The sequence below is a fragment of the Aptenodytes patagonicus genome, chromosome 1 (assembly GCF_965638725.1).
Source record: "Aptenodytes patagonicus chromosome 1, bAptPat1.pri.cur, whole genome shotgun sequence".
Classification (NCBI taxonomy): domain Eukaryota; kingdom Metazoa; phylum Chordata; class Aves; order Sphenisciformes; family Spheniscidae; genus Aptenodytes; species Aptenodytes patagonicus.
Genome location: NC_134949.1, coordinates 83,308,918 through 83,532,187, shown reverse-complemented (window position 1 = coordinate 83,532,187; position 223,270 = coordinate 83,308,918). Strand labels below are relative to the sequence as shown.

At 41.8% G+C, this 223,270-nt stretch overlaps 2 protein-coding genes across 2 annotated transcripts; one reads left to right on the top strand and one right to left on the bottom strand.

Annotated features, from left to right (window-relative positions):
* Nucleotides 1-5,062: 5,062 nt before the first annotated feature.
* VWF (von Willebrand factor) lies at nucleotides 5,063-153,027 on the bottom strand. The gene is made up of 52 exons (XM_076345119.1): nucleotides 152,924-153,027; nucleotides 151,333-151,387; nucleotides 150,597-150,755; nucleotides 148,833-148,935; nucleotides 148,535-148,743; nucleotides 138,866-138,990; nucleotides 130,962-131,178; nucleotides 128,969-129,091; nucleotides 126,305-126,416; nucleotides 124,095-124,141; nucleotides 119,618-119,754; nucleotides 118,066-118,204; nucleotides 117,358-117,458; nucleotides 110,189-110,384; nucleotides 108,973-109,188; nucleotides 102,543-102,783; nucleotides 101,613-101,707; nucleotides 100,189-100,349; nucleotides 93,166-93,269; nucleotides 88,997-89,135; nucleotides 87,174-87,308; nucleotides 83,911-84,057; nucleotides 83,098-83,238; nucleotides 81,364-81,483; nucleotides 80,595-80,751; nucleotides 79,876-80,034; nucleotides 78,546-78,681; nucleotides 74,553-75,892; nucleotides 73,715-73,834; nucleotides 71,319-71,462; nucleotides 62,110-62,253; nucleotides 60,998-61,162; nucleotides 58,611-58,654; nucleotides 53,975-54,152; nucleotides 50,025-50,245; nucleotides 48,857-49,049; nucleotides 47,835-48,176; nucleotides 40,992-41,197; nucleotides 37,006-37,108; nucleotides 36,822-36,896; nucleotides 36,189-36,293; nucleotides 35,500-35,705; nucleotides 34,007-34,156; nucleotides 26,088-26,198; nucleotides 24,547-24,730; nucleotides 23,605-23,645; nucleotides 18,554-18,670; nucleotides 15,078-15,176; nucleotides 13,578-13,706; nucleotides 11,819-11,858; nucleotides 7,253-7,350; nucleotides 5,063-5,408 (listed from the first exon to the last, which is right to left on the bottom strand). Exons 1-52 carry the CDS (start codon nucleotides 152,951-152,953, stop codon nucleotides 5,220-5,222), a joined length of 8,448 nt encoding a protein of 2,815 aa, XP_076201234.1. The 5' UTR covers nucleotides 152,954-153,027; the 3' UTR covers nucleotides 5,063-5,219.
* A 30,140-nt stretch (nucleotides 153,028-183,167) lies between these two features.
* Nucleotides 183,168-203,801, top strand: CD9 (CD9 molecule). The gene is made up of 8 exons (XM_076345106.1): nucleotides 183,168-183,336; nucleotides 194,599-194,701; nucleotides 197,718-197,815; nucleotides 199,013-199,087; nucleotides 200,048-200,140; nucleotides 200,724-200,813; nucleotides 202,679-202,762; nucleotides 203,461-203,801. The coding sequence occupies exons 1-8, from the start codon at nucleotides 183,271-183,273 to the stop codon at nucleotides 203,524-203,526; spliced, it is 675 nt and encodes a 224-aa protein (XP_076201221.1). The 5' UTR covers nucleotides 183,168-183,270; the 3' UTR covers nucleotides 203,527-203,801.
* Nucleotides 203,802-223,270: the final 19,469 nt, after the last annotated feature.

Here is a 223,270-nt window from a genome sequence, read left to right as displayed (position 1 = left end):
TCTTCTTAGTCCCTCCTTTGGAATGGCATTTCCTAATTTCTAAGTAATGTATCAATAGGTATCAAATACTTGTCCCTCTTACCCTGCTAGTATCTTATATTAATCTCAGAACTTCATTTAGAAACTGCCTTCAGTTACAAAACAGGGAACAACCTGCATGCCACAGCTTCTGGACTGACTAATCTAAAAACTATTAGATTGCAGAAACTAAAAAAAAAGAGAGTGTTGTTCTCAGTTGCTGTGTGTAAGCTCTCTAGCAGAGGGGATGCTACTTCTTACAGGCTTTTGTTTGCACGCTAGCCCATGCATACAAGTTTTGAGGTGGTGTGCCTGTAGTTTTTTTTGATTGCATAACCACCCCGTTCATTTGAACAAACGAATTGCTCTTTGCTTGATCACTTTGCTCCAGTGTCCACAGCTGCAGAGATCTCAATGTAGTTCATGCTCACTTGGCACAGGACAATGGTGCAATCACATAGAGCTCCTGATAACTTTTTGGTAATAAAGTGGGATAAAAGAATACACCAAGCGAAGCAACTGTTGAACTGCTTTTTGACTTGATGTTTTATAACCAATTAATCTGCTCCCTGGATAGATAGCAAACCTACTGCTTTGTATACACTTATCTCTGGGAGAGGGGAACGAAAACTTGCTGAAAATTATGCTATTTTATATTCACATTATATGCTGCACCAATTAAATGCTAAAACAGAAAGGCATACCCTCTAATTTTGGAATAGTACAGGAAGATAGAGCCAGGTCCTCCCGGGGATCCCTGTGGACACAAAGCTCTGCCTGCACAGGTTCAAATTACTGGCTCCTATAAGCCATAAGGATGGGCCCATTACAGGTAATACAGTTAGCTCAGGTAATAAATAATATACACAGGAGGGAATATGAGGAGGAAGCAATATCCAGCCAGTTAAAATGGAGCTGGGTCTGTAGGCTATTTTTAAGGACACTTTCCAATAGAGAAAATCATATCTGGGCATCACTGTGTTTCCTGAGGTACCTGGGTATGGTGTTAGTTGATAATGCAGAGCTGCAACAAATAACGCCAATATACCAGATTGTGTTTCACCTGCTGTAGAGGAGTAATGCTTGGAAGTCTGTAAAAGTTAGCAGAGAGATTAGATGCTTTTAATAATTAAGAAGTTATATAAGACTCCTCCCCAAATCCATTTAACGTTCCTGTAAATATATCCTGTAGCATGCTCAACGATCCAGCCGGTCTCCTGAAGTGGTGGGACAAGTTCTGAATCATTGGCAGAAAGGCAAAGACTAAGCTCAAAACCATCAAGACTCACAAGCAGCATGTACAAGTTGAAAAATGTTCCTCAAAGCCTGGATACTGCTGGTGAATGTTTATGGAGCAGTCTGATGTACGGCACTGTCTGATGTGCTGGCATACTACTACCGTTTGTGTGCACAGCTCTCTACTAAGCAGGTACTTGATTATGGGCCTGATTTTGTTCTTCACTTCTGCCAGGAAAGAATGCTTCTGAAAATAGCAGAGGTGCACTAAGTGAAACTGGGCTGTGTGAAAGGCCATAGAAACCTGCATGGAGGAATTCCGAGCCCACTGCCTTACTGGCACCACCAGAGCTTTAGACAAAAGACAGCTCTTTTGGGGCAGGCTGCCTGAAAAACCTTGATTGTCATGTCAGCAGGTCAAGGCCAAAAATTTATGTACCTTCTCAGTCTGTTAAGGGAGACGTTATAATATTCCCTTCCTCTTGCTCTTTCCCGCTTGTCTGTTTCTGTGACAGGATTTTCAAGGAAGAAGCTCCTTCTGCCCTTGAGCACAACGGGGCCTTGTCTTTGCTTGGAATATATAGGTACTAGCTAGGCCTGAATAACAACATACAGACAATATACAGAAGTCCACAGAACTCTGTTCTGTAAGAAAACCCAATAAGTTTTCATGCGATGTATTGTGCACCCACTTTAGTCCATATACTGGCATAGATGCCTGAAAGCAAAATTGCAGCCAAGGAAGATGAAGAAAAGCCACGTGGTATGAGACATATTCCTGAGCTGGTATAAAGTCTTGTCCTGGTTTCGGCGGGGATAGAGTTAATTTCCTTCCTAGTAGCTGGTACAGTGCTGTGTTTTGGATTTAGGGTGAGAACAATGTTGATAACACGCCGATGTTTTAGTTGTTGCTAGGTAGTGTTTACACTAGTCAAGGACTTGTCAGCTTCCCATGTTCTACCGACAGAGAAGGCTGGAGGTGTACAAGAAGCTGGGAGGGGGCACAGCCAGGACAGCTGACCCAAACTGGCCAAAGGGATATTCCATACCATATGACGTCATGCTTAGCATATAAAGCTGGGGGAAGAAGAAGGAAGGGGGGGACATTCGGAGTGATGGCGTTTGTCTTCCCAAGTAACCGTTAGGCGTGATGGAGCCCTGCTGTCCTGGAGATGGCTGAACACCTGCCTGCCGATGGGAAGCAGTGAATGAATTCCTTGTTTTGCTTTGCTTGCGTGCGCGGCTTTTGCTTTCCCTATTAAACTGTCTTTATCTCAACCCACGAGTTTTCTCACTTTTACCCTTCCGATTCTCTCCCCCATCCCACTGTGGGGGGGGAGTGAGCGAGCAGCTGTATGGTGCTTAGTTGCCAGCTGATGTTAAACCACAAGAAGTTTTAATACAGTTCTGCTTATCCAATTCAACTGAGCTACGTCTGCTATGAGTTTGATCCTATAACCAAGCAGTTTTCCAATAAATAATCTGGAGTTCCTTAGGAAAAATACTAATTGCTCTAGTCTGAAAGCCAGTATCTTTATTTTAGTCTGTTTCTCTCTTGAGACACTTAGATCCACAAGATTATTCTTGTTAATTGAGGTAGAAGTGATGAAAGCAGGAATGTTTGCCCCTCTGTTGGCCAGATCTGTCCATCTACTTTGTTGCTGGTGGAAAATACTAGCTGTGCATGTCTGCTTTTCAGAAGTTCAGAAAACTGTGACTCCATCTGTGCCCTATGGATGCTCCTGTGTGTCCTCCCCATGCCAATAAGCTGGTGCCTGACTCATACAATTATCTGATTAGAAGACCTGTCCGCAGCCATGAAGCCTTAGGCTGCAATCCTGTCAGCTTTCGTGAGCTAAGAAAGGTCAGTCTAGGTGAGGGCAGCAATGGAAACAAAGGAGCAGTCCAGCAATGATAAGGGGAAGAGGAAGACATTGCCTTTTACCACCTGTTCACTCCTTTTCTCTGGTCCTGTCTGATGTTGCAGGCTGCTGTTCAGGAGGTACGTATCTGCAGCTTCAGATGAGCTGCTGTGCAGCTGATTACCTGGGTGATCCAAATCCATCTGTCAGAAAGCTTAATATCCGGAGGCAGCTACAACAAGGAGCTAGTGCCAGCATGAAGGAAAACTGGTGACAGAGATCTACTGCAGTAAGCGGGGCTGGTGCCAATTAAAATTTGGTTTCTCTCCCTGAGGTTATTGTGGTCCCATAGCAGAAGAAACAGAGATGCATAGAAGGCCTGTGCTTCTCCTAGCACTGTTCAGCAGTAGGGGATGTCTTGAATGACATCCTTGAATGTCCCCTTATTAGGGGAAAAAAAGGCCTACAATTCAATATGTGTTGAATCCACAGCTGAATGGCAAAAGAGAAGAAGCAGGGATCTGCCTGGTTCCTCTCAAAAAGGAATACAACTTGCCTTTTTAGTTGAAAGCACAGAGAGAGTTTTTGTTTGCTCCCAAAAGGAGCCATTCATGCAGAGGGGGAGGTGTTTTGACCCATTTAATCATGTGACATTGGCATACATATGAGGAGCATTAGCTCTTCATCTCAAAACTTTCCTCCCCGTGACACAGGGGCACTGGTGACAATGTCCTCCGAAATGCCTTCCATTTCTACAGATGCCAACCTAAAACCAGCACAGGAATAACCTGATTTCCTGACTCTTTCTGCTAGGCTTCTCAGGAACACTTTTACCCTTCAGGACTTCTATACATGTTTTTCACCAGTTTGAGAACACTTCTGCTAGAGCTGGAGAAACTATGATTTTTTTTTTTTTTTTTTTTTTTTTTTCCCCTCACCCTTAACCTATTCCTGAGACTTACTGATGTCATCACAAACATATGAAAAGTTTAGGGTTGCTTTTTTTTAATTTGTTTTTAATACACCTCTTATATCTGAATTATAAATATTATTATTTTAAAAAAGTTAACTCAAGAAATATTTAAACTTCTTGTTGAATTGTCTTTGTTCATTCCATTTGAATTTTTGAATTTTCCCTCTCTCATATTTTTTGAGAAATTAGTACTTCCCAGTGAAACTGCTTGACTGGCACTAGATTCCACCACGACCAACAACTCTCTGGAAAATCTTTTGTCTTCCATGGCCTGACCAGACCATGTGGAATTTAAATCATGCTAAATTTATCGCTGGCAGCAGTAACTAAATTAAACCTGCCACTGATAATTCTGCACTTGAAAGAACTCTAACTTTTGTAGCTAATGCAATAGGTGAAGTTCTGGTACCTGGAAATAAGGGAGATTACTGATGAGCTTTCTCTTCAAGTTGATCTGTGGAAGTGCTGAGGTAAATAGGTAAGAGCTGTCCCCCAGCCTATTCACAAGTACTGAGGAGTTACAGAAGTTACACAACCTGTCCTCAGCACACAGTTTCTTTGCATTCAGCTTCAGGAGGAACATGTATATGCATTGCAGAAGATGTTTGGTTGCCTGAGCCATAACCAGTACTGTTTGTGTACCAAGAACATCACTCTCTTATTATGAAGTCTTACTCCATAATTACTGTACTCCCTGACTGGAGGAGAAAAAAAGATCAAAAACCTAAAAGCCCACAGTGTGTCACTAAGGTCTGAAGTGGGGAATGCCAGTGTAATGTCTCTGAAGACAATGCTAAATGCTTTGGGATATGTTCTTTAAGTAGAAGCAACTGTTTCTGTTACTGTGTTGTGGTTTTGCATTTTCGGGGTTTCTTTTTAACCATGTGGATTACTTTCCGTGGTGAAGATGGAGAACAATACAGTCTGCAATATCTTATCGATAAACAACCCCAAGAATAATCAGAAAATGCTCCATTGTGCTAATAAGTTTTATTGTTTGCTATGTTGATACAATTAGTTAGTCAGGATTCTACTGGATAAAATGGTCTACAGAGAGAAAGTGAGGCTTGCACTGTAAAGTTCCTTCTTCATAAAACTTAAGATTACACAACTGGGCTTCTTGGAAATATTCAGTCTGTACACGTCCGGGAATAGCATTCACACTGAGAGGCAGAAGGGATGTAATGCTGCACCACCGTCCCATTGGCACACCGGAGAGGGATTGTGACTATGGTTGTTTGAGTGGCTGTACAGCAGCTGCACAGGTCTTCCCATTTCCCTGTCTGAACAGAGTATCTGGTAGTGCTTCTGCACTTGCCCTAAATGGAAAAAAGAGATACCAAGTTTGAACAGTGCCAGACCTCAGTGCAATCGGAATCCGGATTCTTCCCTTCAAAACATCCATGGACGACTTCACCTGGAGTTCAGTGCTTTGCTGTAAAACACAAACTCAGAAACAGGTATCTGATTCCAGAGTGTGGGGTGCTGGTCAAAAAGTAATGTCTTATGAGCATGAGCATAGCGAAGGAGAGGTGGAGAAACTGCTCACACAAAAAAAGCCTATAATTTAAAATATCATAAGTGATGTCCAGGGCTATTGTGTTGGCTTCTAAGCACATATGGTTATCGTCTCAGCTGTATGAGATAATGCATTCAGAAAGTGCTTTAGCCCAAATGTTGCAAGTCACACATCCATTGTTGTCCTGCTGGTTGCTATTTTTCCATTCTACTTGTCTGGCCACTTTACTAATTTAGACTGAGCTGTCAATGCCTGTAGCTATAAGCTTTCATGATGTGAAAACAAATGGCCCCACATCAAACTCTGTCAGAGTCCATTTATTTTTGTGGCTCTGCACTCTTATTTCTGAGATTAATACAAAAAAGTTGCATAGCATTATCAGGGATGACTTTAGAAAAACTGTACTCAATACCAGCTATAGCAGGAATATTTTGTTTACTCAATATATGGCCAGATTCACAATATAAAATCTGTACTTTTGCAGGGGAAACTTCAATACATAATGACTTTATGGCTAAGGACCTGATTATCATTGACTTTGTGGACAGGACAAGAGGCCAAGATATTTTTTTTTTTTTTTTAATGAAAGGTAAGTGTTTTTGTTGTTGTTCTTAAAGCTTCCACTCTTATTAAGACTTGTGTAGCAAATGAAGGCCCTTCACCAGGTAGCTATCTGAAAAGCCTGGGCATGTATGCTCTTAATACTTCTCCTCTCTGTTCCCATTCTTTTCCCAGTAGTCATGGGAGAGAGACTCATTTTGCCTACTGCCTTAACTAAAGAGAATTCTCAAGGGGCTGGGTGCAAGCCATCTTCTTGACTGCCACCCTTGTATACCATAGTTTGGATTGTATACAACAGTTGTGTACAATCCTTGTATGAAGCTTGGTTATCTCAGATTGAGCAGCTGTCCTGCTACAACCCAGTCTGGGAAGAGGATGTCATCTTTGGTTCCCAGTCTCAGAGAGATGGGAACATCCAGAAGGGAGGCCATGCTCCTGTTTCAAATAGAAGTTGCCCTATAAGGTGTAAGCAGTGATGGGCAGGAAATTAAACTTTTAATCTGATTATGGAAGAAATGCACAAGACATGCAGAATGCAACAGCTTAGTGCTCAGGCTAATAGAGGAGTCATAGAGCTTATAGAGCAGAGAAGTCAAATCATAGCGCTCAAGTTTAAATGTCTTTTACAGTATCATGCATCTAAATACCTATTTACACTCTCATAAATCAACTTCAGAGCCTGAAGAGGGATATGTGTGCTTAACTGTAGACTCAGATCTGAAAATCAGCTTCACAAATACTAAGATGAAAATCCTTTTTTTTATGTAGAAAGTCCTAACAAAGCCACTTCAGAGTCATTAATTTCTGATGGAAGCAAAGAAGAGTGGTACAACAAAGCCTTTGTGTCTAACATATGCGCCTTTTTTTCGTGCTGCTTGAATAGGGAAAATTCAGCATCACCAAATTACTTTAGGAAATAAGCGCCAATGAGGTTTACACTGTTGGAGTGAATCAATGAGAAGGACAGAAACTGATGCTCCGCTTACTGAAGTGAAGCTGTAATGGAGGCAAAGGTTTCCCTTGTGGAAGAGAGAAAGGGGGCAAAGGCAGGTCTTGAGTCAGGGGGTTGCTTTTTCTATTTACCTCACAATGAGAAATAGGCACTTCCTTTTCAGCCACACATCCGTTGACATTCCTATACTGCAGTCTGGTACTTACTGGTCGACACTCCACTTCCACACCTACCAAGTAAAAAAAAAAAAGAAAAAAAAAGTGTTTGACAGTGCTGACAATTGCTTTTTTTTAACTCCCTTCCCCTTATTACTGAAATTGCTCTTAGTGAGATGTCATTACTAGTAAGATCCCTAGCAAGAGAATTAGGTGTGTCTCCTTAGAGTAATTAATGTAGAGCTGTATGACTATCACACTACAGCCCTAAAATTCCACTGGAGAGCAGGGTTTCCCGTATGTTTCTTTTCAAGCAACTGCTTTGTTTTAAAGTCACCTTGCCACCTAATGTCTGCCTTTTACCTGTTGGCTTCTGTGTTAGATAACTCTCCTTTTAAAGATAGTTCAATGGTACATTGGGCAAGCAGGTGCACAGGAAAAAGATGACACACGTGGGAACCCCAATAACCTAATCAGAGAAACAGAGCACCCTGACCTGGCTATTCCTGGGGCTGTCACAGGAGAGAGAGATCCCGTTGTCTTGGGATGATGCCCTTCAAGATGAGTCAGTAGGAGCACCTCTCCAGATCACCTTACAGACAGTGTATCACTGCCTCCAGGACTGTGTGGGACTCCTTATGCAATGCTAGCCAAGAACATTTTGGGATTCTACAAGACTTATTATCATGGGATTTTTAGGGGAGGAACCAAAGGTGGGGGAAAGAGAGGGATTAAGGTGGTTTGGTGAGGAACAAGCAGGGGAAAATGGATGGATAAAGGCAAAAAGAGGGCTGGTTGCATGTTAAACAGCTGCTGGTCCATACTTTCATCTGACCTTGCCCTACGTTTGATCACTGCAGTCTGTCCTGTCTTCTTATTAAACTCCATTTCCAACTACTTGTCCTGGGTGATGGACTCTGTTCTGTGTGGATGCATGTGTATGGAGGTGTAAGTGCCAGCAACTGGAATTGGACCACAGGTCATAGGGCCCATGAGTCTAGGTTAGCAGAGATGCAGGACCAGTTACCAGACAGAATGAGTGCCAGAGGGCAGATCAGGATGAGAATGTGGGTGGTGTTTGTGTTTGCCAGAGTACTGAGTGTTTCTGTGTGTGTACATAAAGAATGCGTGTGCATGTTGTATACATGAGTTTGCATGTGTGCCTATTAGGATACATGCTCAGCCTCACTGTTGCGTGGACCTGGGGACAGGGAGCTGTGGCAGCCTCGCCTCTATCAGGCTCCTAGATTTGACAACTCTTAACAGTCCTTGCGCATGTGGTGGATTTTGCAGAAAACTAACATGGCAAAAAGAAGAACTAGGAAAAAAAAATAAAATTAGAAAACTAATTCTGTGAAAATCTAACTTTGGGTCAATGGGAACTTTTCCACTGTCTTCAGTAAGTCATGAAATACCTCAATACTTGTTTTCCAATACTTTTTGCTCTTAGTGTTAGGTAAATTCTCCCTGTTTTTTTCCGTCTAACCAGAAATCCACACAAGAGGCGGTAGGTCTGGATTTGTCATGTGTGGAGGATGCAAGCTCAGGGAATCTGATGATCCCTCTTTGTGAAGTGAGGTTGGTTTGCTATGACCTGTTAACTGCAGTAGTCGACGGTGACTCTGCTCTTCCACTTTCAAAGGGAACCTCGTCATACACATGCTCAAATACAGGCTAATCCAGAATATTTTGTTCTGAACGCTGTTTTGGTCCACATCTAAAGAGTTGTGAAGGAGCTAATGCTTTTTTAAGTGGATATTTTATGCACTGCAAACAGCAGTTCTTTGTAGTGTTAACGTGGTGCTATGCCCATGTGTAATGGCAGGCTCCTACGTTTACTCATTTCTAGCTAACCAATGGAATTTCTGTATTTACCAGAATACTGGACTATTTTTTACATACTACACAACAGCATTTCAGAGAGCTGAAGGAATGCAGCTGGCCAACTGCACAACTAAGTAGATACATAAATTGAAGAGAAATGTATCCATCTTCCTAGCAGCAAGCGTAGCTTTCCCTACCTTTTCCATGGGAATGTTAGTACCAAATTGGCTCTGTGCCTTGCTAAGGCTTTATATTTCATTAAAAAAAAAAGGAAAAAGCTTGAAAAGTGTTTCTGGCTCCAGTGCTGGAACTGCCAGTTCTCTTTTAATGATTTCATCACTTCATTTGATAAAACTTGTCCACCTGGAAGGAATGCACAATTGTATCCACACAACTGAAAAGCCCAAACAAATTAATTGTCATCAGACTCAATACAGCTTCATCACCTTTTTGATCCTGACTTACCGACTTGTTCTCGAGTTACGTTACTACTCTCATTTATTTTTTTGTAGACTGTGCCTCCTTTGGAAAAGCAAGTGCTTGTAACTTAACAAGACATATGCAATTGAAAACAAGAGGGAAAAGAGTTAAGAAGCAGAGATACAACTTCTTTGTTAAGTGGGAAAATAAAGAATATCTTTTGCAAATAATCAAGTCCTTTGTTAGTACCACACAAATCTAATGAGAAAATAAGCCTGTTCACTTACATGCTCCTACATACTTAAAACATGGAACAATATCCTCAGACACACTAATGAATTCCAGTTGCCAAGGCATAACATAGAAAGGGAAACTGGCTTCTTAAACAACCTTTGCTCAAAGCCATGTAGGACTACTGAACCAAAGGCATCACCCTGAACTGTACTTTGAGCTTGAGAGAACAAGTTCTTTGCCCAATTCTTTATGGTACTGAGGTGTTTGAAAAGACAAACTCTCTCAAGACCTGGGAAGGCAATGTAACCTATATCTAAGTCTCTGTGTCCATGAGAAACTGATTATTCTCTTATCTGACTTTTAAGAATAATTAAATTACTCTGGTTTTACAGTAGCTTTGCCAAGCCTTGGTGTTCCCTGTAGAGTATGCAACAGACTGCATGTTGCTACTGAGTGCCCTGGTGGAAAGATATAAATACAGAGGAGAGAGAAAGAGAGAGTTTGGTATCTGGAAGTATCTGTTTGATTCAAAGCTATGTGTTAATCACCGTCCTTCAATCAATAACCCATAGTTAGTTGGCTGGATGCAATATGTTGGCTTTTTCCTTATGAAGGGCCCTGCATAGAGAAGCGACCAGGAATAGGACTGCGCTGTAATACAGGACTTTTCAGTTTTGAGCTATATCCAAGCAAACATCAATGGGAATAAGGATTTGAAGGTCCATGCAATATGGGCGGTTTTAGGCATGCGATATTTCACTTAGATCAGTTTGCTTTTGCTGCTGCAAGGAGGTATCACTTTTGAATCACTGTAACTGTTAAATAAGTATACATATTGAGCTGTGCTCATTTGGAACGGGGTTTCCCCTCTCCTCAGTTGCAGTGATGATAGGCATTCTCAATTAGTAGAGCCTGCCCACCACCCTGTCTTTTAAATCTTAAAATCTGTTTTTGTTAATAAATAATTTTCAGTATTCCTTACTTGAAGCCTGGTAGATTAACGCTCTCTTAACTAAATTACTTGTTTGAGCCATTTGATGACAGTCTATCTCAATAGCTTTCTGACTTCTATTTCTCAAGCTAGAACTCAGTGATTATACAGACAGGCAATGGCTGCAAACTCTCTAGGCGTTAACATCCTTCATCAGGGGTATTATTACAGCAGTTACTGTGCCAGTGTGGTGATGGGCTGCTGTGCAGATCTTCTTTTATTTATTAGCACATGCGGGGGGGGGGGGGGGGGGGGGAAGAGATAATTGAACACAGGCAAGATGTTGATATTCTGACCTTAAAAGAGAATATCAATCTTTTGTTACTTTTTTTAATTTTAAATAAGCTACAGTATTATTAATTTTTTACTTACAAAGGAGAAAACTGAGAAGTTGTCTGTTCACAAAAGCATCAGAGATTCATTTTAGAAATGAGAACCCAACCCTGCAATCCTTCCTCATGTAAGCAAACCCTTCCTACGCTCACAGCCTGACTGACATTTGGATTATCTACACAATCATGCATGAAACTAAGAGCTGCAGGACTGACTCCTAAACTGCCGAATTTAAGATGCAGTCAGGCTGTTCAATAGGAATGCACCTTTGACAAGCATTTCCCCTCCCATTTTTTGGTTATTACATTATCGAAAACCAATCAAAATTACATTACTGCCACCAGGGTTTTTTTTCTAAATTCATTTTAAGTTGATTGATTATTCATGAAGTTGTTGCCTTACATATTCGGTATCAGGTTATGTGACTTGTCAACCTGTGTGTGCAATACTGTTCCTGTTATCTTTAGATGAACAATAAAATAAAACATTCATAATTAACATCTGCATAAAATGTGAAGAGTATCTATTTCTTTCTAAGCACTTGTGAATGCTGTCAAAACGCATGTTCTAGTGGACATGACAGCAGTATCCCAATCAGAGGGCGGACTTGTTTGATGGTTTATTTTAACAACATTGCTTAGCTCTGTTTCATTAAACTGCATCTTATGCAAAACATAGCTCCTTACCCAGTAGCTTACACTCTCTGCAATTTCCATACAAGACTTGGCGTATTTACTTACATGTGTCACAGCAGGTATTGCCAATCTTTGCAATTCTGCCCTAAAACAATAAAAAAAGAAAACTTCTATTTTGGCACAAGTAATACACGTTTGTTCTGCTGGAAGAATACAAAGGGATGTTTAAAACAGTATATTAGGCAAGAAAACTGTATTTCTATATTGTACAAAAAATATAAATCTACATTAGTAATCATCTCTTTATCCATTTTAAGGTTTTGAATTTGTGATTATATTTGTTGACAGCCGGTTGGAAATAATTGACTACATTAGCAAGTTCAACACCTGAAAATATTGCTTTCACCTTATATTAGGAGCTTTCTAAAGTAAAGACATTGAATACAAATAAATTTCTAGGAACCAGAGTGATAAAACCAATAGCATTCAAGTCTTATGTCTGTTTAAGAAAGGAAGTTAAACAGTCCTTCTTGATTTTTTTAGCAATATAGATGAAAGCATGCCTACTCCACAACAGCTGAAAATGTACAGGCAAATCATCATAAAATATCACACCTGTCAAGTAAGTTTTAACAGCCAAAAATTTTATTTTTCTTTTTTCATTACTACCATGTAGAAAATAATTCTCAGAAATATATGTATGGTGGAAAATTACTGAAAACCCATAGTGAAAGGAAAAATGGAGAAATATTTATACTGCAGGGTGATGCCATTGTTGCACTAAACACCTGAACTTACATGCAAAAGTTTGGAGGCTTTTTTAATTAAGAAAACTAAACTTTTCATCTGTAACTAGATGAAAACCACTAATTCTGTAGCTGATATAGTTCATTTTTTTTGGATGCGAGGAGAATAAATGCGGTTTGGGAAGTTCTGGTTAAAAAGTAAACTATTCTTCATTGATTTTTCAATGAAGACCTTTAGAATATGATAGTAAACTCAAGCCTGTAACATAATCCAGCATTTTTCTAAATCTTTCTTTGTATAACAAAACCGTGTGTGCTATAGTAATTTCACAAAGTGAGAAATGCACTGTAGAAGCTTTATTCTTCCCATATTATACATATCAAATCCTCCATTTGCTTGATGTGTTTGTAGAGAGAGGTTTGGGCACAAGCTTTGTTAAAGGTTTCCTGCTTCCTGTGGTGCCTGAGAAAATGGGGACAGGTGGATATAAACACCTGTGTGATGCTAGATGAGCAAAAGCAGGACCCCATGTGCTACACTCCAGCCTGCACTCTGTTTCTCAGTGTATGGCTAACCTCAAATCACAGGAAAGATGGGTGGACTTGAGCGGGGTTTTTATACCATTATACCAAACAATCGCAAATGTGGAAGGTTGAGCTTTTCCTACAGTATGGTGAAAATTCCTTTCCCTAACCTCACACAAGGGTAGAGAAAAAATGTCTTAGCATTTCATATGTATATTCATAGAAAAAAAGGGGGTGATCTGACTGTTTTCTCAGTTTGCGTAATTATCCACACAGTTTTGCTCTGGATACCGAACTGAAAACATTGTTAGAACAACCATTTTCTTATGTTTGCTGCTTCATATGGAACAGAATTGCTGCAAGCTCAGCACCTCCCCTGCAGTGGAGTCCCACATAAAACCAACTTATATTTTAAAATAAAGAAAACTTACATTTTTCTGAATTTCAAAGAAAGTTCAAATTCAGTTTAGCCAAGGTGCTGGGAGAGGGTTGGGGTTTCCCACCCTACTACACATAAGGTACCTATATACAGAACCATAAACATGACAGAGTCTATTAGGAAACCTGGAAACAGGACCTATTTCACTACTTACTCCTTCAGCCAAACATCTTCTGGAATCAAATGGAGGACAGCCAGTGATTCTCCTTTCCCAGATAAATTCCCCTTTCTCATTTACTTTACAGGAGTGACTATCACAGCCATCCTGAAGTGATTCATTTGGCTGTAAAGATTTAAGGGCTGTTAGCTTTACACAGAAACAACATGGGACAGCAAGTTTTCAGGATACTATACAACTTGACTATTCCTTTAGTGATATTTCAATTACTGTACCAAGGTGGTCAAATTTATAAAACATGGAAATCTTTAGTAAACAGAATTGTTTATCAACAAAGTCATCATCTTCTATTTACTTCCATAGCCATATTGATTACAGCTCAGTCAACACTGCCAAAACCTGACCTTTTTCAGGTCTTAACAGGGAAGAAATTTCCATTAACTTAAAGGAGAAACTTGTCTAAGTGAGAAACTTGGGAGTTTGGCCTATGAATTGTCTTTTAAAGAGACATATATATGAATATTTAACTTCTGGCTGAGTTGGGATCTTCTTTAAAAAAAATACATAAAACCACACCCACACCCCCCACATAGAATCATAGAATCATTTGGGTTGGAAAAGACCCTTAAGATCATCAAGTCCAACTGTTAACCTAACACTGCCAAGTCCACCACTAAACCATGTCCCTAAGTGCCATGTCTACACATCTTTTAAATACCTCCAGGGACGGTGACTCAACCACTTCCCTGGGCAGCCTGTTCCAGGGCTTGACAACCCTTTCAGTGAAGAATTTTTTCCTCACATCCAATCTAAACCTCCCCTGGCGCAACTTGAGGCCGTTTCCTCTTGTCCTATCGCTAGTTACTTAGGAGAAGAGACCGACATCCACCTCGCTACAACCTCCTTTCAGGCAGTTGTAGAGAGCGATGAGGTCTCCCCTCAGCCTCCTTTTCTCCAGGCTAAACAACCCCAGTTCCCTCAGCTGCTCCTCACAGGACTTGTGCTCTAGACCCTTCACCAGCTTTGTTGCTCTTCCCATACTCTCCCCATCTAAAAGTTAGCTCAGGAATGGAATAAAAGAAAATGTTATATGCTGTTTCTTGTGACAAGCTGATGGGTTTTAACCAGAAAAATATCCACTCCTGTTTAAGAACCTATCATGCTGGAGAAATTTTTCAAAATTCACATTTTCAACTTAAATTATCCATTTCTCATTTAAAATGAGGTTTTTAATTTCCCCTAAGTAGTTGTTTGAGCTCATATTCCAGTTAAAGTCCCTTCATGCTTACAGATGCATCTAGAATGTCTCTCTAGAATTTTGCACTATGGTATGAAGTCTCCTTTTTTTTCATTTACAAACAACAAAAAAATGAACTTTCTTGAGAAACCATTCTGAGATATAAAAGAAAAGGCACTAGTAATACCATGCTGCCTAACCAAAAATGAGGAAAAAAATGCACTTTCCTTGGGTTTGCCAGAAGTCTGTGCTACATTTACATTTACTCATAAATAAAAGAAAGAGTGCTTAAAACTTACCTGAAGGTATTTAAGCCTTCCATCTCTCAGCCTGACACCACATGAAGTTGGCACACATTTTCCACAGCAAGAGCCGGGGATTTCCTGCCTTCTGTAATTCTAGAAGGTAAAGGACGTTTTTCTCGGTTTACTTTGTTTTAAGCATGCTTCATACACTTACTTGTAGAGGGTTTTTAAAAAACAAAATTCAGTGGACAAAGTGATAGCCAGAAAAATGCTTTTTTAAACAGTAGGACTAGACTAGCTTAATCTAATTAGTTGCATACTTTTGTTTTTTGTTTTATAAAGGCTCGCATTAATCCTTGTACTGATTTATTATACAATAGGGAAAGATGTATATTTTCAAGTACAAAGCCTCCTGTGTCCACTGAATTCAACATTCTTTGACTGCAACAGTTGCGAGGTCAGGTCCACTAAACAACACATGACAGTAGGAGAGGTTAAGAAACTTACTAAAATGTTTTGAGTGACATACAGTTCGTATTTATGGTGTGCAGGAACTTCTCTGTAAAGCTAATGAATACTACACAGTGCAACTTGGAAAAGTAGTTTGAAGTGCTTAAACTAGGAGAAAAGGGCAAGATAACCAGTAAGCAGTGGGCAGGGAAAGGGGAGAATAAGACTAAGGTAGAAAATTTAAACTATGGAAAGAAAAAGAAAATGGCCTGATAAAACAAGAAAGTAAAAAGAGCATCAGAGAGGGTATGATATAATAAAATGAAAAAGGAGAGGAAGGAGAGGAAGGAGAGGAAGGAGAGGAAGGAGAGGAAGGAGAGGAAGGAGAGGAAGGAGAGGAAGGAGAGGAAGGAGAGGAAGGAGAGGAAGGAGAGGAAGGAGAGGAAGGAGAGGAAGGAGAGGAAGGAGAGGAAGGAGAGGAAGGAGAGGAAGGAGAGGAAGGAGAGGAAGGAGAGGAAGGAGAGGAAGGAATAATGGAGCCCCACAAAAGGCACAGGAAGGGAAAAACAGTGGCAGGGAAAGGAGCATGGGAGAATGAGCAGCGCTAGATGGAGAGGAAGAAAGGTACAGAGTGGGTAATGAAAAGAAAAAGAACAAAAAAAACCAGAAAGGAACTGAGTTAACACATGAAGTGTCCCACAGTAATGTCTCCAGCTGCTACACATAACCAACAGCTGCTTATGATGAGCTGAACATTTTTAAGACAACAAACACTTTCTGGTTCAGTGAAGGCATGCATGTTATCCATATGTTTTTTATAGAAAAAGAATTTGGGGAGGGTGGGGGGTTACTATTAAATCATTGGAAGAAAACATAGTTCATTGTTATAGGTGAACTTGCTCTACTAGCAAATATTTAAGCACCTAAAATAGGTCATAAAATGACCAAAAAAAATGACCCTGATGAGCAGAATATGCTGCAGTTGGCTGCGCTTCAATTACCATTGCATTTACTTTCACAGCTTCAGCATCCAGTAGAAAGCAGGTGCTCCTGAGAGAGTATATACTCTTAACTCATTATTTTATCCATTATGAAGGAATTGCTTTTAATCTGGGTATACCATGAAATCAATGACTCTGAGGCAGGAAAGATCCCAAGTATGTGTGTGAATCCCACTGGGCTTAGGGGGATGAAGACATTCTGATATTTTTTCCCCCTCAAGCTCCACAGATTCATTACATTGGCTACAAAGGGATGCATACACCTAGACCTGCAACCTCCCTTTGGTAGCTGCACATCTCCTAAACACAAGTTCATAGTGCTTAATAAGTGCAACTGGAAATTGCCCTTTCTTCAGGGTTTTTTGTTTAGTCTGTACTTTTGGGTCAGGTGGGGGAAAGGAGCTGTTTGGGAATTGTGTGGGTGGTGACAGAAGCAGGAGTGGAATGTTTCCCCATTTTTTTTAGCATGTATTTTATTGATTCCTCTACCTTTAATTTCTACAGCTGGCTTCCTGCATTGAAAAGCAAGAATTGATGTTTGTGTATTTTTGTGTGGGAACATATATATGCACACATGTTTCTGGCCACAGATTCATTCTAGTGTATCTGGGTTTTTTTCATTGATCTGCCAGGTTATATTTTGTGGAAGTGAGGAAGATACTCAGTACTGAGCTTGGCCATTTATTTTCCTTTCAGAAGCCTGTGTCTATAATCATACCTTACAGGAGGGGTGATATTAGCGTCCAGAACCACACGAAGTATTCCAGATTCTCCCTTTTGTCACAGGCTACATCCATACCAGCAAATAAAGGGTGTCAAGGCCAGTTTTCTGGCCCTGCAGACAAGTGGAACACGTATGTGTGTCTAAACTGCATTCTCCCCACGAAACAGGCTGACTTTGGGTTGTCCTAACCACTGACCTGTGCCCAGGCATTATTTGGAAGTTTGCTAGTTAGAACAGGCCAGCTGGGACACTGCTGACAATTTGTCAAAAGTGGTTGCAGGACATAATTTGAGCCTGCAGTCTTGCTCTGTTTAGTTCATTAGTACAGATGAAGCCACAGAAACTTGACTTTGTCCTTTCCAGTTCTACTTAGGGATTGAAAACTGGACTCTTCCCTTCTCTTTTGCAGGGACCCTATCAATCTATGCCTCTTCTGGATATCAGCCGGGAATCCCATATGATCATGTTAGAAATGTGACTTTTTGGTGCAATGGCCACTGCTTGCACAGGCCCTGGGTTTGGTTAGGCCCATCGGGCTCCATCCACTATCCAGGGAAAGGCAGAAAAGGAGGGGGCATTTAAGCCTTTTTCTGTGAACCTGAGCGGCTGGTCTGTACTCTTCAGACAGGGGGGAGATTAAGCCAGCCTCTGCAACTTGCTTAGGTCTCCTTCTACTTGAGGTATTGGTGCTAAGAGAGAAAATTACATGATTGAGCAGAACTAGTCAGGCACTCCGGTCACACTGTTGGTCAGTGGAGTAAAAATGGGAGCTATTTGCCTCTGGCTTTCCCAGCCAAGCTCATTCCTTGCAGATGGTGGCAACAAAGCAGCAGCAAAAACTTCAAAAAGGCCAGTGGAACTGGTGGGGGCGATCACCTCAAATCACTTAAGGCATGGCTGGGAACCAGAAAGAAATATTATTGAACTCAGCTATTAGACAATCTGAAATACTCATAGGAAAGCCCTGAAGAATGGAGATCTGGCTGAGCTGCTAGTCCCTGGAGGGACAAATAATACAGGTAAGGAGATACAGCAGTTCCTATTGCAAATGATATGCCAAACCTTATTTTGCTCTGAAGGTAAGCAGTCTGAAATACACACAAAAAAATGCACCTGTGGACCCGAGTACTATGAAAAGTTACCTCTTCCTACACTGTGGATTTAGAACACATTTGGTATATTTGATCTAATTCAGGGAAAGAAGAACACAGGGCCATGACTTCTCAGAAAAACTTGGAGAAAGGCAACAGGTCCCAGAGTTGTACAGAACATAAACTGGTGTGAACAATGATGAAGAACACGACCTTCTCATCAGACACATTCTTAACAAGAACATCCAGACCACTCGCACTTACTATTGGGCATGGTTCACAGCTTAATTTTGTACATGTCAGAGTATATCTCCGAGAAGATGTTGGCTGGAGGGAGCAGAGACATGTTGTGCATTGATCCAGCATCAGGCGTCTCCATGGCTGAAAGATTAGAACCAGTTTGTAAGTCAGTGACAGTCTCTTCAGCAAAACTCAAATAAATGAGCAATTGTATCTAAGTTAAATCTCTTTGATTAAATCTTGCATTGCAACTGTTTGCAAGAGAAAACAGAAAACCGATGCCCCCACTTTTCGGAGACCCAAATTTTTGCATCTGTAATTCCACAACCAGCAGCATAACATGAGGCTATTTTTCAAGTAGGCCCTTTAGAATTCCTTAATCTGTGAAATGGCATTGGCATTTCTTACCTCATTGCTTACAAAGCTAGCAAGCAAGAAAGGAATCTTTGAAAGTGATGAGGAAGATTTTGTCATGAGCTATCCTGACTATGTGTTAGGTGGTTGCCACCAGTTCATTTTTCCCGAGTGTAGTGAATTGCTTTGCCAACAAGTTTTTATTCTCGAGCCATCACAACCCGCAGATCACAAGCAGAAATTACTTGTTACTGTTCTTGTAATAACACTGCTTAGAATCTGTAGAGGCCTAAAAGCTTAAAATTGAGAAAGGAGAAAGAAAAAAAACCAACCAGAAGCAGAATTACTGAGTGAAGAACTGGATTTGTCCATAGTTACAAGCAAATCAGTGGCTGAGCTGGCACACAATTCAAACTCCCTGAGCTCTTCCCCAGCACCTTGTTTGCTGGATGCCATCACCTTTTCAAAGCAAGCAAAACTGGCATTTAAAACATACAGAGGAAATTGCCAAACTATTAAATGGGAAACAAAAGGATATGGAGTTAGTACTTGGATTCCTAGCACTGAAAGGAATTCTAAATACAAAGTCTTCCTGCTTTCCGAGTGCACAGCCTTTCATTTCAACCTCAAAATATTAAACCACTATGGCTGAATGAACAAAATGGGAGGAACCTATTAAAGATTTTCACAAAGAACTTCTAAAACCTAATAAATAAAAGTAAACAGACACTGAATATCGCTAGATTATAAAAGCTTTGAGTAGTGCTTCAAACGTCAATGGAATTTCACTGTTGACTTCTTTTGGAACAGGAATTTCCCATGCTACATACTATGCATATCTTCAAATTCCTTTTTTCTTGTTCCATACTAGTAAACACTCATGAAACAAATGGAGCAAAACTAAGAAGCTGGCCAGAGTAACAGTGTAAAGGTAATAGGTTTTTGGGTAGCTCAGAGCCAATACTCTGACATATACACTGAAGGACAAATGTTCTGATTAAAGAATTTTAATTACATTCTTACTCTGCACCCCAGCACAACAGAGGTCCTCAGGGCTCGTTGGTTTTTTATAAAGCACCAGCAATAGCAATGACTTTTTTCTTGTTTTGTGGAGGTCTAAAAAAAGATTCTCCACAAACAACATGATGGGGTGGTAATACCAATGGGGAGACCCCTGTCTTTTAACAACCCAGCTTGAGACCTCAACGCAGACCCCTTCAGCTTTCTTGGTTTAACCTTTTATAATGAATATCAGGTTATTAATCTGGAGGGTTTAAAGACTGCAATGGATGCAGACATGAGGACACACTCATAACATTTTCCTATGGGAGAGGGATGGATAGCAAATATCATATGAAACACTAGACTTCTTGTTTACTCTCAACATTGGAAAGCATTTGGCCACCAGAGTGATAGTTCTAGTACAGACTACATGGCCTCACAAGGGCATTCAATCCACTGACACTAGTCTTGCTCTACTGGTGAGTAGAGCATGTGCATGTACATACAAAAGCCTTGCAAATCTGGGAGATGTCCTCATCATGGTGACTTGTTTCAAAATTTCTTTGGTTTTGTTTTGTTTGCTATCATAATCGTACTTAATTCAGGCCTTCTAAAAGTAAATGCTTATCACAGAATGCCTCAGTAGCTCCAGGCTTTCACATCAGGAAGAAAGCATCTATAAAGCCACAAATGATATTACAATTGATATCCTCATGGGATCTTCTAATAGTGCTAACTTTCCAATTAAATACAAAAAAGATAGATAAAGCTGAGTTTATACTAAAATTGCTGTTATGGGCGGGAACGTAGGGCTTACTGGAGACATGTTGAAATGAAATTGTCACACACAAGTGCCTTGAACTTTTGGGGGAAGGTCTTACCTTGATCCAAAGTTTGCATCACAGCTTAGTTCTATGATATTTATTTAATATATTTAGAGATCAGCATGCAAATGGCTTTAACAATGGCTTTCTGTGAACAAACATAGCCTAGCATGACAGAAATGAGTGAAATAATGGATCGATACATCTTTTTCCCTTTATATAATACATCTATCGTGTGTTTTCTTGGCTAACTTAGAATGAAATGTCAACATCTGCTAACCCAGTGTTAGTCAGCGCAACCAAAATAACCTGCATGAAGCCCAAATCTACTCAGATCTCCTTCAAAAATGCCACTCAATAAAAGCCTGGGAAAACAGATGAGTGATACAGATAATCCTTTTGGTAAATACAGCCACCTGCTTGGAAGTCTGCAGTTAAAGCCAACAGCATTGTTAAGAACAGCAGAGTGAATGCAATACACCAAATTACTGGAATATAATATTGGTAACCAGATACAAGACAAAAATGTAAAGGGATTAAGGACACAGTCAGTTAACAGAACTGCAGTAAAAGACTCAAAACTTGGAACTGTTCAGTCAATGAGTTAATGGAGCAACATTTCCCTTGATATGAAATGAAATTTGAAACCTATTCTTAAAGGACCCAGAATAAAGGTTTTGAAATCCAGGAAGTATAAACTTCTGTGGACACCACATCTTCCTTCCTGACCAGAACTCTGGAACAGTCATTGAAGTAGAGAATAGTGTAAGACAAAGCTGTAGTAACGCCAGCTGCTCAAAAGCTTTCAGACATATAGCTAATTAGCTCACAATAAGTCATTCAATGAAGCTAGTTTAATTGAAAAGTTCATTAAGACAAGTTCTAATATAAGCTCTAATTCTTTTTTTTTTTTTTTAATCAAAATGGCCACTTTGTTTAGAAATCTTCCAAGATTATATCTCAACTTGAATTTCACGCTCTCCACCCTGAGAAAACATTGTGGTAACTGCATTGTTGAATACTAACTTCAGTAATGCTTGACACTTGTGACAGCAAGAGCACAGAACGTAACAGCTGGGGCCTACCTACACCCCCAAAATCTTGTACAGGCAGTGTTTGATAAAATGACCAATTGTCAGGAAGAACAATAACACATTTTAAAAGCTGTATTAAAAAAAAGGGGGGGGGGGAATTTAAAGACAGCTTTTATATATAGTCAGATAGCAAATAAGAATGAGTCAAAATGTAGTTTTGTGTCAGCTGAAACACTTTATGAATTCATTCCAAACTGGGAAAAATTTATTAAGATAGATAGGAATTTTTTTCAATATTGTAGAAGTTGAAATATTTTAAGTCTTCAAAGTACAGACACTTCTCATTTTATCTTCAACATGCCATTTTGTTTCAAAATTTGCTTATGGTTCATTTTAAAGTATTTTAAAATATTTTAAAACACTTGAAAATAGAACAAAGACTTTACTTGACAGATCAGGTAAACATTTTGTTGGAAGAGAAAAAAAATCAGTTGTTCACATAGTTGTTCATGGAAGAACAGCATGTAACTGGAAAGACAACTTCTTTTTGCAACACAGAATATATATATATATATGCATATCCTATATAACAGAAGGTGGCAGGAGCTAGCAGTTACTATACTGCATGACATTCTCTACAAGTATGGTCTTTATAACATGCCACAACTAGTTTTGACAACATACTATGGAGGAGACAAAGAGAGGAATCAAAGAGAAAGCAGATTATTTCAGATTTTACCACTTTAAAACCCTTCTCCCAGTGTTCTGACAAGAAAGGCAGAGTTACTCCTTGGATTTAATTCTACAGGGAAGTAATCCCCACACAGAATGATGGATGCTTGATGACAGGGCTTTACCTCTAACAAACTGATAAACTTATGCCCATCACCTATGAAAAAGATCAAAACCAGAAGAAATAGATGGAGAAGGTTTCTCTCCACCATATTTCAAAAGTCCAAAGAGATTTGGGTAAACTTACCTTTTAAATAAATGAAAAAAGAAAGACATACATTGACAATGCAGGAATACATAGGTTAAAAGTTAGGTTAAATGACTAAAGAGGACCTGTTTCCCCAGGGAATGATGAGAATATTTAGAGCTCTTTGACACCAGAGGTGCTGCCAGAATGTGGATTTAGGGAAACAATGGACAATTGACAGAGCTCTCCAAAGATAAATTCGGCATAAATGAGATCAGATGCTTAACTCCCATCATTCCCACCGTCATGGGCTGGGTTAAACATGTCTTAATCTATCCATTAAATATGCAGTTGAGAAAAAATTTCCTCTGAGGGCATATCAGCAGGGATCTTGAAAGGGGACAGAGGTCAAACAGTGAGAAAGCTCAGTTTTCCTGTTCCTGCTAATAGCCAAGGAGAGATACCCCTCCTTCCACACAGGTGGAGTAAGAGTCTCCATCCTTTTTTAATCTGCCTTATCCTCTAGGTAGAATACGGGAAGTTTTTGCTTCCCCAAGGTGGGCAAGGATCATTTTTGAGATTATCCCTTGCAGATAGTTTCCTGTGTGTTTGGTAGTCTGCAAGTCATGACACAATGCAGATTACCACAGTTTCTAAGCATTTTCCTCAACCATCCTTTCAAGATAAGGAAACGTTACTGCCCCCATTTTGCAGAGATACTCATTGTCACATAGGAAGACTGTGGCAGGGTCATGAACTGGACATACACATGCTGACCCCCTTGCCACTGCTTTTACCCCAAGGTCCCACTTGCAGAGATTCTCTCTGAACAAAGCTGCCCTGTACGCTTATCTGTATTCCGGCAAGTTCATGTTCTTCAAAAGCTCATTCATGTATCTAAATGTCTTACCATTACAGCAAATAAAGGGAATCGTGTCTTACCCCAATAACAGTGCCATTCAAAGGACAACCATTCAGAGGTACTGAAAAAGAAGATAATATTCCGTTTAGCATTACTATTATCATGACATTACCGAGATTAAATAAAGCACAGGTATGTTTTTTTTGACTTACGAGAGTTCCAACTGAGACCATTTAGATCCAGTTTCACTGTAAAGAGGCATAATTGAACCCTCTTACATTATACCTTGAAAGGCAACAATTTGTTAGAGCTATGCTGAATTCCACCTCCAAATATCCCTTGCTGAGCTGTTTTTTAACAAGTACAAGGCACAATGTAGATTTTCCCCTCCAGTTCAAGCCTTGCACTCACAGCAGATGCACTCACAGGTTTTCTGCAAGTTACAGTGTTTATTTCTCCTCCTCCTGCCACTGCTAGCTCCTCACCCTGTGGCTGCCTATGTACTTGTCAATTAAACATGACTGGGAGTCTTCCCAGATTGAGGCCAATTAGTCAAATCATCTGATTTGGAATTTTGACCCAAGTCTGTGCTAGGAAATGGCCACAGCCACAATGCTCAGAGACACGGAGGAGACAGCATGGCTGCGTGCAAACTCGCTGTTCATAGCAGGAACTGGGGAGAGCATCGAACCTTCCTAGGCCAAAAACATCTCAAGACCTCTTTTAAATACTTAACAATGCAGGCTAGAGCTGTAGAGACATAGCCTGGTATGTCTCTCTGAAGCAATGCAAAATAGCTTCAATGGTAAGCAGTTTAAAAAGTGGCAGTGAACATCAGTTGTAAAGAGAAAGCAATAGCAGCAGGTGCTATCATACTTGGTGTCTAAATTATACAGGAGAGTTTCAAAGTAGTACTATACTTGCATAACACACACTTTTGAAATTGCTGTTGAGAAACAGAAGATCAACACATGAGATGACTCATTCTCCAGTGATTCCATTTGTCATACACAAAACCTTACCACATCTGCAAGAAGGACAGCAGTCTATTATTTGGTCACAGCGTAGTTCAGTTCCCTCCGGACAGTCAGGCACATCCATTTGAGAGCAAGAAAGATTCTTTTGCTGCACAAAAACCTCATTGTTCACCCGGATGCACTCATTGATAATGCAATGGTTGAAGGGGGATCGCCACTCTGTGCCAACCTGATGGGAAATTGTAAAAGGATTAAATATAGGCAGCAGTATTTGTACCACTGGATAGCAGGAAGACCACCATAGCCAACATTCTGGTTTGCAAAAAGCACGTTTACTGCGTCAGGAACAGTCTGTCACTCAACAGTTCTCCACAGATCCTTACCACGACAATCAGTTTAAAGAACAGTCTGACAGAAGAGTTGAAAGAGGACACAGCAAGAAAGGGACAGCAGAGTATAAGGATCTATTACTCCATTAGGACAATCGAAATCAGTAAGACATGGTGGGACATTAAAATAGGCCTTCTGAAGGCTTGTTTTATGAAGCAGAGCAGAATATTGATCCACATTAAGAAACGCCCTTGGTAAAATCAGGGAAGAGGCAGGCTGCAAAATGTTACATTAACTTTTAAAGAGACAGCAGTAGACTGCCTTTGTAAAAGAAACGATTTAAAAGTTAATATCAAACATGTGAAAGTGAGGTGTAGATGAAAATGCAGACACACTATAATAAACAACACTTAGAGAAGAAAAGATTAGAAGAAGGTCTATTATTTTAAACATAACTAACTTACTGTTCCTGCCTTTGTTGAATCCAAAGCTCTGCATAGGATTAAGCAATTTAATGCTACTGGGGCAGGCAAAGGCTTGCCAAGGGCGGTTGGGTTAGGGACAGAACAAACTGAATAGCCTGAAGGAATGAAAAATGTGGGCAAGAAAAGAAACAAATATCCACCTAGCTTTCCAGAGTGGTATGGTATCTGCAGCACATTTTAAATGGCTGCATGTACTCACTTCCCGTTGGGCTCTTTGAATCCTAAGGGAAGAGGCACACTGCTGGAAATAAACTGTTATTCTGAGCAGAGAACAAGCATGGAGTGGACCACTGTGATCGGACCTGACATGCAGCAACCATCTTTAGCAACCAGAGAATAATTCATGTTTCTATCCTCATTTACTTCCTGATATTTCAGTGTGTACCAAATAGGATATTCTTTCTGAATTCAAGCAATCCACTACCCCACCTGCCTGTTGTCCATAGAGTAATACAAATTAATTGGGAATAATTTAAACAAATAGCTTATAGCCAGAGAAGTATGTCCCGTTAATATTCTTTTGAGCTAGCATTTGCGAAATTGCTTTTTTTACATAAAAAGATTGCTTCCTTAGAGCCTGAAAATGGAAGAGAGGGTTTGCTTGTTCGAACCAAGTGGGTAAGTCACATGCTCCCAAAAAAATTGTTTTTCAGTGATGCTTTCCGTATAGGAGAAATAACACATAACTTCTTCATCTCCTTCCGTGGAACACAAAACAATTCCAGGGCACTTCTGCTAGAAGAGGAAGTGTCCACGCCACCTCCACCTCACCTCGTGCAAACGAGGATCTGCATCGCCCCGAGACCAGAATAGCTGCTCCTCACAGGCAGTCTTCTGGCATCTCCCACAACACTCCCCTTCTTGGACGATATACTTGTATCCCTGTGGGAGAAAAGAAAAGGACTGACTGATGTAGGAATAGAAGACAAATGAGAAGACTAATCCTAAAAGAAAACACTGGGATAAATGCTTAACGTTAGCAACTTTTTATGGAGAGGGGAGTTTGAAAACAGAACTGTAAGGTCACACACTGCTATTACGAACAAACAAGTGGTCCACCCAGCTCAGCATCCTGTTAAATGGTTAACATCATCTGTCAAAAAAAAAAAAAAAATGCACACAACATCAGAAGTAGAAATTCTTATCTCATTAGTTCCCGCTTAATATATATTTTGAAGACATTCACTTCAGCTACATCAACTAACTCTAGGTACTACCCTTCTTCAAGTCATGCAAATCAACTAATGGGCCAGTCTTCTGAGGATATCAGCTTCTTTAATCTGGTATGGAGCACCCCTTCTTGGAGTACAGAAAATGTTGATCGTGCCTAACATTTAAAAAACAAAAGAAAAAAGAAAGAAGAAATCTGAAATCACCCAAACCCCTCTTCCTTTTGCTAGGATCTGCTCAAATATGTAACAGCACAAAGATTTGCCACAAGACAGAAAAGAACAATGGTATAAACAGGCAGAAATGGAAAGGGAAGAGGTAAAGGAAAAATGCTTTCAGAGGACCCTGAGCTACTTCAACAGCATTAAGCGGCAGTCATTTCCAAATGTTGGTTTATTGTATGTGAGCAGTTTCTTTTATGCATTAGCAAATTGTAAAGAGCAAGTCTTTCCACTAATATGGCCCTACAGAGGAATACAAAAGTATTTCAAAAATCCTTTTTTTTAATATATAATACTATTATGCAAAACAAAATGAAAGGTAAAAATTGTTCTAGTGGCATCTTGGATGTTAATCAGCACTCATAACTCCCTTTCCTATTCCTCGGACTTCAAGGTTAGGATTCAGTCTGAGCACATTCAAGCATTCTGACTGCCCTGCGCTGAAGCAGAGGGAAAGGGTTGGTCAGAAATGTAATCAAAGGACCAATTTTGACTGATAATTTCATCTTTTCATCTCCTGAAGCAACTAGTCAAGTATTCAAACACTGGAATATCTAAGTGAAAGAAAGCAAGGAGCTTTATTTTAATTAGAAATAATATTTTCTATATTTAATAGCTAGGCAGTCTCCAAAGGTCAAAGCATAATTCTGATTTCAATACAGAGTTGAAGGAAAGATGTTCTGTCAAAGAAAATATTGTTTGTGTGGAAAATGCCAATGAAAATAAGAATCATTTTATTTTGTACAACCCCTTCGAACTGAAATTGCTGAAGTATTCCCAACTGCTCCCTCCCTTCATGAGCTGTCCTTGATTTGCAATATGAAGCACATTAGCAAACCTCAATAATCAGGAGACTTTCATATGGAAGTGCATTTTGTATAATGTCATACAACGTAACACCAGACCTAGCTTTGTGGGGAAAGATGTGCTGTTGAACATTTTGTTGTATATGACTTTTATCTGCTAAATACGTCTGAAGCATCTGAAGTATGGGATGCAATTTTTTATTTTAGTGGTGAACTCAGAGAAATAAAAATCCATGAGCTGTTTGTGCCCAGAATAAACTCAGCATCCTGACTAAGCAAAATCCAGCTGCAGGACCCAAATTTCACTAAGTCGGTTTGAACAGAGCCCTCAAGTGCAAACGAAAAGGTGCTACACAGCAGACTCCAGGTGTGATTTGCACCCCTAAGGCACTGACAAATATGTTGGTTTTGGACAGTTCAACCTGCCTGAGAGGCCTTTTGGGTGCTCGGTGTGTTCAAAATCTGGGGGCTCTCACTCCTAAGGGGAAGAAATACAGGAGACCACAGCTCCTGACCTCAGCGCCTGCTGAGCTCCGCCTAAGGCAGCCCCTGAACCACCGCAGCCTACAAACCTGTCTCAGAAGACAAACCTGCAAACTGCAGCAGTTCATGAGCTCTTCAAAAAGCAGAGCAGCCATCTGTACTTGAGGAGAAGGTGGACAGCAATTCCTCGCGGTCACAGAACCTCCACAGCATGAGAAATATTTCACCGTCAGAAAAACCCACCTTTTGTACACACACCATGGAAATTTGGGCCCACAGAAATAAAGAAAGCTTTATTTTACGTTTAATTCTAAAGGTGATAATGTTTAAGGTTACATTTAAGAAAAGGAAAACGTATTGTGCATTTTGAGGTGTTTTTTGTTGTTGGTTTGGGGAGTTGTTTTTTTTCCAGTTAGATGACTCATGTACAAAGAATATATGCTACCAGGATTATTCCTGAGCTGCACAGTCTATGAACATGAACATCTGACAAGTCTCAGATACTGTGCTGTTGAAGGTTAATGTTAGATAGAACTAGGCAGAGTAAGTAGTATGTGTCTTCCTTCATTGTTTTTCATTTTCTAGCATATAGGCACTAGCGTATAGAGATGCCAGTGTTTGCCATGGTTTGTTCAAGGATCCACTTATAGTCAATATTCTGCTTGTACCCTGCTTTTTCTGGACTGGATCTGCTGCTTTATTCCTCCTCTGCATCTTGCCTTTTTTTTTTTTTTTAACACAGAGTTTAAACTTCAAACAGGGAATTAAAACTCAGAAGCAGCCCTTGGTAAGTGTCTGACTGTCTGACACACTGAGAAGCAGATCACAGTCTACAGGACTAAAACAATCCCCATGCCCCGGGAGGTAAGGGATAAGGCAACACAAGGCACCCCTCGCATTTGAACAGGTGCACGTGGCTGACTGGGGAGTGATAATCAGCAGCTGTGACGGAGAACCTGACAAGAGCTCAGTTATACCGCCAGATCAGGCTGTTTGATAAAACACAAATCCTGAGATAAAGCTGATCTCCTGTATGAAGGGTGAAAGCATATGGATTAAGACATTCAGCATGGGGGGGAAATTTTGCCCACTTTTGAACTGGGTCTTGGCTTGCGACAAAGAAAAGAAGAACGCGGATTAATTCTGTAGCATTCAGAGAACGCACATTTTGGTTTCATCACCTACTCAAGGCTACCAGAGGGATCCCCACAGGCTATGGCTTGGCATATTTCTGCACTCCCTCTTTCATTCTAGGGTTGTTCAGTATACATAGTTCATCTTTTCACGGGCACGAAGGTTTTGGCCAGAAAAATCTGTCAGCTGCCTTTTGGCCAACAAAGCAGGAAAGAAAGAACAAAGATTATTCCTCAACGTAGTATTTTTAAGAAGGGTCCGGTATTTTCCTTTTACATATTGAGATGATAGTAACTAGAGAGGGTTGGAGGAACCAAAGAGAATGAAAATGGCAATGGTAGACTGAGAAAAACCCAGTAGGATGGATATCAACCAACTTGAAATGCTGAAAGCAAAATCTTCAGTGGTGATGAATCAGCACAATTCTAGAGATTTCCCTGGAGCTGCACTCATTTACCCCAGGTAAGAACTTAATTCTCCATTTGCAAGTCTCTAGAACATTAAGGTATTATTTTCTAATTTCCATAATAAATTATGCTTTAAAATGCAAGCAGGATGTTTGAAATTACCTCCCACCAAGACTTTCATAGTTTTTAAATGGGATCCTGCACATCTAATATTCAAACAGTCTTCCTTTTACATTAATTTCTTTGACCTCCTTAATACACACTATTAAGCCATTTACTACTTTACATGCTGCTTCAAAGGAAAATATCCATTTGAAATATTGGAGATTAAAGCCACAGATTCAGTAGTCAGCATCTCTTGCAACCATCATTCACTATGCCTTTGCACGTATGGTGCAAATGTTCTTTATTTTAATTTAACACAGTCATCAAGAGGCTTGAAAATCTAACCTAATTAATTTACACACACTTAGCCAAATGGCTTTGTCTTAAACATTTATCTGAGAAAATCATGCTTCATTCTTCTCAATCATCTAATACTTTAAATTATCCAATACTTTAAACCACACTCTTTTATATCACTTACAAAGTACCTAACTCCAAGAACATTGACAGAAATTAAGCAAAACAAGTGCTCCCTTCACATTAGTATACTCATGATTTTAAGGTGTTTGGAAAGCTGTTATCCATTTTATCACCATGATTCTCTGAAGGGATATTATCTGATGTACTCTTGAAAAAATAATTTCTGAAGAAGCTCCAGGAAGGGGACACCACTCCTCCTTGTGGCACATGCAATAATTACAGCAATTATCTGCTTGCTTTCTCAAAACTTTGGTAAGAGAAAGATAGAAGAGGACAGAAAAAGTGAGGGGACTATGACATATAATGAAGCAAACCCACATCTGGTTTGCAAATGAGAAGTCTGTATTTGCTGTTAACATCCTCAGAGAACTGTGGGATTGGTTCATTTTACTGAAACATCTACTCTTTTTCCATAGCATTTCTTCACATTCTAAAACAACAGATAGGATTTAAGTCTGATTTTGTCATGCTTGGGAGAACAGTAGCACCGTTCATTCATCAGGGTGAAGGAGCATGCATTACATTTTTACTTTTTTTTTTCTCTTTTTGTGTAGCTAGATAAAAAGCTGTAAGCTGTTTTCGCAGAAGTCAGATGACACAGTCAACAATGATACTCCACAACTTTAAGACCTGGCAATGGAATTAATAGCCATGAGCAGCAGAGAATTTGAACATCATCTTAGTAATGATCCATGATGCCTTTAATGTCAATACAACTTTCAATGTCATCTAATCTGAACTGAAAAATAAGCTTTAAGGCCAATTCAAACTGGATTACAGAACTTCTGCGGTCCTTGATATGTATGTATATCCACTGAATCAGGAATAAGCAAAAGAAAAAAGAAAATCTGAGCTATCCAGGTTCTCCAACAGCTACGGTTTTGCTTGTACAACTTTGATAACCATTAAAGCAGCAGAAGAAATGGCAGATTCCCAAAAAGAACTGGCATGGTTTCTACCAAGGCTTTTTGTTTGTTTTAAAAAAGCTTTTGACACTGCAATGCTTAAGGCTGATTTGTCAAGAAACTGTAGCTCTGCATTAATGATATTTTATTAGAATAATAGATTATTGATGAAGTTATGGCTATCAGCCAAAACACAGCCAGATAATTTAGATTTAATATTCCATAATAATTGCCATACTAGAAACAAGCCTCTCCTTGCAACAGCTGAAAGCTCTCACATCTATCCTCATGGTTTTCACTGCACTGGGCACCCTCAAGCTTTCTCACCTAACTCTACACTCTCAGAAAGAGCACTAGTTTGGTTTGTTGTTGTTTTTTTTTTTTTTTTTTAATGGATTGGTTTTTTGCTCTGGAATTATGCAGTGTTCAAGACAGCAGAGGAAAATATTATTCAAAAAAAGGTTGGGTTTTTTTCACACCTTCTCAAGTCCACATACCTTGTGGACAGCCTTGTTCTGATACGGATGCTGTAAGTTAAATGATATTGAAATACAGTGGTATTAAGGCGTCTGAAATTCTTTAAAAATCACAACACAATTAGCTTAGAGTTCAGAACAGAGAATTGCTTTTCAGATATTAGTTTGCTTAACTGAAATGTTCATAGTCAAATTTCAATGCATGATTAACTGTTTTAAAATACATATTAGTGTAAATTCAAATGAGAATTTAAAACAAGTCAGACAATGCAGGGTTTCTACAACACCATTAACTCAGCTGTGAGGTGCTGCACATATATGCTCTATGCCCAAGGTCAGTCTGTCTCCCAGACACATTATCAACGATGTCCTTCTGAAAGCAAAAAGAACACCACCTCTAACTTCTCATAGCTGTATATACAAGGTTGCTAACGAAGAGCTTGCTTCCAAATGTAACTGACCAAAAGCAAGGAGGAAGAAGAGAGATCATGTGTTGATTTTTCTTAGCCTCTGTTCTGAACGCAACTGCATAAATAAATGGGACCTATTCCAAAAAAGAAGGCAGACTTTTTAAAATCTGTTAAAAGGTTTAGGAAAAACAGTAGGAAATAGGCTGCAAATATTTGGAGACTTGGAAGAGGAGGGAAATGTGCGTGCCATATTTGTTTGGAGATTCACTGTATTTCCAGCCAGAAGAAAAAAACCTACTCCTGGAGCAGAAAAAAGCAAGTTAAGTTTGTCTCACATGCAGCACTAGAAAACCCAGAACATCACAGTCGCATCCCAGTCAGCACAGTGAATCAAACACAGAAGCAGCACCTGTCCCTCTTAGTTAAAGGGGTTTGCAGTTATTGCTGTAGTATGCCCTCCTTTGCATTTCCCACTGACAAATTCCAGCTGGTCACCTGTAATGACACCAGGGCAGTCTGCTGAGTCACAAGGCCAACATGCAGACTTTTATCAGCTACCGGACCACTGAAAGCACTGGTGTTACAATACACATTTGGAAACGCTTGCTGCTTGGTCAACCGTTTAAATTTTGTGTGGGTTAATGCAATATGTAGCCTAATATTATAGTCAAAAGCAACTTGGAGATTTGCATAGCATTAACTAGCTCATCTTTGCTTCTGCACTGACGAAAAAAACAAATTAGCTCCTTCTGGGCTTCATTTCACGGTTCAGGCAAGAACAAACCTATGGGAAAAGCCCTGGGTCAGCAAAAGACCTGCAGAGAATATTCTGAATCCCATACAGCCACATCTAGTTGCTCCACATGGACCTCACACAGCCCACTGAACTGGCAGATTGTGAACACACCAGACCATGGACTAGGGAGGAACTGCTTCGAGCCAGGTGTGCCTTTTCCTGAATGGAATTGGCTAATACCATCAAAAACAACTTCAATTAATCCATGTATATCCTGAAAGCTTTACAAAGAGGCAAAATGTATTTATGTTAGCCTCTGATGTTTGCAGCACAACTTCTCTGGCCACATGGCAGTTGGTAAGGGGCGTGGGCTGTCAGCACTTGGCTGGGCTGTGCAACCTCTTCTGCCATCTGCTTTTTCTGCAGACCCAAGCGGTGTATTTCCACTGTCCTCCCTGACTGACCCATCCATGCTAACCTCATGAAGCAAGGACATGGGGATGCTCAGGGGTTATGGGTACAAGGTGCTAGATACCAGAGCAAAATGCAACTCTAGGGCATCACATTTAACTTTACAGTGATTTTTTTACTTCCTTATTCTCCACATTATATTAAGGTGAGGAATGTTAGGGATGTAAACTGTGTAGTTTAAGGGAAGTATAAAAAACATTTTTAATTTTTGTTTGCACAAATCATGTTATGGTCAAAGTCTTCTAATCTATGACACTGGCAAGTGCTGCTGACTTTTAACCAATTCCTTTGACCCTTCTAGAATTCTTCCGCCAAATTTTTGTACCAAGTATCTGTCTCCTCCTGCTTGACCGGCTATGTCAATATAACAAAGCAGCTCATAATTCCTTTGCGGGCTTCCAAAAGTAGACCACACAATTTTATAGCACGTAGCAGATGTCTGAGCATAATAAAGGCCACAGCATATGGTGTTATTATCGCTATAATGGGCAGAGCTGAGCAATAGACAGATCTGAAATGTTCTCTTCACAAAGTGAACTTCAGCTAGAACAAAGTCATTTGAAACTGAACTTCAAACATCACAAGTACGTATTGTGCAAGTGGTGTAAATGATAGACACTTCAGGATGCAGTTCTGCTTTTACTGAAATATAAAATAAACTTGTTACTGATTTCCTAGGCGGCAGGATACGATCCTAAAACAATAACCCTAAAGTAAAGTCAGTAATGCTCAGGCCTTCTTAGACTCTGTTCCCAAGATAATTCGTTGCTACAACACTTATTTTCTATTTTTCTGTGGTTTCTCTAAACACACAGGTTTAAAAGTAATCATTTCAGATCCCCATCAGGGCTCTGCTGGCTAATGCACTGGTTTAAATGTTACTCACCCGAGAGCAGAATGTGTTACACGCCTTGTCATGACACTCCATCATCTGAAGTCCTGTAACATCATCTCTCATACTAGTGCAAGAGCATTCTCTGCAACCATCTTCCCAGGTTGTCCCAACAGGGTAGACTATGTCGTTGTGCACACACACCTGTTGAATGCAACAATTAACATATGAAAGAGCACACTGCTGCTGTAAGGGCACACTGCTGGCTCCAAAAGGCTGCTTTTTAAGATGTGAAACCTATCATAAATTTTATGGAATATTTTGAACCCAGTAGAAATGGTACAGTTCTTAAAATTGTGGCCACTCTGTTGAGGAAAGGAAAATAAGTGCAACCAAAGCTGCTGTTTTTATAAAGAATAAATTGGAGATTTTTATCTGTAGTCGGTGGAATTGCCCAGGGCCTGACTCAGTTTCACTGGAAGTATAATGTGACACAATATTTAGAGATAATAAACAGTGAGTCTTGTAGAAGGAGCTGTGCACACAAAACAACTTCTAGCTAAATCAGCTGATCTGAAAAGATCCTACTTTGAGCTACAAGCATTCATCCTCTTGTATCCTTAGGCCATCACAGCTACCACAAAAGTAGTGCTATCTCTTATATTGCACTTTCTATTAGTAAATTTTACAGCATGTTATTAAAGAGATGAACATAATTTATTTTTATAGATATAGCAAGTAAGTCACAAAGACATAAAATTACTTATGCAAGGTCATGAACTACTTAGGAACAGAAAATAAAGGCTAGATCTCCTGAGATGCAAGACAGTGTAACCCTATGTTAAGCTGTTAGGTAAGGTTGCTTCAATGAAAAGGTTACATTGCCCTGCAACCTCTCCTCTCAGCAACCTTATCTTAAAGGTTAACATAATATAACAACTTAATACAAGGTTGGCAAAATAAGGAAAAAATTTATGGTGAAACTTTAAGAGAATCAGGTATTAATTTGGCAAAAATTTAAAAGTGGCAATATAGTTCATATAAGATACAATGCCGCCTCAGGCAGAGGCAAAGGTAATCAATGCGCACAAGGAGTTTAGGTCTAAGGTGTCCCAAATATTTCCATAAAGTTAGTATAGGATTGAAAGAATATATAGTAACTGTACTGATCCAAAAGCATGTACCTCTGTTACCCAGAAAGAAATTAAAAATTTCAAAATTACCTCTGAAATTCCTTACATATATATATATATATATATGAAACTTCAAGGCCATTCAAGCATTAGGAATATATCAAATCATCTGATTATCCCAAAGTCACAAAAAACAGGTTGGTTATGTTAGAGTAAATGACTGTAATAAAACAAGCAACAGTGTGATGCAAGTGTATTTCTCTCGGACGCATGTAAATGTAAAATGCCCTGGCATCATTATCCAGTAGTCTCTTTGGGGGCTTGTTAATATCTAGCTACGCACTGACTTTGGTGCTGTCACTCCAAGTACAAAAGATACTCTCATCTGTGGAAATCACACTTCGTTCTCCTTACCGTGCCTGGAACACAGGTGGTAGATACACAGCCGCAGTCATTGGTGAGAGATCTGGATAGATATCCCAGAGGGCAGCTCACTGTGGAGTTACTGCAGCTGCAGGTACACTCATACTTATCACAGCACTCGGTCTTCTCAACGGTCAGCTCTCGATGCGGTGGGCAGGAAGGTCTTTGAACTAAGCTGCATGCTTCTCTGTTACATGCTAGCAGAAGAAGGTAGGTACCATGTCAAGCACACAGCATTTCAGAGTGTCGCAAGTGAACAAGACAGTTCTCTGGCAGCAAGGCACTAATTTGCTACTGCGAGCTGTTACAAACGTACTTAAAGACTAAGAAGTAATGCAGATATAAAAGGCCTAGGTCAAAAATTGTGCTGCAGGTTCAGGAAAAGTCGAAAAGTTCCTACCCTGCCAAAATATTCTTGTCTCATATACAATCAAAACGATTTATAAAATAAGCATAAGGGCCAGAGCACACACGTCCAAGAGTAAAGTGTTTCTCTCTTCCTTAATTTAAAAGCGTATTCAGAAAGTGCCAATAACCCTTCTTCCAAGTCTGTGAAATCATTACATTTCCATTGGCTCCAAAATTAAACCTTTCAGAGGGAAAAAATGTCCAAAGGAAGTTGTCAGTGTTGCTCAAATGCAATGCGCCAGTGTCACTCCCTGCTAAAAAAGCTATCTTACCACATGTGTAATTTGGTCTGCATTCTCCAGGGTTGGTCAGAGCAAGCTGCAGGCCAAACTCACAGGCAGGGGCAGGAGGCAAATCACAGGAAACCAGATCACAGACTAAGAAGAGAAATTGAGAGAGTGTTTAAGACCACGCCTGACTAGTTAGCCCTCAAGAAAAGACACACACATGCATGCACGTCCCCATTAACCTTTTTTTCCCCTACACTCAATTGCTATCCTAAAATATGAAGTAAGTTAGAGTTCAGCAGGTCAGAGTTTGTTTTTAAAATAGCTTAGGGAACAGTTCAAGTTTGGGTTATGAGGATTAAGGTTCTAATGTTATATTTAATGTGCAAATATAGACCATGCAAAAATAGATACTTAAAAAAAGACCATTCTAATATCATTTAGATGAAAACAAATTGCTCTGTTCCCTTCTTCATCTCTTACAGAAAGTCAAGTTTGAAGTGAATTGAGACTCACATCCTCAGGAGTTGTTTATTTTTCCACATAGATGATTGTACAGTCATTCAGTGGTTTAAAAAAATGGGAGTATTGCATTAAATAAAAACACAGATTGTGTCCCTTTGAAGCATTTCATAAAAATATGTACCAAGAAGACTCCAACAGTTTATGAGAACCTACCGCACTTGTACTCGGGGCAACACTGGCTGGGGTCCCTGCGCAGACGAGGGACTTCACAGGGACCACACTGAACAGCTGGAGTAAGAAGAAAACATCCATAAAACAAGTTTCGATAAGAACTAGAAAACTAGGCAACAAAAACATCAATTCAAGTCCAATCATACTTAGAACTAAACAAATTTACGTTTGGCAGTAGGGCAAGGTCGGATGGTGCAGTTTACTTTCTTGTTATCAAGACACGTGCAGATCTTGCAAGGCTCATTAGCGGGAATCCATGTTTCCATGTGCTGCATGAAACAAAACCCAGATTGTTAGAAAGAAATCAAATATTCTGGCCACTGGCATGTTGGCGATGGGAGTGGGTGAGGTTGAGCAACATTAATTTAGAAAACCAGAAGGCTATATGCAGGATTGGTTGGTTGCTCTGTTAACAGTAAGAACCTAAGGAGACACATAATTCTGAAATGACTGTAGTGTACCAACTTAGCAAAAGATGTAAAGAATGCACGAATGGGATGAGGAATTACTATTGTTTTAAGCACGAAAAATGCTCAGATGTTATAAATGCAATTGCAGGCTATTGTCAGTAACAGTGGACTCATGCAACTACATACCATGATTGGATGTTCAGCGGTAATAAGGGAAACAACGGTATTTTGGGAAATACATAGAAGTGGCTGCTTTCCAAAATTAGTAGTACTTAAACACAGAGAAATAAACAGTGCATATTTTTTGTTAAGAATATGTGGGGTGTCATCACTTGATTTCCCAGTGGACTGCAGACTGGAAAAGCACTACAGCAAGTCCAGATCTGAAACTATCACTGTGGTGATTACCTGAAGGTAATAAGCACGTTCAGAAATTGCCAGTAAAGTATATCATTATTCAACCACTGCTCTCTCTCTCTTAAGAGAGATGAAAATTACTGCTTTTAAAGATGTAGTTACCTATAAAGAACTATCTACATTTAAAACCCATGTGAATAAGTAGGTAAGAGTGAAAAGATGCACTATGGGACAATAACATTAATTTGCACAATCAATCCAGGTTCTGAGTGAGAACATGTAGAGTAGGTTAGGATGCCACAAAGGGAAAAGGCGTCATCCAGAAAACTCTGGAGTGCAGTTTAAAAATAACAGTCTGCTGAGATCTTTAGTAATAAGAAGAAAGGAAGGAAATATCTGAGCATGCTGCCACCTGTACCCAGAGATATCTATATATTTTAAGCCATCACAGGAGTCTGAAAAGACAGTTTACTTTCAAAGGTTAACAGCATGGCAAGGATAAGACAGCAGGCATGCTAGAACAAGCCAACCAGAGGTTTAACAAAGCTTAGGATCCAAATCGCATAGGGTCGGTTAATCTATAGGAAATCTATTTTAGTCAAAAAAAGCTTGCATCGCTGTATTGCTAGTAAAGAACATTATCTCAGGGCTTGGGAAGACAACTCAGAGCCCTCTGCCAGAGCATTCAGTGGCCTCAGGGTTAAAAAGTCCTGAGAGGGCAGCTGATAGAGAATGCCTACATTGGCAGGTGGTGATGTGAAAAGCACATGGACGTTTCAAGACACAGAGAAAAAGAATCACAATAATTGCCCTAACATTTTCAGCAGCCTCAATTTTCGGATTGCTTTTCTGCAGCATAAGTAGAGTCTCTTTCTAATACCAAAAGAAATGACAAGAGATAACACGATGTTCGTAGAGCTCTATATAGGTGTTGATACTGAGAATCCCATAAGCCCAAGCACGATCTAGGGTAGAAAGGAACAGAGGAAAGAACGCCAGAGGGAAAGAATGGAGCTAAGGAAATCACAACCCACCACCAGTTGCACTGCCTGTTGTATTGCTCACACAGCTACAGTGGAGACGCAAAACGGCTGTGTGAGCTGATCCTCCCCTGCCCTCCACCTCCCCATCCACACAGCAGCTGCAGCTAAGCCTTGCCATTGGGGTACAGACAAGAGGTTTACAGAGTTAAAACCCCATTAAGGGGCATGTGACAACTCACGAATTTCAGAAGTTCTGCAGAAACAAGTAGATATCATGCAGACGTTATTCCCAAGATGTGTGCTTAACTTTTCTCCATGAGGGCTTGAAACAATTATTTAAATGGAAAATGCACTGCATTGCCTCAGGATTCAGGGATTTAAGGCACACGGAACCTAGGCTGTAATCTGCATTCGCAATAACCATTTCATATAGAATCATAATAACTAGAGTTCTCAGGCTCACCAAGAGTTGTGCACAATTGATCTGTGGTTAGGGCAGTGATTATATACATTGCAAGCTATTTTTTCCTTCAAGAGAAATAAGAAGAATTTTTTCTATTCCTTTTATTACAAAAATTACTGGGGGTTTTTTTCCTTCCATTTTACCAACTCTATAAGCAGTACACAAATCCAATGATACTGTATTTAAAACAAAGATCCAAAACAGAACACAAATAAAAAATCGTAGCCATAGGTATAGAGATATTGTAACCTTAAAATAAAGGCTAGTACAAGGTCCACATGCTCAATCCTTCAGAAAACTCTAACATTTATTTTGAAAAATGTAATTTGGATAATGCACTTGTGGAATGAAAGAACCCACTTTCCCTATGTCTTCCCCCCCGCTGCCAAAATCCATAGGGTATGTATACCTGAGGAGGGGGCTTAATGCTGTTAGGCTCCTGTACCAGCCCCTTGCCCAGCAGTAGGAAACCCTCAAAATCATATTTAGTGAATACTTTTTCAGCACGCTGTGCTTTGACAGTACCAGCAGGCAGCACTCAGGCAGAAGCCATGGCAAGGTGAGATGCCGGGGCCGGCATCCTCAGACCTGCGTGGACCTGTCCTGTATGAGGGCAAGCTGCACCGGCACACGCGGGGCTCCTGGTGCAGACCTGCAGTCGGTACGACTCTTGCATTGGCAAAGCAGTGCCTGGAACACTTGCTTCACTAAGTCAAGTGCATTGCTCGCTGGTACCCTATCACCTAAGGAAAGGTGTTTGCTCTGTTAAGTTTGATGCTTTTGTCATTATGTCAATCAACGCAAACAATATTTAAAACAGATGTTTTAGCCACAAATAGTCTTTTCTTCCTTTCAGTTTAACTGTAAATGTTTATAACACATTTCTTGATGAACTAAATGTGAGTCTAAATTTGCGTGTGTAAAATGAAGTCATTCAGAGTACATACGGTCATTTACTTTTTAAAATCTATCATCTTTTTACTTAAAGAATAGACTATCCACACACACACACACAGAATTCTCTTATTTACAGAAGATCTATGTTACAAAAACAATTGTCTTTGACAGCAGGTTTGGTGAGTATGATAAGACCATCCAAAAATCCCATAAGAACCTAAAGCCCATAAAATACTGAAATTAAAGCCGCTTCTTCTTAAAGTCTCATAACAAAACTGCAGATTTAAGAGGACTGTCTGACTTAGGTGAAAACTCCCAGAGTTGAGTAGCTGGGGGTGAAGATGAACAACCCCTGCTACTTGGAACAGGGGACATAGGGAGGAGCTTGTGCACCCACTGTGTGATGCTGAACGGGAAATCAACAGTCTCTTTCACTGCAGTCTGGCACCCAGCACCCATAGCTCTTCCCAATGCCATTCTGCCACAGAGAGGTCTGACTTAGCTGAGGAAAGTGGATTTCCAGTACAACTAAAATGATGAATTTCATCAAAGGAATGATTCTCATCAAAAAAAAAAGGAGGTAGGCTAATATAACTTGACATAAAGTTGTCTTGGTCACTGCTCCACACCAACCACTGAAAATATTTCAGTAAGCTTTGCAAAGACAATATGATACATTTTAAGCAAGGGTTCCAGATTTCTGATTAAATTGTCATTTCTGGTAAAAGCCTGCTGAATGGAGGTGTTTATCTTGGTAAATGTTGACTTATGCCATCCCTCCTCTCTTTCCTCTAGACCTCCCTCCACACAAATTGGTCATGCATTTCCGGGTCTGTACAGTCCCAGCTGTGAATTTTATATCCATCCCAGCCAATTTCACACTAGGGGAGCTACACAGGGCTGACAGCCGGCCAGTTATGAGGAACTGAGCTAGAAAATAAAGCACCCAAAGCGGAAAATAGTTAGACTTATAAGACAGATTTACTTGCAAAAGTACGAACCCCAAGCACTTACAAAGGTAAGCTGCTAACTATATCGCTACCTGATGAAGCGTGCCATCTTCACTGACACATTGTGTGCAGACTTCTTCATCAACACAGCTGTCATTAAAAATCACCTGTCCATCTGGACAGAAGCAGCCTTCTGTGGGATAATCCTTGCAGACACTGAGTTTGGTACTATTCTCACAGTGCTTTATGCAGGCTTTGTGGCAGTGATCATATGTCAAATATGTGGGACATTTCATTGCTGAGGAAGACAGAAAAAAAACTCTTTAGATAAAGAGATCTGAAATGCAGAGAAATGTTTCCACTCACACTTTCTTTAGAATTCTGTTCAGGTTTTTGAAAGCCATCATCTGATGAACATATTTTGTCCTCTGCAGCCACTAGCATCTTTGAAAATACATTTTTAAAACTAACAAAATCCACAGTGGAAAGTGATTGAAGGCATTTTCTTAAGTTACAGTCCATGCAGAAATCATCAAGCCACATTTTCAGGTCACATGAATCAGCAAAGTATGACTTACCTTAATAATTATACAATGGCTTACATGAGCTGAACATCTTGCCTAACTTTGTTTTCAACACTGGGCAAAAGACATAAGAATTTGGAACCACCTTTACATGTATTAGAGAAGCACTGGTAACAGTGCATGGTTAGGAGATATCCAGGACAGACTAAAGCATTGAACAAAGATTTTTTTTTTTTTGACAACTTGATAGGCAGCAGTGTTCCCAAGCAACTAAAGAAAGCTAACAAACAGAACATTTTGGTACTTCAAAACTGAACCTGCTGGATTTCTGCACCTTATTAACAGAATTACCTTATTAATGGAATTAACTGAATCAAGGGAAGTTACATTGCCCCCTAAGCCAACACATAAAATTTTTACTGATGAGTTCACAACACTGAGGGTATTGTCTCTAAAAGCCAACATAAAACTAAGGCTATAGCTAATCAAGTATGGACACAGCTTCCATACTGTGTACTCCCTTAAGTCTACTTTATTTTTCTCTACAGCTTCAATTACGAAAAGCGTTTTCCATTTCCCAGTTCATGACTGCTGTGAGGTTTATAAAACTTTTTCTCAGTCCCCTGACAAAAAACACTGAAATAAAATTACTGAATGAAGACCTGAGCTCCCAACCAAGCAAGCATTCATCAGCTGAACTGTCTACACACACCCCTCATAGCCAAAGGAAACAGAAAAAAATGCCTTTAATGTTAACCCTTTCCTGTTTCAAGCCATGCTAAAACCAATTATTTCTGGTGTGTTGGAGTCTATGATTATACGTGTGGATAACCATCATAGTTCAGCAGATGCAGAGGACTTGAAAAGCCACAAGAACTTGATGGAGAGTCAAATCCTGTTATGAAATGCTTTGGCTGGATTCTGAAAACACAAAAAGGTCTATCCAAGTAAAACAGAAGTTGCCTGCTTATAAACCTAGCTACCTAGACTATACTGTGTTTTCCAGGAAAACTCATTCCCAGAAGCAGTTCTGTAAACAAGGTGACTACAGTAAGCACCAGTGCTTATTGCCTGTGATGGTCTCACATCAGCTGTAATGAATGTGTGAAAATACATCCACAGCAACTGTTAAGGTAGCGTGTCATTTGCTTTTTTATTCCGGTGTCAGTAAATATACTCAGCACACTGGCTTTCATCTTGCTTACCTAGCACTAGCCCTAAAGCAAATCTAGTAAACCTTCTCTGCACAAGATTAGATTAATTTATTTTAGAGTTTAATGCTGATGCCCATCAGTGTAGAACCTGGACAGCTCCCAAGCAGAATCAGTACCAATGCTAAAGCCTCTAATATACTTCATGTAATATAGCCCCTTCTCCTTCCTCCTCTTTGGATGGCATTAAGGAGCCAGGTGTGTGAAAAATGCAATGAACTGTGCCCCGGACCCCAGATATGCTATCAAAAAGCCTGTGTGCCTGTGTAAAATGGCAATGTTTTTTCAAGGAAGGAAGAAACGAGGTGGTTGTTTTGCAAAAGAAATATAAATGAGCTCACGTGAATGCCCTTGTTTTGAAGTCACCTCTGTCCTTGGGGGCATGGGAATGAGAAGTGCATAAGCAGTGTCAAGAGATGGGATAAACTCCATCAATGTCCGGAAAATCATCCTAACCATCCTTTCATCCTACTGGCACAATGACAACCAGGCGATCATAGAAAGCCACCTCAGACACATTACTGCCCTTGTGCTCCAGAGATCTGGCCAGGTCCTACATGACCTACAGGTAAGTTTGCTTTTTGTATGGAAACTTCTGCCAGAGTTATGGAATGTGAGGAGGCATGAAGGACTCCCAACAGCCAGCCTTAGAAACAAGTATTTCAACAAGCCACCCTCCTGGCTGGCTATTTCAGTGCTTACCTCAAATGCCTATAATTTCTGAATGAAAAGGAAAAGACTGTGGGTATTAGCAGAAGGGGAAAATAAGGCTGAAAATCAAGTAACAGAAGAGTAATTCTTCCAAATACTAGCCTGTATGATGCTACTATGATCATGTATTGATACTGTATTCTCAGTTTATTTGCTCCATTAAAAATGACCTTTTCTTTCAAACAGGGAAGAGAACAGTAAAAGAAAAGCTGGGAAAAAAAACCCAAGTTTCCCATAAATCTGTGATGGCACATTTAAGTATTGACATTTCTTCAGCTGCCTATTTTTCCTCTAAATTACAGTAGCTATTCCTAGTAGATACTGGTTGGGAGAAAATAACCTCTGTGAGGATCTACAGGAGGTGCAAGTCCATCAAAATAAAATAAAACAAACCACTTGAGTTCAGAGTGAAAGATCTAGCGTGATAGTTTGCACTGGGATTCACTTTGAATTTGTGGCTCAAACAGATCAGACACAACAGAGCATCCTTGGTTAAAGTACTAAATGGATATTTAGAGGAGGGGTGTTTTTCAAGCCTGTGATATATGGAGAAAGGCACACCTCTTTCAGGCGACAATGCCACTCCTTTCTTATCAGTAGTATAATTCAGCAGCTAGCTAGCTCCTGAGGTCACATACTGCTGTCTTGCCTTTTGCCTCACTGTACTGTCATGTGCAGCCAAAAGGACAGCTAAAACCCCAGTGCCGATGAAGCTGGAGTGAATAACACACCAGGGCCAATAGTGCATCAGCTGCCAGTCAACCTCCTCGCACTGCTCAGGCAGAGTTTTCTTAAACCTCCCTTAACAGTCTTCTTTACCCAAAGCAGTATGTTTAGGAGGGTTTTTCCAATGTTCTTGGGAGTGGTTTCAAGGCCACATTAAACCAACTTAGATCAGTGCTGCCATCAAAAGGGGCAGTCCCCTCTCTTCCTTAATCTCCTCACCTCAGCTGCTCTTTCCTGCTGGCACTATTTTTCCCTTTACAGCTAGTTTTCAGAGCTCACCAAGCAGCATGTGAGGACTACTGCCAGAACAGCAAAAGGAGTGGGAATGCATGTCTGGAGATGGAAGAGGAAGAGAAAAAACTGTCCCAGATCAGCTGAAGGCAGTTGTAAAGCCACGCCCACACTGTTGATTTCCAAGTCATGGTTTAAATCCTTCAGCTGTTATGGTCCTCACCAGCACGCCTTGCTTACACAGTGAACAAACAGCAGCAGATAATCTCAGTGTAGCTCCACTACACAAATCCTTCATTAGCAGAGGTGGTTTAAAGGTTTCTTGTATCCCATTGCTTTTCTCTCCTCCTCCTGACCCTCGTTCTTGCTTCTCTGCCAAATGTCACTGCCCCTCAGTTGAGCAGGCACAGCCTGTTATGCATTTGCTTTCTAATCTGAGCCTGCAAAACAACCCAATGAAAGACAAAACACAAAACCCTCCAACAACCAGAATGGCTCATGAAAAATGTGGTTTCCAAGCAAATATTTTTCCAGGAATCCCTGCAGCTGTGGAGTACCACCAGCATCCTCCTCAAAGAACCACAGCTTTCCTGAGCAGTACCAACTAGCTGTTTGTTTCATACACCATGCAGGCATCAACTACCTATCTAAATTTAATTCATCTGCAAGCTAGTATTGGCAAGTACCTAGAGGGCATGTCCACATTGCACATAAATGAGCTTAAAGAGCTGCTGAGAAGCACTCATGGAAACATCAGCATATGAAGATTAACAACTGCTACTGCTGCTGCTGTCATTTATCTTCTGAGTATTTCTGCTTTCTGAGCAAAATTTGCTAATTACGACTCTTAATTGAGCTACACAGTTCAAAGCTGACTTGATCACCTCCACATGAGCTGCCATTTCTTTTGTAACTGCAGAATGAATATATCGCAGTCCATTCATTAATTACTATATCAACAATCCTATTTCCAGGTGAATAAAGCTTCCTCTCCACACAAAGCTGAATCCCAACATATGTCGATATTAGCAATGCAGTGATTTGTTAGAAATCCCTATGATCTTCACATTAAGATAAAGCCCATACTGTCATTGAAGTGGAAACCCTATTCAGCACGCATTCACTGTGAGGGTGAGCTGGCTCAAGGGGCACATATTCTATGCCTCAGGGTTACCTGGCTATCAGTGGAAGCTACAGGCTGCTGCAGCACAAGTCTACTAAGAGTAGGGTCTAGAAAAAAAATAAAATTTAAAAAAAAAAAAAAAAAGTATCTTCCTCACTATGCATTCCCGCCTTGGAGTAAAGTTTCCTTCCATCCATTGACACAAAGCTGGAAGTCTACAAGATAGCACTCAACACACCCACCCTCCCAAAAAGGAGCAAGGAAAGCTCAGGCAGTGGCGCTGAATGAGCACAGGATGGAGAACAGGCTCTGTGTTTATTGAGTATTCCAGCGAGTATATTTACCCATCCAGGCAGAGCAGTCAATAAGGACTTGTATTGCTTGAAATGTCCTAATATGGCATGACAAAAACCTGAATCAAAGCCTAAAAAGATGATAGAGATTCACTGGCGTGGGGGGAGGGAAGCAAGGTACTCCAGAACCATGTCATTGTTATTAAACATGTAGTGGTAGAGTGATTAAGCTGCACTGTCTATTTAGTCATTAATGTAACCTGTATAATGTCCCTGTAATTGGCAATTTTCTTTTTGGCAGTTGCACACATGCACCTGCTTGAAGGAAGAAGATGCTGCTGCTGTTAGGACACTAACGACTGTTTTATGCAACTAGTGTTAAAATAGGCAACTCTTTGGCTATCCTTGTACATGCTGTGTAACAAGATGGGAATTTGAAAACTGCAGAGAGTTATTAAGGTTCTCTACTGACATTCAGCCCTGGACATTACAATTTGCAAAGTCTGACTGAAGCACTAAATTTGGAAAATGGCTGGCAGTATTCTCCCTCTGTTTTCTAGGACTATATTCCATACAGACTGTGTTGTTTCTTAAAAGATTCAGTCTGCAACAGCAACATGTTCTTCAATAACCTACCCTGGAAAGATATTTAAGACACTAACTGGAGGCTCAGGCCAAATTCAAATTCACATTCTTGACTTCCTATCCCATCATTCCCTCAGTCTGAGTTTAAAACATGAACAAAACCAAAACATGTACTGAGTTCTTGCGGTATCATGCCTTTAGGATGCTCGTTCTCCAATTCTGAAATGAAAAGTATCTGGACAGCAAGAGGGAAAAGAAAGCAAGGCAACAAGAACTGACTAAACTGGAGAGGCAGGAGATGAGGAAAACATCTGGGATATCAAGACACTACATGAGGGGCTAGCTGGGAAAGAAAATGCCTACGTATATACGCACACATCTCAGATACCTGACTAAACCATAGAAACACTGTGAGTGAATATTTGGAAGTCTGTAACCATCACTGCAGACAGACTAACAGCAGAAGGTGTAGAATAAGCCACCTCAAGAGTTACTTATTTGTACTTAACTATATGTTGCATTTTTGGCAGATATTTAGGTATGCCTCGTAATAGGGCTGTTGGAAGAAAAAAGAAAAAAAAAAATAGGAAGATAGGGCAGAACTACTTATGTCTTTAAGAATTTAGGGGAGTAGGTATACAAAGCGACAACTGTGAATTTAGCACTAGCCTGCCTGTCTTGCTTCTTTTGGGCTCTGGGCAATTTCCAAGACTCACGTCCTGCTATACTGCTTTCTCACAGCACAAACTCTTCATCTCCAAAACACAAGCAAAACACAGCCAGAAGGAGAACTGGATTTGCAAAGCAAATTGCAGCTGGTTTGATCAGCGTAGCTGGCACGTGCTGGCAAGAAAAGATACCACAGAGAGTGGCCATTTCCCCATTTTTCACTGCAGTAGAAACTTAAAATCACATTGGCTTTTCCATCATGGTCTGAAAGGTTTAGGCTTTGGTTGGAACATGAGGAATCTGCAAAACTATTACAGAGAAAAGTCTTATTTTGTGCCATTATGTGCAGCTACGACAGTGACAGGCTGGGGAGCAGTTCCACTAGTCAAAATTATGAGTTTGCCTGTCTGCCTTGTACAGATCCTCCAATGTCTGTACCAAAGCAATGATATCTGGAGCTAAAACTGCCTGGCAGAACCAGAGCAGCCTCTCAGTCCAAACCTGGCCCCACAATGGTTCGGTGGCTGCAGAGTCAGGTACTGTCACATAGCTGTGTTTGCCTGTGCACAGCTTTCACAGTGTTTTTATTTCATAGGTTATGCCTCCAGCCTTGCATAACTACCTTGCATTTTACTAGTTAGCAGTTTACTAAGAAATACTTTTTCCATAATATGCAACTTAGTGGATGACAAACCAGTTATCAGATCTTCAATACCACTTATATGGGAAACTTGATTTGGAACTTCTGCCCCATTACATGGTATTCAAAAACTATTATTACACTGACAAGATGGTCATTGTCACCACCATCACCAAGTCAGATAGTTTCTATATCAGTTTTAATGTATCATAAACCCCTTACGACAAAACTCGGGTGTTCTCCAGTCTACGCAGACCCCGTTTTCCTTGCAGATGTGAGCGTAGGAAGTTATCATCTCGCAGGCTTCGTCCTCATAGCAGCTGCTTTCTGCGCAGGCCTCATAGAACATGTTGGGGGAGATTATCCTGTGGCACTCTGCAAACTGATCAGAGAGCAGAAGGCGGCAGTGGCTTGTTGCATGCTCAGAGCATCTGTCTTCTCTCCGGATTTCACAGATCTTCCCCGGCCCTTCCACTGTCCAGTCTTGGATAAATACGCTGCTGTCAGGAGTGACAGAGCCATCGTGTAACGTGAAGTCATTGATGTGGTTCTGATCACACACCCCTAGGAGGGTGAGTAGAAGGAAAAGAAAGAGTCTGAATACAGTCAGCAATAAAACAAACATAGAGAAAACAGGCACAGGACAGATGGAGCCAACCAGCCAACCAGGGCCGCTCAGTGAATGCCAAGGGGAAGAAGAATGAACGATATTCCTTATAGCTATTATCTATGGAGGCATAAAACCCCTGGGTCTTGTTTCCCATTTCCTTATTACAGGAGGTATAGGTTATGCCACAGAGGTATAATCTATACAATAGATTATACCATAGAGGATATCATAGAATTAATTCTCCCAGGTAGTAGTACCCCTCACAAACCTTTCACCTTCACTGCAAGCACAGGACATGTCTCTCACATAAATGTATATGTGAGAACCTAAAGTTAAAGCCTCATCCAAAAAAAAAAACCAAAACAAACCACCTCCTTGAAAACATAACAATATAACATGAAGTAAAACATGAGAGATGTCTAGCCTTGCTCTTTCTAAGGTATTACTGGGAGTCAATGAGCTGTTACATTGATGGCCATAGTAGAAAAACCTACATAGATTAGCCATGTGCCAACAACAGGGAATCAGTTCAGCCAGAGAGTTTACAGGTTCAGGACCACACAAATTCCAATAATATAAATAGCAATTCAAGCCCAAGTAGGAAGCTATTAAAATTACTAGCTTTCAAACTTACCACAAAGCCCTTGTGTTCCTGAAGAAAAGCTCTTTGAATTAAGTTTAAGAATAAATTCATTGTTTCTTGGAGTAAATGTGAGATTATGTCCAAGATGGGAGAACTTGATTTCATGCATTATTGCTCCATAGACAGTGATTTCAAACAAACTGCTAGAATAGGGAATATGAACCCTTTCACCGTTCACAGCCACCTGTTTTCAAAAAGGCAAGATCATCACATCAGTTCTAGCAAGCAGTTAGAATCAACCCAATTTGAGTTTACGGTTGAAACATATTTTGACTTCAGAGGTACTTGAACATCCAACTGAATCTGGACATGACCATCAATTTTGCAAGCTGAAACTTTCTATTGAGTCTAAAAATGCACAGAACTAATTGACCTTCATTCTATAAACTTTTTCAACATTTTCCCATATGAGTGCATTCCTTCAGCATCACGTATATACAGACTAGCAATCTAATGCCGTGAAGTAAAAATGCCACCTACAGACCCTGATTATCAATAAACCTCAGTGAAAGTCAAGGCTGTCCATCACCATGCAGAACTGGGTGCAGGTGTTTTGGTCCATCCTATATTGCTACACACAAGTCAGAAGAGATCACCTTTGCAGGCTAGCCGACTCCTGTATGTCTGAGGAACCCAGAGACTGAAAATGTGTCATAATGAATTTGAATACTTCTCTGCCTGTAAAACAGATGTAATACATACTAAGCTGGCCTTTCTTCTAATGCTGAGGTCCATCTGCACACAAGGTAAGAACAAACTCACTGGCTCTTCAGCTTGCCAGCCATGCATAGGTTTGTGAGGAATAGACTGCTCTCCCATGCACCAAATGATAACATTGTGTAAAGGACCTCTGCCAACAGAGGAGAATCAGAGTGCAGTATGTCCTTTCTGGCACAAGCGTCAGGGAGACACTGCCAAATCCCATGTTCTTGACATTGTCACACCCACACAATGGAGAGAACAAGAAGAGAAATGTGTCTGGCTTGTTTTGTGAACATAGACTGCATCATGACATTGAAATGACGCATTTGCTCAGAAGCCTAACAATAGGCTGCAAGAGGAACAGAAACTGGATAAAGGGAACAAATTTGTCCCCATAACCTGAAATTCTATAGCATAAGCAGACAATGCACAGATCACTTCATTGTGTTTAGCTTACTCCCATGTCACTGAAGAGCTGAACAGATACACCACGATGTTTCACTTCAATGGAGTCCATACAGTTCATCTTTGGTGTTGCTCTGCATGGTCCTTCGTGGAGGAGAACTTCAACATTATGTTGCATGTCTCGAAACAAGGTGTAGGAGCAATTGCCGGTCAGCTTAAAATTTAGCCCATCAAAAGTGACAATATGCCGAGATGAACTTCCTATACAGACACCTGCAAATCAATGAAGAAAGAAAAAAAAAAAAGGCATGTAGGCATTCACTTTTGTTCAAATTAGACTATTTCTTCACAACTGTTATGGGCATGTGGAATCAATTAATTGAGAAAGCTAGGAAGGTAATGAATTGCAAATGCTTGCAGCAAATCATTGACAAGAAACTTTGGTAAATACTTTAACACGTGTTTTTTTTGAAGTATCTTTGTATTAGTAATTAGTAATTAATACTAATTAGCAATTAGTATTACAAAAGATTTGGATAAACTCATAGAAAATCCCTTAGCATGAAGTTTACTCATATTGAATGTGATTTATGAATAAATTTTATATGAAAAATAAAAGCAGGGAAAACGTATCCCTTCTCTATTTGTAGAAAGACTGTAACATACTTACTTTTTATTTTTTGCATTGCATTTTTATTATGGTATTGCATTTTATTCTGTACAGTATTACATTTGAAACAAAACAACACTATTTCATTCTTATCAAACACATGTCACAAGTCAATATCAGGGGACTTTTTTTTTTTGTCTTTTCAGACGGGAAACAGGGAAAGGGCAGAGAAATAATGTGCACAGGATAAACCAATGGTCAACTGACAGCTCAGTGCCCTGGTCATTAGGTTATAAACACTTCCTTGTATTCACAAACTGGAAAGCAAGGAGGATTATAATCTCACAAGTACCAAAACAAAACCTGAGCAAAAGGATGCTTTGGACCCATGCATTTTCAAATCTTTTGCTTAAAGATAATAAGGACAATACAATCAATGTCAGCTGAACATGTAGGAAGAAAATTCTCATTGTTAATAATTCAGCTACTTGGCTTCTAATTGAGATTTGAGAATAATCTGTTTCCCATTCATTGACCTTCAAACTTAATTTCCCAGGAAAAACAGCAAACAGCAACTTTTGCTTGGGGAAAAAAAAAAGAAAGAAAGCCTATCTTGTGTACTGTTAGGCACTGAATTGTCAAGAGGTACATCCCTCTGGAGCAGTGGGGCATCTTCAGATATTCTACTGTACCTTCTTATAAAGTTCATGTATAAACAACAATGGAACAAGTTAGCAATAAAACAATGTTTCTCAACCTTTTTTTATTCATGGACATCTAAAAAAATTTCTAACGATAATGGGAATCCTTTTAAATTTCTCATAGGTATTCTGTAGCACAAAATGTGTTCATGCAATTCATTTAAATCCATTTAACAATCCACAAACACCCAAGAGCCATGAATCACATGTTGCAAATCATATTGCTATAAAATTTATAACTAGTTCAGCAAGCAAACACCTTCATGGTGTAACTCCTGATCTATTCTATGAACTCAGTCATATGACACAAGAAGAACACTTTTTCAAGTACTTCCTCTTTGCAAAAGCATTTGTCATATCATCCACACTGTCAAGCAATCATTTGAAAGGGCTCTAGTTCTCTAAATGACTGAACACTACTTTGCCGAATCATGAGTAAATTAAGCGTGCACTGCCATGCTCCTGCAGCACAGATTGCCTCCATTCATAACAACAAAGAGATGCTGAAGCACACTGACCTCCTACTAAGCACCTACTTTGCTATGCCCATCTCTAAAGTTTACTGATTGCTGTGAGTTTCGGCTCTGACTTCAGCACGTACAGCATCAGAATCAGCCTTCCCGCCCGCTACAGATGTTGCTTTCATAGACACAGCATTATGCGGGTTTCGCTAAGTAGTCATTGAAACAAGGGTACTTTACCCATGGGGTTTTGATCAACTGAGTGGGGCTGGTTGTTTTTTTTTTTCCTCCTCTTATAACATATGAAAACTTACCAATTTTCATCACGAGCTGTATCACCTTGGGAAAAAAAAGTTAAATTTTGCATATCATGGCTCACTAAATTCATAAAGAGCTAAACAAATGTTATCTCATGTTAAACAGCAGCAATCTCAAGTCAACTATAGGTCTTTTCATAATAATCAACTAATGGTATGAATGGTAATTTTCATTTCATCCTTTCAGAAAATCTTTATGAAGACATGTTTTGCCAAAAGTATGCCAAAATGTATGCCAAAAGCAATGCCTTCATGTTGCTATCAATGTATTTAGGATCGAGAAAATTATTACAGATGCACTTTTTATGGGTAGATATCACTAACAGTATCTTTTAAACTTTATAAAATATTTACAATGATTCAACTAAAATCTTTCTACCTTTTTGAAATGTTTATATCAAAACAGTAATGTTAGCTTTAAAGTGTTTGGATAATCAAATGTGCTTTTAGAAAATGCTAAAAGTTGGGACATTAAAATTTTGGATGTCTAACAATACAGGGATCAAAATCTAGCTACCCAGCTTAGATATTTCAAGCAGTGCCTTGAAGAAATTGTTCTTAAAACAGCCAGTTCTGCAGAGGACATTTTAAACTGAGATTATACATTATACAGAGAAAGCTTATATAGGGTTCTGATTTACTTTGAAAAATAATCATATGACTTTAGATGTAAGCCCAATTTTCAGAATTATGTTGTGAAGTACAGCCCTCTAAGCTTCATCAAAGCCAAAGAGATTCATCAAGCCAGAGATTTTCAAGCTCTGAACAGGATCTAAACACTGTTGAAAACAACACCTACAGGTCCCTGGTTTTGAGATTTCTGCAAATTTTAGCTGCAATAGCATGCATGATTGGGATCTAGAAATGCATTCTTTTGTACAGGTACAGCCTTTAAGAGTTACTGGAGCTGATCTTCTGAAAATGTAATTTAAAACAAACATCTTGACTAATTTTTGTGGAAATCAAGCATGTGACTACAGTGCGTTTGGCGCAGAGAGGAGGTGAAGCTGAGTCCCCAAATCCAGGCTGAGGTATACCAAAAGACCCAGTGGCTGAGCCTACCCCTCCATGAAGTGCTCTTCCCTGTAGTGGCTGTGGAGCAATGCTCCGTACCACGCTGCATGCAGCCAGGCATCCCTGCCTCCTTTATCCTGGACTGCCACCGTTTCACTGTTGTCAGAGCATCTGTCCAAGCACTGAGGCAATCTGGAGGCTCCAGTTCATTTTTTCACTTGAAATCATCATTCCCTTCTTATCTTCCTCCCTCAGGTCTTCGCTTCACATATGTGGGATTTTCCTAAAGAACCTCTCTTTTTAATAAATGGATCACCTGCCTCAAGGCTGAATCCCTCCACTCTGTAAATGCGAGTGGGTGCACTTAATTTCTGTTCCTGTCATCTCAGCCAAGGCATTAATCACACAGTGTTCACTGTTTCTGCTCAAATACTCAGTGTGAGGTTTTATGGAGGCAGGGAGCATTTTTTGTTGTTGTTTCTTTAATACATGTGCTTGATTGAGGTCAGGTCAAACTGTCAAGCCTAGAGGTGGACCAAGAATACATCACTTGCTTACAGCTTGCCGAGATAAATTTCTATTTTCTTCCATATATCCTCTTTCCCAGTTCACACAGCTTTGGAAATCAAGTGTGAAATTCTCTGATAAAACACTGTAGCTATGCTAATGTAAAAAATAAGCTCGCAGTGGCCCTGAACTTGCAAATAGCATCACACGTTCCAGGCATCAGTGAGACTCTCACGCTCCTGTTTGTTTAACCAGTGTACAGCATTAATTCCTCCCACCTCAGTCATCTTTGATGTGTACAACAACTGAGTAGCTCCATTCAGCATCACATTTCTGATTAACGTTTCAAGTGATGGGGAGGGAGAGGCATACATGCAAAGATAGATACTCACACGGACACATCCATCGGCAGCCACAAGTTTCTTCAATCTTAACAGCAGGAAGATTGCTGTGACATACCGGTTTTGGCATCCTCTCACAGTTAATTTGGTGACTCTCCAGAACCGTGTAATCTCCTGGAAAGCATGTCACAGTGTGGCACTGGTCCGGTAATGTCCATTTGTCACCAGGCTAGATAGGGAGACATGGACATTTAACAATTGAAAAGAACATGGGCAAAGGGGAGGAAAATGCAAAACTTGGCTGCTGCCACGCTCCTAGAGCTAGCAAGTAAAGTGACACTGACAGCAGTGCTACTCAAATTAGCTTTGGATAATTAAATAATAGAATGCAGTGTATTAAGGACTTCACGAGGATGAGAAAGTTTAAATTAGCAACACTGTAAGAAATAGACTCTGAAATTCCAAGCAAAAGATAATAGCCTAGAATAGGAGATGTTTTGTTAGAGCAGAATGAAGTATTTGGTACTCCATCTATTGTTAGCTTAGCCATCCTACAGCACGCATGGATAGCACGGTCAATAAAGAATTCCCCTTAGCTTTTCTTTAAGTGTCAAAGCCTTTAGTTTTCATAAGACATAAAATTATTTTAGAAAGAGCTCTGAGCACAGATGGTCATGGCACAGCAGGAATTAACAATATTTGTTCCAAGCTGGATAGGCGTGGAATACTCTAGTTATTTTATCCACAACTCCAAAACTTTAAAACAGTTCCTCCCTTCCCAAAGGGAAATTGTTACTTTACCAGTCTAATGTTATTAGATATACATAGTGGTTTTGTAAAATTAAAAATAAAATGTAAAATATATTCTCATCTTCTAAAGGACAGTCTAAATTTTAAGGCATTACATACTACTAAATGACAGAGAAATAGATGTGGTCACAATCTGGAATATCTCAAGATTCATATCTGCAAAAAGCTGAGCTCTGTGGCCCAAATCCTGCAGAGCTCTAAAGTCCATAAATAGGCTCAACGAATTTCAAAACAGAGTGTTCATCCCCGAGGCCGGCATTCCCAAGAATATCCCCAAATATGGGAAACAGCCCTTTCCAGACCTATCTCTACAGAGGCGAGTCCAGAAGCAATAGTAACAAGTGAGATAGTGGTTCTATGAACATTTCTTGATATTCACAAACAGAAACATGGGGAAGAAAAGATGATTGCTATCAGGCAAGGTTATCTCCCATCCTGTCATTTTCAGCTTACCCATCATTCCCATGAAAAACAAGAGCAAAGTGGCAAAATATCTAGGTAACCACAGCATAATTCACAGACCGTTCTTGGCACTAGTGTGCTAACCAAGAATAGTGACGTGAAAGTATTGCTCTGTATCTCTGAGCTACGTGATACCGTCAAGTCTAAAAGAGAACTGCCAGATTTGCAGCCATAAAAATTTACATATTAAACACAAGTTAATTTACTGGACCTGCTTTGTATGTTTCAGGACTGTGAGAAGGGAACTTGTCCTGAAAGCAGCTTAATACTTTTCAGACTTGCAAGCCTAGAGGAAGCTGTGGAAAAGTAACGTGAGGAGCTTTAAGTATGGAAAAAATATTTAGATAGGAAGAAATGGAATGGTTTTTAATTATAGTTGTCTTGCCTACAACTCACTGAAAGTGGAGCACCTGGAAGGTGCACAGCTGTGCAAGTCTGGCAAAGGACCCTCTGGCTTCCATACATATTTAATTGTTTTTATTTCACTCCTTAACAGAACATCTATTGGAAAACATCTAAGAGCTGGACAAGAAAAGCAAAGCACAGCACATTAAAACAAAAATATCAGTTGAAGGATCCAAACAAAGCCAAGAATCCTGGTGCAGAGGAAAACACAGGGACTCTGAAGACAAAGAAAGCCTAAATCCCAATTGATATGAAATCGTAGGAGTAAGAATAGGACAGAAAGGAAAGCAAAAGCAGAGGTTTCTAAATTGTGAAGGATAAGTCTGCTGAAACCGATGAGCCTGCCAGCACACCAGAGGAAGCCTCAGACTTCCTCTCTGAGGGAGCTCTGAACCTACAGACCTGGACTTGCACACTCTTTCTCTTACTGTGCATCTGCAGGAGAGCGAGCCACGTACCTTGATCGGGTTCATCAGCTGGCACCTTTTAATTTAGTCAGGGTTTTGTTTGTTTGTTTGTTCTTCTCTGAACCAAGTGCTGAACAATACTAGAAAAGTCATGTTACGGAAACTGCTAGTTTAGGAGTGTGATTTTTACTGCCATACATAGACCAGAAGTGCAGAAGATCACTATACAGATCACTTCATCATGAAGTGCTACCATTATAAGACAAGTACCGACACTTCTATTGTCACCTTTATGCCTGTTTAAAAGCATCAAAACAAGACTACTGATGAGAATTAACTACATTAAAAAAACCTTAATCTATCATAATCATTCACATATTCTGTCAGCGGGCAAATTCAAATATTAAAACAGTGGTTCTTTACACAGTCTGTATTTAGCGCTATTTGAATTCCTTGCCACTGGATATGATGAGTACTAAAAACTTACATGAATTCATGGAATGACTGAACAAATGCATGGAGGAGAAAACTATTGAGCACTATCAAACACAAAAAGGTACCACTTGCAGCTCAGTGTGTCTCTAAGTCACAAATTGTTCAAGGCTAGGACAGTTCAGGGAAATTTCATCTATACTTACTTACATTCTTCCCTGATTTCTATTTTTGGCCACATAATACAGGGGGTTGGATGGATTTTTGGCCTGACCTAGCACATTTGATCTTCTGTCCTTCTGCTACTAACAGTGACCTTAGCCATGAATCTTCCTTCAGCAGTCATTTCCAGGGTAGAGGTAATAACAAAAAAAATGTAATAAATCATATCACTCACGATAATGATAGGATTTAGGCTGAGATTTTTGATCCTGAGAACTCTGATTTCCTTGCAAACTGCAAGAGGTCAGTTCCCACAATCTCCAGGTGCATGAGAGACATCCCACTTGGGGAACTGAGCCTCCTGCAGTAATTCTCTGAGTAACACCTGAAATATTATGGATCCAATGTAGGAGCCTGTGTTTTCCGAATTAGGAAGGAGCTTTGATTCTTCATCCCTGTGGATTTGTGGACTATGCTGGAAGAGGGTAAGAGGCCAGTGATGGCACATTACTGCCCGTGAGGCAGAAGAGGAGTTCAGAGTGCGGGTGCTGAACACCAGAGGCAGAACACTTCCACGGTGCCTTGTAGGCACCAGGGGATGCTCAACAGCCTGCTCCAAAAGGGAATGGCTACCATGTTGGCAGTGTCTTCTAAAACCCATTTTTTCTGGCTGACAGAAGAGATAACACAAAATTCCCCTAAAGGCTACCATTTGAAAGCATGGTTCATTTTTATATGGACTGGAGCCTGGCCTCTTTTCTTCCAAAAGCATTCTAGCCAGAACGGAAATTGTGCTTTAAGTGCTTTTTTTTTCACCAAAAAAATGAAACCTGACATGTCTGAAATTCAAGTTTAGGCTTCCCAGCACTTATCTACATGTACCTGTGTCTGCTTCTAGGAGCCCAGAGGCCTGTACACATGCAATTCAAATTAATAAACAACAAGAATGTGATTATTTTTTGGTTTTAATTAAGAAAGTTTTTCAAGTTTAGTTTTTGTTTGTTGTTTTTTTCTTAATTAGGTTGTCAACCTCAAAGCCACCAGGTTATACTTAGTGTCTGATCTAGCTAAAGCCTTTCTGTGTTCTGACCAGCTGACCGAGGCCAACTGTGTAAGGCAGCTTTGATATAAGTATATTTCCTGTGTCTAGACAATTCATAAGCATTTCTTTATTAGCCACATCCTTCCTTACAGTCATGTCTTCACAAGGGAAAAATCAAAGGAATATTTTTAATGTACTGGAAATTCAAGATAAATCCTAGGGTAGAACTCATAACTGACCCCTACAAGAAAACGTATAACAAGTTTATGCTAATATTTTTAAATCATGAAGTATCGTATACACTCAAAAACCTTGGCACTTCACCTGAGATGAAGGAACTGAACCATTTATAACATCTACATCATTCCTTTCTTAGAGCGGATCACTTTTGAGAGATCAGACAGGTTTACTAAAATTTCTGAGCATTTTCTCAGGATTAATAAAAGCTTTTCTGCAAATGAACACTAAAAACTTTGATTTCATTACTTAAGAGATGGTTTTCCCTGGAGAGATGACTATCACACAATAATTATCTTCCTATACAATTTTCAATGGGACAAGGCGCTTCTATTTTTATGAGAAGGAGAGGGTCTGGATAATGACATTGCGTCCCCCGTACATGCAGCTTTATTTTGGCCATGTCTAGCTTTCCCAGAAGTTCTTTCACCAGGAGATGGAAATACTTTTTTCTTTGTCAGGGAAGACACACACTGCCATAAGTTTGGGCTCTGCACTGCCTTCAATAGCATTCAACACACTGCAAGATCAGGTGTCATTAGAGGAAGTCACCTTTGCGTGCAAAGTTATCCCATCAGTTCAAAAGCCAGCATTTTCCTCCTCTGAAATAATTCTTAATACTTAATATTGTCCAACACTTTTTGTTTCAGATTATCTATGAAGTTATTCATGGTCCTGCATGAACTTTGTAACTTGAAAGCCAGATGGATGACCCAGGCAATACACTCACTTTCATTTTGTTTCCATCCTCATCTAGACATTCTCTGACAGGGTCTGAAAGAGAAACAGACATCTTTTAGTCATCTCACTCCCTTATCTAGTCTTTCAAGCTGTGGTCACCAAAATACAGATTGCTTACTTAAAAGTGTGACTTAGGCTGTAAGAAGGGTTTTTTTGTGTTAGAATGTGAGAATCCCTAACTGAAGACTGCAGGCATTTGTCCAAAGTGTACAAGAGTACAAGAGTACAAGAGTCAAGTGTACAAGAGTCAAAGAATGCATAAACTTTGTTACTGCTAGCATTACCTGACTTCTGCAATAACATTGGTCCCAAAATACCGTGTGAGCAATAGGTAGGCTGTAATTCTACAGCACGCCTTGTACTGACATACAGCTCCGCCCAGATGGTATTTAAAAGAAGATCGTGGCTTTAGCTCTGAGGCAGGGTCCAGCCTTACTTCTGAAACTTGCGATGAATTGAGCATATTTCTGGTAATTAGCAGGTAATGAGAATTTACAGACACATTTATTACATGCAGAAAGATAAATACAGTGAGTAACCCCAAGATAAGATTTGTGAGCAACTAGCATAAGCATGAAAATAGCTGCAATAAGAACACTCAAATTCAGTTTCATTACATTCAGGCATCACTGTGATGGGCAGGTTTTTATATAATCAGTTAGATGGTCACACGGCACCCATTGAATTGCAGTTTCTATGTTTATGTGCTCTCATAACATACCTAAAGATATATGGAAAGTAATTTCATATAAGTATTATGGTATGACAAAGTGATAAGCACGTGTCTAGGAAATTAAAACACTGACTAACAAACTCTATATAATACTATACTGTGCTAGCACACATACGCTATATGCTCTGTCTTTTCCAGGACAAGTAATGTATTTTGAAAGCATTTAGGACATCTTTTAAACTTTTTTAATAGTATTATTTTTGGTACACTTCCATATATAAAGTAAGACTCCCTCCGTACAAGAAATCCAACTGTATGAGTCTGGAGGGGAAAATTATACTTTACAGATTGTAAGAAACTGAAATAAAACAAAACAAAACAAAAAAGAAGATAGTTTCCCATCCCATAGCAAAGGCTTTACCATCAGCAAAAGGAAGAGCTAAATTTTTCAGATTTAGGTGTCTACTATAAGATATCTATCATTCAAGTTTTTGAGCATACACTTTGTGCTGTTGGAAAAGCTGGATGTACGTTTCATAAAAATATAAAGCTTTCACCTCTAGTACAGATAGGTTATAGCACAGATTGCAATAAGAAAATAGTTACTGGTTTCAAATTCCTGCTCCCCATCCTATATCTTGGATCAATGTAATTTAGGGCAAGAAAATCACATATTTTACAGTGTGAGGAGAGGAAATGCATCTTTAAAAGCTTATTTTAAAAGAAAAGAAAGAAAATGGCAGCTGTTTAAATCTAGAAAATGGCAGCTGTTTGATGCTCTGGAGAGATTTTAAAATGCCAGAAGTGATCCCAGTGGAGACTGATCGGATATCTCTAAGCTGGACTGTGCACACTCTGCAACTTCCTCATTCTTAGCGGTACTTGGCTCTGCAAAAAAGTCCACTTATTTTAATGGAGACCTAACTAAGCCCTAGTAAAGCTGGTAAAAACCTGTGCAACGACTAATACGATGAGACAGTGGTTTGTGGAAAGGACACGTAGATGCTATTGTAATAGAAATAACAACAACAATATGAGTAATAAATATCTATATACACACAGACCAAGGAGGCAAAAGAAATAAAATACTGGCCAGAGTTAAAGCAAGTTTCCTTACATGGGGGGCATTGCTATCTACAAATAAATGAATGTTTGTTTAAAATATTTTACACTTTTTTTTTCCCAGTATTTGTTTTCCTGGAAAAGTTAATTCTTTCTTACTCTTTTTTTTTTCTTACACTTTGGCTGAATTCTTTGTAGACATACACATAACAATGCTTAGGTCTGTGCAGAAAAATATGTAATTTGAAATCTTTACTCACAACTAACTTGTAACATTTCTGAGTCATGCCCCCATTCATTCATGACAGCTTGAGCTTTCCTGGTGTCCTTCAGTTAATGACCAGCCCTGATTATTAATAAGATGATAGCTTGAAACGTCAGGCCTAAGCAGTTTTAAAAATCTTGCTGAAAGTTGGTTGATTAGAATAGCAGTTGGCTACACGCTGAAAGGGCTCAGATTTTGTTTTACACCTAAGTGATGGTGGTGGTCTAGGTTAGCATTTGTGATGATTGTCAGTCAGTGAAACACTAACAAAGGAACATTGGGCTGATTTCTGAAGTCAAGAAAAATCATTCTGGTTTTGGCATTTCAATTTTTGGGTTTTGCTTCAGTTATGAGGCTACAACTATATTGGACTTACCCATGCACACTTTTTTGATAAATTCACTATTCAATGTGATCATAGTGGATAAGTCTTCAAAATTCTGAAGCTTCATGATTCTGTTAGCAGCTGATGGCCCAGTCAAAGTCCTTAGTTGCTCTTCATCATATCTGTTCCCAACTCCAATTGGAAACAGGGATACCCCTAGGAAAAGAGAAGAAAAGGTTTTTAATGGGCAATGCACAGGAGAAGGACATCTTTGCTGTTGTATTTTTTCATTTGCTTCTTAAAAAAAAAAACCTGGGAAAAGTAAATTTTCATGTATTACTTGCATCACTCCTTCCACATAGGCTAAAGGCAATTAAGGGCAGAAGTGGTGATGCGCTAATTACAGTGTTAGCCAAGATGAGCTCTATTAGTCCCAAGCATAATAAGATCATGCATGGTCAACAACATGCAGGTGCAGACTTAATGACATCTTCACTTTTTTTCAAATGTAAAAAAATCTCAGTATGTTGTTTTCTTTCCTCAGTTACATGGCTATTGGATTATTTTCAAGCCATTTAATTAAAAAATAATAGTTGTTATTTAGCCCACACCTTATTCAATAGCTCCCAAAGCAATCTACAAAGCAAGTCACTGTTCCTTGGTTGAACACCTGAGGAAGCTGAGGTACAGAGACTACAACCAGAAAACTTGAAAAAACATCGTGCAGCACACATTGATACCAAAAGCATATTCCTGTATAGGTCAGTGCAAAATCTGATCAAATCCTCTCTCTATTTATTATTATTACAGTGAACCTTTCAAGATTCACTGTACTGCAACAGTATTGAATTTATAGTATTAGATCATATTTCTGTCATCCTTGTCTATCCATAGGACCTTGGAAAATCAAATGCCACTAATTTGTGAAGCCTATGGAAGCTGTTCAGCTTAAATTGCAGATTGGTCCTGAATTTACCAGTAATTCAAAGGCATCTTCGTCAGGCATGTTTTGTTCAGGCCTGTTTCTTACCAGAACATTACACACAGTAAGTCCTGAACTTATATGAACATGCCAGTGCCTTAATTTTTCATCCTTTGTTCTAGTGCATTACTTAAAAAGCAACAACTCTGCCTAAAAATAGTGACAGTGAAATGAGATTTACTGTTCATTCTTGCAGAAAGTGCAGCAGCCTCCACAGTGTCTTCTGATCTCCCCGACACGATGACTATCGCGACCTTTGATGCGCTGGGCCTCCCTCCGTGGGATTCCGACATTGCATTCTGAACTACAAAATCAATGGCTTTTCCTAAGAAGAAATTAAGAGATAAATGAGAGATATGATAGAAAACTCATATGAGGCTATAAACTAAATCTTACTTTGTATTAGTAGGTTATGCAGTACAGGAAAATACTTATTCTTAAAGGACTTTTGATGTCTGCTTTATTTTTGCTACATGAAAGATCTCAGCTATTAAGAACCTACCAGTACTATTAATACGTCCCAACACAGGAGAACCATCCTTAGCTCCCCAATCTCTGAAGTAATGTGAATTTTACTACCTTTCCTTAGCCACAAGGATAAACTTTCGTCCTCACTTTAGTAGTTACCTTTTCCAGAAGTATTACCATTGCGTTACACAAAAGGAAAGAAGATATTGTAGAACAGGTACCTATTTCCCAATTGCAGAACAACAGTGACATCCAGTGGCTATCTGATCTACAACTTCACACCATCCTGAACTGTACACACAAGTTGCTCAGCTCCCAGAAAAGATCTAGTCCTTCCCTAATTTGGTCAACTTTTTCTACAGGTGTGAAAAGCATATCTTGCCTCCCTACCACCAGCAAACTCTCTGAAATCTAGACTCAGACTAACCCATAATATAACTGGGCGATCCATATAAAAAAAAAACCAAAACAAAACAACAAACAAAACCCACCAAACCCCACAAAATACAGAAAGAAATTCTACCTTAGCTACCAAATCACAGAACTGGCTTAAATGGGTAGCTGCTGCCTTTTCATTTAACATCTGTGAACATTCAGGCAAATTTTTGTTCAAAATCATGACCTCAGCAAGAGAGTACTTTGCTACCACTTGTATTTAGATATGTATTTGCACAAATATTTATACGGGGAATGATGACATGCAGCTTTCTTAAAAGCTCCTTTGGGATTGGAAGTTATCAGGTCAGGAAGTAGAAATGATACCGTGTGACTGATGTGACATTCAGGGCAAGCAGCAACGGTGAATAATAAATACCTGAAAGACTAGTTCCTCTGAGTAATCTGCAAGAACTGTGGAGCAGAAATATGTTTGCCTGAGGAATTCACTGAACAATTTTAAATAACAAACACATTTGTAAAATACTGGAAGTCAGATCATAAATAATTCACCAGCACACCGCCAGAATACCTTAGCACACCTGAACACTTTGCACTTCATGTCTTCTTTCATCATGTCACCCACCCCTTTTCATTGGCAGAAGCAAAGATCCTTTTCCCAAGCTGCTGCAAGGATGGACAACCTCTAGGAAGCTCATGCAGCACATTGACTATTGATAACGTGTCAACAGCAACTGGATATTCTACAAGGCTTTAATTAGGCCTTCAGGAAGAATTTATCCTCTGGAGGAATCTATCCTAGAATAGATATTTGGAAAAAGCCCAAATATCTCCTTTTCCACAGTACTGCTTTGGAGGTGATGTTCCCTTCTCAAATACCATTGCTTTCCCCATCCTTTCCTGTTTTCTCAAACACCTTATAGTCCCTGACGGGCAGCCTCGCATCCCTTTCCCACCTTATCCAGCCACCTCTTCTTCCCCCTTAGCCCATCATCACTATTTCCTCCCCAGAGCCTTAGCCTCATCTTCACGTGTCATCTCTCCACACAGATGCCCACAACTAAAGAGAAGAGCTGGGACCCACCAGGAACCGTTGCCAGGCCCTGTCAGACCTACCGCAGGAATAGGATCCACATCAGCTTCTCCTCCTATAAGCTTCCATCTATCATGTGCCGTTACCTCCACTAACAGTCTCCCTTCTATAGAGGGTCACATATTTTTCCAAGCAATAATTTTCAAATAGAAAGATGCATGTTTGTTTAAAACAAAATGCTTTTTGGAAACATCAGTTAGGATCAGAAGGGAAAAAAAAGAGAAAAATCAACAGAAAGCTTTCAACAGTATTTAAGAACAAGATGGGATGTTTGTCATTTGTTTCTTGCTATGTAATGATTATCTTTTATTTAGTTCTTCCAACTGTGTAGATTCATTCTGTTCTCATCATTTGATTTTCATTTCCACTTTAATTCTGAATTATATTTTATATACAAAATGAAAATACTTTAGAGTTTCTGTTCAATGAAAACCTCAAAAATTTGAACATTTTTCTACTTGCAACAAAATATATTTTAAACCATCATTATTAGTTGGATGATGGCAATTCTGTTTCACGAGCTACTATTCCTGACCAGAAAAATTAACTAACCTCAGGTATTAACTCATGTCCTATAGAGCTGTCTCACAATCGTTGCGACAAATGGTTTTGTTTTCCAGTAGTTACTCTATCTGTACATCCATCTGTAGAGGTAGATGTTAGATGCAGAATGGCATGTTAGCTATAAATAACTAAGGGATAAAACAAAATACAGAAAATTAATATGACTATATTGCAGTCCCTGAGATTGCTCCAGGATGGTCACTGTGCCAGAAAATTAACTCATTTCCCTTTTGTCCTATAAATAATTATTAAAAAAGTATTTCAGGTTTTAACTTTCAAATATGTTAGGTTAAACTTTTGCACAGTAAGAATCACAAACGATTTTTCATTCATTTGTGAAAAGTACTTGGAATTTCTGTGTTTGTCTTTCTTTAATGACCCTTTGACTTTTGTGTGGTTGGTGTGGTCACCAGCTGCTCCAGCTCCATTTTTCTTTCTCCCATTAATTCTGAAAATTTTCAGAAACTTCCATACGTATATGTAAACTTGAAAATCCATTATTTTTATAATTTCTAATAAAGAAATCAAGTTCCATTGTAATAGAACCAGGGACTATTTCAAAGTCCGCAAAAAACAATTACTCAATTTAATGCATGGAAAATTTGTTTTAGTGTACTAAAAACTCTTTGGATTTCTCCCCTTGTTTTGAAGCCAGCTCTAGAGAAAAGAGCCAGGTGTCTGAAGACATGATCAAATGAACACTTTCATCCTGCTAGAGGGATTCAGAAAGTCACCATCCCAAGCTGGAAGCTGTCACTTCTCAGCTGTTTGTCTCTACATCTCGCCAGGGAGGGTAATAACAAACTCTTCAGAGGCCATAATAAAAAATATTGACTGCTAATAAACCAACCAAGTGAACATTTTCTTACTACTACACTGCAACATAACAGTAATCTGCCATTTTCATACTAATAAAGGAAATTTAAAATGTTTACACTGAAATAAATATCACCAAGCACAAGGCTACATTAAGACCAAAAGAAGAGTGCGCAGCGTCGTGGACGTAATGAAACCAGCTTTAAAATGGCCAGGTCTGAGCCACACCGGCTTCAGCCGTTATGAGACCACCTTGGGTCTTGTACACCCCTTCAGTGGCTGACATCTGGGCCACTGCTGCTGCTGGCACCACTACAGCTTGCTCTGACATATCTACATACATTGCAAATGCATCTCTGGCTGCGCTAGTGCCGTAGCGAGCTGCTGGCAGAAGGAAAGGTCCGCTCCTCCAGGTGCACCAGCTGGGCATGCCCTCCCAGTCCCCTGCCAGTCAGCACTGCTGTCCACCTGGCCACACAGCTAGCTGCCTCGGGAAACTCACCATGTCTGAAAAATAACCGTTCTAAAAAAAAAAAAAAAAAAAAAAAAAAAAGGCATCATTTTCAGCCATTCTGGCCCTTCCCTCAGCTCGCTGAAGGCCCAAGGCACATCCCTTCCTGCAGAAGGAAGGCGGTGCAAGTGTGCAGCAGTGAGCTGTCAGGGGGCCGGGGACAGGCCCTTCCGCAGCAGCTAGCTCTTTAATCTGTTTTGCTGTATGGAACCACACCATCAGCTATTCATTTCAGTGATGGACCCTAGAGAAAATCCAAATGTTAATAGAAAATACCCTAAATCCTGCTCCATAAAACAACAAAACAATTTTTTTTCTTTAAAGAAAATCTGACAGTGGCCAAAACGTCATTTGCTAGCATTGACAAGGGGTCTCATATAAGCCCCAGTGAAGTGAATGGGAGGTTTGCTATGGGCTTTAAGGGTTACACGTTTTGAAGCATTTTCTCTGTGCGTGCATGTGACCCTAAGTCTGGACTAGCAGCCAAGATGTTCCCACATACTGAACACAGGAGTAAATTATGTTAGTCTCATGTATTATTGTTACAAATGTTTTCTGTTTCTCACATATACAATGTGCTATCGAAAAAAAAAGGCAACAAATGGGCTTTGGAAGCAGAATAACTTCTATACTCACATATCTTTTAGGCATTAGACATACAACCCGTAAGAAATCAAGATGGAAGTCTCAAAACCAAAAGCCTTCATCGCATACAGGAGAATAACAGAGCTGAGAGCAGCATGACACACAATAAAGCTGTTCCCAAACGCAGTGGACGTGATGGGGAATGCATGTCTGGTCATCTGTCCCTGACCTCCTGCCCCCTCTTCTGCTATGGGCTCCTAACACATCACACTTATGCTGGTCCTGACAGGCATAATGGCCACAATTAATTTCACACGTGCGCACACACACACCCTTCCCAAATTTGACCATCTAAACATTTATCTGGTTAACGGAACAAAAAGACCTAGCTTGCAGGAGCACTGAGCCCCCAGCAGCCTTTCAGCTCCGTCAGTAGGATGTGATTGTTAGTCATTGGGCATGTCCATGGAAAAAATATAAATAAATAAAAAGAAAAAACAAAAAAACATTGATCTATATGGGCCACTTTAGAAAGGGCAAGTTGGTCATTCCAAAGGCTGCCACCACAGCACAGCACCTTCTCCCCATCTTTCAGTGCTGATACACTCCTGACTACACTGTGGAATATAAAACAGAAGTCATGTATGGAATAGTTATTAAAGCAAAAGGAACAGAAGAGATCCTACAAAGATGAGGAAAAAAATTGAGAAGGGATGGCATCACTGCGCAGTCTTCTCCTCTCAGCTAAGACTATGAACATTTGATGCTGAACTTGTGACAGTCAGAAAAGGCTTTATAAGAACTTTTTTCTGGTTGCCTTTAACATGACTATCCAATAAAGGCTAATTATCTGGATTTTTTTTTTTTTTTTAATATTATCTGATGCACATTCAAGCCAGACTGATATTCTGAAGTAGTAATTCAGAATGGTTCACATAGAGGTTCCTGTGAGGACTGAAAGCTGATTAAATGGACATAAACAAGCTTTAAGGACTAAAGACAATCTGTTGAGTAGGGTTGGAGGTGTTTACTGGGAATCTACAGGGTATTACACTAGATTCTGCCTTATTAATAATTTCATTAATGATTTGGATAAACGAGGAAAAATGTGTAAAAAGGCATGTTAATCTGAATCACAGATAGTAGATTGGGAGCAATTATGAACATCATGGAATGAACTGAAAGAGTATAAGGTGCCCTAGAAATGTTTGAAATACATCCAGAAAATAAAAAACAAGATTCATCCCAGAATAAGCCAATCTGGAGGAAAATAAACCAACACACAGACATTTAATGGCTTAATGGGTGCCTCAAGGAAAGCAGAAACTGCTTAAAAGCAACCTTTGCAATTATTTTCTTTAATTTTGTCTGAAAAGAGGAATAAAATGTAAACCCCCCGTGGGGGTCTGTGGAGTTGTGACAGATGGGGGATTCCAGCTAGGCGGAGGTTCCTGCCGGGAACTTGTGAATCTGTGCCTTAAGCGGCCTCAGTGGTTTCACTAACACTTCTGCAACACCTCGACAAAAAAAGAAAAACTAGTACAAAAGGTCTTAATCACTCACAAGTACAGAAAGCTTCCTGGGAAAGAAGCAAAAAAGAAATGGTTCCTCAGCACTTGAAGAGGTAGAGAAGAAGCCACGGGCTAGAAAGCCTGTGGATGGTCCAGACTGCATCTATTTAACCAAGGACTTGTGTAATCGGGAACAACCCTGCATGACGATAATCGTGAAGCTGGTATTTATATCTTAATTTAGGATCTTGACTAGACATTGAATTGCGCTTCTTTTTAACTGAAACTAGCAGATTAGTTTAATTTTGAAACAAAATAGCTATGGCAAACTAATCCCACAGATCGATGCTTTAAATAGTCAATTCTTAGGACATTGATACTCTGGCATTAAGCGTGCCAATTAACAGAATGTCTGGACTCTTCATGAACAGCACAGATTCATTAGTCCAACAGCCCACCAGCACTGAAGGGAGGAGGCTACAAAGCCCCAAAACCTCTCCTCTGCTTTCCTGGCTCTGCAGGTCAGAAATCCTGCATTTCTCTTACCACCAAGGGGTTTTGATGACCCCGGGGCTCCACCAGGACCACATTCAACTCACAAACCTTGTAAGAAATGAACTAAAAAAACAAGCAAGCAAACAGAAAAACCTACCAGGACAGTGAATTAAAACAGCTCAGGGAAGAGACTAGCAGGCACCCAAAGCTGCCTTAAGAAAGGAGCCGACACCACCAATTCAGAAACGCTAGTGGGGGAGCAAGCGAGGAAGACCTTTGTCTTTCAGTGGATGGGAACCCTTAGATCAGGGCAGCTGCTGGAAAAACCACAGCCTTGGATGGGTGATGGGGGGCCAGATTTTGAAAATTCTGCATAGACCGCATCACTCAGGGCAGAGATCTGAATAAAGAAAAGTGCTATAGTGGGTCTTTGCTTCCTAAACCACAGGGGGGGTAGAAAGGAAACATTTATACCTTCTTAATCATGATAGGCAAAGCTGAATGCTGCTATTTAAATATGTTAATAACTACAGAAAGTGTCAGTAAAAATATTTAAGATTTTTTCCCTAAAGGGGGGAGGGGGGAAGGGACACACATTTCTTTCCCTAACAATGCTTTTAATACAGTTGAGCCATATAGATCATACTTCCTCCAGATTTTGAGTCTGAGGCAGGCAGTAGGCATGGAAAACATCAGCTTAAATGAGCTACTTTTAGGAAAGGTATAAGCAAGCAAAATCATGGTTTTATAAAGTGTTAAGCAGTATTTACTGTAGGAACTGATCACTCTGCTCCCTACGACAGTCCTAAATACTCATGAATGCTGAACAGAGGCATGTTTATGTGACTCTCAGTTCTCTTGCATAGATGACTTTTATAGCTGAATGAAGGCTTATACAGTTAGCTCTTGCTTAGTTAGTTTTCTTTTTTCAGTTATTTCTTAGGTGAGGTTACACAATTTCATTATGTCTGAATATCCCCAGAGCTTCTTCTCAGTAGGTTACTTGAGCCAAAATTTGCATGATGTTATCTTATTGTATAAGCATGGGAAAGCTTTGTGGTATAGGCTGCTCTTTTTTGTCCTGCCTATGCCCTGAAATTTTCTATAGTTTTTCATTATTTCTTACTAATAAAATGTATCTCTCTCCTGGAGTTTCTTTATCATTAAATGAAACAGAAAAAGGAAAGCTTTACGCAGTAAGACTTTTGCAGTGATGGCAACAGAGCCTACGGTTGCTCTCTGCATGTATAGCTTTTTTGATGGAAATAGGATGATTTGGATCAGCAAAGATTGAATGAGGATTATACAGGATCATGTTTCTACCACAGGGAAGCCAGCACAAATGAAGAGAAAAAGTGCTGGTCTGACGGTAATGATATTTTTGATAGGTAAATCCTGATCAAGCCCTCCATAGGCTAGAAAGGATTTCCAAAGCTACCTAGGGAACTGCAACATCCAGACTGAGCCATCTACACTTTTTAAGCAGCCTCTGCATTTCCAGAGGCCCAAGCACAGACAGAATGACATGAATGACCATGCATTTCCCATGGATGCTGAGTCTCCTACACAGTCAGACGAATTCACACACATTACAAGGTGCAGGACAGGACCACAGTGACTTATTTTCATTACTTCATTTGGGAGGAACTACTTCTACTCTATTCCATTTTGGTTCATTATACCACATCCCTCATCGTGGTCTCTGAGCATTTTCCAATGAGACATAAACAAATCACTAACGAGTATGTCATGTGGCTGCCTCTCCCCTTTCATTTCCCAAAGGCCATGTTTTCTCTGTTTATCCTGCAGTTCAGTGTGGCTTACTACACACATTACATGGAAGGCTTCATGAAACTTATCTATTTGTATGTAACAATTTATCCCACAACGAGCCTATAGAAGTCTCATCAGCCATCTGGTATTTTTATTTCTCCAGGCTGAGAAAGCAATCATGGCTAATCCTCCTGCGAACTATGGAAGTCAAGTTTTATTTCTCACTTTTCTGTACCAATAATTCTTTACAGTCTGAAGTAGGCCAAAGACCCTAAAAATCTGTGTACTCCTCAACTCTTATAGGACCGTAATGCTAGGCGGCTGCCAGAGCAAATGTGGTTCCAGTCCAGAAGAACAAAATTCTCAGGGTATCTGGTGAAAGATCAGATATGCTGTAGGAGAATCATTTTTTGCTGAACCCTACAACTGATACATGTGTGTGTACTGAATTTCCACAGATGTAGTGGGAAATCTGTGTTATGTTTTAGCACATGAAAACTGAAGTGGACATGTTTTTCAGGAAGCAGTTGTCTGGAGCAGAAGATGATGTTTCACAAGTAACTCTTCAGCTAAGGTGTCGCCTTAGGCGATCATTGCTCCCTGGCACCATCCACAGCCTTGTGCCAGCCCAGGTCCTTGTAGGACCAGCATGGCAACTTGGATGAGGGAACTGAACCACCCAGAATATAACTACTGTTTTTTTCCAACCAGATCGGTTACACTGGCTCAGCACAGAGTAACAAACATCCAGCAAGGGCAGCTATTGAAGTCAGCATAAGCAGTTCTGCTGCTAAATGTCTAATCAACTAATTGGTGCTGAAAGGTTAATGATCGAAGTCTTCACTTCTTAATTAGGTTTTGCTTGCTTGAAAGATCATGAACGCAAATTCTGAGAATTACTTCAAGGCTAAAAAGAAACTGGTCATCTTCTTTCCAAAATACATTAAGACAAACCCTAATTCGAGTAACCTATGGATACATTTTAATAGAGAAAATTGAACCTTTACCAGGGAATGTACATATAGTAAAGACATGAGTGAATTAAAAAACCTGACAGTCCTACTGCAGAACACTACCACAATAGCACTGACATGAATTGGTGATTGGGGCCAGGCTATATTTAGAATTTCTGGGTTTTTTCCTCTTGTTTAAACATCAACATCCACATAATCACTCACCTAGTCTGGTAGGACCTTGCTCCCTTTGTTGAATTGAGTGCACCATCTCTACAAGCTTTTCAGTCTCTTGAGGCATGTTCCATGAAATTTCTAGATTATTTTCCCTGGCATACTGGAGAACTGATACATGAATTGAAGTATTGCCTGAAGCAGAAAGCAGAAAATAAATATTTTAAGCAGTGCATATGAATGTCTTAAAATAAATCTAAAGGATACATTATGGTTGTGTTTTACATTAAGCACAACTAGACAGCAATTTTCCATCAGAGTGTGAAAGCTGCATTTTCAATCAGAAGATCAAAACCGAACTATTACCAGGGGAAAAAATATTCAAGTATTGCTGGAAACAGTTGCTTTTCTGTCAGAAATCAGCAAGCAGTATTTTACCTCAGATCAGTTTGACCACGATTGGAGAATTTCAGTTTACTGATCTCCAAATGTTATCGCTTTTCCATTTTAAAATTGTTTAAACATCACTTTTTTTTATGTGCACATAGTTTTGCAAAGGCAGTAGTTTGCTGCCCCATTTGCCTGATCGGCCAGGCTCTCCCAGATGACTACATTTCATGCAAATTTCCCTCTGTCGTGCAATACTTGAGCGGCATGCATCAGGCTGCAGCATGGGACATAGCACACATGGGGAGCATGGCCTGCAAAGGGGAATGAAGAGAAATTCCAAGTTTTGCTATTCTCTGATATCCTAGTTCTCTAATATATTATGTAAGAAGTATGAGTAAAACTATTAACAGAGGGTTGATATAAAAAGTTAATAAATATCAGACTTGCAGAATTGAACTGGGCAATACATTGTTTATAATGATTGGCTGTACCTCTCTTCATGGTTTCAGAAAGACTTCTACTGTATACTGAAGATACTTACGTATATAGCATACTATTCTTTACCAATGCTTTGTAAAACATTTATGAATTAAGTTAATAATAATTGTAATTTCATGTACCCAAATGTTGCAGCCCTATATTGATCTGAATATTGTCTACTCACTACGCTTTACAATTTGTCCACAGTCTACTTAAGGATTTTAAAATCAAGGCCGTAGTGAGGAATCATTTCATAGCTACGTTATTATTGTCCTGTTGTTAATGATGTAACATTTGCTATTACAGGCTTCAAAGATAAGGAAAACGGCTAGGCTAAAAGAAATCCTCTGTTGTTTTATTTAGTTTGTGTTTATTTCACTTGGCTCACTTCTCTATAACTTGCATGTACACAGTTTTCAGAAACAGAGTGTCTTCCATGTACAATCTCTAAAAAAAAATCTAAGTTATTCTAGACATACAGAAATGCTATACTTTTCCTCTATGAGTTCTCTAATTAGCGCAAGTGCTGGTAATCACCTCTTTTGGAAGCACAGGTATAATACAAACATGACAATGCCCAGTGGCAAAACACCAGCAGCAACAGCAGTTGCTCTGTGGAAATGGTTGAATGCTGAATTGAAAAGTACAATTCTGATCAAAAATCCAGGCTTGTTAAAACAAGTGCTACTGGGAAAATGCAGGATCCTGTGCAGCCCCTGCCACGTGGATGGACTTGGTGCAAGGGCAGACAATGTCCTGATTTACTACATGTGTCACATGGTCCCTCCATGTATGTGCAGGGTATATGGCATTCCACCAGGGCAGCTGCACTGATATCAGCTGTGCTGCATGACCTCACTAGAGGTGTACGTCCCATCAGTACATACTCTGCAAGCTCAGTGAGTCTAGCACTCCCAAAAAGTGTCTATCATCCAACATGGGTCAGGAAATAAATCTTAAAAAGTCAGTTCTAGCACCCTAAGTTAGCCAAAAAAACTGGTCAGAGCCAGAAATGCCTATTCCAAAGACCAAAACCTTGCAGTCATACCAAACCTGAACCAAAAATCCTCTGAATTATCCATTCTTACTTGAACCAGAACTGAACTTGAACTATTATTTTCACGTCTGTTGAACCTAACCCAGAACTGAACCAAAACCAAACACGTATTTTTGCTTTTCTGCCACAGAATAACAGTTCAGCTAAATCTCCATCCTGTGACAGGGACCGCTTTGCCTGTTTGGCACACACACTTATGCCCAGTACAGTATAAAGGGAAGTGCTCATCAGAGCTGCTGTCCTGGGTATTCCTCATCACACGGTTCCCTGAATTGGATGTCACACCTTTATTCACCTGAACCAGAACAGCTTGTTTTGGGAGGAAACTGAACCACACCTGAACCAAAAGCTTTACTAGCTTGATTTCCCCAATATAAACTTAAAAATTTTTTGAGGGATTGGAATGGGTCATTTAAAAAAATAAAAATTAAAAAACCCTATACTGAGAAGTTGTTTTGTCCTGTATAGCAAAAAAATACAAAGAGTCTTTATGTGTTTGAATTCAAAGACAGATACATACTGATCTCAACATTTTCAATAAATGCCCGTACAAAGTTTTTCATTTCCTCAAACTCTGATGCTCCAATATTGGAACTTCCATCCAGAAGAAACATGACATCCATTGGTTTGTTGCACAACTCTGAGGGGGAAGGGGAAGAAAAAAATAAAGAAAAAAAAAAAAGGTTATTTATACATAATACCCAGAAGTAGCATCTGCTAACCATTGGTAGGAGCAGAAAGGGCAGATACACCTGCATTTGGGGAAAACAAAGCAGGATAATGACCAGTTGAAACAGTAAGTGATGACCCTTTAATGAAAGCCTTGAGATTTATATTCAGTGGGGTAACAAGGGTATTTCAATTCCTGCTTTTCTGCTAATGCTATTTTACTCTTAGGGGACTAAAACAACACCAAACAAAAAACCAAACCAAAACCAAAACAAAGCAACAGCAGCAACAAAACCCCAACAACAAACAAACAAAACAAAAAAAATACTCCCCCAAAAAACCAAACAAAAAAACCCAACACAAAACCAATGAAGCTTCTTCAGGAAAGAGGAAGTATAATTTAAACTTGCTTGAGGCAGGCAGATGAGAATAACTTTTTGCTTCTGTCACACTCCATCCTATCTGAGAGCTACTGTACTTTACTGACAAATGGAGCCAAGGACTTCTGAGCCTACTGAAGGTTGGCTGCAGGGCTGTGCTTGGTACTGCTGAACTGGGGCAGCATCCTCAGATGCCAGATACCAAATGAGATACGGGAACCCTCTTCAAATTTCAGTGATGTGAGGGTGAAATGGATGACACAGGAGAGAGGAAAGAGGAAATTACACAGAAAATACGTCCAACTTTACCTGGAATTTCTGTCCAAAGTTTACGAGAACAGCATGACTGCAGCACTAATTCAGGTGCTTCTTCAATAAGTGTGCTATAACTATGCAAGATTATTGGGTTATAAGGCTGACTGATCTTTCTGAGCTCTTGGATATTTGCATTGGGGGTTATGCCTATGGGAATAACATTTATGCTCCTGGGAGGTCGTGTGATAACGTCAGTGGAAGGGCTAGATGACACCATATATACCAAGTGAGGAACATCTTGCCTGCCCCCATTCACTGGTGTAAATGTGTGTTTGGAAATATAATCGAGGGCATTCCCAGTGTTGGTAGCCTTCCCTCCTTGGTAGGGTATGCTCCTCACCTTCTCAATAATACTTTCCTTTGACTGTATTTCCCTAAAGGAATACTCCAGAGTGACAGTCTCTGAATACTGCATGACTGTAACATGAATATCTTCCTGTCCTACATTCATTTCTGTGATCACCCTCTCAAGGAACTTCTTGACGATATTGAAATTTTCCTCCCCAACATTGTCAGATCCTTCCACAATAAAAGCAATGTCTAGCCTTTTGCGTGTGGGTTTTTCTGAAAAGGGCGGTGGTGCTGTGAGACCCCAAGACGGAAATAAGACACTGGATATTGTTGGAGTGGACGTAGCTTGTATCAGAGAAGTTTCTTCAGGTCCAAGATCACATAGATGGTCAATGAGGAGATCCCTATTATCCATTAGCTCTAACACATTGTTCATTAGGAAGGCTCTATTATCTGGTGACTGCTTTTCAATGAACCTTATTTGCTCCACATTAACATACGGTCCAATCCCCACAGGTATTACTGTGATTTTTTTATTCTTCAAAGCTGTGAGGATGCTGCGGAGTTTTCCTGGAGACTTGCTTGCTATAAATAGCACTGCAATTCTGGCAGCATTGGTCCTTTCTGCTTTTCCAAAGACGTGAAACACACTGTATTTAAGGACTTCAGTGGCAGACGCTACTTCATCACCTGTGTATTTTATGCTTTGGACAATTTTTCTCATCTGGGACTGTGTTTTGATATCTTTAAGGCCAAGATAGATTGTGGGGCCAGCCCTATACACCAGAATTGACACTCGGATTTTCTTTTGGGAGATGTGGAGTTTCTTCATCATGCCAGTTATGAAAGTCTTCAGCTGTTCGAAGTCCTCCTCTGACAGTTTATTGGAGCCATCCATTAGGAAGGCCAAGTCCATCATCTTGCTGCATGAGTATTCACTAGGTGGTAGTTCAATGTCCTCCTCTGGAGCAGGTGTTGTCAGCGTTAGGGTGTCCTCCACTGGTTCACAGGCTACACAGGTTAAGTTCTTCCCTTCACACAGACTACAAAAATCACCAAATTTAACTGTAAAATATCAACGCTTATAACAACACATCACCTGCATCCAATAAAAGAATGTCCATACAGAAATAGTTAAATATCTCAAAAACACAACACAAACAAAACATGATGTGGGTGATTTTTTTCACCACCCCATTTCCCCACAACTCCCCACAAGGTATTGTACAGCTAAATCCCATATGTTCATGCACGTTTGTTTAGATCCAGGAAACGTATGACAAACTACAATGTATTTGTGAGGGGAAACTCTCCTTATAACAGCCTTTGGCAGAATGTGTAAAATCTGTGCCTGGAAACTGTCTAGAAACCCACTGCACTTGAGCAATACAGGTACCTACAAGCCACTGATGGACTGAACTGGCAGATCTGGTTTGCTTCACAAGGAAGAAAAACATGAGGCAAACTGGAGGCAGCTAACACAAAGTAGAGTAGGAAAGATGCTTTTAGCTCTGATATGACCTAGCAGACTCTGCAAGGAGGCTAGGTTTACCTCGGTTTTAACCTTAGTGAAAATAACAAACAGCCTTTTTTCTACCTCTGAAGTGCATTACTTTCCTTTTCTTTTTCCTGACTTCATTTTGTTTAGAATACAGCTTTGGCACATGTTCGTCCTCCATTTTTTTTTTTATGTCTCCTTTGTTATCTTCCCCTTATTTACCGTGTTCTCTGTTTCAGTCCCTTTTCTCATATCAAATGATGTATTTCATCTATAGCTGTTATCTCCTTTTAGCCCTATTTGTCTTCCCCCAACATTTCCACTCACCTCCATCAGTACATTTTTCTCTTCCCCTTTCCATCTCAGCTCCCATTTTTCTTTTTCCCCCATCTCTGCCTTTTCCGCTATTCATCCTTCTGTACCGCCATGAGATTTTTCACCTCTGTCACCCTCCACCTTTTACGAACTTGTTTATAATTCATCTCCTTCTATCTTTAGCAAGGCTTTAACACTTCTGCCCTTTCAATTCCTGGTTGCATGATTCTCCTTCACTTATCAGAGCAGAGAACATGACTGTACTCACGCACAGGGTGGTACAGACTCAGCCAATATGTTTTCCTTGTCTTACTGGACAGTCCAAGAAACAGAATAGAAAAAGTTTATGAAAGAGCAAGGACCAAAAAAATGCTTGTTTTCACTGCCAGAGAAAACCCAGAATGTACAAGCTAAACAAGTTAATACTGGAAGAAGGTGCCATTTTCTGGTAAAAGACTTCACTTTACACGTAGCACCTTTGTTTAAGTTCTCTTAGTTTAAGCGCTGTGTTCTTTTCAAGCTGCTTTTAGTGTCTTCCTAATTGAAGGATGCACAGCTACTTTTGGCATTAATGTATAGCAACACAGGATTTATTATTTTAATCCTAATATGAGCAAGCCTCTTCTAGTTTCCAATTTCCTTTGGATACTTGCTATAAAATTCATTTTTGTGCAATATTTTCTATTGTTTGTACAGATGGTGTAGGCATCTAAATTAGGTGACAGCTATGCAAAAGGATGTTTCCCTAGTGAGGTAAGTTTTCCTAATGTTCTGAAATCTTTTGTGAGCAGCGGCCAGTGTATCAACATTTAAGATAAATTATTATTAGGGATTATAAAAATTAGGGAATAGAGACTCATTTATGAAGACTCTTTTTTGACCTTTTGATGGAATTCAAGGCTCTTTGTGTATACTGTTAAAAAAAAATAATTTAATTGATTAGCCTAACAGTCTCATGCCCTGGGTTTATAGCACAGACTTACGCTAGCCCTGGCAAGAGGCCAGGAATTCAAAGTTCTTACCCATTCAGAGCTTCTGTGAGGTTCAGAGCATTTAGAGCTAAGGTGTTAGTCTGGGCTAATAGCTGCTGCAGTTTTACAACTCAGTTTCTATTAAATCTGGTCAAATTACAAGATGGAAAATTCTCTTGTGTTCACAGCGTTATAAGTGACTAGTGAAAGTATCCATCAAGGGTCTAGACATCCGGAGAATGCCAAACTCCCAGATACTACAGGCCATGACGTAATATGCCACTGGCATATACAGAATGAAAAATCAGTCTCTGCCACGTTGCAGCTGAATGCCCTGACCCTGCATGGTGCACAGCATTGTGCACCCTGCCATTAATTTTATTGTATTTGGAAATGCATGCATGCAGGATCAGGCCATGGGATATCATCTTAAAATCTTGGGGAAATTGGTTTTCCAATAATAGTACACAGTTCCAACTGCTAATAATCTCAGCGAGTTCTAGACTCAGTGCACATTCAGATCTTGCACTACACATAGGATTTTTTTTTAGTACGGGCAGAAGGAAAGACTCTGATGGCTTTATTGATGTTGAATCACACCTTACACAAAAAGAAGTGGAACATCTGAAGCCAGTGGGGCCACCTACACATGGGAAAAGGCCTTTTTTGAAAGGAATTTATGAATTTCACTTGCTTAAATTGAGCTGACATCCTGTAATCCTTACTGTGACTGAAAAACTTCAGCTTCAGATTGTATAAGAAGGGCTACTGACATAAAAGATGGTTTCCAAGCTTCATCTTCAGTGGTATATTTAAAGTTATGTCCAAAAACTCATTCATGCGAATGTGCTTCATCTCTCTAATTCATCCCACTTAAGAAGCATGCGATTTCACTGCACAAACCCATCATACCAAGATTGACAGCGCTGTGGGTCATCTCTGTTCAAAACTATTCTCCTTCCATGCAGGATGTTGACATCTCCAGCTGCACACACAGGACAGTCTTCTGGATTGATGCAATCCAGGGACAATTCATCAAGTATTTTCCCTGTTTCAAAATAGCACAGTAGTATAAAGATGCCAATTTTCATGAATTGCAAAACTAATCATTGCATTTACCCTGCCACTAAAAACATGACAAGGCTTCTGAGTTGGGCTCAAAAGTTCTGAATACTCTGCCTGTGTTATGGTCACTGCCAGTTTGACACAGAGAAGTATTTCCTTCCTTCATAACCACTTTTATTTAGATACTGGAAGTACTTAACCCAGTGTATAACCTGCAATAGCCAGTACCATACAGAAGGTGAACATATCTTTAGAACAAAGCATTGAAGATGACCGGAGAAAATGGCATTTTCCTTTTTACATATATATATTATTGATTTCTCCCAGTATCCCCTACCTCACTCTGATCAGAGATACCAGAGCCCAGAATAGCTATTTTTGGTCTTAAAATACCTATTCACTTTGCCTTCATGTCTTCTTGCTCTGTCCTTAGGAGCTATTTATTCATCTGAGTTTTCACTCTCCTTTTGGATCTTGCTCATCTTTCACTCTTTCCCTTTCTGTCTGTCTTTTCTCTCCCCACCCCGTATTTCCCATATTTTTTGCTTTCCCCTAAGAGATAGCTGATGGGACCAGTTAAGCTGAAAGCTCAGGCTCACAGGAGGATGCCTGCTGGACACTCTCAGGAGCACCAGAGCCTTGCAGGTAGTAAGCAGGTCAAGGCAACAGGTTTCCCCCACTGCGGTAGTTGCTCTGAAGGAGAGCATTTTATGAGTGTCCAGCACCGATTCATACCCTCCTTTAACCACATAACCAACATCCTCTGTTGCTACACAACCCCTAATCCTCCTATCTTCCTTTCTTATCACCCCATTCTCATCCTCTCTTGTTCGTGCTGGCACTATTTCATTCTCCTCTTCTAGGCACCACTTCATGCCCTTCACACACTATGCTCATTTCATGAACTCAAACCAGGATGCCTAATGACCTTCCTCCTCATGCAGTAAGAAATTGTGGTGAAAACACATCAGTAAGCCTGTTAAGGAATTAACTGCTACATCTGCCTTTTGCAATATCCAGCCTTACCAATCTGTGAATATTTCTGGACTATAAGACCTCTTTTCATGCAATAGAAACACTTGGGGGGAAAAAAATAAGACTCTACAGCAATACGTACAAGTACCAGCAGCAGAGCAGAAAAAGGTAAGTAACTGCTTAAAGCAGAAGATGGCCTTACCTGCAGGACAGTGTACATGGCATCCTTCCACACACCGCAGAGGGCACTCCAAAGGCTGTGGGTGCTGGCACGTTATAGGACAAGCAGGTCCACAGCTATTATATCGCCATTCACATTGATAATCTAATCCTTTTTTATTCAGGTCCTCACAGCTTTGTGCTACAGAGTGAAAGAATCAGAGGCAAAAAAATCAAACCAGAGTGTATTCACCTTGCCTCTCAGAACTATGACACCAAACTTGGTACAAAGTGGACCACATACATATAGAAAAAGAAAGATTTCCATTTTTAAATGTATTTATTTTAATACATTCAGGGCAGGCCACTTCTTCACACTTAAAGTTTTTTCCACATAATTAAGTACTTGCTCTAGATCAGAGATATTTGTTTTTGATAAAAATAATTGAAAAAAATGATCTTTAAATTTTAATTAAAAAAAAGAAAATGTACAGAAACCATTTCTTTCTCTATGTTTGTTTGTACCATGGACTATTATATCCCCTTATTGAGGGAATGTTTTTTCCAGATATGGCTCTGAACATAAATAGAAAAGGGAGAGGAAATGTCACCGTGAGCTGCTAGCCCAGTCCCATTAAAGTGAACTTCTCCTGACATCAGTGGGAGCAGAGCTGGATAAGAACAGTCTATCTGAGCCAACAGCTTACTGAGTAAACACTTGAAGCTTTTCACCCAATTCTTCCTCATCTGCCCTCTACTTACGGCACAGAGCTGGTGATCTCCAGTGAACAGCAACACCTTTTTGTGCACAGACATGTGCATAGGCTGCTATAGCATCACAGAAACAAGCACAGTCCCCAATAGATTCGCAAGCACAAGTGTCATACATGCAAATATCTATGTAGGGCTCAGGATTCACCTACAAAAGAGAAATACAGGGTACAGTACACTCACTGATTCCCCTCATCTCCTCCTTCTAGACAGATTTAACCTTCAGATGGTTTGCCTGCTCCATTTGCCAAGAGTTGAGGTACCACATAAATCAGTGCAGGTCGTCTTGCTGATGTCAGCAAGGACCCAAATCAGTCCATGTTCTCAAAGCTGTTATAGACACTACAGTTTATTGTTCCTTAATATTCCCCATATGGAGTAACTTTATATGTTTTGTGCCCTGTTTCCATACCCTCCTGTGCAGCAGCTTGGGTAGAATGCAGTCTGAATGGCATTATATTAGCTCAGCTCCCTCTCCCCTCAAATCTCAACCCTTGTGTTTGACTTCATGTGCCAGTCTCTGGGCTTTAGAGTAAAATTTCCCTCAAGTAGAAGTTATTCTATAGCTTTCTACTAGGTGGTATTCCAAATTTTCCCATCAAGCATCAGCTACAGGACAGGGTCAGAGATGAGAACACCAATTAGTCAGTCTCCTCCAAGTCCTGTGTGCTGTCAGCACAACCATACTTTTCCCCTCAGCTGTAATCAGTGTCAGCACAGATCATGCAGAATTGAATGTGAAACACATGACAATACTCACAAGTTTTTTGCATTCTTCAAAGAGATCCCCAGACAAAATGCTGCATGATGTTTCTACCATCACCTGCTTCACTATGTTTCCATTACACAGTGGAGACATCAAGGTCTGTTCCCGGTTGGGCTTAATATTGTAAGAGACAAGCACACATTGCATTAGCTTTGCTTCAGGACCTCAGGACTCTTCAAATTGAAGTAAGAGACTCACTAGCACTAGACATTTTTCATGAGAAAGGAAATCGTCAGGACAAATCCTGCCATGGCAGAACACAGAGTAGAGCAGGTCACCTCCCACATTTTCTCCAGCTCTTACTTGTATGCTGCAGTTTTAACATAGATATTTCGATGACAGAGAGTCTCACTGTACCAAACATCCACCCGAAAAATGATCATTCACAGCTCTACAGAAGGCCCACAAGACTCAAAATACGATCAGTCTTCAGCAGACAATACCCATGGCCACTGCTCAGTAGTCTCCCCCTCTCCCATTTAATTTATTTAAGAACAAGGAGCACTAGTATTGACACGGCATTTATCACGGAGACAGTCTGCAGGTTCTGTCCTGTGCCTATTACACTGAAACAAGGAGCTGCTCCTTCTCAGTCATACCCTGCGGTCTCACTCCTCCCCTGCGGTCTCACTCCTCATTATTGCAACTTCTTCTGTGCTCCAATCAAGTCATATCTAAAAAGTGACATTCAGCAAGGTAATACTTTGGCTTTGTCACGCTTGCAGATAATTTATCCAACTAACCCAAAAGATTTCATGTGATCAAAAATAAATGCTTCATTTTATTTTCTGATAATTTAAATCTTCTAAGGAAAGACCTAAAAAAGGCCTTTTTTTCCCCCTCTTTCTCTGAAAATTTAGACGAATTTTCAAGAGAAAGTTTTCAGCCTCAAAAGCATCATCTGAATGAAATGCTTCATTTTACAAATGACAAAATAAGTTGTCTTCAAGTTGTTTCCTCTCACTTTTTGATTTGGAAATACTTTTAGCTATAATTATTTGTCAGATCAAGACAATCTTATTATTCAATTTCATTCTTTCAAAACTCTGTATTTGAAAAAGAGGAAGTATACTCTCATGTGTAGCATAACTAGTACCCCATGAAATCACCTAATCTCTGGCACCAGGACATAGATAACACTTTCAGATAGCAGGTAACCTCCTCAAAATTCAGAAGCAGTGATAGCATGGCAATAAGTTCTTACATCCCCTCCTGTATCTTGCTTTTTCTGTTCAAGCCTCTCCAATCTGAAAATAATAACTAAATGCTCTTTAAAAAAGATTGAGCAGCATATAGAAAGAAACTAATCTCTGCATTCAGTTGTTCATAAATGGACAGACTAAGATTTGGGATATAAAAGTTTGGATAGGGAAATACAAATTTTTTATCTGAACTCCTCCGTCTGAAAATTACAGCTGGTTTTTTTTAGATTAAGCTCTAAAATGAGATTTCCAGTTATACCTGGATTTCAAGCATCTGGGCTGGCAAACTCTATGAACAGCCTCTACCGTACAGATTGGCTATTTTAACATTCATCTGAAGCCAGGCAGCGCAGAGGCCTTAAATAAGCTAATTGATCTTTTATCGGATTTCAAGAAATATTATTTGGCAAAAATATGGGGGAAGGAGTTCATTTCTATTTATTTTTATCCTTTCAAACCTCTTTGCCCACTCTTGAGTGATACTGTAACCTGTATTAATTAGTTTTCACAGTTCATTCATAGTCACCTTTTCAACATCAGCACAGTATGGATTAACTTTCCAAGAATTCCCAAAGTCAACTGGATCTACTTCAAGTTGTTCATTGCTGCTAGTCAAATCATTGTTTTGGATTCCATCAAAATTTCCACACAGACCACACACTTGATCCTTGCAGGGAAAGAAACACAAAATACGTAAATCTTACATCTATAGACTGGCTTAGGGTTTTGTTAAGAAGTCTTTTTAGACTCGTGCTTTAATGGCACGAGGCTTAAAAACTGAGTTATCCCTGGCCTTGCCAAGTTCACTAAAATAGACATAGTCTCTCACAGAGAACGTTTAGCTCCTATTCCCATTCTGCTTAGCTGAAAGTAGGACCATACTGTCTCCAAGGACCCCAGGAAGCAAGATGACAACTCCAATCAGTGGTGACTGTTGGCTTTATTTGAGTATGTCCCTGGCTCTGTTTGGAGTATGTCCTACAATCCCATTTTATTTCTGGAGATGACTGTCCTATCACCATCACTAGTAAATCTGGCTCCTTATACTGCTCTTCTTGAATACAGAAGAAATCACTCAAGGCATGGTTACTCTGAGGCACCACAGCATTCATCCTTTCTGTCATAGCTTATCTCCAATGACCCAGAATTTAGCCTTTATAGTTGAACTACCAGGAAAGTAAGCAACCCTTACGGTATTACAAAAAAATCCCTTCATTTTCAAGCAAGTGCCTAATACTCCATGGAAATCTATCAGCATGCCTGTATAAAACAATGCTATTCCCCAGAGACAGGGTAAGTGCATTCTTTAGTGAGAAGAAGTAAAGCAAAAAACACTTACTTCGAAATTGCCTTTTAAGATAACTGAGACTCCCATGGCCAGATCCCAGGTCACACTGATGCTTTTGCCCAGTAAAATGATGTAATAACGGCCAGACCTCATGACTTCTAAATCATTGTCATCTTTAGGAGGTACCTTGATGTTTACCTGAACAAGAAAAGCACATTGCACTATCGACCATGTCTCTAATTACTATTTCATGTAGGTCACTTTCCCAGTGGGACACGTGCTCATAAGTTAACAGCTATTTTCAAACATGCTGTTCTCCAGAGAACAGATAATTCCCATACACTATACAGGTGCCCCGGAGCACTTGCAAAACTGTAAGCAAGGTATGGGTAAGGGACTGATTACAAGCTTGTCTCTACACTGAAAAGTTGCTGTGGATAAATTATTGCCTTAGAAACAACACTTCTGAACAGCAAATTGGAACACAAGTAGGGTATTTCAATCTCATCACATTTCTATAATTTTGAATGAGGCAATGTCCCTTGTGCTCCCGGGGTATAACAAACACTCACCACAAATGGTGACACACAAAGCAATGACTGCTGAACAGAAGGAGGGCTTATGAAGAGGACAGGGTATACCCAATTAATGATCAGTTTAGTATTTGGTCAATGGTTCATTGAATAATTACGTTTTATTTTTATTTCATCTTTTTAGGAAACTAACAATTCTGTGCTCCTGAGGCAGGTAGCGACATAAGGGCTGGCTAGGTTTAAGTGTAATGTGAACTGGGAGAATCACATGCATCGGTGGCCTCTGAAGGACCAGAGCCTGATTCTGAAGTCAAGAAGGACTTTCTTCTCAACCAGCTACACCAACAGGAAAAATCCTGAGCGATTCCTTTCGGTGTCTCTTCATTTCTCCTTCACTTTCAATTCCCCTGTGTGCCTCTTTCTCTTTCCATCTGGCTGCAAATTCACCACCTCCAGCTACCAAGAACTTAAGAGATTAATTTAAAATGCTTTCTTTCACACTGTAATCCCCTTTCAATGGGAACGCCAATAGGATTATTAACCACATTTGGAGAGAAAGTTCTGGCATGGCTGTTACTTTAAGCACCACTAATGCATTAACTAAAATCTGCTTAATTGTGGAAGAGGCAGATGAAAACTTTCAATCAGTACAAATAGTGATTAAAGCAAGGGAGAAAGAGGAGCCCACAAACCATTCATCCACTCCCTAGTTTGAGGGCAAAATACTTCCTTATCCCACTATTCCTTCTTGCTCAATTCAGTAAAAACTCAGTACTGTAACTCAATTCTCTTCACCTCTGGGGTATTACCAGAAACTATCCCCAGAGAAGACATCCTCCAAGGATCTCCTAAAGAGGGCCTTCAATATCTTTAGGGGAAGAATATGTTAAAAGAGACTATTTTAGGAACTGGAAGCTTTTTCATCTTCTTCCACGCCCAATGTATTACTATACAGTCTAGTCACACTTCATCACTTATCTTCTAAATATCTACAGTAGTCTCTGTCTTTCCAAACTAAGGCAAAAACCAGAGGAGGACAAAATTGAGCTGGGAGGTTGACCTAAATTACAGAATTTCTATGTTTATGGAGGCTTTTTGCCCAAGCATGAAGTCATAAATTTTTGACCTTGCAAACTGGCATATTTATTTGTTTCAGAAGAGCAAAAATGATTTCACAATTTTATTTTTTTTTTAATGTGAGCCAGAACTGTAGCATGCAGATACTTCAGTTAAGCCCCTCTTTACTTATAAACTAGAAGCTGCTTTCAAAACAGTATCATCTCAAAACAACGCTGCTTGGAAACATTTTAATGGTAAAAAAAGAGTTGATTCTGCTGCTTGCTTCTAAGGATTCTTGTGGAAAAAGAGTGTAGGAAGTCATCACTGGGTGAGAATTTGCCTGAGTCTTCATATCAGTTGTTTTTCCTTAATCTCTCCTTTGGTTGCTGTTATTTCTAAGAAAACCTGCTCTAGATATTACACTGAGCCTTAAACTCTCTAGAAAGACAGCTAAAAATTCAGTCAAGGTCATGTGGACAGACTTGTGATACAGACCTAGCTTTTGCAAGGACATACTCTCTCGGGAACCAAACATTCTCTATTGCTGGAGTTGCTGGATGACTAATCACCTCTTGTCTTTTCTGGCCCTCCTTTAGGTGTCCAAACGGAATCACAGCTCTTCTGAAAATCTGTCACCTAAATAAGCTTTCGGACAAAGCCTGGCTCTATAGACTGATCCCTGCACTACTATTCACCCTCACCCAAGTAGGGGATTCTTTAGCAGTGTAAATAAAGAATTGGTTGGGCAACCAATATGTCTTATGTTTATTCCTCCAACAACCAAAAGCCTACATGGATCTATGCTGTCAAGATGCACTGCACAGACACTATTAATAATGGTATGTTTTACGTGTTCCCGTCATGCTTCAGTGGCATGCAGCAATTTGCAGGCAATTTGCAGGCTATGCAAAACCTGGTACAGCTTTGTCTGTTAACCCAAAACAAGGCAAATGTAGAGTGGTTTCACGTTTCACTGGGAACATTTTTGCAAAGCTCTGGTCCAGATGCCAGTTCAGAGCACAGTACTTCTGAGAACTGAGCAACTGAAACACTATAATCCACTGTAGCTCTGTAATGTTTGCATACAGACGGTCTTAATTATTACAGTGCCCAAGGCAAGGAGCTGACCTCTGCCCTTTGGAAAGCTTGTTTTCCTGCCGTGAAGGGACATGGGAGATGGAAGTGATTCTTGGTCAATTCTTCGGTGTTCATTGGTAGGAAAGGGGAAAAAAAGAAGAATCCAGTCATCTGGATTTTCCATCTGACAATTTAACAAGGGGAAGGATAGTTGATATTTGCCTCTGCAGTATCAACTTGTTTCACCCATGAATTCTTTTTTTTCTGTGCGCTCAGTTCTTCAGAAGGCTAAATTGGGTCTGAAGCTTTACTAGTCATGGGACAGTCACTTCTTTTTGCTCTTCCTTGCACTTAACCTTGCTTGAAATAGACTTTAGACCTCCCATGTTTAGAAAGGGCATTCCTCATATGAGCTTGCATTGAACAGCATTCTTACCTGAGATAAATTTATTGGCATCAAGCAGAAATACCAAAATGGCATTATACCTCTGGGAGCAAAATGGATAATTATAATCCTCCTGATCCGTTCATTTTATGATCTAATTTTCAAGAACCACTGAGCATGAGATCATTCATGCCTCATCTTACTAAACAACCTGGAATTCTTTTCCCCCCAAAATGGAAAAAGAACAGAAGCGTACGTACATTTCCATTAAACAACTCTATTTCCCCACTTTCATACAGAATGATAATCCTTTTGGTGCACTTTTCTCCAGTGAAGCCACAGCCTTCATTTGAAATTAGTATCCGGAATGTCCCAGAGTCATCCTTGCAGAAATCCTATCAGATGAAAATAAATGAATGAGTCTCATTAATGTGGAACTTCAAAAAACACATATAGATCTACGGAGAAAAAGGAAGCCTCAAATAATACCCTGTGTACTCTGTGGCCAGTAAGATATATGTTGGCATGCCAACTGTTCCTATATTAATTTATTTTGTGCTTAGCATTGATATTCATGTGGTCCACCCCTTCAAGAATGAGGCCCACTCTGCTAGTGACACACACGCGTGCATATTTTGCAGGGAGTATCCATGCTATTACAGTATCTGTGATATTTTAAACATGTACAATGGTCACAGTATACATCTTAATACACGTATATTAATTGATTTAACAGTGAAAACAAGACTCTGCAGCTTTAATGATAAAATTAAAATATAAACCTAGAAGGTTAGGTTAGAAAGAAGGGTTAGAAAGAAACTTGCTGCACAGTTTGGAGCAAAATGTTTGATGCCCATGTTTTCCCACCTGTACATGAATAATAATTACAATAATGTCAACCTATTTCTTGGGGAGCAATTAGGTCATTTAATGTAATTTTAAATCAAATATCTCTGAGATGCATGAAGAGTCAGTACTACGTTTATATGATGACTCATGACTATCAGACCTTTTAGTTTTTTGGGTTTATTTCAGTATACACCTTTTAAGAAAAAGACCCTGTCTATAGTTCTGTGCCTGTCGTCTGAGGAAAACAGATCTCATTTTCATTTTAAGTAGTTTTGTAGTACTGTATGCTATTACTGCCCATAAGACCTTTACACAGAGCTCTCACTAGTGTCAGAGCAATCATTCCTCTAAGGTAATCGAGCTGGCATCAAGGTGGGAGCACATTTCAAAGACCTAGCCAGAGACAGGTTGATCACGCTTTCCTGCCCAAGGAGAACTGCAAGGAGGAATGGGCCTCATTAAAAGGGTCTGGGTGGAAAAAAGTAGCCCACGCAAGAAACATGACACTTTCTAACTGCAGAAGACTGATGTTATCTATTAGCAGTGGATCTGTCTAGTGTTAGACCAAATTTTCAGAGAAACTCTTTTTCTTTTGCACACGCACTTTTAAATGCACAATGATTTGCATCTGTAGATGAGCTTTAATCTTCTTTAGCACTCTAAATTTCAAGCTGCTCCCACAAATCACAGGGTGACATTAGTGTGCTCTATCTTTATCCGTATTGGATATTGTCAATGTACCCAAACAGGTTGGTGCATGGAACAGGACAGTGACTTTGCCAAAGTGAACAAGCAGAGTCTGTGCTCTGGACACATTGGAGAAGGTTCACCAAGCACTTCTCATCTCACTGAGTCAGACAGTAAGCCATCACTACAGGATAAAGCGGCTAGTGGGGAATGAGGAAGGATTGACTTATGGGTATCTACAGTTCTTTGTTAGAGATGAGATTCAGACAGCTCCTTTCCGTACCATGCTGCTATCATATCATTTATGACTGCCAGCTAGACGCATGACAACCTAACTCACTTCTATAGAGCACAATGCAATCTTCATATTTCTCAAGGCATCTTTGAAGTCATCAATAAGCTCTTCTCTCCTCTACCATACACCTGGCTTAGTAACTACAAATACTTTACTGTGATTTATCCAAATGTTGGACTTCTCTCCTGGTATAAAACATCTTATATTATCAGACATATTATCAGACAGCTTCAGCGTTTGACATATTCTTACCTGAACTAATACATATTGACAATTTCCTGGAAACTTGTATTTCAATCCATCAAATGTCAAATAATGAGCTGTACCAATAACAGTGCAGGTGCCATCACACGTATTTTTGGTGCATTCCCACTTTCGACCACGGCACACACTGTAACAGAGAAAACAAGTCAGTGACAGTTATAATTATTTCCAATGTATATAATAAGCAAGAGAATGCAAGGTGCTTTAGGCAAAGCGAAAGAGCAAAAGTTTCTGCCTCCAGGAGCTCATGATCTGAAGACTGTCCAAAAGACATACAAGTGGTGATAAGCTACTATCTTGCCTTGTTCTGCTCTTTTTCCTGGGCCTGGGTCAGGGAGTAACCTAGTACAGACCAAACAGGAGCATTGTTCCCCTGTGTTTTAACCCGGACATCAGCTGCAGCTCTGTGAGGAACCTCTGCAGTTGTCTGAGCTGCTGTCCGTCCTCAGGTATGTTCCCAGCAGATCCTCTCTGTGTTTGGCCTTGAGAAGGTACTCTTAGAGGGCTCCATGCCCGGGCTGCTGGAATTCTTCTCTAGACAGACTTCCATAGCTATGTTACGCTACTATGCACCAGATGACAATCTCTCTCATTAACATAAATTAGCATATGTTAACATTGGGTGCATAAACCCAAATAGTGCATTAACAGGTTAAGTGAATAAGGGATATGTTTCTCTTTTTCTTACAAGCTGCATGAAGGAGTATGTGCTTTTTGAACCTCCCTGTTACAAAAAGAGGACTGGACAGAGCCTGTTGGAATATTTCATAATACTATTAGTATTTTATTTTGGATATGCTGCTCTGCTCAGAGTATCCTTTTAGAAAAACAGTTTGATTACCCTGTAAGGACCATTACAGGTTAAATACAAAGTATAATATCAGCAACCCCATTTTTATTTGCAGTACTGTCCGTTTTTCCTCATTGAAAGCCAAAATAGTAGTAAATTTAATATCCAACTGATGGCAAAAGGACATGCGTTTACTCTAGTGACCAACTTTTGGGACCAAGTAACCAGAACTGTAATTCAGTCTGCCCAGTGGCTTTTGTTCAGATTATATACTTAAGTATAATACCACCCTTCTCCAAAGAGGTGTGTCTGTTCTCAAATTAAATTCATTCTTCATGATAGTTTATCTGACCTAGCATTTGGAGACATTACCTCGAAGTCTGACAAAGAATACACATATGGATAGAAATTTTTCTTTTGCTGTACACAGGTACACATATACATACACCATCTAAGGAATGTCCTATGGTGTGATACTGTCCCCTGAGGTCTCCTGTGGTGACCGAACCAGAACGTCTGCCCTACCAGAGGATTCAAGTTTGGCGCCATACAAATCGGACTCCAATTCTTTTATCTTTTATCTTGGTGTAACTCAATTGGTTTCAGTGTAATTATACCAGTGTAACAGACAGAAGAAAATATAGTAGGGCTCCTAGTCTTCATGATGGCACCAAGCCAGCCATATTCAACACCAATCATTATTAAGTTTCTAAGAGTTTCCAAGAACATTTGTATCCTTTCATTGCTGTGATACATAATAGTGTAAATCTTACATGGTACCCTGATAAATAAGGCTCAAGGAGGTAAATACCATTATCCTCATGTTACAATGAGGGAAAGAGGGAAATTGAGAAATAAAGAAGAGACTTTATAGCATCCACCCAGTCCTCTTGCCCTTTTCCAGAGCTATCCTGGAGAACGACAAGCCTTGCTACAAAAGTTGCAGGTATGAAAGGGGATCTTTTCCTTGTCATCCACGGGCTTTTGATCAGTGAAATAAATTGATTTGCAAGAGACTGAGCAAACAAAATAAAAAACAAGGTCAACGAAGCATAAAATCTGCTCTTTTGTTTGTTATTAATTTTGGGGAGTTAGAATGGCATCTGACACCATATCTAATAATCTAATCTAATAATAATAATTTAATAATCTAATAAGCAATAGCTTGCTTGAGGTTGGAGAAACAGTCATCTACTAAATGCTATATGAATGCAGATGGACATCATCACTGCCCCAGGGATTTTCTCATCAAGCTCTATACGGGCAGGGAAAGGGGAATTCTATCCCTGCTTTACAGATGTAAAAACTCAGGGATAAAAAAACCTGAAGTACTTTCCCAAGATCAAATTGCTAACCAAAGAAAAAATGGGTACTGAAGCGAGTTCTCTAGTAATGCCTTAACCCAAGCATAAGCATTGTTTAATCTTGATAACACTTCACAGTATAATAAATATTGCGCAATACATTTTCTTCAAAGAATGAAATTTCAGTAACATGAAACCTATTGCACCCTCTGCTATTAAATCTCTGCTAACAGGTAGAGCAAGACCAAGATTTTGTATATACATGCACAGACAGATTATAAAGTATGTGGTGTAATAAAATTCAGATTAGCAAATTTCTGCTCTGTACTGCTTCATAAATGTTATTCCAAAATTTTGAGCTCTACAATGAATTCCCAATACATAGCATAACAAAAGTTTTGCCACTAGCGTAGACTTGGAGACATTCTGTTGTTCATGAATCAGGGTCTCCCATATGTCAACTCGAATGTAAACGCCAAATCTGACACCTCTGGCTCATATATTGCGTTTGCAGGTGTTCACATCTGGCTAAGAAGAAGTGAGAATGAGAACTCCTGCAACAGCAGTACAAAAAGCAAAAGCAAAAGAAAAGGAAGATCTGACCTCCAAAATACAGACTCTCAATTCTTATTAATTCTCAAAGCAATAGTAATTTCCTATATCACTTTCTAAATGACATTTGACTTGATATTTGCTGAGAACTATCATGAAACTTTTCAAAGTCACATAGTTCAAAAAAGCTCTAGTGATATTTTTGAAGGGACCTTATTTCCAATTTTACTTTCACATTCAAGAAAAATACCTAAAATGAGAGGAAGAACTTTTTATCAATGAGAAAAAACATGATTTCTAACATTTTCTGGACCCTGATATTGAAGAAAATTCTATGTTAGAGGAAATGTCACTTACAATGGCATTGCTAGAAACAAAAGGGCAGTTACAAGAATGAAGCAACATGGTTATGACTATTTTAAGATTGAAGATTATAAGAATGACTGAAAATAAAAAGACTGCGCATGGTTATTGTGAAGAATCTTGTAAATTTCACAATGACACCTAGAAGTTTTACACCTTACTGTTCTTGTTTCAATAAAATTTCCATTGTGTCTGTTTTTCAGCTGAGACACTTTTACCTAGATGCAATGTAAGCAGGTTATACTATATGTATCTATACAAAAATATCAACTTCTCTTCCATCTTCCTCCCTTCAAACCTACTTTTCCCCAAGTCTAATCGTAGTACATGATTCACAATGTAATATGTAGCCGCAAAGGAAAAAAAAATGAAACAAAACACTGGAAGGTCAATATTTCCATATAAAACCATAAAACCTTATATCCAAGTCCAACTTACACTAGTTAGGAGCAGTCCCACTAGTTTAAAAATACAACACCTGATATCACGGTTGCTCAAAGATCAATGTACAAAACAAAAAACAAACCAAATGACTCTTTAATGGTGCTAATTCTCTGATCCAACTCCACCCAGTCATACAGAGGATAACAGAAACGCTGCTCCTGGGGGTGCCACAGAGCGGGGCAGGGACAGTTCAGGTAAAATGTACAAGAGATCCTGAAGTCTAAATTCAAAGAGAACACAGTTTCCACACTGCTGGTGGCTGCACGTCCCACTCCTTGGACTCTTGGAGCTCTGCAGGAAAGGGCTACCATTCCCTCCACCAGCACACATAGAGAACAAAGCACCTCTCCAATGCAGCAAGCGTGCTGTGCAGGCAGAAGCCAAGAATTGTCCAGCAGGCAAATACCCTATACCTTACCCAAGGCTGTTCCGAGGGCTTCCCTCCATGCAAATCTCACAGCCCAGAACTTTCTTTTGAACCTACAAATTCTTTTTCAAGAACCAAGCAGGATAGATAGGGATGTGGGGGAAAGACACAGAGCACTTACTCTTTTCTTCTAAGAAGGTATCACCAACTCCCCCCACTCCTTTCTTTCTTTCTCCTTCTGAACATATCAATGGACTGAGTGCTCATATATTTTTCTTTTTACAACCATGTTAGGTGCTCTAGAGAAAAATGGAAAAATGCAGTTCCAGTGGCTCACCAGGTGTTGCAGTCATTAGTCACTGTCTCTCCCTTGGCATATTCTCTTCCGTTGTGAAAACATGGGCATCTCTCAGGAGCAACACACTTGTTTTCATGTCGCACCTAAGCAAAACACACAGTTTGTCAGCATGCGGGTCTGTTGGTATGTGCCAGTATGCAGAGGAGTAAGCACAAGAACACGTGGATAAAGAATAAAGGGAAGGATAGAGGAAATGGTTCAAGACTATCTGAGGTAAGAAGGGTTCAGCACTGCTAATATTTTTTTCCCATTAACATAAATAGAACTACAGGTATATAAATCACAGTCTTGTGTCGGGGGCTGAACACCAGCTTAAGCTGCTGGGAGAATAAATTAGATTATAGAAGAACTTCATAATGAGAAATCTCAATTTGACGAAAACCAGTATAGCTAACCTGAATATGGAGAGCAGGTGAACAGCACATGCTTCTCACATGCAGCAAACTGGAGGATGGCCTACTAGAAAAGCAGCCAGCTGCAGGGCTCAGCTGGGCTAACAACTGAAGGAGGAGACAAGGATCCACAGTGCCAGAAAAACTCAAGTGCAAATGAAGATTCGGTTGTCACAGACAACACCCCCCCCCAAAAAAGCCCACTCCCCTATCTACTCACCTTTGAAAATTCTAGTAGTCACTCATTTTCTTTCAAATGCCTACTTATTCCCGAAAAGGCAGGATAAATATCAGTCCATTTAAGGCGTTATTCCACTCTCACAGTCACTGTGGCTGGGAAATAGGTCATTATGTCCTGTCTACAATTTTTTCTATTTCAGTTTTACCCTACTGATCTTAGTTTCTCTCTGTATAACAACAAACCATTTGTCCCACTTAAAACAAACAACAAAAAAAACCCAAACAAGTAAAGCCATTAGACTACTCAGTTTTTTCCATTCCTTTTCTCTATTTTTTCTGTGATTACTCCCTTTGCATTTTGAAGACAGCCAGTTTTAGAGTATCAAACAAAACCAAGGCTGGCTACACTGTTTTTCACTTGGACATGGTTCTGCAAAGCCCGGGGTAGGTTTGGCTGATGTTTCATGGAATACCGCAATGGGGAGCACTTCCCCTCCCTCTCATTCAAAAGTCACAAAATATCACCTTCCCACTTTAAACTCTTTCTGTAAAATCATTAAAATAGTTTCTTTTTTTACCATTAAATACAGGCCAATAAGATCAATGTAGTCTGAACGCCAGGTTAATAAAGTAGAATTGCTCTGCCTTTTCCTAAGGGGACCTAGAACTGCCACAGGGAACTACTAATAAAAAGGATTTCACAGCCCAGAGACCCTTCATTCATATTCAGCTCCACATGCTCCATGGCTTATGGGGAGCTATATTATGCCAAATAAACTCACGCCGATAGAAGCAAGATGGAAACAAAGAAATGCTTTTCTAGATGATAGAGCTGGGGCTCTGCCTCGGACTTAATCTCCACAAAGGACAGGGAAGCAAACAGGCCAGAAAGGACCATATGTTTCCAAGGCTGTTTAATTCCTTCCTGCCTTCCTTCCTGGTGGCATTCAGGAAAAAAGCAATATATATGACACCACACTTATGGCTACATTTCTGATTTTTTCCAGTGTTGGGCAACACAGGTCACTATAGACTTGAGGGCTAGCCTCTGGATACAAAACTTGGGATTAGATTTGTGGTTAGTAAAAGGAGGATTAGGACCTCTTCTACTTGCTCCCTCACACATTGACACAAAGCTAGTCACAGCCTATCCCCAACTCTAAAAACTTAATTGACTGGTATTAGTATTTCCATCACAAGCGTATGGCCACCATGAAACTACAGTGCAGCAACTGTTAATCCACTGACAAAGAGGGAAGACTACCTTGTCTGAACACTGCAGAGCGGGTGGGTGGGATTTAGAAAGCTGGACATAAATACCCAAAGTGGGCTTTGACCAGAAGACTAATTATTTTTGCTGCAAAACCCAATGGATGATGATTTTAATAGTAACACACAATCTATTGATCATATTGACACCACATCCAAAAGCTGGTATATCTGGCAGCCCGATGCCATGCCGTGTTACAAGTCTGTTGAGCACAGTACCATGTGGTACTACCAGGCCAGTGGCATTACTCACAAACAGCTGGACTTCCTGTGTAAGTCTCTCAATCTATCAATAGATAGCATTTAATACAGGAGATCTAAGTCCTGAGTGCCTGAGGTGGTGGGAGGTAACCACAAGAAAAGACACAGGTTTGTAATGAGAACAGCTGCTGTTCACACCATCTCACACCCGTACGAGGATGCTCCTGAGAGCGTGTCCATGGGATTATAAGTGGTTGACTAGCTGGTGAAGCCACCCTCTACTTGGGGATCTGACAGAAATGTCCATTGTTTCCTTGCTCTGTCTTATTAATTGTTAAGCCTTGACAAATCTTGCAAAAGGAAGGACAGTATTACAGGTTTCAGAACCTTTAAGATACTTCTCCCCTAAACTCTGCCTCGATGAGGCTGAATTTTAATCTCTCTTGGTCAACACAATTTTGATGAGTATCTCACTGTCAAGGGAAGCTCAGATTTTCACTCTGTTCCTCCTGATACACCTGAGGGCTCCAGCACAAAGTCAGCCAAAGGTAGAAAGGAGTAAGGGATTAAGTAAAGGAAGTGGGTCAGATTAGAACCCAATAGCTGACACGTTTTAACTAAAACAGCCTGGCACCATTTCTGTGCAAAGACAGGTCAAAAACATGTTAGGACAGACCACTCAACATGTGCTTGTTTACACTTGACCTTTCTTATGTTAGTTGTATGCTTCATATGTTTGTTTTATGAAGCATTATCCTTGGGCAGATGCACATACCAGAAAGCTGGTACGCACCTCCTCGTAAAGACTCTGTCATGTTGTTACATAGGTTAAGCCTACACTGAAGAATACACAACAGAGCTAGCAGGAAAATCAAAATAGCACTCTAAGTTTCTGTTGAAAACAGTTTGCAGGAAAAAAAAACCCTTTCAAACTTTCCTGGTTAAAATGTTTAGGGTTTTTTTTTCCTTTTTCTACTAACATATCATATTTTTAGAAATAGTACTGTTTCAGCAGCCAGAATACAATAAAATGTTTCATTTCAATTTTAAACCTTAATTTTGCTTCAGTTGTTGGAAATTGAAAGAAATTAATTTTCTAGTTTTGAAGTGTCTGGATTTTTTGCTTTCTGATTGTTCTGCTCCTCTTTTTCCCCAGAAAGGTGGTTAACACTCCATTTGTATATTTATTAATATTTTTCCAATGGGAAAAGCCTGGAGTGCAGTAAACTAATCTGAGAAAGCATATTTTTCCCCACACTTCTGCACATATGTTATGATTTATCTTTTCTGCTCTGCAAAAGGGTGACAAGTATGGAGAATTTCCCACCCACCAGATGATCAAAGACAGAAAAAAGAATTACTTTTCATGACATGTTGAACATTTTTATTTTCAAAAAAATCAAAACAATGTAAAATATTAAGCCAAGATGAACTGGAAAACTTATTTTTCAGTTGAAAGAAATTAGTTTTCATCTGCATTTTCTGCCTGGGGAAATAATCAATTGATTGATTGGCAATTTCTCATCAAAAATTCAGCAAATTTTCCAATTCAAATCTAGGCAACTGCAGCATCATGTTCGTGAACAATCCTTGATTATTGTTTTTTATTATTTTTCAGATATGTAATTCAAAATTGGCAGGCAATTTGTGCATACAGATTTTAGACTATGGATTCCTCCATTTAAGACTGATAACTCAGCTAACTGATCTATAAACATCTCTTTATATACATAGGGATAACGTTGCACTTAATTACATATTAACTGCTACATATACTTGCAAATTGTACTAGAGAGTTGTTTACGTAAACTACATATCTTTGACTGTGTTTCCTGATGGTATGAACCATTTTAGAGAAGAAGATGAATTTTTTTTGCTAATAAGTTATCCATGACCATTCATAATTTTTATATACTACTGTACCACAAGAGAAAAAAAAAATCTTCAGTAAAATGGCACAATTTCTTCCAGAGTGATGATATCTGCAAATATTTATTCCCATATATGTTCAGTAATCTGTTACTTCCCACAGACATTACTACAAACAGTAGCTCACCTCCGTGAGTGCTTGTAAATTAGGCAGGATTACAGAACACCAACAAGGGAGACTGACTGGTAAAAGAAATAGTAATACCTTTTTCCGGTCCCTTTATTGCTCAGCTCTGTTGGTACAAGTCTGGAAAACACAGACTTCATGACTTTACAGTGCTTTCCTTCAATGTGCCCAAAGTCTCTAAGGTAGAGAAAGGCAGGATGGAAAGGAGAGCCCGGTCACCACCCCAAATCCTTCCGTCTTCAGCAACTGATACTGGGAGCAGATTGCAGAATGCAGAAATAAGGAAAAAGCCTCCCCCAAACCATACTGGTTAGGTACCTATTGGTGACGAGGAGGAAACTGCTCTTTGATAACAAGCTGGCAGGTCCCGTGAAGCCACACACCAGGAGTCTAATGCATGGCAAAGGGCACCCACATAATGAAAGCACCAAGCTTGATCTTGCCTTTGCACAGCCATGCTTACAGCAAAATCGTCTATATACTGGCTTCTCCCATCGTGGCTTTGAGAAACGCAAATCTCGCAATTTTTATTCCCTGCCAGACAGGAAGCCAACGAGAATGAGCAATTAGAGACTGAGTTTACTGGAAGATTGAACCATACTGTCATCTAGCGGACAAAGAACTTATTTTATTAGTTTTTTAAAAAAATACTGGGCCCGATTCTTCTATCCAAAACCTGACAAACCATCTTGTTGAATTCAGGGGCAGGTTTCACATCACTGCAGAGTCAACTGGAGTTTCCAATTCCAAAATGCCAAAGACTGTTTCTCCCAAGAATTTTATGAAACAATTGTTTGAATGATAGTTCCAACCTACTGAAAAGGAATACGAAAGTCTATACTAAACGTGAAGGTTAATTACTAGGAAGTTGATTTTTGGGAGTTTTGGGGGGGATCCTCCCCTTCCCCCCCCTTCGCCCCCCCCGTTGAGCAATTATCATAATTTGTTTACCATTATTATCTCTGAAGTGTACTATTACCACATCCTGGAACTGAAACCAAATCTCAAACCCCTTCACCAAATCAGAGAGATCTGATTGTTAAGTACAGAGGAAGACCTATTCACAATGGTGCTCTTGGAACTTTACAAGTACACAAACTTTTTTAAGTTTACTTATCACACTACTATTCAGGAATGCTCTTCTCTAAAAGGAAAGACATTTAAAAACTGAAATGTGAAAGGAAGCAACACTTGTTTTAAAACTGTGGTGAAAATTTGTTCAATGTTGATATGAATGCCTTCAAGTTACGTTCTGTATTTTTCACTTTGGACCTACAACATACTTCACAAGCCTGAGATTTTGTTTACAGCTGACATTTTATTCTGCAGTAGCATCTATTTACATAAATGTGTGTTTATCAGCAAAATATGGTAGAAAAGTTCAAAAAAATACATTAATATTAATGCTAGAAATGACTGTGTTATGAGAATTCTATTTTTTTGTTGTTGTTTCTAGTAAGAAAACGGAAGGAATTTTGAGGGACAAAACACCTGTATTCATATAGATGCGGAAAAAACAACACACCTTTATAAAAATACATGGTTCCAGGGAAAGTTAATTGCTTTTTTAAGTGAAATTTAAACTAGTGGATGAAGCCAATTCACTAGAGCTGAAGCCTAAACACAAATATGCATCTCAACCCTAGAAGTACCAACCCACACCTTCATTTGCTAACAGTCAGTGTCCAGTGCATATTAATCTGAGTCTGCACCTTGAGCAGGTATAAAAGAGTGGGGGAAAAAAAAAAGTAATCATCTTTTGCATTTCTAGACTTCCTGGGTTGCAGCATTTGAAAACATCTTGCTTTACCATATGTCCCTCTGAGTCAGAAAACTGCACCAGCACGTCTCTAAGTACCACAGGTATCAAATAAAGTCTCACAGTTGTAGAGTATTTTATCCCTCAAACAAAATAAAGACACAACTTCTGCTCTTTTTTTCCAGCATCTACCAGGTATTTTCATCTGCATTTCACGCATTGAACATCACAAACTTCTTAATCCCAGCAGTTTTCCTGAACAGAGAACTCAAAAGTGCCATTTACTTAACTTCATAAAGAGTGTACCATGTGCTCCACCTCTATCCTATTCACATGATGCCTGGGACTATACCCCTACCCCTAGTGAGATCCTGTGCACAACTCTTCGCCTGCCCAGAGAGTGTTGTACAGCACTGAACTGATGCTTTTTTCTATTCCTCAGAGAATAACAGCAGCAATCTGCTGTCTATTCTATTCCATCTGCTTTTTATCATGGCTCCAAATTGACATTGAGTTCAGTCACTGGCTTGGCAAATAACCATTTGCTATTTGTTCTATTTAAAAATGACTGAACTAATAATTAAATTTGAGGGTTGCAGGGGAACATAACCCTGGACTGCAGAAAGCATCTTACCAGTGAAAAAAGCATGCTCAGCACACCATCTGCAACTCCAGGACACCCTCTGGCATCATCTTAGCAAGTTTCGTGTCCCACATTCCTTCTCATGGGGAACTCTTGGTTTGGTACCACACATGGGAAGGCAGCAGCAGAGATGGAGACTTGACGAGGAGGCAACTAGTATCAGCAGGAGGATTTGGCTGGATGTGGGGTGGGCATTTGAGGTATAGGTGCCTATATACTTCTGTCTCTCTGACTATGGAAGTTCAGCAAGACTGGGGAGGAGTTTGGGAGGAGAGTTGAAGGAAGACATAAATTGGTCTTAAAAAAAGGGGGGTTTGGCTGTTTGATTATCAATTATTATTACAAGCTAAACTTCATCTTCTATGCAGACATACTAATATACATATTTTAAACCAGCCACAATTTGGCAGATCCAAAACTTCACAACCATATATTTTGAAGCCACAAGAAGACTGCTGGTAGGAAAAAATGAAGGCAAGAAAACAAAGAGGAGCTTGTTTACCATCCCTTTTGGACAGAGGCATCCAGATATGCAGCCATGGCTGATGCACTCCAAGTCGTAATTCTGGCAAGTCTTGGCACACTCCAACCCTTCAGCTCTTGGGTTGTTTGCAGGACAGACAAATCTTTCCATGGAGGATCTGCATGTCAAGCTCCTTTTCACTTTAAAAAACAAATTTACAAAAATTGCAATTAGAACTCAAGTATTGTTACCACAGTATTTTTCTAACATTTTTATTAGAAAACTAATTTAGGATATAGAATGGAGCAATGCCATTATACCGCTATGCATGACATCATAAAGGTAACAGTCCCTACTTCCCATGAAGTGACCTCAGGCAGGCTGTCATGAAAGCATGTATTCTAATAGGGAAGCAAAAGAAGCTGCACAAGGATTCAATTCCAGATTGCACTAGGGCTACGAGCACACCTTAGTGTGAAACATATTTCAACCCGTAGGCAGTGTACACTAGCAATGTCAGCACAAAATCAATGTTCTGAGAGGCAACAGCACCGTATATTATTGTGTTTAGACTCACTTCCAAAGCGGAGTATAACTACACGGGTGACTGTTAATAACAATGCCCTTAGCTTAAACACAACATTTTCAAACTCTTTGAGAACTGAGGTTCTGATAGAAGATCTAGGTCATTATTTCAAGCGATGCTAGAAGTATGCCTCTCTGAGGTTTTGTAAGTCTTAACACACTAGTATCAGGAAAATTATGTCTTAATAACATTACAGCAAGAGTTTGGTGAGATATACACCTAGAAGGCTTCACCTGTAGGACAGTGGGGGCCAACTAGTGACACCATTACTGGTGGCCTACCAAGACCCCCTCTCCCATCACAATCCCGTAAGCGCCATCCATACATCAGTGGGGAACCTCAAAAAATCCCAGACCACTGATGTCCTATTTTCCAATGCAGTGCCTAGCTCTGCAAGGCAGTTGTCAGTCTCCAGGCGGTTTTACGGCGAGACGCCTGGTGGCTGGAGGGCACCCTCAGTGCCTGGCAGCACTCTAACCTTCAAGCCACAGAAAGCTTCACCTGCACCAGAAAGATCTTGCAACCTGCTAGTCAGAAGCAGGAGGTATAAAGCTGGCTAGTTACTGATGTCATGGAGCCTCAAAGAGCAACTGGGGGCCTCAGATCACTGTGAAGGGACCCCTTAACCTGCTCAACTAAAGAGAGACTGCAGTGGCTAACTATAATTTTGAGAGGTGGGACACAATGAGCCCTGCACCCTCCCACGCAAACATTTTGTTCCTATCCTGTAACAAAAAGAAGGTTAGAAAAAGACTCACAACATCACCAGCCACTGCAACCTCTGGTACTTCTTCCCTATTCTAGATTACTAAGAGACTGAAGAGGAAAAAAAGAAAAAAAAATCAGAAAAAAAATAATTTTTTTAAGGCATACTAACTTCTGGCAGATGGCCTCTCATCAGTGAAAACATCTGGCAGGAAGGCACCAGGAGCTCTGTTTGTACTGCAGTGCATCAAACCATTTTCACAATAGCTAAGAAAAACAAATAGAGCTTATATTTAACAAAGTGACATTTCGCTTTCACTCACACTGTTGTTTTGAGACAGGCCCGCAAGGAATTTCTCAGAGTACCAAAATTACACCTCTCATTGGGGCTGATCTGTTGCTCTCCATCCACTGTGCTTATCAACCTTAAAGGCAAACCTTCCTTAAGACAGTTGCAGTGATATACTAGCATGGTAACCCAGCTGTATGCTGGCCCTGTCCCACTGAATCCAATCCATCTGCACAGGCATAAAACTGGGCAAGATAATAGTCAGGTCTACTGTGGAGAGAAGTAAGGAACCACGTAGTGCCTGCAACTTATGACTTCTGTGGTAGAGGAGAAAGGAGAAGACACTGCTCCCAAAACTGGGCTTGCCAGGAGCCACCCAGCAATTACATTCCTACTCTCAGGGTACCACTACTCAATTTAACAATTAGAAATTTCTATACAAATAGAAATATTTGTATCTTTGATAGAGGTAATTAGGTTTTAATGTTTAAGAAATGTATCTCAGTACATTAAAGTGACATTTTAAAAGCCTACAAAGTACCTATTATCAGTAATTAAACTCCATTTCAAACTGGCAGGAACTGTTCATGGAACAGGGCTTAGTACTGTCTTCTAAGGTGGCATTTGAAATTATATGGATAGAGATGCAACAGCAAAACTCACCATTTGGTTTCTTGGAGGCAAAAGCTTGCCCTCTTTTAAACTAGTTTCAGTGGAGGTAAAGGAACTGAGGAACTGAACCAGTTAACCACTCGGGCTATCCAAAAATTTGAGTCACAGCGTGTGGGGATGAGTTATGAACATTGCACTTACCACATGGTGTAATGATCCGAAAAGACATCCTCTGGCTGGAAGATCTCACCGTCGTAGTAACAAGAGCAGTGGGACTTTGGCACGCACTGCTCATGCTCGTCCAGGTAGTGCCCAGGGGGACAGTAGCATCCTTCCACGCAGAGTTCATCACAGTCCTCATCTGGGTAGGATAGAGATCTGCAGGTCTGGTTGCATGGTGTCCCACACTGTTGGTACACTTGGCCTTCAGGACAGGTCATTGCTGTTGAATGATGTGCATATCAGATAGACTGGCATTTGGTCCAAAGCCAACTGAAGGAAAAGCTGCCTAAACCAGACTGGGAAGCTGGGGATTAAAATGTATTTACTCAATTTACTCATCGATGGAGGCCTGTATTACACTGTCTCTCCTTAACTCTGCAGCACCAGTGAAGCCTAGAGCACTGCTTATATATACACAAGCAAAACTTTACTATGTGCAGTTCCCAATAAATGTCGGGATTGGATTGCAATCCCTGTGGTGGAAATCCATCCACAAAATTTCATCCAGAAAAACACGGGCTCTGTCCAACCTCTGTTGTTACTTGGATCTACAAGTTAGGAGCATTACAAGTGTCATGTACACATTCACGCTTCTCTTCCTTTGCAACATGGTTAGGGACAATTTGGTCAAAATAAGTAGAAATGTAGGTTTCTGCCTTAATAAGCAGGTGCTGCAACAGTTTAAAGCCTCACATCCCAGAAGCTCTCAGTGATTTCTGTGGAAACAGGTGCAAATAATGAAGTCATTTAGTGATCGTGGAGCCAAACTTTGGGTACTAACGATTTATGATGATGAATTTATTTTTATGGAGACCTAATTACGGCCTTTGGAGCCATTTTGGCTTCTTTGTTTATAAAACTTCCACTTAGTTCTACAGCGCTGATTTTGAGGCAACCTCCTCTGCATACATCAGCATCAGCACTAGGTGGCAGCTATGACAACACATTTCAGAAGACAAGAAAAGTTAGTACTATCAAGGGCTTTTAACAGGCTTCCTGATAACCAGGATTTACGAAACCTGTCCTTTGTAGCAACCTTCCAAAGCAAATGGCCAGAGTTGTAAGGTAATGAGGTAGGATGTTCAGCTGAGTGAGGGAAGCAGCTGCAAATAAAAGTTGGCACATTTGTACTGTGCTAAAACGAAGATCAAGGGGTTACAGAGAAAGCTCTTCCTCTTGTCATCCCTACAGAATGATCCGATAATCCCTACCCTCTCTTCTGTGAGCACACACCCCTGGGAACTGTAGCAGCAATGGCAGTAAAAGAAAAACTATAGCAAGGCTACAGCCCTGCAGCCTCACCCAGCTGCTAGCAGGGCTGAACTAACACTGAGGCTAACAAAGCAAGACCTACATGCTAACCTTCACAAAATTCTTCTGAAATGAAGAATTACTTCTACTTACTAAAGAGAGGCATGGTTGCACCAACAGCTCCCCAACTTCTGTTGAGGCACCTGAAGTCCCATACGCGGGAGCGTAAGCCCCTAACTTGAGGATCCAGCTCAGAGGCATCTGAGGTGACTTGAAGCCTTCTTCAGAGCAAAGATCTCCCAAGTCTGTGAATTGTGCCCAAACTATTTAACGTACCTTTCACAACACAGCCCAAGAAATTTGTGTGTGCTCATCAACACAGTAGGCAGAGTAAATATGTCCCAACTCAGAAATAAATAGAAGATAGATTCACTCACAGTTACAGGAGTTTTTGGCAGCTATTCACAGAACACTGCTTCTAATTTACATAAACACGATCTCTGCAGTAAATCAAATACTGAACAGGCACAGCCCAGGGCTGAAGACCATTTTAAAAGTAACTTTATCACTAAAGGCATGTGCAAGCAGGACAACCGTGAAGCCTCAGCCAAAACTATGATTTGCTACACAGGAACCTCTGGAAACAAGGAACTGGTTTGGCAGATTTCAGGCGGGTACACCAGTTTACTAGAGTTTCAAGATTCAGAAAGGATAGGATAATTGAGCCCAACATCCTGCCCTACTTTCTAGTCAGTGGTAACACTCCCTGCCCACAGGGACAACTTTGCAGTGAATCCCTTTCTTAGCTAAAACTTTGCAACTCATTTTACCTGCCCATGCACTTCCCAAGATTTTAGAAACATCCCCCATTTTCCCAGTTATGCTACCCAATGCCATTTAACACTCAAAGTCCCAATACATTGCTCCATCACCTCCCAGCAACATCTGTTTTTAACAGCAAAAAGGCAAGACAACTGACCTGGGAGGGGACTGTTGTCTGTACACTTTGTAATACACAGTCACTAAAAAAAACCCAAAACATCCCGTTATTGCCAGGAAAATGAGAGGAAAAGGCGAGGTGCATCTAGTCTCTACGGATGACTGTTATAAAACCAAAACAGGTCAATGCTGTGCTCTGAAGCTCAGCCTGTCCCAGGGATAAGATGGGAAATAGTGAGAAAGCATTGGAAAAATGTGTATCCATCAGATAGTTCACCCAGCTTCTTGTGAGTGGGTTTTCAACCCAGAGTGAGAGAGGCATAAATCCTGACCAGTTTCTCGGGTAGTACAAGGTGAAAACGCAATCACACCTAGGTCAGAGGCTCTGGGTGAAGACGCACCCTGTCAGAACTAGATTTCACACAGCTGCTCCACCAGCACCGGCCGACATGCTGAGCCCCACCATGCGATATAGCCATCCTCAAGTGCTGCTCAGAGCCTGCGCTTCATTCCCTACTCCCCACTCCAGCATTCTTGGACTTATCCCATACAAATCCTCTCACAGAAGCCATGCAAAGACAATAAACTACCCTAGCACCACGACATCAAGGAAAATAGTGGGCTTATCAACAAGTCCTAAAAGCTGAAGAAAGATCTGGGGACCTATTGACTGATTCCCCTTTGCCACAAAACAATACATACATACACGAGACACAGAATCACAGAATCGTTTAGGTTGGAAAAGACCCTTAAGATCATCAAGTCCAACAGTTAACCTAATACTACCAAGTCCACCGCTAAACCATGTCCCTAAGCGCCATGTCTACACTGATACCTCCAGGGATGCTGACTCAACCACTTCCCTGGGCAGCCTGTTCCAGGGCTTGACAACCCTTTCGGTGAAGAAATTTTTCCTCACATCCAATCTAAACCTCCCCTGGCACAACTTGAGGCCATTTCCTCTCATCCTATCACTTGTTACTTGGGAGAAGAGACCGACACCCACCTTGCTACAACCTCCTTTCAGGTAGTTGTAGAGAGCAATAAGGTCTCCCCTCAGCCTCCTTTTCTCCAGGCTAAACAACCCCAGTTCCCTCAGCCACTCCTCAAAGGACTTGCCCTCTAGACCCTTCACCAGCTTCGTTGCCCTTCTCTGGACATGCTCCAGCACTTTGATGTCTTTCTTGTAGTGAGGGGCCCAAAAGTGAACACAGTATTCAAGGTGCGGCCTCACCAGTGCCGAGTACAGGGGGACCATCACTTCCCTACTCCTGCTGGCCACACTAGTTCTGATACAAGCCAGGATGCCATTGGCCTTCTTGGCCGCCTGGGCACACTGCCGGCTCATATTCAGCCAGCTGTCGACCAACACCTCCAGGTCCTTTTCTGCCAGGCAGCTTTCCAGCCACTCTTCCCCAAGCCTGTAGCGCTGCATGGGATTGTTGTGGCTGAAGTGCAGGACCCAGCACTTGGCCTTGTTGAATCTCATACAATTGGCCTCAGCCCATCGATCCAGCCTGTCCAGGTCCCTCTGTGGAGCCCTCCTACCCTCGAGCAGATCAACACTCCCACCCAACTTGGTGTCGTCTGCAAACTTAGTGAGGGTGCACTCGATCCCCTTGTCCAGATCATTGATAAAGATATTAAACAGAACTGGCCCCAATACTGAGCCCTGGGGAACACCACTTGTGACTGGCTGCCAACTGGATTTAACTCCATTCACCACAACTCTTTGGGCCTGGCTACCCAGCCAGTTTTTCACCCAGTTTTTTACATGCATGTGCATGAGAGAGACAGCCCTTCACAGTATGGCCTATCTGCTCCTTCCATGCAGCATGGATAGATTGGCTCTGTTGCTTATTCATGGTGGGCTGCAAGGGTATGAGTCAGCTCTTAAACAATCAAACTGCAACTAAAATAATTTCAAAGATGTGAGAGATGAATGCGCTTGTTAGCTTGACACGCAGCAGAAATGCTGTGCTACACTAATGACTTACCTCCCTGCCACTTATCCACTTCAAATCAAGCAAACCGGTTCTGTCAAGTCATTTCCCAAGAAACTGAATCTCTGTTGACCAAGGCAGGAGCAGAGCATATGTTCAGTGCACTGGGCCATCAGCACAAATTACACAACCTGCACATTCACGTCTCAAGCCCATTAGAAGAGGAATTGTTCTCCTTCATGTGACAGGAGATGTCTGGGGCATCAGGATTATTTAATGGGGGCTGATGGATCTGCAATCAGGGAAATCGTCACTTTATGAGAGCATAAAGTGCTCTGTAATGCACAGAGAGGAGGAAGCAGCTCTGCACTATTAAAGATTAATTGTGAAAATTGCTTGTTCAATTACAGAAAGAACGATGGTGCATTATCGCTGTTCTTTCTTTCAGCCTCCAGACCTGCACATTTTTAAAAGGATTTTTATTACATTACTGTTCCACTATCTGAACATTTACATAAATTAGGTAAAATATTATGAAACCATGCAGCAGTTTAACATAAACTGGTTTTGTTCTCATTTGCAGTAAATACTCTCCAGCCTGCAGAAGCTGTAGTCACTGACCTTACAGGTACAGACCCTACCAGGTGGAAGGCCAGTGACCTCTCTTTCTCTCTCTCCTCCCGTTTCTACGCACTCAGTTTATAAAAGTTTTTCACACTCTCTATTTGGGAAGAAGCAGCAGAAGAGATGTGGAAGGCTGCCATCCACCACCTCTCTGGGCAACCTCTTCCAGTGTTTCACCACCCTCAGCGTAAAAAATTTCTTCCTTCTATCTAGTCGAAATCTACCCCCCTTTAGTTTAAAGCCATTCCTCCTTGTCCTGTTGCAACAGGCCCTGCTAAAAAGTTTGCCGCCATCTTTTTAATAAGCCCCCTTTTAAGTACTGATAGGCTACAATAAGGTCTCCCCGAAGCCTTCTCTTCTCTAGGCTGAACAACCCCAACTCTCTCAGCCTCTCTTCACAGGAGAGGTGTTCCATCCCCCTGATCATTTTCATGGCCCTCCTCTGGACCCGCTCCAACAGGTCCGTGTCTTTCTTATGCTGAGGGCTCCAGAGCTGGACGCAGTACTCCAGGTGGGGTCTTACCAGAGCAGAGGAGAGGGGCAGAATCACCTCCCTTGACCAGCTGGCCACGCTTCTTTTGATGCAGCCCAGGATACGATTGGCCTTCTGGGCTGCGAGTGCACATTGCTGGCTCATGTCCAGCTTTTCATCCACCAGTACCCCCAAGTCCTTCTCAGCAGGGCTGCTCTCAGTCCCTTCATCCCCCAGCCTGTACTGATACTGGGGGTTGCCCTGACCCAGGTGTAGGACCCTGCGCTTGGCCTTGTTAAACCTCATGAGGTTCACACAGGCCCACTTCTCCAGCTTGTCCAGGTCCCTCTGGATGGCATCCCATCCCTCTGGCATGTCGACCGCACCACTCAGCTTGGTGTCACCTGCAAACTTGCTGAGGGTGCACTCAATCCCACTATGTCATTGATTAAGATATTAAACAGTACCGGTCCCAGTATCTAACATCGATCTCAGACATCTGCACTGACAGGGTGATAGTCAAACTACTAAGAGAGATGCCAGAGAGGTTGTAGGATCTCCATCCTTGGAGATATTCAAAACTTGTCCAGACAAGACCCCAGGCAATCTGCTGTAAGTTAGCCCTGCTGTGAGCAGGGGTTGTACCAGAAGACTGCCAGAGGTCCCTTTTGATATAAGTTTGTCTATACTTGTATGATTCTGTTCTATGATACCACTTGACCGAGTACCTGCCTTTGTGCTTCCTCCATACCCTCAACTTCAGCTAAAGTCAGGAGTCACTGATGAGGTTAGGAGCTGGAAAGTGTGGGCCTCGAAAGAAGGAGGTACCAAAAAAGCAATTCATACATTACTACAAATCACTTGGAGATTCCTACCCTGGGATATTCAGGAAGTTTCCAGGTGAGTAGCTGAAACAAATACACCTGCAAATGGAAAGCCAGTCAAAAGCTCTGCTGAGGTATGTCAGATGACTGCTTCTCTCCCCCAGTGCTGAGCAGTCTCTGTGAACAGTTTTTGCATCCTTGTTAGAGTGGAGGAAAGATACACTCTCTCATCATTTGCCGTAAGAAATATTTGGCACCTTGCAGAAATCATCTCATTCTAGATTTCTCATCTGACATTGCCAAGAAATTCCTTTGAGATGAGGAAAACAAGCGGGTTTTAGGAGCATTTCACTTACGGCAGAAGTCAGGTTCTCTCCACTGGACCAGGATGCTCTTCCTAGCACAGGCTGCTGCATAATTAGCAATAGCAGAGCACAGACAATCCTTGCCATTGGAGCAGGAGCAAACATCAAAGCGGCAGTTCTTCACATAGGGAGTGGGACTGACTTCATGGTGACAGGGTTCAAATGCAGAAGACATCAGAATTGAGCAGGAGTCCTCAGCGTATTTAGCTAAAAAGAGAAAAATTACATGCTTACACTGAATCAATCAGTGGCTTTCAAGAAAAGCTAGAAGAGCCACAGTAAGCATTTTCTTTTTCTGTTGTAAAAAAAAAAAAAAAAAAAAAAAAGAAATGCACAGAAGAATAAAATAGGATCAAGTAAGCATAGATAGCATCATAGTTCATAGGTCATGAGCTCCACTAAAAGAATAATGTTTCACTAGTAAAAGAAATCAAGGAAAAGCAATGCTTTTATATCCTGTTACCACTATTTCTGGTGCTGTACTTCCTTTTACAGGGCCTCTGCTTTCTGCTGCTTTTTATATTTGCAAAATTAAACCTTCTAGGCTGCACTACACTCACAAATCTACAATGCCTGCTCTGACCTACGGCCATAAAATTTTCTGTGTGCTTGCTCCCCCCAGAAATCAGAGCTTGCTGTAACACCTGGGACAAGAAAATTGCTCTGATAATATCTCCCCGTGTCCAACCAGGACAGCCAAGAAGTATGGAGGGAAAGAGGAAGGCTGCCTGTTGAGATGCAGTAAAAGAAGGGAGACAAGGGATCAGGAAAAGTGTATAAGGCGTAAGGACAGAGGGGTGAAGAAGACGGGTGTTTTGTCCACCCAGAGGATAAACATAGTATTGCTATCACTTGTAAGAGTAGTTTCAGCGGCACAAGTTTGTGCTGTGGCTGTGATGGTCTAACTCTGACTGTGGTCCAAACTGAACAGCAGCATGATCCCACATTACTGATTTTTGTTTTCAATTTTCATAAAACATTACCTTTTCCTTAGGAAGCCTGCATCAATCAGAGTGCCTCTGTTTGTTTGGGGTTTTGTTGTTTTCTTTTTTTAAACAGAGATTACAGCCACCCCGCTGGTAATGTAAGCAACACTAGCTTCTTCTCTTTGTCTTATTTTTATTGTATTTATCTTTAATTTTTGTTGTTATGTAAAATGGAAGATCACAGTTTGCTGCACACGTTAATTTTGGATGGAGTTCAGTACCTAAGCGAGGATTGAGATTGCAGGGGTCACTGTCTTGTTTTGACAAGTCTTGGCAATCTGCGTTGAGCTTCCAGGAGTTTCCAAAATCTTCCAGAAGAGCTTCCACCATGCCAGAAGGTGTAAGAAAATCATCCCCTTGGTTACCATTGTAATTCCCACATAGCCCACACATCCTTTCGGAATACACTGGAGACAGCTAAGGAACACAACAGTAGCCTGGTCATCCTTCAGAATAGGTCACTACTGTATAGCAAGATTTTCTAAAGAATGAACCATGCACAATTTAACAATCAAGGAAATTCTCAAATACACATTAAAATACTATAGACACAATTTCATTGTACTACATTTTCAAACTTCTAACAAAAATGCTATTATTAGTAGCAGCAGGACAATTTTTGCACGGTGCAGTGATCATTTCAGATGGTAACTGAAGGTGACTAGAAGAAAAATGGCTTACTTTTGTGCTTTGATCAGCACTCCAGTTTAGTCTTCCCCTATTTTGCCCCTTCATTCATATAAATGAACAGGGCAACAGTGGGAGTTGCATTTTTTAATACAGTGAGATGATTATATTTTGAATGGTAATTTGGGAGAAGATACAGCACCTGAACCATTTCACATTTTAAAAGAAAATTTGAAGACAAAGAAATTTAAACAGATTGTTTTGTCACAAAACAGAGACAATGTTGGACGAGTTGATTCCCACAACATTAAGGAACATTAATAAAATAAGGAAGAGACTACTACCCCTAAAGGTACATTACCTCACATTAAAGCTTCCTCCTGCCTAGAGAAACTTATGATGCACTAAAAGCAGCATTGCAAACAACCCACATAGCAGATGTACTTTTCACCCTGCCTTATTCTTACTGCAAATCAAGGGACATCTGAAACAGGACGCTAAACTTAGAGGTAACCAGGGAAAATCTAAGCAACATCTGCAACACAAAGGTGCCAATATCTTTTATTCTAGTAGGAACTGTCAGTTTCTATTACAAGTAAAGATCTGGTACATCATAATTACTACCAACTGTCCTCAAGAGCTGACTCAGTGCTTTAATGCTACAGCTGCTCTCTGTATGCGTTTAATAGAGTGCTACTTTAGTCAGGTTGGCAAGAGTAACCAGTGAAACAGAACCAAAAAAGCTAGAAAAACACATTTTTGAAGAAAATTGGTTATCTGTATAATTAAAAACAAAAACATTCTCTAAAATATAATCTAATACTACCCTCCCTTTGAACACAGTGGTCAGAGAGAAAATATGGAGCATCAAAAGGAACAACCATGAATTATTAGAGGATACCTATCCTTATTACTCTGATGGCCAAGGAAGCTACTTTTTAACATACTCTGCAGATGGACAACGACTAATAAAAATCCAAATTCTGACGTATTTTTGAGTGGAAGCTCGAATCACAAATATCAAGTGGTCACAGAAAGCGGAGCCTTCTTCAGGAACACAGAAAGAATTTTTACCAGAAGTCTGGCCAAGGTAATCATAGAATGATAGAATCGTTTAGGTTGGAAAAGACCCTTAAGATCATCAAGTCCAACAGTTAACCTAATACTACCAAGTCCACCGCTAAACCATGTCCCTAAGCGCCATGTCTACACTGATACCTCCAGGGATGCTGACTCAACCACTTCCCTGGGCAGCCTGTTCCAATGTTTCACCACTCTTTCAGTAAAGAAATTTTTCCTCACATCCAATCTAAACCTCCCCTGGCGCAACTTGAGGCCATTTCCTCTCGTCCTATCACTTGTTACTTGGGAGAAGAGACCGACACCCACCTCGCTACAACCTCCTTTCAGGTAGTTGTAGAGAGCGATGAGGTCTCCCCTCAGCCTCCTTTTCTCCAGGCTAAACAAACCCAGTTCCCTCAGCCACTCCTCAAAGGACTTGCCCTCTAGACCCTTCACCAGCTTCGTTTCCCTTCTCTGGACACGCTCCAGCACTTCGATGTCTTTCTTGTAGTGAGGGGCCCAAAAGTGAACACAGTATTCAAGGTGCGGCCTCACCAGTGCCGAGTACAGGGGCACGATCACTTCCCTACTCCTGCTGGCCACACTAGTTCTGATACAGGCCAGGATGCCATTGGCCTTCTTGGCTGCCTGGGCATACTGCCGGCTCATATTCAGCCAGCTGTCGACCAACACCTCCAGGTCCTTTTCTGCCAGGCAGCTTTCCAGCCACTCTTCCCCAAGCCTGTAGCGTTGCGTGGGGTTGTTGTGGCTGAAGTGCAGGACCCAGCACTTGGCCTTGTTGAACCTCATACAATTGGCCTCAGCCCATCAATCCAGCCTGTCCAGGTCCCTCTGTGGAGCCTTCCTACCCTCGAGCAGATCAACACTCCCACCCAACTTGGTGTCATCTGCAAACTTAGTGAGGGTGCACTCGATCCCCTCGTTCAGATCATTGATAAAGATATTAAACAGAACTGGCCCCAATACTGAGCCCTGGGGAACATCAGTTGTGACCAGCCGCCAACTGGATTTAACTCCATTCACCACAACTCTCTGGGCCTGGCCGTCCAGCCAGTTTTTTTACCCAGTGAAGAGTATGACTGTCCAAGCCATGAGCAGCCAGTTTCTCCAGTAGAATGCTGTGGGAAATGGTGTCAAAGGCTTTACTAAAGTCTAGGTAGACAACATCCACAGCCTTTCCCTCATCCACTAAGCGGGTCACCTTGTCATAGAAGATCAGGTTAGTCAAACAGGACCTGCCTTTCATAAACCCATGCTGACTGGGCCTGATCACCTCATTGTGTTGTACATGCCACATGATGGCACTCAAGATGATCTGCTCCATAACCTTCCCCAGCACCGAGGTCAGACTGACAGGCCTGTAGTTCCCCGGATCCTCCTTCCGGCCCTTCTCGTAGCTAGGCATCACATTTGCTAACTTCCAGTCAACTGGGACCTCCCCGGTTAGCCAGGACTGCTGATAAATGATGGAAAGTGGCTTGGCGAGCACTTCCGCCAGCTCCCTCAGTACCCTCAGGTGGATCCCATCCGGCCCCATAGACTTGTGTGTGTCTAAGTGGTGTAGGAGGTTGCTAACCATTTCCCTTTGGATTATGGGGACTTCATTCTGCTCCCTGTCTTCCAGCTCAGGGGGCTGGGTACCCAGAGAACAACTGGTCTTACTATTAAAGACTGAGGCAAACAAGGCACTAAGTACCTCAGCCTTTTCCTCATCCTTTGTCACTATGTCTCCCCCCACATCCAATAAAGGATGGAGATTCTCCTTAGCCCTCCTTTTGTTGCTAATGTATTTATAGAAATACTTTTTCTTGTCTTTTACGGCAGTAGCCAGATTAAGTTCTAGTTGGGCTTTGGCCCTTCTAATTTTCTCCCTGCATAACCTCACATCATCTTTGTAGTCCTCCTGAGTTGCCTGACCCTTCTTCCAAAGGTCATAAACTCTCTTTTTTTTTCCTGTGTTCCAGCCAAAGCCCTCTGTTCAGCCAGGCCAGTCTTCTTGCCCACCAACTCGTCTTTCAGCACACCAGGATGGCCTGCTCCTGCACCTTTAAGATTTCCTTCTTGAAGAATGTCCAGCCTTCCTGGACTCCTTTGCCTTTCAGGACTGCCTCCCGAGGGACTCTGTCAACCAGCCTCCTAAACAGGCTGAAGTCTGCCCTCTGGAAGTCCAAGGTAGCAGTCCTGCTGATCCCCTCCTTACTTCTCCAAGAATCCAAAACTATCATTTTGTGATCGCTATGCCCAAGACAGCCTCCAACCATCACATCACCCACAAGTCCTTCTCTGTTCACAAACAACAGGTCCAGTGGGGCGCCTTCCCTAGTTGGCTCCCTCACCAGCTGTGTCAGGAAGTTATCTTCTACACACTCCAGGGACCTCCTAGACTGTTTCCTCTCTGCTGTATTGTATTTCCAGCAGACATCTGGTAAGTTGAAGTCCCCCATGAGAACAAGGGCTAGCCATTGTGAGACTTCTCCCAGCTGCTTATAGAATATTTCGTCTGCCTCTTCATCCTGGTTGCGTGGTCTATAAGAGACTCCCACCATGATATCTGCCTTGTTGGCCTTTCCCCTTGATTCTTACCCATAAACACTCAACCCTTTCATCAGCATCATCAAGCTCTAGACAGTCAAAACACTCCATAACATACAGGGCTACCCCACCGCCTCTCCTTCCTTGCCTATCCCTTCTGAAGAGTTTATAGCCATCCATTGCAGCACTCCAGTTGTGCGAGTCATCCCACCACGTTTCTGTGATGGCAACTGTATCATAGTTTTCCTGCTGCACAATGGCTTCCAGCTCCTCCTGTTTGTTGCCCATGCTGCGTGCATTGGCGTAGATGCACTTCAGTTGGGCTATTGATCCCGCCACTTTTTTGGGGGGAGAAACCCTAATTCCTATGTAACCATTCTCAGGCACTTCCATGGTTTCTAACACATCCCTAACCCTTGCATCTTTGCTGCCACGTTGATCTCCATCCCCTACCTCCACTGAGACAGCAGACCAGAGGACCTCGCTAGCACACTGTCCCTCAAACATTGGTGTGCCACCCCCAGGCTTATCTCTAGTGAGCCTGGCTTTATCCCTTCCCCCCTTCAAATCCAGTTTAAAGCTCTTTCAATGAGCCCTACTAACTCCTGTGCAAAGATCCTTTTCCCCCTTTGAGACAGGTGTACCCTGTCTGTAACCAGCAGGTCTGGTGTCATGTAGACTGACCCATGATCAAAAAACCCAAAATTCTTCCAGTGACACCAGGCTTGGAGCCAGGTATCGATCTGCTGGCTTTTCCTGTTTCTTCCCTCATCACTCCCTGCAACTGGAAGGATCCTGATCCCTTAACCAGTCGTCCCAAGGCCCTGAAGTCTCTCTTGATTGCCCTCGGACTTCTTGTTGCAACTTCATCACTATCTACCTGAAAAATCAATAATGGATAATAATCTGAGGGCCGTAGCAGGGTAGGAAGCTTTCTCTTCACATCTTTAACCTGGGCCCCAGGGAAGCAGCAGACTTCCCCAAGAAGTGGGTCCGGTCTGCATATTGGGCCTTCTGTTCCCTTCAGAAGGGAGTCTACTGTGACAATGACCCGTCTTTTTGTCTTCATGGAAGCAGTTTTGACGCAGGGCGTAGGCTGACTTAAACCTTGGTGACACCTCCAAGCTAGATGAACCATTGTCCTCGTTTTTGTTTGGTTCCACTTGCAGAGCCTCGTACCTATTATGCAAGGGCACCCGGGAAGGTGGAGTAGTCATGGAGGAGACACACCTGCTGCATCAGGCAGGAACTTGTCACCATTGCCCCCTATCCCTCAAGTCACTGTGTTTTGGTGGACAAAGTGACACACGTCCTGTCTGCCTGTTGGGCCTGTCTCACGGAAGGTAGAGTGCGATTCCAGTAGTCTCTCTCTCTCTTGCTCTCCCTGATACACCTCAACCTACTCTACTCCTTCCAGAGCTCTGTCACTAGGCAGAGGAGTTCCTCTACCTGGGTGCACCTCCCACAGGTGTGGAAGTGTATCACTTCGCCCAATTGTCAGAAATACTTGGCAACAGGTCAGTCTACAAATCCAGCATAAATTAACTCTCCAAAAGCAATTAAAAAGATGCTTTAGATACCCAGCGAGGGAAGGAGCTCAGAGCAGAACTGAATTAATGCAGATGATTGGAGAAACTTTCACCGCTTTTATGGGTAGAGGATCTGGAGCAGAAAATTAGATTTGTTTTAACTGTAAGAAAGAATTTGCCAAGCTATACGGGTCTCTGACCAGGCAGAAAAATACTTTGAATACTGAGGAAAGCCTTCTTCTAAGATGTGCCAAGGGACTGAATTTAATTATTCTCAGCCCAAAAACAACTTCTAGGACCCTTGGAGCACAGAGATACAGGCTAGATCGAAACAACAAAACCATGGACGCTTTCTAAAGTTATTCTCAACCTTTCTTCTCTGTTGTCTTTTCAACTCTCATACTCATTTCTGAACTAGTTTTCATGAACCCTTACACTCTGCCAGATGTGACATTTAAGCCAGATTTTGGGGCAGGCGAGGAGAAGGCAGCACTCATTGCTTGGTAGAAACAGTAACCCCAGGAAAACCGGCTCTCTTGGCAAAACTCTTCTCGGTGAGCAAACCCACCCCACACGGGGCCCAGCTGCAGAGCCCCTGTACAAGTGGGGCTCAAAGGCAGCAGGGCTGTGGTTAAGCATCTATCCATGCAAACACAGCCGGAGCACGCAGGTCCACAGCCGCCCAGCATCACGCAGGAGCACATCACCCTGACTTAGCACCCATAGCCTGCATGTCATCACACCACAAAGCAATGCTACAGGCAGACTTACGCCCCTGAGGGAGTGAATATACCCTCAGGGACAACACTCGCAGTCCCTGAGACCCACCGATCAAATGAAAACAGCATCTTGTACAACCAAAGAGGGCAATAGATAACTTAGCTGGAAAAGCTGTGAAGGTTTACCAGCTATCAGGAGACTATTCCACAGCAAATAATTTTCTCCCCTTCCCTCACAGGCTTTTCTGTGCTGCAACTCATTCTGAAGCTTACAACGCACGCACACAAAAAAAGTGGTTTATGTAAAGCTTTCTGTTGTTGCTTCTAGACTGCTTACCTTACAGCTCATTTCCTTTAAACCTGGTTTGGCTATTTCTACACTCTGCTGCAGTTTGCAGCACAGACAAACCCTAATTGTTAATCAAGGGTGACTTTAAACATTCCTCATTGTAGAAGGAGCATGCAACATATCTTCTATGAGGTAATTGATTTTTCCTGGAAATTATGAGTGACTGTGTCCCTGGAGCCATATTCTTCCCTTATTTTAAGTCATACGAATCCATTGCTATAGACAGGACAGTCAAAGCAAATGAAAGCAAAAATCCAGTTTGGAGGGTATCTGCTGAACAAAACACAAAACTATTTGTGGTTAATAAAGGCTGTCATTGCACAAAAAAAGAGAGGGAAAAAAGCTACCAAGCTGCTGTAGGATGAAAATGTTTGTTTCTGGAATACAAAAGGACCTGTATATCGCTCCGGGGGTAGCAAAAGAGAATGGAATTTCTAACATGCAACACAAAGCAACTTCTCACTTCAGACAAGAAAATCTTTGTACATGTTTGGGTGGGATGAAAGAGGGGGCAAAAAGGCAGAAATAAAAGAGAGAGAAGGAAAGAGTACCTTCACTAGGAGTTCACCATGACCGTCCCAGTCAATCTGCAAATCTTCCCCATAGGTAAGGCGAACTGCAGTCCTCACCGTGCGCTGGATACGGAGGGCACCTTAAGACAACCACAAAGAGTCAGTCAGTCAAGCCAGGATGAGGTGTTTCATTGCCTGGGACTGCTGTGTCGCGCTGAACAGGCCAACAGAGTGGGTGCCACAGAGCAGGGGACACGCAGGTCTGACAAAGCAAGGGGCCAGCAATGCCCGCTTCACACTTCCCAAGCTTTGTGCCTGTGCAGCAGTTCATGGCTGCATGAACTTGTCCATAGGCTCTGCTTTAAAGCACTCAGGAGCCCTAGAAGAGGATATATGTGCATTCTGCAAAACCTTGGGCGTTAACTGTGACATTTTGCAAGATAGCTGGAGGGATTTCAAGCTTCTGGATAAAAAATAGTAATAATGTTAAAAAGCATAGACCAACCGTGGTTTTCAAGATCACATCTCTCAAATCCAGACCAGCTTAATTCTGATTTTAGAGGAGCTCAGCCAAGATGTGCCAGCTGCATGGAGAGAAGCTGGAATGACAGAGCTTCTAGAAGAGGCTGCAAGTGAGAATTTGGTATTGAAAACACTTTTTGATTGAACTGGGCTAAGGCGTGCCAGAAAACACTAGTAAGTAGGATCCCTTCAGTGGCTGGCCAGAGTTAGACGATGCAAACACACCTTGTAGCAAAGGGATCTGTATGTCTTGTCCATTCAGTGAAATTCCTCCTCCATGTTTCATTTTAATGAGGCTGTTGTCCATATCCCGGATTCGGACAGAAGCTGAGCGAGTGCACACGGCATCAGCATCATCTGCACACTACAGAGAAGGGAAAATTTGCCTCGAACCTCAAGCTTTCACTTTATTGGTTACTTAGCCCCAGGCCCCCAAAAGGCATTTCAGCATCTAATTCGGGAGGTGTTAAGTGTCTCGGTTTTATGGCTCTAGTTTCTGCATCCCACATACACCTGGCTGGCAGGCTTTCTTCCACTATCCTGTTAATCACGCACCAGGGAGCTATCTGCAGCTCCTTGTCTCAGAGCCTGGAAAGCAATCCGCGGGCGTTACACCGGACCCCCGGGAGCGGCCCGTGCCAGTGACCGGCATCCAGCCGCTCCGGCTGCGGCAGGTGCAGCAAGGGCACGCTGCCCCGCACAGCCTGTCAGGCTGGGAAACAAGTGCACAGTTTGTATTGCCCGAGACTCTTGTGCTATTTATTTTCCCCGGCTGTGGGTTACGCAGATGAGGAACACGGATTGCAGGCCCCCAGGTCGCCTCCCTGATTTCGAAAGGGAAGTTTCAGTGGAAACCCGTTCTGCAAGTTCCCAAGCACAGATGACCTCAGAGGTGCATTATCAGAGCTTTCTAATGCAGGATACAGACGTAGACTGTGTGTATGACCGTCACACCCCATTTCTCCAAAGCCTGTGACTTCTCTGTTGCTCGTAGCCTGCAAGGCAGGCTGATACACCCCTTCACTCCTGTCAGTCTCCTGACTCCATCGTACCTCTCCCTGCTTTCAGTTCCCGTCCCCATCCCCTTTCTTGATTCAGTACCCTTTTCAGTCTCCAGGTGAAGTTCACCTATTCCCATGTGCAACTGGTCGATTAATTTCACGACTGAGTTAACCTCCCTGTGACACCCCCTCCAGGGTCTCCTTCCCTCCCCGTGCTGGCCTGGCTCCCTTTCCTGCCTCTCTCCAGCTGTCTCCACTCGCTGACCTCCAGCTGCCTTTCTCACATCCGTCAGGGGTGACGGCGAAGAAAGTCAGGAGCTGCTGACCGGCTAGTGAGCAACAGAGATCACCAGCCAATACGATTTAATTGGAAAGCAACCCAAGGTACTACTCTGCCAGTGCACTCTACTCGGTGTCCGAGGAAATGTCTTTTCCCCAGGCATTAGCGAGGCACCAGCCTTCAGGGTGCTTTGCAAGGGGCGCACCCTCGTCTGCATTTGTTTGTTCAGCTGGCAAAGAGGCAGTGAGGGCTCTTTCTCCAAATGTCATTACGAATCTCAATCTCCAGGTAGGCTCCTGGGAATGGCAGCAAGGAGAAGCAAAACACTTATTAACTAAGGAGAAAGACTGCATCTGTTATTTAAACTAATTATTTCATAGGAAAATTACTTTTGTTGGCCTGTGCATCTGCAATTCATATCAGACTCCCACAGCCCTTCCCGCTCTCTCAAGAGCATGCGCAGAGGCACACAGGCATCAGCCAAGGCTGCTGTTACCTGCACGGTCTCGATGATCACAGAAAAGGAATTTTCCACGCAGTCCTTGGCAAATAAGTACTGACAAATCCCGCTGAAGGTGAAATACTTGTTGTCAAAGCTTTTGAAATGGGACTGGCCGGTGACAGAGCATTCTCCTGAAAAATGCAAAGAGCCATTAATCGCCCCAGTGCCAGTTGCAAGCAAAATCCTGCCCGTCCCCCCCAAGCCACTGAGGAGGAAAAGCAGCCCAGTGGAGCAGGTGGCAAAAGGCCCAAATTTCCTGCAGACCAGAAAGCACCAGCGAGATGCTTATCTCACTGTTTATTCCTGTAAGTCATTACCAGTAGTAACAGAGGCGCCGACAAAAGCTGGGGAATATGGTATAAATCGCACTCAAGAGCTGAAATTCATGCCTACGGAAAAGCCCATATAATGTTTCAAACGGAGGGTCATGAGGACATCAGCGAACGGCTCAGCTGTCTGCACTGAAGCAGATCTTGATTCTTCTGTAGTATATACCTCAGTGGCCCTGGAAATTCAGCGCAGTCACTCAAGTACTCCGCAGGCTAGCTCATACCTAGTACCTAAGTGATGGGTGCTGGTGGCACTAACCAATTTTAAACAGCAACCCTCACTCTCTTTTATGTAGGAACTAAGTTTTCCTCTTTATACAATGGGGAAACTGAGGCATGGAGAGTGGAAGTACTAATGCCTAAGACTGGCAGAGCTAAGAAAGACACTCGGGATCACCCAGCACTAGTCACACACTCCCTACACTGGGACATGTTGCCTCTTTACCCCTATGCAGGAGGTTGCAACATCTTGACATAACACACTTTAAATCCACTTTTACTTAGCCCAGTGGGGCACATCTGCATCCACAGAGCTGGCTGCAGAATACAGGTGTTTTTACAGAGTTGAAAATCAAAATTTGCAACAAGACTTGTTGGACTCTCACTGCTGCTCTGCTCTTCTTCTGCAGAGGTGCCTCATTCTCAGTCTGTGTTTCACAGTTGTGTCTTGGCAGATTGTGAGCCCCCTCTTTGTCTCTCTACTGGTGTTTTTAGAGCATTGCAGCATGGTTTTATGAAGGCAACAGTGTCTGAAAGCCTTCTTTACAATAGCCTCCTTGAACACAGCCCCCAAAAAGTGTTGATTCCTTTGTAGGGCTGCCTTGAATACCAATAAGTTGTTCTAACATTAAAGTAAAAATACCTTATCAAAGAGCTGGAAGATAATCACTGTTGGAGTTCTTCCAAGGGCAGAATTTATGCTGGACTTTATTCTGAACCATTATCTTAATTAACTAGCATAAAATTAAAAATAATTCTATAGTTACAATAGCTACATCTAAAGTTCTTACAGAATAGTGTGAAAGTCTGGCTTGCCCACCCTTCTACTACAAAAAGAGGCTATTTAAACATATCAACGTCTTAAAATGTTTTGTTAAGTTGTGGCTTTTCATTTCCAGGAAGGCAGTATTCAGATGCCACAACTGGGATTTAGTACCTTGTCATGCTAGGGTCTCTGCAAACACATAGGGAGGCTCCAACTCCACAGAGCTTGCAAAGAAATTCTTTCATATGAGAAGACTATCACACTTAGAGATGGTGCCACGGCAAACAAGGCGGGCAGAGACCTCCTCGACCAGAACAAAATTCGGGTGCTGGGCCTACGTTGGCAATCCACTGACAAAGGATAGAGAAAGGTTAAATGTTACAAGCTGGCAGGTGAACGCCATGAGTTATTCTCTCTTCACTGCTTTGAGTCCCACATGGGATCTGTCCAGTGAACATGAAGTGGAAATTTCCCTCTTCAACATATTATTTAGTGTTAACCACCTTAAACCAGCCTGCGCTAAAGCACAACCTCACAGATCCTGAGGATTCTCAGCCTTGCACAGCTCTGATTTGCCCTAAGAAATGTCCAGCACCTGCTGGATGTTTGTCATCCCCTGAAGAGTAAGGCGGCTTGGTATTTACTAGCTCACCCTGGAAATCCTACTTTCTGTTCAATTAAACTTGGACAAAGGTAAAACAAGTGTTATTCTACTCAACTTCAGAGTCAATTAACTGGCTATCAGATGTGGAGAACAGTTTTAAAGAAAACTAGTCATAACCCACCATATTATGCACAGTTTGATTTCCAGGGCGTTCTCTGCAACTAGGAACTGAGAGGTTTGCAGCACGGAGAGCTAAGGACTGCCACCCAAGACAAGTCCCAGCCATTTGTCATTGCTCCTGGAAGGGAAATTTCTTTCCTGTGGCAAAGTCTCTTCTTATGGGTCCCTCTATCTACTCCATTTGGTGTAATGCATCCCATGAGATTTCCCGAAACCTACTGCCTTCATAATTAATTTAATTATGATATCAGCTTGAGAGCTTCTTGATAGTGCTAGCCAGCTATTGCCAGTTGGCTGATACAGCACTGCCTTCCAAAGCGCTACCTCCAGCTGACTACCCAGCTTTATCACCAAACTTACAGCTAGGCAATTCATTCCCACAGTATAAAAGAACCCTTTCCTGACAAACAGGTTGGTAGAAAAATAATGGAACTACCTTGAGCTTATGCGAGTTTAAGTATATAAATTTTCTGTGACACATGATTTTAGGAATATTTGTTGCAAAAATAACCAACCAATAATAAAAATGTGCTGTAATATTGCTTCAAATAGAGCCAAACAGGACAGGTAACAATATAAACTTGGCTACTGTTCCTATCAAGGACTGCTACTTTGGGAGGCTTTGCTGCCCTCCCATACTGTCTCAGTACAGTTTGTAGATGTTAGCAGGTACATGTACAACAGCTGCACTTACACGACCTTCAGGCTTGCACAAGCCTAGCTGAAAAGTGACTTGGATATACTGGTGGAAGGTACAAAAATAAGCTGGCTTTCTTTTTGACTTCTGCTCATTCAACACAGCTTCCCAGCTCAGAAAAAGGAAGCAATGCTATATTCCCTCTTGCACAAAGCTGTATATCAACATCTGTTTGCAAGCCTCAATACCAGGCTTATCTTCATTTCTATAATCACCATGAAGAAAACATGGCTGGAGTTGAGGATAAAAATTTGGCCCACATAGTATTCATAGTAGCCCAGAAAGCAAGGACATCAAGAGCTACAACCTAGGTAAAAACTGAAGTTAGAAAAAGACCTATTTCTTGTTTGTAAACATGTTGCTGCCCATTAGCTAAAAGACATAACAGATCAGCTGGGGCTGTGTCCTTGATTCTGCGTTTTAGACAGTGGGATTCCCTGCACTTGGAGAGATGCCTAGTGAACACCTCAAGCATGGGGCTTCTCACAGTCCTGCTTGGCAAAGCTCACTAAAAACGTCCTTTGTATTTTGAACATTTGCATACCACCACCACCACCCTTTTTGGTTTTTTACTGCTGACACTTTGGGGCAAGTGCTCTTTCAGTCTAAAGCAGGAGGAAATGGAGCATTGATAGGTCAGGCAAGCTTAATGTTAATAGAAAGACAGACTCTTTGAGATCCATTTTAAGACTGTTGTAATTCTCCTAATTTGTAAGGATTGCACAGTCTCATCTCAAACAAAACCAAACCAAAACAAAAACACCAAACCCCAAAAACCCGCTCTCTCTTTTCCTGTCCTGCCATAACCCCAGTCTCCTTCTCATCCCTTCCACTCAGTTCCCAAAAGCAAGGAGAACAAACAAGATAAAAGCCGTGCTGTCTCCGTGCAGACTTCTATGCACAATGCAAGCAGAGTCAAACACTGTTTCAGGTCAAGCAGGCCTTTCCATGGCTGAACACAGTGCAGGAACTGAGACAGGGAACGGGCCACGGAACTAGTAGGAGGAAATAAGGAAGGCGGCACTTTGCTGGCCAATGCACAGCATGAGAAGTCACATTCCCCATGTAGGCAAAAAACTGGGACAGCAGCCAATACCGGTGAGTTTGGGAGGTAGAGTAGGAAGAAGGGGAGCAAGAACACCTGCAGAGCTGCCTCCCCAGGCACCATGGAAGGCAGGGCAGCCACCTTCTCCCTGGGGCTGTAGCTCCTTCACCTGTAATATGACCGTTAGGGCCCAAACCCATGGGGTATTAAGAGTGATCCAACCTACTCCCAGTACTTCAAATTGTCCCATCAACAAAAGTATGCTGATTCAGACAATCAAATAGGGAACAGTACTTGATCAAAGAAACCCAGCAGTGTTCCTCTACCTGAAAGCCAATCCTCTGAACATACAGACCCTTATATCTTGGTAAACTAAGTAATCAAAAGAGGAACCATTCTTCTCACCAAACAGGATTTTTCATTGCTACACATAAACCATATAGCACAATGTCTGGCTTGTCTCACAAGAAGAACCTCAAAGTATGATCCCATCTGGATTGCACTGAAGCAAGTGAGTAAGAACAAAGACAGATTCACTTTTTGTGTTGAAAAAAATATAATGGGGATGTAAATGGGAGGCATGTAGGCAAGACTTACTTGTCAAAACCTGAAAAGAGTAGAGCCAACATACCTGGGCATTCCCCATTGCTGCAGATCCAGGTGCCACGTCGACAAATGCTAGGAAACATATCATGACGAGTTAGGAAAGAGTACATGAAGTCAAATCTTCTGTTGCAACTTTTTCCCAAATAATTGAAACATGGGCCCCTGTTTCAGGGAAATTAGACCAATCCCCAACATCCTTTCCATCTCCCATAACCTCGTTTCTTAATATATCCCTCCCTTCTTACCATCATTTGACAGCAACTGCTGGTAATATCAGCTGGAATGGTTGCAAAACTCAAGAACTTCTGTTTTCCCCCACCAAAGCTGTGTGTTTAATAGAGTTTTCAACTACATTCCACTGATGTGGAATGAGTTTTAAATGCAGTTCTCAAGGTATGTCTATGAATACGACAGAATCATAGGAAAAAAAAGTTTGAAGTGACCTCCAGAAAAATCATATACTACAACCCCCAACTCAAAGAAGGGAACTTCAAAGCTAGATCAGGTGGCTGAAGATCTTGTCCATTTAAGTTTAGAAATCTCCCAGATGAGGTCCCATGGCCTTTCTGGGCAGCTGTCCCAGTGCTGCACCATCTCAGGGGAAGAATTTTTTCTTGTATCTAAATGGAATTTCCCCTGCTGCAACTTGTGTCCATTGCTTCATGCTCTTTCACTATTTGCCTCTGAGAAGAGTTTGGCCCTGTCTTCTTTACAACCCCCCTTTAGGCAGTGAAAGTTCCCCCGTTAGCCTTTAAACAAACCTATTTCCCTTTGCTTTTCCTCACATCAAACTCCCCTGCTGTAATCATCTCCAGTGTCTTCCACAAGACTCTCTCCAGTCTGTAATCTTGCAGTGCCTCTCTCTCACAGTGGAGGCCCAGCACTGGCCACAATACTCCAGTCACGGCCTCACGAGTTCGTCACAGGAGAGCAATAATCCCTTTCCTTCACTGGCCAGCTAGACTTCTGCTAAAGCAGACCTTCATCACTCTGACAGGACACTACCGACTCAAGCTCCTCTTGCTTAGTTTCCCCTTCTATGCAAGTTGCAAGGAGGTGGATTGTCTCTGCTTTAACGTCTTTGGGTGGTGGATTTAGTGCCATCCCCCATAGGCACTACTAGTAACCAGTAACATGCACTGATAGCGATTGAGATGGCTGTCACTCTTGGGTCTGTGGAATACCATAGCAGACAATCCTAGAATCTCCAAAATCAATTAAGTTTGAAGAGGTGCTAGATTCTTCCTATTCCTTTAATTATCCCAGCCCTTGAAAACCATTTGTGGGGAGTCAGTTTATTGAGGATGGTAAATGCAGAGCCGATGGAATGACGTTCTCCACAGCAGTATCAAATTTGAATAACAGGAAGCATTTTCTAACAATACAGTCTATCAGGCAGCACTGATCTCTCAAGAGCACTAAGGTTGAACAATGTGCCCAAGCTCAAAGCTACAGACAGCTCCAGGGAAAAAGACAAAATGCTAATGTCATGGTTATGGTTCATATTCTGTGACCCATTGTGCAGGTAATGAAAAACTTCTGATTAACAGTGATGATGCATAGACCATCTTTCTTCTGCATATGGTGGCCTTCACTGAATCCCTTCTTCTGTAGTCTAATTGCAAACATCTGGGCACAAAGTTGTCTGAACTCCTTCCACAAATATGTTCACACTTATACAAAACCAGATCAGGAATACATTACTCATTCCCCTTCCTTTCTTTAGACAGCTAGCCTTCCCCTTCAGGCTGGCACTCATGAGTGCAAGAAAAATCGTGAGCCATGCAGCCGGGAAGATTCATTAGCTTTGCAAGAATTTCCAAGGACGTGCCTGAGCTAACTCCTCTTGGAAAGAACAGGGTTTAGAGGTTAAATAAACGTAGGAAGTCAAAACAAAGACACCACTGCTGACACTAACCAGACATGGGAACCTGCCGGTCTGTCTTATCCACAGGAAACAGGTAGTTCTCTACTGTTCGAAGGAGTATGACCCTCACATTGTTCTATCAGATCAAATATCCCTTTAAAAGCAGAGCTGATTTTGTCTTTGTGAACAGCTCACTTCTTGGAAGGGGCTGGCGTTTCCAATAAGAGGTCAGGTCCTTTGCCAATGAAAGGAAATTTTAAAAAAGTAGAGAGAGGTATTTCTAGAAAGATCATCTAAAACAGTCACTAACCAGTGTGCAGTACTTATCTAGAGCAACAGCAACCACACCAGAGCAACACGGAGTTTACCATGAATTGCAGTCCTGGGAGATGGTGAAGCCAGGAGGATAATGTTTTCCAGAGTGGATGCAGGAGCAGTCAGAGCTTTCAATGCAATGTTCCCCATCAAGGAGCTTCCCCTCTGGATAGATCAGGTAGCAGCAGATACACATGCCACACACACACAGGGACACAAACATAAATACAATTAGATTTTCTAGTTCTTCATATACTTTGGCAAGACTTCAAATGCATTATTATCCATAGTTAGTCACAGACAGCAATAAATAAGAATGAGGCTTGCCAAAAAGCCTCACAGGAGCTGGTGTCTACTTTTCTTCTAGTGCTGCCTCTCCCTCAGATGTGCTGAACAGAGCATTTCTGGTGCTCCCAGAAGAGCTCTTTGCTTAGCAAGTCCCCAGGTCCAAAACACACATATTGGAACATACGTGAGTCAAACACAGGGGGCACAATCGAGGTTGATCAGAGCTGGTCTAGAAACCCAACTGTTGGAAAAATACATGCACTTCACTGACTGCAGTAAAAGGTGTCCAGACAGGTTTTGTATTTGTCATAAGAGGACAGAAGAGGAGACAAAGTAGGGAATGAAGAAACAAAGTTGGACGCCATAAAAGTCTAGCAGACAGGGTCTGAGAGAAAGAGACATTATCATGTGGAGCTGTGGTTTCTCTTCTCAACTTCTGCGGAAGCAAAAAGTGAAAGGGCCAACTTCCCAACTTGGATCCAACTGCTGAGGTTTCCATATTACACAACTATAATTACCTATTCTATATATAGAGTATTTTATCTTACAAAGATTAACGGAGGCACCGAAGAATTACAAGATTTGTCTGAGATTGCACTATAAGCTAGCAATAGAAGAAGGGACAAGTTTCTTTCTCTTAGATCCCCATGTTGAAAGATAGTTGATATTCCTCCGTTTTTAAAGGAACTGCTGTAGCAAAACATTTTGTTTGCTGAAAACCCCTCTCCTTCCTCATTGAGGGACTCCTTCCAATCGCCTGCAGAGATTTTGGCCCTTTTCCCTGGCAGCAGCAATCACCACTGACAGTGAGACACAGGTAACTCCTCTTTCTCCCATTCTTCCCATAGAGCTGCCTGGAAAAATCTTTGCTGTTGAGAAAATCTTTCCAGTGAGAGATATTCAAAACAAGATCTGAGCATTTAAGAGTGATGTGGCTCTCCAGAGAGCACAAGAAAACAGAACGTCCGCCTTTTTTCCTGGCAATAGTAATTCCATTTACAGCAATTAAAGTAACCGTGTGGTGCATTTAAGGAAAAAAAAGACACATGCGTTGAACACAGCCTTTTTACTCTTGGAGCACCGGAGGGAAGCTAAGCGAAGATATAATCCTCATCCTAAATCCCGAATTCCTCTATTCATCTGTCAGATCCTCTTGGTTCTCTATGAAACTCAAATCAAAGTTCTTCCCTGTTGACTGTGCACCAAATAACAGTAAAAGTTTTGAACTGCTGATTGTTATTTCTTTTCATGCAGATCCTTCTACCCATCTACTTGTTCCTCATGCATGACACTTTCTGCTGAGCTCCTGTTTATCTGCTCTTCGGTTCCTGTCCCCTTAGACCTTTCCTGTGCTGAACTGACCAGTGCAACTACCAAAGGAAGAATATAGCAAGAGTCCTTGTGCAGCCAGTGGATTCGTCTCCTTCAGCTTTTCCCAACACCCCCAAGACTGCACAAATATAATAGCTAGATCTTTCACAACAAAATAAGCTCCTGTGTCTAGTTACATCACCTGTCACCCTCCATGCACACCTTCCCAGGTCCCGCCACAGAATGACAGCTTTGAACCTCCAGTAAGAGACTGGCAGCTAAATGGGAAACTACTAAGCTCTGAATGCAATAACGACTCCTCAAACAAGGCTGACATCATCACTGCCTTGTTTTGGAAACCAAATTATGTTCTCAGTAAACCTCCATCACGCTTGGTATCTTGTACAGGGGGACAGTAAACCCTTCTGTGCATTCGCACAAAGTCCAGATTTGAAGGGTGAAATGCAGAGGTAGTCCTATTAAAAACAAACAAACAAAAACAAACAAACAAAACAGCTAGAAATGGGAGTATATGGAGGTTTGCAGCCAGGAATAAAACTCTCCTCCTGCAGCTGTCTTAAGTACAATAGACAGAGGAGGAAGACTGTGGTGGTTGGGCTGCCCCCTTTTAAGCCAATCAAATCTCCTGTACAAATGATTCAATAGTAAGTGAAATCTTTCATCTAAAATCATGAAGATCTTTGGAATTATAGTGCGAGCTCTACACGTACTGTTTTTCTGTAAGAAACTCCTTCAGTATATTCTCTGTTCTTTCTTCCTCTAACTGGATGCTTTTAACCAAAAGCAATTCAGAAGGAATCTAGATACCTCAATGGTAAGCGGTCCCTCACCAAGAAAGACAGACAATCCTAGAGTATTAGATAGTGCTGATTTTCACAGAAACACTTACTTTTTAGTTGGGTCTGAAAAATGGCCATTTCTTAGAGTGAACATACAGGCATTATAGAAACTGGTTTATTCTAGGGCATGGCCCCAGAAAAGAGAAGTATTTCTGATTTCAGGAAAATTTAAGGGAAGACACAGCTTTCCTTCTTCTAATAAAATAGGTAGCATCACTGCCAAATGTTTCTCTGTAAATAACCCAGTAAATAAATTACCAGGGCAGCTGCAGCCATCAACACATTGTCCGTGACACACTTCATTGATATTCAGGCTCTGGCAGGTTTTGGCACAAGGGGATACGCATTCCTTATACTCCATGCCAACTGGACATCTTGGCCCTGAAACAATTAAAAGAAATTAGAAATGCAAATTTCTCAATAACTCTTAAATAAATAAATCCCTTAATTATCAAAGGCTGAACCACAGAGACACCAAAAAGGTCATATTCTCTCCAGTCAATGATTTCTTTTTCAGAAACAGAACATTTAAGAAACATTTGATTTTCAGTTTGCTGCAATATCATCATCTGTCAGGTTGTGTAGTAAATACTTAGAGGTTAAAGTCTATTTGTTTTCTAATAAATTGAGTCTTAATAACTAAAACCAAGTGCATTAAGAACAATCAAACATGGGGAAAAGTTTTGCAACAATATCTAAGTAATTTGGATAGACAAGCATGTTCTGTACCTTTAAGCTATGCAGTTACTCCACTCATTTGTGAAATTATACTGTTTCGTGTTTCCAGAGAGAACTGGGAGACAGTTAAGACTCTGAAATCCCATCCTTCTTCTTCCAGAGAACTGCCAGCACAGGATAACACCCATGCTGTGGTATCTTTACTGCTGTCATTATCTAGGCTAGGTCATTATGCAAGCACACACTATAGCCATTCCTTCATTTTGATGCATAGACATACCCCGCAAGTCTGCGTGGGCATGGAGTGGGAAGAGATTAGACCCTGCCCTTTCCCAGCAAATCCTCTGTTGAAGGAGGTGGTAGGGTAACGAAGGAGCAGCCTTGCCCTCTGTGGCTCCAGGGTTTGGGCACCAGCTTGCACTAGTACAGTGTACTCAGCACCAGAGCCCTTCCAACACAGCAGAGCATTTCATGCCTCCAAGGCAACTATCATCATCATCTCCTGAGAAAGCATCATAGCACAGATGAAGGGTGATGGAAAATTAAGCTTCTGATGTGGCAGCAGGCCACCTCTGTTTTTCCTGACTCAGAAAAAACGTGGTTTGTGAAGTCAATGGTTAGAAATTAGCTCTAAAACTCCTGGGAACAGAGGTGTTCATTTCACTCACGGCTTTAGTTAGACTTACAGAGAGCCGTAGCAAAAATAGGTTCTCTGGCTTGCATCCTGAACAAGAAGACAAGTTTTCATCAGATCCCTTTTATGTCCCCATGGAAAGGTAACAAATTACTGCTAGAAATAAGACTCTCCTCGGTGTACAATCCCTTGAACAAGTGGTTGGCAGTATCTTCTTGCCCTAACCATAATCTGAAGGCACAGTTTTCTTCAGTGGTGGCCAATAGCAGAACATCTTTACCAGAGAAGAAAGTGTTGTCAGTAGGAATCAGTCTGTTACCCATTAAATCAATTTACATAAACTTCCTGAGAAAACTGTCCTTCCTATGTAATGTAAAAAACATGAGAAAAATCATTGAGAACATGATATTGGAGGATTGATTTTTTTTTATTATTATTATTCGTGTGCTTATGTATTTAACCGGGGTTCTCCAGTGGAGGTGTATGTGTATATCAACGGCTGGCGCAAACATGACCTTTCCTCTACAAACGCAATCCATCCCAGTCAATCTATGCACTTCCTTGTTGCAAAATCTTAGCAGAGATACAATCAGGACCTCTGACCTCAGCAAAATTGGGCTAATAAAGGCCGCATTTCAAGATGCAATCAGGATCACTAACCTAGACAAAATTTGGCTTAGAAAAGGCAACACCTCAACTTCAATGTAATTGGTTCAAGCAAATAAAGGAAGAAACAATTGCCTTTATGAAAAAATTTTAAGGAGAGTCTTTCACGAGGATGCTGAATTACAAGTAACAGGCACTTCAGATTTTAACCTGCCATGCCTGAATCAACATCCTAAAAAAGCACCAGTTGCTTTTAGCTGCAGCACATAAGTCTGCAAGACAGGCATGATCTCATTTGGGATAAGCAGCCTAGGAATAATCCTGTCAGCTTACTGCATGAGCTCTCCTCAGGCCACCCGTCCAAAATCACTCCTTCGTGAGCGCAACTTCTTGCGTAATCAAGGAACACCGAGCAGTGACAGTCCATGCCCTGGGTACAGGCACAGATGTCTCTTTCACAGAGATTGATGTATGGCTCTGGATCAACTCGATGGTGGCACCAGGAGAAGGTCAAAGACGTTCTAAGCAGCTGGCAGGTTTCCATGATGCCCTGCACAACAAGTGAGGAGCAAAGGTAGAGAGAGAGAAAAAGGGACAAAATTAGTTACTATAGTCTCAGGAAGAAGGAAGAAAACCCAACTTTTCCAAACACACTGTCACCACTGATGTTAAATAACATCATGGTTATTATTCAACGCCATGTCGTGGTTTAACCTCAGTCAGCAACTGAGCACCACACAGCCGTTCACTCACTCCCCCTACCCAGTGGGATGCGGGAGAGAATCAGAAGAGTAAAATTAAGAAAACTCGTGGGTTGAGATAAAGACAGTTTAATAATTGAAATAAAGTAAAACAGTAATAATAATAATAGAAGAATATACAGAGCAAGCGATGCACAATGCAATTGCTCACCACCCGCCGACCGATACCCAGCCAATTCCTGAGCAGTGATCACTGCCCCCAGGCCAACTCCCCCCAGTTTATATACTGAGCATGACATCATATGGTATGGAATAACCCTTTGGCCAGTTTGGGTCAGCTGTCCTGGCTGTGCCCTCTCCCAGCTTCTTGTGCACCTCCTCGCTGGCAGAGTATGGGAAGCCGAAAAGTCCTTTACTTAGTATAAACTAACAACACTAGTTTGTGTTGTTAAACTCAGCGTGTTATCAACATTATTCTCATCCTAAATCCAAAACACAGCACTGTACCAGCTACTAGGAAGAAAATTAACTCTATCCCAGTCGAAACCAGGACACACCACCATGTAGTTAAATAACATCATAGTCAAGAGCTAATACTGAGCTACATCCATTTATTCACCACATCCATATATACAGAGAGGTACATTACTGTTTATTATGAAATAGAGTATCATATAAGGGATGTTTCACGCAGAAACATGTCAGTAAATCAGTCAGCAAATGGAGGGAAGCAAAGAACAGCTTCCTACCCAGTGAAGAACCAGATGGTGCCTGAGTACCAGGAAGACACGCACAGCAAGGGAGAGGAACTTACGATTGAGGTACTTAGGAAGAATAACGACCAGACCATCTTTTGGATAATGAGGGAACAGAGTAACTTTCAGAGTAAAAGATCCAGTCTGACTGGAATCCAAGGAATCAGATTTGTTTCCCACTTCTGGCCACATGTTCCCGTCGCTCCTGCTGGCTTGTCCAATGAATGACAGGTCAATTTAACTCAGATAAATGGCAGAAAAATAACCCAGGGAAGAAAAGCAATTTGTTCTGCTCTTCTCGTGAGTTAAATCAGCATGGTGACAGCTAGTGTAAGGAGAGGACTGCACAGTGAGATGGGACCTCTCTTTTCAGATGGCAGCAAGCTAAGATGAAACTTAGCTGTATATGAAACAAAACCTAAGGAAAACTTAGTTTATGGTAAGTTCTCCAAGGGAGGCTCCCAAATAGACTTTCTCTTACATATGCATTATGTCACAGTTCAATAACTCTGAGGTCCTCCATGCAACTTTCTGAAAGGATGACACTGAGTTTAGATAAATGGAAAAACTATTTTCTGATACAACCCTAGTATAAACAGTTGAAGCGTAACTTTCTTCTACTTATTTGTCAGTGTTTTATATAAGCAGATGTAACCATGCTGTATATTCCAGCTGTTATACATAGTGGTTGGTGGCGGGGGGGGGGGGGGGGGACGGGGACGACACATGTTCTTCAGAGTAGTTCACAGTAATGATGCATTACTCCTGAATACCTTAAGTACCACTTGAGGTAAAAGCACATACAAGTTGCCTTGCTTAACACACACCAAAACAAAAGGAAAAGCGGGGGGGGGGGGGGGGAGTGCGTGAGTCAGTCTTGTTTTCATTTCTTGGGAGATGAAAAACGGGGAGCAAAAAAACCCCACAGAGTTCAGCAGACGTCCAGATGTCTTCTCTGAATGGCAGATGGTATACCTGTATAGGAAAACTGCTGAGTAGAAAAGACTTCTTTTGCTAAAGGGTGTTTTGTCCAGGTGATCAATTAAAGCTAGTACATGTCTGAACCAAGAGAGAACTGCTTGCTTATGAAAACAAACCAACCAGAAATGTCTGGCCCATTGGGAATATATACAGAATTTAGCAAAGTGCTCAGTGAACAACCGCATACACAAAGAGCTTTTGAGCTTTCTGAGAAAGGCCTCAGGGAACTTGAAGCAATGCTAACTGAGCACCACCGGAGAGCTGAACCATGGTTGTCCTCCAGAAAAATCAGCTCCAGCCTGGAATAATTCTGATGCCCAGATAGCAGTCACCATGCTGAACCAGCTGGAAAATAAGACTAGAAGGAAGGGAGGAGGAACTGCATAAATGGTGGTTGGTGCTACTCTAAGACTACACAGACATACGAGAAAGCTGAAAAAGTGCCCTAAGGGTGGAAGTAACAACAACAGAAGCAGCTGAAAAAGCTATTAAAGCAGCGCTTCAAGATGAAGCTGATATAACCGAAAGTGAGCTCAGACCCATTCAGAGGATGAGCAGTGCAGCAGCTCCTGGATCAAAGCCTTGATCCAGATACTACCAAATGCAACAGAAAACCAGTATATGCAATAAGCCCATTTAGGGGCTGTGTTAATAAGTTTTCCTAATAAGGTAACAGACTTGTTAAAAAGGTAATACAACTCAATTGTTATGTTGCAATAGAACTCAGACTCTGTATATTCCACTAAACAGCAAAACTAGTAAAAACTATCTTTTATGACCATGTTTATTATATACCAGTAAATGTTAGATATGAAAGTGACTTTAAAAATAAAGGAGATTCCATGCACAAAAAAAATAAAATTAAACCCTTTTTTTTTCCCCCCCCTATAGCGTTCTTTGGTCTTGTTCAATAACAACATACCTAATGACTGAGCTCTAGCTGATTATCAAGAAACCAAGTGATATATGTTAGAAAGCAACAAACGGTTCATTTTCTCTACATAAAGGTTTTCTTGCCATTCAAATTGCTTCAGATTTTCCAGTGACTTTATACAAGAAATTATAGCTGAAATTTTCCAATCTTTTAGACATATCTCAACTATTGTGATGAATTAACGGACATAAGCTGCAATATGTGTAAATCCAGATAGATAAAAACAAAAAAAAAATTTCACCATGAGGGTGGTCAAAGACTGGAACAAGTGTTCAAGAAGCCATGGAACCACCACCCTTGGAGATAACTCGAAATGTGAGTGGACAAGGACCTGAGCAACCCGACCTAGGATGGCCCTGTTGCAAGCAGGGGGTTGGACTAGATGGCCCTCCAGTGATCCCTTCCAACTTAAACCATTCTGTAGATTACTTTTATTTTCTCTCCTTTCTTTCTTTAAAACTCAGTGGTCAGGCTGAACTAAGAGAGGTCCTTGTTTTTTAGTTTAAGGGACAATGCACATATGTGGTGAGGACCAGATATTGGCAGTCTCACCCACTGCTGTAGCGTTCCTGCTCATGGAGCAACAGTCCTGGAAGCAGCTCCACAGAGACAAAGAAATATCTAAAACCAACAGACCAGGGAGTGAAGTCTCAGGCTGAAACAGTGCTTAGAGTACAGGTGGCTGTAAGATTAAAACTAGCAGAACTGACTGCAGCATCCTAAATACAGGTGAAGGTCTTGAAACTTCTCCCTTGAATTCTGCACGAGTTCTATTTTAAGTGTTTCTTTAAATGGGTTGGCAGTGTCCTGGCACTGACAACCCTTAGCGACTGCAAACTCGCTGACCTTCTTTCTGCCCCAGTCCCACCACACAGAGCTGTAGGTGGAATTTTGTACATTCTTCCAATTTTTGTGGCATTGCCTTCTGCTGCAGCATGAACTGCATTTGTCTATTGCTTAACAGTTGCTATTAAAGAGATATAACCTAAAATGTAACAGAAGAAAGCAGAGACACCCTCTCGTTCCCTTGAATTTAAACCCTATGGTATATAGATATACAGAAGTGTTTCTCCAGGTCATTCAGGAAGGCTATATTTTGGTGCCATAATTGGGTATAGTTTTTCAGAATACATCTTCTTTTGGTTCACTCAACGGGAGAATGATTTAACCTCCCATTTTTCCCAAGTAAAAAGCATCCAAAGCCAATGTTAGTACACCAAATGCTGGCTGTATGTTTGAGCAAACATAATAACAACTGACAGAACTCACTTCACTTGAATGCTGATTCAGCTAACCTGTATATTTCAGGAGTAGAAAAAAAATGAGATTTTAGATACAGTGGGCCTCATTTTCACCCCTGAAACGTATTATAGTATTGTATGTCCATGTCTTTGCTGGACCTGCTTGTGACCTCCAGCATTACAAATTATGGTCCAAAAGTTGAAAACCTCTCCCACTTGCTTTCAGATCTGGGGATAAATGCTATTACTTTATTGCATATGGAAGTACTCCATGGAATATGAGTGGGACTATTTCTTACCAATCGCAGCAAAAGCCGAATTTCAGCAATAGCAGAAATTAGCTGAATTCTAATTTCAGTCTTTCTCGCATCTAACATGTTATAGGTATAGTTTCCTAATAAGAAAGAAAGAAAAAAAAGAAAGCAGTGAACTGTGGCCTCCATGCACCATTTCTATTAGACGTGAAGTGTAGAAAATAAAGGTAACATCTAAGAACACATAAATCAATCATAGTGCTTTAAAACATATATATTTTTGTTTTAAAGGCTGCCTCATTACCACAGTTATCCACGTCACTCCATTTTATATTTCAAGATCCATGTTACCCATGCTGTCAGTCACCTGAGAGACTATTAGATTGCAGTACTTCATTGAACAGGTAGCCTAAATCATCACATCCAAGTGGTGAAAAAATTGATCAGACAATGCGGAGCAGCTCTTTCTTTTTGGTAACTATTTAAACAGCAGATGGAGAGGGCAGGGCATGGTAAGGAGGCGGTAGGTAGCTCCCTCCCTCCAACACTACCCAGTTTGGCATGCTCTCCAGTCACAAGACAAGGTAGCCAACAGGCAGCTCCATCGTGCAGATGCCAAGCTGCCTCCAGCCCTCAGAGGGGAGTACATGTATCTGAGAAGAAACCGTATCTGCAGGCAGAGGAGTAGTCAAACACATGTAAGTGTGTATGTGTTTTGGAGGTGGAGGGCAGGGAGAGGCCCAGAGCAACAGTAGGGTAAGAGTGTGAGCTGGGTCAAGACCTTCAGCTGATAACACGGAGCCATTAATCAAGACAAGAGCTCTTCCTTGTTAAAGAACACAAAATTGCCTGCATTTTCTATGATTTGAAGATAAAAGAGCAACAGGGCTTTCTGGCTTCACTGGAAAGAAGTCAGAAGCCATCTCTCCAAGGATGCTCTTGGCGGGGGGGGGGGGGGGGGGGGGGGGGGGGGCAGAGAGGGCAAAGAAAACTGCATGGGAGGACGGGGGTGGGAGGAGCACACTGAACCAAAGCTGTTGTTTTCTTCACCTAGCAGCTGACCGCCTGGCAGGGAGGGAGGCTGGGAGATGGGAGAGATTTACATTCCTGAAGCTGAAGCAAGCAAACAAAGCACGCTATTAAAAAGCCCTACATTCTTCAGCAGGCAGTCATTTAGCTGGACTTCTATTAATAGCTCTGTGTTTATTCTTGCACAGTGAATAAATTAACCCAATGCTAAATGCTGTGAGCTCATGAACTCACATGAGAGAGAAGTTTCATCCAGTTTGCGGGAGAGCAAACTTTATCCAACAAAGCATCAATACTTAACATGATCTGTATAAAACTCGCATTAGTTGCAGCCTGCCCATCAGACAAGATTTCCCCCTGCATGCCACTCCCTGGCCTCAGTTGCAATGTTGACATTTTCTGAACATTAAACTTAACCTGAATAGATAAAATTCCAGTGGCCACAACCAGTCGCAAGAACTAGCCCTGCTCTAGAGCTGTAACCAGGTTTAAAACGCAGTCCTGTCCCTCAGAAGGCATGTCAGCCAGGTTGAAACCCCTCACGCTTTGGTCACATCCTCGGCACCATGCACCATTAGGTGTTCAATCAGTCCTGACCCTGACAGAAACGCCCTGCGCACACCGGCTCAGCTTGAGCAAGAAGCATAGGCTGGAGATTTCCAACCTGAAATCACTGCTGTATTTCCTCAGCCAAGTTTGCAGGCTGCGAGGCTGAAGCTGTAGTGCTAAGGGGCACAAGCATGCTTCGCTGAATTTCAGAACATATCTAATACAAATGTCCCCATCCAAAAGCTTAGTGGAAGTATAAATAGTCAGAAGTTTGCAAGCTTGTCTGAGTCTTAGTTAGCTTTTTCCAGGTAACTAGGAAACCAGCACTCAAAGTAACTGTAGAGCAGGTATGTTCCAGGAAGTGCTACTGCTCTTGAGAAATTATTTGAGCCTAGTTTAACAAGTATTGGTCTACAGGACTTGTACAGGAAGAAACTGAAGGCTAAATTTTGGCCTCAGTTACTATGGTATAAATCTAAACCTGGCACCCACCAGATCATTCTGATTTACAACAGAGTACATGAGATCAGATGCAAACCCTCAGTGTATGAGGGCTCAATTTACCATGACAGTCATAACCTGTAATACTACATGCAATCAGTATATATTCAAAGCTTCTTTCCTCCCTGAGCTGGTGACCATCTGCATGTGTCTGCCCTGTGTCTAAGGGAAACAAGGAACATGTTTATACTTATAAAAGAGGAGAGGAAAAAGGTTGATGCAGCAAAGGGAGTCACAGAGTTGGCTGAGACAAGCAGTTCTGTGTTTCTTCAACAAATCAGAGCTACTATCTATATGCATAGCTGAAGGAACCTCCTCCTCCTGGCAAGGGAAGTAGCCTGGTGGCACAGAGCCTTTGCAACACCTACAGAGAACATTTCCTCTGTCAAAAATAGCCTGGCAGAAGCATCTCCCCACTCTGGTGACTCCCAAGGTATATGAACTGCAACACATACACAGTTACTGTTTGTGGTGGTGGTGTCCACAGAGGCTTCATAACTGATGCTTCCCTGCTGGCAGAACTAGAGAGGGAATTAACTACCTCATTCTACAGACACCACTTAAACACAACTTTCCCAAGTAATACCAAAGTTTCTTTGGCAGCAACTCACACTTCAGGGTCAAACGAGTTGTTGGTTTCTTTGTTTATCTGTTTAATGTTTGTGTGTTGGGTTTGAGGGTTGGGGGTGGGGGGTGGGGGTGGGGTGTGTGTGTGTGCGCGCGCGCACACACTACAGTTTTAGAAAGAATAGCGACAGCCAGGGTGTAGTAGGAGAGAAAAATTGCATTCACTAACTAGTGAGTAAACTGTTCCTTTCTTAAGACTGCAGTAAATAAGACATCGGTTATAACATGCAACCTCCGAGGTCACTTCTCTACAGCACCGGGCAGCCCAGTGCAGAAATCCTCCTGCTAGCACCAGCCAGAGCCTGCAGAGAGGGCACATAGTTATCAGCTCAGGAACCGCTAACACAGCTGCATCCTGCATCCAGCCCCACGCTGGCTCACGGAGAGGCTGGGAGCACCCACAGACAGCACAGGCGTGCACTGTGGATGTGTCACTTCCACCTTCTGCCTGCAGTGCCCAGTATAGCTATTTCAGACCACACTGCACCTCAGAAACTCGAAACGGGTATCTCCTGCGTCTCGCATCCTAACCGCTTACTGAGGGAGGACCACGCTAGGTACAGACATGCATTCAAGGAAGCATTTGCGTTCTTCTGCCAAAGGGCAGGCAAGCTGCCTTCAGGTAGGGGAGGACCGAAACCAGAATGGTATCTTACAGCACCAACCTTCTCTGCAGTATCAGGTGAAATGTTGCAGGTGTTGCTTGGAGTCTGCACTCTCTTGCACCGCTTGTTTTCACTGTGCAAAGCCCAGGAGTTTGCAAAATCGTAACTGTTTACCACAAGGGTCCCTGTGAATGAAGAAGAGGAGAAGCACATGGCTGTTCAGGGGTTTGAGCAACAAGCGGTCATTATTGGCTATCATCTATGTGATAGTCTGCTGAAAGCTGGTTTTAAAAATAAAAACTGTTGTATCAAATTAATTTCTATTCCAAATAGATTGACTGTAGAAAAGCCACTTTCAGTGATCTGGACTGACTCCTGCAGAGGACCTCTCTGAGCTCAAGGACAGACTAAAGCCTGCAGAAGGCAGCTCCCAGCACTTCTCACACCTGTGTGAACGTGGTAGGAGTTACTTGCTGATCAGCTATAATCTGCAGAAGCCTAAGCATGCCTACACATTTTCTTACTGTTTAGAAATTGTCAGCAAAAGACGAGACATTAAAGAGGCAAACAAAATGAAGCTGCTCTCCCTAACCAATGAAAGTACTAGCATTCCTAATCCCAACTAGCCTTGATTTTCTCTTTCTGTCTGAAATTAAATCTTGTTTGCAAAGAAACTTAACATACACCATAATTGCTCGGGCCCATGATCTTACTGTGTAAGCTGTCCTGAAACATGCCCCTCTGTCATATTACAAGTAGGTCCTGGCCCAGTCTTGGCAAGATCTGCACTCACTTTGCATAAAAGCAAAACTGAAGGAGTTAATCTGTATGGCTGCCACTTCCTGGGAGATGCAAGCAGAGTCCCTGCTTCTGTCACTCCATCCTTCTGAGAAGGGGGATCCTCCCAGAGAGGGAATGTTCCCTCCTCCCCCTTTTGCCTTCCATGGCCTGGCTGACTAGAGGACTACCTCTGCTTCCTCCTGTGGGTACCTGCTACAAAACAGTTAATTTCATGACTCCCTCTTAGTTCTGTAACTTTGCTTTTTAAAACCCTACTGTGTTGCATGCAAGAATATCAATTGCCACTGTTAACTCATTCCCGAGAATGGAAATATGACCCTGACTGTCACTGGAAAACAAAAGAAATGCTTCCTAAGTATATCTATATAATATTTCTATATTTTACATACATTTTATAACATATTTTTAATATATTTTTATATAATCAAAGTGTCATTGAGCTACTTGCTGTACATTAAGTACAAACACACAGAATATACGGAACACTAAAACTGTTCCTAAACTAAAGGGTAGTCACGAAAACTACACTGAGAATGCTAACACGGATGTAAGAAAGCCAGTAGCCTTTAGTAGACTTTTTTTTGTAAACTAGAAATTAGGGGCTCATGACATAGGGCATGCAATAATGTATGGGCATACATTAGGCCCATAGCAGGTGTCAAAGGAGGAAGACTCCGAGGAAAGGATGACAGGGAAAGGCAGTAAAAGGCATGAAATTTTCATCTGTGCAGCCAGAACTGAGCACAAGAAAAGAAAAACAGCAACAAGAAGAACGCAACCCTTTAGCTTACCACAGCTTGTAAAGATTAGCGTAATGACAAAATGTAGTCTGATGAGAAGCAGGGTGCTAAACTAAATACATCCCCTTTTGTTTGCACTAATGCAGTCTTACACTAACAGTTACAAAATAAGAGATGGGCTCCACTCTGAAGCAGTGTTCCTCTGGCTCTGAATGCATGTCCATGTTGAGTTTCCCACTGGCAGGTACCACCAGATCCTCATTTACCCACAAGTTAAGATTTGAAGGTTGGGACAACTGTTGGCCCTGAAATGCTGGTCACCTGTTTTTTCATTTCTCCCCCTCCATTAGATTTTTTTTCTTCTGTGATGCTTGTAAATTTATACCTCTTATGTAGTTCTTTTATGCAACATTTGTATTATACTATTTTAATTCTTCTGCTTAATCCTTTCAAGTAAATTTTTTTCAAAATAAATAATTTCAAAACTTTTGTGGGTTTGGGGTGGTTTGTTGTGGGGGTTTTTTTGGTTTTTTTTTTTTTTTTTAAACCTGCTCTTCAAACCCTCTTGTTGTCAATGCCTGTCTGTATATTAGCAGACTATTCCACAGGCATGAGTGATTTGCCAACACCTTGCCAGAGCAGTTCTTCCTCCTTGCAAAGTCCTGGGGCCCTTAATTTAAGCTACAAGCCGTTTGGAACAGGCAATACTTGATCCATTTGGGTTTGCTCAATAGCTCAAGGTCCTGCCCCAGGTAAGCCTCCTCAACATATGATACTAAAAATCTAGGATAATAATGAATGAAGAGAGATCAGTTGACAGTGTATTTTTCCTGTGATTTGTCCAGTGTAGCCTTAAGTGATCTATGGCAACAGATAAAGGGCTGGAGAGGCACTACGACTTTAAAATGAGAGTGCTGCAAAACTTTGCATGGACATTTGCCAGCCCCCTTTTCCCCAGAAACTTTGTCCTCAACACTAAACAACGCAGTCACTAAAGATGCACAGTATTTCACTGAATATCATTAATTACCTCCCTTAATACAGGTTCAGTGGAACCTGTATTTTCAGAGTACCTGTATTTTCCTTGAATGAGCAGCTTTACAAACACACAGTAAGATGCACTCCATACTCCTGGAAAGGTGAAAAGCAGTTGGACATGGTGGTTTCACTGACCATCAGAAGAGCTCTAATGTGAAACTATGAAGTGACTCTGGGACCACTGAGCCCCATTTAGGTCATGGGGTTATTTCTGCAGAGGGTTACTTCGGAGAGGACTCTTCAACCCATACTCTGTGCTGCATGCCCTATCGATCAGTGTGGTGATTCTCAAATACTTCATCTATTTAATGAGGCTTCAGGAAGAAAAGCGGTGAGGGAGAATTGTCCCTGGCATGTTTGACCACTCCGGGCAGAGGGAGGAGTGCCTGCCACCACTGCTGCCTTTCACCTGACACCTTCATTTCCTTCTGCTGATGGACACGAGGGGGTAGGAAAGGAAAGGCGGTGCAAGGGACAACACAACAAAAACAGCCTAAAAAAAGTGGGGTTTCTTAAGCACGCAGGTGATACTATTAACAGAGCAGCTGGGCATCCCAGCTGCCTACGCTGTCACTGCACACCCACCCTGCAGCACGACTGCCCTCCTCTCTTACACAGCAGAGTTTTGTTTTCCTTCTGTTCCTTCCACGTGCGGTTTTTCTTCTTTCTCTAAAGCAGCCAAGTTTCTGGAGAAACAATTCCTAACCAGGGCTCATCAGAGCCCTACACCCAGAAACCCTCTGCACAGCCTGGGTGGGGTTTTTGCTAAAGCACTTGTTTTGTCTAAATCTTGCAGGAAGTGCATTGAAAATAGATGCTGTCACAAAATGTAATGAAAACAAAGCATTTGGACACAAGACAAGTGCCTGAAGAACCAGTGCCTGATGTGGGCCATGGTACAGACTGATACCGGTGTGCAAACTGGCTGCTCAACAGCTGAGACCCCCAGGCCGCTAGTTAGCGTGCAGTCTCCTTTTAGGATACAAGATGGGTTCAGGAGGTAGCTATTAAAGCACAACCCAAATGTCACCTTCTCCCTATGTCACAGAAACATCCCACCACTTTGATAACCCTGCTAACGTCCCTCAGGAGAGGGCCGCGCACCAACCGCCTGAGCAGCGGGTAGGCCCTCCAGGGCCGTTCTGTTGGACTGACTTTAGCGCTCTAACTGCTGCCCTCATGTCTCTGGCTCTTTGGAGAGGGAAAAACAAAACAAAACAAAAAAACCCCAAACAAACACCAAACCAAACAAACCAAAACCACACACCACACTGACATGTTTTGGGCAAGTGTCTTCCTCCCCCAACCTGCCCCCCCCCCCCCCCCCCCTTTTTTTTTTGGTCAGAACAGTTGCTTTCACTTATCGATTTTCAGATAGATGATGTTCACTCTCGACAGAAAAATCAGTGTTCACTATGATATCTGGGTTGCAAAATCACCAGTTCCTTCTGAAATCTGAAACTGGTATGCCGTTTGTTTACTTTGAGACTGACCGTCAGGCAAGGCGAAGCGTTGGCAATAACCATCTTACACTCAAGGCACGCGAGCGAGAGGCAGGAACCCCGATCTCCCTCCCTGGACCTCCTGCAGATATTTCATATGGCCACAGGCCCATCACATTAACTCTGCTAGGCTCTGTTAACTCATCTGTAAAATATATGCAAGAATTTGTGCAAGACACTACAATACTGTGACTAGAAGTGTGTAAACTTTCACACATTAGTTATTTACCAAGCAATGGGGGGTTTTTGTTTGTTAGGGGGTTGGGGGTTTTTTTGGTTTTTTGATTTGGTTTTGTTTGGTTTGGGTTTTTTTGTTTGTTTGTTTGTTTTTTTACACAGTTTTACATGGTTTAGTACATGGTTCCAGACAAGCAAAACTATTGGCAAGGTTGACCAAAAATTGATCCATAGTTTGGACCAAATTAATGATATGAAATATTGAAGTCATCGGCTACAAAGCCTTTCCTGCTCTCTCTGGTTCAATTAGTATAAAATTAATAATATTAAACACAAGAGAGGGGAAAAAGCTGCCTCCAAAACTCTACAGCCCAGTGATGAAGGCACGCTCCTCACAACAAAAATGTCTTAACTTTGATTCCAAACTCTGAATAAAGCAGAGTGGGTATGAATGCAGGTTTCTGGCATCTCAGATGAATGGCATATAATGAAGACAGGTACAAAACAAGTCGTCTTCATCTGTACTGTTTGTAAATGACAGCTAAATTCCCTTATGAATCTATTCCCTTTGCTTTCAAATTAAAATGCAAGAAAGTAAGTGAGATTATTTACTTAAGCCAAACAAAAACTTTAAACTTGCCTAAAATTATATTACTGATATCCTTTAAAATGCCAAGAAATTTGGATTTCAGAATGACCAAAACTTCTGCTTACTTTTTTTTTTTTGGGGGGGGGGGGGGGGGGGGGGGCAGCGGGGGGAATTATCTGCACTACCATCACTGTGAGTTTGGAACATGCTTTAAAAGCTTTTGATAACAGATACTACACACAAGGGAAGTTGCATATTCAGTCATATCCATTTATACTACTTCTGGAACGAAAACATTACCTGAAACATCAGATTTTTCCTTGCAGATACTGTGTGCTTGTACCTTTTTAACCTATATTCACTCTCCATATATCATATATTCTGTATTTCAGCAGCTTAAAAGGCTGGAATGTGTTGCTGACAGCTGGAACAGGCTCAGAATATCAAGCTTTTATCCAAAATTAGCCATGGGTATTGTTTTATCATTAGTGTCTTTGTAATTTTGGAGACACGTTCCCAGAAACACGCTTCCTGCCAGTGCCAAGAAAAGCATAATGGGATGCTGGATTAATTTGGGTTGGGTTTTTTTTCTTCCATAATGCTAAGAATGTGTAACATGCACAAATAACAAAATGATGGAATAATATCCCCGTGTTGGACTTGAATGAGCTCTTTTGCACAAATAAACTTCAATGATGACGTAGACACCCAAGCGCCTATCGCAGCAGTATCACTGTGAGACAGCTCAACGGTAAGAGTACTAGGCAAAGACTGAGGCCACGGGCACACAAATAAGCTCCGTGAGTTTGCACTGCAACCTCTCTCATTGGGGAGAAATTACCTTACACTTTCTGCAAAGTAAGAGCATGCCCTTTGACCACTAACGTGCTGCAAGGCTATGGGGTTTTGGCCACTCACTCATGTGCACATCCCCTGAGGAGATTTCAAGATCAAGTTGCCCGTGTTGTCAGATTTTCTGCATAGTATTACGTAAGTCATCTCTTCTGGCCTATGTTTTGGATCACCAGTTGTAAAATGCTCATGAGACCTCAAATGTCACGGGCTGAAGGCTGCCAAATAGATATCTGAGCATCTAGAAAGGACTCAACTTCATGTCTCTGATATGAGCAAAGACTGGCAACCAGATAGAAGTGTACAATCATGTCAGAAAGCACAGCCTGTTCAATTACCAAGTCTTGGAAGCATTCACAGGATGGCTATAAGGGACCAGAGCCTAGCTGGCAGGAAAAAGCAGAGGAGAAATTAACTCCTTTATCAGCATCTAGGGTAAAAACAAACAAACAAAAAATAAACAAAAAAAACCTGGAAAGCTTCCGAGAACTTTCTTTTTATATTTTAGTTATGCTTAAAGTGTGAGAACAAACTGTCAAGGGGCAGGTGGCTTGTTTTTACTGCCATATCCAACAAACAAGCAACCACATACAACATAATCAATCTTGTTTGTAAGTCTCGACAGGACATGAGCCCTTGTCTGCAGAATGAACTAGTTTAGTAACCAACTATGTCAATGAGAGTGACTCAGCACCCCATCCTCTGCCTGAATGAAAGTGTGTGTCTGCAACTCTGAAACCTAATGGGGAGAGTTTGGGTTTTTTTTGAGGTTCAAGAGCCTAAGGCCACTACCTTCAAAGCTGGGTCCTACCAATGTTAATTTGCTAGGGTGTCATACCCTGAGTCACATCACTTAGACCTCCAGGAGCTCAATAAGTGAGCATCAAAAGTGTATACAGAAGTGATGTGTGTTATCCTCTAATTGGACTATCAGCTCTCCGTTTCCACACCAAAACATAGTGAAGAGTCATGAGTGCCATGACAATAGTGCATGATTGAATAAATTATAAAACATGAGTATGACTATATCAAGAGAAAAGAAAAACAATTACACATTGTTCACTAAGTTTAAACACCCTTTCCTTCATGCCTCCATTACCACTTACAGTGAGTAAATAACGTCCAATAATACAGCAGGTGCTTTGCCTCTTATTTCACCACCACCCCAAAACAATCCAAATATAATTAATGAAGTTCTATATCATAATCCACTTTCTCAGGAGCAAACCATGGCAAACCAAACCAACCCTCTGTGTTATTAAACCACGATTTTTTTTTGTATCGAAAATACAGAAAAATCATGTTTTCATTTGTTTTCAGCATAAACATTGCCATTTTGTTGAAACTGTGACAAAACGTATGATGCTACATGAAAGACTGCATTTATGGGCTAGATTCTATGCATGACAACTCTGACTTCTGCACAAATTTGGGATCTGGTCCTATGGTGCCACAAAGAAGCCCTAGAAATGGATCATCAAATCATGAGTTTCCTCTTACGCAGGCAGATGACACAGAACTACTGCATTAGCTTTTAAACCGTGTGAGCTACAGTCTCTGAGAGACAGAAGAAAAAAACATTTCAGCTGCAGGCCTCTTTCCATCACAGTGGTTCTTATAGGCTCCCCTCCTACCACGCAAGGACTGTTAGCAAACAGACTGCTTACCATTTCAGTGTAAATCAAAGCGGTTTAAAGGCTAGTACATCTTGAGGTGCCTGCCCAGCCTTTAAAAAAACCTCCAGGAAGGTTTGAAACATCTCAGCTCTCTGACAAGCTCATTGGCTATATCACAATACCTGATGCATAACCTCTAGCATCATCTCTCTTCCTTTGACTCTGACATTCAGATCTGCATAGTGCTCCCCGGGGGTTTCCAGATGAGAGCCCATAATCTTGGCAACATTAGATCATTGTCTTTTTCCTTTGTGCGCTGTGCTTCCATTGCATTTTATTCTGAAGCTCAAAGATCTTACTGTATTTATTATCAATACAAATCCTGACCAGAAATATATTTAACAGATTAGAACCAAGGGCCAAATCTGATAAATCAAAATATGCCCAGATTTTAACAGGAAGCAATGGACATATCAAGGAGAGAGTTCAGTCTGCTGGCAACCTTAAGGTAACCCTTCAGTGCCCTCAGATCATTAAGTCATTACACCAAGCTCACATCCTGTGTTGGGTTGACCTTTATGAGATCTAATCAGGCTAAAAGGAGAGCAAATAAAAACTGCCGTGGAAAGAAAAGGGTAAACTGCTTCATAGGCTACCAATAGGCTGCCTAGATCTTTCATTTAAAGAACATTGCCTCTCCCAGCTGCTTGTGTTGCCCCTCACCTAGAAGTTATCTTCAGCAGTTTAAAAAAAAAAAAAAAAAAGTCTGAATTAATCAAAAACTGGTTTTACTTGGAGCAAGTTAAGAAGAGCTCATATGAACCACCCCGCTAGCAGACCTGCCAAGGAGACAAACAATGTGTGGGTGTAGTGACGTCCCTCACTGATGCAACAAATTCAAACATAATTAATTCTAATTCCTTCTAAATTAGTTTACATGAAAGGTCTATTGTATCAGAGTAAAAAACTGGCAGAATTGCTGCGATACGGTTCTATTCTTCAGGCTAAAAGCACAGATCTGTATGTCCACGCAGGTTACAGAAGTCAGGGCCTTCATCGCACAGTAAAAGCTATGCATGTTCTCTGCCACCTTCTCTATTATTTTTTGACTCTTCCAAGCAGTGACCCTGTCATGTATTTCATTACATTCAGAAATCTGTGTTTATGAAAGCACTGTTTTTTTTAAGAGGGAGGATACAGTCTCAGGCATGTTAAACAAATACAGCATGAAACACATTTAAACATGAGCAGCAGAAGGGAATCCTCTACATCTGAAAAGTGCAAGGCAATACAGTCTCCTTTTCTGCTCCTGCTTTTTATAATAGCCTCACTCATACGTATTGTCCTGAGAAAAAGATGTAAACTTCAGATCTCAACACACTCATTGCAAGCCCTGCCAAGCAATTCTGTGAGCTGAGTTTGTTTCTTATTATTTACATTGCTGAAGGGCTGATCAATCATTTTAAGATACTATGAAATCGGGTTTTTTTCCTGTACATTGAAGCTATGCTTATGTATCCCAAGTGTCAGTAAAACACATCTCTGGAGCACTGCCAGGCTCTTCTCCAAGTTGCTTTGTCTCCCTTTCTATTTTCTATATAATTTAATACATACTTTACCTTATCAATTTAACATATTAATGTATTAACTAACTTTACTCTAAACCTTTCCTCTTCAGGTAAGTGCTAAGAATTAAAAAACACTCTGAAATACCACAAATCAAGATCGGTCCTTCAAAGTCATATTCTGTGCTTTTCCAAAACTCTTAGTCTTCACCCACACTGGCAGACTTTGCATAAAGGGGAATAGAGCAGCAAAAGCAGTCTTGTCTCTCCCTTTCATTAGGAGTTGCTGTGATATAAGGTGCACCTCCAACCCAACAGCCCATATGGACAGGGAAACATCATTAAAAGGTAACCACTTTATAGAACAGCATCCCATGCCAAATCCAAGTACAAAACCGCCAGCAGAAACCCCCAGGATTTAATATGCTGCTATTGCAACACTATCTATTCTTACTCCCACTTAGGTCTAACTTGTGAAAAATTAGAAGTTGAATCAATGAGTATTCTTCACATTTTTTTGCTGGGTCTTCTCCCAGTCGGTCTCCCCACACGCTATATTGTGCATTGTTTAGCCTGTAGCTTTCTTTGTATTTCAAGATTCAAGGTTTCTAAAAGCATTAAATTCAGACTTCTAGGCTTTGCTCAGGAATGAGATGTGACAGCAATTCCCTTTCAGGAGAAAGGAAGATTAAAGAACTTAGTCAGATAGCTTTTCGGTGCATCAAGATGAGGTACCTGACAGGTTTTGTGGAAACATTTTGCTGGATCAGCAAAATCTTTGTTGAATCACCCATCAGGAGAGGTGTGCAGAGTGTACATTAAAATACAGTCAGTTAGTCATAGTCCTACCTTCCTGAGTTCTGAAGTCATCTTCAGCAAATTTATTAAAGTTGCCACACAACCCACAGGTCTTATTATAGTGCTTTTCTTGAAGGAGTATCTGAATATTCCCACTGATATCAATCTTCACCACAAAGCCATGCTCATTGCTGGATATTTTATAATAACCTGTCTCCTTCTCTATAAATATGCCATTGGAGGCAAAAGGTATGGAAACCCTGTGAAGAAAAATAGGAATTTCTCAGAATATGACACACAAAAAACATCGCGTTTTTTCTGCTGGAATACTTGTCATTCCCACAGGTACCTTTTGTCTTCCTCCATAACACCTCCATCTAAGGAGAAGCGAAGATTGAAATATTCTCCAAGATACACAGAGAAACCAATTTTCTCCCCATCCTGGTAGTCACCTGAAGAGATGAGACATAAGCAAATATTGTTAGTTCTGGACTCAGGAGGACAACTTGCAAGTACACATTGCAGGGTTGGGAGCGTATCATCTAACATCTTCAAGAGCCATCCATCTATTTCATCCCATAGTTGTTTAACATGAAATGAACAGATAGTCCCAGGATGAGGGCTGGCATGAACCACTGGCAGGCACACGACCTGGCACTGGCTGTGGACTCACGCTCTCCCTGTTACTGTCTCTAGCCAGTGAATTCTCCATCCTACCATGCACACTGGAGGAGTTTCCACAGGAGATGGGCCTGATGATCTGCCCTACTCTTTCCCTTCCTAGTTTCCTTCCAAGAACAACCCATAGGTTCAGTGATAAGAGAAGGCGGTTGAATCCATTGAACTGATGGAAGAACAGAGCCTGGATATCTTTGTTCTTGATAAGCCCTTTAACCACCTCAACTGGTCTTTAAGGGGTGGATGCCAATATTGGCTATCCAACTAGGGAGCAACTCTGAATTTTTCAAAAGGAGCAGCACAGAGATGGAGACCACTTTCTTAGGCTCTGAGGGAGAAGAGGGTGGGGGGTTAGACATCGTCCTTTCTCTGCTTTTGCCCATTGTCTAGCTTTGACTTTACAGCAGCTCCTTGCACAATGCGCCACCCATTCTGGACCTCCTGCTCTGAGGTAGCCAGCTCTGCCCAGACCTAGACACTTTACTCAGCAATGCAGATTGCACTTCACAGCCACCTATCCAAAACCAAAACAAATCCACACATGTATGCTGATAGGCATCAAAAATAGATTATGCCATGCTTATGTGCCCAATAAAAAAAAATAAAGCCTCTGCTCATGAGGGTCTTTTAAGATTTATTTGATCACATAAAATACTGCAATCAATTCATACTTCACATATGCTGGTGGGTTCTTCTACATACAAAAAAATTGTACCAAGTTGCTTACGTTGAGGAAGAAAATTATTTAAATTGGTATATGTTTCCTTTTCAGAGTTATGGGATCAGTTTACTTCAATTTACTCATAGTCAGTAAAAAGTCATCTTAAACTATGAATAATACAGAACACTTATTAGTTAATATACAAATATCTGCCAGAAGAGTTTGGTATGAAAGTAACATAGAGCTTTGGTTCTCATATCATCTCTGTTGCCCGTCCCCAGGAACAATGCTGCAGGGGCTCTTGCTAATTCAAAGGCCTTTTGTCCTTCAGGATGAGATTTTTCTTACTGAGCTATTTAGCATACAGGTAAAATTAGCTCTACAGGGTTGTGTAGCTCCTATTCCCGTACTCAGCTTTAACAGCCACATTCCTCTAGCAAATTCAAAATTAAAAAAGGTCTCACTTTCCTTCTTCAGAAGAGCCAGTAAGAAAATCTCCATTCCTTGGCAGCTTAGTTATGTGTGAGATATATTACCAAGGGATAATAAAAGCCAAAGTGACAGAATTCCCTCAGAAGTAATCCTGCTTTCAGAAGAAAAAAAAAAAAAAAGGCGCTAAGATCCTTTCATGCAGTGGTCCATCCTATCTGACATCCTGTCTGACAAAAAGACATCCTATCTTTTCTTCTCAATGATGGAACCCAGCACGAGGGCAATACCACATCCCTACAACATTTTGCATTTATTATTTCTTGGTATCTTGCTCAGACTCACCTAAAAGTGTGAAGGAGCGCTTGTGACAGTCCCCAGCAAGGAGGTAACTGCAGTCCCCAGCAAAATTGTAGAAAGAACCATCAAAAGTTTTGATGTGATCATTCCCAAAAAGGCTGCAACGGGAAATTGATGACTCCTGAAGCAAAGAACCTGATGATCCTGGATATCAAAACACAATGTAACTTGCAATGTAAAACATTCATTTTGTAGTTCAGGAATTTATCTGCTGGAATTTACCACCATTGATCACTGCATGTCCTAGACCTTTAGCTCTAGCTTCTAGGCAGACCGTATGTCTGGCATGACAGTCCATAGGATCAAGCATGGATTTTTTATTTATTTATTTATTATATGCGTTAGTGAAATGGCTCTTTCTCTTTATTTCTACTGGCCCAAAACTTGCATAGGTAATTTCAGTCCTGATCCTTTAAGGAATGCCATGCATTCATTCATTTGTGCCTGCCTGCAATCCCATTAAAATCAATAGGGCAGCAGCAAAGCCCCATAGTTTGTTCATCCAAGCATTACTGACTTCAGGGAGTCTTTGTGACTCAACACAGTATACGGTAAAGAGCCAAAAGAAGTAACTTTAATGATGTTGCCAGCATGATGAGAATGCTGTCTGATCCAGGATTGCAGGATGAGATGAGCAAAAAGAGAAAAAAAAAAAAAATCTCACAAACAGTGAAAGTGTATTATAGTTCCTAGACATCAGAAAGTAAACATGTTTTCCTACCTGATATTACAGTGGCCAGCAGTAGGTTTGTTAGCAGCACTGCCAAGAGGATCATCTGTCAAAAATCAGGAGAGAGATTAGAACATTCTTAGTTTGGGGTGTTTAGTCTGTTTCACAACAACTCACCATTTTCTATCCTTTTTTTATAAAGTTATTTTTGAGGTTCTACAACATTTCAGAAAGCCGTAATCCATGCAGACCTTCACCGTAATTCAGTTACCCACCCATGCTTCTTTAAAGTAGGTAATCTAGGAGATTAACTATTCTTTGTTCCCATTTTCACTTCTCATTGCAGGGAAATGTGGGCTACCTCCACAGGAGATGCAACCCAACGTACACACATAGTCCAATTTATCCAAGTTAATACATCGCACACACAAGGCCCTTCAATACACAGCATTATTTATCAGACAACCTGACAGGAAGAAGCACACCAGACTGGATCAGCTAACATGGCCCCAGTAGAAGCCACCTCTGCTGCACAAGATTTGCATCCTGCCCAAACATCCACAAAGGGAAAGACAAAGATCTTGCACCAGCCAACAGGTCTGGCTGGCAGGCCATTACAACCACATGCTTATAATCCACGGATTTCAGGGTGATAATACGCTCAAGATAAGGGGCAAGAAGTGAAGGGAGGAAATTGTGCAGAGATCAGAGACCCAGGGTGAAAACTTCCATTCACCAAAATCAGTTTTAGTGTTGCCTCCTGCATTCTATAACCAAAATGTCAGCCTTTGTTCTCCGTATGTCTATAAACTACCTCCTATACTGCCAGACCTTTAAATATAATAATAGGATATGAGTATCATGCAGATGGTGAACTACAGATGCTTTCTGTGGCAAGACATTAGCACTTAATGGATGAAATCTGTAGGGAGCTCCATCTAGGTGAGTTAATTTCAGTGATCATATAAGCCACTAGAGAGACTTAAATATGCCATACTTTAATATATCAATGCCAGAAGATGAGACACACCTTTCCCAAAAAGAACTCTCCAATTAAAGACTAGAATACATTTTGCAAAGACAAATTCTGATTTCAGTTTACAGATGCACACTTCTTATTGATGTCAATTATGGAGGTCCAATTCATAGCCACATAAACAAACGCTGAGTTTGCCTTATTTACAAAAGACGGGAAAAGAAAGATCTATTATAAAACTCGGTCTAATATAAAGCTGCAAATGCCAGTCCGACATAAGGCTGTTACTTCTGCAAGCCAGCTAAGAAGTGGCAACTGCATGGGAATGCAACTACAAAATAATGGTAAAGAAAACAATAGGCATTATTCTCAGATGACACACTTGCTAGTGTATTTTTAGTGCATGCACTGTGTTACTGCGACTGAATCAGATATTGCTTTTGTTTGTTAACCCTTCAGTTTTACAAAGCAGAGAAAGAAAAAAGGGTATAAAACCCTTCTTTTCAGCCCCCTTCCACTTCCCAGTCTGTTCTAAGCTGCAGACTTGAAGTTTCTCCCAATTCTAATAGAGCAGGTGCTACTAACAAATCAGAATACAATCAGTGAGATCTGCCAGTATATACGCCTCTATAATTTTATCACTGATTTAATTAGAAATGAATGTACCTTCTTCTGTGTGAGATTCCTCTTGCACATGAACAAGAAGCTCCTCCAGTTGCCACCTATAGCCTACAACACCATTGTTCCCATGTTCCTTCAGAAGACGGGACTGGAATGGCTTTGGTCTGAAATTTCTTGTTTTTGTACAAGCCAGGAACTATTGTTCATTTAAACGGAAAGATAAAGACAGAACGTCACATCCGTCTGATTCTCAAGACAATAGATTAAATTGCTATCGCGTAAATCAGTAGCCTTAATTGCCAGAAAGTTACAATGAGGGGAAATAGTTTTAAAAACTTACATGACATAAGTCTTTGAAATATATTTTGCATGTGTATGTGTGACAAATCTCACTGGCTGAGCCAATAGGCAGCATATTTATTTGAAAGACTATTGTTAAAGAGGAATAGTAGGATGCTCCATGCCTCAAAGACCACAGAGCCGTGTAGTAGTTTTTCCTGCGAAAAACACATTTGAATGTTGTCACATTCTATTAGATCAACACATTTGGTCCTTGAATTTGCAAACGTTTGTAGAGGTACCCTCTGGAACAACACATGATAACAAGTTAATCATGCACATACTTGTTTACAGAGGTGGGCACAAGCTTTATGGGCATATGTACAGCAGTGAGCAAAAAATGCAGAGCAGGTGACATCTTGCTTTACTTTCAGTGCCTCATGCTTCATATTTTCAATAGCTATTAGTAATAACAAAGGGATTAGGAGGCAACACGTTTCCCTGTAAATCGTATTTTGCCAATAGTTCACAGAATCAGGTCCTTACTTTAAACCAAGAAAAACAATGCAAAACAATAAAATATGCCTCCTGAGAGTCCCCAGCAGGCATGTCTGTCTTCTGCACAAGCAATTCTGAGCATGAAGTGAGTATAATCCCTGCACACAGTTCTTAGAAAACAACAACAACAAAAAATTAAAAAAAAAACCCAAAACCTACATCGTAATATCATCATTTCTTCCTGCAGGCAATTTCCCTTATGATTTCTACAGATGACTAGGTTGATACTTGCAGAATGGCAATGGATTATTTCTGAGACAATTTAGGTGATGAGCCTGCTTAGGTTGAGGAGTTACAAATAATATAAATAATAAATTGTTAGCCATACTTATTTTGTCTTGTATGAACTCTTAATGACATCTGTATGTTAAAATGCTATAGAGCTGTGCTACGGCTACCGAGTGACAGAAAGAAAAAGAAACGCAAACCAAATTGTTTCTTTCCACATGAAGAGCCAGAGAACAAGATTTTGAAACAAACGCTTTCAGTCAGGATATTCTCAGACAGATGCTCCTGCCTTTTCTACAGCAGCAGTAAGGTTTGCCCCGATCACATTCATGGCAATGCAAGGACCACACCTGACAGCAGCTGGGAAAGTCCTGGAGAACGTACAAGAAAATGCCCCACGTGTGCAGAAATTTGGCATCCACTGCAGTCACGGCCTTTGCTGTGCTCCCACAGACTTCCCTCCAGCCTGGGGCAATCCTACTGCAGCAGCACCCTGCTGCTGCAGTAAAATACCAGTAAAGGACAATAACACACACCCCCGGCTTCTGCCCAAAGTGCTCCTCTGCATTTGCAAAGGAATAACATCTATGAGAAAAAAATGTGCAAGTCAAAGCTTTAAAAACTGTTTCTTTGGCATTTTTGCAGTAGAGGGTGCAACAGCAAAAGCTGGGAACCTCTAGATAGAGGAACCAGTAAGTATGGAGGCTCTGACCCTGCTGAAATCTGCAGGCCAGGGTTTTACCCAGTCTAAACTTGACATGACTGTATAGAGAAGGGCTAAAAACCTTTCACGTGAAACTGCCTTCAAGGCTGAAGTTACAGCTGAACAACAAGCAGAAATGGGGCAACAGCAGAGAGAACAGGCAAGATGCCTCTTGTTTTTCTTAGTCTCATGTCTGCTTCTGGTTTTGTATGAAGACATAGGAATAGCATTGACTGGGAATCATTCTCTCCTCTGGGGTCCAGCTGCCAACTCTCAGCAGGTCCTGCATACCTCCGAGAGCCTGGGCATTAGTGATCACAGAGAGATGTTCTCAAAACCTTTCATTACGGGAATCCCAGTATTATTCATGATATGGGGAATAAGATCTCCTATCACCATGGTCTTTTGTCTTTTCAGTGCCTGAGCCCCAAGTAAGTCCCTTCATTTGGTAATTTCTTCTTGCAAATCTAAATCTAACAGGTAGCTTTGATTCACGCTTTTTTGTTGGGCACATAGAGAAAATAAAGTGAGAGTCCCTTAAAATATTCCTTAAAAATAGAAGCATTGCTGGTTTTGTTCCATAGCAATTTATCATTATTACAAAAAGGGGCCAGTTCTTCAACAATACAGGACTGTTTAGTCTGTAACCATGATGGATGGCCGAGGTCTTCCTTTATTAGCTTTTGTGCCACTGCCTTCACACCCTGACAAGCTTTATCTCGAGGTCAGCGAGGGAAAGAGCAAACCGCATGGAAGTCTGAGCCCATTGAAAGGTGCTTCGGAGAGGAGCAGGCTGCAGGCGGGCAGGTTACGGAAGTTGGACTGAGCCTCTGAGGTCCACACACGCTCGTCTGCGTGATCAGAGCCTTGGTCTACACTGGGGGACATTTTGTGACTTACACTGCCAATGTTTAATAGATGGTTCAGATAAGCCAGACATCATGACACCCCTTAAGTGTCTTATGGACCTTGGGGGACATAACAAAGAAAATTAATTGAGCTAGACACCCAAAGAACAAACTTCCTTTTTCCTTCCTGGCTCTGTTTTCTCCCAAAAAAAGGAAATGGTAATTAAAGAGCACATTTATTTGCTGATACTGTACCTTGTTCCAATACAAAGCTTAGTGATGCTTGGATAGATCTGATATGTAATTTTACAAACAATACACTCAAGGCACAGGAGGAAATACATAAAGGACTATGCACTTTTGCTGGAAAGCCCCCTGTAGCCAGTTCCTGGAACAGAATAGGAAGTATTTCTGATAAAAATTATCCATAATACTGCTTTTCATTGCTTTGTTCAAATACGAGGTCACATGCAACAAGTCCAATGTTTCCTAACAGTTATATGATAATATGTACTGAGGCATTAGACAGCATGCCATGTTTGTCATCGAGTTTGTTACACAGACTCGTATGCAAAGTGCCCATATTATGAAACCTGCAATACTGAGTGCAGGAACAGTGATGAAACATACAGGGCCTGAGCAACAAAAACAACCAAACCCAACCAAAATATCTTGATGTAGGTAAAATGGAAAACAAAAGCCTAGCAATACTGAATTTTGATTCTGTGCTTAGGAACTGGCAAATTAGATTAGGCTATGGAAGCAACACAGGATGTCACTTTAAGACTATTTGAAAAATGCAAGCATCTACTGTAAGAGAAATTAATTTTACTTAAGGAAAATATACCAATGAGGTTCAGTAACAAAATTTCCTTTAAAATTGTTTTTTAAGAGGGAAGCAAGCCAATCTAGCATGTCAACACATAGATCTTAATAGAGCAAACTAACCTGAAGATTTCAGCCTAATTCTGTCCCTGATGTAAGCATGTTGAGTTGAAGTACTCTATTCTGGACAAAGTTCGTTTCCGTAAGCATCACTTAATTTCTGCAGGCAAAGGCATTGATTGATTTTCTGAGGTCTAAAAAGTGTTCTTAGCATCTTGAGTAAACTGAAATCCCAAATGTCACATCCTCAGATGCCACACAAAAATCAAATGAATGACGGTGTACTTTGAAACGTAGGAAATGTTGGAACAGAAGACATGCCTTGTGAATCAGCACAAAGTTCTTAAGCAAAGACTCATGGGGAAGGAAGCCATGCTGCTTCCCTGCTCAGTATTCAAAAAAGTGAAAGAATTACAGGGAATGGGTAAGGGGGGGGGGGGGGGGAATCATTGTGCAATCATAAATACAAAGTACACTTTAATCTTGAATATTGTCTGTGCTCTCAGCCAGTCTAGCTCAAAAACAGTGAAATTCTTAAGGATAGAAAAAGAGAAGATAAAATTATGATTAGAGGTAGGAAGCAACTTCCCTGCAAGGGGAGGAAATTTCCAATCTTAGAAAATCAGAGAAGGAAAGCCACCAGAATCCTACTTCTTGGTTAAAAAAAAGAAAAAGGGAAAAGGGGGAAAAAAAGGGAAAGGGGGGAAAAAAAGGGAAAGGGGGGAAAAAAAGGGAAAGGGGGGAAAAAAAGGGAAAGGGGGGAAAAAAAGGGAAAGGGGGGAAAAAAAGGGAAAGGGGGGAAAAAAAGGGAAAGGGGGGAAAAAAAGGGAAAGGGGGGAAAAAAAGGGAAAGGGGGGAAAAAAAGGGAAAGGGGGGAAAAAAAGGGAAAGGGGGGAAAAAAGGGAAAGGGGGGAAAAAAGGGAAAGGGGGGAAAAAAGGGAAAGGGGGGAAAAAAGGGAAAGGGGGGAAAAAAGGGAAAGGGGGGAAAAAGGGAAAGGGGGAAAAAAGGGAAAGGGGGAAAAAAAGGGAAGGGGGAAAAAAAGGAAAGGGGGGAAAAAAGGGAAAGGGGGGAAAAAAGGGAAAGGGGGAAAAAAGGGAAAGGGGAAAAAAAGGGAAAGGGGAAAAAAAGGGAAAGGGGAAAAAAAGGGAAAGGGGAAAAAAAGGGAAAGGGGAAAAAAAGGGAAAGGGGAAAAAAAGGGAAAGGGGAAAAAAGGGAAAGGGGAAAAAAAGGGAAAGGGGAAAAAAGGGAAAGGGGGAAAAAAGGGAAAGGGGAAAAAAGGGAAAGGGGAAAAAAGGGAAAGGGGAAAAAAGGGAAAGGGGGAAAAAAGGGAAAGGGGGAAAAAAGGGAAAGGGGAAAAAAGGGAAAAGGGAAAAAAAGGGAAAAAAGGAAGAGGGAAAAGGGAAAAAAAAGGAAGAGGGAAAAGGGAAAAAAAGGGAAGAGGGAAAAGGGAAAAAAAGGGAAGAGGAAAAAAAAGAAAAAGGGAAAAGGGAAAAAAAAGAAAAAGGGAAAAGGGAAAAAAAAAGAAAAAGGGAAAAGGGGAAAAAAAAAAGAAAACGGGAAAAGGGAAAAAAAAAGAAAACAAACACAACAACAAACCAAGACAGCTTTCCTTATCCCAGACTGAGGGAAGGTATGTCTCAGTGGTTTTTCACAACTGAGATTCACATTAGCTTTTCCATTAGTGACCCAACAGTGAAACTCAGCATCAGCAACAATGAATAAGCTAAAATAAGAACCATTGCAAATAGTTCTGAAAATAAGAGCATCCCATAACAGTTCCTGAAAGCTCAGCGCAGCAGGCCAGAAATAACACGGGGCACAGGCTTAGGAAAGTTACTTCTGCATCCCCACCTACTTTCTCCATGTCCAAGAATGGGGGGGGGGGGAGTCACAAAAACTCAAAAAAAAACCCACATGAGAATATCAGCTGGCAAAGCCCACATAACCCTGTATTTGAACCCTTCCCTTTGGAATATTTAGGCTACTCTACTCCTTTAAGGAAGAAGCTGAGGTAGATGAACAAAGTATGCTAGTACTGAAATGGAGTATTGACCTTCCCCAGTCAGAAAAGCCTTGAATGAGATTTATACTGCATAATTATTCATTAACACATTTTAAAGGCATAAGTAAGGGTAGGGAAAATAAGACAGCTACATATATTCAAGAGAAAGGAGGACATGTGGACAGCTGTAGTGGCCGAAACAGCAAATTAGACACGCACTAGCAGCACGGTACAATACCAGAAGTAAGCGATACTCATCAGGGCTGCCTAGAAGGCTGCCCCGTGTCCCTGAGCCAGGCAGTAGCAATGCCCGCTTGCCCTTGGAGCTGCACGTCGCCTCTCCACCACTTCTTTGCCGTGCAGGGACTCCTCAGCAAGGCAAGACGGACGGCTGAGCTGCATCGCAACAAGAAAGCTGGAGTCACAATCTGTCCCCGTGGCAGCTGCCTGAACAGGACTATATTTGTTGCACACAGCTGTGTAAAATAAATTCCAGCAAGTAGCAGAATACATGTCTCTGAAACACCCAGAAAGCCTATTTGGAAAACTAAACAGTGCCATTGGTTCTAGTCCTGTATGAATTGCAGGGTCTTTGGTGCATTTTTGGGGTCATCAGTGCTCAGTTCCTTCTCCTGGCACAGTTAATGATACATGGTTTAAAGAAAGATGCTCCTCATAGAAGACAGGAGGTACCAACCACACACATTTTGTATTTGTAACCCCTAAGCCTCCAGACATCCTTCCACATGCTGGGAAGTTCACAAGGCAAAACAAACACTTGGGCACTCTCCCTCATAACTATGCAACCCATCAGACAAGGGCAGTATTAAAGATAATCCTTCTTACTAACCAGATTAATTCCTTCCCTGGTGGCAAGTTCATGGGATTTCCAATTTCACGGCCTTCCCCAGGGGTTATCTTTTGAGTCATCCGAGTCTAAAGGACTTTGGGCTGTACTGAGTGAAGCAAGGCTCTTTGGTGCTACCCTGTATAAATCTCTTCAGCGTAGCTGCCAGACCACCAGACTACAAACCTGCCACATAGCAGCCTGACACAGGGGCTTACGAGCCAAGTTGCATCCTGTAAGCCCAGCGATCTTCAGCATAGTGTCAAAGCAAAATATCCCCCCCTCCTGTACAATGACCCTATAATGTCCCTAGGAAGTGAGAATACTATAGCTGAAGGACAACATCTTCAGCTGGTGCCAACTGGTACTGTTCTGCTGAAGTCAGTGGCACTACTCTAGTCTGTGCTAGCTGAAGAGCCAAAAGCCTCATGAATTTGCATATGTTCCAAAGAGTTACCAGAAGCTGAATGAAAGGGCAGGGAAGAGGTTATTTTTCTCCTGGTCTATGGACAATTTGTCCCTTACGTAAGTTAGGTATCACCTTGAGGATACACGCCTGATCGTACTTCTCGGACACTAACACAAGTTTTGGCATTCCCAGGAAGGGGATGCTCCTACAGCAGAGCAGCACAGCCTGGGAGGGGATCCTTCATTTTCAGTCTCCTCCTGTAAGAGTTTGGAAGCAGTTGCTCACTACTCTTTCTCTTTTGCTTGTTAATGCCTTAATCCACCCCTGGGTTGAAGTTCCCTGCATACAGGGAATCAGCCAAGACCAATTCAACAGTTTCCCCCCTCCCCTCCTCTAGAATTGTGGTTTTCATATTCCTATTTCCCCCCCCCCCCCCCAACTAGTCAAAACTCTAGCCTTATTGGTTTACATGCACAAGATTTTCTAAGCAGGGTACTCAATGCATACATGCTGTTGACTTTACCAACTCCACAATTACCCCATGGGATGCTTTCTATTCATCTAGCCTGTTCCAGATAGAGCAAACATTTCAGCAGCCTTGTCATACCTTAACATCAGCACTGACATCAGACACTAACCAGACAACCACCACAATATCACCATTAGGCTGCTGAAGAAAAAAAAAAAAAAAAAATACATACAATGTGAGGGAATTTTTCCATTAAGATAATAAGAGAAAATGAGAGTCTGAATTCTGCATGACGTCATGCCAGTTTTCAAAACCCATGCTTTAAAAGCAGTTAATCCCTCCCTCTGGGATTACATTTGTCCAAATGCCTGGCTGCTAAAATGCCTTTAAATGAAACCAGGAAAAATACAACTAGCTAACACTTCAGGGCTGTGGGCCTGTAAAACAGTTGCAGTAACAATTCACCTTGTAACACCATATGTACAGTAGAGTAATTTATTACTAAATTAGCCAAAGTCACCCTCAGATACACACCAGGATCTCCAAATCTCATTTATATGGAAAATGTCCTCAGTTGGTCTTTTAACTGGAATATTTGGGGTTTAGTAAGCTTGTAAGATTTACAGTTAAAAATAAATAAATAAATAAAATCAACCTTGATTGATGATCTTGGAGCAAAGGCAGGAGGATGCCAACAGAACAGAAAGGTCACTTTGAGTGGACATCAGACAACATAGCCCCACCACTGTGCTCTCCATTCAGGCAGGAAGAGGGAGAATCAAAGTCTATTATTAACCCCAAAGTGATTAAGCGCCATGAATGCATGCATGTACAAACATACACCAATATATGCACCCACTTGCATAGATCCACCAGTTGCATCTGTTCTGACAGGAAAACATTAATGTACTGAGAAAGGAGCAGAAGTAAACAGGTACAGTAACAACCAATTGTCTGTCAGCATAAATCCACTTATTTCAGCAGTTATGACAATGGAAACAAGAGCCATAGTTTGCAAAAATAGATAGATGCTATCAAGACTCTACCAGAAACAAACCTTCTCAGAAGGATAATTACCATTTGGCCACATATAATCAATGTGATGAGCACTCAGTTGTTGGGTTTGGGGGTTTTTTTTGCATGATTCCAGGTTTTCTAGTCACCCAAATGATGTTATGGCAAATCTTAAAAGGTGCCTAAATATTTTGTATTAATACTATTTGCCAAAGTTGCATCTCACTAAAGATTTATAAGGTTTGTTAGACATGATCTGTTTTTCATAAAACCACCAAAATTCATAAAAAGCTCAAGTAGCATAACATAACTACTAATCTATCCAGATCCTTCCACATTTTTAAGTATAAATTATTTGACCTCATTAGTTCAAAATATCTAACTTGAATTTACAATGACGTTTAGCAAGGGAATGCTAGATGTTGGCTGCCCTTGTAAGTAATGAAAAAAATTTTTTAAAAAAAATCATATTATAATTTCCTAATGAAAATTCTTCATATTCAGAACAAATTATTTTTACATAAAAGCAGGTTATATTAGTGCTGTCAAAGTACAGGTGACCAGTAACACCAATCAGCAAGGGGGATCTTATCCTTTTTTTTTCTTTTCCCCCATCGATTTCAATTTTGCTGGGACTTCAACTTTCATATCTCTACCAGAGATTCAATCACTATATTCATATTGGCCTTCATTTAATAAAATATTTATACATGCTTTCAGGCTCATTGACTTAATTCTCTTTTGAATATGGGCTGCAAAAAGGAAATTTCTCTGACTAAATGCTACTATACCCTTTCTAGTGTCAGGAAACTTCTGCACACAAACAAAACAGTTGTAAAAGATTGGGAAGAGTGCTATGAATTAAACCAAATTGCATGGACATGCCAGTTCCCATTGAAGAAGAGGGAGTTTCTGAAGTTCTCCACCAGGAAGAGTAGTCCCCAAGACTGAAGTTGTGGCCTGTGGAGGTTCATTACACTGCACCAAAGGGATCCAGGATTTATCTTAAATGTTTATTCCATTTTCTTAATCACTTTGAAAAAGAAAGGTTGTGTATGGATATGACTTCTATTTAGCTCATTTTTCTAATGCCGAGCAAGAAACAACTCTAATAATAAGCAGATCGTTAAGACAAAGTCACGTGTTTCTCTTTCTGAAACGCTGATTTACCCTAGTACAAGACAGAGCATGTTACTCATTGTGAAGGACAATTAAGTCGCAGAAACATTCACTGCTCACTGGGAACAATTGGCACCATTATGTGATCAACAAATCTATGTCTTATGTGCATTCACCACCGCCACCCTTTTTTTCTTGCAGTCATCTAATGTAAGCACGGGGGATGGGAAAAGAAAAAAAGCTGAGATTGTGAAATTTGCCTCTAGATCCTGGGTTTTGCTCATATATTGGGATACAGTACACATCCTAAAATCACAAGAGTAATACAAGAACTAGGAAATTCTAGAATAATAATTGGTTCGTTCTCATATGCCTTTTGGTTTTTTTCTAACACCCAAGATTAGCATTTACAAGATTTTCTTCACAAACATGAAGGCTAGAGATTTACTTCAAGATGAAAAACAAAGCTGAGATATTCGCAGAAACTCCCAATCCTCATATTTGGCATTCAAATAAAAGATAAAACCTTCCAAATACTGTAAGATTGCAAAATAACATCAGGCAAGTTGACAATGCAGATGCAGAGATGGGGGGGGGGGGGGGGGGGGGTGTCTCTCCCACTGGACTGTTTCAAAAATTATGGAATTTTATATAAATTACATTACAAATTAAAAATACCCTCCAAGTTTAACTTGACCACTCTGTTTTAACAAAAAGACATGAGTCAAGCAATCCTTTTTTTTTTCTTCCCATTTGGAGTGGGACAAAAACTGTGCAAAAATTGCGTTCTAATAAAAGTTTAGTTTTTGAACAGCCTCAAAGTTGAGAGCTACCTTGGGCTCACTTTTTTGTGAGCCCATTTCCAGAGATTTTATCTTTAGAACAACAACAACAAAAATACTGTATCTTGCTTATCTATGTTTGATTTCTTGACAGAATGCTGGTCAAAAATTGTTCTGAAAACACGAAACAGTTAAAAATTATGCTTACTTTCTGTATCAAACAAAAGTAATCAGAATATATTCTTTCTTCCTTCCTTTGCTTAGCAGAAAAATGCATGGTATTTAGAAGGAACAGCGCCTGAGGTTTTATGCAAGCATGGATAGACCTGTATTTTTTATTTGCTTTTTACTTTTGTTCACATCCTTCTTCTATTTCATTTTTTCCCTATTCACAGCACAGGCTCAGCACCCTCCTTGCTGGTTTTGAAGGTACGTGTTGAAACAGTTCTGGAAAAATTCAGGTCCAAACACACATACAATGCCGAGCTACTGATCCCAGCAGTCTGACATGCTTTCTGGAAGGTGAGATTCAAGCATGGATACATAGAGATCTCAGGAAGGTTGGGGCAGATTTTACAGCGTATACAAAATAGGCAAAAGTCAAGTTTAACCTGAACCTAGTGGGCAGAGAGCACACACACACCTTTCAGTCTTGGTGTTCAGGTTAATTACCATGGAGCTTGCAATGTCTTTCTCGCTCTTTCCCATTTTGCCTTTCAACACAGGGCATGAAATAGTCTTCCCTCAAATTTCAGTCGGAAAATGAACGCCAAAGGCTTCCAAAAGTTAACACACTTTTGGCCATTTTACTTTAATACAGACTATTTAATTAACATGCTGTGACATACATTCTTCTATATACATTAATTGTTCCACGTACTACTCTATTTATAGGCAGGGCAAGTCCTGCCTGACCAACTTAGTGGCCTTCTATGACGGAGTGACTACATCAGTGGACACGGGAAGGGCTACAGATGTTGTCTATCTGCACCTCTGTAAGGCCTTTGACATGGTCCCCCACAACATCCTTCTCTCTAAAATGGAGAGATGTGGATTTGATGGGTGGACTGTCCGGTGGGTGAGGAATTGGTTGGATGGTCAAATCCAGAGGGTAGTGGTCAACAGCTCAATATCCAGATGGAGATCGGTGACAAGTGGCATCCCGCAGGGGTCCGTATTGGAACCAGTACTGTTTAATATCTTCATCAATGACATAGACAGTGGGATTGAGTGCACCCACAGCAAGTTTGCAGATGACACCAAGCTGAGTGGTGCGGTCGACATGCCAGAGGGATGGGATGCCATCCAGAGGGACCTGGTCAAGCTGGAGAAGTGGGCCCGTGTGAACCTCACAAGGTTCAATAAGTGCAGGGGTCCTGCATGTGGGTCGGGGCAACCCCCGGTATCAATACAGGCTGGGGGATGAAGGGATTGAGAGCAGCCCTGCCAAGCAGCACTTGGGGGTACTGGTAGATGAAAAGCTGGACATGAGCCAGCAATGTGCGCTCGCAGCCCAGAAGGCCAATCATACCCTGGGCTGCATCAACAGAAGCATGGCCAGCAGGTCACGGGAGGTGATTCTGCCCCTCTACTCTGCTCTGGTGAGACCCCACCTGGAGTACTGCATCCAGCTCTGGAGCCCTCAGCATAAGAAAGACACGGACCTGTTGGAGCAGGTCCAGAAGAGGGCCATGAAAATGATCAGGGGGATGGAACACCTCTCCTGTGAAGAAAGGCTGAGAGAGTTGGGGTTGTTCAGCCTAGAGAAGAGAAGGCTTCGGGGAGACCTTATTGCAGCCTATCAGTACTTAAAGGGGGCTTATTAAAAAGATGGCGGCAAACTTTTTAGCAGGGCCTGTTGCGACAGGACAAGGAGGAATGGCTTTAAACTAAAGGGGGGTAGATTTCGACTAGATAGAAGGAAGAAATTTTTTATGCTGAGGGTGGTGAAACACTGGAGCAGGTTGCCCAGGGAGGTGGTGGATGCCCCATCCCTGGAAACATTCCAGGTCAGGCTGGACGGGGCTCTGAGCAACCTGATCTAGTTGAAGATGTCCCTGCTCATTGCAGGGGGCGATTGGACTAGATGACCTTTAGAGGTCCCTTCCAACCCAAACTATTCTATGTTTCTATTTTTTCTCTCCTTCTTCCCCCAATTTGAGAAAATACATCCCAAGTCATGTTATCACGCTCAGACTCTTGGGAAGACAGGAAGGCAGAGACACACAGTAGGTATTGTTATAACAGGTGTCAGTACTAATTGCATAAAGATAATTTTATAGCAATTACAGTGATGGCAGAAGTGCCAAAACTGATTCCAGGGAGCTTTTTTCCCCTCTCATTTATAAGCAATAAACACCCACTACTTTAGTTAACACTGTAAGCCAAATAAATTAATTGATTCTTTAACATGTAGAACCATCAATTACTCTCTACAGGATAATGGCAAAAATGGAATAACTTCTCTGTAAGTAAAAAAAATTGAAAACATTTTTTGTCTATTATACAACTTATTATAGTATAGGCATTTATTTGGGGAAACAAAATAAAGAAAAAATACTTTTAAACTACCTAAAACACTGCATTTTAAATCAGAAGCACAGCCACATCTGATTTATTAAAAGACAACATGAAACTTAGTTCTTAGAAGCACATACTGATTTTCTTCCAGACTGAAAAGCATTGAGTTGATTACACATAACTAGAAGTAGAAACACATCCCACAGCAAGTGTTTTATTAATAAAGGGGAAAGAAGACAACTTCCATTATAGACCCCCTAGGAGACCACTCACAGACCAACGTCCTATTATGTTAAGCGCTGTACAAACACAGGACAAAAAACTCTGTCCAAACCCAAAGCATCAGTAGGAAGACAACAGAAGGAATGCTTGAGCAAGGTAGTTATGCTGAAAAAATTTTACGGATCATTGATAAGACCTTAGCATAGTTTGGGAATTTACTAGCTTTACAAGTAAATTAAGCTTTAAATATTTTAACACAACTTTTAGCTATTTGTAGCATCATATTCTAAAATTTGTAACTTGAGTTAGAGCAAAAAGGCCTGTTTAGATAAGACAAACCAAAGAAAGCATTCCTCGAAGAAAAGCTGAAAAGCACTGAAGCCTGAATTTCCAGTAAGCAACTAGCAAGAATCAGACTAGCATCAATAACTACAAAATTACAAACATGGGCTAAAACTCAGATTTAGTCCCTGCAGAGACTTAAAATTAAAAACATCCGGCTGCCGTATTTGTTAAGCAACAGAAAGCAACTTGTATGCCACATTTGTATGCACGAACATGTGTTACCATTAAACTACAGAAGGGCTCTGTCCTGAGGCGGTGGTTCTCAGACACTGAACTGAAGTGCATGCTGAGCTCCTGCCCATGGGACCAGGCTCTGCCAAATCTCTTGGCTCCTAGTTGGTGGCTGGGGATTAACAGCACTGGAAAGTAAAAGTCAAAATTTCCTAAAGGGATGTACTTTAAGCCTGGTTTTCAGCCTGGTTTGAACTTCACTTATATACATATTTTTAATATATATTTAATTCTTTGGCCAGTTTTAACCAAATTATGTTCTTATGTGTTTAATGAATATTAGCAGCCTCACATGGGTGGGGGGAAATATTGGAAAAGGAAAAACTGAAGCACCTGCTCAGCAGTTATCATCATTGCCTCAACTACAAACCAGCAGATGCTTTTTCCCTGATGGTAGTTTGTAAACACAGGAGGGAGCGGGAGGTCCCTGCTCTGTGGGGTGGCTTAGGTGACAGTAGGAGAGGCAAAACGTGGAGGTCAGAGAGGGGGGAAGAGAAGCTGTGGTTATTACAGCAGGAATGAGATGCAGGGGCGGAGGGTACAGATTTGTAGAACATTTAACTCCGCTACTCCCACTGTTCACAAAACTATTTATATATGAATAGATGGTTGGGGTTTTTTTTAATGTTCATTTGGAAAATCTGACATGGGATTTACAAAATTCCTGTCCTGCATCCTGATCGAAAGGACGGCGCAGAAGCTCGAAGCCTGGAAATTCCTGTTAGACCTGTAAAACTCCACAATCTGGTGATAACTGAAATAACTGGGAAACAATATTTTTGCAATTTAGAAAATTCTTCCTTTCCAAAAGTTTTCATCCCAGTCAGGGAGGCTTCCTAGATGCTCCACAACAGCCTAATCAAGCAGTGCACTGAAAAACAAGGGAATCGGGCAAGGGGACAGGCTGATACCTAAGCCAAAGGTATCACAGGCACAACGTATTTTCTGATGAACTAGCATTTTGTAATGTCAATGCTGGAAAGCCTCTGCCCAGCTGTACTGAAAACTCAGGAACCACAGCTCCTGTCAAACAGTACCACAGTGCCCCTCCTCATCAATTAATTTGCCTAACGGGTAACGCGCCAGGAGAACAAGGAGGCTGTTTGAAGGACTCTGGGTGGGGACAAAGGAAGGCTTGTGAACTGAACCCAGAAACGTCACTCGGCCACGCAGGAAGATAAATCTGACAAGGATGTTCTGGGCAGAATAATGCTCAAAACAGTTTGCAGTCTGGTTTTATCCGGTCGTTGCTGAACAGTACAGGAGCTGAGCAGTTCAGTGGCATAAAAGAATGTATATACTACTTGCATCATTTATCCTGATAAAGATTAAAAAGTATGATGGCAGGCTGATCTGCTGCAGACCACCACCTTATCAGGGTGCCCGTAAGGAGCAGAACAGGACCTTGATGGTGGCTTGGCTGCAGGACTGCCAAGGGCATGCCCAAGGATGCTGACCAATATCGCATCACTATTTTCTGTGCTCCTCCTGTCTACAGGTAACTTTTGTCTCGTCTTTTACATACACTGTAAACTATTTGGAGCTGGCCCAATATTGTTATTCTCAATTCATACAGCACTTAGCAAAGTAGGGACCAGGTCCACCACTCTGCATTACAAATAGTGTCAGCACCACACCAGAAAAAAAAAACCCAAACAAACAAAAAAACCCACAAATCAAAACTGAGCTCTACCACACATGCACTGAACTCATCGAGTTTAATCCCATAGAACAGAGGGAAGGTAAAGCCTTTGCAAGTGAGGAAAGACACATTCATATCTAGGCTAGAGTTTACAGCCATCAAGGAGCTAATCACACAACTGACATAAATCCTCGTCTCGACAAAGCTTTGTACACTGAAAGGGGTAAAAATACAGTGCAATAGCATGGAAGACAGCTTTGCACCCTTCTATAATGAAGGCTGAGATCCTTTCAGCTAAGACTAGAGAAGATTTTAAGCACCCGAGATTCATGCTGACTTACACTGTCTTAAAATTTTACTGTGCACAGTCTAAGTTCAAAACCCCTCAGATATGGATCTACCAAAACCACACCAGTTATTTACAAAGGTCATTTTGCATATTTGGGTCCCAACTGATGCTAGCGTTTATGTTAGCTACTGCACAACAGTGAGAATATGATGGTCCTCGGCCCTGTTTTCTAGAAGTCCTTCACAACCTTGTGCACTAGGTTGGCCAGTCCCCTGATTCTTTTTCTCGACTATTTTAACCAATCTGCACATCCTGTGATGCCTCATGTGGAAAATAACAGAAAACTGTGTTGCACTAGGTGAGAAGAGGGAGAACAGGAGATGAAGAGATGGGAAAAGAACGAGCATGCAGCCAAGGCACTGCATGCCCCACACAGTCACTGCCAAGAAGCCAGAGACTTTGAAATCTTCAGCCAGGTTTAAATGAGCATCCTGAAAAATTACTTTAAAAAATGCACACATCTGTTAAAAAATAGTAATTTTTAAAAGTCATTGTTCACTGAAAGGTAAGGATGTGCAGCAATAACTTGTTCTCAGTGCTAACCGTGGTTAAAGAAATCTCCAGAAACCAGGGACTAACAAGGTAAGGCAGTATAAATGCAAACTGCTGAGACGCCAGAAATGCAGAGTTAAGACTGCTTTGTGAGGAGGTGGATACCTTAAGTCTGTCCTGCTCGACATGAGGCAGGAATAAACCTAAACTTCTATTGGTGGTGTTATAGAGGCTGCCTAGCAATTATTGCTGGCCTTCAGAACAGACCATTTCTACCGCAATAAGCCAGGAGGATGGAGCAGAACGCAGCGCGGTCAGTACCGCGGTGAGTCCAGCCCCGAGCTCCCCAGCTGCCCGACGAGCTGGGTCCAGCTGTACTCACCGGCAGAGGAAATAACGAGAGGAGGCTGGCAAGGAGGAACAAGGGGGTATGTATCTTCCAAAAAGCAAACACGCTGTGTTTCAGTGGGGAGTTATGTTCTGAGAGCTTTCATCTGTCAGATGCCGTGACTTTTCTGCCTGCCTCCCCAGCTTTCCTACTCCTCAGCATGTGTATTACTCTTCTGCAACTTCTGCTGCCATAGAACCAGTCTTGCTGTGTCTTGGCAGATCTTCAGATACAAGGAAAACATCCTTTCTGGCAGGCACAAGCCCCTGCAACATCATGAAATCAAATACAGCAAGGGCCAGATTAAATCTGAGGTTTATTTATTCCGATTTTGGGCAAAGCCTCTACCCAATGTACAATACTAACTTTTCCAGCTCAGGATGTGTCAGGGTGGGGTTGCTCTGAAGTACAACTATATTTGCTATAATCCCAGATCAGATGCCAGTGTACTAAAATAAAAAGTGTCTTCGAACTTTCAAATTTATTTCCCTAGATTTTTTTTCGGTACTGATTCAACACTGATACTAGTATCACTGTGATAAGAGAAGGCAAGTTAGTTACATTATTCTAACTGTGCAAATACAATTCAAACTGTTTGTCTCTGGGAAATGTTTTCTATGCACTTTTAAGTATGGAGACTCAAAGTGACAAGAACACACCTGGATTTGCATCCAGCAGGAAAGTACCTACTAGGCTGCTGCTATCTGTGCTGAGGAGCTCTTGAAATGAAAACAAACCAACCGCAAATCACACTAACAGGAAGGCTGTCATTTCTGGATTCATCCATAGAAATGAAATATAATAGGGGAAAAAGAAATATTGGCTTTATTCCCAGACACAAAAAGTAAATCATCTGCAGAGAGAATGACATTCCTCTCCTCCCCTTCATCCCCAACCAGATATCAGATCTATGCAAGCGAGTATACAGAAACTTTCCCACCTTTTGACAATCCAACTTAAAAAGAAAAGAGAAAAAAACCCAAACAAAACAGAACAGTTGTATATGCTTTGGAGACTATACATATCCATTAAATACGTGATAAAATTATCTACAAAATTTAACAGCTTCCTGAAGTTAAACAACAAAATATGTAATCTCAGCAATACCAGGAATCTCAGTTCAGCTGTAAATTTCCACAGGTTCCTTGGAGAAACTGGGGGGGTCCACATAGAAGGTATTTGGGGGGGGGTATATATATATGTCTGAGGACTGAAATATTCTCAATTTCCTGTCCCGGTATCTCAAGCTGGACACCTAAAAAATATTAAGACTCATTATCGCTTAAGTCTCCCACCCTGGGCTCAGCGCCTCCTCGGGAAGCACAGTCCCCCCCACTGCGTCCCCCTGACTGATCCAGGTTGCAACAGCCAAGGCAAGGCAAAGAGTTGCCCACTCTCAGATGCATGGCCACAGACTTTTAAGGGACCAGAACATACTAAATGGCAAACAAACTAGTAATAATATCCATCACAAATATCACATAATTGGAATTTTTTTAGCTTTGTTTTTGTATCATCTAATCCCAGGCTTGAGAGGCTTGAGCCCATGTTCTGCAAAGCCTAGGTAGAATCAAGCACTTGAACAACACATATTTGCAAGTGTCCGTTCCTATTTAGACACCAAAATGAATGACCTCAAATTAGAAGCAGAGACTTTTTGAAATATGCATCTTTAATCCAGGTACTCAAATGGGATGTGAGACTTCCCTAAAAGCTTTGCTACCAATTGTCAGCGGAGCAGTGGAAAACCCAGCTTTCACACATTCGTTACCTCTGCGGTCAGAAAAGAGTAGTTGTGTACTCAGCTCTCACAGTCTTCTGAAGAATATATTCCAGTCCTCCAGAGCACTGGTATCTGGCAAATTTTCAGTATTGCATACTTGCTGACTATCCTAGTGTGCTCAGGATAATGCTGAATTATGAACCCAGCCCTTTGCACAAAGTGTTCCCATATTCTTTTCAAAAGACTTCCCTCCTCCACCCAGAAAGTTAAAGCAGCGATTCAAGCCCTGCTGTGGAAATACCGAGTTTGTGTTTTAGCTAAGAAGAGTGCAAAGCAGGGAGAACAGAGGTTTACAGAGAAAGAAGGGACAAGCCAGCAGCCCTGATGAGAAGTCAGAGCAGGGAGGGTGCTGAGGCCGCATGGAAAAAAGCTGTGCCTCTCATCCTTTCTGTGTAAAGAATTGAGAGCAAAATGATCAGGAAATGACAGTGCTCAGGTCAGAGATGAGCAAGAGAAGCATGAGTCCGGAGGAAGCAAAAGAGCTCGAGGTAAGCAAGTATGCAACAACTAGGTTAAAAAAAATAGATTAAAAAAAATCAAATGGATCAACAATCAGATGGACATTTACTGCAGTGCTGCCTCTTACAGGCTGAGTGATACTTGCTATGCCCTAAACTGCAATCTCAAGCCATTAACAGCTTGGGATGAACATGGGATTTTTTTTTAATCTCAAAAGGTATCTGGTAGCCACCTGCTAGCTGGGCTGGCCCATTCTTCTCTGGCATCTCTGCACAGGAGATAATTTGAAGGCTGCGATGGGTGGTTAAGTCAAGAGTGTGAGCAGGAAAAGTTTTTCCTAAGGAAATTATTCAGCTGGAAGGGAGAGGGTGGCAGCCCTCCGCAAGCTTTCCCCCCCTCCCCCCCCCCCGCCCTTGCAGGCCAGCTGGCGCAAGGAAGCAAGGCACCGCACAGAGCCAGCCTCAGACACTGACTGCCGGCGTGTGACGGAGCGGTGTCTTGCACGACATCAGGCCATTCATGCAGGATAAAAGGGTGCCATTCTGCAGGGTAAATACATAGGTGGTCTCTTCAGTTCAAGGTTGAGCCATGGTAATTCCACTGTTACTGCTCATGCCACACTTGATAGATCAGAAACCAATTTCCATTCCTGTCTGTCTAGCATCTTGTATGATTATTGAAGGCACAAGGGTAATTTTGAAGGAAATCAAACATCCCTTTCTGATTATGTTCTGTGACTTGCTTTGGAATAAAGATACTTGGCAAAATCTTCAAGCTTAGCAATTTAAGTTAAACACTTAATTCCAAGTTGAGAAACTTAAATACAGATATCCACACACTTGACTCACTACTGAGCGTTTATAAGAGAGCCTTATTTTTAATGAGAACAAAGCCCTGGGAGTTGAGGACACTGAGAACATTTGAGAATTACAGCTTAAGTCAATACTGGACTCTGAGACTGAACAAGATCAACCCTTTCTTGCTTTATATATAGCTGACTGGTTAGCAATTCCAGCCAAACATTTTCTCAAGTTTCCATGATGAGTCATACCAAACATTGGTTAGCTTCATGGCAACAAGTTTGTAGTAATGGAAGGTAAAAATAAAACAATTAAAAAAATGCAAATCTGCAGTATTTATGTAAGATCTGTATCCGCACTTAATATTAACTAGACATGGCAGATTTTATACCACATTAGAAAGCATACCTAGACAAGCAGAACTGAGGTTTATTTCGTGTATAGCTGCGTTCAGGTTCAGATACACCATAGGTTATTAGCACTTTTTAGGAACAAGTTGACTTACTATAAATCAAACTCTAACATCCTGCAGCTAGCAAGGAACCGTACAAAGCACATACAAGCAAGGTGGTAGTATTCTATTAGGTAGGGGATTTATTGCTTGGCATTTCTGGAAGTTTTAGGGCCATCAGCAGACTAGAGTCACATGCCAGTTTTGAGACACACCTCACAGTCTGCCTCTGCCTACTGGCATTTGAAGACTGGTTGTTAAAGTCAAAAACTCTACTCTTTTCCTCGAGACACTCTAAAAGTTCTGTTGCTTCTATTTCCCCCCCCCCCCCCCCCCCCAGCTATGTATTATCCAGGTTTGGGTCTACTTTACTTGAATCCTCTATCCTCCATGTAGTCTGAAGAGACTATCCCTCCTTCCTCCAGAAGGAGTCTTCACAGGCTTTATTAAGCAGCTATAATCTCTTTGAAAAATAAGAATATTTAATCTAGCCCTGAGAAAGCATGCCTTCAGGTATCTCAAAAGATTTCTGAAGAGCGTATAATTCCCCCCTAGTTTAATTATGCTGATTATTAAGATTTTTCCTCTTCAGTTTGGAGTCAAAATCAATTGCCTTCTAAAGACACTTCTCCAGAGTCAGGTCTTCCTTTTACGCTTTAGAGTACTCAACTTGAAGCTCCTAAAAGGTTACAACTTTTTTGGAAATACTCACTGTTTACTCTAAGAACCAAGCTCCCTCACAGTGATTTGGAGACAAACTCATTCGTTCCTTCACACCTCCACACCACAAGATTCATTCTAAAAAATCCAAACAGTGCTTTAAAGCCTGAAAGCCACAAGCCTGCTTGATCAACTGCAAAACTGAAGTCACCTGTTAACCTGACCTAAGGCAATGAGTTGCTCACACAGGAGAAAAATTGGTATTACTTATTATCTCAAAAGGGTCAACCAAAGATCCAACACATCTTTTGAGCAATAATATCTGATATTATGGCTATGCACAGTACAAATATAATTTCAAATTTAGTAGTGGGCTGAATAAGATAACACCTTAAATCAAAACCAAAGGATTTCAATTATATCAGTGCAAAAAGAATCAAAATAATATTATGATGCTTATTTACCACCTCTTTAACTTCTCAGGTGGAGATTTATTTCAGAAAATATTACATAAACAAGACTTAAAATTTAGGGAATCTAACTCTGCCCCCTTGAGAAGTATGCAGAATATCAAAAAATGCACATACCAAGCCCCATTTCTAGGGAGGCTTTCAATCCTTATTTCATTGCTTGATAAGTTTGGAAGAGATGATTTTCAATTATGGTCTATCTTCATCCTTGTTTCCATCCACCAGTTTCATCTGAAGTTTCATCAAAGGAGGTTGTGGCACTGGCTAAGAGAAGCTACAGTTGTTAGCGGCCAACAAAGTTAAGTTCACCTATGGGCTGACCAAGCAATCATAAGACCTATGGTTTTGCTCCACCGTGAGAAAGTTTCACAAGTTATATCAACATAAGTAGAGTAACGGCTATGTCTTTAAAGGAAGATTTTCAGTTTAACATCACACAAGTTGAAGTTGAGATAGGAAGAAACATAATGCCGTGGCTTTAAAAACATACCTTACTCTTTGAAAACCTAGGCTTCCGATGGAAACAAGCCTTCCTGAGTGATACCACAGGGCGTGTGCTGGCCCAGACTTCTTCAGGAGGATTTAATTAATCATCATTTAATTAATGATGATTTGAGGAGCAGTTGGAGAAGTGCGTGCCCATCATTTCAAGGCGGTGTGATTCATAGGAAGAAACGCGGGAGAATAGTTGTAAGATACAAGAAATAGTGCTCCTTTACTTTACCCACCACGTCTTGTCTTTGATGAGAGGACGTTCCCTAGCCCCTAATGGTATCATATGGAAAAGGGAAAGCGTGTTCAGCAACCTGTTCATACTGAAAATCTTGCTTTGCTTCTGGATTTAAAGTAAATACAGCCCTGTTTGGGCACTCACTGAAAGACTAGGCGATCAGCTCAAATTTGGTGTGACCTCCCTCTTCTAAATTGAATCACAACATCCAGAGTTTCCGCATCTTGGCTTTGCCTCTCTTTTACCTATTCTAAAGAGCAGGCCCCAGTACACGGTGTGTACCTTTCCTATGCTATTTCTTAAACTCTAATATTTTTTTCAAGAAAGAAGGGAGTTGTTTTTTCCATTTTACAATGCTTGAAACACTCGGGCAGATTGTAGCAGCCTTATTTCTTACTCCTTCTCTTGAAGGTACAGATTGGTTTGCCTCAAGCAGCTCTTGATGATCTATGCTTCTCTGTTTCCATCACTGAAATAAATAAATGAATGTCCGAGTAAGCACAGGCACCAAAATAATCCAAGCAGATAAATTTCAACTCCCAGGAACACATCTATCACCTGTACAAAGTCTCCTGCAACAGCTTCCCAGCTGATTCACGTTTGACAACAGCAATTGAGAGTGGTCATATGCTCTGAACTGCCGAGGACAATGAGGGTATCCGTCGTGTGGTGCTTTTCAGTAGCAGCTGTAGCAAAATAAATTACATAACGTGTTGCATATGCTAACTGGATGCCTGCCCACAATACTTTGCCCTCCACTCTCACAATATTAAAAAAAAAAAAAAAAAATGGAAACACTGCATGACATTGGCATTATTTTCCAAAGCCTGAGAAGATACTCGAGCACCTCCTGGTAATTTCAGAGACAAATGCTCATCTGTACTTTAAAAGATGGGTCCACTAGAAGTACATTTCAGGTCCTTGTCAGCTGATTTTCAGGTGCAACATAATGTAAAGTAGGTGACATGATTAGATGCCTTCCTTATGTAAAAAGGTAAGCTGCAACTCAACACCACATTGGCAATTAAGTCCTGTTAAGAGTTTTCCTACAAATGATAATAATAGGCCTCCTGTGACACTGGCTGGGATGACTGCTGTGGTATAAAGCAGCAGTTCCCACCTGAGGACCTTGAACATTGTTCCAGGTCTGCAGGAAAGATTTTGTGAGGTAAAAAAAAAAGAGACGCTGATGGAAAGGGGAAGTGATTTTTCACAGGCTTTCCAAGCTATGAAGCAATCTGCAGTGTGATCAGTAGGAAATTACCACAGACCTCATGACAACACTCATGTAACCAGAAATATTTGAGAAACCCTATTCTTGCTCATTTGATCATCTCACAGAAACTATTAAAGTCAATGACTTCACTAGAATGGAAAAAATAAACAGTTCATTTTGAAATACAGTTCCATAACACTTTTTCTCTGAGATCTCAAATGACTTCTTCAGAGCTGACAGGTTCAAAGGAACAATATTCACCACTCCTGCAACTTCTCCTATTCAACACTCTTTCCTCCTCAGTTCTCAAGACAGAGTTAGAAGAAACTGAAGGGAGAAAAGGAAAAGAACCAAGAAAATATGAGAAGAATTTCAGAACTGAATTAGAGTAGGGAGCGGGGGATAAGGAATAAGAGAAAGAAAATAAATTAATAGGATATAGAATAAAACATAAATCTCAATCCTAGAAACAGCTTTTTTTGATCCACACACTCAAAGCTGTGTGTAGTTGCTTTAATTACCAAAGAGTGGTTTGCAAGCTTAAAACCAAGCCCATGTGTTTGCAAAATAAAGAAGTTGAGATCAGTACTGGAAGACAGAGTCAGCCTTATCTAGTCCATCATTAATTAAACCTGTGCTGGAATATGTATTTAGATCAGCTCCCTCAGATGAGTGCTATTTCAGAATTAAAAAAGAAGATTTAACTTCACCTGCAAGTGCTATGCAGTTACCCAGAAATAAAACCCTCTCCTTTTCAGACAGAGTGCTTAGGTAGGAGGTTACTCTGCAGTAGCTAATCTAGAATAGCCACTAAGAAATTAAGTCATGCTAATTTTCAGTGAGTATAGAGCTTATGGAGCCTTTTTGTGTACCATAACAGTTCCTAATACTAAACCTCTATCACTAAAAATGAAAGGCAACTTCTGATATTTTTATTGTTTTCATGTATGATTTTTTTGTTGTTTTGATGTTTTGTTTTTTGGTTTTGGCACTTGCATAAAGAAAACTTATTTTCTTTCTGAGAAGACAGTGGGAAGAATCTCCTGGAACACTTCTGCATAACTGAAAAATTGGGGGGAAATATCCCCACTTTCTCCATTGTTAAACATCACTTTTCCTGTTTTGTTAAATTGAATGGAAGTTAAAAACCCAGCATTTTAAAGCTCAGTCACATAACTCTAATGTGCCTAGTTGGGTGTGAAAAATATTTATACTTATACATACAAAAGCATTTATAAACACGGTTAATTGAGATTCTGCTGGAGTGTTCAGACTGCTTTGCATCAGAAATTTAAATTGTAAAATTCTTAATGTAACCATGAATCTCAGATTAAAAACAATGTCTTGACAATTTCCCAGTCAGCCTCCTAGCAGCACCAAGAAGAAAAGCCCGACTATCTCCCTAATCTGTGCTGTGTGGCTCTCCATGAGTTGGATCATGTGTGAGAGGGACACTGGGACTACCAGGGGAATTTGGGGAGAACACCTGGAAATCCACCTCTAGCTGCCCCAGCAGAGCATCCCGGCAGCCCTCCCATGGAGCGGGCGCAGGGAAAACCCGGGTGAATTTGCACTGCAGGGTGCGGGATGCCGACACCTAGGAAAGGGGCAGAAAGGAAGAATGGAGAGAAAGGAAGAAGCAGAGGGAGCACAGGGACCAACAGACCCGACAGCAGTGTTGGGAGCCCTACATGACAAAATGTGAACCAAACACCTTCTCTGTGGCACCACCGCTGCCTCCCAATCCACATGCCCTGAACCTTCTCCTCTTGACTTGGTCAAACAAATAGATGTAGCCAACGTGTGCAGCTCAAGCCAAGCAGATGCAGTGAAAGTGTTGACTACCATGAAGAGACCCATGAAAGATTACGGAGCTCCTCATGGGAACGGAATAAAGACCAGAAATATTTTCAGAATTGGGACCGTAGCTAGTAATCATGTTTAAGAGGCATTTGGACAATGCCCTTAATAACATGCTTTAGCTTTTGGTCAGCCATGAAGTGGTCAGGCAGTGGGACTAGGTGGTTGTTGTAGGTCCCTTCCAAGTGAACTACTCTATTCTATTCTATTCTATTCTATTCACTTTATTTTGGGGAGGGGGGAAGCCTCCAGAAAGACTATTAAATACAGCAGCTGTTAGCTCTTGGTAAAGCACTCGTTTGAGCAGCCATGCCATTGGGGCCGCTGCATAGCACTGAGTAAACGACTTTCTGATCCATTCTGCTAATAAGTCTGTTTGAGATAGACACTAATACATGATACATAGAGTAGTGTTCACATTTTAACTGAAATACTATTAAACGTATGCAGGTAGTTCCTCGTCACTCCAACAGCGTAAAAGTGCTAGAGAGTAGCACTGGGGCAGCAGCACTTGGAAGAAATCCCGGATGTTTTAAAAGCTGCATGTATATGACTTATTTCTTCCACTGGACATACAGATGAAAACCAGGGCAAGAGAGTGGATATCACCAGTTTATGCCAGCCTTCGCACCAGGGGAAGCTTTTCTCTTTAGAGCAACAATTTAATTTTTTCTAAATGCCACCTTGTCAGACTTCCAGTCAAGGGGTCCAATTTAGAGTCAGTCACCTTTGGTGGACATTGGCACCTGCCCATCAGAATAATGAGAAAACACACTGTGGCCTTTGTTTTCTTGGCTATGAGACACAGACCTCGAGCCATTTCGCTCTTTTCTGATGCTACCTGTATTTCTCTCTCATGCACTTGAAAAACCAGGATTTTTTTCCAGTTCATTTCACAAAAGTCTTAGATGACCCTCGGTGGCCTGATTTTTAATCTGACATCTAGAAAGGTTTGCCCTAGGTCACCACACACGCTACAGTGCTATATTATAGCAAGGGAGATGTGGCACATAGTGGGTCCCTGTGCTCAAGAACCCACCTAACTGCATGCACCTCGATAGCAGCCGCAGCCTGTGGCCCCACTTCTGTCCTCTGGTCTAAAAATAACCTCACCTATACCAAGAGGTCTGACAAATACAGACATCAAAATAGTAGTTAGATTAATCACACTTAGAGCTGCATACATGTTACAGTCATGATTTCCAAAAAGGCATTTTGCAACCCTTCATAGTCAGCATTTGTCACTACCAACAGCCCACTGTTTTATTAAAGCTCTGGGCTCCCATCCTACAGACACGAGGCTGCTCGCATATTGAAAGCCAGATAAAAGTACTACTATCTGCAGCATGAGGGACTTGAATGGTAATTTCACTTGAAAAGGAGTTAAACTGTGGGCTACATATTCAATGGTGTCAAACTGCTTCTATGAAAAATTAAGGGGTATCAAGACTATTTTGTGTATTCTGTGACAGTTAGAAATCAGGTGTGTTTTCTTTTCCCTAAGTAAAACTATGACATTTTCCACATCCTTCCTTCCTGAAATGACCTACTTTCATCATTGGTAGTAGTAAGAGAGAATCTGAATTATTTGGAACTGATGATTATACTTTGACTAAAAGTTTAAATTTAAACAACTAAGAACAAAATGCTTTTGCTTTTTATCCCATGCATTTTATCTCAGAGTTTGAAAATGATAGCTGATTATGAAACAATTTTATAAGGGTTACTAAGTTCACATTGAGATTTTCCAGTTGCTCTCTTGACATTAGCAGTACTAATATATCGAACACAAAGGTCTTATGCGAAATATTTGCAAGGATGTAGCTAAACCTCTTCTAATCTTCTTCAAATCTTGGTTAAAAAAAGTGAATTAAAACCATAGAAAATGAAGAGGTCTGGCTTCAGGTCTTCACTTCCAGTTATACAGGAAGACCTAATTTCTAGTGAAATCCCACGGGGCTTTGTGGATTCTTCAAAGCCTTCCTCTCGTGGCAGAAAGCAGAGAAACTTCCAGGATGCACATTTGCTCACAGCATGAGGTCTTCCAGAATTTATCTGTTATGGATACCAAACACCAAACACTTTTCCTCCAGCAGTGGAAAAAGGCCAGTGCCTTTGACACAGTGTTACCAGCATGACTGATCCCATGAGTCATGTTTGCAATGGAATGAAAATCTCGACTCTCCAGCTCCAAGACCAGCCTCCCCCGCGCAGCCCCAGATGCGAAAGCCAGCAGGAACCACTTACCCATCACGGCTCTCTCCCATATATCATGCCATTTCAAATCATTGCTGCATTTAAAAGAACCAAAGTAAGTACCTGTAAAATTTGCTTGAAAAGGTTAGGCCAGAAGAAGTAAGACACTTAACTTGAAGTTTAGCGGATGAACTCGGGGATGGATTTTGAGAGGTAAGAGGAAAGAGGAAGCCACAGACGCCTGCGTCATCTGGGTCATCCTAAACTCTCAACTCCCTGACAGCAGGGATGTGATGTGGTCGTGCAGCCCCCTCCCTCACTGGACGGCCACATCCAGCCCAGCACATAGTGTACCAGAGTCACCACTTGCACAGCAAAAAAAACTAACTGAAGCTAAAAAGCAAGCAAAACAACCTTTTGGTTTTTTTTCTTTCGTGACTGGCTTGTACAGCCAGAGATGTTATTTCTCTACAAAGAAGAAAATTGTTATTATTTTTCTCCTGTAATCCGCACTTCTCAAGAGACTCTGTTAATCCCTATCCTTCACTGGGGAAAGCTTTGTACTTTATCTCTCTGCGGTTCGAATCGTTTATGTCTGGCCGTTTAAGGGAGCTGAAAGAAACATTTTAAAAGACCTGAAATTGTTTATGCAAAGAAGGCTAAAGGCATCAAGCTAGTTGACACTAGTCCTTCTGCATATTCGTAAAGGCAGAGATATGGGGAAAATGGGTCAAGGAGGCTGTGAACCTCAGTACTTCTGCAGTACTCACCAGTGGTTCCCGCCATCCTTTAATACAGTTAGGAGAGAAACTCCCTCTCTCCTTTGCCTTGCTGTATTAATCAAAGGATCAAGGTCCTTTGGATAGTGCAGTCTGAGGGGAAAACCCTTCCCGGTGAGAAGAAAACACTTCTCCTCTTCACTATTGGCCCGAACAAGACATTTAGTTTCACATTAAAAAAGGAGAAAATAATTCAGGTTATCTGGATATGAAAACTAAGTTAGTGTCACGTCTAGATGATTAGAAAGGTAATTTTAAGAGGCTTCTGGTAAACTCAGATTTCTTCTTATCAGCAATATCCTGAGTTTGTGCTTCTCTGTTGCAGTAGGACAAAATAACACTTTAACCATCCGGTACAATTTTAAGTGCAGATAATAAATATTTCAAGCAAAATATTTTGGCCTATTATCCCACGTAAATACAAGGTTTTAAAATACTAAATCATTCTGAAGTACTTCTACAAGGGTCATGAATTTCCATTAGTGATTTCTATTATGCAGAAATTCAGCTGATTACTATCTCATTCCAATAGTCAGAGAAGTTCAGATATGTTCAGAGACGCATCTACCAGACGATCAGACTCTTGAAGACTGAAACACGAATGTCCTCTCCGGACCCTTCATATGGAAAGAAAAAAAGCCACATAAGCACAAATTCTAACTATTTTCATTCCATATTCTTGAGAATAGTAAAAATGCACAAATCGGTTTCACTTCTTCATAAATTAATTCGCCGGATGAATGGGGAGAGTTTAGTTTTAAATGAGGACAAACTCACAGGAGGTTTTGATCCAACGGGTCCATTTCTTGCCTCTGATCAGAAGGCTACTGCCCATGAATTTTAATGGGAGATGCTTTAACACAGTATAAGCATGAAAAGCTTAATAATATCATGGTGGGTTGGGGTTTTTTTGTTTTGTTTTTTGTTTTATCCCAAGTTTTCCTTAACTTTAGAAAGTTAAGGAAAGCCATATTACTGATATTAACTAAAAGGCATAAATTCTTAATGGCAAAGTTACAAAAAAACCCCCCCAAAAGCAGTAATAAAGAAAATCAGTCCCAGCTCAAGAGTGAGACACAGTACTTTCACTTGCTCAGTTTACGGTTACCACAAGAGTTTTAGTCACCTGCATTTACTAATTTCAGCCTTGCTGGATCTATATTGTTGTGGCCAGCCTCCATCCCTGCGGTTCCCTTTACTGACTTATATAACAAACCAAAATGCTTCAGGTAGAGTTTGCCTCGAGTTAAGCGCCGTTCGCCCTCCTCTCTGGAGTCAGGCTCATCTACTACCAGCCCATTCAGAGACCCCAAACCAAGAGCAGCAGAAAACTTCCGATGGCATCATTTAACACGCCGCGGCTCCCCACTCTTCTGCTTTCGGACACTCAGACCATCAGGCCGCTCGGATGCTTGGCTACAGCCAGGCACGATTCACAAACAGCAACGCAACAGCCAGCCACCCTTCCCAAACCCTCCTTTTCCATTTCTACCTGTGGCGCAGCAGCAGCAGAGGCCTCTCGGTTTGGCTGCGCTTGTGCACTCACAATTGTCTCTGAATTCTTCCTAGCTCGTTACTTTTCTGCCTCGCTTTCTAATGGAAATGTATTAATGTTTTGCAACCTGCTCTGCGAAACAGCTGCCCAATTCAACGTCTCCCTCACTGTATTAGCTCTGGAATGTGCTCTATCTTACCATTTATTTTGGCAACAATAACTCCAACATGTTTTTATTTGCCTTTCAGTAAGTCTCTTCTGTTCTTTCTGTTCTGCTCGGGGTTTTTTTGACTCTCGATGACTGCTGAATTTCTAGTCACACTGTATTAAAGATAAATTAAGGTACAAGCCCTCAGTTTTCATTCCTGAGCTAACAGACTCAGAAGTTGAGTGCCGAACTTAAAATCAAAGGGAAATTCTTCACTGAAATTTAACGTGTTTTGTCTCACAACTGGGGTGACCTAAGGGCATGTGCACAACCAGTTACCGTGGATCAGTCGGCGGGCTGAAACTTACCCCACCTGATTTTTCTAAATTGCATGCTTATAACTTTGTACAGACATAGTTGAAAGATTAAAGCAGTTAAACTATGCTGTAAGTTTATCTTGTAGGGGAAAAAACCCGTTTAAGCTAGACGGATGCGTTGAAGTTAAACTAAGTCCATGCAAGAGCAGGCAAAGTATCGGCCGCACACAGCAGCAATCTATCCATTTTTTTGCACATTACACTGTTACAGCACCGAATTATTTCCCCCGGACGACGGCAAATGGGCGCGGGGACGCAGCATCCCCGCACCGAGAGCGAGGCCCGTGCCCGGGACGCGCGGGGCCGTGGGCGGAAGACAGCCCCCCCCCCCCCCCTCCGGGCTCCCCCGCGCCCCCCGCGCAGGCCCCGGCGGAGGGGGGAAGGGGGCCGCTCCCGGAGCGGGGCGGCGGCAGGTGCGGGGCGGCGGCGGGAGCAGGTCATTGGGCGGCCGGTCCGGGGCGCGGTCCGGAGGCGGAGAGGGGGCCGGGCAGGGGGCCGGGCAGCCGCGGGGAGGGGTGAGAGCGGGAGAGACCTGTGGAGAGCCGGATTTAAGGAGTGGCGCCGGGCAGAGGTATCCTAGCCGCGACCGTCCCTGCCGCCGTACGCCTGTCACTACCACCACCACCACCGCCGCCATGCCCGTCAAAGGAGGCACCAAGTGCATCAAGTACCTGCTCTTCGGCTTCAACTTCATTTTCTGGGTGAGGGACCCGCGCCGGGCCTCGGGGGACCTTCCGCTGCGGAGCCCGGGGCGCGGCGGGGCTTTGCCCCCTCGCTCGCTGACTGCCCGGCGGGGCTGACCGGGAGGGAGCCCACGGGAAGCGGGGTGGAGGGGTGTAAAGTGCCGGGAGCGGTGGTTTGCTTGTTTTTTGTTGTTTGCTTCTCTTTCTTACTTTTTTTTTTCCACCCCCACGCCGCCCGGGAGGAGAGGCGTGGTGCCCGGCCCTGCTCCCCCACCCTCCCTCACGCCGCGGGGGTTTCCCCCGCCGCTCCCGGGACGGGCGCGGTACCCGCCGCCCGGGCGGGGCGGCGGCAGCGGCGGCGTCTCCGCGCCCCTCTCCCTGCGGCCCGGCGGGGCGCCTCCTTCCCCGCGGGGCCCGGAGCCGCCTCGCCGAGGCGGGCGTGTCCCCGGCCGGTCGCGGAGGGGGAGCGGCGCCCCGTTACCTGTTGCGGCACTAAATGTGCTGCGTGCCATATACTCGGCAGGAGGTGTCTGAATAAGATACGTACCCGGCTCACTACTTTATTTTCTTTTTTTGGTTTGGTTTTTTTTTAGTAGGACCGTGGTGAGCATAAGGCAGACTGTGTGTCCTACCCGTTAACGCGTGCGGGGGATGCTAGGTGTTGAAGGTAGCTTATCCCCCTCCCTCGACAGTACATACAACGCTTGCCCAGAAACTCTCTCTGCGGGTTGTACTTCTCGGTAGCTTTTTCAGTGCGAATGTTGTAACGGGGCGGTGAGCCGATGCCGTGCAAGTTAGCGCTTGTGGTTGCGATCGTCGTGTACGTGAACTCATCTTGGTGGGAGCCCTCGGCCGAAGCTGTGGCTTCTGCCTCAGATCGTCTGGGCAGCGTCTGGTAAAGAAAATCCTAAAATAGTTTAATCTGTAGGAGCACACCACCACAAGTGGAAATTGTATCTCCAGTGCAGTTTCTGGCATGACTATCTTTGTTTGTCAGGCAGTGTCAGAAAGCATGGCTTAACTGAGAGGTTACGGCTGCTTCTAAAGCACTTGGGGCACGGACATCTGAATTTAGCATCGTCTGCCTTATGGAAAAGTACCCAGGGAATGCAGTACAACTGCCTGTGTGCCTAATCTATAGGTGTGAAGTGTGAGGCTAAAAAAAAAAATGAATTTTCTCTTGGCTGTCTGCTACAGTGGAGAAACGCGTGTGTGACTCCTTTTCACCCTCTGATGTGAAGAAATTTAAGTTGGAGCTGTGTGAAGAAACTACTTCTGGAGTCAGTTACAGTATTGCGCATGGGATGACTGGAGGATGCAATGCTAACTGATAAAGTACTTGTGATCTCTCAACTTTAAAAATGGGTTTCAGCAAAGTAAGAAAATGGAACTGGGCTGCAATTGAGGGAGCTTGTGCAGAGGAACTTCACAAGGGCATAGGAAAGCACATATTGCCACCTGAGACTCACCAGGAGGGTGAGGAGGGGGGGTCATATTCGGAGGGTTATAGCTGGTAAGAAGAAAAAGCCTAAAAAAAGCACTGGCTGAAACCTCTGGGTCAGCGAGGTGCTAAACCTCTTGTTGAAACAGGAGGAAATATTCATGGTTTGCTTTGTGATTTTTTTTTTTTTTTAAAGCTACAGACTTTGCACAAACTATTTTATAGTGCAAGAATGCTTGTTGTGGCAAAGGCATTGCCTCAAAGATGCTCTTAACATGTGTTGCCATTTTGCTCTCTAGGGTCCAGGGCTGAGAATAGGGAATGTCTTTTCACTTAGCTCAGGAGGCATCTGTTGCTTGGGGGTTTCATGGTAATAAAGTTCAGAAGCTTTACTTGCATCTTTGGGTGCCCAGTAAGCATGGATGCAGGCTTGACCTATTAACAGGGTGGAGGGGAGGAGGAGTGGTGGTGGGGAAGGGGGGCTGCACCACACATAGGCTTGTGCTGCTGCCCAGAGGAGCCATGAGGATGCAGCTCTTCGAGTAGCCTTCTCAGGGGATGGCTGTGCTCACTTAAACCCAGCTAGGATGCGGGGAAAAGAAGAGAAAGAAGAGTTAAAGGGAGATTAATGCTTCTTCCTTTTGGGGTGTCCTGATGGGTGGCTGGAAGCACCAAGAGACAGCAAATGCAAGCAGCTGGGGTTAGCCAGGGATAAGTGTGTTTGTAGACCAGCTGGAGTAGTCCTTGACTCTCAGGGTGCACTACATGTATCTGAGCCCTACCAAAACTGTCAAAGGGGAATTTCAAGTATGGTGTTAGTGAACATCATGTCCTCTATGGAGGAATAAAGTAGCAATCTCTTGGGTTATTTTAGGCTGTTGGGCCTCAATGAACAGTATAAAGAGAGTGTCTTGGGGCAGGCAGCACTAGAGGACAGGAACAACCCTAATAAGAAAGAAGGCTTTAATGTTTCTTATGGCATCGGAGATGTGAGAAGTCCATTAAGTAATGGAAGTAAATTGAGCGAAAATGTTGTGCCTGAGTGCAATTCTGTTCCTAAACTTGAAGGCACAATCAGACAATCTTGGCCTTGGACACCCCCCCCCCCCCCCCCAAGAGGAGGAACAAACCTTTCTTGCTTCTGAGTAGTCCATGGGTGTGGGTTTCTGTTGCCCAGGTGCTACTTGGAAATGGTGACAATGATGTAGTTAGATTCAGTGCACCTCCTCGAGCAAGAGAAGATAAAAGGTCCCATGAAGCTGTGATCAAGTTTACACAGTACCCCCTTTTTAAAATAAGTTGCCTCAGAAGGGCAGGTGTGGAGTTTAAATGGTCTGCAGCAAACCTGCAGGTATTTGTAGATTGCATGTTAGGTGGCATGTATTTGCCTCCATCAGAGACTTGAGTGAGGGCAAGAGGAAGCAGAAAGTGAAACAGCTGAGTATAGGAGGCTATTAAAACAAAAACTGGGGAACTCTCAAAAAGTTGAAGCTGTGTCCAAAGGAAGGAGATGAAGGTTCATAAATGCTGGCGGGTCAAATACAAAAATATAATAAGGCTAGCCAAAACAAAGCTTTAGGTATAACTTGCAAAAGCAAACCCACCTAACATGTCCCTCTTCAGACACATCAGGAACCAGGGAGTCCTTACAGACAGTAATCCATCCAGATGTAAAAGTGTGTTAGGAGTGATCTTCTGTGGGTCTTTTTCTTACTGCATGTGCTTGGGGAAGACCTTGGGGAAGTTCTCTGCAGTAACCTGTCTTTGAACTGACCTCTCAATGAAAAGGTGGTGAAACAACAGCAAATGCTGATTAGCAGCTTGCTAGGGTCACACAACAGTTATTTCAGAATTACAAATGCATTGTGATTAGGTAAAACCTCCTGCTCACCACCTACCTTGGTGCCAGAGGGCTGGAATGCAGTGAATTTGGGGCTGGGTTTTTTGTTTTATGTTATTCTAGGTTATGCAGAGAGTGGCACATGTGGTGCCTCTGGAACAGGCAGACAAGAAGATACTTTAAAAATAGTAAGTTGGTGTACACATGGAGATGTGACACTGTGGGAGAGAGAATGGCTACTGTAAGGGGAAGTCTGACTTCATGAAGCTGTTAACTTTGAAGCTTGAATCTTGGAGAGAGAGTGCTGGTTAGTGTTAGTTCACTTATTCAATGTCTCCTGGAAATCTCAAGGCTCTTAGGGAAACTAAGCAGTCCTGCAGTAAGATCCTGGCAGGGTTGAAATCGCTGACTGAGCGGAGGCAGGGCTGAGATGAGGTAGAGCGCGCTCACAGTGGAGAGAACCAGCAGACCTGGCATGCAGGAGCAAACTGCATGGTGGTCAATACAGTCCCACCTAATCTGGAAAAGCGTGTGAGGTAACACTTTGGTGCTTGAGTAGCATCCGTTATTTAGAGCAATGAAGATGGGTACATGCTGACATAGCAGGCTACATGACAAAGCAGAGCATGACATTTGCCAAAGGTAGGCATTGAGTAATGTGTGGGAGGCAGGAGCAGGAACCAGCCTGGAGTTATGAACTAGTTGGCTCAGGGACATCTGCTGCCAGAGGGATGAAATCTTGGGAGAAAAGGGTCTATGGTAGCTTCATGAAAGCATCAGGTGGGTGCTCAGCAGCAGCAGATGAAAATGAGTTTCAGAAGTGAAGGACCTAGAGAAGCAGAAAGATGGTGCCACTGCATAAATCCATGGTGTGCTGGTGTCTTGCAATGCTGTGGGCTGCTCTGGTCTCCTGCCTACCTTGAGAGGAACATAATGGAGCTTGGTGATGTTTGGGAAAGGAAGAGGAGGGTTTCTGCTATCAGAAACTGTTGAGTGAATTGGGATTCTTCAGCCTGGAAGCAGATTGGGGAAACATGCTAGAGGTCTGTAGGATCACAATTGGCCAGGTAATAGGTAGGACTTGACTGTATTGAAAGACTTGGTGGGCAAGAACTGAGGGGTACTGAGTCTGAGAAGAGGAAGTTTTGGAAAGGGTTGTGGTGATGCTTTCTTCCCAGCAGGTATTGTGGAGTATGCAGTTCAAGGTGTACCTAATGAATGCAGTGTTTGGCAGCCCTTGGTTAACTTTTCTTCTCCAAAGGTACTGTCTGTGTCTTTACATGTTGAGCACTTACAGGTTGTGCAAAGTGGGAGGTTAGTTCTGGGAAATGCTACTGTCTGCCCTGTTCTGATACCCTTCCTGAGGAGCCCCCTCGTAGGATGCTGTGCCAGATTGAGGGTAACTGGTCTTACGGCTTTTCTCCAGTTGCCTTTTCTCCAGGCATATATCTCTCTAGCATGATGTCCTCAAACTTTCAGGACTCCAAAGCTTTGGTTAAAATATGCTTGTGGCCTGAATGGTGGGTATGGGGACTTGTGGATGGTTGCTAGAAATGCTTGTCATGCCTCTGAAGTCTGATTTAAGCATTGCATGCATCTGTCTAACTTATAGGGAATGGTTTTTACTGTTGTGCTTAAGTAGATGAGTAAGTTAGGTGATTCAGTCACCTCTCAGGGCAGTGGCTGCATCTTGCCTTCAAGTATTGCTGCAAACACCAGGTTCCTTGCTGCTGTTGTGCTTCTTTGGTAGGGCTGGTGTACTCCCACCCGGGTTTGCCTATAGCCCTTCTGTCTCAGAGTTACTGGCCCTGGCATCTTTGGTATGGTCTGTAATGAAAGCTGTACCAGTTTAGCTCTTTGCAAGTTTGGGGTTTGAATTGGGGTTGGTGAGGGAGGTGTTGAGGCTGATACAGAAGTAATACAAAGATTTCTTTCAATGAAGCCAACTCGAGCTTGGCAAGAGGTCAATGGAAACATCAGATTATGTGCTTCACACCTAAGTGGTCTTACCAAATCTGGTTTTGAACAACCTTGGTGCAAGCACATGCTTGATTACCTTCAGTTGTGTAATGAGTGACTGCCTCTAGCTGAGCTCCCTTAACTTGCTGAGTTTGCTGAGGCTTGTTGGCCCTGGTGACAAAGTGTTTTCCTAGTAAAACTGTTGGCTCCTCTGAGCAGCTCAGTGCATGTTGGGTGAGTGCCTGGCATGGCCACACATACAGAGCGTGTGCCTGCATGTTCTTCCCCTGGCTTTCTGCTGCTGAACAACAGCAAGGGCTTGCATCACTAAACTTAAATGCTGGGTTTTTCCCTTGTGAATTTTGTGGAATACAAAAACATCTGCTGCTATTTGTAATTTAATGTATTATAGGCAAAGAAGTGCTGTAGCATACAGTCAAGAGTTCATGTTGAGTCTTTGAGCAATTACTTCTTGCTCCTTTACACTATAAGGCAACTGTCTTGTCTGGGCTCTCCACTCTTCGGAGTGTTTTGTGTTATATAAACAAATGCATTTGTCTATAGGAGTGCCTGCTGAAGTAAGATTAGGCCTGCAGGGCTCTTCTTTCTGTAACTTGAAGATACCTGTGACTTTGTTCTGAGCCATAATCTTATCTGCTTGTGCTGCACCAGGAACAGCCAGTAGCAATTTGGTGCTCTGACTTCTGCAGAGTCTTCCCTTGCTCAAGTGGACAAGAGGACTTGCTGGATGGGCAGGGAAATATGTGTGTATGTATATATGCACACACATACAAAAGGAACAGAAATTAGTTGCTTCTGCTTTCTGTAGTCAACTGATTTAGTTGCTGACTGCAGCATGTGAATCAATGCTGCTTGGACTCAGCTGAATGTATTTAACTCTGGTAAGTGCTGTAAAGTCAGGAATGGAGTTGGAGGATGTTGCCTTGAGAAACTTGATGTGAAGCTAGTTGTACTTAGAGTTTTTAGAAGTCCTACCTCCTATTTGCAATTTAAATTGCAAATATAGTAGACTGGCTTCTGAATAGGAACTTGTATGAAATGGGCACTAGTCTTGGCGGTGGTTCAGGAATTCTGTAATGCTGCTCCTACTGTACGGGAGCACTGTTTCATAGCAGTAAATGCTGTGACATTAAATTAGCCCACAACATTCTTGAAACTAGCTTAAGCAGAAAGAAAATACTTCCTTTCCAATCTACTTCTTTCAAAGGAGTTTGGAAATAGCTGCAGTTTCTTATAACTGCTAGCACTCATTGCACATCTGTTAGGAAAGCTTTTTTCCCCAGAAGTTTGAAAACCTGTGCTGTTGTGGATAACACTAATCCTGTAATTAAGGGTTTAGAGTGATGTTGAGCCTCATCTGTACTTACTGTTCATGGGTTTTTATTTATAGAGTACCAGTGGGTAACAGGACAGAAACAGACAGTTCATTACTGCTCATAATGCTCCCAATTTCTTTGCCTGTGTACTTTACAATGTTATATATCTGGTGCTGTCTTCATTCATATGCTATCTTGCACAGTGAGGGAAAAGTTGTTTGTTTTATGTAGAGGAAGATCTAAGTCAGATTTTTAGCTGGAAGTTTTTACCTGTTTATGAGGTGAAGAGAAGTTAGTGGCTCTTTCAGTGTACTCTTGGCACACCCTGGGTAAAACCTATGTAAGGAACAGTCATGTAGAGCCTGACATACTCTTACTTCAAGAAAAAAATCAGTATTCTGTTAGATGCAATTACTGAGCTGACAACACTGAAAGTAGTATTTATTTTTGACCGAATCTACCATATTTCCACATATTGACTTACCTTCTGCTAGAGGTAATGCCATGAACTTGATAAAGTTGCATGTAAGCTTGGCCTGAATGTGCTAAAATAGCAGAACCTATAGCTTCCTGTACAAAGGCTTTTTTTACAGCCTTTGATCCATATATCAGGAGTTCTTGCAGTGTCTTATTTCTTCTCTATTCCTGCCTCCATCCTGTGGAAGTGGAGGAAGTGTTAGTAGTAACCTGGTGTGGATGCTTGTGGGGGGGGGGTGTCCCCCTCCTAAGCTTTATCTGCCAGCTATAAGGACTCGATAACTGCTTGGACCTTGAGCTCCTTGAGAGGTGGTTCTGTCTGTGGAAAGGTAAGATGCTGTAATGTGTCTGCAGCAAGTGGGGTGCTCAGTTGGGGATTGTGGTTTCTCAAGATGGATCAAGGTTAGAAAGGACTGAACAAAATAGTCCTTTCAAAATAGCGGTTAAACCTAAAATAAACTTTCCAGCTTCCCAAAGTAGTGTCATGCATTTCTGTATCATGGGATATGTTAACAAAAACTGGAATTTCTAGTTTGAAAAGCTCAAGCTCTTAATGTGTGTTTACACCAGTATCATTAAATCTAATGATTCCCTGTGCAAGACTTCTGCTAGGAGACCATATCTGTGAAACCTCAGGTGTTAAAGGAAAAAAAATACAGTGGAAATTACTTGATAGCATGCCTCAGTGCTGAATGCTCCAAGTTCATGCTGAAGTTAGCCAAGTATGGCGAGGGGAAGAAGGCAGAGTGTTCTGTATGGCTTCTGCCTCCAGGATAGATGGGTTGTTTCTCATCCCAAGTATATAGTGACTGTCCTCTGCAATGGTACAGATTCTTTGTCAGTTATCTCTTGTCACGTGGAAGGCTAAAAGAAAGCAGGGTATGGAAGATAAATACTGGGACACACCCTTAAATATGCTCAGAGGCAAAACCATGTAGTTTGCAAGGGGGAGACCAGAGCAATGGAAAGGGCTGACTTTGGAGAAGGCGCTTGTCAGAGTGTGGGGGTGGGAGGAGGGAAGTCCTGGACAGGAGGCTCACTAGAGAAGGTGCAGGGCTGTGTAAGAAAGGAGGACAGACTAAAAAAAAGTTGTTTTTCCTGTTGCAACAGGCAGAAAGATGCATGCAGGAGTAGAGCCTTTGAGGCAATGGGAGCATGTTGGCATGTGATGGCATAACACCAGTGAGCCGAGGTGGCTGTGTACCAGCCTCTGGTGTGCCAGATTGGTCTGAGATGCTGCCAAGTGCAGCGGGTGCCTGTGGGCTGTGCTTGCCTCTTTCTCTGAGGTCGGTGTTGGTGTCCTAGTCTCTTGTTGTTTTGATTGAAAACTTGAAGTTTCAGATTACTTTCTTGCCTTCTGCTTTAAAACTGCCTTTTTTAGTTCAGTGGTCATTGTGGGTAGGAAGAGCACAAACTGAGAACACAAGCCTCCTTTCCTTAAGAAACCCAGACAAAACGTCTTTCTCTTGAAAGAAGGAACTGCAATTTTTCCAGTCCATCACGGAGAGAATTACCACTTTATTTAATACTACAATTTTTTAGTGATCTGGAGCAGTACACTGACATCAAGTATTATCACTATTCTGTGATCCCATAATAAGTCTCTTGCCTCCCTGTGATAACTTTTTTCACAGGATGACTGCTTTCCCAAAGAGAAAACATAACACTTCACCCTTCCCCCCACCACCCAGAGTGAAGTATGTCTTTTAAAAGGAGCCATATTAAGTATGTCAGCTCTTCCTAATGTTAACCAACCAGTTTGTTTCTCGAAGAGATCATTAACTGAGCCTTCTGCTTTGCTTGGACTTGTAAGATTATCTACATGGTTGTAGTATGGCTTAGAGCTTCTTTACAATTTGAATAGTCTGGCCCTAAAGGTCTGCTGGGGGATCAGCTCTGGGTTTTAGTTGTAGTCCTTTGCTGTGCCCTGCTCACTTTGCAGCACTGTCCTGAGCTCTACTCAAACACTGAGGCTTGTCAAAACACAAACATAGGTAGGTGCAGACAGCTGGGTGTGTTTAGGCTTGTGGCTTTGCAATTCATGAGTTCCTAGCAAAACAAGCAGAGGCTCTAGGTTTCTTCTCCTAATGCTCCAGATCTGGATGCCTATAAAAGCTGAAGACTGACACAGGAAAGTGAGTCTCAAACAGTATTATTAAATACTGGGTGAATTAACTGTAGGCTAGAATTGGTGTGTGTTTTTTTCCATCACGAAGCCCTTCTGGTTTTTGAACTGAGACACTGAAGTGAGATGAGATTGCAAAGGCTTTAAGTGATGCTGTAGCAGTGAGCGCAGGTAGAGCAGCAACCCTTCTTGCACCTCTCCCTTCCCCTGGGGTGCTGCTGCGGCACAATAAATTGAAATAATAATGCTGTTGTAACATACTGTGTACTACCAAGGTTCTTCGGTGTAACTTAAGTTATTTTGTCAGCATAGCCCTAACAAGGAAAGCAGTAGGTATGTGCAGGCTTTGTTCTTGCTGTGTGCTTTGTGAGTAAGCCTGTGCCTACGCACCTGTGACACGAACAAAGTCTCTTTTGCATAGGTCTGGAAACCTCCATTTGGGTTTGGCTCTTTACGCATTGCGTATCACTTCATCTTTTTACCAGCTAAAACCCTGCGGCTCCTCTTTGAGGGAGGCTTGGGAGTCAGGTGCCTGCCATACAAGAAACACTGGTTTTTCTGGCATGGCTGGCCTCTTGCTTTTCTTCACTGATACCGGAGCCTTTTAGCGCTTCAGTTAGATGCTTTCTGCTGAGAAGCTACAAGGGATATACCTTCCCTTAAACCCTTGCTTAGCTCCATCCTCTTTGTCCTGTGTGAATCTTCAAAGCTTTCCTTATTTTTTTGGAAGAGCAAGCCTAGGAGGCTAGCAAAGACAGCCACAGGCAGCAAAGCTGTGCCTGCCTTCAGTGCACGCAAGCACTCCTGTAGCAGGGAGAAGGGGCTCTTGGGCTCCCGGTGGGGAAAGCGTGGGGCTGGGGGAGTTGAGCTTGGTGTCAGGTGCTTTCTGTGGGAATTCCTTCCATATTCTCACTGAAAATTAACACTTTAAAGTAAACATTTTCCAGTTTCTTGGAGGCTAATCAAGAATGTTGTTCCCTTCTAGAAGGAACTTCTTATCAGAGATAAGGCTTTGTTTTTCTTTTTCATGCATGCTTAGCCTAACCAAAGCTTCAGACTTCCTAAGCTTATTGCTCACTCTTAAGCTTAAATTTTTAATGTCTGCAATGTGTGGTATTTCTGTCCTCATCTCACTTTTGTAGAGTTTTTTTGATAGCTAAATGGCCTTCAAGGAGAGAAGGAAGAGCTGAGAAGCACACTCCAGCTCTGTAGTTTGTCCTGGTTTCTTTTCTGGTTTTGCATGCAAAACAACCCTGGGTGTTTTGGGTTGGTGAGGTGGTGAGGATTCAGTCTGTTCAAAGCAAACTGTTAGCATTTGCCTTACCAGAGTGCAATTCCCTCTTTCTTGCAACTCTTCTCTGATGCCTTCTGCCAGATGTTTCATCCAGAAGCAGCAAGTGTTTGTGTGTATAGATTAGCAAAGACAGGCACTGATGTTAAAAGGAACCTGGAGGCACACAGAGACAATAATATGATAAAACTAAATATTATCTAAAATTTGTGTTGTTCCAGATCAGCACACAGCAATGTTGCTATTTCAGCAGCCTCTATTTTCCTCTTACTGTCAGTGTGGTGACTTAATGGATTGGTTTTATCCTTTTTTGCAAGAAAGAGCATTCTTTCTAAACTCTATATTGCAGTACACTGAACTCTTATCAGTCTGTTAAATATCCTAAAACTTCTAGCTGGCCTTACAAGGTGCTTTTTCTTGTGATACACTTGTCTTTCAGTGTGAAGATTTAAGATCACTAAGCCATGCAATGTCATTACAGTCACCCAGAATAAAACAGTGGGTGGAGCGGTCAGTGGAAATACTGACACTTGGCACTTTGGTAAACCTCGGTTATTTTCAGTAAAGAACAAGAATGGCATTGTTCTTGTGTGGTGTAGTTTAATATGTAAATGCATCTGTCAATGAGATGCCTCATGTCAGGAACTAAGTTTGTCCTTGTTTTGGTATCGCCATCCTCTTATGCTAGTTCTTTGTCACCACCTCTTTAAATAACAGAGCTGTATCCTGTGTTTACTTCTGATGTTGTTACTAATGCAAGGGTGAATGTATTAATTGGTATTATTTAACAAGGCTTACTTGTTCTTACAGCTTGCAGGGACAGCAGTTCTTGCAATTGGACTATGGCTTCGGTTTGATTCGCAGACCAAAAGCATCTTTGAACTGGAATCCAACAACACAACGTTTTACACGGGTAAGCTAGGAGATGGCTCGGGATGATAGATCATACTTTTGCACCCTGATTTCCAGACTGCTTAGAAACTTTCATCCTCCTCGAAGGCTACAGACAAAATGGCCCTGAACAGTGGGTGGAGAGCAGCTTCCCCTGGCTGGTGCAGGGGGCCAGCCTCTGTTGTGAGCTCTCGTGCAGACAGCAGCAGTGTCATACTAGCAGTATCTTGGCCTCTTATGCATTGTATATCACTTCATCTTTTTCCTAGTTTAAACCCTGCAGTTCCTCTTTGGGTGCTGTTGGGTAAGTGTTTTGTTACCAGGGGCTTCTGGTAGACAATAACTAATTTTTCCCCTAACGTGACCAACCTAAGCTACCCAAAACCACAAGTCTATTGCCTCATTTCTCAGAAGGATCATATGTACTACTGTCTAACTCTTACAGCCCTATGTATGCTAATTTATACTGAATATAATGGAAGGGATGCACAAATATCTTGGTCTATATGAGCAACTATTACAGGCAACCTAGATCAATGTTGCTTTAGTTAGGCCAGGTGGAAGTTACTCCTTGATATATTCTGTTCTGCAAGATGAGCAATTAGGGGACAAACATGCATGTTTTCAGTTCGCCATTCTAATGTTGTAGGAGTTCCTAACTGAATCCGATTTTGTCCTAACTGTAAGATCTTGATCTCTACAGTCACTTTTAGGCTTGGACAGAGGAACACATGCTTCTTTGGAGGTTGTCACCTGTAGGTGGTCCAACCCTTTTTGAAACCAAGTAGCTGTGTTTGAAGACCTCTAACAACTGGGAAGAAAGCAAGTTCAAATATGTACCTTTCTTACATATGTACCTGTCATCTTTGATTTGGATTTGGACAGTCCTTATACATACATATTTCACATCCCTGTAGCACCTGGATTTGCTGTGTCCTGTATGGTATTGCTTGTTAGCCATCCACAGCATGGTTCATAGAATCATTAAGGTTGGAAAAGACCTCGAAGGTCATCAAGTCCAACCATCAACCCAACACCACCATGCCCACTAAACCATGTCCCTAAGCACCTCATCTACACGTCTTTTAAATACCTCCAGGGATGGTGACTCAACCACTTCCCTGGGCAGCCTGTTCCAATGTTTAGCCACCCTTTCAGTAAAGAAATCTAGGTTAGGTTGGTCTGTCTCTTGCCAAGAAAACTGGCTGTTGTGGTGAGCTACTCAACCTGTCGCAACACCCAAACTGGTGTCTAAAGGGTCAGTAAAGACCATGTAAGGCATGCTGGGAGGTGCAACTCACATTGCAGCCTTATAGTACCAGGGTAGCCCGTGCCTACAGGAAGTACTGTTAGGAATGATGAGTTAGGCTTGTTAGAGACTGTAGTTGGAAACGTTGAAATGCTTGTGCAGTCATGAAGAGGCCACAGGCATGCAGATGGCTTATCTGTGAGAAAGCTTGTATTTCACCCTTGATATGCTGGCATGGTAGCAAACTGGGGGGGCTCTTGCAGCTGCCAGGAAGATTTCAGTATGCTTTTACTGGACCTTGGAAAGGGAAAAGAACTCTAAACTTCGCTGTTGAGCTGAATGTTTAAAAGTCTTATTTGGGGTAGTCTAAAACAATTCTTCAACCTCCTAAAACATACAAGTTTTATGATGTGATACTTAAGCTACTGGCTGAATGCAGCCAGTGAAATCTACTTGAAATCTCTGTAGATTAAACTGAGTTTTAAAAAGAAGTTTAATAGGAATTACTATTTTAACAGTTTTTCTGGGAGTAGTTACTGACTGCAGTTTCCAATAGGAAATTGAAAGAATCTGTCGATTTGCACCTAGTAACAAAGCAGGTTACCTCAAAAGCTTTCTATATTACTGAAATAAGAGGTTCTGATGGGCTCTTTTTTCCAAAATGGAAAAAGTTTAAGCTGGGTTAAAAAAAATTGGTGCCAGAATTTCCTGCTGATAAGAAATGTCAGGCTTGCTTAAGCATATATAAGTGATTAAGTAGATGTTTATTTTGGCAGCTAATCTTACCAGTTTACATCTAGAAAATATCATTTGCAAATGCTTATGTATGGCTTTCTTTAAATAGTATTGATTGGGTCTCTGAAGGCCAGAACTGTATTTTTGTCTATATTGATAGAAATGTCATACTAATTCTATGTGCTTTGTGCTGATTCTGTCTCATGTTTCACCACCCCAATAATACTTCCTTGCCATCCTTTGGGAGTTATTTTGCTTGCTGTGTCTTGCTGCTTTCACCAGCTAGCAGCTGTAATGCTTAAGCTTAGGAGGAGATCGGGCATAAATGGAGTCTTCTAGCCCAGAAATGTTTGCCCTCTACAACACACTCACTACCTAAATTCTGGGTAGAATAGTCTACAGGCTCAGCCACTGGGTTGATACGGTTTGAAGAAGTATCTACTTTTGTAAAAGCTGAAAATGCTGAGTTTCTTGTAGTTAGAGGCTGTCAAGTTAGGCAGCTGAAGCGTAGACTTCTACCACCGTGACTGGTGGAATAATTCAGTGTTTCCTGATGGAAAAGCAGGGTAGGAAACCATTTAAAGTCTTACGACAGATGATTATGATGCCTTTTAATACCCATTGTCCTAGAGGTAGCATGCTTCAAGAATTCTCAGATGTTGATAAATCACTAGTTCCAGCTGTCTCTAACTGCAACACACTCTTCATCTGAAGATAAGTTGATAACTCTGGCTCTGAGCCAGTTTTAAAATGTGTCCTACACTTTGTCTTAGATGGCTTTACCTTGCCCGTTTTCCAAAACTTGTGAAACTCTGGTAGTTGTACACATTAATAATTATAAGTTGAAGTTTTTATTTATCAATACATTTCCCCATGAGTTTTGAGATGTGTTTGCTTTGAAAATTAAGCACAGCCCTCTTTTTGCTTGGAACACCTCAGTAAAGAAACTTAAACCTCGGCAAAAGCTATAAATGCTATTTGTGGAGCAACTAATTTTATACCTTGCTGCTGAGGTCTCAACTAGCCTGTATACATGTCTCTTTCTCCTCCCTAGGAGTTTACATCCTTATTGGAGCTGGTGCACTTATGATGCTGGTTGGTTTCTTGGGATGCTGTGGTGCATTGCAGGAATCTCAATGTATGCTTGGCCTGGTAAGTGTTCAGAGTAGTCTTTAAATTTTAGCAGTGCAATGAGAAAGCAAGGAAAATATTACTGTGCAGTTAAAGGGCAGCAGATGTTGATTGTTTTGGCTCCACAATATTTAAACTCATGGTCACCTACATAATGCTTAAATGTTAAACATAGCTTTCATTTCTGGCCCTAAACCCAAATGTCCATGTTGTATTTGAACATGGGACAACTTCAGGAGTTAGTGACATATTCAGACATTGAGGTATCAAGACTGGGAGTATGTGTGAACACAGAACTAAAAAGCTGATAGGAGTAATGCTGTTTATTAAACAGTTTGTCCTGAACTCTGAAGGCTGTGTGATCTTTAATCTTGGAGACCAGAACTGTGGTATTTGATCCTTGAAACAAGCCTTTACTGTTCATAATCACAGGATGAGCTCTTCTAGTTGACAACTGTTCTGCAAGCCAATTATTGGAGAGCAACCTCATTGTTTTCAGACTGGAGGGACCAGTAGAGCTTACTGGGTTCATGCACATCTGTACACTTGTGGAACTACTCATCCAAATAACCAGAAGACTTAGTTAATAAAAGACTACTACTGTAGCTGGTGAAAGAACAATTCCCCTTCTGTGTCATGCAAGAAGTTAATTTCATATATTTTTTTTTTTTTGCAAAATGATGCCTCTAGCCCTTTGTAATCCTGAACATCTCTTTAAAGTGCCTTTAAAAGGTAGTGGTGTTTTTGACCTAGTAGTCAAACACAGAGATGACACTTTTCCTATTTTATGGGATACACAACAAAGAAGTGACCATTAGCTCTCTGGGAGTTGGTGGCAAGCTAGGTATTAAGTAATGACTCCTAAAGCAGTAGGAGTGACAAACCAGTGAAAAGAATTGGTGTCAGCTGTTGTGATGTGTCTGAGTGACCTGGACAACTTCAAAGTCTGAGTTAACAGATTATTGCTTTTAATTAACACTGATCAAAAAGGAGGACTTCTGTTTGGAAAACACTGCCAGGCTTTCCAACGCTCCTGGGAAGATGTGCTGACTGGGTGTCCTCTTTCTCAGTCTTACCAGTGTTTCAGACCTCCAACTGGAACCTGGTTGAGTGATGGTTCCCACAAGGCTGGACTCTGGGGACTGGATAAGCTTGCAGTATATGTGTGATGCTGTTTTGTGGTGCTGTGGTCTTAATGATGTGGTCTTTCTTTTCTAGTTCTTCTTCTTCCTTTTCGTGATTTTTGCCCTTGAAATTGCTGCTGCAATCTGGGGATTTGCCAATAAAGAAAAGGTAGGTTGCTCTTAAAAGTTGGCAGGGTCATGGGATGCTGGCACAGGTTGCCCAGAGAAGTTGTGGATGCCCCATCCTTGGAAGTATTCAAAGTCAGGTTGGATGGGGCTTTGAGCAACCTGATGTAGTCAAAGATGTCCCTGCCCATGGCAGGGGGGTTGGAGCTAGAGGATCTTTAAAGGTCCCTTCTGACCCAAACCATTCTGTGACTGTGCCCACAGAAAGTTGACAGTCTACTGAAATCTATACCAGTACTAGTCAAATCCTAATTACCCAGGGAATTTGGGGGAGAGGAAGAAGATGCATTCTAGCAGAACAATACAAGAAATTAAACTCTAATATTGTTAAAAATAAGGCTGTAGCAGAGAAGCCAGAATCCAAGATGCTGTTGCATGCTAGAGATGCCCTCCAGGCGGTACCTGGCTGAGCTGTGAAGCAAAGCAGGCCATCAGTGAAGCTTTACCATTTCTAGATATGAGCTGGGTCAACTGTGGGCTGAATGTTTCTGCATCTAAAACATGACTGATCTGGGCTGTCCCCTCACAAGCAGTCAAGATTCTGTATTGTTTCAAAATAAGGCGCTTGGTGATCAGGGTTGCTTTTCTGCTTGTATTATACAACAGGGGAATGTAGCAACTTCTGGGGTACAGAAATGAATAGGGAATACTTTTGTGTAACCAGTGGGCAGACTTGGTTCTCTCATTCCTAGAAGCTCAGAGCTTTGGAAGGGAAACTGAATCTTATCTGTTTAGGTGTGGCTTTTAAGGTGAGTGTACCAGTTAGGCTCACCTGTTTGGGGTGAGAAATGCTGTCCACCTTCTTTCCACCCTGTATTTCTACATGTCAAAAGGACTGGTATTGTAGGTTGCAGAATTTTTAATGACTTACTCAAAACAAGTTTTCTGTACCTCAATATTAAGGTAAGACAGTAATACACCACAACTCTTTGCTGTCCTGTAGGTTATTGAAGAGTTAAAGGATTTCTACACGGAAACCTATGGAAAGAGATCTCAACCAGCTGCCAGAGAGACCCTGAAAGCATTTCAGTTAGCTGTAAGTACATGATTACACTTAAACTAGACAGTAATGCAGCTTGTTCACACTGTTCTCCATGTCATCCAGTCCTGTGTACAAGTCTAGTACCTTATTAACTAGAAGAAACCAAAGGATTATTAGTAACAAATTGCAGAGAAGATCTTTTTGTATAGTATCAGTCAATTCAGTATGCCTTTTTGTCCTTCTGAACCTCTGAAATGCATAGAACTAGTTCTTGTTTTCCTAAACAAACTCAGTAGCAAGCTGAGAAACTCTAGATCTGTGGTATTGATCTAGAGGCACCATAGTATACATATTTGCATGTCTACGAGGAGTTCATCTTTGTCTGTAAAGAGTACAAGCTGTCACTAAAATTAGCGTGTGTACTTGAGATCTAGCTCTTCCTTTCAGAAGCTTGTCCTTTAATGCAATAAAGGCTTTTTAAAATTAGGTTTATAGCAGTCATGTTGGCAGGACTTCTAAGCAAATTTGCATAAGGTCTGTAATAAAACCTAATATAATCTTATTTCTCCTTTTACCAAATACAGAGCAAAAATAAAGATTACTTAACCTGGTTCTCTTTTCCTGTTTTCTCTTGTAGCTAGACTGCTGTGGTCTTACAGGAGTTCTTGAGCAGCAGTTCATGGACACCTGTCCGAAGAAGACCATGCTCGAGTCACTTTCTGCAGTGGTAAAGCATGACTTAATTCACCAACAGCTCTGCCCTATGAGTAGAATGAGAAACATGTTTTTGAATAAACCCTTCCAGTCCATGGGAAATTCCCATGTCGCACTTACTTAGCAACCTATCTCTATAATCAGTCTGGTTGTGGAAAAATCAATGTACTGTTACTGTGGAAAGAACAAGCAGGAAATCTGAACTTGCACAGGAAATGCGTGGTCTGTGTCACTAGACTCACTGGTGTGATGGACAGCATAAGGCCAAAATGTCCCCTTAAAAAAAAAAAAGCTAGAGAGCTCTGTTCTCCTGGTTCCTCCTGTTGCCAGAGCACCTTCCTGGTGCTGCACTGGGACCTGTGGCCTCCCCTCTTGGTTAGGGAGAAGTAGAGCATGGGGTGGGAGCAGGTCTGAAGTTTTAGCAAGGAAAAGGAGAGGGGGGGTAATGAATTGGTGGCCTGTTTAGGTGAGTATATCACTGTGAAGTCAACCCTCTGAATCAGATTCCCCCACTGAAATACTGCTGCAAATGTGCCTGTATGCCACAGATAAAGGAGAGGCATCTTGTATAGTTCTTAACTACCCCTTTTTCTTACAACTGTCTTGTACTCCTGCTTCATGCTCCAAGACAGCCTGTATGAGTCTTTCCATAGGAAATAAGGTTCTTATGATGTAGGAATTCAATTAATGACTTGATTTTTTTTTTTCACATTACTTGTGCTCTTCCTTTCACTACAGATGATTTTGTGCCTTTAAATATCTGACCACATGAGACATTTCAATCTGTATTTAGACTATATCATTAGTCCTGTCCATACAATCTGCTATGAGTTAGACCATATGGGAGTAGCTGAGACAGCATGCAGGTTTTGTTTGCTTTTATTCTGCTAAGTGTATGTTAACTTCATCTGAATTAATCTTGTGATGTGTTTATGGCCTAGTCCCAACTGTAGAAAAACAGTAGACTGCAAAATTAAATGGATGTAATAGTGTGGCTGATCTTTGTACCTCTAAGAAGCAGTGCTGTATTGATATTCTGAATTAACTGATTAATTCTTGCCAGTATATCCCTTTAATCCTCAATTCGGTCTCTCCTTCTGGACTGGATAAGGAACAACTAAAGAGAAACAGTAGTTTTCAGCAGCTTACTGTAGTCTGCTGCTGGAATAAGTAGGGCAGGAGTTGGGATGAGATTTTGACCTGCTATCAGGCTCTTAAAGATTTATACCTCTGTAAAAGTTCCTTGTTCTTTTTCTTGGCTACCATGTGTCTTTGCTGGGGAAAGGACTGTACTTAAGTTTTTCTTTAGTTGCAATGGTAACTCGTTGTCCTGGGAGTGTCAAACTGGCACCTCTGTGAATCTACCCATAGCTTAGTATGCATGCAGCTCAAAAAATCCTGCCATTCCCATGCGGCATGTGTTCATAAGGTGTTTGCAAAATTACAATACCAATTGGAAATACCGAGTGGCTTCAAATCTATTTTGAGAAGGGCTGAGCAATACAGCAACTTAAATGCTGACAGCCATTAGTAACAAGCCAAGTCTGGTACAACTGCTGTGGGTCCTGATCTACCTGATCAACTGCAGGTGTTGAGAAGGGAATTGTGCTGTAGCCAAGGTGCAGTTAAGAGGCTTATATACTTGAAGAGTAGATTTTAAACTTCTCCAAGTTCTGTGTTGAAATATCCCTGTCTCTCTTTAAAGATGTGAAAATAAAGGCCAGTTCAAAGCAGCTTTCAAAAGATGAGTCTTCATCTCTAGTGCAAGCAGACTTGGTCAAAGGTGTAGCATCAATTAGCAGACTTGAGCTCAAACAAGCAAGCAGAAACAAACCTTTCATATGTATGAAACACTAATGAACAGTCTGTTCTTTTCAGTCGTGCCCTGTTGCCATTGATGATGTCTTCAAATCAAAATTGAATGTGATTGGAGCAGTTGGCCTTGGCATTGCTGTAATAATGGTGAGTTTCCAGATGATTTAGAGGGTAGCTGTATGGCCAAAGGATACTTTCAGCAGAAGTCTGAATAGTGCTTGGCATGGCAGTCTACAAGGCCATTCCACTAATGACAAGTACTGGCAGGATCAGGGTGTGTGCTGTGGGGCCCCGAGGCAGTGCAGAGGGTGGGGTGTCTTGAACCTCCCTGCTTCTGCTTTGGGTTAGGATCTGCCTCCTTGTAGTTCTAGCAGTGGTGAAGTTGTATCAGTAGTGCGTGTATATATAGGGTGAAGATGTATTGGTCATGTTGCCAGCCCACTTCTTAATCCTAATGCCTCTTGGGGATCCTTGCTTTTCTTTCCTTTATGACAATTAAAGACTTTGCTAGAGAACTGAAATAACAGTGCTAGTACAGAAGCTTGTACTTTTTTGTTTGACTTCTCTGGAGGAAAGCATGATACGGATGCAAATATGCTGGAATGATCAAAGATTTCTTAGGAGATACGACAGTGGTTTATAGCTGATCTATTTTGAAGTATTGAGGGTGAAGGGGATTCATGAGAATGGACTGAAATTTGGGGGTGGAGGGGCAGGGACATGAACTGCAGAATAAAGTGTTAATATGGCCTCTGGGCCAGGAAGAGCAGCTGTGCTTGTCCCCATGTTGATAGAAGAATGTGCTTTGGTCCCCCCGACTTCTAATGCATTTGCTTTCTTTACAGGTTTTCGGCATGATATTCAGTATGGTTCTCTGCTGTGCTATCCGCAAAAACAGAGAAATGGTCTAAGAGCTAAAAACCCAAGACTGCTGCACTATAAAATCTTTGTCATTAACTTTAGCGTTCTGAAAGCATTTCTAAAAAGTTATATATTTGTTACCTTTTTAATGCTTTATTTGGTACTGATGTAGGTTTGCTTTTTATGTTAATAGGTTAAAATGATAAAGGTATATCTGACTCAAGACAAATATTGTACATAAAATATTTGACTTTCTTGAAACTTATGTAATTTGGATGTAATTTATGTTTGAGACAATTTGATACTTAATAAAGAGTAAGATGTATGTTTGTGGGGGAGAGGAGATTTTACTATGCTTATTAATCATACTGTTTGATGCATAGCATGGAGTTGAATTTGCATAACATGTTAAGTGTTAAATCACTAGACTTTAGTATAAAGCAGGAAGTAACTCCTATGCCAATACCATATTTGAAAAGAATTCCAAGGAATGGAAAAGATGACTGTCAGAGCATGTTAGGGAAGGGATTGTCATTCCTCCTTTCCTTGGTGTGTGTGAACAAAAGCAGTTAATTATATTCCTAAAATGTTACTGCTGTAACACTTTACTGTCATCTTCGAACAGGGTGGCAAAGGATGACTGTCATACTGGTGACATGCAGGCAGTGGTACGTTGGTGCAAACAGGCTGGGCTCTACCTGGAGCCAGATGGGCTTTCTTGTGTCAGCCTGTCTGCTGACATAACTCTGTCCCCTGGCATCTGACATGGCCTTGGTCCCTTGACAAGGCAGATTCCCATAGTGTATGCTCAGGATCTTTCTCAGTGGCTGGCTTTGCTTTGTTTCTCTAAAGCCAGTGAAATATGATCTCAAGGGCTTAGAGCATGTGTACCAAATCTCAGGTTTCCAAATGGAGAAGACAAAAGTTGCATGAGAAGTTACTGTACAGCTCTGCAGTTGCTGCTTGCAGCAGCAGCTAGAGCTGTGGCTATCCTGTTTCAGTTTAAAAATGGATATGGGAGGGAGCAGAGATACTAGTGTGGAACCCTTAGCCTAAAGAATTACCAGTTTGTCCTGTACTTCTACTCTAAATGGCTTAAGTGGGGTTTTTTTTGCTAAAACATTTTCGGGGGGGGGGGGGGCAGCCTATGGACTTGGATCCTTACCAGCAAGTTAGTGTTTCACCTGTATCTGGTGTTCCCCTACTGTAATATCTCAGCTGTGTTCCTAGGAGCTTCTGGTTTTTTGTCCTCTAGGTACTACAACTGTCTCTTAGTAGTCCTTGCTTGTTCCCACCTTTCTCTTATAAGGAGGTTGGTATTTATTGTGAGAAATATCAGAATTGTTGAGGGTCAGGCTCTGACTGTAGCAGTAGACTAATACATGAATGTATTGCCCACCTTTGTGTTACACATTGTCACTTGTCTAAGGGGTTATGCAAACCATACAGCTCTCCTCTGTAATGCATTGCACTATTCTGTGTTAATGGGGCCTTCTTAAAAAAAAAAAGTCTGGATTTCAAAAAAGTCAAATGGTAATCATGCTTTTGTTTGTCTTAGACTGGAATGACTCCAGAAGAGAGTTGATCTAATTTTCCTCCTTGTATATATGAGAGCCTGGAGGGGAAAAAAAATCTAATCTTATATGAGAATTTGAGACCTACCATGTCCCTGAGCTCCTGCAGAACTGAAGTGCATTTTTGTCAGCTGTGCAATTCTGGGTGTGAGGCTGAACCTGGCATCTGAAAGAGCTGGGGTGAATTGCTGTCAACCATAATGAAAGTTTACTGCTGACTTCAACTGCCCTTGGTTTTATTGCTCCATGTTGGTGCATGCGTTCAGGTTGCCAACATCCAACATGGCTGTAGTCCAATGCTAGCAGTGTTTGTCAATGTCCAAGAAAATGCAATGGGTTGTAACTAGGGTGATGAGAACTAAGTTGTAGGCTCAGCACCTCAGCTCATGAGATGGGTTTGGGTGATGGCTATGGAGGAAGCTCTCAAACTGGCATCCAGATCAACTGAATATCCAGAAAACTGAAGTTTATACCTTCTGCTGTTGCTGTTTCTACAGAAGCTGGATGGGGGCTTCCTGTGAGTTAGTCTTTACCTTGCAATGCTGCTGCCTTAACCACAGTGTTTACTGCAACACTTCATGCCTTGGTGATGCCTGCCCCCTTCCCCCCGTATTTTAAGTCCTACAGCCCAATCTTTGGCCCTTTTTGAACATCCTATGTATGTAGGTTGGTGTTTTCCGAGTAATCAACAGGTGGGTAAGTTGTCTTTTATCGGAGAAGAAAGAGCTACTGTTTATTACTTGAATATTACTTTCCTTCTAGCAGGAACATGAACTACAGCTGCAAAACCTGGTTGCAGTCATCCTAAGATCTGCAAGCTAGCCTGGAATGAATACTTCCTAGTAATGAATACTGAGCTGAATAACGAGAAGTTTTACTTTACAAGTAGCAGTTGTGACCGAATTTCCTGAAGACTTCAGTTCTAAGAGATGGCAGCCCTAAAAATCTGTTTGTAGCACTGACTGCCCGAGCAGGGAGCGAGTTCCCATCTTCAAGTTAGGTCAGGATTGTCTCAAGGAAGCTGGAGCAGAATGGGACTTGAAGTAATACATAGAGGCTCAGGTGAACAAAAGGGATAATAGATTTTCTGGGAAGCAGGAATGGGGACATTACAATAGTGAAGGGGAAACACTGTGTTTGGGACAATGTCAGAGTGAGATTTTTTTCCATGCATGTGCTGTGGCAGAAGTGACTAACAGCGGTGTAATGCTTGTGAAGGGAGAAAGAGGGAAGTGAGTCAGGACATAGCAAGGATCCCAGCTAGGAAGAGGTCTGTCCTGCTTCGGTGGGTCAGCAGAGAAGTAAGTACTGATGCTTGGGGAAAAAAAAGTAGGAAAAAATTATCCTAGAGGTGGGATGTAATGTTTATTGGGAGGAATAGATAGGGTGAAGGAAAACATACAAAAGTAAAATACTTGTCTCTTCTATGCCATCCTAGCTTCCCCTTCAGTAAACATGAAAGGTGTAACTACGTTAAGACCTTATAAGCATGCCTGGAATGTGAGAAACCACTCTAGAAAGGAAAAAGGCTTAAGCAGCTTTATTTCCAGACAAGCAGATTTCTTCATTAAACACAGGTGCTGCTAATCCTTTGCAGTAAATTTGCTTAATGTAGCTATGTTTTGTGGCCAAATGTGGCACTATATATTGTATGTCTATGGGAGTTGTTTGTGGATAGCAAAGCTGTGGGATCAGAGCAGTCCTGGTCTAGATACTTGCTTGGATTGGGATAGTAGGAGATATGATAACTGGTAATGGGACTAAGTCCTATGTTAGGTAACATAAAACACCACCTGTAATGCTGGTAAATGGATAACATGCAAAGTTTGCACAAGCTGTTGAAATGTGTGTGGCAAAGTGGCACAGCACAGGTTGCTGCTGGGTTTTTGGCTTGGGTAGATGGGGAAGCATTGGTGGGCTCTGCACCATATGGCTTCAAGACTGCTGAAAGCTGTGCCCCTTTGCTGCTGTGAGGAAAACAAGGAAAGGTAAAGCCAAGCCGCTAAAGGATATGGCTATTTATATGTTGTAAGCTAGCCAAGGACAGTGAGGGAAAAAAAATAAAAGTACATGCAGAATATGGGAATTTGCACCGGGAAACGGTATATCTGCTGTTGCAAGCTTAAGAAAATAAATGTTTGACTAAGGGGCAAGGACTTTACAAGGTCCTGAGGAAAGCTGGATTTGGCGATCTACAAGGTAATTATGCCCGATGAAAGATTAGACTTACTTTAGAAAATCAGAGCGACCCTGCCTCAGGAACAGATAGAGTCTCAAGCTAGCTGCATGGTCAGCAATGTTGGAAGAAGGTGCACCAAGGCACGGAGAGCCTGGTTTTCCATGGGGATGGGGCTTATTGCTGGAAAATAGCTTTCTCCTTTACCATGGAGCTGGGAGAGTCTTCTGTAGTACAGAATATTGGCATTTTACAGGAATCTTAGCACACCAGCACCGTAATTTGAGTACAAGTTAAAAATGACAGCAGGTCAATGAAAGGTGGAAATGGTGTGGGATGTGGGAAGAAGCTGGCACTAATGGAAAGAAAGGTGTGAGCCTAACACATTTGGGGTGGGAATAAATCCTATCCTCTCAGACACTTTAAAAATTTAAATCCATCATACCATATTCTAACTATGTTTCAGCAATTAATAGGCTTACTTGTAAAGGGTGTAGAGAAGATGTATTTGCGGAAGGGGAGGATGTAGTTACCTGCAGGGTGACTTTGAAAAGAGCTCCTAAAGGAATTGCTCCAACAGAAAAGCCTGGATTTATTTTGACAGGCTATCCCAGTCAGGACTGTATTTCACCCCCTCCACCCTTCAGGAGGAAAGAACATGAAGTGTTTGTAGACAGCTTTTAGGAACTGCCTGTACATCTCCACTATTTTTGTTTTTCAGATGAATCTGTAAGTCCAAGCAAACCTTGCAGGAGATGGGCTCAGAGCAATTGCTCTGGGGGAGGGTGGAAAAAAAGTGGTGGGGACTAAACTCCCAGTGATAAATGTGAGTCTGATGCAGTTTCCATGGGGGATGTGCTGTGAAGTTCAAGCTGAGCCCCGCCCTGTTTTTGTACAAGTTCTGAACACAGGTGCTTGCAAGCCTTTGCAGAGACAGCTGCCTAGCAAGCCTCCAGCTGGTAGGCAATGATACAAGCAATGCAGGGGCTCTTTCTAAATACTACAGCACTTTTTTTTTTTTTATTTTTCACTGCTAGCCCACTGCTGGCAAGAGGCTGATAACATGGAGGCAGGCGATGGTCTGAGCACCCTGGGAGGATGGGTGTGCTGCGCAGCAGTGGAAGCAGTCTGAGGAGCCAGGTGCTTCGCAGCAGAGTAAACAAGTCCCTGCAGCCACTCCTGCTGCCCAGGAGGGACACCCTGTGAGCCCCAGGGGGGCTGGGGGCTGCTGTCCCTGGGTGAGAGTTGCTGCTCTAGCTAAGGAGCACAAGCACTAACTTAGCCCAGCCCAAGCTGGGTTTTGTTGGGTTTCTATGTTTAGAGGGTGGTTTAAGCCTATGGCCACTGTATAATTATGATGATTATAAAATAGCTGCCTCTTCAGTTTCTGCCTGTTGGCAGCTCTGAGGAAACGACCTAGTTTGAACTGCCAGCACTGAGGACCTTGAACCCTATCAAAAGTCACTTTTAAATGAACCTAGAACATCTAGACAGTTGCCAGACTTTGCTGGCAATGATAAAAATAGGTTAGTGAGATTTTTCCACTGCTGGACACAGGCTTCCACATGCGTGGCTCCTACAAAATGAATCCACAAGGCAGCCATTCATGGCATGTTGAATGCTTCTCTTCTCTAGTTGCCTATTTCGTGTTCAATAGATACTCAGGCTGCGGCTGAGAAGTGACCTTTTATGTCTCGTTCTTTAACACTGGTGTTTCGTCCCTAACTTGCCACACTGGACTACGGCACTTCTGCTGCTCTGTCCCATCAGCAAAATCACTCCCTTTGAAACACTAACTTGGCAGGTCCTGCTGGATAAAAGGAGTTTGCGTCTCAAGATGCTGCTCCGTGGCTCTGTATGAGGAAGGAATAGCGTGCAGGAGAGCCGGGGAAGTCGCACTGCAGGACAGGTTTTTCGGCTTTGTGCTGGTGCAGCCTGATGCAAGCTGCACCTTCAGCTTACACAGGCACCGCCTCTGCTCATGGAAAGATGGGAGAATACTCAGTAGCCCTTTCCAAACCCACAGTCTCACCTCAGCTTGAGGTTTATAACTAAAAGAATAGCTTTAAATATCCTTGATGCTCCTCTGTTGCTGGGATTTCTTGGTCCCTCTCCTTGCCTCGGTACCTGAGTGCACAGTTATCCTCACAGTGGAGACGCAGGGCAGAGCGAGTTCCCAAGAGGGAGATGGGCACCTTAACATTTCAGATTGCATCCCACCATCAGTAACGCAACAGGGGCAGAGGAGAGACGAGGCCAGCTGTCAGCAAGTCATCATTCTTGACTTGGTCTACTTGCAGGCTATTCAGGGTACAGCGTAAATGCAGACAGATGTTAAAAGTGGCAGTGGGTGTTCAATAAAATTACTGTTTTGCCCCTCCTTGTAGGGGACTAGTCAGTCCTTTGCAGTTCTCTGTGACTTTATTCTGTGCATGAGTGAAGACAGAGAAATCTTTATTGTTCAGGGATGCTAGCGGGGTCTGCCTCTGTTTTCAGATGGAGCCCGGTCCCATAAAGCCATAGCCATGCTGCACTGTGGGGTGGGTTGGTTGCTCCACAGCACCGTGGCTGCCTTTGCCAGGCGTATGGGGAGGGAGAGAAGGGGCAAAGTCCATGTTAGCCACTGTTGTGTGCCTTTCCTTGGGACTGGCTTTAGTTACATACTGAATTTGCAAAAATTTTCACATCGCAAGGGTGAACAGGGACCTATCTTGTGTTTTGCCAGCCACGATGATAAACCCAGCTGCCCTTCTGTGTCCAGTCAAACTCTTACCACAGCCGTCATTGTATCTGTTTTAGATGAGAAACTACTGTATTTGCAGTGTGACTCCTAGGGACAATTGCACAATATCAAGCCCCTCTTGATATTTTACAGTATCAATTTTACAATATCAAGAGATACAGCCCCCAGGAACCTCTGCTCTTACAGAGCTGTTACTTTGTGGCATGGGAACATTGTGATTTGTAGACCTTCAACCATTAACATCACCATAACCACCAACTAAAGAAAATTATTTTCATTATGTTTTTACTGCTATTTTCCTTCTTTTTAAAATCTTCCTAGAGGCCATGTAAGCATTCAGATTTTACATGTGGCACAGAGAGGGATTTTGCCCCCCTCTCTCGCACAGTCTGTGGCTTTAGCCTTTGTCCTCCACACAGAGCTGCTGAAGGATTTTGCAAGGTGCACACCAAAAATGCTCTTGAAAAGAAACCAAGGTGGAAAATGGTGTAAATGGATAGAAGAGAGAAGACTGAGTCAAATCCCACCCTCCTGATCATGCAAATCATGCTTTAATGGCAAGTGAATGAGTGAGGCCTTTCCCTGTAGAAGCAGAAAGGATGCTACACTGCATGCTTTAAATTTTTACACCAGAGGCTGTAAAAATCTCCAGGATATGAGGACGGTAAAGCTCAAAGAGAATTAGGATCGTAGGCTCACAGAATAGTTCAATATGGAAGGGACCTCAGGAGGTCCAACCTCCTGTCCAAATCAGTGTCAGCCATGAGGTCAGACCGGGTTACTCAGGGCTTCACCTAACCTGATCTTGAAAACCTCCAAGGATGGAAACTGTACAGCCTCTTAGGGCAACTTGGTTCACTGCTTGGCTGGTGTCCTGGCAAGAAAGTTTCTCCTTATGAATTTGAACTTCTCTTGTTTCAACTTGTGCCTGTTGTCTCACCATGCACCACAGTGAGGAGCCTGGCTCTGTCTTTTCGGTAACCTTCTCACAGGTATTGGAAGGCTGTCATCAGGCCCCCCCCCCCCCCGAATCTTCTCTTCTCCAAGTCAAACAGGCCCCATAACCTCAGTATCTTCTCACAGAGAGCATGCTCCATCCAGCATGCTGACCATCTTGGTTGTCCTCCACTGAGCTTGCTGTCAATGCCTTTCTGATGGGGGGGGGGGGGGGGCAAAACTGGACACAATGTTTTGGATGCAGTCTAATGAGAGCTGAGAAGCTGGAGGTAATCACTTCCCTTGATCCACTGGTTATGTTCCTGTTATTGCAGTCCAGGATGGTGTTGGCCTTCATCATTGCCGGGGCACACTCCCAGCTCATATTCAGCTTGCTGTCTACACAGCCCCCACCCCAACTCACCCCCAAGGGCCTTCTCAACAGAGCTTCTCTCCAGCCTGGCAGTCCCCAACCTGTACTGTCACCATAGGGTTATTTCTTCCCAGATGCAGGACTTCTTTGCAATTATCCATGTTGAATTTCATAAGGTTGGCCCATTCCTCCAGCCTCTCTCTCTCTCTCTGGATGACAGGCCTGGCCTCAAGCATGTTGACCAGTTCCCCTGCAAACATGAGGAAAATGGACTCCGTCACCTCCTTGAGATTATTGATAAAGATGTTAAACAGGACAGTTCCCTGCAGACACCTGCAGCGCCCCACTTGTTATTTGCCTCCTTTAAAATGACTGTCTCTTTTTGCACACTTGGAAACTTGTCCCGGTGGTGGGCTACCCAAAGGTCCATTTCTGACAAAAGCAAGTACAGTAAATGTAGCGAAAATACCCCACCACCATTCTGGGAAAATCTTCCAAGACTTACCTTCCACATAGGGCAGCTGCCTAGAAAAAGTCATCACAGCCATGGCTTTTGTTCTGCTGCTTTCTGGGAAGAGTCTGTGCCCTTTGGCTCTCCCTTGGGACACTCTGGCCCGTTAGTAGCCAAGGTTAGAAGAACTATACTGATGAAAAACAATAAGCAGTTTTTTTGGTACTTTATGGGTTTGTAAAAGATAGCGTGTCCATGACCAAGGACTTTATCATGGAAAAAGAAACAAAACTGAAGATGGAAACAGGGCAGAAAGCTGAGCAACCAGTAAACGTGCCACTTGGTGAGTCATTCCCATCAAGGTCCCCTTGTCTTTGGCAGGACTGCTAATCTCATATGCCAAGGTCCACTAGAAAGAGTAAGCTTCTCCTCTTTGCGAAGGCTCCACCCTTGACTTGGCACTGCAATTAGTAAAAGCTGATTTTTTGCTGCCATCAATTCCCTTTCCTGACCCTGTCAGCGTATCTCGTGAGCTGCTTCCTCAGCTTTTCCAGCCATGCGGATGCAAGCGACCGCATCCATTCCCTGAACAGCAAGCTGCTTGCTTACTGCTGACGGCATCTTGTTATACCATGAGAGGAACGCCCCTCCCTCTGGCTTGCTGGCAAAGGTCCCATCTTACTCCTGGGGAAGATGTCTGTTAAAAACTTTAGTTTTCCCTCCTATAAACATTTTGTTTTACAATGCGTGCTGCATTTATCTGTGAAAGTAATCCTGCAGCTGGTACTAGCTATTCCTCCACGCTTTTTGTGATCGGATCCTGCTATCAGTGCCTTACTGTTGCCAGAGTTCAAGTGTCTGGGCTAAAACTTTCTGTGCTGCCTGCCTCAAGTTGAATGGGGTTTTTTTGTATGTACTGAAGTATCAGCAAACGGAGTTCAGTTATTTCCAACAATGAGCTTAGATTAAAAAATGTTGTTTTGCCAATGTTTTAAAAAAAAAAAAATAATTTAGCAACCATTTAACCGAAGTACAGCCTCTGTTTTGGAGGCAGTGCCTGAGAGTTGTGGGCAGCTTCTGCTTTTTGTTAGAGATGTGCCTATGGCTTTTTAGAAAGGAAAAGAGCACCGAAGTGTAAGCTTCTGGGAGAGACCTTCATCTGTATAGTCCTGCTAGACCTGGAGGTGAAGCCACTGAAGGACTTGGGCACCTAAGCGTGTCCCTAGGACTAACAATGCAAAGCTCAAAAGCTTCACCTACACTTAGCCCCCACATGCATCTAAAATCTGTAGATAATCATCAGGCTTTTCCTGGGAACAAGAGCTGTGCCTTAATGCAAACCACATTTTTTCAGCCTGGTCAGAGCTGAGTTGGGTGGCTCTTGCCTCGGGCTGCCGCCCCCAGGAGGAGATGGCCTCACCTGCCTCCCTGGGAAGGTCTCTCCTGTGTGGGAAGATCTCTCCTAGATGCTTACAGACATCTATGGCACACCTGGAGGACAGGACATGGTGTAAATACTCCAGAGGCAAATTTTCTCAAGGACACAGCAGGAGGAAGGGCCCTTTTATGCAACGGGCTCCCCCAGGAGCCCCTTCTCTGCCCCAGGGAATGCAACCTCTTCTCCTCCATGCCCCTCTGTCTAGATGAGTGCCCAAACTACTAACCTGTGTGCTACCGGTTGCGCGCTGGGTGGAGGAGACCAGGCTTTTTTGGCCCTTGTGAGGCTCAGGTTCACCCAGGCCCATGGCACACCTCTGCCATCAGCTTCGTGCAGGGGGAACACATACTGTTCTAGAGGGAAACCCTGATGAGCTAAAGCCTGAAAGCATCAGATCTGGCACAGACCAACTGTAGGCTGCCACGAAGCAGCCAGGCTACTGAAACATGTCCTGAGGTACCAGTCTTTCAGGCACACCTGCAAATAGCCCTCTGCTCCAATTTGCTGCCTCTGGCGGGACAACACCCCGCAAATGTGCTGGTTTCATTCAGATTCACCTAGTCTTTTCCCCCGCTACCCCCAGGCTTCGCAATGAAACACAAACAGAATGTATCTAGCAAGACTTAAAGCAAGGCTTGTCCTTAGGGGGAGTGTGGGAACACAAGTTGCAAGTGAAGAAAACATAAAAGGCAATCCTGGTCAGTGGTTAACCTGCCTTAACCTCCCCCAGTGCTCCCAGCCTCTCCTGGCTGGGAGTCTCCCAGTGCCCAGGCATTGCCCTAACCCAGGGTGCCTCACTCGGGGGTCTTTCGGAGCTAGGGCCATCAAGGGAGACAGGCTTTTTGGATCCTTACTGGTATACCAAGTGCCCAGCTATTAATCTCAAGAGGTGTATATCTGCTGCGTAAAACCTACTGATCTGGTTTCAGGTGCCCTGGTAGGCAGCCTTGAAGTTTTATCTCTAGTCAGCCCTCCTGGTTAACTGGTTCATGTTAATTCTCTCAGCTTGATCCTAAATACTCCACAGCAGACTTCACAGGACCGTGTTGTAAAACTCGCTGTCTTGCGTGTGTTGCCAAGTTCCTATAGAAACTGCACATGACACAACAGCGAAACGTGCCAGATGATGCAGACACATCTTGCTGTGCTGCAGCTATGAGAGCAGGTTTTCTCATGCCCACGCCTTCATTGCTGTCCTGGTGTCGCAATATGCAGGACAGCCTGATGCTCGGCGAGATGCATGACTTTGCAGCTCAGTGGTTGTGGTACTTCTTGGAGCTGGGAGAAGAGAGAGAGCAGTTCCAAGAGCGTTCGTGCATTTTACACAATAACCTCTTTTATAAGGAAATACTTAGCACAGCCGGGCCTCTGCATCCCCAAGATGGTACAGGGAAGGTTATGCTCCTCCCTTTGGGACCTTTTTGATTTTCCTTGTTTTGTTTCAACAGAAAATTGAAAAATCCCAGAGTAGCCAGTGATCTCTTTCTTTGTGCCAGTCCTCAAAGCTACCAGGCAGCAACGGAGCTGGAGGCACTTCTCCAAAATCCTGGGGGAGGGCCCTAGCCACTGTAACCCTAAGTGTAACCCTCAGAGTAGGGGCTGAGGGGACCACATTCTCCTTCCACCCCCACTCCCCTTTCTGGCATCATTTTAAAATAAAGCAATAAGCCATTCCCTGTGTTTGCTAGAAGCAGCACGGAAAGCTTCTCCCAGGTGTTCTGTGCTGTGACCTGGAGCAGGATGACGGCAACGCAGAGAACAAGGTGAGACTTGCATCAGGGGAAACGAAGCTGAAGAGAGGGGCTGGGGAAATTAAGGGAAGGGAGAAAAGCTAGGGATGGAGGAAAGGGTCAGCGCTAGAAACAACGTGGGAAAGGCAAATGCAGAGCAATGGTAGAAGAACAAAGATGAGCGAGAACAACAAGTTGTGGGGAATGACAGGAACAGGTAATATCTGGGAGAAAATGTAATGGCCTGGGTATACAGGAGATCAGACTAAAAGATACAAAGGGCTCTTCTAGCTTGAAACGCTGGCACTACAAAAGGGTCTATCAGCTGGCTCTTTAGCTCAAATGATGAAGTCAAAGACTCCGACCTCTGATGGTCATTATGTGGCAGTATGACCCCGCACCATGAACTGTAGCTTTTGCCGTTTATTTAACAACAACAACAACAAAAAAGAACAACCAAGAGCAGAGAATAAATGACATTAAGACTGCAATCTCTGGTGACGCTAGTATGAAGAGCATGGAGGAAACCTCTAATTCATGTGCGCATGCATTGCGATATAGATCTGCAAGATCTGTTCTTCCCAGGAGCTTGGAGGCTCTAATGAACAGATCAAGGAGCTCAAGGAAGAGAAAGAATGGTATTGTGATGAAGATAGATACACCAATGTTGTCCTGCTTCGGGCCCAAAGTGATGTGGGGCAAGTCACACAGTTGGGCTGGGAGACGGTTCCTTCAGTTGGGCTCTTTCTGTATTCCTCATTTTTTGAGTTTACTAGGTAAAGTACTTTTAGTTTTGCTGGGGTGCTGGGCCCACACGGCAACAGCTGAAGTCTGTAAGAGCCATGGACTACAAAACATTGCACCTCCTGAAGAATTATGCCTCTATGGTCTCAGTCCATTGCCAGTACCTATTTCTGAACTTAAACATTTTTGTGCCTGAGCTCCCAAGCTGTGAAGTGAAGATGTAGGAGAGAATTGTAACAAAGCCTCCTACTCCTGCAGGGCGTTATGTGAATACTTTCATGTTTGTAGGACACTGACAAACAATACTGATGAGCATTATCAAAATGCCACATGGAAATTATGAACTACTCAGTGAGGAATTAAGATTACATGAAGTAAATATGGCCTCAGTCACACACTGGCTGAAAAGACTAAAAAAAAAATCCAAAGTATTACCTACCTACTCATTAGCTGAGACAGAGGTTCTGAGCTAAAAATAGTGTTTAATTATAAGATCACGTATGCATAGGCACAAAAGAGGCTGAATAGAAGTTGCACCTTCAGAGCAACATTTCCTAATTTTTGAATGCTCAGCTCTATTAACTGAAATAATTTTCTGCATTTTTTGAGGTGAAACATTTACGCTCTTTAAAGTGCTGTTCTACCCTCTAAAAAGTGACTATGCAAGGCCCTGTTACTGCTGCCTGTCACTGGCTGCGCATCAGCTACACTCTGTGTAAAGTCTTTAAGTTGGGTTTTGTTTTCTGCCTGCCAGCTCTGTTTCAAGCAGGGTATTTTCCATTTTGTATGCAATTGCCTGTAAAAAAAGTTCTAGAAAATTCCACACGTGCCTCTGCACACTCTTCAAATAGGAGCTCCTTTTTATGTTAGTGAAACTATGTTGTGGCTAATTTTGTGCAAATACCTTTGAGGGCAAAAGGTGCTCCTGAACCAGGAACTTAATTTAGCTGATGATATGTGGGCTCAGAGCGCCTCGCTCATTTTTCCCTGACTAGATTCATTTTTGCAGATCCAGTAAGTTAAACAGAAACAATTATTATTTTAGTATTTTATTCAGCAGCATCACATTTATACAGATGCAGTCACTTTTCAGAGCAGAACAGGGAGTTCCCTCTCCTCCTCCTTTTTTTTTTTGGTTTAATTTTTTTCTGTGCTTACAGTCCCTCAGCCTGGGCGGGACGGAGGGAGGGCGTTGGTCTAGACCATGTCCAGCAGATTTATTTACCAAGAGCTTTGCCTGTGGGAGGAGTCTTGCTGACCAGACTGGAACCTGCTCAGGCTCTAGAGCAAATGCTCCTAAAAACAGCTTTCGCTGAAGCCAAGCTTGCTGAATAGGCCATTGCCAAAATCAGTAGAAGGATGCTTTAAATCCTTGTAGGACTTGGCAACCTTCCTCTGGGCTGGAGGGAGGCAACTCTCTCTCCTCCTGGGTTTCGCAGATGCGATCACCTTCCTCTAGAAATGCCAGCGATGCTGCTGGAGACCCTCTACTTTCAAATAACCAAGCATCTTCTAGCAGAGGAACGACGTTGCTGTATCTCTGGCGGAATCTGCCTCCACACCTCCAGGCTGCATGCCCCGACCACCCAACCAGGCTGGCTCAGGCTTGGGGCAGAAACTATTTCATTTCACAATGAATTACGTCAGAGAGGAATTAAGCCCGTTTCTCATTGCACTCCTAATTTCTAGCCACCTTGACCAGACAACTCCTGCGATGGGTTGCAGCTGGGCTTGCACAGCAGGCACTGACAGCCCTAACACAACCCTGGGGGCTCCCGGCAGGCTTCCCCCTTGCCCACGCAGCATCATGCTACATGTTGGACCAGGCAGCACTGCCTCCCCTCCTGCTGCCCACCCGTGCTTCCTCCGTGTCTCTTCCCACTTCACCCTTGCTTTTCCACCTTTATTCAGTCGCTTTGTAGCCACAGTAGAGACATGCATATTCCTGCAAGCATTACTCACTCTTTCGCCCAGCAGAGGCTCTCCTGTGGGAACAGCCTGGCACCACAGGGCAGGCCTCCCCTATAGGGAGGCAGGGAGACAGGGATTCCCTTTCCATTTCCTCCCTTCGTGTAGGCAAAGTTCAAAACACTGTTTTAAATCAGTGGAATGATTCAGTAAAGCACCTCTGGCAGGATGGGGAGCCTAGTTTTGAGGGGGAAAAAAAAAGAAAAAAAAAGGCAATGACTTTTGCTTTATGATACATTGGCTGCTATTCAGTCATCTGTATACAAAGGGCTTTTCTTCCTGAGCCATTAACTAAATGAATCAGCAGAGAGCATGCCTCCAGATGCGTCGGGCAGTGTTTCTCCGGAGTCACATCTCGCCTGTACTCCACGGGCTGGCGGGGGGGGCATGTATTCCTCTGCCACTGCAGGGACATGACACAAACAGGAAGGTGCTTTTCAAAATGGAAGGTTGCTGTAAAAATAAACCATGACTCTTCTGCAGAGAACAGCAAACAGAAATTATGGGAAATATATTATGGGACAGCCTTTGTTGTTGCAAACGGAGCACGTGTAAACAACCCAGCCAGCAAAACAGGCTGCCACCGTGTGTGGGATGGCAGGTAGCAGCAGCCTGCAGCTTACCCGCACGCCAGCTCACATTCGTGCAGCCCCAAAGCCGCAGCAGCGGCTGTGCGAGCTGTCGGCTTTCACAGAGTGTTTGTGCTGTAGTGATGAGAGGACATCAGCCCTGGCGGGTGGAGCTGGCAGGTGTTGGGGCGCAGCTCCTCGTGACAGCCTTGCAAGCTCCCCAGAGACGTGCTCCAGCCACCCCACCACCCCCATGCTGGAGCACAGAGCCTGGACTCGGGATGGGGACCCCCCTCTCAATAAGCATCTCGGAATAACTTTTATTTTGGTTCCTTCTTCTCTGACAGTGGCTCACATTAAACCACTGTGCAGAAGCCGTTGGCTTACAAGAAGGGCTCCCATGGTGTCGGTACGGTTTCAGGCAGACCAAAGCGCTCCTCAGCGAAATGCGAAGATGAGCTCAGAGGACGGGTGTGTAATACCTCAGCATGCCGATCCCAGCGTGAAAATTGAAAGTGGTGGCTGGAAGCCTCCTGCCCCCCGCTCGCCCTCCTGTTGGCGCAGGCTGCCGTGGGGCCGCCAGGTAGCCCAAAGCCCACATTCGCTCATGGAATGAAAGCTGCAGGGGCACGGCCAGAGGAGATGCCAGGCGGCAGCAGCGCCGGCAGCAGGGATGTTGCACAGACACAAACACATTTATAACAAACCGGAGTTGTCTGCAGGCTCAGGATTCCCATCACCACCTGAACAGCATCACGCAACACGCCTTTTGACATGTTTCTCCTCCCCCTCTTTCTTACTATTCTCTCCCCTTGGCGCTCCCTTTTTTCTCTGACCTTCTCCCACCAATGTTTCTGCACTCCTCAGAGATTAGGGAAGCTCAAAACAAGAGGCTCTCGCTACCCCCAGTCACCACGTATCACGGCATTTTGATTCTACGACATCTTCTGGAGCAGCGCGTGGCACAAGGAAGAGCCTGGGCACAGCTGGAGGGCGCCGAGCCTTTGCCCGAGCCCCCACGCAGGCAGGTGGGACCCCATGCGGGAACATGCAGGGCTGCCTGGCCCACTGAGGTGTGTCAGGGCACGACCCGCCGCCGCTTCTCTGATGCGCCTCTCGCTGTGGCATGCCCAGAGGAAGGCGGGGGGAAAGAAAAAACAAAAATAAAATAAAAATTTAGAAATAAAATTAAAGAAAATAAAAAATAAAGCCCCAGCTTCCCCAAGAGGCTGGGTTGAGGAGAAGTAGCCATGTGATTTCCCTGTTAAAGGTAAGGAGGAAACCACCTTCCCCTAGAAGAAAGGGATACCAGTTCCCCTCCCCGACAACTATGCGGGGGCTTCTGCCTCGGCCTCTCCCTTGCAGCAGGGAGCACTGGAGGAGCTGGGGTCCTTCTCCGCCCCAGGACCAGAAGGTGAGGTGGACCCAAGAGGTACACTTTGCAGGTAAAACGTGCCGCTTTCTCTCTTGTTCACATTGTGCTCAAAATTCCTGAAGAGAAACCAGAGGAACTCCATCCCCTTGTTCCAGATGCTGTAAAAAATACACAGTAAGCACAGAGAGCACAAGAAGTGTCCCAAGAGGGTGGCATATATGCCTGTATATAACTGGAACCTTTAAGCTCCTGGCTACTTACAGCTGCCTTGCCGTAAAATCAAACACTTTTCCGCAGTTCATTTCTCCAGCAACAACCCTTAGCGGGCTGCTATCACAACCCTGGTCTCTGTGAAGCTTGTTGGCTTAACGTTCAAGGTTTACCAACCCTTGTCTGATGGGATCACGCAGATGTGGGCGTGTGGGACACACAAGAAGACTAAGCAATGCGTCCTGGAGTTCCTCAGTGTTGCTTTTGATGACTTAAGCTGTGCATCTTATGCTGAGCAGTTTCATCTGGCAGATTTATTATCAGTTCTGAAGGTATGATTATCATTAAGCTAAATGAGGTATCACAGGTGTTTCCATGCTTGCCAGCATTTAGCTATGAAGATGCATGGCACTGTCAGATAATGGATTTGTTTTTGTTTTTTAATGTATTGTTCTTGTGCTTAGCACAGCCATGTGAAGAAAAATCAGTACTTACCATTCAGCAATAGGTTATTTTCTCATGCTATTTGTAGCAAACTTTATAATAAGCAATGCAAAGAATACCTTGGGAATTTCAACTGCTAAACTGAATAAATGTTGATACTTCCTAACGTATCCCGCTTTACAGAAACTAAGAAGCCTGTAAGAAAAGATTTCTCTTTATGACTAAAACAGAAGAGTTAGTTCACGAGGTTTTATGTGCTCTCACCACATAAAACAGGACTTGCTTGTAGAAAATAATGTCTACTTGCTGGCTAAGGCACATAGGAAAATATGTGCCTTAATATACCAAATCTACCTGTTTATACATCAGCTATTTAGAAGTAGCAGAAGGTTAACAATTTAATTATGTTAAAATATGCAATATAGAGGCTAGATACGCATATGTGAGTGTGTGCATGTGTGTACTGTTCAGCCAAACAGCCACGCTTTGGGTAACCGGACAAAACCTTACAGCTGCTTTCCTTCTGTGGAAACGTACTTGCGACAATATCCTCGCTCTCATTTCCAGTCTTACAACAATGGTACTGAATTAGTCCAATACAAATACACACATCCACAATTTGGCTTTCCACTGTGTAAAACCTCTTCATTAATTAGGAAAAAAACACAGTAATACTTGATTACACACACAGCTATATCCATTTGCACCAAGTCTGACTTGCTTTGAAATTCTGACTACTTGGCATGGCGCTTCCAGTTAAAATCACGACACAAGGGCAAAACAATTCTTCACTTCGAAAGAGGAGATGCCACAGTCACAAAGCCACGGCATTTTGAATTTTGATCCTGCCACCCTAACAAAGTGAGCCTTCTTGAGACTTAACATGCAAAGAAAATACCTAATAAAAGCACACAGGGACCTAAACCCAAAGTGTTAGTACAACTTGTACCTCATTTTACTAAAAGTAAGTTGCGGCAGGGAAAATAGCACGAGGCGACTGAGGAGTGATGAGATTCCAAGAGATTGGTGCAGCGTGTATTGCAGGTATAACAGACAGGCTCACAGAAATGTCTAAGACTCTTCACCTTGGTGGGCGGCCCGGCACAAGGTCAAGGGCTGTCGTTGCTTCTGCCAGTGGCAGCACCGGGCAAAAAACCCCTCTGCGTACCTGTGGAGTAACCTTGGTTTAGCGCCAGCGAAGTCACTGGAACCACAGAAGGGATGAATCTGGCCATCTGTGTACTCCCAAGTACCCACCCTTTCCTCCAGCTGTTAACAGCGATATGACAGAAATCTCAATTCAAAACTTCAAGCCCAATTGAACCTGGCAGTTTTAAGGTACAAGCATGGAAATGAATCAAACTATGCCACTCAAACCGTTCCTGGAGAAGCCTACGTTTTATCCAAAAGCTTGAACACAAAAGATTTTCCATTTCAAAAATTTGACTGTGCTCATTCAGTCCCCAAACTTTTTGAGAGTGCATCACATAGTACTTAGTGATCCTGAATGTCCAAATGACGTTTTTATGGGAAATGTCGTGGGCAGAATACGCAAGCTGGCTGCACGACTGTGCCACCAAACAGCATCCAAAAGGCGCATTTCTGAAAATAAGTGTTTCTCAAAAAACACCCTAAATTATTTTTTTCCTTTCTGCAAGAGAAGGGGCAGGTAGGGGCGGACAAGCTGGCATTCTGTTGTTTTTGTCCTCTTCATCTCCTGGAGGGGTTGTTTTTGAATCCAGGCAAGATACAGAGCCAGCCCTAGCTATGAAGAATTCTGCCGTCGTCACCATTAACGGTTTTCAGAGCGCACTTGTTCAGCTGTGGATGTCTGAAACAAGTGTGCATTAACGCACGTTCCCCACCAGTTCTCAGCCTGTTACAGACAGTAATAAACTTTTGCTCTAGGAAGTGAAAATTCCAGAATCTCTATACAAATCTGTAGATTTGGGATATATATCTGTCCCTGACTATACTGCTTAGTCTTCAGCAGCCTTCAGCCACTGCCAGACATAAACCAGTGTTTTACAAGACATAGGAGAAAGAAAAAGGAGAGGAGCAGCAGCATTCAACTCCTGCCAGACACTCTTTATGAGCAGACTATGGAGAAAGCGAAACGAAAGACCTGATAACATGTAATTTCATGAGGTACAAGAGGGGCACCCAGATCACTGTAAATATAAAAATTACTCGGGCCTTGCCTGTGTCCAAAGGGCAGTGGAAAGGCTCAGGGTCAAACACAGAAGGTATCAAAGGAAATGCACCTCCAGCTTCCTACAACTCAATGGTCTTTCCTCAAAAGGACGCTGCGAGAGCCTGACATACGTTTTAGCCCACACATTCAGGTGGTTAAAGCTCTTTTGGGAACCACGGTTCCTAGGGGCTGCACAGCCACTTGTTTATGTACCGGAGTAAACAATCTCTTCACTTGAGTCCTCTGCCACTGCTGCTGATGACTGATTTCAGAGACACACTTTATCCGTTTCCTAGGCTGACAGTCCCAGGTAAAGCAGAAGCCGAGACTATCAAGCCAAGATCGTTTGCTCTACTGAACTACTCCTGCTAACACTGCAGCGTGACAGTCCCACAGTAAGACTTGAGTAATGCAAGAGAAAAGCCACAGTTACGAAACATTAAACTGCAACACATCCTAACGGGATGCAGACGTAAATGCAAGGCATAACCCACATAAACCGTCCACAGTTCCTATTAACCGAAAAAGACAGTAGAGAGTTTAAGCCCTTTTGAAATAACTGAGCCACCTCAGCAATAAACTGTTGGGTCAGTCCCACAGATGATGACCAAGTACCTCAAGAAAGTGGTACCCACCAAATATTTAAGTTATCAACGAATTCCTAAAAAATTTTGAACAATACAATCCTCAGATATTCAAACCCATCTACAATTCAAACAGGATGCTAAACCAATTAATAACTGATAGAGATCTGGTTACACTGCTGGCATTTATAGTTACGGTTTTGCTGCCATTTATTGTTATAGTTTTATATTGAAAATTAAAAAAAAAAAAAAAATGTAATTCAGGGCTAGCAAACGCCATGGACT

Bases quoted from the DNA above. Each gene is read 5' to 3' on its own strand.
- VWF (XM_076345119.1), bottom strand. From the start codon at position 152,953: ATGTGCAAGAGGAATCTCACACAGAAGAAG. The intron at 126,417-128,968 runs GTAATTTATTTA...TGATCTATCCAG, and splicing joins TGATGGCTGCAGCTGCCCTG to AGGGGAAGCTCCTTGATGGG. The intron at 93,270-100,188 runs GTAAACAAGCTC...TGTTTTGCTTAG, and splicing joins GCCTCTGTCCAAAAGGGATG to GTGCGACATGAAAACAAGTG.
- CD9 (XM_076345106.1), top strand. From the start codon at position 183,271: ATGCCCGTCAAAGGAGGCACCAAGTGCATCAAGTACCTGCTCTTCGGC. The intron at 183,337-194,598 runs GTGAGGGACCCG...TTGTTCTTACAG, and splicing joins GCTTCAACTTCATTTTCTGG to CTTGCAGGGACAGCAGTTCT. The intron at 199,088-200,047 runs GTAGGTTGCTCT...GCTGTCCTGTAG, and splicing joins GATTTGCCAATAAAGAAAAG to GTTATTGAAGAGTTAAAGGA.